Source organism: Pan troglodytes, chromosome 9 (genome assembly GCF_028858775.2).
Source record: "Pan troglodytes isolate AG18354 chromosome 9, NHGRI_mPanTro3-v2.0_pri, whole genome shotgun sequence".
NCBI lineage: Eukaryota > Metazoa > Chordata > Mammalia > Primates > Hominidae > Pan > Pan troglodytes.
In genome coordinates, this window is record NC_072407.2 from 4,548,807 (window position 1) to 4,774,975 (window position 226,169).

General features: G+C 59.8%; 11 protein-coding genes, 1 long non-coding RNA gene and 2 other non-coding genes across 101 annotated transcripts; 7 read left to right on the plus strand and 7 right to left on the minus strand.

Moving 5' to 3' along the window:
• The first annotated feature begins 16,117 nt into the window (after window positions 1–16,117).
• Window positions 16,118–28,203, plus strand: B4GALNT4 (beta-1,4-N-acetyl-galactosaminyltransferase 4). 6 transcript variants are annotated; one of them, XR_001707063.4, is made up of 21 exons: window positions 16,120–16,651; window positions 18,749–18,852; window positions 19,302–19,394; window positions 19,487–19,582; window positions 19,661–19,751; window positions 19,826–19,926; window positions 20,085–20,152; window positions 20,384–20,462; window positions 21,647–21,713; window positions 21,817–21,951; window positions 22,025–22,134; window positions 22,251–22,351; window positions 22,428–22,528; window positions 22,598–23,501; window positions 25,591–25,874; window positions 26,043–26,196; window positions 26,307–26,379; window positions 26,469–26,622; window positions 27,004–27,155; window positions 27,260–27,334; window positions 27,749–27,837. XR_001707063.4 is itself a non-coding variant. In XM_016919951.3 (20 exons), the coding sequence occupies exons 1-20, from the start codon at window positions 16,501–16,503 to the stop codon at window positions 27,870–27,872; spliced, it is 3,117 nt and encodes a 1,038-aa protein (XP_016775440.3). In that variant the 5' UTR covers window positions 16,121–16,500; the 3' UTR covers window positions 27,873–28,203. The 6 variants fall into 6 exon arrangements, 3 of the variants coding, with proteins under 3 accessions (XP_016775440.3, XP_016775441.3, XP_016775442.3); XR_001707062.4 differs by having other exon boundaries at window positions 27,004–27,130; XM_016919951.3 differs by lacking the exon at window positions 27,260–27,334 and having other exon boundaries at window positions 16,121–16,651; window positions 27,004–27,130; window positions 27,749–28,203.
• Window positions 28,204–39,292: 11,089 nt separating this feature from the next.
• Window positions 39,293–50,533, plus strand: PKP3 (plakophilin 3). Of its 2 annotated transcripts, XM_024346845.1 has the most exons (14): window positions 39,293–39,386; window positions 41,016–41,211; window positions 43,295–43,374; window positions 43,501–44,132; window positions 44,226–44,349; window positions 45,245–45,449; window positions 46,169–46,343; window positions 46,537–46,654; window positions 46,726–46,896; window positions 48,705–48,890; window positions 49,244–49,397; window positions 49,569–49,761; window positions 49,862–49,949; window positions 50,160–50,533. In XM_024346845.1, the coding sequence occupies exons 1-14, from the start codon at window positions 39,306–39,308 to the stop codon at window positions 50,193–50,195; spliced, it is 2,439 nt and encodes an 812-aa protein (XP_024202613.1). In that variant the 5' UTR covers window positions 39,293–39,305; the 3' UTR covers window positions 50,196–50,533. The 2 variants fall into 2 exon arrangements, with proteins under 2 accessions (XP_024202613.1, XP_024202612.1); XM_024346844.3 differs by lacking the exon at window positions 39,293–39,386 and having other exon boundaries at window positions 40,893–41,211.
• Window positions 50,534–51,337: 804 nt separating this feature from the next.
• On the minus strand, window positions 51,338–62,845 carry SIGIRR (single Ig and TIR domain containing). Of its 4 annotated transcripts, none has more exons than XM_016919956.4 (10): window positions 62,651–62,845; window positions 55,476–55,635; window positions 54,302–54,500; window positions 53,683–53,813; window positions 53,427–53,567; window positions 53,035–53,178; window positions 52,686–52,788; window positions 52,467–52,617; window positions 51,973–52,162; window positions 51,338–51,681 (listed from the first exon to the last, which is right to left on the minus strand). In XM_016919956.4, exons 2-10 carry the CDS (start codon window positions 55,480–55,482, stop codon window positions 51,518–51,520), a joined length of 1,230 nt encoding a protein of 409 aa, XP_016775445.1. In that variant the 5' UTR covers window positions 55,483–55,635; window positions 62,651–62,845; the 3' UTR covers window positions 51,338–51,517. The 4 variants fall into 4 exon arrangements, with proteins under 4 accessions (XP_016775445.1, XP_016775446.1, XP_063639673.1 ...); XM_016919957.3 differs by having other exon boundaries at window positions 62,682–62,761; XM_063783603.1 differs by lacking the exon at window positions 62,651–62,845 and adding an exon at window positions 60,219–60,390.
• Window positions 62,846–63,294: 449 nt separating this feature from the next.
• ANO9 (anoctamin 9) lies at window positions 63,295–88,826 on the minus strand. Of its 9 annotated transcripts, none has more exons than XR_010147413.1 (23): window positions 88,578–88,791; window positions 80,921–80,995; window positions 80,712–80,834; window positions 80,013–80,158; window positions 78,717–78,772; window positions 78,566–78,624; window positions 78,412–78,485; window positions 76,039–76,173; window positions 75,853–75,949; window positions 75,528–75,588; window positions 75,340–75,422; window positions 74,463–74,567; window positions 74,216–74,380; window positions 74,099–74,135; window positions 73,829–73,940; window positions 66,569–66,626; window positions 66,373–66,470; window positions 66,146–66,288; window positions 65,890–66,042; window positions 64,939–65,086; window positions 64,245–64,422; window positions 64,077–64,170; window positions 63,295–63,946 (listed from the first exon to the last, which is right to left on the minus strand). XR_010147413.1 is itself a non-coding variant. In XM_024346846.3 (23 exons), exons 1-23 carry the CDS (start codon window positions 88,743–88,745, stop codon window positions 63,728–63,730), a joined length of 2,433 nt encoding a protein of 810 aa, XP_024202614.3. In that variant the 5' UTR covers window positions 88,746–88,826; the 3' UTR covers window positions 63,295–63,727. The 9 variants fall into 9 exon arrangements, 8 of the variants coding, with proteins under 8 accessions (XP_024202614.3, XP_054517779.2, XP_016775449.4 ...); XM_024346846.3 differs by having other exon boundaries at window positions 64,245–64,346; window positions 88,656–88,826; XM_054661804.2 differs by having other exon boundaries at window positions 64,245–64,346; window positions 78,717–78,766; window positions 88,656–88,819.
• A 5,994-nt stretch (window positions 88,827–94,820) lies between these two features.
• PTDSS2 (phosphatidylserine synthase 2) lies at window positions 94,821–142,015 on the plus strand. 13 transcript variants are annotated; one of them, XR_008537924.2, is made up of 13 exons: window positions 94,832–95,062; window positions 106,625–106,726; window positions 121,560–121,642; window positions 128,539–128,606; window positions 137,132–137,266; window positions 137,613–137,663; window positions 138,252–138,365; window positions 138,582–138,700; window positions 140,031–140,145; window positions 140,219–140,364; window positions 140,514–140,699; window positions 141,041–141,263; window positions 141,742–142,015. XR_008537924.2 is itself a non-coding variant. In XM_024346852.3 (12 exons), coding segments are annotated over exons 1-12 (1,332 nt in total). In that variant the 5' UTR covers window positions 94,821–95,060; the 3' UTR covers window positions 141,204–142,015. The 13 variants fall into 13 exon arrangements, 10 of the variants coding, with proteins under 10 accessions (XP_024202620.1, XP_063639691.1, XP_024202621.1 ...); XR_002938402.3 differs by lacking the exon at window positions 94,832–95,062 and adding an exon at window positions 96,927–97,285; XR_002938401.3 differs by lacking the exon at window positions 94,832–95,062 and adding an exon at window positions 96,966–97,285 and having other exon boundaries at window positions 137,084–137,266.
• Window positions 142,016–145,773: 3,758 nt separating this feature from the next.
• Window positions 145,774–158,041, minus strand: RNH1 (ribonuclease/angiogenin inhibitor 1). Of its 14 annotated transcripts, none has more exons than XM_063782435.1 (11): window positions 157,307–157,661; window positions 155,503–155,675; window positions 152,752–152,937; window positions 151,175–151,345; window positions 150,520–150,690; window positions 149,701–149,871; window positions 149,450–149,620; window positions 149,142–149,312; window positions 148,656–148,826; window positions 146,142–146,312; window positions 145,774–146,037 (listed from the first exon to the last, which is right to left on the minus strand). In XM_063782435.1, exons 3-11 carry the CDS (start codon window positions 152,850–152,852, stop codon window positions 145,950–145,952), a joined length of 1,386 nt encoding a protein of 461 aa, XP_063638505.1. In that variant the 5' UTR covers window positions 152,853–152,937; window positions 155,503–155,675; window positions 157,307–157,661; the 3' UTR covers window positions 145,774–145,949. The 14 variants fall into 14 exon arrangements, with proteins under 14 accessions (XP_063638505.1, XP_063638504.1, XP_016775250.1 ...); XM_063782434.1 differs by having other exon boundaries at window positions 155,503–155,567; window positions 157,307–157,558; XM_016919761.4 differs by having other exon boundaries at window positions 152,752–152,871; window positions 155,503–155,567; window positions 157,307–157,533.
• A 12,131-nt stretch (window positions 158,042–170,172) lies between these two features.
• On the plus strand, window positions 170,173–179,947 carry LOC104008369 (uncharacterized). The gene is made up of 3 exons (XR_010147414.1): window positions 170,173–170,306; window positions 179,161–179,338; window positions 179,856–179,947. It is a non-coding gene; the product is annotated as an uncharacterized LOC104008369 (transcript).
• A 1,042-nt stretch (window positions 179,948–180,989) lies between these two features.
• LOC129135355 (collagen alpha-2(IV) chain-like) lies at window positions 180,990–182,191 on the plus strand. Its single transcript, XM_054661833.2, has one exon. It carries the CDS (start codon window positions 181,087–181,089, stop codon window positions 182,044–182,046), a length of 960 nt encoding a protein of 319 aa, XP_054517808.2. The 5' UTR covers window positions 180,990–181,086; the 3' UTR covers window positions 182,047–182,191.
• Window positions 182,192–183,013: 822 nt separating this feature from the next.
• Window positions 183,014–186,307, minus strand: HRAS (HRas proto-oncogene, GTPase). Of its 4 annotated transcripts, XM_063783628.1 has the most exons (7): window positions 186,171–186,307; window positions 184,985–185,148; window positions 184,537–184,715; window positions 184,224–184,383; window positions 184,048–184,129; window positions 183,403–183,527; window positions 183,014–183,294 (listed from the first exon to the last, which is right to left on the minus strand). In XM_063783628.1, the coding sequence occupies exons 4-6, from the start codon at window positions 184,352–184,354 to the stop codon at window positions 183,408–183,410; spliced, it is 333 nt and encodes a 110-aa protein (XP_063639698.1). In that variant the 5' UTR covers window positions 184,355–184,383; window positions 184,537–184,715; window positions 184,985–185,148; window positions 186,171–186,307; the 3' UTR covers window positions 183,014–183,294; window positions 183,403–183,407. The 4 variants fall into 4 exon arrangements, with proteins under 4 accessions (XP_063639698.1, XP_016775457.1, XP_063639697.1 ...); XM_016919968.4 differs by lacking the exon at window positions 184,048–184,129; XM_063783627.1 differs by lacking the exon at window positions 183,403–183,527 and having other exon boundaries at window positions 183,221–183,402.
• A 1,358-nt stretch (window positions 186,308–187,665) lies between these two features.
• LRRC56 (leucine rich repeat containing 56) lies at window positions 187,666–205,901 on the plus strand. Of its 27 annotated transcripts, none has more exons than XM_054661811.2 (15): window positions 188,038–188,361; window positions 189,360–189,594; window positions 190,350–190,496; window positions 190,741–190,941; window positions 191,446–191,633; window positions 192,307–192,394; window positions 195,290–195,350; window positions 200,894–200,990; window positions 201,064–201,264; window positions 202,117–202,288; window positions 202,637–202,813; window positions 202,889–202,953; window positions 203,076–203,218; window positions 203,555–203,688; window positions 204,949–205,901. In XM_054661811.2, exons 4-15 carry the CDS (start codon window positions 190,824–190,826, stop codon window positions 205,260–205,262), a joined length of 1,758 nt encoding a protein of 585 aa, XP_054517786.2. In that variant the 5' UTR covers window positions 188,038–188,361; window positions 189,360–189,594; window positions 190,350–190,496; window positions 190,741–190,823; the 3' UTR covers window positions 205,263–205,901. The 27 variants fall into 27 exon arrangements, with proteins under 27 accessions (XP_054517789.2, XP_024202632.2, XP_024202631.2 ...); XM_054661816.2 differs by having other exon boundaries at window positions 192,310–192,394; XM_054661812.2 differs by having other exon boundaries at window positions 188,241–188,361; window positions 189,285–189,594.
• Window positions 205,835–210,885, minus strand: LMNTD2 (lamin tail domain containing 2). 2 transcript variants are annotated; one of them, XM_016919981.4, is made up of 14 exons: window positions 210,528–210,885; window positions 210,037–210,160; window positions 209,795–209,947; window positions 209,343–209,430; window positions 209,065–209,220; window positions 208,753–208,821; window positions 208,580–208,668; window positions 208,016–208,278; window positions 207,673–207,769; window positions 207,373–207,556; window positions 207,177–207,296; window positions 206,915–207,111; window positions 206,481–206,679; window positions 205,835–206,096 (listed from the first exon to the last, which is right to left on the minus strand). In XM_016919981.4, the coding sequence occupies exons 1-14, from the start codon at window positions 210,763–210,765 to the stop codon at window positions 205,965–205,967; spliced, it is 2,109 nt and encodes a 702-aa protein (XP_016775470.3). In that variant the 5' UTR covers window positions 210,766–210,885; the 3' UTR covers window positions 205,835–205,964. The 2 variants fall into 2 exon arrangements, with proteins under 2 accessions (XP_016775470.3, XP_054517785.1); XM_054661810.2 differs by having other exon boundaries at window positions 210,037–210,243; window positions 210,528–210,654.
• Window positions 210,886–210,959: 74 nt separating this feature from the next.
• On the plus strand, window positions 210,960–216,577 carry RASSF7 (Ras association domain family member 7). 16 transcript variants are annotated; one of them, XM_054661828.2, is made up of 6 exons: window positions 210,960–211,697; window positions 212,946–213,076; window positions 213,263–213,960; window positions 215,747–215,875; window positions 215,954–216,036; window positions 216,116–216,577. In XM_054661828.2, the coding sequence occupies exons 2-6, from the start codon at window positions 212,953–212,955 to the stop codon at window positions 216,201–216,203; spliced, it is 1,122 nt and encodes a 373-aa protein (XP_054517803.1). In that variant the 5' UTR covers window positions 210,960–211,697; window positions 212,946–212,952; the 3' UTR covers window positions 216,204–216,577. The 16 variants fall into 16 exon arrangements, with proteins under 16 accessions (XP_054517803.1, XP_054517804.1, XP_009457914.3 ...); XM_063783623.1 differs by lacking the exon at window positions 210,960–211,697 and adding an exon at window positions 212,141–212,217; XM_001145762.7 differs by lacking the exon at window positions 210,960–211,697 and adding an exon at window positions 212,154–212,661.
• A 1,781-nt stretch (window positions 216,578–218,358) lies between these two features.
• LOC744522 (uncharacterized) lies at window positions 218,359–221,136 on the minus strand. Its single transcript, XR_682918.5, has 2 exons — window positions 221,031–221,136; window positions 218,359–220,532 (listed from the first exon to the last, which is right to left on the minus strand). It is a non-coding gene; the product is annotated as an uncharacterized LOC744522 (long non-coding RNA).
• On the minus strand, window positions 220,769–220,877 carry MIR210 (microRNA mir-210). Its single transcript, NR_035713.1, has one exon. It is a non-coding gene; the product is annotated as a microRNA mir-210 (primary transcript).
• Window positions 221,137–226,169: the final 5,033 nt, after the last annotated feature.

Here is a 226,169-nt window from a genome sequence, read left to right on the forward strand (position 1 = left end):
AGCATCAGTGAACACACCTGGCACCCGGATCTTCGTTTCCTGTCCTGTTCTGTCCTAAAGGAACCAGCGCTCCGTGGGGAAGCGACTGATTCTAGGACTGGGACAGGAAAAGTATAAGGTGGGTCTGGAGCATCCTGCAGTGCCAGAAAGGAAGGAAGTGCTCAGAAAAACAAACAACTACAGACTACACACACGCACCATGCACACACGCACACACCACAAACACCCACATGCACCATGCACACACCACACACACATACACATACAGGCACTATGCACACACCACACACACATACACTTACAGGCACTATGCACACACATACCACAAACACACACATGCACCATGCACACACGCACACACCACAAACACCCACGTGCACCATGCACACACCACACACACATACACATACAGGCACTATGCACACACATACCACACACGCACCATGCGCACACATATATACACACATCACACTTACACACGCACCATGCACACACGCACACACCACAAACACCCACGTGGACCATGCACACACCACACACACACACGCACCATGCACACACGCACACACCACAAACACCCACATGCACCATGCACACACCACACACACACAGGCACTATGCACACACATACCACACACACATGCACCATGCGCACACATATATACACACACCACACATACACACACCATGCACAGACACACACACCACACACACACCATGCACTCACACACAGGCACCGTGCACACACACACACCACAAACATACATACACTCACGCACCACACACACACACCACAAACACTATGCCCACACACGCACACACCACACACACATACATACAGGCATGATGCACACACACCACACACACACATGCACCATACACACACCACAAACACACATACATGCACCATGCACATACACACACACCACACACATACACGCACCAGGCGCACACACCACACGCACGCCACACACATATATGCACATACATGCACCATGCACACACACACCACAAACACACACATGCACCATGCACACACCACACACACATACACTTACAGGCACTATGCACACACATACCACACACACACACATGCACCATGCGCACACATATATACACACACCACACATACACCATGCACAGACACACCACACACACCATGCACTCACAGGCACCGTGCACAAACACACATACACACCACAAACATACACACATACACTCACACACACCACACACACACCACAAACACACACTATGCCCACACACACACACCACACACACACATACATACAGGCATGATGCACACACACCACACACACACACATGCACCATACACACACACCACAAACACACATACATGCACCATGCACATACACACACACCACACACATACACACACGCACCAGGCACACACACCACACGCACACCACACACATATACGCGCATACACGCACCATGCACACACACACCACAAACACACACATGCACCATGCACACAAACACATACATACATACATGCACCATGCACACACATATATACACACACCACACATACACACACCATGCAGACACACACCCCCACACCATGCACATACACACCCCACACAAGTACCATGCACACACATATACACACCACATATATACATGTCACACACACACACCATGCACATACATACACCACACACATACACACATCACACACACCATGCACATACACACCACACACACAAGCACCATGCACACAAATATACACAAACCACATACACACATGACACATACACACATGCAACATGCACACACACCACAAACACATGCACCATGCACACACATACACACCACAAACATACATACACACATGCACCATGCACACACATATACACACACCACACACATACATGCATCATGCACAGACACACCCCACACATATACACATGCACCATGCACATACACACCACACACACGCACCATGCACACACATATACACCCGCCACATACATACATATGTCACACACACATACACAGGCACAGTGCACATACATACACACTACACACATACACACAGCACACACACATACACACATGCACCATGCACATACACACACACCACAACACACACCCCACAAACACACCACACACACATCACACACATACCATGCACACACACATACACACATACCACACACGGGCACCATGAACGTACACACACACCACAAACATACATACACATATACACTCACACACACCATGCACACACATATACACACACCACACACAGGCACCATGCACATACACACCACAAACATACATACACTCACACACAAGCACCATGCACATACACACACACATACACACCACAAACTCATGCACACACCACAAACATGCATACATAGATACTTTTACACACACACTATACATACATACCACACACATACACCACAAACACACCACACACATACATACATCACACACATACACAGCACACATACATACACACACTCACACACATGCAGCATGCACACACATATACACACAGACTACACACACCACACACAGGCACCATGCATGTACACACACACCACAAACATACACACATACGTGCACCATGCACACACATATACACACACCACACACAAAGGCACCATGCACATACACACACACCACAAACATACATACACACACCATACACATACACACAACACACATACACACCACAAACAACATGCACACAACACATACACACCATAAACATACACACAATGCACACACCACAAACACGCATACATACATACTTTTACACACACACCATACATACACCCACACCACACACAACATACACACACCACACACAACATACACACACCACAAACACATACACGCACACCACACATATACACCACACATATACACATATACCACACACATGCACCATGCACACACAGACAACATACACATACACACCACAAATATGCACCATGCACACAAATGCACACACACACCACACATACAACGTACACACAGGCACCACACACATACACACACACCATGCATACACACATATACCCACATATACACCACATACACATACACACACACTAAACACATAGACATGCACACACACGTACACATACACACGTATACACATACACATGTACACACATACACACACAATGTAAATATGCCCGTGGACCCAGGGTCCAACTGAGTGAACTCCCACAATTTGAGCAACACCTCATTCTACATCCTAACCCAAAGTGTGCTGTAAATACCTACAAGTGCATGGCGATATAAATTTATAAATGGGGGAGAAGAGACAAATCTCCCGTGCAGAAGAATTCTAAACCAATGGCGTAGACACTGCCCCTAAGGAGGAGCAGAGCCCCTCCCAGCCCCTCGACGTGGGCTGGCGCAGGGCCGTCCTTCCAGAGAGCGCGAGGTGGGAAGGGCTGGACTCCTTCCGCGCGGCTCCACCTGCAGAAACCGATGGAGCTGATCCATCGTGGTTTGCACAGAGGAGCCTGATGGGCTCTGTCTCTGCAGAAGACGAGGCAGGCGTCGAGTTATGAGTCGCACCGGCGATGTTACGCCGATAGGTTGGATGCAGTTGCTGCTTTACCTCTGGAATCTTCTTCCAAGAAACCTATAACCCCAGCCTCATCATGACAAAAAGAGCAGGCGAATCTCAGCAGGGGCACCCCGCCAACACACCCGGCCTCTTCTGAGCTGTCCAGGTCGTCAAAAGCAAAACGGCCCAGCCCAGAGGCCCCGGGAGACAGACGCTGAAGAACGCGGTCCTGGAACACAGAAAGGATGTCAGGGAACACAAATGAGGGACTCTGAACCAACTGTGACTTTATTTGGTCAATAATGCATTAATACTGTCATTCATTATAACAAATACACCGAACTAAGCAAGACGGTAAAAACGAGGGGAGGTCAATAATGCATTAATACTGTCATTCATTATAACAAATACACCGAACTAAGCAAGACGGTAAAAACGAGGGGAACTGTTGGTGGAGCTGGGGGGCAGGGAAGCTCTCTGTGTTATTTCTGTAAATCTCAAACCCTTCCGAAAAATAAAGTCCATTCGTTTTTTAAAAATGCTAAACTGGGGCCGGCACAGTGGCTCATGCCTGTAATCCCAGCACTTTGGGAGGCCGAGGCGGGTGGATCATCTGAAGTCAAGAGTTTGAGACCATCCTGGCCAACCTGGTGAAATCCCGTCTCTACCAAAAACACAAAAATTAGCCGGGTGTGGTGGCACGCACCTGTAATCCCAGCTGCTCAGGGGGCTGAGGCAGGAGAATCGCTTGAACCCAGGAGGCGGAGCTTGCAGTGAGCCGAGATCACTCTACCACACTCCGGCCTGGGTGACAGAGCAAGACTACCTCTCAGGAAAAAAAAAAAAAAAAAAAAGCGAAACTGACTATGTTGTCATGCCCCCTCCTCCCTAATTGTGAAAGGCACAATTAGGTGTTGCAGTGGGCCCTGGAAATGGGGTCTCTGCCGGCCCCAGCATGGCAGGACGGGGGTGGCACCTCATGTCTACAGACGGGAGGTGTGGCCCAGGTGGGATCAGCATGGCTCCACCTGCAGAAGCCCTTGGAGCTGGCTGAGCCATCAAGGCACCCCTAGGCATGGGGGCTGCCGCTGAAGCCTCACTTGATCTGTGTCATCAGAAAAACTCTAGGTGTGGTGGATAGAAGTGTGTCAGTCAGCTCAGTCTGCCATTACAAAACACCGCAGAACAGAAATGTATTTTCTCACCTTTCTGGCTGCTGAAAGCCTGAGATCAGGGTGCCAGCATGGTCAGGTTCAGAAGCTCCATCTCACTGTGTCCTCCCAGGGCCTTTCCTCAGCATGTGCATGTCGGGGGAGAGACAGACAGAAAGAGAGAGAGAAAGAGACAGAGGGAGAGAGACATGAGGGAGAGACTGAGACAGAGAGGAAGAGAGATGGGGGAGAGACAGAGACAGGACAGAGAGATGGGGGAGAGATAGAAATAGGGAGAGCGAGAGAAATGGAGAGAGAGAGACAGAGGGAGAGAGAGATGGGGGAGAGATAGAGACAGAGAGGGAGAGAGATAGACAGAGGGAGAGAGATGGGGGAGAGATAGAGACAGAGAGGGAGAGAGAGAAATGGAGAGAGAGAGACAGAGGGAGAGAGAGATGGGGGAGAGACAGAGAGGGAGAGAGATGGGGGAGAGACAGAGACAGAGAGGAGAGAAAGAGATGGGGGAGAGACAGAGACAGGAGAGAGAGATGGGGGAGAGATAGGGAGAGAGATAGGGGAGAGACAGAGAGGGAGAGAGACATGAGGGAGAGAGAGACAGAAAGAGAGGGGGAGAGACAGAGAGGGAGAGGGAGATGGGGAGAGACAGAGACAGGGAGATAGATGGAGGAGAGAGGGAGAGAGAGAGAATTTGTGGGGAGACAGTGCATGAGCTCTGGACTCCCCTGTTATCAGGGCATCAACCCCATCCTGGGGGCCCAGCCTCAGGACTTCATCTGACCCTAATCACCTCCCAAGGGCCCCCTCCAAATGCCATCACATAGGCTTAGGGCTTCAACATACAGATTTGTTCAGTCCACAGCGAGAAGCCTGGGTTCCTCACAACAGAGCTGTGGCCCCTCTGCCAGTTTCCATTCCGAGCCAGTCCACGGAGCCAGGCCCTGAGGAAGGACCCAATGACACTGCCGAGGATTTTACTGTAAATCTCCTTCCTGGACTTCCCACGGGCCCCTAAGAACCACGCAGCAGATGGCTATGAAGGGAACGAGAGATACAGACTTTTCAGGGACCTGGCTGTGCACGGACGTTAATTCCACGGTGGTCTGCCCGGCAGAGCAGGGGCTTGTGGCCGTCAGGTGATCCGTGAGTTCTAGCTCATATCTGTCTCTCGGCGAGGCCAGTGACCTGCTCTCTGGTTTTGGAATGCATCAGTGGCACAGACATCCTCAGAATCCTACATTGGTCCCTGACCCATGGGGTGAGGGGTCTCATGTTGGAAAAGGCCAGATGGAGGCCATAGAGCTGCCTCTACCCAGGAAAACAGTCAATCGAAATAAGTCCTGCCTCCCTGGAGAGACAGCAGAGATTGGTGCTACCATCCAGGACCTGACCCGCCTCCGTGGAGGGACAGCAGAGATCGGTGCCACATCCAGGACCTGACCCGCCTCCCTGGAGGGACAGCAGAGATCGGTGCCACATCGTGGACCTGACTATGCAGGGGCTGGCGACTCCACCACAGCCCCGTTTGCCTCCCTTCTTTGGCCTGTGCAGAAGGCAGGAGGATCTGGAAGAAGGACAGGGAATTGCTGTAAAAATAATCAGACGGTGGTTAGCATAACGTCTGCTCCTGACAGGCTTTCACTGGGCAGCAAATCCACACGTCCCTTGCGGCCTCATGGGTGTAGGGTCCAGCCCCACAGGGTCGGTGGGTCTCTCCCCGTGTGCAGAGACAAGAGAGTGTAGAAATAAAGACACAAGACAAAGAGATAAAAAAAAAGACAGCTGGGCCCGGGGGACCACTACCACCAATGCGCGGAGACCGGTAGTGGCCCCGAATGTCTGGCTGCGCAGGGTAAAGAGTGTGAGTCATCTCCAGTGATAGGTAAGGTCACGTGGGTCACGTGTCCACTGGACAGGGGGCCCTTCCCTGCCTGGCAGCCGAGGCAGAGAGAGAGAGAGGAGACAGAGAGAAAGACAGCTTACGCCATTATTTTTGTATATTAGAGACGTTTAGTACTTTCACTAATTTGCTACTGCTATCTAGAAGGCAGAGCCAGGTGCACAGGATGGAACATGAAGGAGGACTAGGGGCATGACCGCTGAAGCACAGCATCACAGGGAGACGGTTAGGCCTCCGGATAACTGCGGGTGAGCCTGACTCATGTCAGGCCCTCCACAAGAGGTGGAGGAGCAGAGTCTTCTCCAAACTCCCCCAGGGAAAGGGAGCCCCTCCTTTCCCGGTCTGCTAAGTAGCGGGTGTTGTTCCTTGACACTTTTCGCTACTGCTAGACCACAGTCCGCTTGGCAACAGGCGTCTTCCCAGACGCTGGCGTTACCGCTAGACCAAGGAGCCCTCTGGTGGCCGTGTCTGGGCATAACAGAAGGCTCGCACTCTTGTCTTCTGGTCACTCCTCACTATGTCCCCTCAGCTCCTATCTCTGTATGGCCTGGTTTTTCCTAGTTTATGATTATAGAGCGAGGATTGTTATAATATTGGAATAAAGAGTAATTGCTACAAACTAATGATTAATGACATTCATATATAATCATATCTAAGATCTATATCTGGTATAACTATTTTTATTTTATATTTTATTATACTATTTTTATTTTATATTTTATATTTTATTATACTTATGTCCTCAGTCTCTTGCCTCGGCACCTGGGTGGCTTGCCACCCACAATGGGCAGCTTATTCATCAGGGAAGGCCTTTGTCTCCACACCTGTGGGTGAAGACCATCGGGATGCTTTGCCTTCAACAGGCAAGGCCAACAATTCACCTTCACTTCCCTCCCTCCAGGAACGCCAGCTCCCAGCTCAGAGTCGTCCTGTGGTGACGGGAACCACATCGGCCTCGCTTGCAGGGATGTCACACTACCCACTCTGTGGGGGGCATCGTGTGGTCTGGACTTGCTGAGCAGAAAGTAGCCGCTGCCCTCAACACCTCCCTAGAGCATCTGCGAGCCGAACACCTGGGGCCCACGCCTCCAGCACGTCTAGGGACCCAGTGGTCCATCCCTTCCCAAGCACAAGGCAAGTGGCTACCTCAGTCCCTTCCTCCACGAAGAAAGAGGCACGATGCCTAGTGCTGTAGGTCCCATGTTATTTGGGAAGCAACTTTTGCCCTATTTGGAAGTGCTGTTCCAACCCCTTAACCCAAGACCAGAGGAGGCCTGCTAGGGGCCACATGCCACATGGGCTGCTCAGCCACTTGGGCCACATGGCGAAGCACATCCAGTGCTGCTTGAACTGTGTCGAGCTTCTGGCTGGACCTCTGGCTGGCCTCTGCACTGACTTTCAGCAAAGCATTGCCACCATCTGGAGACAGGTGTCCCAGGGTCCACCATCTGGACATAGCTGTTGCAGCCCATGCCATCCGGAGAAAGGTGTCCCGGCCCCCACCGTCCGGAGAGAGAGGTGTCCCGGCCCCCACCGTCTGGAGAGAGAGCTGTCCCGGCCCCCACCGTCTGGAGAGAGGTGTCCCGGCCCCCACCGTCTGGAGAGAGAGCTGTCCCGGCCCCCACCGTCTGGAGAGAGGTGTCCCGGCCCCCACCGTCTGGAGAGAGAGCTGTCCCGGCCCCCACCATCTGGAGAGAGTTGTCCCAGCCCCCACCGTCTAGGGAGAGAGGTGTCCCGGCCCCCACCATCTGGAGAGAGGGGTCCCGGCCCCCACCGTCCGGAGAGAGCTGTCCCGGCCCCCACCATCCGGAGAGAGCTGTCCCGGCCCCACCGTCTAGAGAGAGGGGTCCCGGCCCCCACCGTCTGGAGAGAGAGCTGTCCCGGCCCCCACCGTCTGGAGAGAGAGCTGTCCCGGCCCCCACCGTCTGGAGAGAGGTGTTCCGGCCCCCACCATCCGGGGAGAGGTGTCCCGGCCCCCACCGTCTGGGGAGAGCTGTCCCGGCTCCCACCGTCTGGAGAGAGGTGTCCCGGCCCCCACCGTCTGGGGAGAGCTGTCCCGGCCCCCACCGTCTGGAGAGAGGTGTCCCGGCCCCCACCGTCTGGGGAGAGCTGTCCCGGCCCCCACCGTCTGGAGAGAGGTGTCCCGGCCCCCACCGTCTGGGGAGAGCTGTCCCGGCCCCCACCGTCTGGAGAGAGGTGTCCCGGCCCCACCGTCTGGCGAGAGCTGTCCCGGCCCCCACCGTCTGGAGAGAGCTGTCCCGGCCCCACCGTCTGGAGAGAGGTGTCCCGGCCACCACCGTCTGGAGAGAGCTGTCCCGGCCCCCACCGTCTGGAGAGAGCTGTCCCGGCCCCCACCGTCTGGAGAGAGCTGTCCCGGCCCCACCGTCTGGAGAGAGCTGTCCCGGCCCCCACCATCCGGAGAGAGCTGTCCCGGCCCCCACCATCCGGAGAGAGCTGTCCCGGCCCCCACCGTCTAGAGAGAGGGGTCCCGGCCCCCACCGTCTGGAGAGAGCTGTCCCGGCCCCCACCGTCTGGGGAGAGCTGTCCCGGCCCCCACCGTCTGGAGAGAGGTGTCCCGGCCCCCACCGTCTGGGGAGAGCTGTCCCGGCCCCCACCGTCTGGGGAGAGCTGTCCCGGCCCCCACCGTCTGGAGAGAGCTGTCCCGGCCCCCACCGTCTGGAGAGAGGTGTCCCGGCCCCACCGTCTGGAGAGAGCTGTCCCGGCCCCACCGTCTGGAGAGAGCTGTCCCGGCCACCACCGTCTGGAGAGAGCTGTCCCGGTTCCACCGTCTGGGGAGAGCTGTCCCGGCCCCACCATCCGGAGAGAGAGGTGTCCCGGCCCCCACCTTCTGGAGAGAGCTGTCCCGGCCCCACCGTCTGGGGAGAGCTGTCCCGGCCCCCACTATCCGGAGAGAGAGCTGTCCCGGCCCCACCGTCTGGAGAGAGCTGTCCCAGCCCCACCGTCTGGAGAGAGGTGTCCCGGCCACCACCGTCTGGGGAGAGGTGTCCCGGCCCCCACCATCCGGAGAGAGAGGTGTCCCGGCCCCCACCATCTGGGGAGAGCTGTCCCGGCCCCACCGTCTGGAGAGAGGTGTCCCGGCCACCACCGTCTGGGGAGAGGTGTCCCGGCCCCACCGTCTGGAGAGAGCTGTCCCGGCCACCACCGTCTGGGGAGAGGTGTCCCGGCCCCACCGTCTGGAGAGAGCTGTCCCGGCCCCACCGTCTGGAGAGACGTGTCCCGGCCACCACCGTCTGGGGAGAGGTGTCCCGGCCCCACCGTCTGGAGAGAGCTGTCCCGGCCCCACCGTCTGGAGAGAGCTGTCCCGGCCCCACCATCTGGGGAGAGGTGTCCCGGCCCCCACCATCCGGAGAGAGAGGTGTCCCGGCCCCCACCTTCTGGAGAGAGCTGTCCCGGCCCCACTGTCTGGAGAGAGCTGTCCCGGCCCCACCGTCTGGGGAGAGCTGTCCCGGCCCCCACCATCCGGAGATAGAGCTGTCCCGGCCCCACCGTCTGGAGAGAGCTGTCCCGGCCCCACCGTCTGGAGAGAGGTGTCCCGGCCACCACCGTCTGGGGAGAGGTGTCCCGGCCCCCACCATCCGGAGAGAGAGGTGTCCCGGCCCCCACCATCTGGGGAGAGCTGTCCCGGCCCCACCATCTGGAGAGAGGTGTCCTGGCCCCCACCGTCTGGGGAGAGGTGTCCCGGCCCCACCGTCTGGAGAGAGGTGTCCCGGCCACCACCGTCTGGGGAGAGGTGTCCCGGCCCCACCGTCTGGAGAGAGCTGTCCCGGCCCCACCGTCTGGAGAGAGCTGTCCCGGCCCCACCATCTGGGGAAAGGTGTCCCGGCCCCCACCGTCTGGGGAGAGCTGTCCCGGCCCCACCAGGCTCCAGATACTGAGCAGGGCCAAGGGCCACATTCTTTTTTTTTTTTTTTTTTGCACAGGATTTTGCTTGGTTGCCTAGTCTGGAGTGCGGTGGCATCATCACAGATCTGCAGCCTCGACCTCCCAGGCCTCAGCAATCCTTCCACCCCAGCCTCTCGAGTAGCTAAGACTACAGGTTTGCACCACACCTGGCAAATGTTTGTGTTTTTTGTAGAGATAGGGTCTCCCTGCGTTGCCAAGGCTGGTCTCGAACTCCTGTGCTCAAGCATCCTCTCCCACCTCCACCTCCCAAAGTGTTGAGATTACAGGCATAAGCCGCCGTGCCCAACCCCAAAGGCCACATTCTAACGCCTGGGCTGCCATCGTGCACTGGGTGTGGTCGGACCCACCAGCCTCAGGGCTGGGTGTGCACAGCAGATGCCACGGACGGAAGTGGTCTACACGTGGTCAGCTCAAACAGGTCCTGGGGGCCCCGGGAAGCCCGTGGAGGAGGTGGGTCCTGAACAGGCATGAACAGGCAGCTCCCCTCACTCTGCCTCATCTCTCTGAAATACACCACTGGGTCGTGAGGCGTTCCCTCGGACCAGATGGCTCAGAAAGCACAATGCAGCCCTGGTCACAGATGGCTCTGCCTAATAAGCTGGCACCACCCCGAAGTGGGCGCCCCAGCATGGCAGCGCCACCTGGGTGTGGGAGGCCAGGCCTGCATGACAGGTGCAAAGGCAGGTCCTCACCTGGGTGTGGGAGGCCGGGCCTGCACAACAGGTGCAAAGGCAGGTCCTCGCAGGGCCGAGCAGCAAGCAGGATGGAGGAGGAGGCAGAGTTCCGTGGACGCCCCGGCCACGGCCGACCGTCTAGCTGATGGCCAGGCACTTGGAGGGGCACGATTACAAAGTCAGAGATGAAACGGTCGGGGTGAAGGTATGTAGACAGACCTCTTGGGGTGGGCAGAGTATAAAGAATTTGTGTGCAAAGACCTGTCTCAGCAGAGGAGGACCCTAATAGTCAGACGGACAAAATGACCCATTCGTGCGCATCAGGCAGCCTCTTTCCCCAGCTCCCCTTGTCCTGAGTCGGGCCAAGTGGCTGTAGCAGTGGGAAGCGGATTACCCTGGGCACCACGCAGCCAACAGCGGAGACCAACACTGGCCCCTTCCTCCACCGTGGAGGATGCTTGTTCCAGCAGGATGGGCTCCCACCCCAGCTGTGGATGCTCAGTGCCCTCAATGCCTCTGCCCAAACCACCACCCCACACATTCAGAGCTCCTCGTCCACCCACGGGGTGCTCCTCATGGCGGCATCGCCATTGTCCTGGGGACAGCAACCGGCCGGTGCTCCTGGAACCCACAGATCTCGCCGTGTTCCTGATGGAATGTCCTTTGGGAGGCTCAGTTTTGGCACCAGCTGAGTGACAGTGCTGTGGATCTGGGGTCCTCTGGACGCAGCGGATCCACTGAATCAGCACTTAATCTCTAGCTTTTCCCAAAGCCGGGGCTCACTGGTCCAGGCGTGGAGGAGTGGAAACCCCAACTTCTTCCCGTTGTCGTTAATCCCCAGTGAGTCACAAGTGAAAGTTCTGCCCCCTGCAGTGTTGCACGCTGTTGGTCTAGAGGCCTCAGATTCCCAGGGACCAATTCATCCCAGTTTGCTTAAGACTTTGCCGGGCTTATTTTTATTTTTTTATTTTTTATTTTTTTGAGGCTCAGTTTTGCTCTTGTTGCCCAGGCTGGAGTGCAATGGCACGATCTCGGCTCACCACAACCTCCGCCTCCTGGGTTCAAGCAATTCTCCTGCCTCAGCCTTCCTAGTAGCTGGGATTGCAGGCATGCACCACCATGCCCAGCTAATTTTTTATTTTTAGTAGAGACGGGGTTTCTCCATGTTGGTTAGGCTGGTCTCAAACTCCCAACCTCAGGTGATCCACCCGCCTCAGCCTCCCAAAGTGCTGAGATTACAGGCGTGAGCCACCACGCCCAGCCGACTTTCCCAGGTTTAAAACGGAAAGTTCCATGTCCTAGGAATCCCCTCGGTCCTGGGAAAGCCCTGGAGTGTTTCCACCAGGGGACACGTTACGCAGGAAGCTGAGACTGCCCACCTGGACGCGGGTTCCTCACACCAGGGGGTCGACAAAGAAGAGGGTCCCTGTGCTGGTCCGGTTGACTGAGCCCAACAAGGGGAACTTGGAACCCGATCACAGAATGGGGCTAAGGAGGAGAAATTTGGGAGGCAGGAGATCGTCTGTAATATCACGTAGCTCCCCTAAGCCTTGTAGAAAACACCACTGGAAAACCAGAACCACCCCATAAGGCAAAACTGCTAACAGCATAGGCCTTTTGGGAAGGAACGTTTGGGTCACCCCACCAGGCAGTGAACCACGACCAGCAGAGGTGCTTGCAGAGGGCAAAGGGACCACGCAGGAGTGACGGAAGAGTGTGGCCATAAAGACTGTACCAGCCACGACCTGGTGACCGTAGAAGTGAGTACTTCTTATCCTTACACAAGTCACACTTGTACTGACATTATCCGTTCTTCCTGCTTTTTTCCTCTTCCATTGCCCTCCTAGCTGCATAAAATGCGTTAACAACAGTTAACTTTACATTTCATCTCAGTATTTGTGTCATCCAACCCCCAACATGCACTTTGCAGTGTCAAGTGTTAAACGCTCTTAGAGAAACTAGAAGAACGAGGATCGTCTTCTCAAATGTGGATAAAATGACATGAACCTTTTGTTCAGTCCCTTCTGGTTGGAATATTTGCATCATGTTACGTAGAAGCATGACTTTGTTTTTTGCTTTATTTGGAAGTTAAATGTTTTTTAAAAGAAGTGTGCATCTGGGCTGAGTTGTCAAGAGGAGGAACCTGCCAGGTTGTTCTCTTTTTTTTTTTTTTTGAGACCGAGTCTCGCTCTGTCACCCAGGCTGGAGTGCAGTGGTGCGATCTCGGCTCACTGCAAGCTCCGCCTCCCGGGTTCACGCCATTCTCCTGCCTCAGCCTCCGAGTAGCTGGGACTACAGGCGCCCGCCACCACGCCCGGCTAATTTTTTGTATTTTCAGTACAGACAGGGTTTCACCGTGTTAGCCAGGATGGTTTCGATCTCCTGACCTCGTGATCCGCCCACCTCGGCCTCCCAAAGTGCTGGGATTACAGGCGTGAGCCAACGTGCCCGGCCAGGTTGTTCTCTTATTCTAAGCTGGAGACCCATTTCCCAGAACCTTCTCCTCTGTGGCTGGGTCACACCGAAGCGAGGCAGTGGCTGTTCTTCTCCAGAAGGGGCCGAGACGGATGTGGTGGCATATGGAGCATCTGCGTCCGGCAGATCCCAGCTCGCCCCTCAATTGTACCTACTATGCTTTGGATCCACAGAGGACACCCTCTGACTGTGGACCCATGAAGTGTCCCAAACACGTCTCTCCCGACATTGCCAACACTTGCCTTCTAAGAACCTGTTTACGGGTCAGGCCAGCCGTTGCCTCCCCAGAGAGCGACCCTGGAGCGGGAGCCGGCCTCCCTCCATCACCCAGCTCATCTCCTTCACGTCACTCACCACCAGCAAAGTGACTATGCGTTCACTGGTCTGTCCCTGCCTAGTAACATGTAAACTCCATGAAAGGAGGGCCCTTTTCTGTCTTGCTCACTGCTGTGTCCCCTAAGTCCCTGGCTCGTCAGGACACTAGAATACTAGGTAGCGTCCACTGGCTGGATGAATGTGCCTAGGATGGGGTGCCATGCAGTGGAGAGAGGGAAAGCATTAGACGCACAGATGCACAGCCAGACAGATGCACATAGAAAATGTGGGGCTTGGAGAAACAGAATGAGACACATAAAAGAGCACCATCGGCCGGGCGCAGTGGCTCACGCCTGGAATCCCAGCACTTTGGGAGGCCAAGGCGGGAGGATCACTTGAGCCCAGGAGTTCAACGCCAGCCCGGGACACATGGTGAGACCCTGAATCTGTTAAAAAAAAAAAAATACAAAAAATTAGTCCGGCATGGTGATGCATGCCTGTAGTCCCAGCTCCTCAAGAACCTGAAGTGGGAGGATCCCTTGAGCCCAGGAGGTCAAGGCTGCTGTGAGCTGAGATTGCACCACTGCACTCTAGCCTCAGAGACACCGTGAGACCCTGTCTCAAAAAGGGGTGGGGCATTATATTTTAATGAATATGCACATAACAGAAATATGAAAAGTGGACTGCAGGAGGCAGGAGATGAGGAGCTGATGGGGTGGGGGAAGGTTTGAGAGAGCGGGTGTTGTTTAAGGTCCGGTATGAACAGCAGGATGTAACCAGCTTGCTTCTGTGCTCAGAAGTTAGGGAAGGAGGATGGAGGGGAAGGAGGGAAGGAGTTGAGGTCTTAAGAAGGCAACTTCTGGGCAATCTTCCATTGTGAGGTGGGGTCCACATCCCCACAACCCACGAACTTGGGTGGCCGTGGCGGCATGTGGCAAACCTGGGGGGTGACTCCGAGATGCTTCACTCTGTGTGCTGGACCGGGAGGCTGCCCCTGGCAGCTGAGCCTGCAGGCGCTCTGGCCAACCACCCGGGGTGAGCCCAGCCATTCCTGCCAAGGGTGCACTGGCTTGGGGCAGAAGTCTCTGGATGGCTCCAGCCTGTCCCGTGGAGCCGGCCCCACCACTCACGTCTTCCCACCGGAGGCCAGCACCTCGAGGAGCAGAGAGGAGCTGTCCCCGAGTGCCCTGAGTTCCTGACCCACAGGACACAGGAACACAGGAACGCTGCTGTTGGACAGCACTGAAGCTGGGTGGTTTGCTACACACCCAGAGACAGCTGAGCAGACAGAGGGAGAAGAGTAGGGTCACGCTGGCAGCTGGACAAGGGAAGTACTGGGGGGACAGAGGGACTGGCAGGGGTTGGTGCAGACCAGGTGAGAAAGGGCACGAAGTGGGACAAGGTCCCGGTGAGAGGCACGACACGGTCACCTGCCTCAGGCCGCGCTCGGTGGGGCGGGGGCCACCAGCTGGGGCCCCTCCTGCCGCCCAGACAGCTCGGCCCCCTGCGGCCCCAGCCCTGCAGGCTGAGATCCCGCAACGACTCCCACCCCTGGGCTGAAGCCGGTGCTTGGGGCCCCCCCGGCCTCTCTCGCCCGCCCCCATCCCCACCCCCATTCCCCGCCCCCCAGGACCCCGGGTCCCTCCCCTCCCTCCTCCTTGTTGTCTGGCTGCAGTCCTTCGGGTCACTGTTCTCGGGAGGCTGCCCCGGCCCCCAGTCAGGCTGTGCCCATCCCCCGCCGCCCCCCACGGTCCCCGAGCCCCAGCGCTTCCCAGCCCCGCGTCTGTGTGCCGCGCCCCCGCGCTCCGTGGCCCAGGTGGACGCGCGCCCCGCGCCCCGCGCCCCGCATCCCTCGCCCCGCGCCCCGCATCCCTCGCCCCGCGCCCCGCATCCCTGTCCGTCCCGCACCCCGAGCCCCGCCCCGCACCCCGAGCCCCCCCGCCCCGCACCCCTCACCCCCCCGCCCCGCACCCTCCGCCCCGCCTTGCCTCCCCTCGCCCCGCCTCCTCCGTCCCGCACTCCGCGCCGCACCCCGCGCCCCGCCCCGCCTCCCCCCGCTCCGCCTCCCCGCGCCCCGCACCCCGCCCCGCGCGCCGCCATTGGCTCCCCGCGGCCTGGCTCGGTCCGATTGGTTCCGCGCGCGCGGCCGGGGCCCGATCCGCGGTGGCAGCTCCGCGGCGTGGATGCTGTTCGGTCCCGCCGCCGCCCCAGGAGCGCGGAGCCGGGAGCGCGGAGCCGGGAGCGGCCGGGCGGGGGGCACCGCGAGGAGCCGCCCCTGCCGCCCACCCCGGGCCCGCGGCCGAGGGCGGCCTGGGGGGGTCGCGGCCGCACCCGGTGGCCGCGCACGGCGGACAAAGGACCATGCGGGGCCGCGGGCGCTGAGCGCGGCGGGGCGGGCCGGGGATGCGGCGCGGGGCGGGCGGGGGCCGGGGGCTGCAGCGGCGCCGCTGAGCGCGGCCTGGGGCGGGCGCGGCGGCCGCGATGCCGCGGCTCCCGGTGAAGAAGATCCGTAAGCAGATGAAGCTGCTGCTGCTGCTGCTGCTGCTGAGCTGCGCCGCGTGGCTCACCTACGTGCACCTGGGCCTGGTGCGCCAGGGACGCGCGCTGCGCCAGCGCCTGGGCTACGGGCGAGGTACGGCGCGGGGGGCGCGGGGGGCGCGGGGGCGCGGGCGGCGGGGGCCCCGGGGCGCGGGCCGGGCCTCCCACCGCACAGGGGTCTCGGCTGGGCCCGACCCTCCCGGAGACCCCGCCCGCTGTTCTCCGCTCTGCGATTTGGGGGGAGGGGGCGCGGTTCGGCTCGGCCCGGACGCTCGATGACGTCGGCAGTGACGCGCGCGACCCTCCCAGAGAGGGTCCCTGACTCTGGGATCTGGCCTGGATCCGGTAGTGAGGGGCTGACGGTGGGCTCCTGCGGAAGTCTCTGCCCCTAGACCCTGCTGAGGCTTCCAAGAGGCCTTCTCAGGCCTCGCCTCCACCCCCTGCCCGCTTAGCAGGGCCTCAGTTTCCCTGTGTGCTAGGGACCCGGGCAGGGGCTTTCTGAAGTGGCCGGTGCAGCTGGGACGCTTCCCGGCGGGGGCGCCCTCGGTGAACTGTGCCAGTGTTGTGGGGGTCCATGCGTAGGGATGGGGCCCAGCTTGGGGAGCCTGGCGTAAACTCTCCCAACCCCAACCCACAAACAAAGCAGATGGGGTCACGGTGAGCCAGCCGGGGTAGGGCTTCCTGGAGATGGTGATCTTTGACATACACCTTTGGGGGAAAGAGCATTCCAGACAGGAAGGCGTAGATGAAAGCCTGGCGGTGGGGTGGGGGGAGAAGGCGGGCAGAACGCCCCCTCTGGAGGAGGGAGGTTAGTGCCATGCCCAGACCAGGAGAGACCCCAGCTGGCTGCCTCTGAGCCTTTTCCAGGGAGCCAGGTGTCCTGAGGGGGCAGAACAATGATACTGGCTGGGGACACCTGGGCCACTCCACCTGCCAAAGCGCCTGTGTTCTCTTCCTGTGCCGGGACGCCTGGACCCACACAGGCCAAGGGTCTGGGGCTTGTCCCAACCCACATACCTCACAGCTTCCACACCCTCAAGAGACCCCCGATACTGCTGAATCCCTAAAAAGCCCCACCCCAGCTATCAGCAGATAGGGCAGGATCCACAGCTGGCCCAATGACACAGAACAAAACCAGCCCCCTCTGCAGGCTCCTCTGTGGTTTTCTGAGCAGCGCAGGGGTCTAAGCCCAACCAGGAGGGGGCGGAGGCATAGGGACTCCTCTTCCAAGGACCCCTTGAGGCTAAGCCAGCTCCGCCCCAGGGCACCTGTACACTTGCTACCTCTGAGGCTAGGGCCAGGACCAGAGGAGCCCAACAGCTGCCCAGGGAGAGGGCGAGTGAGCAGACTGTTCTGTTGGGGGACCTGGGGCCAAAGTCAGGGAGCCCTGGGGGACCCTTCCCAGATCTGCCTGTGGACATCTCTACTGCCTCCTCACAAGCCTGGGCAGGCCAGCTCTGCACCCCAGCCCTCTCCACTTCCTGGACCTCCCTAAGCTGTGGACCTAGACATCCCCACTGCAGCCCCAGGGGGTTCCACGCCCTGGGACCTGAGCATCTGTAGGGACGCTTCTCTTCACCCCAATTCTGCCCCTCCTGGTCCTCCTACCCAAGGACACTCAATCCAGGGCCACCCTCTGCTCCAGGGCCATGCCTGGGCGTCAGCATCCATGCCTGTTCCTCAGTCCAGACTTTGAGAGCTCAAATCCTTCAGGAGAGACTACAGTCCCTGGCACTAACCCTGAGTTCTCAGTTCTGGTAAGGGAGGCAGACGTGGAACACTCCAGCACACAGAGAAAGTGCTGAGGGCACAGGGCAGTCCTGGGGTCTTCCTGGAGGCAGAGCCACTCAACAAGAATGGCCAGATGGAGGTGCATGTGGGTGCCTACACACGCCAGCTGGCGCACCCGGCTTTCCTCCCTCACACCTGCTGGAGGTTGGGAAGAGCCTGCTGCAAGGCTCAGCCTGGGCTGCCCCACCAGAGGTGGGGTGTAGAAGAAGTTGCCTCGCTGGGGGGAGGGGCATCTGGTGGCAGAGGAAGCAGATGAGAAGGAGAGGCTTTAGTGAGAGACACCACAGCCTGCCTGCCCTGCTCTAGCCATGTGGGTCCCTGGCCCAGCTGAACCCAGCAGCAGGCAGAATGGCCTTGGAGAGAGCCTGGGCCCGAGACAGGCCTCACGTGCCACCTGCAGATGGTGAGAAGCTGACCAGTGTGACCGACGGCCGGGGGGTCCACGCTGTGCCATCCACACAGAGGGCTGAGGACTCCAGTGAGAGCCGTGAAGAGGAGCAGGCGGTGAGCAGGGCCTTGGGGAGAACACGTGTGCACGGAGACGAGACCCCGAAGCCACTTGTGTGTTGGTGTCTTGAGAACCTGTCCGTTCTGGAGGATGCAGCAGGGGGCATGAGACACAGGACATGTGGGGCACGGCACAGCTTGTCTGTGTGAGCTCCAGCACCAGCCATCCTGTCTGGAGCTCTGTGTCTGGGGGCTGCAGCAGGTGCATGAATGTGCCGGCCGGTCAGTGTGTGGGGTGGCCGAGCATCTGCTTGGGCTAGAGTGACCAGGGTGTCTGAGTGTATGTGCCAGGTGCCACAGGTCAGGGTTTGCGTGGCTGGGGCTCACGGGCATTTAGGGCTGTGTGGATATATGTTGGAAGGGGTCTTTGTGAAGGTTTGTCTTGGTGTGTGTGACCTCCTCCCTGCCCTTCCAACCCTGACCCTGTTGCCTTTTCTCTCCTGCAGCCCGAAGGTCGGGACCTAGACATGCTGTTTCCTGGGGGGGCTGGGAGGCTGCCACTGAACTTCACCCATCAGACACCCCCATGGCGGGAGGAGGTGAGCCGGCTCGGCCTGTAATGGGCTGGGAGGCAGGGCGGGGGCTGGGGGGGCGGCGGGCCGTGCAGAAGGTAAGGCCCCCCCATCCCCAGTACAAGGGGCAGGTGAACCTGCACGTGTTTGAGGACTGGTGTGGGGGCGCCGTGGGCCACCTGAGGAGGAACCTGCACTTCCCGCTGTTCCCTCATGTGAGTGCCGGGGTTGGGGGGTGCCGGGTGGGCAGGGCACGCGGGGGGCTTCGACAGCAACAGTCACTGCCCCCCCAGACGCGCACCACCGTGAAGAAGTTGGCCGTGTCCCCCAAGTGGAAGAACTATGGACTCCGTATTTTTGGTTTCATCCACCCGGCGAGGGACGGTACGGGGGTGAGGGTGCCCCGGGGGAGGGGTGTCGTGAGGCTCCACCCCCCTGAGCCTAGTCTTGTGGACTAGGAGACGTCCAGTTTTCTGTGGCCTCAGATGACAACTCGGAGTTCTGGCTGAGTCTGGACGAGAGCCCTGCTGCTGCCCAGCTTGTGGCCTTTGTGGGCAAGGTACCCCCACCCCAGCCCTGGTATCTTCCCGGGCCTCCTGCAGCTCAGTCACCTGTGCCCACCAGCCTCTTGGGAATGAGGACCCGATGGGTTTGGTGTCCCCAGGGAGAGAGTGAACCCCCCCCCACCACCACCACCCCTGCTCTATCACCCCCCAGACTGGCTCCGAGTGGACAGCGCCTGGAGAATTCACCAAGTTCAGCTCCCAGGTGTCCAAGCCCAGGCGGTGAGTGACTGGGGGGTGCATGTGCGTGCACTTGTGTATTCGTGGGAGGGGGCTACGCGCTGTCTCCTTATCCTGTGCACACTTGCACACACTGCACGAGCACCCGCCCGGCCAAGCTGCCATCCTCCTGAGGGCCAGCCCTGAGGGGTGTGGGAGCCACCTGCCCCCTTCCCTGCCGCCACTATTTGAGCTTCCTTTGCATGGCACGACCCTTGCTCCTCGTGTCCCCAGGCTCATGGCCTCCCGGAGGTACTACTTTGAGTTGCTGCACAAGCAGGACGACCGCGGCTCGGACCACGTGGAAGTGGGCGTGAGTGCCTTCCTCCCCCGGGGGCTTCTGGAGACTCCACTCCCCCCACCTCCCTGCAGGACAACAGCAATGGGGTCCCCGTCCCAAAGTTGACAAAGCAGATGGTCAGGGCCATGGGCCTGAGGTCAGGAGGGTCTGCTCTGCCCTCCTGGGGGGCTCGGCGAGGCTTCACTAGGAGTCACCTTTGAGTAGAGTCTTGAGAGGATGGAGACCTTCAGTAGGGAGATGTGGGGGGCAGAGAATTTGGGGTGGGGTGTACGGCGGATGAATTCCACACCACAAGAACAGCGAAGGAAGAGACCCAGCAGAGGAACCGGGTCTTCGAGACTAGGAGGGGTCTGGTGGCCAGATCAGGCGGGGCCTGAGCAGCACTCTGGACAGATAGGCCTTTGTCCTGAGAATGAGGCCATTGGATTTGCATTCCAGGAAAAAACCCCTGGCCACAAAGCGGAGAGAGCCTGGGGGAAGGATTTTTACTGTGGCCTTTGGTCCTCAAACCCAGGGAGGTGGCTGTGGGGATGGATGGGGGAAGGGGGAAGGGGTTATACAGCAAGGCAGAGGGCCTGCAGCCTGGTGGGTGTGGGGGGCAGAATGATGGTGCCTGTGTCTGGTGTGTGGAGGGCACGTTTCACCCCAGCTCAGCTGGGCAGAGGGCCCAGGCTGGAGACAGGGGTTTGGGGTGGTCTGTGGAGGCCCCAGGATGAGGTGGGAACAGAAGGGCCTGAGACAGCCCCTGGAGCCCCAACTTGGTGGGGGTAGAGTGGGGGGGCATCCAGCCTGGCCCTTAGGGGGCCAGCAGTGACCCTCACTGGGTGGGGTTGGAAATCTTAACCTGAGGCGGGGCGGGGGGGGGGCCTCAGGGAGGGAGGGAGGAAGGGAGGGAGGTGGAAGGGAGGGAGGGAGGAAGGAAGGATGGCAGGAGGAAGGGAGGGAGGAGGAAAGGTGAGGAAGGGAGCATGGTGGGGTCTGGCCCTGCTCCCAGGGTCCCTCAGCTTTCTGGGCTTCCTTCCCCAGCTTCCCTGCTGCCCCTTCTTGGAACACCCCGGACCCCTCTGCCATCTCCTCTCCTGCATCCTTTAAGGGATTGGTCCTATTAGTCCCCCGGCCCTGAGCCAGGGTAGACCCTTTCTTCCCTGGACCCAGCCACCGCCCTGTCCCTGACCCCCACCCTCTCTGCCCCGCAGTGGCGAGCTTTCCTGCCCGGCCTGAAGTTCGAGGTCATCAGCTCTGCTCACATCTCCCTGTACACAGGTGCGAGCGGACGCCTCTGGGGCTCCTCGGGATGGGCTCTGGGTGTGAGTGGGAAGAGTGGAGGAGGGGGTCTGAGCACTCCCTGGAACTCTTCTGCCCCCAGATGAGTCAGCCTTGAAGATGGACCACGTGGCGCACGTCCCCCAGTCTCCAGCCAGCCACGTGGGGGGGCGTCCGCCGCAGGAGGAGACCAGCGCAGACATGCTGCGGCCAGATCCCAGGGATACCTTTTTCCTCAGTGAGAGGGGGCCCGCGCGGGGGCGAGGGCGGGGGTGCCTGCCCCAGCCACCCTGTGACCGCACCTCCTGCAGCTCCACGCATGGAATCTTCGAGCCTGGAGAACGTGCTGGAGCCCTGCGCCTACGCCCCCACCTACGTGGTCAAGGACTTCCCGATCGCCAGATACCAGGGCCTGCAATTTGTGAGTGCGGCTGGAGACCCCGTCTCCCGTCCAGGACTCCGCGGAGCCTTCTCCAGCCCCTTGGGAGGCCGCTCCGCGAGGTCCCCGCCCTGAGCCCAGCGTCCCCCGCCCCCCAGGTGTACCTGTCCTTCGTTTATCCCAACGACTACACTCGCCTCACCCACATGGAGACGGACAACAAGTGCTTCTACCGCGAGTCTCCGCTGTATCTGGAGAGGTGGGCGCGCGGCCGGGCTAATGCGGGGCGGGGCGGGCGGGGCGGGACTCGGCTCTGATGCCCCGCCGCGCCCCAGGTTTGGGTTCTATAAATACATGAAGATGGACAAGGAGGAGGGGGATGAGGATGAAGAAGACGAGGTGCAGCGCCGAGCCTTCCTCTTCCTCAACCCGGACGGTGAGTGTCCGCAGCGCCCCTGGCCCGCACCCACCTGCGCAGGGAGCTTCTAACCCGCGTTTCCCGCAGACTTCCTGGGCGACGAGGACGAGGGGGAGCTGCTCGACAGCCTGGAGCCCACCGAGGCGGCCCCGCCCAGGAGCGGCCCCCAGTCCCCCGCCCCAGCAGCCCCCGCCGAGCCCGGAGCCACGCTCACCCCGCCGACCCCTCCCCGCCCCCGGGACGAGGGGACCCCCAGGCACTCCCGGGCCCTGAGCTGGGCCGCCAGGGCCGCCCGCCCCTTGCCGCTCTTCTTGGGCCGAGCTCCGCCCCCGCGCCCTGCAGTGGAGCAGCCGCCCCCAAAGGTGTACGTGACCAGGGTGCGGCCGGGACAGCGGGCATCCCCCCGGGCCCCAGCGCCGCGTGCGCCCTGGCCGCCCTTCCCTGGCGTCTTCCTGCACCCCAGGCCTCTGCCCAGAGTGCAGCTGCGGGCGCCCCCACGCCCACCCCGGCCCCACGGCCGCAGGACCGGCGGCCCCCAGGCCACACAGCCGAGGCCCCCAGCCCGGGCGCAGGCCACCCAAGGGGGCCGGGAGGGCCAGGCGCGCACGCTGGGACCTGCGGCGCCCACAGTGGACTCAAACTTCTCCGAAGCGCGGCCCGTGACCTCCTTCCTGAGCTTGTCCCAGGTGTCCGGGCCGCAGCTGCCCGGGGAGGGCGAAGAGGAAGAGGAAGGGGAGGACGATGGGGCCCCCGGCGACGAGGCCGCGTCGGAGGACAGCGAGGAGGCCGCGGGCCCGGCGCTCGGACGCTGGCGTGAGGACGCCATCGACTGGCAGCGCACGTTCAGCGTGGGCGCCGTGGACTTCGAGCTGCTGCGCTCGGACTGGAACGACCTGCGATGCAACGTTTCGGGGAACCTGCAGCTGCCGGAGGCGGAGGCCGTGGACGTGACCGCTCAGTACATGGAGCGGCTGAACGCGCGCCACGGCGGGTATGGGGGCGGCCGAACGCGCGCCAGGGCGGTTTTGGAGGCGGGGACAGCCGGGGAGAGGAGGTCCTGGCCTTGGTGGACTCCTCAGACCTTCCCCAGGGCCCAGTGGTGTACCGGCCTGGGGGCTGAGGCACCGCGCCCCACGCCAGGGAAGCCCCAGCTTCTCTCCTTCCTTCCTGGCGTCCTGACTGCCCGGGCACTTGTCCAGCCTCAGGGACCTCCCTGGAGCCCCACCCAGGTCTGGCGCCCCGTCCTTGCACCTGTGTACCCCACTTCTGTCATCCTGGACCTGGGCCCAGGGATGAGTCCAAGCTGCAGAGGTCAGCGTCAGTCGCAGCCAGTTGCTGCGCAGACAGCCCCATTCCGGGGCCAGGCAGAGACACTTAGGGCAAAGCTCAAGACCCCTGGGCCCCTCCTCCTCTCCCCTCGCAGTGCCCCTGGGTGTTCCCAGACTGTCAGGACCTGACTGCAGAGGAAGGTGCAGGGCTTCTGCCCCATTGGCCCCTCTGGTCTCCCTGAGGCCCCAGGAATCTAGTGCTGTCTGCCCTCCCTGCAGGCTGGTGGGCAGGAGTGGGGAGTCTAATTTGGCCTTGGGGAGGCCTGTGGAGTTCTAAGAAGAGGCAGTGTCTGCTGTGCCCAGCCTTGAAGGCGAGTTAGGAGTTGCACAGTGATGACAGGCAGAGGCAGGGGCAGAGGATGGTGGCAGAACCGGGACTGTTTCTGCTGTGCGTGATGGAAGGTTGTGAGCAGAGCAAAGGCAGGGGCAGAGGATGGAGACAGGGCCAGGACTGTTTCTTGTGTGCGTGATGGAAGGTTGCGAGCAGAGCAAAGGCAGGGGCAGAGGATGGAGGCACAGCCGCATGTGACTGTTTCTTGTGTGCATGATGGAAGGTTGCGAGCAGAGCAGGAATTCCACCGGTTTGGGTGCAGACAGGTATGCCTCTGCCTGGAGGGGAAGGGAAGGTGGTGGTGGTGACTGACAGCCTGGAGCCCTGGGCGGTGGGTGCTGGATTCTAGGTGGCTCAGAGGGCACGCCTGCCCCGGCTCTAAGCTTCCTGAGAGCAGCTCGTCATTCCTTGGGGGCCTCATGGGAAGATCATGGTTGTGGCCCCACCATTGCCCACCTGGGTATGGCTCAAGGAGCAACAGTGTAGAGAGACCAAGAGCATTTGGGGCAGGAGGTCCCTGACACTCAGGGCTTTGGGGTGGGGAAGGACAGGAGTTGGAGGGAGGCCTCGGACCCTCGGCTGTCACACAGATGGGTGTCCCCCAGTGAAGGGCACAGACTCTGCCAAGGGAGGACGTGAGGCCGACTGAAGAGAAACCGTTGTCTAGGGCAGGGTCCTGTTTTCCTCAGATGAGGAGAGCAGAGTGGAGGGAAACTGAGGTTCTTGGCCAAGCGGAATGAGGAGGAAGGGGCCAGGAACGGGCTCCCAGCATGGAAGCAGCCTCCTGCACTCAGGGATCAGGACAGGAGCGGAACTGCTGCCTGGGGGAAAGGGGTGCTGTGAAGGCACGGTTGGGGGCTTCTCAGAAGAGGTGACCCAGGGCCTGGAAGAGGAGTGGCTGGGAGGACTGGGGCAAACATCCCAGGCAGGGGACTCCTCAGGACAAAGGAGAGGAGACAGTGGCTGTGCCTGAGGAGGAGTCTGCTACCCCAGTATGAGGGGAAGGTTGAAGGCCACAAAATCAAAACTGCTTAAGGTCCTAGAATGCCACAAAAGCCCCTTGGAACCTTGTCCTATGGGCGGTGGCTAACTCCTGAAGGTTTCTGAGCAAGGGGGTAACAGGACAGGCAGGCATGCCATAAACGTCACCTGGGACGTGAGTGGTGGCCAGGAGGCCCGCGAGGAGGTGAGGATGGGCCTGGGCTCGCTGGTGTGCCCCCAGTCCTGCCCCGACCCTGGAGGGGGTGGCTGGAAGGTGGACCTGCCTGCTGGGCCAACCTGGAGGGGCAGGTGCTGTGCCGCGGAGCCCGCAGCCTCCGCCAACTCCAAGTCGGCTGAGTTTCTGTGACCAGGGCAGACCAGGGTTGTGGGCAGGGTGCAGGCTGGAAGCCCCAGTACCGGCTGACCACTGAGCCTTGCAGGCGCTTCGCGCTTCTGCGCATCGTGAACGTGGAGAAGCGCCGGGACTCGGCGCGAGGGAGTCGCTTCCTGCTGGAGCTGGAGCTGCAGGAGCGCGGGGGCGGCCGCCTGCGACTGTCCGAGTACGTCTTCCTGCGGCTGCCGGGAGCCCGCGTAGGGGATGCAGACGGAGAAAGTCCCGAGCCCGCTCCCGCCGCCTCCGTGCGCCCCGACGGCCGCCCCGAGCTCTGCCGGCCACTGCGCCTGGCCTGGCGCCAGGACGTGATGGTTCACTTCATCGTGCCAGGTTCGCAGGGCGGGCTCGGGGTGTCCGGGAGACCTCGTGGAAGGAACATGGACCCTAATGACTAGGAAAGGGTGTGGGTGTCCAGGATGAAGTTCTTCGGAGCTGGGAGGCCCCACCGTAGAGTCAGCGTCGGCTCAGCGCACCCCCCCCCCCCCATTTCTCCTCCAGTGAAAAACCAGGCACGGTGGGTGGCACAGTTCCTGGCGGACATGGCTGCGCTGCACGCGCGCACCGGGGACTCGCGTTTCAGCGTCGTCCTGGTGGATTTCGAGAGCGAGGATATGGACGTGGAGCGGGCCCTGCGCGCCGCGCGCCTGCCCCGGTAACGACCCCTACTTCCACCTGGGCGGACCCAGCGCAGCTTTCCTCCCCGGGAGGTGGGTTTTCCTGACCCCACCCCCAGAGATCGTGCCTGTGACTCCCCCTCCCCAGGTACCAGTACCTGAGACGAACCGGGAACTTCGAGCGCTCCGCCGGGCTGCAGGCGGGAGTGGACGCGGTAGAGGTCCGAGGGCCCCATGGGGGTCGGGGAGCAAAACGGGGCGTGCCCGGGGAGGAGCGGAGAGCGGGGCTCAGACCTCCCGCACCCCCCAGGACGCCAGCAGCATCGTGTTCCTCTGCGACCTGCACATCCACTTCCCACCCAACATCCTGGACGGCATCCGCAAGCACTGCGTGGAGGGCAGGCTGGCCTTCGCGCCCGTGGTCATGCGCCTGAGCTGCGGGAGCTCGCCCCGGGACCCCCACGGTGAGGCCCTGAGCGTCCCACCCTGTGATACCAGGGTTCCCACCAACCGCCGCGGTAAAGTCCAGGAACCCAGGGCCTCTCTCAATCCCCAGGGGAGGCCTGGGAGTCCATCAGTGCTCCCCGTAGTGCCCAGAGCCCCAGTCCCCCCGCACCAGCACACCCAGGGCCATGCCAGGGGCCCCAGGAACCTCCTCCAGTATCCCGCGTTTATGCACCGCGCTCCAGGGTCATGACCCAGTACCACCGGACGACTCCCGGAAGCCCCCGTGGTGATGGGACCCGGCACCTGACCCCTCCCGAGGTCTCCTAGCGGCGCTTTGCGGGGGGGAACCCTTGCAGGACCTGGTCTGAAGGGCAGCACCCCTCACCCTCCCGCCCCAGGTTACTGGGAGGTGAATGGCTTTGGCCTTTTTGGGATCTACAAGTCGGACTTTGACCGGGTCGGAGGAATGAACACGGAGGAGTTCCGAGACCAGTGGGGGGGTGAAGACTGGGAGCTCCTGGACAGGTGACCACCTCCCCACTCCCCAGAGGTGACACCCTGACCCCTGCGTCCTCCTCTGAATGGGGAAGGGGGATTTATGCCCCCCACGGCGCCCACATGCTGAGAGAACTCTGCCCTTCCCCGTCTTCCCAGTATCCTGTAGGCCTGGAGAGACTCCTCCACCCACATCACTTCTGAAACCCTGTCCCACCCCCAGGGTCCTGCAAGGTCAGGGACATCCCTGAATCAGCTCTGCCCCCGATCCCATAGGCCCTGGGTGGCCCTGAGTCCCCATCATCCCACTGGGGCCATGCAGGCTCGAGGCAGCCCTGACACCCCCAGCCCCTGGACCAGGGTACTGACCACCTCTCCGCCCCCGGCCCCAGGGTCCTGACCACCTCTCCGTCCGCGGCCCCAGGGTTCTGACCACCTCTCCGCCCCCGGCCCCGGGGTCCTGACCACCTCTCCGCCCCCGGCCCCGGGGTCCTGACCACCTCTCCGCCCCCGGCCCCGGGGTCCTGACCACCTCTCCGCCCCCGGCCCCGGGGTCCTGACCACCTCTCCGCCCCCGGCCCCGGGGTCCTGACCACCTCTCCGTCCCCAAGCCCGGGGTCCTGACCACCTCTCTGCCCCCGGCCCCAGGGTCCTGCAGGCAGGGCTGGAGGTGGAGCGGCTCCGACTGCGGAATTTCTATCACCACTACCACTCCAAGAGGGGCATGTGGAGCGTCCGCAGCAGGAAGGGCTCTCGCACGGGGTCGTCTTGAGGACGGGCAGCCCCTCCCAGCCCCGGTGGGAGTCCCGAGGCAGCTGCTGGGGGCTGGGCTTTGAGCTTGGTCCCGAGAGACCCGGCAGGGCTGGTCAGAGGGGCACAGCCACCGCCTGTGCCTGCCCCTCTCTGGCCCACTGGGCGCCTGCGTCGTGCCCCTCCCCGGAGAGGCAGCCTTCACGGCGGCTCAGGGCCTGGCCTTGGTCCCCACTCTGCGATGATTTCTGTGAAATTTTGCTGTATCGATGACATTGTTTTCAGAATTTCCAAGAGTTCTGTCTGTTCTGTTTTTTATTCAGAATGAAATGAAATATTTTTTTTAGTTCTGACTTGTCCTCTGTGCCTGTTCTCTTGAGAGGTAGAGTCCTCTCCCCTGGGGGACCCTGAGCACGACCTCCTGACTCCCAGCCGCAGCCCTTCCAGACCCCTCCTTCTCCTACCCCCAAGACCACTTTCCCCTTCCTGCCTGTGAGGTTCTGTGCCGGGCCCTGTGGGGAGGGGGCTTCCGACTTCCTCCGCCCTGTGTCTATGGGGTCTGTGCCCGCTGATAACAGACATAGATAGAACAGGGCCCTCCCACACTGGGGTGAGGAATGAGCAGTCACCACCTCAGTTCCCCTCATTCTGCAAACAGAATCGGGGTGTCAGTCCCACCCCAGCCTCCTCTAGGGTGGAGGAGCTGCTGCACCCAGGTGGGGCATGTCCCGTGCTGGGGTTGGGGGTGATCAGGCAGAACTCAGGGTTGCCAGAAACGGAAACCCAACTCAAGCCGGTGAAGCCGTAATCAGGGGGCCTGTATGAGTTTGGAACCCGCAAGGTCAGGGTCAGCAGGGCACCAGAGAAGGACAGACTCAGAGGCTGGTCGAAGCCCACTCCTGCCTTGTCTCCTCTCTGCCTGTGGGTCCAGCTCAGTCCTGGCCTGGGCCGGGTCACAAGAGGGAGACTGTACTCTGCCAGGCAGCGAGTGGTTGTGTGAGTTCCCTGTGGCTGCTGTGGCAAATTGGCACAAATGTAGTGGCTTAAAAAATTATTATCTTACAGTTCTGGAGATAAAAAGTCCTAGAACTAAGCCCGGCACAGTGGCTCACACCTGTAATCCCAGTACTTTGGGAGGCTGAAGCGGCCGGATCCCTAGACACGGTGCTGTGTACCTGTGTAGTCCTACTTGGAAGGTTGAGGCAGGAGGATCACCTGAGCCCGGGAGGTCAGGGCTGCAGTGAGCTGTGGTTGCATCACTGCACTCCAGCCTGGGAAACAGAGCAAGGCCCTGTCTCGGAAAAAAAAAAAAAAATGCTAAAATTAAGGTGTCAGCAGGGCTGGTTCCTTCTAGAGACTTAGGTGTGAGTCTGCGTCCGTGCCTTCTCCAGCTTCTCAAGGCCACCTGGATTTCAGCAGCTTGGCCTCTTCCCCTCTCTCACTCACTCTCTCTCTCCCTCTCTCCCTCATCTCCTCCTGTGACTCTGACCCTGCTGCCTTCTCTTATAAGGCCCCCTGCGATGACACTGGGCCCTCCCAGCAAACCCACGATAACCATCACATCCCTCACTCAGTCACATCTGCAAAACCCCTTTGCCATGAAGGTAACAGTCACAGGTTCTGGGACTAGGACATGCACATCTTGAGCGGTCACTCTTCTTTCTACCTCCTCGTTCACACGGGGTGGGAAAATAGCTCCTAGGCCCAGCAGCCAGAATTGTCCTCTGAAGATACGTCCTGAGGTCACCGCTCACCGTGCGCTCACGGCAGCTGGGCGGTGGAGCCGAAGGAGGAACCAGGGGGACCTGCCGTGGACCAGGGCGGCATCCAGTCGCCTGGTGTGGGCTTCACAGGTCCTGCTGGTCCACAGGTGTGCAGGTCCACAGAGGTGCCCGCAGGGCAGGGGACATGGCTGGCCACACACATGCCCAGAAGCCATGTGCTGACCAGCTGTCCTGCCCGCTGATCCCTGTGTATCTAGTTCAGATGGACTTGTCCCCACTCACAGATGTTTCGCAGCAAGAGAAGAACTAGCCTTGGATTTAATGATCCATGCTAACCCAAGAAAATGAGAAAAGGATAGAAGAAATGTAAACCACAGGCAGGGGAAGCCTGCACATCAGAAAGAGAATTAACCTTGGAAAACAAAAAAGTCAAAATTCCATGTAATCTGGATGATTCACACCATCATTTAATCCGTTTAGCAATGATTCATTACACACTCACTACATGTCATGCACTGAGGAAAAGGCAGGGAACGGAACAGACAAAAACTGCTGCCCCCAAGGATCTTACATTCTAATGGGGGGGCGGGGCATGACGACGCCATCAATAACACATGTGGTATACCAGCTGGCGGCAAGGGCAGCGGAGGGAAAGGAAGCCCGGGAAGGCAGCAGCCCATGTGAGTGTGACTGCGTTTCTAAGCAGGGTGCTCAGAAAGACCAAGCGTGAGAAGGTGAAGGCGGCCGAGGACACAGGCGGGGGACGGCAGGGGTCAGCGGCAGCCTTTGAGGAAATTTCTTAAAAATCAATGATAAGGCTGGGCATAGTGGCTCACACCTGTAATCTCAGCACTTTGGGAGGCTGAGGCAGGAGTGATGGCAGCGGTGGCCCATCTAGAGTGGACACTGCCAAGATGCTGGCCGCAGCGAAGAGGCATGGCAGGGCCTCCCACTCCACAGAGCAGGCAGGAGCTCGGCCCTCCTGGGCACTGGGTTTGTTTGCATGCACCTCAACATTCCTGTGCTCTTGGGGGCCCAGGAAGGCCCCCACCTGGCCCCTGTAGGCTCAGAAGTACCTGCTCCTGCTGCCCCTGCAGAGCCTGGTGCTTCCGGTAGCTGGAACCGGGGCCCACAGTCCGCTCCCAGAGGCGTCTCCCAGCATGGTTGCGAGTCGGGTGAGGGGGGGCCCCAGGCTGCCCCTGAGTGTTGGAACTGCAGGGGGATCTTGTGTGACATCGCCTCCCTCTGCCCCGGATGCCGACCTGGGCTCTGTGAGGGCCCAAAGTCTTCACCCCAGGCTGCAAGGAGGCGGACAGGGGAGCAGGATGACTGCAGGAGCAGCAGTGGCGGCAGCAGGTCCCCAGTGCCGCATGTCCCCAAGGCTGCCGACGGTGCCACCCCCCACCCTCACACAGCTAGGCAAGACCCACTCCCAGGCCTGGAACCCCCACAGCCACCTCAACCTCGCTTCCTGCCGTGTCCCGGGAGCCCATGAGCACCCGGCTGAAGGCACGGCCAGGTCTCGTGGAACCAGCCCTGGGAGCAGTGGGTTTATTTGTGCAGGGTTGGCAGGGCGGGAGCACCACAGGGGCAGCTGCAGCCATCCAGGTTGCTGCTGTGGACCCAGGCCTCCTGGTGGTCTTGGGGGCCAGGGAGGACCCCCTAACACCACAGGCTTGGGGGTGTCCCTGCTCCTGGCACCCACTCTGATCTTGGAGAGGGGTCGGGGCCAAGCCCGGGTGTTGTTGCAGCCCAGCCGGGTGTGCACCCTCAGAGCAGTGCCGAGATGCCAGTCCCCTGCCACCTCAGCCCCTCCAGACTTTGGGCACCAATGAGTGTGGGAGGGAGGCCAAGATGGAGCTGGGGGCAGCTCAGTGCTGGCCTGTGGGCACCCCTTGGCACGAGCGGCCTGGGCACCATGGGCAGCAGTGGGAGGCAGACAGGCTCCTGGGAGGGAATGGGCAGGTCCCTGGTGAGGCTCCACCTTCAAGCCAGGGTGGGCCTGAAGGCTGGGGGCCAGGCTGACAGTCCTGAGGACCACAGTGGGGACTTGTGGTGCCTTTTCCGGGCCCACCCATGGCTGCCCATGCACCAGTTGGCATGAATTTCCTCCCCTCTGAGGCCCATAAAAGCCCTGGGTTCAGCCAGAGTGGAGAAGAGGACAGAGAGACGACAGGATGACCAGCTTCAGAAAGGAGCTACCCTCTCTAGGGCCTCCTCTTTGCTGAGCATTGCAGGCCTTGGGTCAACCAACTGCAGAGAGGAGTTACCCTCTCTGCTGATAGCTGCAGGCATTGGGTCGACCAACTGCAGAGAGGAGCTGCCCTCTCTGCTGAGAGCTGAACACTCGTTGGGACGACCTTCCTGCAGAGAGGAGCCACTCACTCCCAGCCTCCTCTCTGCTGAGAGCCTCTGAGCCGTTCTGACACTTAATAAAGCTCCTCTTCGTCTTGCTCACCCTCCACTTGTCTGTGTACCTCATTCTTCCTGGACACAGGACAAGAACTCAGGCAAAGGTGCTCCCAGCCACAGAGGTTTCTGGCCAGAAAAGCAACACCCCAAATATCCCACAACATGTTTGGGGGCTCGTCTGGGATCTGCACAAGGGTAAGTAAAAGTGGATCTTCTCTTTCTGTCCTTTCTTCGTGGTCCTTAAACTCAACAGCTAAAATGAAAGAAAAATACCAGGCCTCTGTCAATTAGTTAAAAGTGACGACTAGTCTCCAAGCACCAGACTCAACACATGGAGGCCAGGCTTGCTGGGGAGGACACTGTCAAGCCCCCATCACCCTCAGGTGTTGGGAATGTTGGCTTTGTTCCAACCCAGTTTTCCTTCATGGAGGTCTAGCTGTCACGTGGGACCAGAAGGAGGTCCTAGAGCAACTGGGGGTATTTGGCTGAGGTTACCCCTTGGTGTTATCCAAAGGCCCCTGGACTGACTCCAGTCCCTGGCCTCCCATGAGGGTGTTGGCACAAAGACCTCCACTCTTTCCTATCATTCTTTTCTGTCTTTCTTTTGTGGCTGTCATGGTTCCTATCTCTTCTTTATGTACAATGTTAAATGTTAAGGATGTTGTTGCAAACCAGAAATATTACTGGGTAGAATGAGCATTTGACTGAGTCATCAAAAGTATAAAATGGAAGGTTAAGAATAGCACAGATGAAGTAAAGTGTGCCTTGGTATCTGTATGTAAATTTGTGGCAAAAATGTTCTTGTCATTTCCTTGGCCGCCAACTTGGTGCCAAGCACCTTGAGACCCAGAAAAGAAGCATGGTCTCAGGAAGGAAGCTTTTCTGTAAACGTGAGACCCAGAAGACAAGCATGGTCTCAGGAAGGAAGCTTTTCTGTAAACGTGAGACCCAGAAGAGAAGCATGGTCTCAGGAAGGAAGCTTTTCTGTAAGTGTGAGGGCCAGTGATCCCAGGCCTCGTGTGTGCAGGCTTTCTTTGCCTTGCAGGGTAACCTGGACCTTTGCCTCTATTGTAGGATTGATCCAGCCCTCCTGGTGGCCATCTCCGGAGAGGCTGCAAGAGGCAATCCCAGGGAAATAGAGAAGCAAACCCCAGAGGCACCTCCAGTGGAGGAATCAAACCCTTCACTCCTCCCTACTCAGGTTCTCTCTCAAGCTTTCCCCAGCCTAGAAATCCTCATTTTAGGCCGTTCTGAGTCAAATTAAGGGGGATCTTGGCAAGTTTTTAGATGGCCCTGACAGATACATGGAGGCTTTCCAGAACTTAACCCAAGTATTTGAGCTTTCCTGGAAGGATGTCATGTTACTTCTGAATCAAACCCTGACTGCTGAAAAGCAGACCACCCCGCAAGCGGCAGAGAATCTGGGGGATGAGCTGTATATCGTATATAGGGCCAGGGAAGAAGAGAAGCTTTATCCAATTGGATGAATAGCAGTACCATTGGAGGACCCTAAATGGGACCCCAGTGATAAAATGGGAGAATGGAGGATGAAACTTTCAGATGTGATACTGGAGGGCTTGTGAGGGAATGGGGCTGGGCTTCTCATTGCACTTGGCTGGAGGGCTCGTGAGGGAAAGGGGCTGGGCTTCTCATTGCACTTGGCTGGAGGGCTTGGGAGGGAAAGGGGCTGGGCTTCTCATTGCACTTGGCTGGAGGGCTTGGGAGGGAATGGGGCTGGGCTTCTCATTGCACTTGGCTGGAGGGCTCATGAGGGAAAGGGGCTGGCCTTCTCATTGCACTTGGCTGGAGGGCTTGGGAGGGAAAGGGGCTGGGCTTCTCATTGCACTTGGCTGGAGGGCTTGTGAGGGAATGGGGCTGGGCTTCTCATTGCACTTGGCTGGAGGGCTCGTGAGGGAAAGGGGCTGGGCTTCTCATTGCACTTGGCTGGAGGGCTTGGGAGGGAATGGGACTGGGCTTCTCATTGCACTTGGCTGGAGGGCTTGTGAGGGAAAGGGACTGGGCTTCTCATTGCACTTGGCTGGAGGGCTTGTGAGGGAAAGGGACTGGGCTTCTCATTGCACTTGGCTGGAGGGCTTGTGAGGGAAAGGGACTGGGCTTCTCATTGCACTTGGCTGGAGGGCTTGTGAGGGAATGGGGCTGGGCTTCTCATTGCACTTGGCTGGAGGGCTTGGGAGGGAATGGGACTGGACTTCTCATTGCACTTGGCTGGAGGGCTTGTGAGGGAAAGGGGCTGGGCTTCTCATTGCACTTGGCTGGAGGGCTTGTGAGGGAATGGGGCTGGGCTTCTCATTGCACTTGGCTGGAGGGCTTGGGAGGGAATGGGACTGGACTTCTCATTGCATTTGGCTGGAGGGCTTGTGAGGGAATGGGACTGGGCTTCTCATTGCACTCGGCTGGAGGGCTTGAGAGGGAATGGGACTGGGCTTCTCATTGCACTTGGCTGGAGGGCTTGTGAGGGAATGGGACTGGGCTTCTCATTGCACTTGGCTGGAGGGCTTGTGAGGGAATGGGCCTGGGCTTCTCATTGCACTTGGCTGGAGGGCTTGGGAGGTAATGGGCCTGGGCTTCTCAATGCACTTGGCTGGAGGGCTTGTGAGGGGATGGGGCTGGGCTTCTCATTGCACTTGGCTGGAGGGCTTGTGAGGGAATGGGGCTGGGCTTCTCATGGCACTCGGCTGGAGGGCTTGTGAGGGAATGGGGCTGGGCTTCTCATTGCACTTGGCTGGAGGGCTTGGGAGGGAATGGGACTGGGCTTCTCATTGCACTCGGCTGGAGGGCTTGAGAGGGAATGGGCCTGGGCTTCTCATTGCACTTGGCTGGAGGGCTTGTGAGGGAATGGGACTGGGCTTCTCATTGCACTCGGCTGGAGGGCTTGTGAGGGAATGGGCCTGGGCTTCTCATTGCACTTGGCTGGAGGGCTTGTGAGGGAATGGGGCTGGGCTTCTCATTGCACTTGGCTGGAGGGCTTGTGAGGGAAAGGGATTGGGATTCTCATTGCACTTGGCTGGAGGGCTTGTGAGCGAATGGGACTGGGCTTCTCATTGCACTTGGCTGGAGGGCTTGTGAGGGAATGGGGCTGGGCTTCTCATTGCACTTGGCTGGAGGGCTTGTGAGGGAAAGGTGCTGGGCTTCTCATTGCACTTGGCTGGAAGGCTTGTGAGGGAATGGGGCTCGGCTTCTCATTGCACTCGGCTGGAGGGCTTGTGAGGGAATGGGACTGGGCTTCTCATTGCACTCGGCTGGAGGGCTTGTGAGGGAATGGGACTGGGCTTCTCATTGCACTTGGCTGGAGGGCTTGTGAGGGAATGGGACTGGGCTTCTCATTGCACTCGGCTGGAGGGCTTGTGAGGGAAAGGGGCTGGGCCTCTTGATTGCACCGGGCTGTCCATGGTAGAGCAGGGATTGGCCCCACTGCCTTCCTGGGGGATGGCAGGGGCCTTGGTGAAGTCTGCCTCTCTGTCTCCTGACTCCGTCAATGAACGGCTGGTCCTAGGGGATGAGGAGATGAGTTCATTGCACAGGCGGCCCCTGATGTCAGAAGGAGGATGCGGGAATGGGCTGTGGGACCAGATGGTACTTTGTGGGCATCCTGGGAGGGGCCACCTCAGTTTTTTCCAGTGGGAACCGGGAGGAAGTCCAGAAAAGAGAGAGGAGATATAGGAAGAAGGCAAAGGCTCTTAACAGCCGCCCTGTGGGCTCATGGACCCCAGAATCCCTGGATACACCTGTGACCGCTGCAAATGTGTTGGGCTAGGGCCCCACAGGAGGGTTTCCAGACAGTGCAGGGAGGAGGGTCCTTCAGGAGGGGCTTTCCAGACAGTGCAGGGAGGCCACCTTGACCCTGTCCAGTTTGCCTTGGGGACTGTAGGGTCCAGTCCTACGGGGCTTAGTGGGTGTTCTCCCCATGTGCGGAGACGAGAGATTGTAATAAATAAAGGCACAAGACAAAGAGATAAAGAGAAAGCAGCTGGGCCTGGGGGACCACTACCATCAAGACGCGGAGACCAGTAGTGCCCTGAACGGCTGGGCGTGCTGATATTTATTGCATACAAGACAAGGGGACAGGGTAAGGAGGGTGAATCTTCTAAGTGAAAAAGTGAAGCAAATCACGTGATCATAGGACGGGGCCCTTCCCTCTTAGGTAGCCGAAGTAGAGAGGAAAGGCAGCATACATCAGTGTTTTCTTCTATGCAGTTATAAGAACGATCAAAGACTTTAAGGCTTTCACTATTTCTTCTACCGCTATCTACTACGAACTTCAAAGAGGAACCAGGAGTACGGGAGGAGCTTGAAAGTGGACAAGGAGTGTGATCATTGAAGCACCACAGGGAGGGGTTTAGGCCTCCGGATGACTGCGGGCCAGGCCTGGAGAATATCCAGCCTCCCACAAGAAGCTGGTGGAGCAGAGTGTTCCCTGACTCCTCCAAGGAAAGGAGACTCCCTTTCACGGTCTGCTAAGTAACAGGTGCCTTCCCAGGCACTGGCGTTACCGCTTGACCAAGGAGCCCTCAAGCGGCCCTTATGTTGGCGTGACAGAGGGCTCACCTCTTGCCTTCTAGGTCACTTCTCACAATGTCCCTTCAGCACCTGACCCTATACCCACCAGTTATTCCCAGGTTATATAGTAATGGAACAAAGAGTAATATTAAAAGCTAATGATTAATAATGTTTATAACAATGATTGATAATTGTCCATGAGCATCTCTATATCTAATTTGTATTATGACTATTCTTATTCTAACTATTTTCTTTATTATACTGAAACAGTTTGTGCCTTCAGTCTCTTGCCTCGGCAGCTGGGTCATCCTCCACCCACAGGGGACCGCTGGAGGACAGACCATCCCTGGAGACGTGGGTTGCCAGACCTCAGGCCGGTCTCCCAAATGGTACAGCAGGACTGATGGGTCCCCAGGCTCCTCTCCCCAGCTACAGTCGTCCAGACCACCATTGCCATCCAGGAACCCCAGGGATTGTAGGGGTCAACGGAAGGAGGATGCACCTCCTCCCGGACTCCAGAGTTCTCCTCTCCAATCTGGGCCCCCCTCCCCGTCTCTTGGCACAACTGTGAGTGGCATCTCAGGCCTCCTTCCTCCACCATGTCAGGAATCAACACAGTCTTGTGAATACAGGGACCTCTTCATGGAGGGGTTAGCTTTTTTTCCTTTCAGAAGGCACCTTCTTAGGCCAGGCCCCCGATTCCCAGGACTTCCCTCCTCCGCCTTGTTTGAGGAGGACTGGCCCCACAGCACCACCTGTTTATAACAGGAAAGCAACAGGAGCGGCCGCCACCTGTTAGTAGCTGCAATTTGGTGAGGGCCACTTGGGACTAACTGAATGGGTCCACACACCGTCCTGAGGCCAGACCCCAGGAGAACCCCCGGGAGATGCCCCGCCTGCCTCAGACATACGCCCCCTTCCCCAGAGGAGCGCCAGGGGCATAGCAAGAGCCTGGGACTCGTCTGATGAACGAGCAAGTAGTGGACGGACGGATGGACAGACTGACCAACAGGCCGGCAGTGGACGGGGTGTGTGCAGATGAAAGGTGTCCCCCCCAAGAGCCTACAGGGGCCATACCCCTCAGCTACCTTCCATGCCAAGGACCAAGGCCAGAGACCTCAGAGCCGCCCCAGCCACAGGTGCGGGGCAGGGGCCACACTCCACAGGGTGAGGGATGGTGCCCATGGGCAGCCGGGCAGGCTCCGTGGAGGGGCTGGACTTGGCTGGAGCCCAGGACGGAAGGTTTGCAAGCGTCGGCGCCAACAGGACGCGCCAGGACGCTTGCCTCTGGGTGAGCTGTGCCCCCACGCCAGGTCCATCAACCACCAAGGGGCTCCCCTAATGCACTCCGAACCCCGCCCCTGCAGGCGGTGGGACCTGAGGCAGCCTCCCAAGCCTCTCTGTGCACCGGCCCTGCAGGCGGTGGGACCTGAGGCAGCCTCCCAAGCCTCTCTGTGCACCGCCCCTGCAGGCGGTGGGACCTGAGGCAGCCTCCCAAGCCTCTCTGTGCCCCGCCCCTGCAGGCGGTGGGACCTGAGGCAGCCTCCCAAGCCTCTCTGTGCCCCGCCCCTGCAGGCGGTGGGACCTGAGGCAGCCTCCCAAGCCTCTCTGTGCACCGGCTCACTCCGGAATTCGCCTTTGACTATATTTTGCTTCCAATGTCCTCACACCTTTCTCCCCAGATCTTCCCCCTTCTGCTCCTTAAGACGCCCACCCCATCCCCCTCCACCCACGCAGGCTCTGCCCTGAAGGTTTGTCTTCTGTGCCCTCCCACAACTCCGGGCACGCACCTGGCAGCTCTGCCCACGACCTGGGCCCAGCCCACCTTCTGTGTGAGCGCCTCCCGTGCCCCCCACGCTGAGCCCACCGTGCCCCGAAGCCCTCCTGTGCCCTCTCCCACCGCCTCTTGGGAGGTGACTGACAGGCCACCCCCCACCCAGGACCCATCTAAGAGCAGCGCTCACTCACCCTTCGAGGCCCTCAGGTTCCAGGCTCTCAACCTGATTGGGCACCCAAGCAGCCCGAGGCTCTGTGCAGATTCCGGGCCCCACAGACAACCGCTTCCTCCAGGAAGCCCACCATCAAGCCCCCCCTCCAGGGCTCCTGTGTCAGGAGCCCCCTCCAGGGCTCCTGGCTCCAGGTAGAGTGCGACCCTCAGGGCTGGTCACAGGGGTCAGATAAGACTCCGCTGAACCTGGAGCTGGAAGCTGCAGCAGCGGCCTAGCAGGCATTGCCATCCGTCTGGCCCGGCCGCAGTGAGGGAAGGTGCACCCCAGATTCCTGGCTTTGCCAAAACTGTGCCTGGCGGGCACCACGCATCCTCAGGGAGGCGCCGCAGCTCTGGGGGGGGGGCACCCACAGCCCTCTCTGCCAAGCGGAGGAGGGAAGGTGGGCAGAGCCGGCCCTGGGGGCCCTGCAGGCTGTGGGGTACCGGTGTTCCCATCATAGCTCCAGCCGCACGGAAGCCCCTTCACTGAGTCCTCTTGTGAGCCCTTCGGCCTGACCAGGCTGCAGAGGCCCTCCAGGCTGGCTTCCCCCTCATGCCGCCCAGCCTGGCCCCTGCAGGGCCCCAGGTGGGCCTGGGGTGGACCTGGGTGCAGGGCGGGACCCAGCCCATGCCAGGCACATACCTCCAGGCCCGCTCTGCGCCGCACAAACTTGTCTCCCAGGATTTTTCCACACGAAACCTGTCTCCCAGGGAATCAGCCAGTCCGATGAGCTGGGCGTTCCCACCCCGCCCTCCGAGGCCCCCACAGTCCTGTCCCCGCCGCAGAGGCTGCCCCGCACGCACCGGGCCAGGGATGGAGCCCTGGACACCTCGGCCGTCAGCAGTGGCCTCTGGGATGAGCTGGGAGGCTGGCGGGATCCGGACCACAAGCCGGGTAGGTCTCCCACCCCTTCCCCACCACCCCGACCCCACCTGGTGGCCCCAGCCCGGGCCTCACCCTTCCCCTCCCCCTTTAACCCCCCACGCTGACCTCCGACTCCTACTCTCCAGCTTCCTCCCCTCAGAACTGACCTCACCCTTAATGCTGCCTCCTAACCCTGACCCGACCCTCACGCCAGACCCCTGCCCCCAGCCCCATTAAGGCAAAAATCTTCCAGGGACGGGGCTAGGGGGCAAGGGTCTGCCCTGGAGGAGAGCCCAGAGCCAGGGTCCAGGGTCCAGGGAGAGGCAGAGGCTGTCAGATGAGCTCGTGAGAGAAGCCCAGAGGTTGCCACAGATGTTCAGCTCCCACCCCCATCCCTCCTAGGCTTATCCCCACCCCCATCTACCAGGGGCTTGTCCCAGAGGCTAGAGGGCCTCAGAGCCCACTTGCTCCACTGGCTGTGGTGCTCGAAGGACACCTTCTGGGCACAAGCCCTGCTTGGTCCGGGGCCCCCCCACCAGGGGCCCCCCACTACCCCACCCCCCACCAGGGGCCCCCCCACCTCCCCAACCCCCCACCCTCGCTCCCTCTCCATCCAGGCCGCTGCTCTCCCAGACCCCTGGTTCTTCCCCGCACACCCGCTCCTGCCCCAGCCTGACATGCGCTGACAGGAGTGCAGGCCCTCTGAGTCAACCCCCTGGGGCGGCCCCGCCCCCCTGCACCCTGACTCATGTGCTGGAAACGGCCTCCCACCCCAGGGCCTGGGGGGCAGGAGCAGTGGTGCCAGGGTCCCAGAAGCCAGAGAGGGTTTTGGAGGCCTCTGTAGGGGGTGAGGGGGTCCTGGGGGTGAGTTCCAGGGTCTGCAGGCTTCGGGGGAGGGCCGGTCCATCCACATGCTTCCTGGTGCGGAGGGGGCTCGCTGGATTCCAAGGACCAGGGCCAGGGCCTCCATGGAGTCCCGTTGGACCCTAAAGCTCCGTCCCTCCAGCCTTTGTCCTGACCCCTGGGACTGACCCCTGGCACTGACCCCTGACTCCTGCCAACCCTTCCTAGGCCTCATCCCCACCTCACCAGGAAGGCTGGGCTACCATGGAGGCTGGCTGATTCTTGGAGCTACCTAGGGCCCTAGACCCCCAGGGACTGGGACACCCTCCCCTTCATGCTGGGGGTGGCAGGACATAGGCCCCCACACAGGCCCCCTACCCTTCCCTGACACTTAGGACACAGAGGGCCCCTCTGTCCCAGCCCCACGACAAAGCGCCCGGTCTGGCCTTTACAGGCTGAGAACAAGCAGGACCCAGGTCCCCAAGGCCCTGTCGTGGGATGGGAGAAAAGGAGGCGGGAGGCCAGGCTGGGACCTGGGGCCATGCAGGGCCTGTTCTTCCGCCCGAATTCCACCTTAAGCAGGCGGCGGCCCCTCCCTCCCACCTGGCCAGGTGTCCCCGCCCCCAGCTGCGCTCAGGGCTGGGCAGGCGTCTGTCTTCAGGCGGCTCTGGGTGAGGCTGGCGGGGCGGGGACTTCAGGGAGAGGGCCTCGAGGGACAGGACGTGAAGACAGTTGGGTTTGGAGGCGGCCGCCAGGCCCAGGCCCGGTGGACCTGCCGCCATGCAGGACGGTAACTTCCTGCTGTCGGCCCTGCAGCCTGAGGCCGGCGTGTGCTCCCTGGCGCTGCCCTCTGACCTGCAGCTGGACCGCCGGGGCGCCGAGGGGCCAGAGGCCGAGCGGCTGCGGGCAGCCCGTGTCCAGGAGCAGGTCCGCGCCCGCCTCTTGCAGCTGGGACAGCAGCCGCGGCACAACGGGGCCGCTGAGCCCGAGCCTGAGGCCGAGACTGCCAGAGGTAGGCGGTGGGGACGACGGCGGGACGGCGGTGGCGGGGAGAGGTGGCTGCGGGCGGACGTGATAGTGTGAGGGCAGAGGCCGCAGTGAGGCCGGCTCCTGACTCACCAGGCCTCACACTGAGTCACACACCCCGCCCCAACGGGCGTGGGGAGAAGCCATGGGTGGGGCTGCCCCGTCCAAGCAGGGACCCCGGGGTCCTCCAGAGACTGAGCCTGGCCAGGCCCCACCTGTGCCTGGCGTCCTGGAGCCCTCCCTGTGGGGGATGACAGGGAAGGTTGGCACATGGCAGGCGGGCCAGGCCACTCAGTCGGCAAACCCGGAACATGCATGCGCCTGGCCCCGGTAGCACAGGCTCACACAGGGTCTCAGGGACACCCAGACACCCACGGTCCTCCCATACCTCACGGGAATGAGCAGAACGGGAAAGCGGGGAGACGTGTGGGGGTGCTGGAAGTCCTGGAGGAAAGCCAGGCCTGTCTGGACCAGGGGCTCCCTGAGGAATTAGAGGGGAGGGCCCGACTGGAGTGACCTAGATTTCTCTGTGGGAACAGCAGGTGGAGGAGCACCCCTCGGTGCCAGCCAGACCCACCTGTGGCGGAATCCTGGCCCCACTCACGCGAGTGTGTGTGCATGCGTGTGAGTGTGAGTGACAGGAGCACAGACGCTGTGAGTTGAAGGCAGTGGTTCTAGGAACGTCATTTCCTCCTTCCCAGGCTACAGCAACAAGGATTAAGGTTAGACAGTAAGATGGACCTCCCAGAATGCCAGAGACCCAGATGCCGGTTCATCATGGTCCACTTGGTGTTTAGAGGGGCCCTCCCCAGGACTGGCCTCCAGCCACTGGCCAGGGGGAAGTGAAGGTTGCCCAGCGGAGGGGCCGGCCCGGCGGCCTGGACCGTGGGGTCCTCCCTCCAGGGGCCTCAGCCTTGCTGGTGACCAAGTCGGGTGCCCAGGGGTCATGGGGTGGAGGACAGTGAGGGAAGGGTTAATTACCACCCTGGCTGCCCTGCCAATTAGAGGGAGGTGGATTATAATTGGGGGGTGGGGGTGAGGTCCCCAAGCTGGGGCGTGCCCCCACTCCGGGCTGGGCCTCACGAGCGTCAGAGGGTTAATAGCCCCGGCCCAGAAGCTCCATTAACCAGGGTGAACCTGGGGCCTCTGCCATGGGGGTGTCCCCCACAGAGCATCCAGCTCTGGGCAGAGTTGTGGGAGGGTCACGGCCCCTTTCCCTGCACCCCACCCTGAGCCCCTCAGCCAGGTCGCTCTGGTGGGCCTTCTCATGCCCCCACCGTCAGCCCGTCCTCTCTGCACCCATCCACAAGTCCATCCCTCTGCCCACTCACCATCCAACCGTGGGACCCTGTTGTCGACGGCTCTCCCACCCCTCCCTCCACCACTCTGTCCATCCTTCCGGCAGTCACAGCAGCCCCCCCATCCTCCTCCTGCCTGTCCCTCCATCCGCCCTCCGCCCTCCACCCTCCGCCCACCCACCTGTCTGTCCACTCACTGTGGAGTCGGACTGACGCAGCTGCCCTTGGCATGTGTGTGGCTGGACGGGGTGGGTGTGGCCCCTGCCTCAGGCTCTGCCGGGTGGGAGAGGGCACTGCAACAGGGCATACTGGTCCAGAGAGACAGTGTCACTCTCCTGTGACCGGGCACAGATGAGGTTTGGGCACAGGAGGGGCTCAAAAGGAGTCAGTGTGGGCCGGGGCAGGCCAGGCTGGCTTCCTGGAGGAGGCTGGGCACTGTACCATGGCAGGGATTGGAGAACTGATGTCAGAGGCCCTGGCACATTCCTCCTGGCGACCAGGAGGTCAGTGGGTGAGCCTATCTGCCCTCTCGGGTAGAGGAGGCACAGCTGGGGGGTGGGCTGTGGAAGGTGGACCACCAGGGCTGACATGTGAGGAGACCAGGCCATGGCAGGAATGGGGAGGCACTGGCCCTGGAGCCCCCCTGGCCTCCCTGCCCTGGATTGGAGGCTGCTCCTAGGGTTGCCAATAGCGATGGAGTGGTGGAGAGGAGGCAGGAGGCCAGTGCTTTGCTGTGTGGCAGAGCTGGGCTACCATCGTCCCTCTCCACAGGCACATCCAGGGGGCAGTACCACACCCTGCAGGCTGGCTTCAGCTCTCGCTCTCAGGGCCTGAGTGGGGACAAGACCTCGGTGAGCGATGGGCCCAGCCCAAGGGGGATGATCTGAGCTCTGCAGTCTGGAGAGTGGGAGGCTCTGCAGCGGGGCTGGACACAGGTGAGTCCAGGCATGCCCTCACCGCCCCCTCTCGACCCACAGGGCTTCCGGCCCATCGCCAAGCCGGCCTACAGCCCAGCCTCCTGGTCCTCCCGCTCCGCCGTAGATCTGAGCTGCAGTCGGAGGCTGAGTTCCGCCCACAACGGGGGCAGCGCCTTTGGGGCCGCTGGGTACGGGGGTGCCCAGCCCACCCCTCCCATGCCCACCAGGCCCGTGTCCTTCCATGAGCGTGGTGGGGTTGGGAGCCGGGCCGACTATGACACACTCTCCCTGCGCTCGCTGCGGCTGGGGCCCGGGGGCCTGGACGACCGCTACAGCCTGGTGTCTGAGCAGCTGGAGCCCGCGGCCACCTCCACCTACAGGGCCTTTGCGTACGAGCGCCAGGCCAGCTCCAGCTCCAGCCGGGCAGGGGGGCTGGACTGGCCCGAGGCCACTGAGGTTTCCCCGAGCCGGACCATCCGTGCCCCTGCCATGCGGACCCTGCAGCGATTCCAGAGCAGCCACCGGAGCCGCGGGGTAGGCGGGGCAGCACCAGGGGCCGTCCTGGAGCCTGTGGCTCGAGCGCCATCTGTGCGCAGCCTCAGCCTCAGCCTGGCTGACTCGGGCCACCTGCCGGACGTGCGTGGGTTCAACAGCTACGGTAGCCACCGAACCCTGCAGAGACTCAGCAGCGGGTGAGCGGCTGGGCCCGGCTCAGGGAGGGGGCTTCTGCCACGGGCCCAGCCTGAACCCAAAGTTAGCCTGACCCCTGACCCCTGACTCCGCAGTTTTGATGACATTGACCTGCCCTCAGCAGTCAAGTACCTCATGGCTTCAGACCCCAACCTGCAGGTGCTGGGAGCGGCCTACATCCAGCACAAGTGCTACAGCGATGCAGCCGCCAAGAAGCAGGTGACCACCCTGACCACCCACTCACTGCCCCCTGGTGACCTCCCTCGTGGGCCCCACCACCTCCCACTGGCCTCTGCTCACTGAGCACCCCTCATGATCCCCAGGCTGACTGGGTAGACCCCACTCTGTCCGGAGCCCCCTCGGCAGAGGAAGAGCAGGAGGATACAATTTGGATACACCAGTATCACCTGCATCACCTCCGTACCCCCACATATACCTCATCACCTCCCTACCCCCGCACACACCTGCATCACCTCCGTACCCCCACATATACCTCATCACCTCCGTACACCCGCACACACTTGCGTCACCTCCATACCCCCACATATACCTCATCACCTCCGTACCCCCACATATACCTCATCACCTCCGTACCCCCGCACACACCTCCATCACCTCCCTACCCCCGCACACACCTGCGTCACCTCCGTACCCCCGCACACACCTCCGTCACCTCCCTACCCCCACACACACCTGCGTCACCTCCCTACCCCCGCACACACCTGCGTCACCTCCGTACCCCCGCACACACCTGCGTCACCTCCGTACCCCCGCACACACCTGCGTCACCTCCCTACCCCCGCACACACCTGCGTCACCTCCCTACCCCCGCACACACCTCCGTCACCTCCGTACCCCCGCACGCACCTGCGTCACCTCCGTACCCCCACACGCACCTGCGTCACCTCCCTACCCCCGCACGCACCTGTGTCACCTCCCTACCCCCGCACGCACCTGCGTCACCTCCGTACCCCCGCACACACCTGCGTCACCTCCCTATACAGCTGCATCCCCTGCATATCTACATCTACGCACCTGGACACAGCTGCACACAGGTGCATAGTCTGCATCCATCCACATGCGTCTGTGCACCCCCATATGCCTGTGCCCGCAGGCCCGCAGCCTTCAGGCCGTGCCTAGGCTGGTGAAGCTCTTCAACCACGCCAACCAGGAAGTGCAGCGCCATGCCACAGGTGCCATGCGCAACCTCATCTACGACAACGCTGACAACAAGCTGGCCCTGGTGGAGGAGAACGGGATCTTCGAGCTGCTGCGGACACTGCGGGAGCAGGATGATGAGCTTCGCAAAAATGTCACAGGTGCTGCCTGTCCCCTCCTCCACCTGTCCTTCCTCCACCTGCGCCCCTCTGCCTATCCCCCCCGCCTTCCTCCCCACCTGCCCCCCTCCACCTGCCCACCATCTGCGCCCCTTCTCCACCTGTCCCCTCTGCCCTCCTACTCCTCCTCCCCCCTTCTGCCTATCCCCCCTCTGCCTTACCCCCTCCGCCTTACCCCCTCCACCTGCCCGCCATCTGCCCCACTCCTCCGCCTGCCTCCTCCTCCACCTGCCCCCTCTGCCTATCCCCCACCTGTCCCCCCCTCCACCTGTCCCCCTTTTCTGCCTTCCCCCTCCTCCTGTCCCTCCTCTGCCTGTCCTCTCTCCTCCATTCTGACTCCTCTACCCCATTCAGTTCCCCTCCATCCGTTTGTCCCTTTTGCTGGCCGTGTTCCTACTTGGGCCTCCACTGCCCGCCTCTTTCCTGGACCCCCGGCCACCCTGTCCTGTGGTTTTGTCTCCTTGGAGCCGCCTGCACTGCCAGGCCTGCTCACCACCCCACCCCCACATCTTGTCCCCTCTTGCTTGGTCCCAGCTCTATCACCTCAAATGCCACCCCAGGGTCTCCCCAGTGGAGCTCGTGGGTGAGGCACAGAACACCAGGCCAGCCCCTGGGGAGAGGCGGGACCTCTTCACGCCATCCCCAGAAAAGCGGAGGGGGTTGGAGGGCAGACGCTGATAGCAGCCTCCCCCGTCCTCCAGGGATCCTGTGGAACCTTTCATCCAGCGACCACCTGAAGGACCGCCTGGCCAGAGACACGCTGGAGCAGCTCACAGACCTGGTGTTGAGCCCCCTGTCGGGGGCTGGGGGTCCCCCCCTCATCCAGCAGAACGCCTCGGAGGCGGAGATCTTCTACAATGCCACCGGCTTCCTCAGGTGCGCCAGCCTCGGGCAGTGGGGTGGGGATTGCAGGCGCGGGTCACTGTAGGGACTCCGCCTGGCCTGGCGTTCACAGCCCCACACACCGCACGCCTCGCGCTGGGGATGGGCGTGCGAGGGCCCAGGATGGGTTGGGGCAAGGCCTGGGATGCGGGGTCCCTGGGGGGCTCTGATCCACCTCGGTCCCCAGGAACCTCAGCTCAGCCTCTCAGGCCACTCGCCAGAAGATGCGGGAGTGCCACGGGCTGGTGGACGCCCTGGTCACCTATATCAACCACGCCCTGGACGTGGGCAAATGCGAGGACAAGGTGAGGGGCGCGGTGTGGAGGAGGGGCCGTGCCCCCCGGGCCGCCGCTCTGACCCGCGCCCTTGCCCGCAGAGCGTGGAGAACGCGGTGTGCGTGCTGCGGAACCTGTCCTACCGCCTCTACGACGAGATGCCGCCGTCCGCGCTGCAGCGGCTGGAGGGTCGCGGCCGCAGGGACCTGGCGGGGGCGCCGCCGGGAGAGGTCGTGGGCTGCTTCACGCCGCAGAGCCGGCGGCTGCGCGAGGTGGGCACCAGCCTGAGCGGGGCGTGGGGTGGGTGCTGCGACCCCGGCCCCGCTGACCCTGGCCTCCGCGGACCCCGGCCCCGCTCACCCTGGTCCCGCTCACCCCGGCCCCGCTCACCCCGGACCCCGCTCACCCCGGACCCCGCTCACCCCGGACCCCGCTCACCCCGGACCCCGCTCACCCCGGACCCGCTCACCCCCGCCCCGCTCACCCCGGACCCGCTCACCCCGGACCCGCTCACCCCGGACCCGCTCACCCCCGCCCCGCTCACCCCGGACCCCGCTCACCCCGGACCCCGCTCACCCCCGCCCCGCTCACCCCGGACCCCGCTCACCCCCGCCCCGCTCACCCCCGCCCCGCTCACCCCCGCCCCGCTCACCCCGGACCCCGCTCACCCCGGACCCCGCTCACCCCCGCCCCGCTCACCCCCGCCCCGCTCACCCCCGCCCCGCTCACCCCCGCCCCGCTCACCCCGGACCCCGCTCACCCCCGCCCCGCTCACCCCCGCCCCGCTCACCCCGGACCCCGCTCACCCCCGCCCCGCTCACCCCCGCCCCGCTCACCCCCGCCCCGCTCACCCCGGACCCCGCTCACCCCGGACCCCGCTCACCCCGGCCCCGCTCACCCCGGCCCCGCTCACCCCCGCCCCGCTCACCCCGGACCCCGCTCACCCCGGACCCCGCTCACCCCGGACCCCGCTCACCCCGGACCCCGCTCACCCCGGACCCCGCTCACCCCGGCCCCGCTCACCCCCGGCCCCGCTCACCCCCGCCCCGCTCACCCCCGCCCCGCTCACCCCGGACCCCGCTCACCCCGGACCCCGCTCACCCCCGGCCCCGCTCACCCCCGGCCCCGCTCACCCCCGCCCCGCTCACCCCGGACCCCGCTCACCCCGGACCCCGCTCACCCCGGACCCCGCTCACCCCGGACCCGCTCACCCCGGCCCCGCTCACCCCCGGCCCCGCTCACCCCCGCCCCGCTCACCCCGGACCCCGCTCACCCCGTCCCGCTCACCCCGGCCCCGCTCACCCCGGCCCCGCTCACCCCGGCCCCGCTCACCCCCGCCCCGCTCACCCCCGCCCCGCTCACCCCGGACCCCGCTCACCCCCCGGTCCCGCTCACCCCCCGGTCCCGCTCACCCCCCGGCCCCGCTCACCCCGTCCCGCTCACCCTGGTCCCGCTCACCCCGGCCCCGCTCACCCCGGCCCCGCTCACCCTGGTCCCGCTCACCCCGGCCCCGCTCACCCCGGCCCCGCTCACCCCGCCCCGCTCACCCCCGCCCCGCTCACCCCCGCCCCGCTCACCCCGGACCCCGCTCACCCCCCGGTCCCGCTCACCCCCCGGTCCCGCTCACCCCCCGGCCCCGCTCACCCCGTCCCGCTCACCCTGGTCCCGCTCACCCCGGCCCCGCTCACCCCGGCCCGCTCACCCCCGCCCCGCTCACCCCCGCCCCGCTCACCCCCGCCCCGCTCACCCCCCGGTCCCGCTCACCCCCCGGCCCCGCTCACCCCCCGGCCCCGCTCACCCCCCGGCCCCGCTCACCCCCCGGCCCCGCTCACCCCCGCCCCGCTCACCCCCCGCCCCGCTCACCCCCGGTCCCGCTCACCCCCGCCCCGCTCACCCCGGACCCGCTCACCCCGGGCCCCGCTCACCCCAGTCCCGCTCACCCCCGCCCCGCTCACCCCGGACCCGCTCACCCCGGTCCCGCTCACCCCGGACCCGCTCACCCCGGGCCCCGCTCACCCCGGTCCCGCTCACCCCCGCCCCGCTCACCCCGACCCCGCCGACTCCTCCCCGCCCTGCGCAGCTGCCCCTCGCCGCCGATGCGCTCACCTTCGCGGAGGTGTCCAAGGACCCCAAGGGCCTCGAGTGGCTGTGGAGCCCGCAGATCGTGGGGCTGTACAACCGGCTGCTGCAGCGCTGCGAGCTCAACCGGCACACGACGGAGGCGGCCGCCGGGGCGCTGCAGAACATCACGGCAGGCGACCGCAGGGTGGGGCACCCAACCCAGGCCCGAGGGGGTCCCAGGGGTTCATGCGGTTGAGGGGGGAACAGAGGAGGGAGAGGGAGGGGAGGAGGAAGGGGACGCCCAGGGTCCGCGGAGCCTCGGAGGTCAGCGTCCCGGTGGGGCAGGCCTTGGGCCTTGGGAGGATGGAAGTTCTGCCCTGGGTTTGAAAGGAGGCACCTGATCCGGGCTGCGGCTGATGCCCCCGGCTGGGGGGCAAAGGCAGAAGCAGAGGCCCCCCTGAGGGTGGCGAGAGGATGCAGCGACCCCATTGTGGCAGGACTCCCTCAGGTGAGGGTCTGAGGCCTCCCGGTCACGGCTCACACCCTCCCTCCCCACAGTGGGCGGGGGTGCTGAGCCGCCTGGCCCTGGAGCAGGAGCGTATTCTGAACCCCCTGCTAGACCGCGTCAGGACCGCCGACCACCACCAGCTGCGCTCACTGACCGGCCTCATCCGAAACCTGTCTCGGAACGCTAGGAACAAGGACGAGATGTGTGAGTCGGGCAGCCCCTCGTCCCCGCCCTGCTGGACCCACATGTCAATTTTGTCTTTAAGTGTGGGCTTCAGACCCCTGGGGCCAGTCCAGCTCCCTGGGGGAGGCAGGGGACCCCAGGTGCCCAGGTGGCCAGGAGTAGGGGTGCAGACTGACCCCCGGCCTCCCACAGCCACGAAGGTAGTGAGCCACCTGATCGAGAAGCTGCCGGGCAGCGTGGGTGAGAAGTCGCCCCCAGCCGAGGTGCTGGTCAACATCATAGCTGTGCTCAACAACCTGGTGGTGGCCAGCCCCATCGCTGCCCGAGACCTGCTGTATTTTGATGGGCTCCGAAAGCTCATCTTCATCAAGAAGAAGCGGGACAGGTAGGGGCCGACCCAGCCGTGCAGCAGCCTGGTCGGGGGTCCTCCCAGTCCACCCTGCTTTCTGGCTGTGTGTCCCCTCCTGACTGCCCTCCACCCTCAGCCCCGACAGTGAGAAGTCCTCCCGGGCAGCGTCCAGCCTCCTGGCCAACCTGTGGCAGTACAACAAGCTCCACCGTGACTTCCGGGCGGTACGTTTCCCGAGCCCAGGGCAAGCAGGGACCCGGGTGCAGGGCATGGGACGCCGGGGGAGGGTCAGTGAGGAGGCCAATGGGAGGATGGAGACCAGGGACCCAGAGAGGAAGGGTCCGGGCCACACCCAGCACGCTGCAGGAGGGACAGAGGGCAGAGGGCCACGTGGACAGACGTGCACCCTGACCTTGGGCCTCTCTCCACTGTAGAAGGGCTATCGGAAGGAGGACTTCCTGGGCCCATAGGTGAAGCCTTCTGGAGGAGAAGGTGACGTGGCCCAGCGTCCAAGGGACAGACTCAGCTCCGGGCTGCTTGGCAGCCCAGCCTGGAGGAGAAGGCTAATGACGGAGGGGCCCCTCGCTGGGACCCCTGTGTGCATCTTTGAGGGTCCTGGGCCACCAGGAGGGGCAGGGTCTTATAGCTGGGGACTTGGCTTCCGCAGGGCAGGGGGTGGGGCAGGGCTCAAGGCTGCTCTGGTGTATGGGGTGGTGACCCAGTCACATTGGCAGAGGTGGGGTTGGCTGTGGCCTGGCAGTATCTTGGGATAGCCAGCACTGGGAATAAAGATGGCCATGAACAGTCACTGCCCTGTGTCCTTCCATGGCTGGCCCGACCCTGTGGCTGGCAGCATGATCCTGGGACTCGAGGTGTCCCCAGGCACCCCCTGCCCCTGAGGACACCCACCCCCTGGGCTCACACACAAGCCTCCCAAGATCAGAGGACATAGGACATGGAGAGCCCAGCAGAGGGACAGCTGGCACCTCAGGGCCGAGAGGGGACAGGGTGGACAGCAGGTGCACCACAGGCACAGATGGAGCAGAGCTGGGGGCGAGAGTAGAGGGGTGACTGGAGTGGGAAGAGGGTGGCTGCCTCGTGGGCTATACTCATGCGGCAAATGAACCCAACTCCTCCTCCGCCCACCCTGGGCCTGGAGTTGCCTGGACCAGGGGCTCTCACACTGCCTGCCTGAGGTTTGGGGTCCAGTGGGCTCTCGGACACCCCCATCCATCTCACCCAGAGCCAGGCCATTTAGTTGTGAAGTTACTGTGGATAGTCTTAAAACAGAAAGTTTCTGTGAAGCTCAGAACTTGAGGTCTCTAAGGAGCCTGCCCCCATCCAGGATCTGCCTGCATGGGAAGGGTCTAGGAAGAGTCACGTCCCCAACCAGGGACCAGGCAAGGAGGCCCAAGGAGGCTACTGTAAGCACGGGACACGCCTGAGCTGGCTTAGGAAGGGGGATGGAGAGAGGGCAGATTTGGTGATTTGGCGGGTGGGGATGAGAGAGGGAGGGGTGGGGATGAGAGAGGAGGGGTGGAGGGCTGAGAGAGCCGCAGAGGGAAGCCGAATCCGAAACCTTCCGCCGCACGGGAGGAGACTGAGGCCCCAGCAGAATCCAAAAGGACTTTATTTTCTGGCACTGGGAGGCGCCCTGAGGCCACAGCCTTTTCCCAGGGCTGCTGGCAGGGTCCCAGGGCTGCTGGCAGGGGTTGTGGTCCTGTTGAGCAGAGGAGCGACGCCGCTGCCCTGGCCCCCACTGTCCCTATGATCCGGCACTCTGGGATGGGAGCTACATATCATCCTTGGACACCAGGCAGTAGAAGTCTGTGCGGGCACTGTAGTTTCGCGAGCCGAGATCCGAGACGTCCACTTCGCTGCTCCGGCTCTCTCCCAGCGAGACCCCACTGGTGTGCGGTGGAGCTGATGGCTCTCCAAAGACAGGCCCCCGGACACCTGGGGTGGGGAGACCGAGACGCCTGCGGTGGCCACCCACAGCCTTGGCCCAGACCCACTGCCAGGGGCTGCCCCTGCTCACCCCCTGCTGTGATGGCCTGTGAGGCCCAGGAAGTTCCCAGGCAGACCGAGGGCCGAGCACCTCCAGGGCAGAGAGGCCGTGCAGGGGCCCTCGGTGCCAGGAAGAGTCCTCAACACCTGGAGCCCCTCCAGGCCCTGTGCCCTGTGCCTGTCCCCACTCCGCCCTGTGCTGAGCTTCTCCAGTTGGGGAGTGGGGCTGGGCGGGCATACCCAGGTCGCCCTCAGGGTCCGGGTCCACCTCTGAGTCCAGGGCCCGGCCCTCCGGGACTCGGCCTCGAAGAATCAGCATGGGGTCCTTGTCGTCCTGCAGCTGCGTCTGGGGGTCTCCTTCCACCGGCCTGTACCGCACCTTCCGCGGCAGCGCCAGCTGCACTTCTTTCCAAAAATCGGAGGAAGGAGTCTGGGGGCCAGGTCGGGGCGGTTTGCAGGTGTGAACACCTCGGAAGCCCCTGGCGTCCTGGCCCCCAAGAGCACACCTGCGGCTGCCCACGGGTTCCACGCCCTGCGACAGCTATTCCGTGGCTCCGGGGGCCTCAAGGGCGGCTCCCCCCACCGGGGCCCCAGGCAGCGGAACCTCCCCCCAGGGCCCATTAACAAAGCGTGGTGCCGCAGAGCTCCCCACGGAGGGGTCCCAGCCTGGAGCCCGGGCACCGCCCATCTCTAACCCGCCGCTAGCCCCGGACCCTCCCGCGCCTGCTCCGCACCACGGAGCCGGGCCTCCAGAGCAGCAAGGTCACCAGGTGGCGGTGCTGGCGCAGCAGGCGGAGCGCCGGGTGCGCGGGGTCGCGCCTCTGGCTCTCGAAGGTGATGAAGATGGGTCTGCGGGTGAGCTCCAGCAGCCGGCACAGGCCCTCCCTGCGGGGCGGGACCGTCAGGGGGGTGGGTGCTAAGCTGGGGCCCACCCAACCTCGCGCGGGACCCACCGGAAGCTGTGGCTGCACCAGGCCCGGCTCAGGAAGGCGTCCGAAAGCACCACGATGAGGCGTCGGCAGCGGCTCAGGTTCACCAAGAGGTCGGCGGAGGGCTCTGCGGGAGGGCGGGCGTCGGCGGCGCAGGGGCGGGGGCGGGGGAGGGGCGGGGCCGGAGGCTCAGGGGCGGCACCGGACGCAGAGCTCTATGGGAGGGGCGGGGCCTGCGGGGTGGGGCGGGTTTTTGAGGCGGGGCCTCGGGGTGGGCGGAGCTCGATGGTGGGGGTGGGGCCCCGGGTGGGACGGAGCATGGGGCGGGGCGGGACCTCCGGGTGGGCGGGGCACGGGGCGGGGCCCGGGATACCAGCGCGCGGCAGGAGGTCGCGGTCGTCCAGGAAGAGCTTGTAGCCCCGACGCCGCTCCAGCTGCGGCTTTAGGATGAAGTTCACGAACTTGCGGTCCTCGGGGCAGTCGCTGTAGGAGACGTAGGCGTCGTAGAGCTTCCCGTCTGCGGACGGCGGCCAGTCACCCCGATGGCTCCCGAGGCCTCACACCAGCCCTCGGGGTCCCCAACACCCCTAACCATCTCCCACGTACACAGGGGCAGACCCGCCCCGGACTTTAACCCCAGCCGGGCTGCACAGAGCCCCCGGGGGCTAACCCCTCCCCGCCCCACGCCTCCAAAGCCGAGCTCAGCAGCGCAATCTCAGGGAGGCCGTGGAGACCCCTCCTCGCGCCCACGCGGGCCCCACGCACCGTTCATCTCCACCTCCCCATACGCGTCCTGGTACCAGAGCAGCACGTTGAGACGGCACTTGACATAGAGCAGGGCGGCCAGCAGCAGGGCCAGCAGGACCAGGAGGGAGGCCAGCACCGCAGCCACGTGGCTTGTAGGGCCTGCGGATGGGTTGCCTGAGCTGCTGCCCCTCCAGCAGCCCCCAAGCCTCAAGATCCCTGGGCCTCACTAGGTCTAGGTCCCCTTCTACCCTCCACCTTGGGAAACCCCCATCACCAGCTCTCTGAAGAGTGAAGGAGAAGCTGATGTTCTGGATGGAGCAGGTGAAGGCCCCATAGACTTCAGCGCTGGTCACGTTGACCCCCAGGACACTGGACACAAGCACCTCTGACAGGTTGGCCTTGACCCTGGTGATACCAAGCCAGGGTCAGGGTCGACTGGGGATACCAGTGGACACCCCCGAACCCCACCTGTCTGGGTTCACCCAGGGAGGCTGCAGAATTGGGCCTCCTGGGTGGTTCTTGGGCCTTAAGCCAAGAGAAGTGACCTGAACCTGGAGGGGGTGCAGATTTGTTTCAGAACAGCCGTCCCAGTCCTGGGTCTGGGGCCTGGAGGTCCTTTGATCACAGACTTGGCCAGATGGTCGGCATTCATTCAGACCCTAGACTTTGCTGACACCCGTAGCCCTAGGCAGTTACGAGGTGTGTGCCTACAGGGGCCATGCAGACCCGAGGGTCTGTCCCTGACATTACTGACCCTCCGTCTGGGTCCACAGAGGCACTCTGCTCGTGTCATGTCTGGCCAGGTGGTTACAGACCCAGGCATAGGTCAGGGAGACCACTGCCCTTGGCATGTCTGAGAGGTCACTCTGACCCTGGATACCCGGGTCTCTTACCAGGAGTGCTCGTGGAGGCTGTAGTGGCCCCCATTTCCCAACGGAAGCCCATCTTTCAGCCACTGGACTGAAGGCAGGGAGCAGTGGGGCCCAGAGACTACCCAAGCCGTGCAGTTCAGAGCCACTGAGCTGCCCAAGGCAGGCCTCAGCACCTGGTCTTCAGACGGGGAGAGGAAGTCAGGGGCCCTATCACAGACACCTGAAGAGAGAGGACACAGTGGGTCAGCTGTGCCAGGGTGCCTGGCCCCACCACCTCCACAGTGGTCCATGGTGCAGGAAGAAATAAGGCCTCTGTGTGGCTTGGCAGTCACACCATGTCTGCCCACGAGTCCCGTGGGGACAGGCTTAGCACTTGGCACGTCTTCCCCCAGTAGTGGCCAGGCTTTGGGTGTTCCGCCCACCCTGTGCTGAGGGGACAGAGAGCAGTGGCCACAGTTGAGCTGCCCCAGGCCCACGCTCAAGCCCCATCTGGCTGCTTGTCCACCCAGGATGTGAGTCCAGCCCCCCATTTCCCAGATGCACCTGTTGCCCACCCCTGGTGACACCATGATGTCTGTCTCATAGGAAGGGCCGGGCACTGCACCCCTCAGCCTGGCCTGCCTCTGCTGGGGAATCTGCAGAGAGTGTGGGCACCAGTGGGTTTGGGGACCCAGATGCCCAGTGTGCCAGCACCTTCCACCTGGATGGGCAGAGCTGGGTGCCTAGAGCAGCTGGCCTCATTCCTGCCTTGGGGGTCTTGGGGCCCTCTGCTCCTGGCCACAGGCAAGCCCTCCCCACCACCTGAGGCCTGAACTTGTTCATCTTTACATCAGGGTGATGAGCCCTAGCGGGAGGTCAAACCACCATCTTCTCAGTAGGGTATGGTCTCCTGCCAGCTCACATCGGCCACACCCCGCTGTGGGCCCCAGCAGTGCCCACTCCTAGCATTCCTGGGGCTTTACTGACCCTCATGAGCCTAGTCTGGGGCAGGAGAGGGTGCAGGGCTCATCCTCACCACTCGCCCTGGTTTCAGGGCCAAGGGCCCAGGGGGAGGGGTGAGCAGGGGCCTTTGTACCCCCGGCATGTGGCCAGGCAGAGTGCCTGGGATAAGAGCAGGATGCACAATGTGGAGCCAGCCTGAGGGGCAGGAGGTGGGAGTGGGGAACTCAAGCCCATCCCTCTCTGACCTGCCTACCTGGCATGGCTCTGAGCCGGGGCCTCCTCGGGGCAGGCTGGGCTCCAGGGTCACCCCCGGCTCCACCGGGCTCCTCGGCCAGCAGACTGATCCAAGAGCTGGGCAGGACTCCTCTCTGTCCTTGCAGTCAGCTGGACAGGGCACCTGGACAGGTCAGAGGCTGCCGCCATCCCCAGGGAACAAGTTAAACAGGAACAGGATGAGTTAACCAGTAACTGCCGACCACAGACAGCACTGGCCCTGACCAGATGCCACCCTGAGCAGCCGCATGGATGCTGGCAGAGTTCTCGGAGGCTAGCAGGGTGTCTCTTTGAGCCCCTCACACGTGGCCAGAATGGGCACCACTTCACGCAGCCCAGGGCCACGGGGAGGGGCCATCAAGTCCAGGATCGCCTCCACTGGTCCTGGGGCCACCATGACGGCCCCGGGGTGCAGTGGACGAACACCAGGTGGGACCCTGTCTCCCGAGATGGCAGTTGGCCTCACTCCTGGCTGTCTCCTTCAACAGAGCTGCCACTGCAGGGGGTGCTGCAGTACCAGAGACACAGCCTGGCCTTGGGGCAGGGTTGTGAGTGATGTAACCTACACCATGGGGGATGCCCAGCTCTGACCACGTCTGGATACAGTCGGCGGGGGGGGTGCCCAGCTCTGACCATGTCTGGATACAGTCGGGGGCGGGGGTGCTTAGCTCTGACCATGTCTGGATGCAGTCGGGGGGGTGCCCAGCTCTGACCATGTCTGGATACAGTCGGGGGGGGGGGGTGCTCAGCTCTGACCATGTCTGGATACAGTCGTGGGGGGGGGGTGCTCAGCTCTGACCATGTCTGGATACAGTTGGGGGTGGGGGTGCTTAGTTCTGACCATGTCTGGATGCAGTCGGGGGGGGTGCCCAGCTCTGACCATGTCTGGATACAGTCGGGGGGGGGGTGCTCAGCTCTGACCATGTCTGGATACAGTCGTGGTGGGGGGTGCTCAGCTCTGACCATATCTGGATACAGTCGGGGGTGGTGCTCAGCTCTGACCATGTCTGGATACAGTCGGGGGGGGGTGCCCAGCTCTGACCATGTCTGTATGCAGTTGGGGGGGGGTGCTCAGCTCTGACCATGTCTGGATGCAGTCAGGGGGGTGCCCAGCTCTGACCATGTCTGTATGCAGTTGGGGGGGGGTGCTCAGCTCTGACCATGTCTGGATGCAGTCAGGGGGGTGCCCAGCTCTGACCATGTCTGGATGCAGTCGGAGGGGGTGCCCAGCTCTGACCATGTCTGTATGCAGTCGGCGGCGGGTGCTCAGCTCTGACCATGTCTGGATGCAGTCGGGGGGGTGCCCAGCTCTGACCATGTCTGGATGCAGTCGGGGGGTGTGCTCAGCTCTGACCATGTCTGGATGCAGTCGGAGGGGGTGCTCAGCTCTGACCATGTCTGGATGCAGTCGGCGGGAGGTGCTCAGCTCTGACCATGTCTGGATGCAGTCGGGTGGGGGATGCTCAGCTCTGACCATGTCTGGATACAGTCGGGGGGGGTGCTCAGCTCTGACCATGTCTGGATACAGTCGGGGGGGGGTGCCCAGCTCTGACCATGTCTGGATGCAGTCGGAGGGGGTGCCCAGCTCTGACCATGTCTGTATGCAGTCGGCGGCGGGTGCTCAGCTCTGACCATGTCTGGATGCAGTCGGGGGGGTGCCCAGCTCTGACCATGTCTGGATGCAGTTGGGGGGGTTGCTCAGCTCTGACCATGTCTGGATGCAGTCGGGGGGTGTGCTCAGCTCTGACCATGTCTGGATGCAGTTGGGGGGGAACTCAGCTCTGACCATGTCTGGATGCAGTCGGCGGGAGGTGCTCAGCTCTGACCATGTCTGTATGAAGTCGGCGGCGGGTGCTCAGCTCTGACCATGTCTGGATGCAGTCGGGGGGGTGCCCAGCTCTGACCATGTCTGGGTACAGTCGGAGGGGGTGCTCAGCTCTGACCATGTCTGTATGCAGTCGGCGGCGGGTGCTCAGCTCTGACCATGTCTGGATGCAGTCGGGGGGGTGCCCAGCTCTGACCATGTCTGGATGCAGTCGGGGGGGTGTGCTCAGCTCTGACCATGTCTGGATGCAGTCGGGGGGTGTGCTCAGCTCTGACCATGTCTGGATGCAGTCGGCGGGAGGTGCTCAGCTCTGACCATGTCAGGATGCAGTTGGGGGGGAACTCAGCTCTGACCATGTCTGGATGCAGTCGGCGGGAGGTGCTCAGCTCTGACCATGTCTGGATACAGTTGGGGGGGGGTGCCCAGCTCTGACCATGTCTGGATGCAGTCGGTGGGGGGGTGCTCAGCTCTGACCATGTCTGGATACAGTTGGTGGGGGGGTGCTCAGCTCTGACCATGTCTGGATACAGTTGGGGGGTGGTGCTCAGCTCTGACCATGTCTGGATGCAGTCGGGTGGGGGATGCTCAGCTCTGACCATGTCTGGATACGTCGGTGGGGGGGTGCTCAGCTCTGACCATGTCTGGATACAGTTGGGGGGTGGTGCTCAGCTCTGACCATGTCTGGATGCAGTCGGGTGGGAGATGCTCAGCTCTGACCATGTCTGGATACAGTTGGTGGGGGGGTGCTCAGCTCTGACCATGTCTGGATACAGTCGGGGGGTGGTGCTCAGCTCTGACCATGTCTGGATGCAGTCGGGTGGGGGATGCTCAGCTCTGACCATGTCTGGATACAGTCGGGGGGAGGTGCTCAGCTCTGACCATGTCTGGATACAGTCGGGGAGGGGGTTGCCCAGCTCTGACCATGTCTGGATGCAGTCGGGGGTGGGGGTGCTCAGCTCTGACCATGTCTGGATACAGTCGGGGGGGGGGTGCCCAGTTCTGACCATGTCTGGATACAGTCGGGGTGGCGGTGCCCAGCTCTGGCCCACGTCTGGTTACAGTCAGGAGTGCACGTGAGCACAGACACCTCGAAACACCTCGGGAAACATCTTGGGAACCCTCAGCTTAGCCTCGCCCTGCGGTTGTGAGGCCGGAGGGTGAACGGCGCCCGGTGGGGATGGAGGTCTCGGGTCCCGTGTCCTTTCCCAGCCCGTAGCAGCAGCCACACACACCTCAAGTCTCCCAAAGCTCCTCAGTGAGGTGGCTGCAGGGAGAAGCCCAGAGCCTCTTCCTTGGCAGCCCAGGGCCCCAGGGGCCTCTCCTCACTGGATGCCACAGGGTCACCCTGTTTATCCAACAGGCACTGACTGTCTACTCCCCTCCCTGCTGCAGGGACACAGTGGAAGTGGGGATGTGGGGATCAAGCCTAAGGTTCTGCACCCCAGCTCCCTCAGGATTCCTCCCCGCTAAGGCCCCAGAGGCGGTGGCAGGGACAGTCCTCTTAGCCTGCCACCTATTCCCTCTCCATGGGTGAAGCACAGCCAGAGGCCCCAGGTTTGACTGTTTGGCAGTTTCCTCGGGAACCGATACAGCATGAGGCACACACCCATGGGGGATGGCAAGGGGGGCCCTTGAAGAAGTCCTTTGCGGTGGAGGACACTCCAAGGAAAGTCCTTGACCCAGGGGAACCACCCACTGAGGGTCCTTAAAGCACACACTTCCCAGGAAACCAACCCCTCACAGCAAGCCCGGGAGGTCACACCCCCAGCTCAGCAGAACCCCTGGCATCTCCTGCAGTGCTTCCGTGACCGCCCCAAGCTCAGACCTCAAAGTCCTCCCTCCAAAAGCAGCCTCAGAGCCTTCTGGAAGTCAAGGGCAGACTGCCAGGATATGAGCACAGCAAGAAAGCAGGTGCCCTCCCCTGCAAACCCTCCTCTGCACCCTCTCCCCTGCCCACCTTCCCCTGCACCCTCTCCTCTGCCTGCCTCTCCTTGCACCCTCTCCCCTGCACCCTCTCCCTGCAAACCCTCCCCTGCACCCTCTTCCCGCACCCTCTCCCCTGCTCCCTCTCCCCTACACACCTTCCCCTGCACCCTCTCCTCTGCCTGCCTCCCTCTGCATGCTCTCCCCTCCCCACCTTCCCCTGCCCACCTTCCCCTGTACCCTCTCCCCTGAACCCTCTCCTCTGCTTGCCTCCCCCTGCACCCTCTCCCCTGCACCCTCTCCCCTCCCCACCTTCCCCTGCACCCTCTCTTCTGCCTGCCTCCTCCTGCACCTTCTCTCCTCTCTACCTTTCCCTGTACTCTTGTCTGCCTACCTTCCCCTGCACCCTCTCCCCTCCCCACCTTTCCCTGCACCCTCTCCCCTGCACACCTTCCCCTGCACCCTCTCCTCTGCCTACCTTCCCCTGCACCCTCCCTGCACACCTTTCCTTGTACCCCCTCCCCTCCCTAACTTCCCCTGCACCCTCTCCTCTGCCCCTCCTCCCCTGCACACATCACATACACACAGCCCTCTGGCCCATGTGCACCTGCACAGAGCTTCAGTCTCAGCCCGTGTGCACACTTGCACCTCCTACACAGCACACTTCCTACCACACACACCTCCCATTACCACTGCACACAGCTTAGGCTGCAGACCCCTCACACAACTGTTGAGTATATACAACACCCATTGCAACGCTTGTCACAGAGCCTAGGACCACAGGCACCCCACAGCACACACACTGCACCTGACACCCACCCTTGGCCGCTGATGCGACACAGCCTCCTGCTGCCCCTCGCTCTGTCTCACACACACATGCACACACATGCATGCATATGGGTCTTGGGCGCCGTGGGCCTCCTCTCAGCCAGGCCCTGACACAGGCTCACTCAGAGCAGCGGGGGAGGCAGTCACCTGGTTCCAGTTCTTTCCTCCGGGGGGCAAATGTTGGTCATTGGTGTGCCTTTGGGAGCAAACTCTCCCCTTCGCTGGGCCCCAGGGAGTGTCCACAGCACCAAGGCTGCTATGGATGCCAAGCGCGGTGGGGACCTGGCTTGTGTCTTTGTGTATTTTGATCAGAACTTTCCCTGTAGCTTCCTGGCCTTGCAGTCACATCCTCTCCTAACCCTAAACCCCACCCAGGCACCCACCCCTTCCCTAGGCGGGCGGGAGGACGGGCAGTTGGTGGTTCTCACCCCGCCTGCCCGGGCTCTTCCTGTAGCTCTGAGTCAAGCGGCTCCTTCCTCTGGGGCCCGCCCCAACCCACCCAGGCACGGCACTTTCCTCTGTGCAGCGTGTGTGTGTGTGTGTGTGCAATGTGTGTGTGTGCGCAGTGTGTGTGCGTGTGTGCAATGTGCGTGTGTGTGCGTGTGTGTTGTGGGGTGGGGGGTGCTCAAAGGGGCAGGTTCCGGGGGTAATGGGTGGGGGGTCCTCCAGCCAGGAGACCCCTGCCAGGGCCACCCTGCACACATACAAGGAGGACCGGGGACCGCGCGGCATGCCTCCCAGATGCTACTAGACCTCACACTCAGGAGCCAAGGGGCCGGTTTGCTCCCCCATGTGTCTCTGACCTCTGACCCCGGGGAACAGGGCCTTCAGAAACTCCCAGTCAACAATGGGGCTCCAGCAGAACTTTTCCGCCCTCTCCCCGTCCCTCTCCCAGACATGGCTCCCCCGATGGGTGAGCAGTTACAAGGGGCTATGGCATCTTGTGGACCTTCCCTTCAGGCTGGGGTGGGAGGGCAGCGCCCCCTTTTCCAAATAAGGGGCAAACACAGGTGGCCGAGGCTCCTGGCTCAGAGCAGATGAGGGGCAGATGGCATCTCCTGTTGTCACCAAACTGACAGCCCCCAGGTTGACCTGGGACTGGGGACCCAGTGACCGGTGGCTGGTATTGCCCACAGAATCAGACAAGGGTCTCCTTTGGACCCTGGCCCTTCCCTCAGCCACATGGGGGCAGGGCTTCATTGTGGAGGGCTGCCATCCAGCCTCCCGGCCCTGGCTGAGCACCCTCTCAGCAGCAGGCTTTCTACACGTACTTGTCTGACTGAGTCCCAGCCCTGCTAGGACCTTCCTTTGTCCCGGTACTCAGCCTTGGGTGATGGTGGGCCTTGGGCTCAGGGTCCCAAAGACAGCACCCCTTCCCCCACAGAGCCTGGTACCAGCCCCTCCTTGAAGTGGGTCCTTGGAAGCCCCTCAAGAAGGTTCTCCCCACACTGCAGGTCAGGAAGCAGGCACAGCAGGGCCCAGGGCACCCCCGCAGGAAGCAGGAGCAGGGCCTCCAGCACAGGCCCTGGGGTCAGCCGCCAACTGTGAAGCCCCGGCTCGGCGGCTGCTCTGTGCACCCGGTCTCGGCGTCACCATCTCTCAGGGCTGGCTTGGCACCCTCTCCTTCCCTCTCTCTGCTAACGTCCTGCACCCCCGAGCCCCCAGGTCCACCGTCCAGGGTGAGCATGAACACCCACAAAGTCTCCGACCCTCGCCCGCACAGCTCTTCCGAGGCGCCCAGAATCTCAGTCCAAGCCTGGCCCTGGTCGCCTCGCACTGCCCACCGCACTCTGCTGGGCACCTTGAGGTTCTTAGAAAGCGCCAGCTCCTCCCGCCCTCAGACCCAGCCAGCGTCCTCGGTCCGCGGCCGCCCCTGCCTGGTGGGTTCGACGCTCAGCACCCAGCACCCTGCAGGCGACTCCCGCTCAGCTCGGACGCGCCCCCCCTCCGCTCCCCGTGCGCGCTGGGCCCCCAGCGCCTGTCCTGAAGCAGGAACGTGGGTAAAAGGCTGCGGCCCCGCAGGCCGAGGGGCTCTGGTTCGCTCCCCTACCCCGCGCCCACCTGCGCCCTGGGCGCCCTCCAAGTGAGGAGGGCGGAGAACGAGGACGCGGCCGGGAGGCGGGCACGGGGGTGCGGCTCGGGGCGCTCGGCCGGGGCAGAGGCGCGCGGATGGCGGAAGCTCCACCCGGCGCCGGGCGAGCTCGGGCCCCAGCCTGACTCTTGGTCCGCCCTCGGCGCCTCAGGAAGCCTCGAGCTGGGATCCAGGCTTGGGGAACCTAGGTGGGATCCCTGCGCGCCTCGGCGCTCCTAGCCCCGCTCTGTTCTGCGCGAGGGTCACCAAAAAGCCGCTGACCACGTCGGGCAGAGGAAAGGGTGGCCCCCGCCCCCTTCGCCCACTTTCCTCCCTTCCCCCAGCCCTGGAAAGGGCCAGGACGCGGGCGAGCTCGGGCTTCCGGGCGACGCGGGAACCTCCCCGGCCCCGAGCCATTTCCTGAGAGACCGCGCCCAGGGACAAGCAGCGCCCCGGGCCCCGACTCCAGGCCTGCAGCGGCTCTGGGAGGACTGCGACCTCCACTCACCTTCGCGGGTCTGATGGCGACCGCCACTCACCTGCTGCCAGGACCTGGGGCTCGCGCCGGGCTGGGGCGGGGCAGCTCACCTGAGCCAGGTGCGCCGCGGCAACAGCCCCGGCGGCGGCGTAGCCCCGGCAGCGGCAGCAGGTGCGGCCCCGCCCCGCAGTCAGGGCGGGGGCGGACCCCAGCGTCCCGCTCTGCGCCCAGGGCTGGCGCTGGAGGCTGCGCTGCTGCCCGGGAGCCGCTGCTGCACGGGCCTGGGGCCGGTGGCCAAACCAGCCCAACCAGCGCGCAGAGCCCCGGAGCCCCAGAGCCTTGGGGACTCTTCGGAGCGTCCACCGCCCTCAAGGTTTTGCGCGTCCGCCCCTACCTCTTCCCTTTCCTCCAGGAAGCCTGCCTTGACCCCCACCCCAGCCTCAAGTGGCCCCGATGTCTTCTCTTGCCTCCCTCAACACCCCAGGTGCAGGGACGAGGAGAGGACCCCATAGGCGCCCCTCCCTTGGAAGCCCATGGAAAACCGGAGAAGGGACAGGCGGCCTGAGGCGGCCTCACCTGGTTCCAGACCTTCCACACTCCGGGTCTGTTTCCCATCTAGCCCTGAGGGCAGATATAATCCACCCGGGACCCAGCGAGGCCAGGAAAGCAAGACAGACAGGTTTAATTTTATTACAGAAACTGGGGCTGGCTGAAGGGAACAGGCCAGCGAGGTGGGCTCAGGACACCCCCAACAGCCAGGATGGGGGCACGGCAGGATCTGGCGCCCAGAAGTCAGAGGGAGGCCCAGGAAACTTGTGCCAGTTTTCCTGCCTTGTGGCTGCCTGAGGAGCCCTCACTCCCAGTTCTGTGGGTGCCCGGGGTCACCCAGAGTTCAAGTCAGGGCTGTGCCAAGCCTGAGAGCCCCCACAAAGACGAAGCAGGCAGAATAGGGTGGCAGCTCACAGCCCTGAACATACAGGGGACTCCTGCAGCCCCACGTGGGCACAGACTTCTCACGGCACCCCTCAACACGCACAGCGGTGGGCTTGTGGGAGGTGCTGGTGGTGGCACTGTCAGCTCCTGGTGGCCTCTGGACGGGCTCTGGCCCTACACGTCTGTGCTCCTGGCACTGAAGATGGATGCTGGGGTGGGATGGGCAGGCATCGGGGGCCGAGAGCCTGCCCCCACCCCGCCCAGCCTCTGCCTTCCATGCCACATCTTCTCACGCAGCCTCTGGTACTTCACCTCCAGAACCTTGTTCTTCACCGACTGAGGGATGTCGGGCACGAACCAGGCAGCAATGAGCTTGATGCACAAGGCCACGTGCTAGGGGCAGCACAGGAGAGGCCCAGCACGGTCAGGTGCCAGCTGGCATTTGGGGGTTCAGGGCCGGGGAGAAGGACTGGAGAGAGAACTGCCCGGACCCACTCTGAGGCCTCTCCCGGTTCTGGCTCACCTCAAAGAGGATGACGAAGGCCAGGCGGATGGCCAGGAGGAACCAGAACTTCTCGGAGAAGTTGTAATCGGGGGGATTGCGGTAGTCCCTGTATCTGGGGTAAGGAAGTACCTGAGGTCAGGGGTCAGGAGTTCAGAGGGCATTCTTGGGGGATGGGGAGTTCCAAACCTGCACAGAGTCACGTTTTCTGAGCCCTCAATCCCATCAGGGTCCTGGAAGTCCTTGGTGTGGAAGACGGACAGGCTGTGGTTGACGTAGCCCTTGAGGCAGCTGGGGAGACGGGAGAGGAGTGTGGGGTGGGGTGGGCTTCTAGGGCGGCCCCTTCAGGCCCCAGAGTGCTTCTAGCCTGCATTGTGGAGCAAAGAGTGAGGTGGGGGCCACGCCACAGACTGCCTCCAGTGGGACGGGGCTCCCGGGCCAAGCACATCTTCACATCTGGGGGCCTTGGGGGGGCTGTGGGGACTCTGGGCATCACCAGCCACTTTTCCTGCCAGAGACTGGCCCTGGGGACCCAGTCTGCAGTTTGGTGGCTCCTCGAGGTCAGAGAGCTGGATAAATCAGAAGAGGACATGCAGAACCTCACATCGGGAGGGAGCCGTTCTGGCAGGGCCTACTCAGGAGGCAGCCAGGTCTGGGAACTTCACCCCCAACTGCGGTCCTGGCCAGTTATCCCTGACTTCCAGCCCAGGGCCTGCCGTCAGTGGGCACAGGGCAGGGGCCACCCCCAGGCCCCAGCCTCACTAAAGCCCCAGGGGTACCAACAGGTCCAGCCATTCCCAGGAGAAAGGGTCTGGATCCCCCAGGGCTTGGCTGTGGTAGGGCCAGTTTCTCCCAGGGGTCTCCAGACACCCTGAGGCCTTACTCGACGGTAGAGTTGCCTTCTTTCAGGCATGGGCTATAGCGGTACTTGTAGACCACTCGGGGGATGAACTCAGATGTGAAGGCAATGACCATCCCATTGGCAATGACCGCCAGCACACCGATGGTCTCCAGCACCTGCAGCCAGGTCCCTGCACCAGAGCAGTGGGCAAGCGGTCTGACTCAGCATCCCTCGGCTGGTTCTGCCCCTACCCCCACCCCCGGCCAACACGGGGCCTGCCGTGTCTCTGCGTGGTGTCCCTCGGCTGGTTCTGCCCCCACCCCCACCCCCGGCCAACACGGGGCCTGCCGTGTCTCTGTGCGTGGTGTCCCCTTGCAGCCCTAGGGCTGCAGTATTCACAAGGAAGTCCCCAGCCATGGCAGAGCATGGCCTCTGCGCTCCTGCACCCCTCACCCTGACATGGACAGGGAGGAACCTGGGAATCCTCATCCTCCATCTTCCTGAACTTCTCAGCTGTGCCCCCCAGCCACTCCACCTCCTGGGTTCCCACCCCAGGGTAAGACCTTGTAACCCGGGCCCGAGACTGGGGGCCTCCCTAACACCTCTCTCCCTTTGCCCACATCCAGCGCCCCAGCCCCCGTCGCTCCCCTGCTGCCTGTCCGTCTCAGCGAGGCCAGTCTTGGGACAGAGGCCGGCTGCTCTGTTCCTGCCCCAGCCACTGGCAGAACCTGGGTCCCCCTTGGGGGCGTCAAGCCCCTCTGAGATCCTGACGGTTTGTGGGAGGAGCCTACAAAGCGCTCGGCCCCGCCCACTCCTGGGACCCTCCCACCCAGGCTCAACCCGCATCCGAGGCCGTCGGAGAAGGGCTGGGGGCTGTCTGCGGCGTGAGATCCGAGAGATTATTTTTCTCCAGGTGAGCTGGACTGGCCAGCGGGAAGCCCACAGGCCTGAGGCCGCCCAGTTCCCGCCCATCCTGCGCCCGCCCGGTCTGACCGATGTCCTTGGCCTTGCGCGGCACCAGGCGCCGCTGCAACCAGACCATCTTGATGGCGTCCAGGCGGATCTCCACGAGGTTGCTGAAGAGCGCGAGCAGCGGCGCCAGCGGGAAGGCAGCCACGAAGATGGTGGTGAAGCCGTACTGGATCACTGCGCGGTGGGGGGTCAGGCTCGCCGGTGCCCCGCACTCATGTCCGTGGACCCCCGCCCCGCATTCGTCTCCGCGAACCCCCGCCCCGCAGCGCCCACGCACTCATCTCCATGAACTCGTCGAACAGGCTGAAGGTGTTGACCGGGTTCAGAAGGTAGTTGCGCCGCCAGTCCCTGAGCTCGGGGTCCCGGGGCAGGTGCCCGGACTCGGAGGCCCGCAGAGAGCGGCACTTGTGGGTCACCCACCTGCGGGGAGAGCTGCGTGGCAGGGAGGGCGCAGGGGGCGGAGGGGCCTGGGGCTCCCGGGGCTGGGCGGGGGTCGGCACTCACGGGACCAGGTACTCGACGCAGTTGCTGAGCGTCTGCTTCAGGCCCATGATGATGGCCATCTGCACGAAGAGGTCCATCATGCAGCCGCTGGCGTGGCACTGCGGGGCCAGACAGGAGGGGATCAGGGAGGGGTCCTGGGGTACGGTCAGGGGAGCAGTGGCTCAGGGACAGGGCATGAAGCCTGGGGGTGACTGACCTCTTCCAGCTTCCACAAGCCCGCCAGGCGCGTGGACTTCCCGGGGTGGCCGTTGATCCTGGGGGGGAAGGGAAGTCTGGGGCACTGAGGGCAGCGCCCTGCCTCTGACAGTGTGGGTGCAGCAGGACAGAAGCGGGTAGGAAAGACACAGAACAGGCGGGGCCCTGCAGGTGAGCGGGGCACAGGTGCTCACACCCAGACGAACCACACTCGCACGTGGGCGCGCGCGCACACACACACACAGGGGAGGCCACAGGCTCCCAGATGAACCGCACCCACACGTGGGCGCGCACACACACACACACACACACACAGGGGAGGCCACAGGCTCCCAGACAAACCGCACCTGCACGTGGGCGCGCACACACACACAGGCGAGGCCACAGGCTCCAACACACGCTCCAGACAGTGTCTGTTACGAGTGGCCTCGGTTTCTCCCCGTGGAAACGGCACGATGGGTTATTTTGTGTTTAAAATCACCTGCTTTCCATAATATGAGAAATACATGAACTATCTTAAACCAAAAGTCAGGCTCATGGTCAGTGGTGAAATCTCAAAAGCATTCCTATTGTAGCTCACGACAACTGGTATTTAACACGGTTCTGGAATTCCTTGCAAATAAGCAAGAGAAATATGAAGTATAAATAGTATACATTTGCAAAGAAAAAAATGACTCTTTTAGAAAACATGATTATATACCTGGAAAATCAAAATAAAACAACTGAAAGCCTGGGTGGATAAATCAATCGAGTGCTCAAGTGGATGCAAAACGAGCATCCAGCAGAACTGGCTTTTCTGTGTGCGGCAAAGCTGCGGGGAAACATGGCATGAGAAAGTATCGGTCGCCCGCAGACACCAGCACAAGTTATACCATAACGAGACTGAAACTCACAAGGCATCTGTGGGGCCTAAATGAAGAAAACTATAAAACTACCAAGGAGCATGAAAGACTTGCAGGGAGAACCTCATTCTCCCATAAGAAAACGCAGGATGTATTTGTAGTCAGAGCGATGGGCCGCAAAGACGTCCACGTGCTCATTCTTGGAGCCTGTGACCACGTTCTTACCTGGCAAAGGAATTTTATCTCACAAGGCAGATGGTATTAAGGCTGCTAATCAGCTGACTTTAAGACGGGGAGATTATCTTGGCTTATCTGGGTTTTTCTGGTGTAATCACAAGGGTCCCTCTGTGGGGACAGGGAGCAGCTGGGAGCTGGCCTGACTCAAAAGGAATCAGAAGGACTCAGGACTCACTCAGAAGGACTCAGCCCCACGCTGCAAGCTCTGCAGGGGGAGGAGCAGCCGTGCACCAAGGAGAAGCTGAAAGTGAATTATCCCCTGGAGCCTCCAGAAGGAGCCCAGCCCTGCTAACCCCTTAGTTTTCACCCAGTGGGACTCACCTAGGACTTGTGGCCTGCAGAACTGGGAGGTAATAATTTGATTGTTTGAAGCCACTAAGCTGTGGTCATTTGTTACGGTGATTTTCTTGGAAATAATGTATCATTTTACTTATACAATCTTAAGCCAAGTCCCACAGAATTTTTTTCTTTTCAGACAGAGTCTTGCTCTGTCGCCCAGGCTGGAGTGCAATGGCATGATCTTGGCTCACTACAACCTCCACCTTCCGGGTTTAACTGATTCTCCTGCCTCAGCCTCCTGAGTAGCTGGGACTACAGGCTCACACCACCACGCCTGGCTAGTAGAGACGGGGTTTCTTCATGTTGGCCAGTCTGGTCTTGAACTCCTGACCTCAGGTGATCTGCCTGCCTCAGCCTCCCAAAGTGCTGGGATTTCAGCCTCCTCAGCACCTGGGATTACAGGTGCGCGCCACCACGCCTGGCTAATTTTTGTATATTTAGTAAAGACGGGGTTTCACCATGCTGGCCAGGCTGGTCTCGAACTCCTGACCTCATGATCCGCCCACCTCGGCCTCCCAAAGTGCTGGGATTACAGGCGTGAGCCACCACACCCAGCTAGTCTCACAGAATTTTTGGCAATTTGACAAAATGATTCTGACATTCATCTGAAAGAATAAACATATGTAAATAACCATTAAAAAAGTAGAAAAGAAGAGTGATGGACAGCAGCTAGCCCCACCCTACAGCAAGGCATAAAGCAATACTACCCAGCACAGCAAGGGGCTGGTACTGGAATTGTCAGAATCCATGAGAAGACAATATATAAGCAAAGAATGGAATTTGGTGTATGACGAAGAAGGCATTTCAAGTTAAGAATGGTGATGGGGATGGTTAGTCAATCAATGGTTTGGGGACAACTGGGTGCCATTTGGAAAACAAACAGCCTTCCTTCCTCTGCCCCTTGCAGCAAAACAAATTCCTTACAAGTCAGGGATTTGAAGGTTTAAGGGTTTTTGTGACAGGATCTCTGTCACTTGGGCTGGAGTGCAATGGTGAGATTATGGCTCACTACAGCCTCCACCTCCCAGGCTCCAGCGATCCTCCTACCTCAGCCTCCCAAGTAGCTAGGACTACAGGCCCAAACCACCACACCCAACTAATTTTCTATTTTTTGTAGAGATGTGCGGTGGGGGGTTTGGGGGCAGTGGGTCTCACTACATTGCCCAGGCTGGTCTTGAACTCCCGGCCTCAAGTAATCCTCCTACCTTGGCCTCCCAAAATGCTGGGATTACAAGCATGAGCCACTGCACTCAGCCAAATGTTTAATATTTTGAAATCATAAACATCTAAAGGAAATCACAGTTGAATACACACACACACACACGCACACACATTTGAGATGGAGCCTCACTCTGTCACCCAGGCTGGAGCGCAATGGTGCGATTTCAGTTCACTGCAACCTCTGCCTCCTGGGTTCAAGTGATTTTTGTGCCTCAGCCTCCCGAGTAGCTGGGACTACAGGCTCACACCACCACGCCTGGTTAGTAGAGACGGGGTTTCTTCATGTTGGCCAGTCTGGTCTTGAACTCCTGACCTCAGGTGATCTGCCTGCCTCAGCCTCCCAAAGTGCTGGGATTTCAGGCATAAGCCACTGCACCTGGCCCACAGTTGAACATATTTATTAATCTTGAGGAGTGGCATGAAAAAATAGAACCATAAAGGAATACTGTCAAAAAGAATTTGCTCTAGTGTAACACGGGAAACCAGGTAGATTTTTCACGCTGTTTTCCGAGAGACCTCCCCATGCAAAGAGGCACAGAACTAAGCTCTAGAGCCAGACTTTGTGGTTTTTATCTGTTCCGCCACCCACTGGCTGTGTGTCCTGGAGATAGTTTCTTAACCTCTCTGGTCCTCAGTCATCTATTCTGTAAAATGGCAATGAGAGAAGCTCTGCCCTATAGGGCTACTGTGCAGATTAAATGAGTTAATGATAGAATGTGTGAGTGGGCAATGGATGTAGCTACTATTATACAGACCCATCTCATCCATCAAGAAAAATCAATTCAGTTCCTTGGTCTTTAATACGAATGAATAACCACAGAGATTTACTCACAAGAGGAGTAAGAGGAGAATAACGATTAAAAAACAAAAATGGACCCTTTAGGAAACAAGAGATAATTAGGGAACAGATGAGAACTTAGGGAGAAGGAAAACCTAATTGAAATCCTCAAGAACATAAAAACACGGAAGGGATGCTGTGAATAAAAAATAAAGAGGAAACAAAACACTCTTAGAAATTAAGACTTTAATTGTTAAACGTAAAACAAAGAAATCAATCGATGGAGAAAAAGGCACAAAGTGAAGGAAATCTCTCCAGATGTTACAAGGAGGAGACATGGACACGGGACGCGCGGGAGCAAAAGGCGGCGCGGAGACGGGACGCGCGGGAGCAAAAGGCGGCGCGGAGACGGGACGCGCGGGAGGAAAAGGCGGCGGAGAGACGGGACGCGCGGGAGGAAAAGGCGGCACCGAGACGGGACGCGCGGGAGCAAAAGGCGGCGCGGAGACGGGACGCGCGGGAGCAAAAGGCGGCGCGGAGACGGGACGCGCGGGAGGAAAAGGCGGCGGAGAGACGGGACGCGCGGGAGGAAAAGGCGGCACCGAGACGGGACGCGCGGGAGGAAAAGGCGGCACCGAGACGGGACGCGCGGGAGCAAAAGGCGGCACCGAGACGGGACGCGCGGGAGGAAAAGGCGGCACCGAGACGGGACGCGCGGGAGGAAAAGGCGGCACCGAGACGGGACGCGCGGGAGCAAAAGGCAGCGCGGAGACGGGACGCGCGGGAGGAAAAGGCGGCGCGGAGACGGGACGCGCGGGAGCAAAAGGCGGCGCGGAGACGGGACGCGCGGGAGGAAAAGGCGGCGCGGAGACGGGACGCGCGGGAGGAAAAGGCGGCGGAGAGACGGGACGCGCGGGAGGAAAAGGCGGCACCGAGACGGGACGCGCGGGAGGAAAAGGCGGCACCGAGACGGGACGCGCGGGAGGAAAAGGCGGCACCGAGACGGGACGCGCGGGAGGAAAAGGCTCCCAAGGAAGATCTCTGGAAGAAAAGGGACTCCGTGCAATACACGATGTACCACAGAGAGGCTGGGTACAATTGATAAAGACATTCAAGAAAAAGAGGCAAGTAGAAACCCCAGGAGATGGATTGGAAGGCAGACAAAATCAAAAACAACAAAAGATAAACTCCAGGAAAAACAAAGAGCTGTACAATAAATGTTACAAATATGATGCAAAGTAAAACATACCATGATTTTAAGAAACTGACAGTTAAAAAAAAAAAAGCAAGCAAGAAAGAAGCCTGGCCTTCATGCTACGATAACCTAACAAAAATGCTCCGATAATATGAACAGTCAATTCATAGGGAAAAAAATACAATGATCAGTAAATATCTGGAAAGATGCTAGACTTCACCAATAGTTTTTTGTTTTTTGTTTTTTTTTTTGGTTTTTTTTTTTGAGACGGAGTCTCACTCTGTCACCCAGGCTGGAGTGCAGTGGCGCGATCTCGGTTCACTGCAGGCTCTGCCTCCCAGGTTCACACCATTCTGCCTCAGCCTCCCCAGTAGCTGGGACTACAGGCGGCTGCCACCACGCCCGGCTAATTTTTTGTATTTTTTTTTTGTAGAGATGGGGTTTCACCGTGTTAGCCAGGATACTCTCGATCTCTTGACCTCATGATCCTCGTGCCTCGGCCTCCCAAAGTGCTGAGATGACAGGCGTGAGCCACCTCGCCCGGCCCCTCACCAGTAGTTTTTTAAAGGCACTTTTAAAAAATGAAAAGACTTTGCCCATCAGCTCAAGATGGAACATATAGTTTCACACACTGTGGGTAGCTTTGTCACTGACACAGCCTTTCTGGAGGTCTCTTTACCAGGATCTATGTTAATGTAAATGCAAACTCCCAAGTCACAATTAAAATGGCGACTGCAGGTGCAGTGGGTCACACCTGTCATCCCAGCACGTGGGGACACCAAGGCGGGAGGATTGCTTGAGACTGCAGGCGCGGTAGCTCACACCTGTTATCCCGTAGCACGTTGGGAGGCCGAGGCAGGAGGATTGCTTGAGCCCAGGAGTTCGAGACCAGCCTGGGCAACATGACAAAACCCCATCTCTACAAAAAATAGAAAAAATTAGCCAGGCATGGTGGCACATGCCTGTAGTCCCAGCTATTCGGGAGGCTGAGGCAGGAGGATTGCTGGAACCAGGAGTTTGAGGCTGTAGTGAGCTGTGATGGTACCACTGTACTCCAGCCTGGGGCAATGGATCAAGATACTGTCTCTAAAAGTAAATAAATAAAAATAAAATGACAGGCTGCTGACACCCACTACCAGGCATCACCTTATAGGTGTAAGGGAATTGGAGAGGCCTGAAGTCCACTCAAGACATCAGGCTTTCGGGGGAGACACTCAGGAAGCAACCCGGCCCTGCCAGGATCCCCAGGAAGCCTCGGGACTTGGGTACCCCTGGTGGATTGGGGGCACTGATTAGGGGAATGCAGGCCCAGCTGGAAGGTCCCTGGGCTTCCTACCTGACCACAAAACCCCCTCAGGAGGACTAGAAGCTCACTAGGGGTTTGAACAACCAGGGACTCAGCACACAGGGTTGGACCAATTGACACTGAGGCCCCACACTGTCCTCCCCAACCCCAGCTGGCCTCCCAGCACATAGACAGCGTCCTTCTGCCTCCAGACAGGAGACCAGGGTTCACTCGCAGGAGCTTCCAGAGTGAGAGGTCCCACCAGGAGAGACGTGGCCCACAGCAAGCCATGGTGCACTCCTTTCCCAAGACGGATGGGGGTCAAGAACCAGCATCTACAGGGCCAGACATGGTGGCTCACACCTGTCATCCCAGCACTTAGGGAGGCCAAGGTGGGTGGATCACCTGAGGTCAGGAGCTCGAGACCAGCCTGGCCAACATGGTGAAACCCTTTCTCTACAAAAAATACAAAAATTAGCTGGGTGTGCTGGTGCGCACCTGTGGTCCCAGCCACTCAGGAGGCTGAGGCAGGAGAATTGCTTGAACCCAGGAAGCAGAGGTTGTAGCGAGCCAAGATCATGCCACTGCACTCCAGCCTGGGCGACAGAGCGAGACTCCATCTCAAAAAAAAAAAAGTAAAGCTGCAGCCAGCATCCCTCTCACCTCGCCTTCCTAATTAGTGAAATGAGTCTTTCTGGCTCCATCAATCCATATACACCTTTTTTTGGCCAGGTGCAGTGGCTCACGCCTGAAATCCTAACACTTTGGGAAACTGAGGCAGGAGGATCGCTCGAGCCCAGGAATTCGAGACCAGCCTGGGTAACACGGTGAGACCCCATTTCTACAAAAAATATTAAAATTAGCTGGGTGTGGTGGTGCACGCCTGTAATCCCAGCTACTCAGGAGACCCAGGAGGTCAAGACTGCAGTGAGCCAACATTGTGCCACTGGACACCAGCCTGGCGACAGCAAGACCCTGTCTCTGCCTCTCTCTCTCTCTCTCTCATATATACATGTATACGAGGATGTGTGGGCAGGCAGACCCAGGAAGACACCAAGTGCATTTTCAGCATAAAGAGCAGGTGCAGTTATTCCCAGGACAAAGCCATTTCTGCCAGTGCTGTTATGTGCCTGCAAATGCATGAAAAAGCCTGGGAGGCCACCAGACTGTCTTGATGCTACCTCGGGGCCTGGGATTCAGGAGCTGGGCTCACTGCAGGCTTTGCTCACATGTCTCTAGATTGGATTTCCACTTGCTCTCAGCAGAAATTACTTTTAAAATTAAAAGAATGGACATTGCCACTTTAAAGGCAGTGGAACAAGCCCTCGTGAGTTGGGTTGGAGGGAGCCTGGCGCCGGCCCTACCTGCCCAGGATGAAGGCGATGTAGATGAGAGACGAGAAATGGGTGAAGAACTGCAGCGTGAAGAAGCGGATGGTGAACCTGCTCTCTCGCTCCGAGAAGGTCCTGGGCATCTCTGGAATGGGACCGGCCCTCACCTCTCTCCCTGCTCATAGGAGAGGCCCTGGGGCAGCAGGAAGGGTCCCCTCCCCTGCTCTCTGACCACAGCCCCAAGGCCCCAGCCCTGAGTCCTCCCGCCGGGTCCCCCAAGAGGGTCTGGGGTAGTCCTCTCACCGAAGTCACAAAGCTTCAGGGCCACGCGCCTGTTGATCTGCGGAGGAGGGCACCGAATGGGCTCACTGGGGCTCCGGTGGACCCCCCAGCTCGGGCCTGCCCTGCTCCCGGCCCCACCTTGGTCATGATGACGATGGTCACATAGTGCACCAGAGCCCCGGTCACCACCACGGCCGTGGTCACCCGCTCCTCCAGGAAGGGCACGGCCGAGCTGCTGAAGAGCGCGGAGGCCAGGACGCGGTAGACCACCAGGACGTGGGCCATGCCGATCATGAGGCAGATCTGCGGGACAGCTGTGGTGGGCGGGGGCCGGGGAGGGCATGCAGCCCGGGTCTCCAGCCCCACCGCGGTGTCCCCTGCGTACCATGAGCAGGGTCAGGACGAGGATGACGGTGCTGCGTAGGTAGGAGTGCTGGTATGGCCGGAGCTTGTAGTCGGGGCAGTTAATGAGCTGAAGTGCCATTTCCTCCTGGGGAGAGCACCCGGCAAGCCTCAGACAAGGGACACTCACCCCACACGTGGGGAGACAGACACAGGGACACGCCTCACGGGTGGACAGACACGGGACACTCACCCCACACATGGGGAGACAGACATGGGACACGCACCCCACACGTGGGGAGACAGACACAGGGACACGCCTCACGGGTGGACAGACACGGGACACTCACCCCACACGTGGGGAGACAGACACAGGGACACGCCTCACGGGTGGACAGACACGGGACACTCACCCCACACGTAGGGAGACAGACACAGGGACACGCCTCACGGGTGGACAGACACGGGACACTCACCCCACACGTGGGGAGACAGACACAGGGACACGCCTCACGGGTGGACAGACACGGGACACTCACCCCACACGTAGGGAGACAGACACAGGGACACGCCTCACGGGTGGACAGACACGGGACACTCACCCCACACGTGGGGAGACAGACACAGGGACACGCCTCACGGGTGGACAGACACGGGACACTCACCCCACACGTGGGGAGACAGACACAGGGACACGCCTCATGGGTGGACAGACACGGGACACTCACCCCACACGTGGGGAGAGAGACACAGGGACACACCTCACGGGTGGACAGACCAGGACACACGCCCCACATGTGGGGAGACAGACTCGGGACACACGCCTCAGACACGGCAGGCATATGTGGGCCGTGCAGGGCATCGGGCGCCAACAGCCCCTGCTCGGGTCGGCCTCAGCTGCGCTGCCAGCTCCACCTCACCTGTTCCTCGTCCCACACGTACAGGTCCCAGTGCAGGACCACGCGGGCGCGCTGCCGCTTCCAGATCTCCAGGAACACCGTGGCTGCGGCGGGGGCAAGGAGGGGCATCACTGCACTACGCCAGGTGGACCTCGGAGCTTGGGCTGGCACTTCCCCTGGCCCCGCAGAGGCGCCCCGCAGCAACTCACCCCAGAGAGCCATGAAGATGGCGAACACCACCGTGCCATCATTGTCAAAGAGGTGGGTGAGCTGGGGGGGTGATAGGTGGGCCGGAGAGGAGGTGGGTGAGCTGGGGAGGGGGGCAGGTGAGCCAGGGAGGGAGGCAGGAAAGCCAGGGAAGGGGGCAGGTGGGCTGAGGAAATGGGTGGGTGGGCTGGGGCTGGGCCTCCCCGTCAGCCCTGTGGGGAAAGCTGAGCAGCTCTGCAGGGCTCCAGGCCTTGACCTCCCCCCCTTCGGGTGGGTGCACCGTTCCCATCTTCCACAGGCCCTGGGGTGGACCCGGAGGCGACAAACCTTGGCAAAAGTGCAGGTTTCCGAGAGCCGCTGGTACCTGCGGCTGTGGTCGCCAAGGGGACACATGAGGATGTCGTGGGCCTCACAGATCTCCTTGCTGAAGGGGCAGGGATGAGGCTGGGGTTGGCTCCTCCAGGCAGCAGGGCCCACCCCGGCCCCCCATGCCCGGCCCCTGCTGCGGCCCACCTGATCTGGCTGGTCTCAAACAGCGAGAATCCGCTCAGAAAGACTAAGAGGCCCGTCAGGGCGGCCGGCACCAGCATGTAGGTGTACCAGCCCAGCCAGACGAAGTACAGGGCCACCTTTTCCCCAAAGTAGTTCCTGCAGGCAGCAGGGGTCAAGGCCAGCTGTCAGGGGGCGGTGGGGGAGGGACGGGAAAGGGATGGGGGTGGGAGGGGGCAGCAGGGGAGGGATGGGGCAGGGACGGGGTGGGAAGGGGTGGCGGGGGAGGGATGATGGAGGGACAGGGGTGGGAGGGGCAGCGGGCAAGGGATGGGGGAGGGACGGGGTGGGAGGGGCAGCAGGGGAGGGATGAGGAGGGATGGGGTGGGAGGGGGCAGTGAGGGAAGGGACAGGGGTGGGACAGGGGAGGGACGGGGGAAGGACAGGGGTGGGAAGGGGCAGCGGGGGAGGGATGGGAGAGGGATGGGGGAGGGACAGGGTGGGAGGGGGCAGCGGGGGAGGGACAGGAGAGGGACAGGGGAGGGATGAGGGTGGGAGGGCGAGGCAGGGGAGGGATGGGGGAGGGAGGGGGCAGTGGGGGAGGGACAGGGTGGGAGGGGGCTGCCAGGGAGGGATGGGGGAGGGAAAGGGGTGGGAGGGGGTGGTGGGGGAGGGACAGGGGAGGGACGGGCGTGGGAGGGGGCGGCAGGGGAGGGATGGGGGTGGGGGAGGGGGGTCTCTCTTTTGGTGGCATCAGTGAGTCTGAATGGGAAGCACATCTGTGGGCGTGGGGGCATCTGTGAGGGTGTGGGCAGTGTGGGAGCATCTGGGTGGTGTGTGGGGGCGTTTACAGGAGGTGGCGGCTTCCGGGTGGTGTGTGTGGATGTCTGGGGGGTGTGGGGGCTCCCATGGGTGTCTGGGGGTGTCTGCGGGGGTGTGGGGGCTCCTGCGGGTATCTGGGGGCATCCGCGGGGGTGTGGGGGCTCCCACTGGTATCTGGGGGCGTCCGCGGGGGTGTGGGGGCTCCCGCGGGTATCTGGGGGCATCCGCGGGGGTGTGGGGGCTCCCGCGGGTATCTGGGGGTTTCCGCAGGGGTGTGGGGGCTCTCGTGGGTATCTGGGGGCTTCCGCAGGGGTGTGGGGGCTCCCGTGGGTATCTGGGGGCTTCCGCAGGGGTGTGGGGGCTCCCGCGGGTATCTGGGGGCGTCCGCGGGGGTGTGGGGGCTCCCGCGGGTATCTGGGGGGGCATCTGCGGGGGTGTGGGGGCTCCTGCGGGTATCTAGGAGGCGTCTGCGGGGGTGTGGGGGCTCCCGCGGGTATCTGGGGGCGTCCGCGGGGGTGTGGGGGCTCCCGCGGGTATCTGGGGGGGCGTCTGCGGGCGTGTGGGGGCTCCCGTGGGTATCTGGGGGGGCGTCTGCGGGGGTGTGGGGGCTCCCGCGGGTATCTGGGGGTTTCTGCAGGGGTGTGGGGGCTCCCGCGGGTATCTGGGGGCTTCCGCAGGGGTGTGGGGGCTCCCGCGGGTATCTGGGGGCTTCCGCAGGGGTGTGGGGGCTCCCGCGGGTATCTGGGGGGGCGTCTGCGGGGGTGTGTGGGCTCCTGCGGGTATCTGGGGGTTTCCGCAGGGGTGTGGGGGCTCCCGCGGGTATCTGGGGGTTTCCGCAGGGGTGTGGGGGCTCCCGCGGGTATCTGGGGGTTTCCGCAGGGGTGTGGGGGCTCCCGCGGGTATCTAGGAGGCGTCTGTGGGGGTGTGGGGGCTCCCGCGGGTATCTGGGGGCGTCCGCGGGGGTGTGGGGGCTCCCGTGGGTATCTGGGGGCATCCGCAGGGGTGTGGGGGCTCCCGCTGGTATCTGGGGGCATCCGCGGGGGTGTGGGGGCTCCCGCGGGTATCTGGGGGCGTCTGCGGGGGTGTGGGGGCTCCCGTGGGTATCTGGGGGGGCGTCTGCGGGGATGTGGGGGCTCCCGCGGGTATCTAGGAGGCGTCTGCGGGGGTGTGGGGGCTCCCGCGGGTATCTGGGGGCTTCCGCAGGGGTGTGGGGGCTCCCGCGGGTATCTGGGGGGGCGTCTGCGGGGGTGTGGGGGCTCCTGCGGGTATCTGGGGGTTTCCGCAGGGGTGTGGGGGCTCCCGCGGGTATCTGGGGGCTTCCGCAGGGGTGTGGGGGCTCCCGCGGGTATCTGGGGGCGTCTGCGGGGGTGTGGGGGCTCCCGCGGGTATCGGGGGGGCGTCTGCGGGGGTGTGGGGGCTCCCGCGGGTATCTGGGGGCGTCTGCGGGGGTGTGGGGGCTCCCGTGGGTATCTGGGAGCTTCCGCAGGGGTGTGGGGGCTCCCGCGGGTATCTGGGGGCGTCCGCAGGAGGCGGGGCCGTCCTCAGGGTTCCTGTGCTCTCTTTGGGCAGCGTTACCTGATTTCATCAACTGGCTGCTCCCGGAACATGTGTCTCCACCGCGCCCACGTCTTCTTCAGGTGTCCCTCCCCCTGGCTCGGGTGACAGAGAGTGAGAGCCCCCATCCCAGGGTCCCACGCCAGGGCCCTCTCCAGGCCGGCTCACCCCTCACCTTGTGCAGGGGGAACCTGGCCTCGAAGACCCCGTCCTTCATCAGATCTTCGAAGGTCTCTGGGTCACAGGGGTTCACGAGTCAGGGGGAGTGAGGTGCTGGGAGAACCCTGCCCGCAGCGCCCCTGTCGGTGCCCCACCCCTGCCCTTACCACCAGCCGAGGTCTTGTTGTTCATGACAACGAAGTTCACGATTCGGATTCTGAGACTCGAGAGCCAGAGCAGGGTGGCCCCGTGTGACCACAGTGGACCCTGCCTCCAGGTCTCAACCTGCCCTCTGGTCTGGCCAGGCCCAGGCCCCTCCCTGTCCTGGCAGAGCCCCCAGCCTGCCAGCTCTGACCAGAGCCCAGAATCCACAACTCACCCGGGAGCCCACCCCGCACCCTCCTTAAAGTGCTCCCGGGGCCTGGCCTGCCCCACGGCGTCCAGGATGAGGCTGGGCTGGGGGGCTCCCTCTCCTCCCAGCCCGTCCCTCCCAGAAGCCCAGACCACAGCCCGCACCTGCAACCACACCTCCCACCTGCGGGCCCCATGTGTCCAGAGCACACCCCAGCCTGCATCCGCACACACCCTCCTTATACCCTGGAGCTGTTCTGTTCCACTGTGCAGAGACTGGGGCTTAGGAAAGGGAACGTCCCAAGGCCACACAGCCACGAAGCAGCACAGCCAAGCGTCCGACGGCAGAGCCAGGCTCCCAGCCTCCCCCTGTGCCTAGAGACATGGCTCCTGGACACCCCAGGGCACGTCGCAGGTACGCGCCCCCCAAGCCTGCTCCCGTCAGCCCCCTCAAGCCACCTCCCCTCCTTTGATGCCGCCTCGCGACTCCCCAAGACCCATAGCTCACTTCACAGGTGCCCTCCACTGCCTCGTAACCAATGCCAGGAGTGTCCTTGGCCGGTCCACCAAGCAGGCCCTGGCTGAGCCCTGTGGGGCCTGGATGGGGCTGGGCAGCTCATGGGGGCATGGAGGGCCAGGCTTGGAGGCTCCCTCCTGGGCTGGAGGATTGGGGAGAAGCAGGGCCTTAGGGAGCAAGGAGGGTGTCCCTGCCGGGCCTCTGGGTCTGTGCCTGGGAGGCCAGGGACGGTGTCCAGGAAGGGGCATCGGAACTGGAGAGGAGGGGTCTTCAAGAGACACTGGCCTTGGTCCAGGAGGGGCCCCTGGGCCTCTGCAAATCCTGCCCAACCCCTAAGGCTGGCTGTGACTGTGTCCCCAGGAACGCAGGCAGCCACACGGAGCCCTCAGAACGCTCTGAGGGTTGAGAACCACCGTGATCCTTTATTGGGACGGGGAAGCTGAGGCTCACACAGCCTGTGGCCCCTGCCCTGAGACCACGCGGCTGTCCTGCCTTGGCGACACCTGGAGCCTGGCACTGTCTCCTGCCTGGTCTGGACCAAGCATACGGGTGGCAAGGGGTTCTCCTGGCCACGGCTCTGGGTGCAGCCTCTCACCTCGTGGTGACCGGGATGGTGGTCGGCGCGGCCAGCTCAGCGTGGGGCGCAGGCCCCTCAGGCTCCAGGAGGAGAGTGCGGTACAGGCCAAAGACGCTGTTGTCAGCACGGATCCCAAAGAAGACCTGTTTCTGGTCCCGGATCACCTGGGGGCACATGGGACCCTCTATCCCACCTCAGAACCCTTCCCCCTCTATCCCACCTCAGAACCCTCCCCCCTCTATCCCACCTCAGAACCCTCCCCCCTCTATCCCACCTCAGAACCCTCCCCCCTCTATCCCACCTCAGAACCCTCCCCCCTCTATCCCACCTCAGAACCCTCCCCCCTCTATCCCACCTCAGAACCCTCCCCCTCTATTCCACCTCAGAACCCTCCCCCCTCTATCCCACCTCAGAACCCTCCCCCCTCTATTCCACCTCAGAACCCTCCCTTCATCTGCAGCTGTGGCCCAGAGCCACGGAGCCGCCTCGCTCCCCACACCCCTGCTTCTCCCCAGTCCTCCAGCCCAGGAGAGAGCCTCCAAGCCTGGCCCTCCGTGCCGCCATGACCGGCCCCACAGCCCTGCCCCTCGCTGGGCACCCGCCCCGGCCCCACGGCCCTGCCCCTCGCTGGGCACCCGCCCCGGCCCCACGGCCCTGCCCCTCGCTGGGCACCCGCCCCGGCCCCACGGCCCTGCCCCTCGCTGGGCACCCGCCCACCTTAATGTGGAAGCCCTTTCTCCTGAGCTCCTCCAGGAACTGTTGCTGCCGCGCCTGCCGGGGGTCTCTCTGGGTGTGACGTTGGGCCACGAGGACATAGTCCCACTGCTCGGAGGCCTCGGTCTGCAGGGAGGAGGCATGGGGCCAGGCGCAGGTGAAGGGGCAGAGCAGGGCCAGGTGGGGCCCGGGAGGGGCCCCCGGACACCCACCTCACAGGTGCTGATCTCCATCAGCGGGAAGCTGTCCCCTTCGGGCTCCACCAGGATCCGGAGGCTCTCTTTGCCCTGGGGGTTTGGGGGCAGAGAAAGGGATAGGAGGATGTGATTGGGGGCGAGATGCCCCTCATTGGCGGGTCCCTGCAGCGGACCACGTGGTCACACACCGTCCCTCCCCACAAGGAGAACAGCAAAGAGTCCCAAGGAGATGGCTGTAGGCGGGTGACAGGCCAGAGGGCCAGGGCCTGCTACAAACAACCGACAAAGGACTGTGGAAACAGAAGCGCGTGAGGGGCTCCTACAAATGCAAAAGGGAAGACGCAGCCCACAGAGGCCAACGGGATTGCACAGAAGAGGAGCACGCTGAGCAGCCGACAGGGGAAGTGACGGGAACTCCAGAACAGCCAAGGAAACGCAGGTCAGAGGACCAGGAGACCAATGCACGGGAGAAGCCACAGGCGCCCCTGCACACTCCCAGTGCTGCGCGTATCAGAGCACGGGTTTGGAAACCTGTTGGACTGTGTTTAAAATTGAACGCTCCCAGCCCCTGGCCTAGCCCGTCCACCCCTGGAGGTGCAGACGAGGGCACTCGCGGCGGCCCCATTTCACATCAGGTCCCTGGGGGCTGGGCAGACGGACACCATGCATCATGCCGCCCCCCCACAGGGAGGATCCTGCAGCAGGCGAGGTGAGTGCCCGCAGGCACAGTGCACGGGGCTCCTTCAGGGTGACGGCCGCAGGCACATCCCAGCAGACACAGGGACACAAGTGTCTGGGGCCGGAACCTTCCGGAGGAAGGGAATTTGCAGGGCCTCAGAGCATCCCCTGATATTTGTTAATTACTGAGGCAGTCTCCAAGCTGTCACTGGCTGCGTCACACCTGGTCCCTGCACCTGAGTCCCTCCCCTCTGCCAGCCGCATCCTCACCAAGCTCAAGACCTGCCTCCTCCAGAAAGTCTCACTTGACTGCTTGAGCCAGTTGGCCCTTGAGGGCTGCCAGGTAAAATAGAGGCCACCCAGTCACACCTGATTTCCAGATAAACAACAGAAGGATATAGTATTGTAGTGTAGTGTAGTGTAGTATAGGATAGCATAGCATAGCATAGCGTAGTAGGGTATAGTATGGTATAGTCTAGTCTAGTCTAGTTTGGTCTAGTATAGCATAGGATAGCATAGCATAGCATAATATGGTATAGTCTAGTATAGTCTAGTCTAGTATGGTCTAGTCTAGTCTAGTCTAGTATAGCATAGGATAGCATAGTATAGCATAGCATAGCATAGCATAGCATAGCATAGAGTACTATGGTATAGTATGGTCTAGTCTAGTCTAGTCTAGTATAGCATAGGATAGCATAGTATAGCATAGCATAATACGGTATAGTCTAGTATAGTCTAGTCTAGTATGGTCTGGTCTAGTCTAGTCTAGTCTAGTATGGTCTAGTCTAGTCTAGTATGGTCTAGTCTAGTCTAGTATAGCATAGTATAGCATAGCATAGAGTGCTATGATATAGTATGGTCTAGTCTAGTCTAGTCTGGCCTAGTATAGCATAGGATAGCATAGCATAGCATAATATGGTATAGTCTAGTATAGTCTAGTATGGTCTAGTCTAGTCTAGTATAGCATAGCATAGTATAGCATAGATGCCCCAGTGATTGCATGGGACACGCCTACACCAAAAATGTTGTTTATGTGACATTGTGACATTCAGCTTGACTGGGTGTCTGTTTCTTTTTTTTTCTTTTCTTTCCTTTTTTTTTTTTTTTTTTGAGACAGAGTTTTCCTCTTGATGCCCTGTCTGGAGTGCAGTGGTACAGTCTCGGCTCACTGTAACCTCCGTCTCCCGGGTTCAAGCGATTCTCCTGCCTCAGCCTCCCGAGTAGCTGGGATTAACAGGCACACGCCACCACGCCCAGCTGATTTTGTATTTTTAGTAGAGACAGGGTTTCTCCATGTTGGGCAGGCTGGTCTCGAACTCCCGACCTCAGGTGATCCGCCTGCCTCGGCCTCCCAAAGTGCTGGGATTACAGGCGTGAGCCACCACGCCCGGCCCTGTTTCTTATTTTGTTTTGCTAAGTCTGCAACCCTAGTCCAGGTCTGGCCTCCAGCCCCCACCCCACACACACACACCAGGAGCTACGGGTTCTGGGACAGATCTCCCTATTCTCTCTACCGTCTCAACCACAGAAGCCAGGAAATGCATCCAACCAACCACAGAACGGAAGGCTCTCAGGCAGGGGGTTGGTCCATGGCTAGTACCAGTCCTTGGCCAGTTAGGAACCGGGCCACAGAGCAGGGGTGAGCAGGGAGTGAGCAGGGAGTGAGCAGGGGGTGAGCAGGAGGTGAGCAGGGGGTGAGCAGGACGTGAGCAGGGGGTGAGCGGGGAGTGAGCTGGGGCTGAGCAGGGGGTGAGCAGGGGATGAGCGGGGAGTGAGCTGGGGCTGAGCAGGGGGTGAGCAGGGGGTGAGCAGGAGGTGAGCAGGGGGTGAGCAGGGGGTGAGCGGGGAGTGAGCTGGGGCTGAGCAGGGGGTGAGCAGGGGGTGAGCGGGGAGTGAGCTGGGGGTGAGCAGGGGGTGAGCAGGGGGTGAGCGAGCGGGGGAAGTGAGCGGGGAGGTGAGCAGGGGGTGAGCAGGGGGTGAGGGGGTGAGCGGAGAGTGAGCTGGGGGTGAGCAGGGGGTGAGCAGGAGGTAACCAGGAGGTGAGCGGGGGGGTGAGCAGGGGGTGAGCAGGGGGTGAGTGGGGAGGTGAGCAGGGGTGGTGAGCAGGGGGGGTGAGCGGGGGAGGTGAGCAGGGAGGTGAGCGGGGGGTGAGCGGGGGTGAGCAGGGGGTGAGGGGGTGAACGGGCGGTGAGCTGGGGGTGAGCAGGGGGTGAGCGGGCAGTGAGCGGGGGAGGTGAGCAGGGGAGGTGAGTGGGGTGTGAGCAGGGGGTGAGCTGGGGGTGAGCAGGGGGTGAGGGGGTAAGCACGGGGTGAGCGGGGGGTGAGCGGGGGGTGAGTGTTCCCGCCTGGGCTCCATGTCCCGTCAGATCAGCGGCGGCGTTAGATCCTCAGGAGGAAGAACCCCATTGTGCACTGCACATGCAGGGATCTCGGCTGCTCCTTATGAGAATCTAATGCCTGATGATCTAGGTGAGACGATTTCATCCCAAAACCATCCCACCACACCCACAGCTGTGGAAAAATTGTCTTCTGCGAAACCGGTCCCTGGTGCTGAAAAGGTTGGGGAGCACTGCAGTAAGGCATCCGACGCCCCGGTCACAGGGAGATGGGCTCAGGTAGACACCATCTGAGCGCCCAGTGCCACACTGCAGCCTCCCTGGGGGGGAAGTTCTTGCCCTAGTTTGCCCACGGGGCTCACCTGGCCCTTCTGCCCCGTCCTAGACCAGCAGTTCTTACAGCCTCAATCAACCCTTCCTCTGACTCCCTCCTTGGCCTTCCCGACAGCCCACGGACAGATACTTGCACTCAGGCGTGGCTTGCCACACTGAAACTTCTCCCCCGTCCTGGGTTAGAGGAGAAACCTTCATCCTCCGACGGATATGCAGGAAGGGGCGTGGCACCTGCCCAGGCAGGAGAGGCACCTCTGTCTCAGCGCAGAGGGCAGCCTCCCTGGAGGGGACTGGTGGTCTGGGGGACGTGGGCATCACGGCTCCAGCTCTGCAGCTTGCCTCCGTAGGGGCCCGGGAAGTGTTGTGTTGGAGGGATTCATGGGGGAATGGCCCCTCACATGCCTGGCTTCAGACCCAGGATGAGGGTCCCTCCTCTGCCCAGAACCCCAGCTCCTCTGGCAGAGGCTGAAATTAGAGACCCCCTCACATCAGCCTGGGCCGAAAGTTGAAAGCCGGCAGGATAAGCCCAGACCCCTGAGAAGGAAGGGACGAGGCAGGGACCCCAGACCAGGCAGGACTTTCGGAGAAGCCTGGGAGAGGGGACTGTCCCTGGGGAACATTCTCAAAGGTGGGGGTGGGAAGCCATCCTTCACCCCAGAAATGAGGCACAGAAACCCCCTCCCCACCAAAGACACCGTGCAGCACTGGGGTGATGACCCCACGCCTCTGCAAATAGCAGGATCAGCCTCCCCCGGGGAATGGGGTGCAAAGCCCCCATCACTGACGTGGGCTGACAGGGAGCCCTCCCCCCAGGGCAGAGCTACACGCACACCTGGGGCGTGCCAGCCCCTGGCTGCCCTTAGCTGCTCCCTCGGACAAGGCAGAAGCACTAGGGCTGCCAGGTGTAGCCCCTGCCGACACACACAGCCAGACAGGTGGAGTCCCCCCCGACACACACAGCCAGACAGGTGGAGTACCCCCGACACACACAGCCAGACAGGTGGAGTCCCCCCCGACACACACAGCCAGACAGGTGTAGCCCCCCTGACACACACAGCCAGACAGGCCTCAGGCTCCGAGACTCTGCTGCAGAACACTGGGCCCACCAGCCTCCAGGACCGGGCCATCCATCTGTCCATCCGTCTCCAGGGCCAGTGTTTACAGACCACGGGAGCCTGGCTTCTCCGCACCGCCCTCGCGGTCTTCACAGGTGGGCGCTGGACCACCTGAAGTCACCTCCACTTCCAGCCATGCAGACTGTTCGGTTTATCCACAGTGAGATGTCTGGGACCCCCATGTCCCCAGTCCATGGGCCCCACCTCCGGGAAGCTATGTATGGGCCCACAGGCTTCCAGCTCCCAGGGTAGGGACAGGGGCTGTCCCTACACACTCAGTCTCAGGGCCTCTGAAGCTTCAGCCAGGCTTGCCATCTGCAAACCCAGAGAGGGAGGCCGGCTCTGGGTGGACAGCCGGCCAGGCCCTAGCTCTGACGCCACCGAAACACCCCAGGCCTCAGTTTCCTCGTCTGTACGACAGGGTGTCCTCACCCCGGCCCCCAGGTCACCTCAGCGACGTGCAGACACAGGAAGAAGGTGGACAGAACCACACACTGTTCTCCCCCATCCTTCCTGTCCCACAGCCCTCACAGGTGACACACCCAGTAATCCAGGGCCCCAGGGAGTTTGTGGGGTGCTCCCGGCACCCCCATTGTGGGCATAGGGCAGCGTCCAGCGGGCAAGCCCCTGGTTCCCAGTGAGGAAGCTTCTGGAGACACTGTAGCCCGCTCCCTCCCAAGGGCTGGAGTGTGAGGACAGAGCTGGAGGTCCTGCCCATCCGTCCTCTTCCCAGTCCAGCCTCCAGGTTGGGGGCAGGCAGAGGAGATGGCTATGCAGATATGACCCCACCCCACTCCTGAGAGGCCTGGCCAGGGGGTCCCACGACGCACATCCCCCCAGCTGTGCATGGGAAGGTGTTTGGGCCTCATCTCCTCCTGAGGTCACGTCAAGCCTCTTGGCTGGTGCCCTGAGCCCTCTGGGATCTGGCCCTTGAGAACTTTACAGTTTCGTCATCCACGGAGGGTCCCCTTCTGCCCCACCGCAGTCCCGAGCATGGAGAGGCCCACCTCGTGAGCCACAGCGCCTCGCCTCTGCCCAGCCCACGCATCCTCTGAACAAACCCTCCCCAGCTGGCTCTACTCCTCGGAGCCCCTGAAGCCAGTCTTCTGCCCCCCCCCCGCCCTCCCTCCAGCTGTCCAGTCTGTCATCTGTCAGTTCACCCATCCGTGTGCCCGTCCATCCCCAGACACTGACGGAGCGACCTGCGTGCAGCCCTCCCAGGCAGTGCGTGGCGTTCGTGGATGCAGGGGCGGGGGCCTACTTGGCAGGTGAGGAGGCATGGAGCTTGGCATTGTAGGGCAAGAGGTTGGCAAAAGGTGAGAAAATGGGGGCAGCATTCCTGGGAGAAAGAACATGTGTGGGCACGCCCTGAGAATCAGGGTGCAGTTGGTGTCTGGGACTCAGCAGTCAGCACCTCCCAGGGACTCAGCACTCAGCACCTCCAAGGAGGACTTGGTAGCTACTACTCCTGGTGACTCAGCACTCGGCACCTATGGAAACTGAGTCCAGGGACTCAGTCCTTGGCACTTCAGCTTTGCAGAAGCATAAAGGGCAAGAAGGGAGCTGCCAGAAGGGGAGGCTGGAGGTTGGCAGAGGCCAATCAGGGGAGGCTGCTAGGCTTCTTGGCCAACTGGAGAGCTTGGACTTCAGCAGGGGGCAGTGGGGAGCCATGGAAGGGGTTAGAGCAGGGGAAAGGCCCGCCCAGATCCAGCCTGGAGCTGGGACTACCAAGTCCTCCCCATGTCTGCAACTGTCCTTTTTGATCACCACAGGAGTTTTGACCTGCTCCGTTTCCGACCTGGACCGGTTCACCCCTCCTTAGGCAACTTGGTGGTCCCCTGCTCCTGGGAGGTCACCATACTGATGCGTGGACAGCCAGTCAGCCTAACACACTACAGCCCAGAACTCCCAGGCTCGAGCAACCCTCCTGCCTTAGCCTCCGGAGTAGCTGGGACCGCAGGCTCATACCACCATGCCCGGGTTCGAGCAGTCCTCCTGCCTCAGCCTCCCGAGTAGCTGGGAGCGCAGGCACGCGCCACCACGCCCGGGTTCGAGCAGTCCTCCTGCCTGAGCCTCCCAAGTAGCTGAGACTGCAGGTGCATGCCACGACGCCCGGGTTCAAGCAATCCTCTTGCCTCAGCTTCCGGAGTAGCCGGGACCGCAGGCACGCGCCACCAGGCCCGGCTGCAACTGTCTTTTTTGAAGGACTGATGCTCTCACTTCCGACAAACCAGGTGCTGCTTCTCCCAACCCAACCCCTGGCCAGCCCCAAGTCTCTCCTCTAACCCCCAGCATGGGAGGAAGGGGCTGGCAGAGGGGACCCTGAGCTCAGGCTAAGGGGCATCAGGTGCTGGGCTGAGCAGCCAGGGTGTCAGACCTGGATGTGGAGGGCCGAGGAGAGCCCTGGGCGGAGATGGAGCAAGAGGCCGCCGGCGCAGCCCACACGTGGAGGCCCTGGCAGGCCGAGAGGGAGGCTGGTTTCACTCCGCACCTCACCACTGCCTCCTCCCTGGGCCGACCAGGTGCTGACCTGCCCAGGTGTTGGCCCTGGCCCCAGGTGACCTCTTCACTGGCAGAGGGGAGAAAAGATGTCTTTCTGCGTGTTCACCTGCACTCCGTCCCCCAGAATCGGAATCCAGCAGCAGCAGTCAGCCCCCACCCCTAGAATCGGAATCCAGCAGCAGCAGTCGGCCCCCACCTGTGCTGGGCGGGGTCCTTGGGGAGCAGAGAGCCCACAGCCCGCCGGCCACTCTGCAGCTCCCAACCCCGGGGCAGCCTGCCTGGAGCCCACAGCCCGCTCCCCCTTAGGGGCCAGCTGCAAGGCAAAGCTGCCAGGTCTGGGGTCCTCAGCAGCAGCCCCCGCCTCGGTGGGCAGGCCCTCTCCATCTCGTGTTCAGGACTCTGGTAGAGGTTCCTGGCCCCACACACTTGCTAAGAGCCCAGCTCTGGTGTCCTCAGAATCCCGGGCTGGAGGGAGGAACGCCGCCCTCCTCCAGCGCTTCCAACCCCCAGCGTGCCCCAGGGGTCCAGGAGGCAGCTTAGCTGAGCCGGGCGGTCACCCTCACCTGACCTGGCAGCCTGCAGAGACCCCCCACACACACACACAGGCGCCTTCCAGGTGGGGCTGGCGGGGGGCTGGGGCCGGGTGGCCCGGGTGTGGGCGTGGCTGGGGGCCTTGAAGGTGTGAACCCTTTTGAGCGCAGGACTCACCTGCATGCTGGCTGTGGCCGGAGTTCCGGCTGGGGTTTGGCGGCCAGGAGAGTGGCTGCCAGCGGCGGGTGCTCCTACCTGACTTCCGCGTGGGGCTCGCCCCTCCCTCCTCCTCCTCCAGCGTCCTGCAGCTGCCGCGCCTGGGTGTAGTCGAGGAGGAGCCAGCATCCAGGCCAGGAGAGTAACCCAGCCCCTGGAGCCCGGGACACCTTCCTGGAGCCCAGATGGCGGGTCAGGGGCCAGAGGGGAATTCCTAGGCTGGAGTTCCCGGGAAGGGGGTTTCCACTGTGAGATGGGGCTCATGACACCTGGTCCTAGGGGGAAGCAGGATGGCACAGAGCCCCTGACAGAGCCGGCACCAACACCCCCACTTGCCTTGCCTCTCTCACCCCCGCTCACACATCCGCATGTTCCCTCCAAAAGCATCCCACCCCCGGCCATGCCCCCGACCCCGGGCCACGGCCCCCCCACCCCGGGCCACCGCCCCCCCCCCACCCCACAGGTCCAGTGCTGATTCCCTTAGAGGAGAAACTGGGGCAAGGAGGACTGAGGACGAGACAGATTCCCAAAGAAACTGTCTGCTCCCACCCAAGCCCCTGCTTTCTGGGCCCCACTGGGGAATCCTTGGAGTCCTGGGGACACGTGGCTGGCCCCAGGCTGTGTAGACAACGGAGGAGGAGCCCTCCACCCCGCATCCCCAGTCCCTGAGCACGTTCTGTGCAGCCCGGGCTGAGGGCGGCAGCTGGGCAGGCTCTGGGTGTCCTGAGAGTGACCGTCCAGTGGAGTGCCCTGAGGAGGGAAGGGCTGCGGGGAGTGGGGGCCCAGGCCGTGGGCTGGCACACATTATCTGCAGCGTGTGTGGCGAGGAGTCTGCTTCTGAAAGCTGCTGCGAAGCTGGGGAGGCAGGGCCAGAACTCCGCAGGCAGACGCTGTCACACGGAACGGCACCAGGCCCGCTGGGGCCAGAGCACCCCCCGGCAAGCCCAGCAGCCCTCTGCTGTGTTCCAGGCCCAGGGCCGACAGTCGGCTCTGGTTTCCCCAAGGGGTAACATGGTCCCACCCATGTTTCTCCTTGGGGGACCTCCTGGCAGGCTGGGACGGCAGCAGAGACCACAGCTTTGCCACTTTGGCAAAGACAAGCGAGTGAAGTGGTGGCCGAGGACCTGTGAGCTCAGATGGGGCAAATCCAAATGGAACACATTAAGATCTGTGTGCAAAATGGTGGTGGCTTAAACAAGCTGTGTATTTCTCCTATAAGTGAAATCTGGAGTTGGCCGGGTGCAGTGGCTCATGCCTGTAATCCCAGCGCTTTGGCAGGCCGAGGCGGGTGGATCACCTGAGGTCAGGAGTTCGAGACCAGCTTGCCCAACATGGTGAGACCCCGTCTCTACTAAAAATACAAAAATTAGCCAGGTATGGTGGTGCACGCCTGTAATCTCAGCTACTCGGGAGGCTGAGGCAGGAGAATCGCTTGAACCTGGGAGGCAGAGGTTGCAGTGAGCCAAGATCACACCACTGCACTCCAGCCTGGGTGAAAGAGTAAGACTCTGTCTTTAAAACAAAGCAAAACAAAAATCTAGAGTTGGCTAGTCCTGGACTAGTATGGCCGAACTATAGTCATCAGAGACCCAGAATGCCTTCAGCTTGTTGCTCTGCCACCTTAAATACATGGTCCCAGCACCTGGTCCAAAATGAGTGCTCAAGCTCCAGTCATCACATCCACGTTCCAGCCAGTGGGAAGAGGAAAGAGCGAAGGAGGGAACCTCACCCGTCACATGGTTAGTCACGTGACCACACTCTACTGCAAGGAAACCTGGGGCATGTGAGCTCTTTTCCCATGGAAGAAAGCAGGGTAAGTGGGAGAGGGAACATCCGGCAGTCTCACCAGGGGGTCACAGCTGCCAAGTTAGATCTAGTTCAGAAACAGAATGTGCAAGGCTTGTTGAGTATGGGAGGAACTCACACGCAAGATCCACGTTCCCAGCCCCTGCACTGTCCGTGACGGGTGTCGCTCCCCAGTCCCCAGCTCAGCCCGCTCAGGGATCTCTGTGCTCATGTTTTCACTGTGTCAAAACAATCTTCAGCTGGGTGCGGTGGCTCACGCCTGTGATCCCAGAGCTTTGGGAGGCAGAGGTGGGTGGATCACGAGGTCAGGAGTTCAAGACCAGCCTGGCCAAGATGGTGAAACCCCATTTCTACTAAAAATACAAAAAATTAGCCGGGCACGGTGGCAGGCGCCTGTAGTCCCAGCTACTCAGGAAGCTGAGGAAGGAGAATCATTTGAACCCGGAGGGTGGAGGTTGCAGTGAGCCAAGATCGTGCCACTGCACTCCAGCCTGGGTGACAGAGCGAAACTCTGTCTCAAAATAAATAAATAAATAATAAAGTAAAACAATCTCCACGTTGTCAGTGTGTTAAAACAATCTGCTAGCAGGTCATGTGAGTTACTCAGGCGCCACTTCAGGCGTCCACACAGCTGCTGTGCTCTCTTTCAATGACTTTTTCAGCATTCCCAGTTGCGTTGCAGAAACACTGTTCCTCCTCCCCCAACACCTTCCGTGGGCGTCACCAGAGGAATCCTCAGTCACTTCCAGAGTCCTGGCTGCAAAGCCAGCATGTCCAGCCTCAGGGGAGAGAGCTCAGCGAGGCGGCTGCATTGGCTGCTGGCCCCACCCAGCGTGGAAGTTCCCTTACGTTCAGTGAAGGGTGGAGAGCGAGGGGGACCCCACCCAGTCCTATCTGGACAGAAAACCAGTACAGCCCTTTCAGAAAGCAATTCAGCTATAATACGTATTAAGAGCCTTAAAATTGTTTAGAATTTGGTTCATTAATCTTTTTGTAAACTGTTCTAAAAAAATGCAAAATAATGAAAATATGTATATATGTCATTTGCAGCAAAAATTGTAAACCACCAATGTTCAACAATAGGAAAATATCAGCGAAAACATGGTATTCATATTTATATGCTGATTAAGCAGACATTAGAAGTTATACTTTCAAAGAGTTTTTGAGAACATAGGAAAATGCTTATGTTATACTGTTAAGTGAAAAAACAGACTACAAACGTATAAAAAATTTTTCTAGATTAAAAGAGATTTATTCATTTATTCTTTTTATTTTTATTTTTTGAGACGGAGTCTTGCTCTGTTGCTCAGGCTGGAGTGCAGTGGCAGGATCTCGGCTCACCACAACCTCCGCCTCCTGGGTTTGAGCGATTCTTCTGCCTCAGCCTCCCAAGTAGCTGGGATTACAGGCATGCACCACCACGCCCGGCTACTTTTGTATTTTTTGTAGAGACGGGGGTTCACCATGTTGGTCAGGCTAGTCTTGAACTTCTGGCCTCAGGTGATCCGCCCGCCTCGGCCTCCCAAAGCGCTGGGATAACAGGCATGAGCCACTGCACTTGGCGGAGATTAATTTTTTTTTTTTAATGTTCTTTTACTTTAAGTTCCAGGATACGTGTGCAAAACGTGCAGGTTTGTTACACAGGTAAACGTGTGCCATGGTGGTTTGATGCTCCTATCACAAGCATGTATAAAATGTTTATGTAAACGTAGCCAAGGTGCGTTAAAATATGGGAAGAGTAGACTGATATTTGATATTTACATTTGCTTAACAATGTGAACTAAGGATGGTGTATTATGCTTTTCTTCATTATGTTTGTTTTCAAATTTTCTAACACAAACACATCACACTTTAATAAACTGTCTTATTAAATTTGCTTTATTTTTCCACATTCAAGTATATTATTATAAACTTTATTTCCCCCAGACTCAGCCTGACTTTTGGCTTCCGGGTTTGAATGCAGCTCCTGAAGAGGCAAGAGTTTGGCCTGGACGTCCTGGCAGGTGGCCCTGCCCTGCCTTGGCAGAGAACTTTGGTCGAGGTTCCCCGTGGGCCTCCTGCTCTTCCTCTGTGGACCCTGGACCCTGTTCCTCTGTCTTTCCTCCTCCCACTTCAGAAGACCCCGTCCACCAGACCGCCTCCCCCTGAGGCCCAACGTGCAGCAGAGGCAGCTCCTCCGTCCCTGCAGCCTCGTTTTAACTGTGGGATATGGCAGCCGCCCGTGGAGAGGTCCGGGTGACAAAGCCAGCGAGAGCTAGGGAGCGCCCAGGTGAAATCCCACAGGCAGGTGTGAGCACCAATTGTCATTACCTTTGCCCTGGGCCCCTCAGAGACCTGTCCTCCCCCACCCCACAGCCTCCTGGGCGCGGCCACAGACACAGACACAGTGTCTGGACGAGCAGACTCGTCCAGGCACTGCTCAGAGGCAGCCCCTCTGGGTCAGCTGGAGTCGGTGCCTCTGAGAACCTGCCCCTGTACTCTCTCTGGGCTGGTCTCAGGCACCCTGCTGGCTCCAGCCTCTCTTGGCTGACAGTGCTTGGCAGGCGACCCCCAGCCTGAAGCCCCTGCAGGGGAGACCCTCTCCCAGCTGGGCCTCTGCCCTTGAGGTCCACCTGAAGCCGTCCTTGCCTGCCACACCAGGGTGGCATTGGGGTGGGGACCCAAACTCCTCCCGTCCTCATTGCAGGGACAACTCTGTCTCCTTGCTGCCTCCCCAACACCTCCAGGCCTTAACCATCTTGACTTGGGGAGTAGTCCTGCTGTCCACGCTCCCTCCAACAAGCCAGAGAAAACTCCCGGGCACAGGTGTGCGTGTGGCACGGTGAGTTTTTCTGTAATCCACTCACCTTTACAGATTTACCGCACCAGGGGAAATATTAAAACAGGCATTTGTTACTTTACAAATGCCTAGGCTTCCTCTCCCTTCCTTGCAAGGGCATTTTTAGAAAGCATTTCGCCAACATTCACTATTTACCACCATAAATGTGACTCTGGCCAGCTCTGTCCCTGGGTAAGGCCAGAATTGACCATTTTCTTAAAAGTTCCAGCGCCCTGAGGCTTCCGGCAGGCATCTCTGCAGCTGAGGAAGGCTTCTGTCCCGTGCACCCTTCCCCAGGCGGGGGACCCCCCATTTCTGCTGCTCTGGGGCCTCAAAGAACCAAGTCCTCCAAGCTGCTCCACTGCCTCCTCACCAGCCACGGTGCTCCCTGAGCCACAAACCTCCGGCCTCACCCCTGCCCCTCAGGCCCACGTCTTGCAATGGACTCTGCCAGTCCACGCATGCCTGGGTGGGGAGGGGTGTGCACTTCTGCAGCTGGGGTGAAGACAGGGACAGGGTAATGTGAGACTCAGATATGAGACACCAGGTGCAAAACTGCAGGTGGAGAGCTCCCTGTAGAGTGCAGGGGTTCAGGGTAGAGGCTCTGGGGTCTGGAAAGAGCTGGGCGTAGCTGTCACCAACCTTTCTCTGCCTCAGTTTTTTTTTTGTTGTTTGTTTCTTTTTCTTTTTTTTTTTTTTGAGACGGAGTCTTGCTCTGTCACCCAGGCTGGAGTGCAGTGGTGCGATCTCAGCTCACTGCAAGCTCTGCCTCCCAGGTTCACACCATTCTCCTGCCTCAGCCTCCTGAGCAGCTGGGACTACAGGCGCCCGCCACCACGCCCGGCTAATTTTTTGTATTTTTAGTAGAGATGGGCTTTCACCGTGTTAGCCAGGATGGTCTCGATCTCCTGACCTTGTGATCCACCCGCCTCGGCCTCCCAGTGTGCTGGGATTACAGGCTTGAGCCACCGCGCCCGGCCTTCTCTGCCACAGTTTTTTTGTCTCTAAGCGACAGTCAAAAATAGAACCTAAGGGGGTGTGTTAAGATCACAATAGTTGGCCCGGCGCGGTGGCTCACGCCTGTAATCCCAGCATTTTGGGAGGCCAAGGTGGGTGGATCACCTGAGGTCAGGAGTTCGAGACCAGCCTGGCCAACTTGGTGAAACCCCGTCTCTACTAAAAATACAAAAATTAGCCGGGCGTGATGGCGGGCGCCTTTAATCCCAGCTACTCCTGAGGCTGAAGCAGGAGAATCGCTTGAACCCGAGAGGCGGAGGTTGCAGTGAGCCGAGATAACGCCACTGTACTCCAGGCCTGGGTGACAGAGTGAGACTACGCTTAAAAAAAAAAAAAATCACAATAGTTAGCATTTACAAAGCGTTGGGAATTCTACTTGGCACGTGGCCAGAGCTCCGTAGTGATGGGCAACGAACACGTGGTCTGCGCGCCCGGGGCCGCGCGGTCTGGCAGCGCCGCGCCTTCTAGATCACGCTACTCGGGGTCCCAAGGCCCCGCCCCCAGGCCCCGCCCACAGACCCCGTCCTCGGCCCCGCCCCTCACGCGCCCTTGGGCCCCGCCCCCTTCCGCACCGCCCCGACAGGAACGAGCGTCCCTTCGTTCCTCCGAGCCGACAGGAACGAGCGTCATTGCGAGGCGGCCTCGCGCGCAGCTTCCTTGGGGCCAGGGACCCCAGTGGGGCCGGTACATCTCCCCGCCCCGGCCTCTGCACCCTGGAGGGACGGCAGGAGGGCTGTCTGTGCAGTTTGAGAGAACACCCATACGCAGGAAATGACCCCAACGCCACCGAGAGGGCGCCTGGAATGTGAGCGCCACCTGCTGGGATGGGAAGAGGTCTGGGAGGGGACCTGAAGGATGGTTCACAGGGAACCAGACCTGTCGGGTGATTGCTGGAAAGATGGCATGGACGGGAGCTGGCTGCTCTGGCCACTCAGCCGACCCCAGCTGGACGCGGCCAGGGCCTGGGGCAGGGGGCCAGGCCTGGGGAGGCCCAACAGCACGCCCCCTGGAGCCAGCGCCTCCCGCACTGCCCAGCCTGTGTGTCAGGAGCTGGGGTGAAGGTCCCATCACAGTCAGGCCCCATCCCTGCTGGGCGTGGCTGTGCAGGAGCCCCGCAAATATGTTTATATATTTAGTATGTGAGTTATATTTCAATAAAGCTGATATGAGATATACTTCGCATATCATGCAGTTCACCCATTCAACTCGCTTCGAGTGGACAGTTGAGTGGTTTTTAGGACATTCACAGATAGGAGCTGAGGTCAATATTACAGCACTTTCATCGCCCCGAAAGAAACCTGCTGCCCTTTGTAGTCGCTCCTTATTACCCCTTCCCCAGCCCCCGGTGAAAACTCATCTAATTTCTGTCTTCATAGATTTGCATTTCCTGGATATTTCATACAAATGGATCACATAATGCGTAGTCTCCTGTGACTGGACTGGCTTCTTTCACCTAGCATAATTTTTTTTTTTTTTTTAGACGGAGTCTCGCTCTGTCGCCCAGGATGGAGTGCAGTGGCACAATCTCGGCTCACTGCAACTTCCACCTCCCGGATTTAAGGGATTCTCCCACCTCAGCCTCCCGAGTAGCTAGGATTACAAGCGCCCGCCACAACGCCAGGGTAATTTTTGTATTTTTAGTAAAGATGGGGTGTCACCACTTTGCCTAGGCTGGTCTCGAACTCCTGACCTCAAGTCATCCGCCCGCCTCGGCCTCCCAAAGTGCTGGGATGACAGGCGTGCGCCGCCGCGCCCGGCCTGCCTAGCATAATGTTTTCAAGGTCCAGCTGTGCTGTAGCATGCGCATGCTTCGCTCCTCTATGGCTAATAGCATGCCGCTGTTATCAAAATGCTGCAGCTAGGAGCGCTAGTTTGTAAATTTGGCGTGGACACTTGTTTCCAGGTTTGAGGAGCTGCCACATTGCTTTTCAGAGTGGCTCAGGAGCTAATTTTTTTGCAGGGTACCATGTCAACAATTTGGGTCAACCAAAATCAGCGTGTCCGCACCATTTTCGCCGCCCAATTTCACGCGATCCTGCGAAAGAATGACCCAGACCGGTCCGGGCGGGGTGGCTCATGCCTGTAATCCCAGCACTTTGGGAGGCCGAGGCGGCAGATCACAAGGTCAGGAGTTCGAGATTAGTCTGGCCAACATAGTGAAACCCCGTCTCTACTAAAAATACAAAAATTAGCCGGGCGTGGTGGCGGGCGCCTGTAATCCCAGCTACTCGGGAAGCTTGAGACAGAAGAATCGTTTGAATCCGAGAGGCGGAGGTTGCAGTGAGCCGAGATCGCGCCATTGCACTCCAGATCGGGCGGCAGTGCGAGACTCCGTCTCAAAAAAGAATGACCCGGGTCGCGTAGGGTGAAGGGTCGGGAAGCGCCCCAAAAGGAGAACGGGTCTGGGCTCCGGGATCCGTCGGCGAGGAAGGGGCGAAGGGGTGGAGGGACTCAGGCCAGGCCGCCGGGGATGTCTGTGGTTACCTCCAAGCTCTGGAGGCCTTGGCGAGACCCGCGCCATCCGCAGCTTGGTTCCTGCGACCTCAGCCGCAGGGCAGTCCGGCTCCGGTTTCCCAGCAACCAGGCGGCATCCTTCCCAGCAAGCACTGCGTCCAACCCGCGACGTCGGACCACAAGGCCCAGCATGCCCCGCGCGGACTAGAACCCCCACAATGCACCGCACACCCTTTACTGGCCGGCCCGGCGCTGCTCTCCTGAGACCCCGCGGGCCAGCGCCGCGACCCCTTCCCAGCGCTCCTCGCGCTGTGCGCGGCGCGTCCTCTCGCCGGTGACCCGGTGTGCGTGGGGTCGAGGCGCCGGGCGGAGCGGCTCCGGGCCGAAACGCCATGCGGAGGGGCGAGCGCAGGGACGCCGGGGGTCCGCGGCCCGAGTCCCCGGTGCCCGCGGGCAAGGCCTCGCTGGAGGAGCCGCCTGACGGGCCGTCTGCCGGCCAAGCCACCGGGCCGGGCGAGGGCCGCCGCAGCACCGAGTCCGAGGTCTACGACGACGGCACCAACACCTTCTTCTGGTGAGGGCAGTGGGCGGCCGCGGGGCGGCGAGGGTGCCCTCGACCTGGGGGTTCCGGCACCGCTGGCCTGGGGGTCCCCGGCAGCGCCCTCTCGCCGTCTTGGAGTCCAGGACTGTGGCCGGGGGTTTGAGGGTGTGGCAGCACCGCCCCCCGGGTCCCGAGGAGCGGCCGGACCGAGCTCCCGACGCCGGGTCGGGCGGAGGGCGGCGCTGTTGATGGGGGACACCCTGGGCAGACCCTCCCTGCGGCCGCTTTGCGTCTCTCTCGCCGCCCTCCCCACCCCTGCCCGCCTTGGCTCTGACCGCGCGGTTCTGCGATCCAGACCCCTTCCCCGCCACCCGCCTCCAGCGTCACCCCAGAAACGCTTTCTCTGTCCTGCTGTCCAAGCTTCACCTGTGTCCCCCGTCATTCTGCCTGTGGTTGCTTCTCAGTGCTTGCGGCTGCACGAAATCATCTTGTGTGTCGCGCCCGACCCCACGTGGCGATCGTGTTGATTAGCAGAGTGTTGTGCGTGCTTCAGGAATGTAGTCGGTGTTCGTCGAATCCAGGCTCTGTTTCTCTCCTCAGTTGCCCCTAGCGGGGCCAGCGCCTCCTCCCTGCACAACTCAGCCCTAGCTACACCTTGGGGTCCCCCTGTCCGCCACTCTGCCTTTAATGGGGGTGGAAAAGGAAGAGGCCCCCGGGAGCAGCTGGAGTGTGGCACTCTGTGTCCAGACAGGCTCCAGGTGCCGCTCCTACTCCCGACAGCTGCGACCCTGGGCTGGCCCTTTGCCGATGCTCCTCTGTGAGAAGGATCAAGCCGTCGACCTGAAAGCAGGCTTCGTGAGAGGAGGGTTTGGCTCTTCTTGACTGCAAGGTGCCCAGTTCCCATCCTGTGGAAGGCCCCGGGGCACAGGGGCAGTAGAGGTGGGGTCAGCCCGAGGAAAACGTGTGGGAGACAGGCGCCTGCGGCCAGCAGTGGAAGGAAGGCTTTATGGACGCTTCCAAGAGAACCATGCTGTGGGCTGGTCGGAGAGCAAATCTGAGGGGCGAGGAGGGCCTGATGGAGGAGTAAGGGACTTGTCAGGGGAAGGCGCCACCACAGACAGGGACTTAACCGGCCCTGGGCTGTCACCGCAGCCGAAGCTCTGGAGAGAGACTGTCCAAGTGGTGGGAAAGCAGGTTAGGGTGGAGGAGGCCCCACGCAGGGTCTTCCGTGGGTGTGGGCAGCTGCTGTTTCGGGGAGGGCATCCGAGCTCTCCTTTGGGGAGATGAGTGTACCGGGTGGCTGCGGGGCCCTCGGGAGGGAGAGGAGATGGGGTGCCTGCCACGTGGACCCTCTGGCTTCCGGGCCCTGTGGACATCAGGCCTCTCCATCAGGTGCCCTGCCATGCCCCTTCAGGCCGTCCTCCCGCAGCACAGCTGGGGACCACCGGAGTCTCTGAGGTCCTGGAGCAAGGAGACCAGACTGGCTCTTCTGAGGTCCCGGAGCGAGAAGACCAGACGGGCTCCTCTGACATCCCGGAGCAAGGAGAACGGACGGGCTCCTCTGACATCCCGGAGCAAGGAGAACGGACGGGCTCCTCTGAGGTCCCGGAGCGAGGAAACCAGACTGGCTCTTCTTGTTTCTCATTTGGCCGTTCAGCACATTGTGGGGACCCCTACTGCCTGTCAGTTACCGTTCTACGGGACATAGCAGAGAACTAAACAAGAAGCTTAGATTCTGGCGCAGGCATGGAACTTCAGAAGGCTCAAAATGTGCTGGCTGGGTGCTGAGTGTGGCAGGAGCCAGGGGGCACATGCAAGCCCGCGCAGCCCACCCCGTACCAGGGAAGCAGCAGCAGCAGCCCAAAGGTAGGAGGGGGCCGGTCTCTTTAGAAGCCCAGACCAGTGGTCCCTGCCCACAAGGGGTGTTTGGGACACAGACGGCTGGGCGCAGCAGAGCTTGCCTGTCAGGAGGCCAAGGGGGTCAGGAGGGGTCTCCAGGAGCGGGTGCAGCGGGGCTGGCTGGTCCAGGTGCCTCCTTCCTGGGTCTTCTGGGTGGGTGGCTCTGGCTCTGGCTTTCCCCTCGACCCTGTCCCTGTAGAGACGCATGGGGCAGGTTCTTGCTGTGCCTCCTCCCTTCCCTGTGCAGAGGAAGGAGCTTCACGCTTCTGCGTGGCAGGTAACTCAATGCCTGCCTGGTGAGAATTCGTTACCTGCAGAGCCTCACACTGACCTCCTGAGTCCACCTGCACTGACTTGCTGTGCTGGCATTTTTTTAACTCTAATTTTGTGTTTTAGAGAGTTTTACTTTTTATTTTTTATTCATTTTTATTTATTTATTTATTTTTAATAGAGGGTCCCCCTGTGTTGCCCAGGCTGGTCTTCAACTCCTGGCCTCAAGTGATCCTTCCGCCTCAGCCTCCCAGATTGCTGAGATTACAGGCATGCGCCACCACATCCAGCCAGGGCGTTCATTTTCAAGGATGGGTGCACTTCCTCGGGCCAGTGATGGCGGCCATGTGTGAATTTTGTTTCTCTGTGACTGCTTGTCAGCCGTAGGGATAGGGCGTGCGGTTCGATTCAGGGCTTGACTGGCCCTGGGAGCACGAGGCTGAGCTCTCCTTCTCTGGATTCATTCAGGGTAGCAAGGACAATTGTGGGGAACATCCAGAGGAAAACGTTTAGATCCACAGACTCCGAGAAGCCCTGTGCAAAGATGTGGCAGCTCATGCGGTCTGGAAATTGTTTGGGAGAACACTTGGGGACCCCTTACCCTGGCGAGGTGCCTGTGAACGTTGCCGCCTGTCTGTGGGAGACGCTGAAGCAGCTTCGGATGACCACACTTGCTAACCAGCTCCCGAGCCGGGGGCCGCTGTGATGTTCTGAGAGTTTTTATTGTATGCTTGTGTCTTGGAATGGGGTGCCTCGAATGAGCCTTCTCAGTGACCTGAGGACTTTGTGAGGTGACCTCTGACCTTCAGATACCCCAGGTTTCTGGAAGATGCCTTTCTCCATCATCCTGGATCGGGGCTTTCCCAGCTTCGCCTACACCTGGGAGGCGCGAGTAGCCAGATGAAGTCTTTCTGGTCTTGCTGGTCAGAGCCAGAAGGGCCAGTGCCCGGTCCAGGAGCCTCTCGCAGGCCTTGGGCTGCCCATCCAGGCGTGGCCTCTCCTTGGCCCTTTGGACGACGACGCTGCATTTTCCTCTTGGTCTCGGCCTCCCTGCCCACCATGAGAGTGGCCATGAGAGTGACCATCTCCAAGGAGGCAGCTGGGTCTTTTCCACTCCCCATGGCAGGGAGCCAGCTGTCTTCACGCCCTCACCCTAGTGAAGTGGCTGAATTGCCAGGACTGATCACAGCTCTGCTCTGTGTCTGATCACAGGGCCCACACCGTCCTGCAGAGTCTGCAGGCGGGTGGGAGGAGCCACTGAACAGACCTGGCGTCCTGGGAGGGACGCGGAGTTCTTCCCTTAAGAGTCTCGTGCTATCTTGAGCCGCACTCTGTCACTTCCAAGATGTGTAGACGTCGTGCTGCGTGTAGGACACGGACCGGAACTCACTCATACGGACCTTACTTTCCAGGAGCGTTGGATTTGAGCAGCTCTGAGATGTGTCCTCCTGCAGGGCTGCTGTGCCTGGGGCCCTTTCTCTGGGTCCCTTGCCCTCTGCCTCCCTTCCTGCTGGGTCCTCTTCATTCCCATTTCTGCTTCCCCAGGGCCAGGAGGGTGCTGGGCACTCGGTGGCCACCTCAATGACAGTGTGCACATTTACCTGAAGGGGCGAAGGGTTATCTTTATATTTCAGGTAATCTCTGTGTTTTGGGGAAACGGAAAGATGGTGTTGGGTTAGGGTTGATCAATGATCAGCGTTTCCCTGGGCTACACAAGGAGTGAGTGTTGGGTTGGTGGCCACTTTAGAAACCACAGGAACGTCTCTGTCGTGGAAAGTCGTATTAAAGGAGTCAAGTTTTACGCCTGTAATCCCAGCACTTTGGGAGGCCGAGGCAGGTGGATCACGAGGTCAGGAGTTTAAGACCAGCCTGGCCAATATGGTGAAACCCGGTCTCTACTAAAAATACAAAAATTAGCTGGGTGTGGTGGCGGGCGCCCGTAATCCCAGCTGCTCGGGAGGCTGAGGCAGGAGAATCGCTTGAACCTGGGAGGCGGAGATCGCGCCAGTGCCCTCCAGCCTGGGTGACAGAGCAAGACTCCATCTCAAAAAGAAAAAATGAAGTCAAGTTTCAATTTTAACTTGTGTTAGTGTGTGATCCTGTCTTTGTGTGCTGTGGAACTTGGTGCTGGTGGGACACAGGCTGCTCGCCCCACCCCTTGAGCTTTGCGTTTATTCCTGGGATTCTGCATGTGAATGGGAGCCTGTGCTGTATCTGGGAGATGCTGACTGGGGTGCGGGCACGTCCAAGGGTCAGGGTGGGGCCGAGTGCAGCCTCCTCCTCCAGTGGGCCTGTGTGTGGAGTGGTGGCATTCTGGGTGTCCCTGAGGCCTCGTTGTTTCCATCTTCTTCCTGAGCCCACGTGGAGATGACGAGGGGTTTCCTGCTGGTCTCTTGCAGAACAGGGGTGAGTGGTGTTCTCACGTTGATCTAGCTTCTGGGTCTCCCATTCTGCATGTGAGCAGGTTGATGGGCTGTTGTCTCTTCCACGGTTAGCCTCCCTTAGGCTGGGGCTCCTTCACCCCTGTTTTCTTAGAGACATTACTGCCCAGAGTGAGAACCCGTCACGTGGGGTGGCCGTGTGGTTCCAAGACAGGGTCCTGTGGAGGCCCTGTTAGCTTCCCCACTGGAGGCCTCCCTCACAGCAGGCTCCTGTCCCGGCATCTGCACTCCAGCCAGGCAGAGTCCTGCTCCCGCGCACACCACACCCTGTCTGTCTGTGCTGTGGGCCCTTGTCGGGGCTCTGGGTGTCTGGAGCCCCTTGACCTTGTTCCTCCTACAAGGTGACCTCATCAGGAAGCACCAGGATGAGACTGTCCCTGGCTCCTCCGAAGGTCACTTCAGACATGTGCACCCTTTGGAGAGGTCCCTGCTGTTTCTCAGAACTGCTGGGGATGGAGGCTGAGCCCGAGAGTGCTTGCTCCTCGCGCTCCCTTCTTGCTATGGTCTCCGGAGATGCCTCCCAGGCCACGAGCCCTCCTGGCGTGGTTTTACTGGGACCTGGCTTTGCAACAAAAATAGTTGTTTTAACCTCCCTAACCACTCCCATCCCTCTTTTGTTTTTCTCTATAACGTGTAGGGTTTCTTAGCTCTCCTGTATTGGTCTCACTCCACTGGAAGGAAGGCTCAGGAACGCAGGCTGTGTCTTCTCCCGGGTGTGGCTGGGGCGGGGGCTCAGGGAATGGCTGTGATGGCCCAGTGTCCAGGAGGCTCCGGGCCCCACCCCCCGCCTTGCTGCATGACCTTCACAGTGTCACTTACCGGCCCTGACTTGCTTGCGGGCACCACGCACACGGCATGAAGGTGCCCTGGCCCGGGGCACGGACACAGCTAGAGCCACCGCGCTCCTGGCCGTCATCACGTCATTGGCTTTGCGATCTAAACCTGCTTCTTGTTTTGGTTTGTTTTTCTTTCTTTTTTTCTTTCATTCTTTTTTTTTTTTTTTTTTGAGACAGAATCTCACTCTGTCACCCAGGCTGGAGTGCAGGGATGTGGTCTCAGCTCACTGCGGCCCCCGACTCCTGGGCCGAAGTAATCTCCCCTCACCCTCCCTCTGCCCAAGTAGCTGGGACCAGACATGCGCCACCACACCCAGTTAATTTTTTTTTTTTTTTTTTTGGTAGAAATAGGGTCTCACTATGTTGCCCGAGCTGGTCTCCAACTCCTGGGCTCAAGTGATCCTCCTGCCTCAGCCTCCCAAAGCTCTGGAATTACAGGTGTGAGCCACGGCACCTGCCCCCAAACACTCCTGACTCTTCTTATCCTAACCGGGGTCATCTTACTCTCCTCACCGAAATCTGATGTCACCTGTATGGAGGAAAGGGTGGGCCTCATGGAGGGGCAAGCCAGGGACAAGGGGACTCCTGGGCCCCAGCTGAGCCCAGCCCGTTTCCCCTCAAGGGCTGTCTCCAGGAGGACACGTTCTGTAAGTGTAGTGTTCAGCAGAGGGTGAGTTTCTGGGTCACCGAATCCAGGCACCCTTAGGAATGGGGGTCTAAGAGGGCCTTCTGACGTGGGTTCTCTGCTGTGATTGTGGGCAGGTCTCTCAGTACTGAAGGGCCCCACGGTGAGCTCAGCAGGAAGGCTGAGGTTCCCTGCAGTTTCCTCATGGCTTAGGACTCAAATGCAAATGTATCTAAAGAAAAAGGTGGTTGATAGTCACAATGAAACTTTTATTTACCTCTGGTTGTCTTAAATGCCTAGTATTGTAAAATATGGCAGAAGAATTCACTTTCATGCCTGTAATCCCAACACTTTGGGAGGCCAAGGTGGGCAGATCCCTTGAGTTCATGAGTTTGAGACCAGCCTGGAAAACATGGCAAGACCCCGTCTCTACAAAAAATACAAAAAAATCCAACCTGACCCACATGGCAAGACCCCATCTGTACAAAAAATACAGAAAGTTCCAGCCTGGAGCCTCCACCTGCAGTCCTGCAGCTCCACCCTGGCTCTTCATGAAATCGGCTAAGTCCAGGCGTGGGTGTGTTCAGTGCAGCACCCACGTGCAGGTGACACGTCCATGCGCCGCCACAACCACGCTCACACCAGAACATTCCATCACCCGGAAGGCCCGTGTCTCCGCTCCAGTCTGCTTTTCGTGGATGCAAACTCATTTCCTTGAGTCGTGCGTGGGTGACAGCAGATGGGAGGTTTCTTTTGTGCCTGGCATCTGTAGCGTGTTTTTCTTTTCCTTTTTTTATCTTTTGAGACGGGATCTCACAATGTTCATGATGTTGCCCCGGCTGGTCTTGAGCTCCTGGCCCAAAACAGTCCTCCTGCCTGGGCCTCCCAAGGGGCGTGTCTTTGAGATCTATCCACGTTGAGGTCGTTGCCAGCAGCACATTCCTCTGAGTGCTGAGCCATGCTCCGCTGGTCGGAGGGACCACAGTGTTTCGTCCACTGATAGAGTTTTGGTTTGTTTCCCGTTTTAGGTTATTATACCTGAAACATCTGCATGTAAGTCTTTGACTGGACCTGTGTTTTCATCTGTCTCAGGCCCACGTTTGGGAGTGTGTCTTTGACTGGACCTGTGTTTTCATCTGTCTCAGGCCCACGTTTGGGAGTATGTGGCTGGCTGGATAGCAGACGTAGCATAGGCCTCACTTTTCTGTGCCGTTTTGCAGTCCCACCTGCAGTGCGTGAGCATCTTGCTCCGAGACCTCACCAGCACTTAGCATTGTGATGTTCTTAATTTCAGCCGTTCCAGCAGATGTGCACTGATGCTGTGTCGTGGCTTGGATTTGTGATGCTTTTAATTTCAGCCGTTCCAGCGGATGTGTACTGATGTGTCCTGGCTTGGATTTGCTTTCACGGTGACCAATGCTGCTCCTCGTTTGTTCGTGTGCTTATTGGCCATTTGTATGTTTTCCTTGTGAAGTGTCTGTTCAATTTTTTGCCTATTTTTTCATTAAATTGTTTATTGAGCTGTATGAGTTCTTTATAAATTCTGGATAAAAAGTATTTTTTTTTCTTTTTTTTTTTGAGACTGAGTCTCGCTCTGTCGCCCAGGCTGGAGTGCAGTGGCGCGATCTCGGCTCACTGCAGGCTCCGCCTCCCGGGTTCACGCCATTCTCCTGCCTCAGCTTCCCGAGTAGCTGGGACTACAGGCGCCCGCCACCACACCTGGCTAATTTTTTGTATTTTTAGTAGAGACGGGGTTTCACCGTGTTAGCCAGGATGGTCTCGATCTCCTGACCTTGTGATCTGCCCGCCTCGGCCTCCCAAAGTGCTGGGATTATAGGCGTGAGCCACCGCGCCTGGCCTGTTGTTTTTTTTTTTTTTTTTTTTGAGACACATCTTGCTCTGTCTCCCAGGCTGGAGTGCAGTGGCACAATCATCCTAGCGCACTGCAGCCTCGACCTGGGCTTAAGCGAATCTGCCACCTCCCGAGTAGCTGGGACTGCAGGTGCCTGCCACCACGCCTGGCTAATTTTTTATAGAGATGGGGTCTCACTGTGTTACCCAGTCTGGTCCTGAACGCCTGGGCTCAAGCAATCCTCCTGTCTCAGCCTCCCAAAGTGTTGGGACTACAGACGCGTGCGGCCTACAAAGTTTTATCAGATATATGTATTGTGAATATTTTCTCCCAGTTTGTGACTTGCCTTTTCATTTCTTTAGGGCACAAATAGTTTACGTTTCATGGAGGCAAGTCCTGGGCAACATGCTTTAAGTGCATTGTTCACTTAATTTTCATGATGTCCTTGGAAGTCAGAAGCTTCCCCATTTAGATATGAGGAAACTGAGGCACGGAGGGGTGCATCATCTCTCCAAGGACACACTCCGGTGGATGTAGGAACTGGGTTAGACATGAGGACACACTCTGGTGGATGTAGGACCTTGGGTTAGACATGAGGACACACTCCGGTGGATGTAGGAACTAGGTTAGACATGAGGACACACTCCGGTGGATGTAGGAACTGGGTTAGACATGAGGAAACTGAGGCACAGAGGGGTGCATCATCTCTCCGAGGACACACTCCGGTAGATGTAGGAACTAGGTCTCTGCCTCCATTTGCAGATGGTCATGCAGAGGGGGTCTCAGGCGAGTGTCTGGCACAGGCAGTGGCTGGGGTCTGGTGGCCCCCAGTTCTGGTACTGGGCTGGTTGTGGGCTTTTCCACCAGCGATGGGACAGGACAAGACTGCAAAGGGAGCGCCCTGCCTCCTCCTCCCACGTCTGGGCTCTGACAGGCCAGAGGACGGGCAGACCCACGGCTCGTGGCTCACTCCAGCTAGCAGCGGTCACTCTGCAGGCCTCTGCTCAGGCCCCTTCTCAGCTCTTGGTGTCTTGGGCTGCTGCACTGAATCTCAGATGTTATTTCATGAACCCAAAGAGTTGTTGTCTCGGCTTGTCTTGCGCAGTGAAAAGCGCGTGTTTTACGTGTCCAGTTGCTCTTAATAGCAGATGCCTGCCCTGGACACCAGTGGCAGCATGTGCCCTCTGAGCAGCAGCCTTCAGCTTCCCAGGAACACGGGGCTCTTCCTGTCCAGCCTCCTGGGGGCTGGTCTCAGCCCTGACTGGCCAGCAGACACAGGGTCATCTCAGAGTTACCCAGCTAGGGACTCGCAGCCAGTTGCTGGTTGGCAGTTGGAGAGTGGAGTTTAAGCCCTCTCCTTGACGTAGAGAGGATTTGGGGCCTGTTACGTGAGTATTTAGCAATGCTGCCCAAGCTCTGACACCATGCTTATGCGTTCTTGGATTTCAGGCGAGCCCACACCTTAACCGTGCTCTTCATCCTCACCTGTACGCTTGGCTACGTGACGCTGCTGGAGGAAACACCTCAGGACACGGCCTACAACACCAAGAGGTAAGCTGCCCTCTCGTCCTGCCTTCTGAAACTGCCCTGTGCCCCGTGTGGTGGGTGTGGCACCCTTACTGCTCGGGCTGCCGGGGGCTCAGAAGGCCTTCACCAGAGGGCTGCGTGGGGCCGCCAGCCTCTCCCTTTAGTGTGTCTGACGTGCAGACTCCGGGGCTGCCCTTGGTGCTGCGTGGCGTTCCCGGTCAGCCCCCGTCACCTGTCACTGGGAGCCAGGAGTCTGTGTCATCTCCACGTGACCGGCAGCCTGTGCTGCGTTTCCCCTGAGTTTTGCATGTTGAGGTTGGAATGAGCTGCAGCAGCTACAGGGCTGAGCCCTTGAGTTTGGGCGTCTCCGGGGGTGAGGTTCCTGCGGTGGCCGTGTGCTGGTTCCGTTAGCCAGCAGGGCTCTTGCACGGACAGGGGCCGATACAGACCGCAGACCATCTGGCCAGCAGCCAAGCGAGTAAACTCGTCTTCTCAGGTTTATCTCCACAGGCAGGCAGGCTAGACCTTGGGTGTGTCCTCTGCCTGAATTCCATGGATTCTGACGCCAGTCTCAGAAGTGCGTGTGGAAGAGAAGCTGGTTTTAGAGCCTGTGAATCAGTCTTGAGTTTTCTGTGCCTGACTCTCCTCTCGCGTTGCTCTTCCGACGCGCGCACAGGGTGTGTCTGCCCAGGGCTGCCTCCTGCCCAGCAAGGCTGCTGACACCATCAGGGCCTGGCCCCACTTGCTCCGGCGGGATGGTGGGAGGAAGCCGGAGCAGAGTCTGAGACCAGCAGCAGGATGGGGACAGAGGTGGAAGGAGGCATTGGAGGCCTGTTGGTGTCGGGGCCACAAGTCGGCTCTGGTTGGCGGGAGCCCTGGGGTTTGTAGGACTTAGCTGTCCCTACAGCTCTTGGGCCAGCACTTCATTTTGTAAAGCAAGAGTCTCGCTGTCTTCGTGACTGTTGGATGGGGTGATGGGTGGGCATGGTGTGAACGTCATCACGCTTGCACGGGCGTTGGTGGCCCTGTTTGCCCACTGACTTGGCACCAGCCCTGTGGGCTCTAGAACACAAGCATGCCCAGTGCCCTGTCTGTAGGGGAGCGGATGCTTTAGAATCACGCACAGCAGACCTCATAACTGAGTCCATCTCCCTGGGGGCAGTGGGGCATTTCTGGTTAGAAATTACTGTTGAGGTGCCTGGACCCAGGACTCTGCAGCCTGCTCCCCAGAGGAGCTCACCCTCCATCCTCACCTGGGAGGCGCAGGTGGCCTCTCCTGTCCTGGTCTCCCTACCCTGCTCCTGGCTGCATGCTCTGTGGGTTCTCTCCCACCTTGCTATCATCCCTCTCCCAGTCAGCTTTGCTGGCCCTTCCCCCTTTTTCTGAGCCTGAGGTGCCAGCTTGCTCCCAGGCCTGGCCTGGCCAGTGCCTCCCGTGCTCCAGGCCCAGCTCGCTCCTTCTCCCTTTCTTAGGCAGTCCCAGCGGGGGTCACGTGCAGAACCTGCAGGCCCGGTGTGCACTGTGTAACTAGGCTCCAGAAATAGGGAGCATGTGCCGTGCCTGGGGCCCCTGTGGAGGGGCCACCTGGGGACGCTGGACCTGTGGCTCTGGAGGCAGTGAGGCAGTGGGCAGGAGCCCCGTGTGTGCCTAGAGGGAGCTTTCAAGGAGGACTTGGTCTTTCTTGAATTCATCTATCAGCACCTGGCTAGGAGGGTCTGTGGCATCTGCCGGGCACAGCAGGGTAGGTGGATTAGGAAGCAGGACCGGGTCTCACCTCAAGTGTCCCACATGGCAAGAATTGTCAAGAGCAGGAGTACAGGGGGTGTCTTGGGAGCGCTCCCCGAAAGCATTCACCAGGCCCCCACCAGGCGCATCACAAAGCCTCACCACCCCAAGCCAGGCCCTGCCCTCCCAGGCCTGGTTCCTATGGGAAGCACTAGGTGACCCAGACCCAGAGGGGCCAGGAGCTTAGACCCCTGAGGGGGCAGCAGTGGTGGGCACGTCCCCCACTTCACCCAGCACTGGCCTCTCCTGAGTGGCCCCCGACGTGAGAGGCTGGGTTCTGCCATCCTGTCCTCTCCAGCAGGGAGCCCCTGCGTGTGTTCATTGAGAGGGGCCAGGAGACGGGAATTCACGGGGCCCTGGGCACTCTTCCCTGAGGTTCTGTTCTGGGGACACTAAACGCGCTCTCAACTCACATTCTCTTTCCCCCTCACCCTCTTTGAGGGCACAAAAGAAGCCACCTGTCCTTCTCTGCTGCTGGCACCTAGAACCTGCTCTGGGCTCCTTCCTGGAAGGCTCGGCTGCCCCAGGTCACCCTGGCACTGACCGTGGCTCTGTGGCTCCTTCCAGTGAAATTGCCGTGGTGCACCTGTCCTGAGTCCATTCTCATGGCCTGGACCTGCACTGCTGCACACCAGAAGCCCAGCTCCTGGGCAGCCACCCTACCTGCCCCTACGCAGGGTGTCCACACACAGGGTGCCCACACACAGGGTGTCCGCACACAGGGTGTCCAGAGGCTGTGGGGGCTGGTTTACTTTTAATACTAGAATTATCTGATGTCCTCAAGGGTAGATTTTCTTATATAGAAAATACCTTCTAGGCCAGGCGCGGTGGCTCACGCCTGTCATCCCAGCACTTTGGGAGGCTGAGGCGGGCAGATCACGAGGTCAAGAGATCGAGACCAACCTAAACAACATGGTGAAATCCTGTCTCTACTAAAAATACAAAAATTAGCCGGGCGCGGTGGCTCATGCCTGTAGTCCCAGCTACTCGGGAGGCTGAGGCAGGACAATCGCATGAACCTAGGAGGTAGAGCTTGCAGTGAGCTGAGATCGCACTACTGCACTCCACCTGCTGAAAAAGTGAGACTCCATCTCAAAAAAAAAAAAAAAAAAAGAAAAGAAAATACCTTCTAGAAATTAGGCTTAATTTTATTTTTTATTTATTTTATTTTTTTTTGAGATGGAGTCTCACTCTGTCCCCCAGGCTGCAGTGCAGTGGCGCGATCTCGGCTCACTGCAAGCTCCGTCTCCCGGGTTCACGCCATTCTCCTGCCTCAGCCTCCCGAGTAGCTGGGAATACAGGGCCCACCACCATGCCCAGACAATTTTTGTATTTTTAGTAGAGACAGGGTTTCACTGTGTTAGCCAGGATGGTCTCGATCTCCTGACCTCGTGATCCGCCCGCCTCAGCCTCCCAAAGTGCTGGGATTACAGGCGTGAGCCACCATGCCTGGCCAGCCTTATTTTTAAAAATTAATATTTATGTTATTAAAGTTAAAAAGTTATAAAACTAGTGTGTCTTCCTTCAGCTTGCTGTCATTGTTCTTTTTATGGATCTAACAGGTTCCCCACCTTAGGGGATGATTTTCTTTTTCTTTTTTTTTTTTTTCTTTTTTTTGGAGACAGAGTCGTGCTCTGTTGCCCAGGCTGGAGTGCAGTGGCGTGATGGCCCACTGCAACCTTCACCTCCCAGGTTCAATCAGTTCTTGTGCCTCATCCTCTGTGGTAGCTGGGACTATAGCCGTGCACCGCCACGCCCCACTAATTTTTTTATATTTTGGTAGAGACAGGTTTCACCACGTTGCCCAGGCTGGTTTTGAACTCCTGAGCACAGACAGTACACCCGCCTCAGCCTCCCAAATTGCTAGGATTACAGGCGTGAGCCACTGCGCCCGGCCCCGTTTTGTTTTTCTTGAGTCAACGTTATTGACCTATAATTTACTATAATCTATGTCTGATTCACGCGTACGGCTGATGAGTTTTAACAGATTCATACCCCCGTGTGCCCACCACTGCATGGGGGTGCGGAAAGTGTTCACTGTTCCCTGCGCTTAGAGTGCCTCACCCCGGCTCGGGCAGTGCGGAGGCATCTCCCCTGCGCTCAGAGTGCCTCACCCCGGCTCGGGCAGTGCGGAGGCATCTCTCTCCCCTGTGCTCAGAGTGCCTCACCCCGGCTCGGGCAGTGCGGAGGCATCTCCCCTGTGCTCAGAGTGCCTCACCCCGGCTCGGGCAGTGCCAGTGCATCTGCCTGGGTGAGAGCAGGGTCTGTGCTGCCAGCCCCGGCTTCCTGTGAACGCAGTTGCTCCTCCGGCCTGGCCTCTCCCGCTGGAGGGCAGCTTCGCGGCATCCTTGCTGTGCCTGCCAGTGGGCTCACTGGGGAGCTTCCGCTGCGTGGACACGGCACCGTTCACTGATCTGCCTGTATGGGGGTGACCCTGGGGGAGAGTCCAGCTTTCCTCACCAGTCCATTACATTTTTATCCCATTTTAAACTTAGTAAATTAAACCTCTTCACACATTTTACTCAATAAAATACATGTAACATATATAAATGTAATACACTTAAAATATAAATATCCTTACTTGTAATACATGTAAAACATAATGCATATAAATATACTCACAGTGCTGAAGAATAACAAAGTTGGACACAGAAACTACACAATTTCAAGACTTCCTGTCAAAAATGCACCGAAATACCGAGCCCAGAAACAGGCGCGCACGACTGCAGGCAGCCGATCCTTGACAAAGGAACAAAGGCAAGTCCATGGCGAAGGGATGGCCTTTTCAACACTGGCGCTAGAGCAACAGAACATCCACGTGCAAATCTAGACACAGACCTGACACTTCTCACAAAACCTAATTCTAAATGGATTCTAGATAAGCCTAAATGTAAAATGAGAAGCTATAAAACTTCTCTTTTTGTTTTTGAGACAGGGTCTTGCTCTGTCACCCCCACTGGAGTGCAGTGGCGCAGTCACAGCTCACTGTAGCCTCCAACTCCTGGCCTCCAGCAATCCTCCTGCCTCAGCCTCCCAAGGAGCTAGGACTACCAGTGTGCACCACCACACCCAGCTCTTTTTAAAATTTTTAGTAGAGATAAAGTCTCACTATGTTGCCCAGGCTGGTCTCAAACCCCTGCTTTGGCCTCCCAAACTGCTGGGATTACAGATGTGAGCTATCATGCTCAGCCACAATTATAAAACATCTTGGAGAAATCACAGGAGAAAGTATAGTGACCTTGGGTTTGGTGATAATAAAATACCAGTAGCACAATCCATGAAAATAAAAACTTGATCAATTGGACTTCATTACAATTAAAATTGTCTGCTGGGTGTGGTGGCTCATGCCCTTAAGCCTAGCACTTTGGAAGGCCAATCTAGGAGGGTTGCTTGAGGTCACAAGTTTGAGACCAGCCTGGGCAACATAGAACCACCCGCCCCCCCCCCCATCTCTACTAAAAATTAGGAAAAGATAAATTGGCTAATTGTGGTAGTACATGCCTGTGGTTCCAGGTACTCAGGAGACCGAGGCAAGAGGATTGCTTGAACCCAGGAGGTCTAGGCTGCAGTGAGCTATGGTAGCACCACTGCACTCCAGCCTGGGCGACAGAGTGAGACCTTGAAAAAATTAAAATTTCTGCTTTGTAAAAGACACTGTTAAGGGAACGAAAAGGTGAGCCACAAGCTGTTGAAAATGTTTACAAAACACCTATCTGATGAAGTACTTGTATTCAAAATATGCAAAGAACTCTTAAAGCTCAAGAAGAAGAAAAACAGGCTGGGCGGGGTGGCTCACACTTGTAATCCCAGCACTTTGGGAGGTTGAGGCAGAAGGATTGCTTGAGGCCAGGAATTCCAGACCAGCCTGTGTAACATGGTCTATTAGTCTGTTTTCATACTGCTATAAAGAAATACCCAAGACTGGGTAATTTACAAAAGAAAGAGGTTCATCGACTCACAGTTGCAAATTGCTGGGGAGGCCTCAGGAAACGTACAATCACTGTGGAAGGTCTCACAGTTCCTAATTGCTGGGGAGGCCTCAGGAAACTTACCATCACAGTGGATGGCAAAAGGGGAAGCAGGCACCTTCCTCACAAAGGCGGCAGGAGAGACTGAGAACGGGCACAGGAAAAACTGCCACTCTTTTTTTTTTTTTTTTTTTTTTGAGACAGAGTATTGCTCTGTTGCCCAGGCTGGAGTGCAGTGGCACGATCGTGGGGCTCACTGCAACCTCCGCTTCCTGGGTTCAGGCGATTCTCCTGCCTCAGCCTCCCGAGTAGCTGGGACTACAGGCATGCACCACCTCGCCTGGCTAATTTTTGTATTTTTTAATAGAGACGAGGTTTCACCATGTTGGCCAGGTTGGTCTGAAACTCCTGGCCTCAAGTGATCCGCCCACCTCGGCCTCCCAAAGTGCTGAGATTACAGGTGTGAGCCACCGCGCACGGCCAAAACTGCCGCTTCTAAAACCATCAGCTCTCGTGAGACTCCCTCACTACACGAGAACAGCATGGGGGAACCGCCCCCATAACCCAGTCACTTCCCTCCCTCCACACGTGGGGATTACAATTCAAGATGAGATTTGGGTGGGGACACAGCGAAACCGTGTCACATGGCAAAACCCCGTCTCTACAAAAAATACAAAAATTAGCCAGGTGTGGTGGTGCACACCTGCAGTTCCAGCTACTCAGGAGTCTGAGGTGGGAGGATCCCTTGAGCCCGGGAGGTCAAGGCTGCAGTGAGCCAAGATCACACCACTGCACTCCAGCCTAGGCAACAGAGCAAGACCCTCTCTTTCAAACACAAACCTGGGTGACACCCACTCGGAAGGCTAAGGCAGGAGAATCACTTGAACCCAGGAGGCAGAGGTTGCAGTGAGCTGAGATGGGGCCACTGCACTCCAGCCTGGGTGACAAAGGCAAAACTTTGTCTCAAAACAAAACAAAACCTGGGTGAAAGGTCTAAGCAGATGTTCACCAGGGAAGTTATTCAGACTGGAGATTGCGGTGGGAGGATGCCCAGCATCATTTGTCCTTCAGGAACTGGAAACAGGGAGACGCCACTGCATACCCGACGAAGCGGCTAAAACCTTAAAAACCGACAGTACCAAACGCTTCCAGGAACTCTCACCCATTGCTGGTGGGAATACAAAAGGCTAAAGTCGCTTTAGAAGACAGTTTCACAGACTCTCACAGAACTAAATATAAATATATTCTTGGGCTGGACGTGGTGGTTCACGCCTGTCATCCCAGCACTTTGGGAGGCTGAGGCAGGTGGATCACGAGGTCAGGAGATCAAGACAAGCCTAGCCAACATAGTGAAACCCCATCTCTACTAAAAATGCAAAAAATTAGCCTGGCATGGTGGCGGGCACCTATAATCCCAGCTACTCGGGAGGCCAGGAGGCGGAGGTTGCAGTGAACAGAGATCGCAACATTGCACTCCAGCCCGGGCAACAGTGCGAGACTCTGTCTCAAAAAATATAGATATAGATATAGATAGATAGATAGATTCTTACCATGCAATCTAGCAGTTTTGCTCCTAAATATTTATCCAACTGAATTGAAAACTTATGTCCACATCAAAACCTGCATGCAGGCCAGGCATGGTGGCTCACGCTTATAATCCCAGCAGTTTGGGAGGCTGAGGCAGGAGGATCGCTTGAGCCCAGGAGTTCAAGACCAGCCTGGGCAACATACTGAGACCCCATCTCTACCAAACTAAAAAACTTAGCCGAGTGTCACAGCACGCACACATGGTCCCATCTGTCAAGAGGCTGAGTGGGATCTCAAGCCCGGAAGGCAGAGGTTGCAGCGAGCTGTGATTGAGCCACTGCACTGCAGCCTGGGCAACAGGGTGAGACCTCATCTCTAAAAGATAGTAATGAGCATCAAGCCACTGCGACCGGGAGGAACCTTAAATACATGTTTCTATAAATACACATTCCTAAGTGAGAGGAGCCAGTTGAGAAGGCCGCGCACTGTGATTTCAGCTCGATGACCTTCTGGAAGAGGCAATATGATGTGGTAGTGAAAACATCAGTTGTTTCCCAGGGAAAGGGGAGAGTGGATAGTAGAATGCAGCATTCGTATGGCAGTGAGGCCACTCTGTGTGGCACCATCCTGGTTGGTACATGACACTGCGTTTGTCCGAACCTGTAGAACTGGACAACACGAGCAGACCATGTGCAGATTTTAAACATTCATTGAGGAGATGGGGGTCCCGGCGGGGAAGGCCGACTGACAAGAATCTTAACTACTGCAGATGCATTCCGTGACCTTCCTGAAGGGTGTTCAGAGGAAGGTGCTGAGTAACTTTGGAAATGAGCAGTGTCTATGAGGCCAGAGGCAAAAGGAATGGCACAGACGCTGCTCTAGTCGATAAAGTTTTGCTCCACAGAGGTGCTGACTGGCAGCTCTGTCACTGTGGTGTGTATGATGGCTGTGGGAGGGGAGTCTCTGGATAATCAGAGAAGGAGGGGAGTCTCTGGGTAATCAGAGGGAGGAGGAGGGGAGTCTCTGGGTAATCAGAGGGAGGAGGAGGGGAGTCTCTGGGTAATTGGAAGAGGGGAGTCTCTGGGTAATCGGAGGAGGGGAGTCTGGGTAATCGGAGGAGGGGAGTCTCTGAGATGGAGGGGAGTCTCTGGGTAATCGGAAGAAGGAGGGGAGTCTCTGGGTAATCGGAGGGAGGAGGAGGGGAGTCTCTGGGTAATCAGAGGGAGGAGGAGGGGAGTCTCTGGGTAATCGGAAGGAGGAGGGGAGTCTCTGGGTAATCGGAGGGAGGAGGAGGGGAGTCTCTGGGTAATTGGAGAAGGAGGGGAGTCTCTGGGTAATCAGAGGGAGGAGGAGGGGAGTCTCTGGGTAATCAGAGGGAGGAGGAGGGGAGTCTCTGGGTAATTGGAAGAGGGGAGTCTCTGGGTAATCGGAGGAGGGGAGTCTGGGTAATCGGAGGAGGGGAGTCTCTGAGATGGAGGGGAGTCTCTGGGTAATCGGAAGGAGGAGGGGAGTCTCTGGGTAATCGGAGGGAGGAGGAGGGGAGTCTCTGGGTACTCGGAGGGAGGAGGAGGGGAGTCTCTGGGTAATCGGAGGGAGGAGGAGGGGAGTCTCTGGGTAATCGGAGGGAGGAGGGGAGTCTCTGGGTAATCGGAGGGAGGAGGAGGGGAGTCTCTGGGTAATCGGAGGGAGGAGGAGGGGAGTCTCTGGGTAATCGGAGGGAGGAGGGGAGTCTCTGGGTAATCGGAGGGAGGAGGGGAGTCTCTGGGTAATCGGAGGGAGGAGGAGGGGAGTCTCTGAGATGGAGGGGAGTCTCTGGGTAATCGGAGGGAGGAGGAGGGGAGTCTCTGGGTAATCGGAGGGAGGAGGAGGGGAGTCTCTGGGTAATCGGAGGGAGGAGGAGGGGAGTCTCTGGGTAATCGGAGGGAGGAGGAGGGGAGTCTCTGGGTAATCGGAGGGAGGAGGAGGGGAGTCTCTGGGTAATCGGAGGGAGGAGGAGGGGAGTCTCTGGGTAATCGGAGGGAGGAGGAGGGGAGTCTCTGGGTAATCGGAAGGAGGAGGGGAGTCTCTGGGTAATCGGAGGGAGGAGGAGGGGAGTCTCTGGGTAATCGGAGGGAGGAGGGGAGTCTCTGGGTAATCGGAGGGAGGAGGAGGGGAGTCTCTGGGTACTCGGAGGGAGGAGGAGGGGAGTCTCTGGGTAATCGGAGGGAGGAGGAGGGGAGTCTCTGGGTAATCGGAGGGAGGAGGGGAGTCTCTGGGTAATCGGAGGGAGGAGGGGAGTCTCTGGGTAATCGGAGGGAGGAGGAGGGGAGTCTCTGGGTAATCGGAGGGAGGAGGAGGGGAGTCTCTGGGTAATCGGAGGGAGGAGGAGGGGAGTCTCTGGGTACTTGGAGGGAGGAGGAGGGGAGTCTCTGGGTACTTGGAGGGAGGAGGAGGGGAGTCTCTGGGTAATCGGAAGGAGGAGGAGGGGAGTCTCTGGGTACTTGGAGGGAGGAGGAGGGGAGTCTCTGGGTAATCGGAAGGAGGAGGAGGGGAGTCTCTGGGTAATCGGAGGGAGGAGGAGGGGAGTCTCTGTGTAATCGGAGGGAGGAGGAGGGGAGTCTCTGGGTAATCGGAGGGAGGAGGAGGGGAGTCTCTGGGTAATCGGAAGGAGGAGGGGAGTCTCTGGGTAATCGGAGGGAGGAGGAGGGGAGTCTCTGGGTAATCGGAGGGAGGAGGAGGGGAGTCTCTGGGTAATCGGAAGGAGGAGGGGAGTCTCTGGGTAATCGGAAGGAGGAGGGGAGTCTCTGGGTAATCGGAGGGAGGAGGAGGGGAGTCTCTGGGTAATCGGAGGGAGGAGGAGGGGAGTCTCTGGGTAATCGGAGGGAGGAGGAGGGGAGTCTCTGGGTAATCGGAGGGAGGAGGAGGGGAGTCTCTGGGTAATCGGAAGGAGGAGGGGAGTCTCTGGGTAATCGGAGGGAGGAGGAGGGGAGTCTCTGGGTAATCGGAGGGAGGAGGAGGGGAGTCTCTGGGTAATCGGAAGGAGGAGGGGAGTCTCTGGGTAATCGCAAGGAGGAGGGGAGTCTCTGGGTAATCGGAAGGAGGAGGGGAGTCTCTGGGTAATCGGAGGGAGGAGGAGGGGAGTCTCTGGGTAATCGGAAGGAGGAGGGGAGTCTCTGGGTAATCGGAGGGAGGAGGAGGGGAGTCTCTGGGTAATCGGAAGGAGGAGGGGAGTCTCTGGGTAATCGGAAGGAGGAGGGGAGTCTCTGGGTAATCAGAGGGAGGAGGTTGGAGTGGCTGCTGTGATGGTGGATTACCATTGCACGTTTAGCCCAGAAGAGACAAAGATGGTTAAACAGTGTGTGCGCAGTGGTTAATGGATACACACAGATCTTGTTGCTGTACAAGCTGAGGGGGCCTAGAACCAGCTATGCTTGCAGCAGTGAGCATACCCAGGCCCAGATCCTGGTTCCTAGTGCCCTCCAGTCCACGGGGCCAGGGCTCTGAGGAGAAATGGCTGATTCCAGCACCGGGGCAGGAAATGCCCAGGATCAGCTGATCCTGGCAGTTCCAGAAAGTGAGGAGCTCTGTAAACAAAACCCCACAGTCACGGGATTGCGTCCCAGTGAAAGAGCCTCCCAGTGGCCAAAGAGCAACAAAATAATAAAGTAGTATTAGAATATAACCCAGAGTAGAAAATAAACATCCACGAGCCCATAGTGATATAAGGGATTGAATAAATAAACAGAGGGAACAAGACCAACCTTCCCTGCAGAAGGTTTTCAGTAAATGAGGTAGATCCCCCCATTCCAGGAGCCGGCGTGAGCTCCCGGCCCCGCCGTGTGCTGCGCGTGGTGACCTGACCTCCTTCCTGGGCGTGCAGCACGGAGAGGGCAGTGGGAGGAGGACGCTGCAGCCGAGGTGCCCGCAGACACCCCCAGGCCCAGTGGTCAGGTCAGCATGCACTGGTCATGTTCATGGCGTGGCCGACGGGGAGGCTGCTGCCCCATCCTCCCAACCCCGACGACCCCAGCCCGGCCATGCAGAGGCATAGCCGACCGTCTCACTAAGGAACATTCCACAGAATTCCTGACCAGGCCTCCTCCAAACCATCCAGGTCATCAGAGACAAGGAGAGTCTGAGAAACCGTCCCAGCCTCGGGGAGCCTGAAGAGACAGAACGAGTAGATGCCATGTGGCATCCAGGAAGACATTGTTGGGGGTGGGGCAGGGGGAAGGACATCAGGGGAGAGCGAAGGAAGCGTAGGCCTCAGCAGCTGTGTGGCAGCACTGGCTTATTTACTTTTTATTTTTTATTTTATGTTTATTTTATTTTATTTTTTGAGACAGAGTATCACTGTGTCACCCAGGCTGGAGTGTAGTGGCGTGATCTCGGCTCACTGCAACCTCCGCCTCCCGGGTTCAAGTGATTCTCCTGCCTCAGCCTCCCGAGTAGCTGGGATTACAGGTGCCTGCCACCACATCTGGCTAATTTTTGTATTTTTAGTAGAGATGGGGTTTCACCATGTTGGTCAGGCTGGTCTCGAACTCCTGACCTTGTGATCTGCCTGCCTCGGCCTCCCAAAGTGCTGGGATTACAGGCATGAGCCACCGCACCCAGCCAGCACCGGCTTATTAATGGTGAGATGTTAATGGGAAAACTGGGCCTGTGAGATATGGGAGCTTTTACTATTTTTACAATAATTCTGTAAATCTAAAACCATTCTAAAATTAAAAATTTATTTTTAAAATGCAATATATTTGTTTTCCTTTTAAAGCACTTCCCTCCTCATTCTTACCCAACGGGACACACCTTCTCAAGTACTTAAGTAATTCTTTTTTTTTTTTTTTTTGAGACTGAGTCTTGCTGTCACCCAGGCTGGAGTGCAGTGGCGCGATCTCAGCTCACTGCAACCTCTACCTCCCAGATTCAAGTGATTCTCCTACTTCAGCCTCCCGAGTAGCTGGGATTACAGGCGTCTGCCACCACACCTGGCTAATTTCTTGTATTTTTAGTAGAGACAGGAGTTTCATATCGGCCAGGCTGGTCTCGAACTCCTGACCTTTAATGATCCACCTACCTCAGCTTCCCAAAGTGCTAAGATTACAGGTGTGAACCACTGTGCCCAGCAAGTAATTCTTATGAACAAATTAGCCTTATAAAGTTGTCATAAACATTATGTGATGTGTGGCCAGGTTAGAGTCCTGTGTGACCCGGTCTGAGCTGGCCTCTGGGCAGCATGCCGTGTGGGGGCTGCCACAAGCTGATTCAGGGAGCACCGGCCTGGGGTGACGCACGCCTGTCGGGCGGAGGGCGGCCTGGGGTGACACGGATGGTGACCTGGGATGACGCGCGCCTGTCGGGAGGATGGCGGCCTAGGGTGACACGGATGGTGGCCTGGGATGACGCGCGCCTGTCAGGCGGATGGCGGCCTGGGGTGACGCGCACCTGTCTGGTGGATGGCGGCCTGGGGTGACGCGGATGGCGGCCTGGGGTGACGCGCACCTGTCGGGCGGATGGTGGCCTGGGGTGACGTGGATGGCGGCCTGGGGTGACGCAGATGGTGGCCTGGGGTGACGCGGATGGCGGCCTGGGGTGACGCGCGCCTGTCGGGCTGATGGTGGCCTGGGGTAACGCGGATGGCGGCCTGGGGTGACGCAGATGGTAGCCTGGGGTGACGCGGATGGCGGCCTGGGGTGACGTGCGCCTGCACCGGGAGCAGCTTCCCTTGGCCAGTGCCCATGTTCCTCTTTTCATTTTTATCTTTTCTGGGGAGGGCAGGGGGACGTTTTACTGTCTTTCCACTGAATGTTATGACCCTCCCCATGCCCCGTGGAGGCACAGCTGAGGTGGGGCCTATGTCTGGCTCCAGGGGGCCCTGAAAGGTACTTTTCACACCTCCCACCCCTCAGCACTGAGAGACCTCGGGAGGGGTACCGGTGACAGGGACGCGGGCCCCACCTTGCTGAACCCAGCAGCGAGGGCATCTCTGCCTCTGTCCCTGGAGGCTGACAGCGGTAGTGTGGGAGCTGGGGCCTGGGTGGAGACCGGGTCAGAAACTCAGGTTTCGCCTGGGTGGGCCATGAATGTCCTGCCGAGGGTGAGACCCTCAGGGCTCTGGGTGGAGAGCAGCACCTGCCCAGAACCAGCAGACCCTTGTCCCGGCTGCACCAGGGGCCAGCGACCTTGTGCCCTCCTCCATCCTGCAAGCCTCGGGCGGTGCTTGGCCTCACCTGCCTCTGTCTACTCAGGACTTTGAGGCCAGGCACTCCTGCAGGCAGAGAGGGGAATTTCTGAGACTGAAGTTGTTACTGGGTATTTTTTAACAGCGCTGTCTTAAAAAATAGATAGCGTGTCTCTGTGGCCCCGTCTATTCTTGCGGCCACACGAACGTGCGTGTGTGTGTGCAGCTTCCCTCACGGCAGCCAAAACCCAGAGGCCGCCCAGCGTGCGAACACGCCAAGGTGTGACTGTCGGCACGGCACTGCCGAGCCGTGGGAGGGACTGGGTGGTGCAGCGGCCAGTGGATCTCAGACCCTGAGCTGAGCACGACTGGAGAGGATGGGCGCATCCGAGCGTCTGCAGAGCACAGAGCGCGTCCGCAGAGCGGGTCCACACCTTGGGTGCGGCGAGCGGATGTGAGCAGTGTGCCTGTGACCAGGGCTGTCTGCACATCCGCCGGCCTAAGCTGCTTCTCAACCGAAACCCACTGGGACTCTGGCTGAGGCCGGCCCCAAGGAGCTTTGCCGAGGAGGGAGCACCTTGCCCCTGCCCAGAGCAGTCCCTCGCATCCTCCTTCCCGTGAACCTGCATCTTTGGTTGCAGTTACAGCTCTCACGCTTCCATCTTATGAATCACAGGAGTCCCGTTGGTTTTGGGTGAGTTGACACCAAAAAGACACAAGAGCTCTCTAGAGACACTTCCTGGGGGTCCTGCCGCGTTGGAGCAGGGAGGCAGTAGCTCCTGACGCCTTCCCTCCTACATGGGCTTCGTGATCACTGATGGTCACATGCGGGGCATTCGGTGGCCTCTGTGTAGAGCCAGTGTCTTCCTGATGTGACACTGGGAACCACCAGCAGCCCAAGCACAGGGACCTTCTCCTGGCCACTGGGCGGGCTGCAAATGTGAGGGCGAATGTTGGGTGCAGGGTGGTGGAGGTAGCTGGGCCTTCCCCACTGCGGAGGAGGCAAATGTGAGCGCGAATGTCCGGCCCAGGGTGGTGGAGGTAGCTGGGCCTTCCCCACTGCGGAGGAGGCAAATGTGAGCGCGAATGTCCAGCCCAGGGTGGTGGAGGTAGCTGGGCCTTCCCCACTGCGGAGGAGGCAAATGTGAGCGCGAATGTCCGGCCCAGGGTGGTGGAGGTAGCTGGGCCTTCCCCGCGGCGGAGGCGGCAAATGTGAGGGCGAATGTCCGGCCCAGGGTGGTGGAGGTAGCTGGGCCTTCCCCGCGGCGGAGTCGCCCGGCTCTGCCCGAGGCCCCTTCCTCCCGCCCCAGCATCAGGGGCTGTTCCACAATGGGTGTTTGGGGGTCCCTGCAGCCTCCCACCTCCCTCCTGGGAGAAGCCTGCACACACTGAGGGGCTGTTTGTTCTTTATTTGCAGAGGTATTGTGGCCAGTATTTTGGTTTTCTTATGTTTTGGAGTCACACAAGCCAAAGACGGGCCATTTTCCAGACCTCATCCAGGTAACTTGCCATTTCCTTTTCCGTGTGCCCCTGTGGCATTTCTGTTCTGAGCGGCCACTCTGTGTCTGTGCTACTGGGTGTGAGTGTCCTGTCCTCCCCTCCGCCTGGCCCCTCCCCGAGGCCTCCGAGGCCACTTCCCACATGGACAAGGGCGTGGGGTTCTGAGCTGGCCGTGTGCTCCTCCTCCAACCACCGAGGGTCTCTCCAGGCCTTCTCTGGCCCTTTCACTCTTCCCTGTCCAGGGCTGTCCAGCCCTTCTCTTCCTGCTTCTGCCTCCTCTTTCCACAGACCAGAGTGGCCGAGGGCTCCAGATGGGGCTGTGAGGCCAGGGACTGTGGGCTCTAGGTGGGGCTCTGAGACCGGAGGGGGCGGGGGTGGGTGAGGGCACCAGATGGGGCTGTGAGGCTGGGGGCGGGTGGGTGAGGGCTCCAGATGGGGCTGTGAGGCCATGGGCGGGTGGGTGAGGGCTCCAGATGGAGCTGTGAGGTGCCGCCCACCCCCTGCCCTTGAAGTGGTTGCCCAGCGCACTCTGCCTCAGCCACCACCCCACCTTATGGCCCTGAGTTCTAACAAACCCTCGTGGGCCAGAGCATCCCGCCAATCTCAGTGTACTCTGTCGCCCAAGTCCCACCCCAGGAAGGCGGGCTCAGGCTTCTGTAGGGTCGGTTGTTTCCCCTGAGTGGCCACACGAAGTAATTAGAAACATTTTCTGTTTCAACAGGAGTATGTATTATAGAAAATTTCGAAAATACGAAGATACTTAAAAATAAAACTACCCACAAATAATAACCACTGTTAAATTTTCACATGTTTGTGATACGGACATATTCACTTGTTTGTGTATACGGACATATTCACGTGTTTGTGTGTGCGGACATATTCACACGTTCGTGTACGGACATATTCACGCGTTTATGATACGGACATAATCACGTCTTTGTGTATATGGACATGTTCACGTGTTTGTGTGTACGGACATATTCACGCGTTTGTGATACGGACATATTCACGCGTTTGTGTGATACGGACATATTCACGCGTTTGTGTGATACGGACATATTCACGCGTTTGTGTGATACGGACATATTCACGCGTTTGTGATACGGACATATTCACGCGTTTGTGTGACGGACATATTCACGCGTTTGTGTGATACGGCCACATTCACGCATTTGTGTGATATGGACATTCACGCGTTTGTGTGATATGGACACATTCACGTGTTTGTGTGTAGGACATATTCACGTGTTTGTGTGATACAGACATATTCACGTGTTTGTGATACGGACCTATTCACACGTTCGTGTACGGACATATTCACGCGTTTATGATACGGACATAATCACGTCTTTGTGTATATGGACATGTTCATGTGTTTGTGTGTACGGACATATTCACGCGTTTGTGATACGGACATATTCACGCGTTTGTGTGATACGGACATATTCACGCGTTTGTGATACGGACATATTCACACGTTTGTGTGATACGGCCATATTCACGCGTTTGTGTGATACGGACATTCACGCGTTTGTGCGTAGGACATATTCACGTGTTTGTGTGTATGGACATATTCACGCGTTTGTGATACAGACATATTCACGCGTTTGTGTGTACAGACATATTCACGCGTTTGTGTGATACGGATATATTCATGCATTTGTGATACGGCCATATTCACGCGTTTGTGTGATACGGACATTCACGCGTTTGTGTGTAGGACATATTCACGTGTTTGTGATACAGACATATTCACGCATTTGTGTGTACAGACATATTCACGCGTTTGTGTGATACGGATATATTCACGCATTTGTGATATGGACATATTCACGTGTTTGTGTGATACAGACATTCACGCATTTGTGATACGGACATATTCATGCGTTTGTGTGCACGGACATATTCACGTGTTTGTGTGATACGGACATATTCACGCGTTTGTGTGTACAGACATATTCACAGCCTCGAAAGAGTGGAATCCTGAACGTGTGGCTTTGTGCATTCTCCACTTCAGGTTCAACGACTTTAGTCATTTCCTTACTAATTTTTAAAATGACTTTAATCATTTAGGTTTAAATGACTTTAGTCATTTCCTTACTAATTTTTTAACACCCGAAATTTTAATGACTGCTTGTTTGCTGTCATTAGAATGTACTACATTTAACTAACTTATTTAAGCCATAATATTGTATATTTAGAGAGTTTCCAGTTTTATTTTAATAAACTAGGCTGTGGTGAATTTTTTCACGTATGCTCTGTGTAAATATCTGATTATTCATTTAATAAAATGTCCCAGAAGTGAGTATTGAATTAAAGGGCATACACAGTTTAAGCCTGTGATATGTGTTATAAAATTAGCCTCCAGGAGAGCAGTGTCTGCCCCAGGGTCAGTGCCATGGTGGTGAGTGAAGCTCCCCCACCCACAGAGGCCCTGAGCAGGGAGCCGTCCGGTGACCCAAGCAGGCTGGTCTTGCTGGCCCCTTCCTTGCCCAGGGCCTTGAGAGAGGGCTCCTTGAGTGCCTGGCAGGCCACTCTGCTGGCTGACAGCTGTGTGGGAAGGGCCCAGGGCTCTGTCTGCCCAGCCGGCTGAGTACAGACGGTCTTGCCTCCAAGGGGTTTGGATTCCTCAGCAGAGCAGTAGAAGGTGCAGTGATGGTGAGAAACTGCGACTCACACAGTGAAAAGCCTGGTGCGGTGACGGGGAGAAACTGCCCGTCACACAGTGAAAAGCCTGGTGCAGTTACGTGCTTGTTGGGTGGATTTGGAGGGAAGAAGAGCTGCCGGAAGCTCAACCCATGGCCGTCCTTGCTTGGAGATGCACCAAATCCCTCCTGGGTGGCGGCATTACTGGGGACCGGGACGCAGCCGTGAGTGGGACAGACTGGTCAGCAGGCAGCAGCTTGTCCTGGCATGTGGCCCCTGGCACAGGGAGAGACTCCCGGGAGACCCTCAGCTCTGAGCAGTCAGGAGCTCCGGCGCAGGTCACCTGGCGGGATGTGGAGCATCTGGGCCTGAAGGTCTTGGTGCTTCCAAAAGCTCCGGCCGCGGCGTCTCTTGAGTTGTGGCTCGTCCCCTCCCGCTGGGCAGGACTGGGGGTTCCTGGGCTGTTCAGTTTTTAGTCTGAGCTCTGCTCTACCTTTCTTCTGTCCGTTTAGTTTGCTTGGCATAAATTCCATATTACTTTGCCAATCTTCGATTTATTGACGGGGAAGCCTGTCCTGGAGCCACCTTCTTCCACGCGTCTCGTTAACTTGGGGGCCGGCAGGGAGCCCTCAACCCTCTGCAGTCACAACACATTGAAGTGGACAAGTGATGAGTCCTGTGCAGCGGAGGCTCTTGGGGGGGTGGGCAGGGAGAAGGGCTTTCTCCAGAAAGGTGGTCCCTGTGGGCTCTGCCCACCTTCGCACTCCCCTGGGTCTGGCCCAGGAATGCCCAGTCCGGCAGCTGTAGCCGTAGCCATTAGTGACTGGGCCTCATGAGGAGGAGTGGAAATGGGCCCAGCCCGGCCATCTGGGGAGCTGCTTTCTTTGGAGACTTGAGTTGGCTGCAGCTCTGAGGGAGGTGGAACGTTCTGGGCCACTGAGGAGGGCATCCCTCCTGTGTGAACGGCATTTTCTTCCTGGCTCCCTCTGAAGGCTGTGTCAGCCACAGCATTTCCAGGGCTGCTGAGGCTGCCTGTCTGTCTTTCCCCTCTGGTGTGATGTTTAGAAAGACAAATGAGTGCTGGGGGCTGGGGGGTGGCCCTGGGGTCAGGGAGGTGCCAGAGCTGCTCCGGGAAGCGACCCAGGAATGCAGACCAAGGGCCTGCTGGGTATTCGGGGGCGGCAGCCTGGTGCCGGTCGGGTGGGAAGCGTGAGTGGGGAGAGGAGTCCGAGATGCCACCTTTCTGATCTGGGGATCTGGGGCCTTCCCCAACAGGAGAAACATGAGAAAGATTCGACTTGGCAGTGGGGGGAGGGAAGTTAGTACCGGTCGTGGTGAGCTGTGGCCCGCTCAGAACATGATGGTTTCATGGGTGGAGCTGTCCCCTCAGAGAGCGCCTGCAGGCCGGGCACCTGCTCCGAAGGCGTCCCCTCGAGTCAGTGTCAGAGAGCGCCTGCAGGCCGGGCACCAGCTCCGAAGGCGTCCCCTAAGTCAGCGTCAGAGAGCGCCTGCAGGCCGGGCACCTGCTCCAAAGGCGTCCCCTCGAGTCAGCGTCAGAGAGCGCCTGCAGGCCGGGCACCAGCTCTGAAGGCGTCACCTGCAGGCCGGGCACCAGCTCTAAAGGCATCCCCTCGAGTCAGCGTCAGAGAGCGCCTGCAGGCCAGGCACCAGCTCTAAAGGCGTCCCCTCGAGTCAGCGTCAGAGAGCGCCTGCAGGCCGGGCACCTGCTCCAAAGGCGTCCCCTCGAGTCAGCGTCAGAGAGCGCCTGCAGGCCGGGCACCAGCTCCGAAGGCGTCACCTGCAGGCCGGGCACCAGCTCTAAAGGCGTCCCCTCGAGTCAGCGTCAGAGAGCGCCTGCAGGCCGGGCACCAGCTCTAAAGGCGTCCCCTCAAGTCAGCGTCAGAGAGCGCCTGCAGGCCGGGCACCAGCTCTAAAGGCGTCCCCTCGAGTCAGCGTCAGAGAGCGCCTGCAGGCCGGGCACCAGCTCCGAAGGCGTCACCTGCAGGCCGGGCACCAGCTCTAAAGGTGTCCCCTCGAGTCAGCGTCAGAGAGCGCCTGCAGGCCGGGTACCAGCTCTAAAGGCGTCCCCTCGAGTCAGCGTCAGAGAGCGCCTGCAGGCCGGGCACCTGCTCCGAAGGCGTCCCCTAAGTCAGCGTCAGAGAGCACCTGCAGGCTGGGCACCAGCTCTAAAGGTGTCCCCTCGAGTCAGCGTCAGAGAGCGCCTGCAGGCCGGGCACCAGCTCCGAAGGCGTCCCCTAAGTCAGCGTCAGAGAGCACCTGCAGGCTGGGCAGCAGCTCTAAAGGTGTCCCCTCGAGTCAGCGTCAGAGAGCGCCTGCAGGCCGGGCACCAGCTCCGAAGGCGTCCCCTAAGTCAGCGTCAGCACCTGCAGGCTGGGCACCAGCTCTAAAGGTGTCCCCTCGAGTCAGCGTCAGAGAGCGCCTGCAGGCCGGGCACAGCTCCAAAGGCGTCCCCTCGAGTCAGCGTCAGAGAGCGCCTGCAGGCCGGGCACCAGCTCTAAAGGCGTCCCCTAAGTCAGCGTCAGAGAGCGCCTGCAGGCCGGGCACCAGCTCCGAAGGCGTCCCCTAAGTCAGCGTCAGAGAGCGCCTGCAGGCCAGGCACCAGCTCCAAAGGCGTCCCCTCGAGTCAGCGTCAGAGAGCGCCTGCAGGCCGGGCACCAGCTCCAAAGGCGTCCCCTCGAGTCAGCGTCAGAGAGCGCCTGCAGGCCGGGCACCAGCTCCAAAGGCGTCCCCTCGAGTCAGCGTCAGAGAGCGCCTGCAGGCCGGGCACCAGCTCTAAAGGCGTCCCCTCGAGTCAGCGTCAGAGAGCGCCTGCAGGCCGGGCACCAGCTCCAAAGGCGTCCCCTAGAGTCAGCGTCAGAGAGCGCCTGCAGGCTGGGCACCTGCTCCGAAGGCATCCCCTTCAGTCGGCGAGCCCTTGTGGGGCGAGGGCTGCCCCGAGTTAATTTCACCACGAGCCCCTTAAACTCTTGGGCCACTGGGAAGTTTCCAGGTTCTTCTTATCCCAAGGCGTGAGGAAGAAGTTTGTGATCTCAGTCGTCTGTCTTGGGTCCCAGACCTCCCTTTGCAGCTTTTCCTAAGAACGCCAGGGCGTTTGTATTTCCTGCCAATGATGGCGGCTTTTCATGAGCCACGGTGGCCGTCTTCCCCTGAGTACGTTGGGGCCTCCTGCGTTTAGTCCGAAAACCTCACGTCTGCATGTCTTGCCATGAGCTGCTCGGAGCCGTGGGAAGTCAGGAATTGAGGGATGGTTTCATGTTAGAAGTCTGTTAATGTAACTCATCACATCAGCATGAAAAAATTGATCCCCTTAAATGCAGAAAAACAAAAATTCACATTCATCCATGACAAAAACTTAACATACTGGAATTGAAAGATTTTTTTAACATGATAAAAAGTATCCCAGCCTGGGCAACATGTCGAAACCCTATCTCTACAAAAAAACAAAAACAAAAATTAGCTGGATGTGGTGGCACGTCCCTGTGGTCCCAGCTACTCAGGAGGCTCAGGTAGGAGGATTGCTTGAGCCCAGGAGGCAGAGGTTGCAGTGCAACAAGATTGCACTCCAGCCTGGGCAACAGAGCCAGGACCCTGTCTCAAAAAAAAAAAGTGGCCAGCCACAGTAGCTCACACCTGTAATCCCAGCACTTTGGGAGGCTGAGGTGGGTGGACCATCTGAGGTCAGGAGTTCGAGACCAGCCTGGCCAACATGGTGAAACCCTGTCCCGACTGAAAATACAAAAATTAGCCGGGTGTGCTGGACACCTGTGAGCCCAGCTACTCGGGAGGCTGAGGCAGGAGAATCGCTTGAACCTGGAGGTGAAGGTTGCAGTGAGCTGAGATTGCACCACTGCACTCCAGCCTGGGCGACAGACTCCATCTAAAAAAAAAAAGGTATCCACCAAAAACCTACTCCAAACTTAACGGCGCAAGTTTAGAAGCATCACTCGTAAACATAAGGCAGGGATGTGTGCTGACTGCTTCTGTGCAACAATTTATGGGCAAAAGATTTAAGGACTGGAATGGAAAAAATGAAGGAAAAAAATTCACTTTTCAGAGAGAAATTGTGCCTAATTCTGAGTTACAGCTTTCTTTATAAAGGCTCTCCCAGGGGCCTGTGAAGGGCCCAGAAGAGACACTGGGTGTGAAGGAGCCAGGAGCCAGCCTGGGGCTGAGCGGGGCCGTGGAGGCCTGGGCCGGGTGCACTAACGTTCTGTCGTCTGTCTTTGTAGCTTACTGGAGGTTTTGGCTCTGCGTGAGTGTGGTCTACGAGCTGTTTCTCATCTTTATACTCTTCCAGGTAAGCTGTTTTTCTGGGTTGGATACCTGGGAACTTAGGTGACAGTGTGGCCCCAGGCATGGTGACAAAGGAGGCCTTGCCCACACGGCCCTTGAGTGATGGGAGGAAGCAGGGCTAGACCCCCACAAAGTAGGCCGAGCTGCGGGGGGTCTCCAGGAGCATCTGTGCGGCCCTTGAGTGATGGGGGGCAGCAAAGCTAGACCTTCAAAACGTAGGCCGAGCCGCAGGGGGCCTCCAGGAGCATCTGCTGGTGGGGCGCTGACTGTGGCCATTTAGCAGGGCCACACTTAACGAGGGCAGGGCCAGGGGTGCAGCTGCCAGGGTGGCTTTGCCCACAGCTGTCGTATCTGAGTGCTGGTGGGGACTGGGCGTGAAGGGAGCCGCAAGTCAGGTCCTGCGATGCAGGCTGGCGTCTGCATGGCCGGGGCAAATCTGGGCCTCAGAGGGGACCCCAGCGCCAAGAGGGACGGGGTCTTTGTTTTTGTGTTTTGTGGTTGACCAGTGTGACTGTGTGTGCTTCTTCCCCATCCTGACCACATTCTGCAAGACGAGCAGGGTTCAGGTGGGAGATGCAGCTCCTTTGTAAATCCTGGGTCAGGCTGTGTTGCTGCCGCAAATGCCTACTTTATTAATACTCTTTGTTCTGTTTAACTTAGTGTAAACACACATTTTTGGGGCTGTCTTCAGCTTACAAAGGACTTTGCTATTCCCAATCTTAAAACTCCATCAGTGCATGATGAGATTTTTTATCATCGTGGCAAAATTGACTTTTCTGAGGCAGTGTACATTCTGTGAATTTTAGCATTTGTGTAGACTTCTAGAAACACAATTAGGACACACAAGAATTCCACTGGCCCTAAAACTCCTTTGTGTTACCCCTTGGTAGTCATACCCGGCCCTGACCCCTGACAGCTGGTGAGGGTTCGCTTCTATCTCTTCTAGAATGGAATCATGGGGTGGGCAGCCTCTTCCCACCCTGCACAGTGCCTCTGAGGTTCACCCAGGATCATGCGGTGGGCAGCCTCTTCCCGCCCTGCACAGTGCCTCTGAGGTTCACCCAGGATCATGCGGTGGGCAGCCTCTTCCCGCCCTGCACAGTGCCTCTGAGGTTCATCCAGGTTGCATGTGTCTTCCTGCGCTCCTCTTTCTTTTACTATTTATTTTTTGAGACGGCGTCTTATTCTGTCACCCAGGCTGGAGTGCAGTGGTGTGATCTTGGCTCACTGTAGCCTCCACCTCCCGGGTTCAAGTGATTCTCCTGCCTCAGCCTCCCAAGTAGCTGGGATTACAGGCACCTGCCACCATGCGCCACTAATTTATTGTATTTTTAGTTTCATCTTCTTGGCCAGGCTGGTCTTGAACTCCTGACCTCAAATGATCCGCCCGCATTGACAGGGCACGGTGGCTCATGCCTGTAAACCCAGCACTTTGGGAGGCTGAGGTGGGCGGATCACAAGGTCAGGAGATGGAGACCATCCTGGCTAACACGGTGAAACCCCGTCGCTACTGAAAAATACAAAAAAATTAGCCGGGCGTGGTGGCGGGCGCCTGTAGTCCCAGCTGCTCGGGAGGCTGAGGCAAGTGAATGGCCTGAACCCGGGAGGCAGAGCTTGCAGTGAGCCGAGATCGCGCCACTGCACTCCAGCCTGGGCAACAGAGCGAGACTCCGCCTCAAAAAAAAAAAAAAAAAAGATCTACCTGCCTTGGCCTCCCAAAGTGCGGGGATTCCCGGTGTGAGCCACCACGCGCGGCCTGGGCTCCTCTTTCTCGGCAGTGACAGTTTCTCAGGCCCCTTGTTTTTGGTGAGCTGGACGGTTTTGAGGATTGGTCGGGATCTAGTAGAATATCCCTCAAGTGACATTTGCAATTGGGAAGTGTGAGTTCACCCAGTTTGTTCTTTTTCAAGATGGTTTTGAATCATCTGGGTCTCTTGCGTTTCCAAATGAATGTGAGGGTCACCCTTTCCATTCCTGTGAAAAGAACAGGTGGAATTTTTTATGGGGATTGCATCGAATCTGCAAGTCTGTTTTGGGAGTAGTGTCATCCTGACAATATTAACTCCGTCAGTCCTTGAAGATGGGATGGCTTTCCATTTATTTAGGTCTTTAATTTCTTCCAACAATGTGTTACAGTTTTCAGAGTTTAAGTTTTGTACTTCTTTTATTACATTTACTCCAATTATTTTGTTCATTGTATGCTCTTGTAAGTGGAACTGTTTTAATTTTACTTTTGCATTGCTCGTTACTCGTGTATGGAAACGTAGCTCATTTTTGTGTACTGATCTTGCGTCCTGCAACCGTGCTGAACTGATTAGCTCTAATAGTTGTGGTGTTTTGGGGTAGACTCTTAAGAATATTCTATATTCAAGATTATGTCATCTACAAATAGAGATAGTTTTACCTGTTCCTTTCCAATCTAGATGTCTTTTATTTCTTTTCTTTTTTTTTTTTTTTAGACTGAGTTTCGCTCTTGTTGCCCAGGCTGGAGTGCAGTGGTGCAATCTTGGCTCACCGCAACCTCCGCCTCCCAGGTTCAAGCAATTCCCCTGCCTCAGCCTCCCGAGTAGCTGGGATTACAGGCATGCACCACCATGCCCAGCTAATTTTTTTTTTGTATTTTTAGTAGAGACAGGGTTTCTCCATGTTGAGGCTGGTCTCGAACTCCTGACCTCAGGTGATCCGCCCACCTTGGCCTCCCAAAGTGCTGGGATTACGGGCATGAGCCACCGTGCCCGGCCGATGTCTTTTACTTCTTTGCGTAGCTGCCCTGCCCAGAACCTCCAGCTCAATGTTTCCTAGAATAGGCAAGGATGGGCTTTTTTTTTTTTTTCTTTTTTGAGACGGAATCTTGCTCTGTCGCCCAGGCTGGAGTGCAGTGGCACGATCTTGGCTTACTGCAAGCTCCGCCTCCCAGGTTCTAGCCATTCTCGTGCCTCACCCGCCGTAGTAGCTGGGATTACAGGAACATGCTACCACACCCGACTAATTTTGTATTTTTAGTAGAGTCGGAGTTTCACCGTGTTGGCCAGGCTGGTCTCAGAACTCCTGGTCTCAAGTGAGCCACCGCACCTGACTAATTTTTTAACTTTCTGTGGAGATGAGGTTTCGCCATGTTGGCCAGGCTGGTCTCAAACTCCTGAGCTCAAGCGGTCTGACCCCTTTGGCCTCCCAAAGTGCTGGGAGTATAAGCATGAGCCACTGTGCCTGGCCAGATGGACATTCTTATCTGATTCCTGATCTTAGGGGAAAAGCATCCAGTCTTTATCCCACTGAGTGTGTTAGCTGTGAGTTTTTCATAGATCTCCTTACCGAGTGGAGAAAGTTCTGTGAGTTTTTCGTAGATCTCCTTACCGAGTGGAGAAAGTTCTGTGAGTTTTTCGTAGATCTCCCTACCGAGTGGAGAGGGTTCTGTGAGTTTTTCGTAGATCTCCTTACCGAGTGGAGAGGGTTCTGTGAGTTTTTCGTAGATCTCCCTACCGAGTGGAGAGGGTTCTGTGAGTTTTTCGTAGATCTCCCTACCGAGTGGAGAGGGTTCTGTGAGTTTTTCGTAGATCTCCCTACCGAGTGGAGAAGGTTCTGTGAGTTTTTCGTAGATCTCCCTACCGAGTGGAGAAGGTTCTGTGAGTTTTTCGTAGATCTCCCTACCGAGTGCAGAAGGTTCTGTGAGTTTTTCGTAGATCTCCCTACCGAGTGGAGAAGGTTCTGTGAGTTTTTCGTAGATCTCCCTACCGAGTGGAGAAGGTTCTGTGAGTTTTTCGTAGATCTCCCTACCGAGTGGAGAAGGTTCTGTGAGTTTTTCGTAGATCTCCCTACCGAGTGGAGAAGGTTCTGTGAGTTTTTCGTAGATCTCCCTACCGAGTGGAGAAGGTTCTGTGAGTTTTTCGTAGATCTCCCTACCGAGTGCAGAAGGTTCTGTGAGTTTTTCGTAGATCTCCCTACCGAGTGCAGAAAGTTCTGTGAGTTTTTCGTAGATCTCCTTACCAAGTGGAGAAGGTTCTGTGAGTTTTTCGTAGATCTCCCTACCGAGTGCAGAAAGTTCTGTGAGTTTTTCGTAGATCTCCCTACCGAGTGCAGAAAGTTCTGTGAGTTTTTCGTAGATCTCCTTACCGAGTGGAGAAGGTTCTGTGAGTTTTTCGTAGATCTCCCTACCGAGTGCAGAAAGTTCTGTGAGTTTTTCGTAGATCTCCCTACCGAGTGCAGAAAGTTCTGTGAGTTTTTCGTAGATCTCCCTACCGAGTGGAGAAGGTTCTGTGAGTTTTTCGTAGATCTCCCTACCGAGTGGAGAAGGTTCTGTGAGTTTTTCGTAGATCTCCCTACCGAGTGGAGAAGGTTCTGTGAGTTTTTCGTAGATCTCCCTACCGAGTGGAGAAGGTTCTGTGAGTTTTTCGTAGATCTCCCTACCGAGTGGAGAAGGTTCTGTGAGTTTTTCGTAGATCTCCCTACCGAGTGGAGAAGGTTCTGTGAGTTTTTCGTAGATCTCCCTACCGAGTGCAGAAGGTTCTGTGAGTTTTTCGTAGATCTCCCTACCGAGTGGAGAAGGTTCTGTGAGTTTTTCGTAGATCTCCCTACCGAGTGCAGAAAGTTCTGTGAGTTTTTCGTAGATCTCCCTACCGAGTGGAGAAGGTTCTGTGAGTTTTTCGTAGATCTCCCTACCGAGTGGAGAAGGTTCTGTGAGTTTTTCGTAGATCTCCCTACCGAGTGGAGAAGGTTCTGTGAGTTTTTCGTAGATCTCCCTACCGAGTGGAGAAGGTTCTGTGAGTTTTTCGTAGATCTCCCTACCGAGTGGAGAAGGTTCTGTGAGTTTTTCGTAGATCTCCCTACCGAGTGGAGAAGGTTCTGTGAGTTTTTCGTAGATCTCCCTTACTGAGTGGAGAAGGTTCTAGTATATTCCTAGTTGGTTGAGTGTTTTTATCATGAAAAGTTGTTAGATTTTTGTTAAATGATTTTTCGCATCAAGTGAGATGATCATATGGGTGTTTTTCCCCCTTTGTTAATATGATGAATTACATTGATTGATTTTCTTATCCTGAACCAAGCTTACATTCCTGGGATAAATCCTGCTGGGTCCCAGGGTGTGCCTTTTTACATACTGCTGGACTTGCTTTCCTAGCATTTTATCTAAGATTTTTGCATCCATATTTGTAAGAGGTACTGTCCTTTAATTTTCCTGGAATGTCTTGTTCTGGCTTTGGCACCAGGGTTTGTGAGGATGTGTCTGACGTTTTCTCATTATTTGTCTGGGGTGAAGGCATGCACTGGCACCATCACCATGACGCATCCCTGGTGCTGTGGACCTTGACTGCCTGGCGAGATGTGTCTGTCAGGCTTTCCACTGTCAATCCATAGTGCATTCTCCACAAGGAGGTCACTGGTGCAGCCTGCACAGAGGGAGGGGAGTTTCGTTGCCCTCCTTGGTGTGTGGCGTCTGCACGTTGCCAGGAATTGTTGTGCATGGGAGAGATCCTGCTTCTCTACCATTAGTTATTCCATCATGTATTTATTTATATCAGTGTGGACTTACAGATACTTGCATGTTTATTTCAGCGCTGCTCTATTTATCGCGGTGCCCAAATTCTTTTGCCAAAAGGAGTTTCCACGTGGTTCCTGTATTGCTTTCACACACCCTCACGGAGTTCTTGGCTTTTCGTTTTGTTTTTCTGAGGACATCCTGACTTCCTGGCACTGCGGGATGCTCCAGGCTCCTCCTGTCCACTCCCCACCCCGGTCCTGGAATCAGCCCCTTCTCCAAGAGCCCTGGGTCCTTACTGAATATTAGGAACTGAGGCCTGGGTGTTGGGTGGGCTGCGTGGTCCTGGGTGCCATAGCTCACAGAGGACGGGCATGTGTGCGCTCACTGTGTGTGCAGGCGTCTGTAAACACAGCCAGTGCAGGGGTGCGTGTGTGCGCAGGCGAGTGTAAACAGTGCACGGGTGTGTGTGCTCACTGTGTGCACAGGCGAGTGTAAACTGCACGGGCGCGTGTGCTCACCGTGTGCGCAGGCAACTGTGAACAGTGCACGGGTGTGTGTGCTCACTGTGTGCACAGGCGAGTGTAAACTGCACGGGCGCGTGTGCTCACCGTGTGCGCAGGCGAGTGTAAACAGTGCACGGGCGCGTGTGCTCACCGTGTGCGCAGGCGTCTGTAAACAGTGCACGGGCGCGTGTGTGCTCACTGTGTGCGCAGGCGAGTGTAAACAGTGCACGGGCGCGTGTGTGCTCACTGTGTGCGCAGGCGAGTGTAAACAGTGCACGGGCGCGTGTGTGCTCACTGTGCGCAGGCGAGTGTAAACAGTGCACGGGCGCGTGTGTGCTCACTGTGTGCGCAGGCGAGTGTAAACTGCACGGGCGCGTGTGTGCTCACTGTGTGCGCAGGCGAGTGTAAACAGTGCACGGGCGCGTGTGTGCTCACTGCGCAGGCGAGCTTAAACAGTGCACGGGCGCGTGTGTGCTCACTGCGCAGGCGAGCGTAAACAGTGCACGGGCGCGTGTGCTCACTGTGTGCGCAGGCGAGTGTAAGTGCACGGGCGCGTGTGTGCTCACTGTGCACAGGCGAGTGTAAACAGTGCACGGGCGCGTGTGCTCACTGTGTGCGCAGGTGAGTGTAAGTGCACGGGCGTGTGTGCTCACTGCGCAGGCGAGTTTAAACAGTGCACGGGCGCGTGTGTGCCCACTGTGCGCAGGCGAGTTTAAACAGTGCACGGGCGCGTGTGTGCTCACTGTGTGCGCAGGCGAGCGTAAACAGTGCACGGGTGCGTGTGCTCACTGTGTGCGCAGGCGAGTGTAAGTGCACGGGCGTGTGTGCTCACTGCACAGGCGAGTTTAAACAGTGCACGGGCACGTGTGTGCTCACTGTGCGCAGGCAAGTTTAAACTGCAGGGCGCGTGTGCTGTGTGCGCAGGCGAGTGTAAACACTGCACGGGTGCGTGTGTGCTCACTGCGCAGGCGAGTGTAAGTGCACGGGAGCGTGTGTGCTCACTGTGCGCAGGCGAGTTTAAACAGTGCACGGGCGCGTGTGTGCTCACTGCGCAGGCGAGTGTAAACTGCACGGGCGCGCGTGTGCTCACTGTGCACAGGCGAGTGTAAACAGTGCACGGGCGCGTGTGTGCTCACTGTGTCTGCAGGCGAGTGTAAACAGTGCAGGGCACGTGTGTGCTCACTGTGTGGGCAGGCGAGTGTAAACAGTGCACGGGCGCGTGTGCTCACTGCGCAGGTGAGCGTAAACCGCACGGGCGCGTGTGTGCTCACTGCGCAGGCGAGTGTAAACAGCGCACGGGCGCGTGTGTGCTCACTGTGCGCAGGCGAGTGTAAACAGTGCACGGGCGCGTGTGTGCTCACTGTGTGCGCAGGAGCGTAAACAGTGCACGGGTGTGTGTGTGCTCACTGCGCAGGCGAGTGTAAACAGTGCACGGGCGCGTGTGTGCTCACTGTGCACAGGCGAGTGTAAACTGCACGGGCGCGCGTGTGCTCACTGTGTGCGCAGGCGAGCGTAAACAGTGCACGGGCGTGTGTGTGTTCACTGTGTGCACAGGCGAGTGTAAACAGTGCACGGGCGCGTGTGTTCACCGTGTGCGCAGGCGAGTGTAAACAGTGCACGGGCGCGTGTGTGTTCACCGTGTGCACGGGCGAGTGTAAACAGTGCACGGGCGTGTGTACTCACTGTGTGCGCAGGCGAGTGTAAACACAGCTGGTGCCCTGGTGCGTGTGTGCTGTGAGCACAGGTGTCTGTAAATGATGTAAACCTCCCTTGACGTCAGGCCCAAAAGCCTGCCTTGCCCTACGGTCAAGAGGTGTATCTGGCTGATGCCAGCGTCTGGGTGAGGAAAGAGCAGGTTCCACAAGGGCGACTCCTGTGAGGGTGTTGGCCTGAGCGCGCATGCGGGGAGGGGTCGGGGTGGGGGCGGCGCGCCGCAGTAACTCAGGGCCCCATCCCGCTCCCGTCTGTCCAGCGGTCCTAGACCCCCATGTCCTGAAGCGCACCTGTGCCCACCTGGCCCCGGGGAGCGCAGGTGTGGAGATGGGGTGTCGTGCCTGGGGGTTCCTTCCCCATGCGCTGCCCCACCAGGATTTCCCTGGGGTGGGGAGGGCTGCTGAGACAGGGCGCTGCCCTCCTCCAGGGTGACTGAGATGCAGTTTACAACCATGATCTCCTGGCCGGGCGTGGTGGCTCACGGCTGTAATCCCAGCTCTTTGGGAGGCTGAAGTGGGCGGATCACGAGGTCAGGAGATCAAGACCATCCTGGCTAACACGGTGAAACCCCATCTCTACTAAAAATACAAAAAAAAAAATACTAGCCGGGCGTGGTGGCGGGCGCCTGCAGTCCCAGCTACTCGGGAGGCTGAGGCAGGAGAATGGCGTGAACCCGGGAGGCGGAGCTTGCAGTGAGCCGAGTTCACGCCACTGCACTCCAGCCTGGGTGACAGAGCGAGACTCCCTCTCAAAAAAATAAATAAATAAACAACCATGATCTCCCATTTCAAGTTGCCACCACTAACTGTAGCCCCGCTGACGGGGGCACTGGCCTTGCAGACTGTCCAGGACGGCCGGCAGTTTCTAAAGTATGTTGACCCCAAGCTGGGAGTCCCACTGCCAGAGAGAGACTACGGGGGAAACTGCCTCATCTACGACCCAGACAATGAGACTGACCCCTTTCACAACATCTGGGTAAGACGCCGGGAGCCCTGAGGCGAGTCCCTCCCCAGGTGTGGCCCTGTGCCAGACCAGGCACCAGCCACGCTCCTGCCTCGCACCCCTCGGCCCACACGTGGGGTCTCCTGGTGCAGAGATGTGCTGAGGCCCTATCCGTCTGGATGGTGCTCATGGTGGGCAGGGGGGCCCTGCTCTCTAGGCTGTCGTGGACGTGGTCTCCACAGGCCACAGCAGCACCTGTGAGTCCCTGGCCTTCTTCCCGGGGTCTGGCAGGTGCTGCTCAGGTGTGGGCTGATCTGCCAGTGTGGGGAGTGGGGGTGGCTGTGCCCCAGGGTCAAGGGTCATACCCTGTCGCCCACAGGACAAGTTGGATGGCTTTGTTCCCGCACACTTTCTTGGCTGGTACCTGAAGGTACGGCACCTCCTCTTCCCGGCCTCCCCGCCCCGGTTCTGAGGCCTGCCGTGGGCTCTGGACCGTTTCTGTCCATGGAGTTGAGCTCTTGCTCTGAGTGTGGTGGGAGGGTGTCGCACTGCAGCCACCCAGAGGTTCGAGAAGCCGTGGGGCTCCTGGACCTCCCAGAAGCCCTGATCCTGGCCGGGTCCCCGCTCCGTCCTCAGGGTCGGGGCGGTGGAAAGAGGCAGCAGAGCAGGAAGTCCTGCCCCTGCCTCGGCTTGGGCACTGCCCCATCCCACTTCTGAGGGACCCTGTGCTACCTATGGGGCTAAGAGCAGTGCCTGCTTGACCCTGCAGCCCACCCTGGCAGAGTTTGGTGTCAGGCCCCGGGCACGGGGATGCTGCCTTGTTTGCTGACAGTCGTACATCGAGGCTGCTGGAGGGGCAGCCACCCACCCCACGCTCACCCTGAGACCTCACTGGGGGCCCTGCCAGTGCTGTCGACTCCAAGAATGCTGCCAGCCGGGGGGGGGGGGCTGCATGCACCCGTGGGCAGGGCCAGGTGTGGCCTGCGTCCCATACTCTGGCTGACCCTGGCGCCCGCAGACCCTGATGATCCGAGACTGGTGGATGTGCATGATCATCAGCGTGATGTTCGAGTTCCTGGAGTACAGCCTGGAGCACCAGCTGCCCAACTTCAGCGAGTGCTGGTGGGATCACGTAGGTGCCAGCACAGCCCCCGGGGCAGTCCGTGCAGGCTGAGGGGCATTCTCGGAACCCCTGTGCCCAGCGCGGCCCCTGGACCCCCTCATTTTCCCCGGGGGGCAGTGGGTGCAGGCTGAGGGGCATTCTCGGTTCCCCTGTGCTCTTCCGGGGTCCTCCTCGGGCGGCTCGTTACCCCTCACCCCTGCAACGAGTGCTGGCCCCTCCCTGCAGTGGATCATGGACGTGCTCGTCTGCAACGGGCTGGGCATCTACTGCGGCATGAAGACCCTTGAGTGGCTGTCCCTGAAGACGTACAAGTGGCAGGGCCTCTGGAACATTCCGACCTACAAGTACGTCGTGGGGGCTGCGAGGGCAGGGCCGGGTGGGGGTTACCTGGAGGCAGCCTCAGCGTCCGTGCTTCAGCAGACCCCGAGCACCAGGCCCGTCCAGTGTGCGGCTCAGGAGGGGTGACCGTGGGGCTTTGCCTCCTGGAACCTCCCCTCTGACCTGGTGTCACTCAAGCCCGGCCGCCCCTCACAGTGGCCATGGCGTCTGACTCACTTACCTCCCTCCTCAATCCCTGGCCGGCCTGGCACAGGGGCTCTGGGATCATTCCGTGCTTCTCCCTCCCTTGGTTGCTTTGGTTATGAAATAGTTGCAGGTACTTTGTCATTATGACTTTGGAATTTAAAAAAGAAACAAAAGTCTAAGGAAAGGCCTGGGGGACGGGGGTCTCCCCTCCTGCCTGTGGGTGCCCCTGCTCTGCCTGGCTCTGCAGACGTGGCCAGCTCATGGCACCGTGGAGCGCCCTCTGAGGCGCTGCAGCCACTGCTCAAGCTGGAAGAGACTGAACAGCAGAGGGCCGTGGAGAAGCAGGGCTTGTAGCTGGGTGGCCAGACCTCGGAGAGCGGCCGGGCAGCAGCTGGGTAACCAGGAACAGAGTCTGTGGCCCGATGGCACAGGGCGGGGCCGGGTGACCGAGAGCAGAGCTCGTCCGATGGCACAGGGCGGGGCGGGGTGACCAAGAGCAGAGTCTGTGGCCCGATGGCACAGGGCGGGGCGGGGTGACCGAGAGCAGAGCTCGTCCGATGGCACAGGGCGGGGCCGGGTGACCGAGAGCAGAGCTCGTCCGATGGCACAGGGCGGGGCGGGGTGACCAAGAGCAGAGTCTGTGGCCCGATGGCACAGGGCAGGGCGGGGTGACCGAGAGCAGAGCTCGTCCGATGGCACAGGGCGGGGCGGGGTGACCGAGAGCAGAGCTCGTCCGATGGCACAGGGCGGGGCGGGGTGACCGAGAGCAGAGCTCGTCCGATGGCACAGGGCGGGGCGGGGTGACCGAGAGCAGAGCTCGTCCGATGGCACAGGGCGGGGCGGGGTGACCGAGAGCAGAGCTCGTCCGATGGCACAGGGCGGGGCGGGGTGACCGAGAGCAGAGCTCGTCCGATGGCACAGGGCGGGGCGGGGTGACCGAGAGCAGAGCTCGTCCGATGGCACAGGGCGGGGCGGGGTGACCGAGAGCAGAGCTCGTCCGATGGCACAGGGCGGGGCCGGGTGACCGAGAGCAGAGCTCGTCCGATGGCACAGGGCGGGGCGGGGTGACCAAGAGCAGAGCTGGTCCGATGGCACAGGGCAGGGTTCGGGCGGCTGCCTTCCTCAGGCTGCCGGCTCTGTGGTTCCCAGGGGCAAGATGAAGAGGATCGCCTTCCAGTTCACGCCGTACAGCTGGGTTCGCTTCGAGTGGAAGCCGGCCTCCAGCCTGCGTCGCTGGCTGGCCGTGTGCGGCATCATCCTGGTGGTAAGGCCGGGCTGCCTCGCGACGGCGCGGCGGGCTGGGGGCCAGAGCTGGTGCTCACCCTCTCCTCCCCTAGTTCCTGTTGGCAGAACTGAACACGTTCTACCTGAAGTTTGTGCTGTGGATGCCCCCGGAGCACTACCTGGTCCTCCTGCGGCTCGTCTTCTTCGTGAACGTGGGTGGCGTGGCCATGCGCGAGATCTACGACTTCATGGATGACCCGTGAGGGCTGCGGCAGGCCGGGTGGAGACACCCCCGGGGGGCAGGGGCCGGAGGGCTGGGGAGCAGAGCCTGGGAGGCCGGGGCCTGGGTGAGGCCGCCTGGAGGACCCTGCGGGGCCCGGGACGCTGAAGCCCCTGCTGCCCCTGCAGGAAGCCCCACAAGAAGCTGGGCCCGCAGGCCTGGCTGGTGGCGGCCATCACGGCCACGGAGCTGCTCATCGTGGTGAAGTACGACCCCCACACGCTCACCCTGTCCCTGCCCTTCTACATCTCCCAGTGCTGGACCCTCGGCTCCGTCCTGGTGCTCACCTGGACCGTCTGGCGCTTCTTCCTGCGGTGAGTCGGGGCAGGGCACGTATGTTCTGAAGGAGGGCCGCTGTCCGGGTCTCTTGGCACAGGCACTGTGCGAGTTGGTGTCTCACTGTCCCTGCTTCAACTCTCTGGCCGCCTCTGCGGGAGGCGCCTTTCCTGACCCAGCCCTCGGGGCCTTCGCTCTGCACTGACAGATCCAGGCTCCTCAGGGCTCCAGTCTGCCACGGCTGCCGTCCCAGGGCCAGGGTACCCGGCCCCCACCCAGTCCATCCCAGACCTCCACAGGGACTAGGTGCCAGCTGTCCATGGGGCCTGCAGTGGGGCTGGTGTGGGGGCAGGTGGTGACGCTGCATCCCGCTCCCCAGGGACATCACATTGAGGTACAAGGAGACCCGGTGGCAGAAGTGGCAGAACAAGGATGACCAGGGCAGCACCGTCGGCAACGGGGACCAGCACCCACCGGGGCTGGACGAAGACCTGCTGGGGCCTGGGGTGGCCGAGGGCGAGGGGGCACCAACTCCAAACTGACCTGGGCCGTGGCTGCCTCGTGAGCCTCCCAGAGCCCAGGCCTCTGTGGCCTCCTCCCGTGTGAGTCCCACCAGGAGCCACGTGCCTGGCCTCGCCCTCAAGGTTTTTTGCTTTTCTCCTGTGCACCTGGCGAGGCTGAAGGCGAGGGGTGGAGGAGGCCCCAGCACAGCCTCATCTCCATGTGTACATGTGTGTACGTGTGTATGCACGTGTGTACACGTGTGTACGTGCGTGTGTACACATGCGTGGCCGCCTGTGGTGTGCACATGTGCTCTGGGCTCCAAGGCTTCTCCAGAGCCGGGAGCTGGCTGGCGTGGCAAGGGCATGCTCTGGGGCAGTGTGTCCCTCAGGAACCAGGGTCCTCCCTCTCCTTTCTGCCTGGTCAGCCCCGTGGCCTCTGGCCCACCAAGCTCCCTGTCACCCAGCCATGGTGTGGTCCAGGCAGGGACATCTCGGTACCCTTTCTGCACTCCGTGGGCCCTGGGTGCGCTGAGCCCTGGAGGCGTCTACACTGGCTCCGCATCCACTTCCCCCGCAGCTCGTGTGGGCGCTCGTCCACAAACACTCCATGGCTGAGAGGCAGCGGATCCAGGCGGCGATGCTGAGCCACCTCCTCCGAGCCTTCCTTTCAAACAGACCACCCCGGAGGACACGTGGATGATGGGGTCAGAGATCATCCCTCAAGGGGATGCTGGAGAGCTGCCCCTCAAGGGGGCCTGGAACCCGGGTGCTGGGGTCATGCTGCCTCCGTGGCTCCGAGGTGAGGGTCATCTTCACGAGCAAAGAGAACCAATAAAGTGACAACGAACGTCTGAGGCTTCCAGCCCTCCCCCCAGCTCCCCGTGTCCTGCTTTGGGGTCCAGTGCAGCCCTCCAGCCTGCCCTCATGCCCAGTGCCCACTTGGGGAAAACCACACAGAGGACAGGAGGCACTCAGCCTCTGCACCAGAGCAAAGACTTGGCGCCTGCCCCGCCCCACCCCCCAGAGAGAGCAGGTGCCAGATGCAGCCCCTCTCCCATTCTCCAGGAGGGTCCAGGTGGCACCCACCCTCTGCTGCGCTTGTCCGAGGGCTGGCGGCCACTGGGCAGTGGACACAGGATTCCTGGGGTGCTGTGTTTGTCCCAGGCTGGCAGACACTGGGCAGTGGACACAGGATTCCTGGGGTGCTGTGTTTGTCCCAGGCTGGCAGACACTGGGCAGTGGACACAGGATTCCTGGGGTGCTGTGTTTGTCCCAGGCTGGCAGACACTGGGCAGTGGACACAGGATTCCTGGGGTGCTGTGTTTGTCCCAGGCTGGCAGACACTGGGCAGTGGACACAGGATTCCTGGGGTGCTGTGTTTGTCCCAGGCTGGCGGACACTGGGCAGTGGACACAGGATTCCTGGGGTGCTGTGTTTGTCCCAGGCTGGCAGACACTGGGCAGTGGACACAGGATTCCTGGGGTGCTGTGTTTGTCCCAGGCTGGCGGACACTGGGCAGTGGACACAGGATTCCTGGGGTGCTGTGTTTGTCCCAGGCTGGCGGACACTGGGCAGTGGACACAGGATTCCTGGGGTGCTGTGTTTGTCCCAGGCTGGCAGACACTGGGCAGTGGACACAGGATTCCTGGGGTGCTGTGTTTGTCCCAGGCTGGCGGACACTGGGCAGTGGACACAGGATTCCTGGGGTGCTGTGTTTGTCCCAGGCTGGCGGACACTGGGCAGTGGACACAGGATTCCTGGGGTGCTGTGTTTGTCCCAGGCTGGCAGACACTGGGCAGTGGACACAGGATTCCTGGGGTGCTGTGTTTGTCCCAGGCTGGCGGACACTGGGCAGTGGACACAGGATTCCTGGGGTGCTGTGTTTGTCCCAGGCTGGCAGACACTGGGCAGTGGACACAGGATTCCTGGGGTGCTGTGTTTGTCCCAGGCTGGCGGACACTGGGCAGTGGACACAGGATTCCTGGGGTGCTGTGTTTGTCCCAGGCTGGCAGACACTGGGCAGTGGACACAGGATTCCTGGGGTGCTGTGTTTGTCCCAGGCTGGCAGACACTGGGCAGTGGACACAGGATTCCTGGGGAGGGGCAGCCGCCTTCTCGGGCCACTATTTTTATGTTTGTTTTTTTTTTCTTTTTCTTTCCTTCCTTTTTGTGGAGAACGGGGTCTCGCTATATTGCCCAAGCAGATCTCGAACTCCTGGGTTCAAGTGATCCTCCCGCCTCTGCCTCCCTGAGAGCTGGGATTACAGGCGTGAGCCACTATTTTTTTGAGATGGAGTCTCACTCTGTCAGCCAGGCTGGAGTGCAGTGGCGCGATCTTGGCTCACTGCCATCTCTGCCTCCTAGGTTCAAGTAATTCTGCCTCAGCCTCCCAAGTAGCTGGGATTACAGGCGCATGCCACCATGCCCGGCTAATTTTAGTATTTTTAGTACAGATGGGGTTTCACCATGTTGGCCAGGCTGGTCTTGAACTCCCAACCTCAGGTGATCCACCCGCCTTGGCCTCCCGAAGCGCTGGGATTACAGGCGTGAGCCACCGCGCCCAGCCAGGCCACTATTTCTAAAACTTTACCATGAAAATTTTCAAACACAAATGGAGAGAAAAGGGGTTCCCTGAGCCCTGTTCCTAGCTGGAGGGGGTAGTAAGGGGTGTTGATGGCTGATTGGACACAGCCTGGGGGGACTCCGGGAGCCATTTGCACCCACACCCCCTGGTCTGCCTCGGGGCCCCAGGCGTCAAAAAGCTTTACTTTTAGTATTTTTCCTTGACTACTTTTGGGGAAAATTTCAACCCCTCTAAGTCAAGGGCTGTAATGTGGGGCACACACAAGAGCAGCCTCCGGGGCTCAGCAGGAAGACATCCTGTGTGGCCACCGCGCCCAGCAGTCCTCTTTCCAATCACGGCCACTCACAGCTTTGGCCTCCGTGGCCCTGCACGGATGGGTTCTTCCAGCTGCCCTGCCCTGCGTGCTGCAGGACACATGGGGCCTTAGCATTCTGCTCTTTGCAGGTGGCAGCTTTGATCGCTCAGGAGGAACTGCCACCTGATCTCCCCACTGCAGGGGCCCCCACTCCCCCCCTCACACGCTGCGGGTCCTGTCACTCCACCCACGCTGTCCATCCCCGCTGATGCTCTGAGCCAGGTGGTGGCAGGTGGGGGTGGCGCCCCGCTCACGGTCACCGTCTGCTCTTCCCGAGGGGGGCGAGGCAGGGCTTGTGATGAAAGTCCTGTGTTCCGGCGCCTGTGTCCCAAAGGCGGCCCCTGGGAGCCCTTCCAGCAGCAACTCAACCCCAGACAGCGCCCAGGGGCTCTGGTTCCTCACGCGCTGAGATGCTCCGGACTCACCTTGGGCATCTCTCGCCCCAGGCCTGGCGTCACCCATTTCCCCAAGGAGCTCTGTTCCCCACTGGGGGTCATAGTTAAGAAACTAAGATCCTGGGTCACTTTTACTTATTTATTTTTGAGATGGAGTCTCACTCTGTCGCCCTGGTTGGAGTACACTGGCGTGACCTCAGCTCACTGCAACCTCCACCTCCCAGGTTCAAGCAATTCTCATGCCTCAGCCTCCCGAGTACCTGGGATTACAGGCATGCGCCACCATACCCAGCTAATTTTTGTATTTTTAGTATAGATGCGTTTTCACCGTGTTGGCCAGGCTGGTCTCCAACTCCTGACCTCAAGTGATCCACCCACCTCAGCTTCCCAAAGTGCTGGGATTACAGGCATGAGCCACCGCGCCCAGCCCCTGGGTCACTTTAAAGGGCTTTATAGCCAGGAGCAATGGCTCACACCTGTAATACCCGCACTTTGGGAGGCCAGGACCAAACACCAGCCTCGGCAACATGGCAAGACCCTGTCCCTACAAAAAGTACAAAAATTAGCCAGGTGTGGTGGTGCATGCCTGTAGTCCTAGCTACCTGGGAGGCTGAGGTGGGAGGATGGTTTGAGTCCCAGAGGTCCAGGCTGTAGTGAGCCAAGATTGCGCCACTGCACTCCAGCCTGGGCAAGAGAGAGACCCTGTCCAAAAGAGGGGGGTTGCCAGGCAGCTTCTCTGCAATGAACTTGTAGTTGCTGACTCAGCGTCGGACCTTTGAAAGCTGGTGAGCGTCCCCCTCTTGGCTTGGCAGGGCAGGGCACCCCAGGCTGGCCCACCTTGGTCAGCTGTCCACCCGTGGGCAAGATGGGCTGCCCCATCCCACACAGAGCTGGGGCGAGCACTGGGCTCCGGGCAGGAACCCGGGCCGGGCTGCGCTGCGCTGGGCTGGGCTTGGGGGCAGTCAGGGCAGTGCTGGGGGCTCCTGAGGCTCCGGGGTGGAAGCTGCGGGAGCAGCTGGGCCTGCACGCAGCTCCCAGCAGGCGTCACCCTGCACAGGCAACAGAGCCAAGGGGCATCCCTCCACCCCGGGCAGGGCCTGCCCTGTGCTCCCCAGTGTGGGTGGGTGCAGCTCAGGGGACCCAGCTGAGCACAGCCAGGGCCTTGGGCTGCTTCCCTGGTGCGGGTCCCTTTGGCAGGGAGAGAAGCCAAGTGGGGTGGTGTCGTCTCCAATGCCAGCGCCTCACAGGGACCCCAGGAAGGACAAGAGCCCCTCCTGCCAAGAAAGTGCTTTAATGATTATAAAGTGTCCAAAATATACTGGCAGAAATAAGCGGATCTGAGCGTTTCTCTTCAAACCTAGGATATGCAGGGTGAGAGCATGGCAGGGGCTGGTGGGCCCCAGGGTTGCCTCGAGGCCGGTCGTCCAGGGAGAGCAGCGGCAGGAAGAGCCTCAGGAGATGACCCTCAGGGATGGCTTGTCCTTCTCCAGGGCCTGCAGCCGGTCCTCCATCTCCTCAGACCAGTAAATGTCGTACAGGCTGCACACAGGCCAGAAGGGAGGCATGGGCCCGTGTCCTCCCCCACCCCCGCCTTCCTCCCTGGGCAGCCCTGGCCGCACCACCCGCCCAGCACGTGCACATACACCAGCTGCTCCAGGAGGCAGCCCGGCTGCCGGACGCTCTCCACCAGCTGCAGGATGCCCGCGTCCCCCAGGCAGTTGTTGCTGAGGTCCAGCTCACGCAGGCTGTGGTTGGCCAACAGGGTCGCGGCGAGGCTGCTGCAGCTGCTGTCACTCACATCGCAGTCGGCCAACCTGGGTGAAGCAGGGTGGGGGTCAGGGTGCCGGGCGTGCCTGGCACCGCACTGACCGGCAGAGCAGGCCTGGGCCTGGGGGGCGCGATGGACACCTGTGCTCGGCAACTCAGGACCCTCAGGTGGGGCCTTCCCCAAGGCTCACCGTCCCTGTGGCCCTGGGCAGGTTCCCCACCACGGACAAGGAAGGCACAGACAAGCGAGGCACAAGCAGCCTCACTCGCCTGAGACCTTCTGCAGGGAGGAGAAAGGGCAGGAGAGAGATGTCGTCCACCCAGAGAGCCACACCCACCCCCTTGTCACCTCGACACCGTCTGGCTGCGTGGGCTTCAAAGGAGAAGCCAGCCAGAGACTGAGGAGCAGCTGTGGGGAAACAAGGGTATGGAGGGCACCAAGACAGGAACAGAGTGGACAACAGACTTTAGGCTCCAGAGAGAGACAAAAGAACGGGTCAGACAAAAGAGGATGGAAAAGAGAAGACCCAACACCCACTTCCCGGGGTGGAGCCGCCACAGGCCGGACAGCAGGGCCAAGGAGTTGCACTGGACCTCTCCAAGGTGGGGGCCAGGGAAGCTGCAGGACCCCCACCCTGTGAGTGGCTCAGGGGGAACAAGTCTGCAGTGACCAGGACCCAAGGTTCTTCTCCACACCTGGAACACCCACAAGGTCCTGGCAGCCAGGATGGTGTCCCCTGGCAGGGAACTGAAAATCCCCCATCAGGAGGAAGCCCTCGAGAAACGCAGCCATGACTCGGCCTGCAGGGCTCACTGTCCAGGGCTCCCGGGCCTCACTCTGCACCTGGTGCCCAGCCCAGGATGACCAGCCACCCACGGAAAGCCCCTGGCGAGAGGCACACGGGAAACAGCAAACAAAAGACAAAACACTGAGGGTGGAAATTCAGTAGACTGGCTGGTAAATGAGAACATCTCCCAAAAATAAAACAAAACATTGAAAAGAAAGAAAATTTGGAGAACATAATTAGAGGGTCACTCCACAAGACATCAGGACAGGCTCATGGGCACACCAAAAAAGAAACATAAGAAAGGAGAGAGAAAAAAATCACCAAAGGCATATTTTCTTAGTAGAACCAAGTATCCAGCACAAAGAACCAAGACCCACATCAAGGCCAAGCACATGGAACCCCAAACACAGTGAACAAAGAGAGCTTGAAAAGCTGCCAACGAGAAAAAGCAGATCGTGCACACAAGGTCACAGTGGCTCACGCCTGTAATCGCCGCACTTTGGGAGGCTGAGGCAGGCTCATCACTTGAGGTCAAGAGTTCAAGACCAGCCTGCCCAACATGGTGAAACCCCATCTCTACTAAAAATACAAAAATTAGGCTAGGCGTGGTGGCTCACGCCTGTAATCCCAGCAATTTAGGAGGCCGAGGCAGGCGGATCACGAGGTCAGGATATCAAGACCATACTGGCTAACACGGTGAAACCCCATCTCTACTAAAAGTACAAAAAATTAGCCTGGCGTGGTGACGGGCGCCTGTAGTCCCAGCTACTCGGGAGGTTGAGACAGGAGAATGGCATGAACTTGGGAGGCGGAGCTTGCAGTAAGCCAAGATTGCGCCACTGCACTCCAGCCTGGGCGACAGAGCAAGACTCTCTCAAAAAAACAAACAAAATAAAATTAGCCAGGCATAATGGTGCATGCTGTACCCGGCTAAATGATCCAAGGGCAGAACAGGGGCACAAGACCCCAAAAATTACCTTCTGCAAAACCTTTTCTTAGAAAGCTGCAAAAGAACGTGCTTTAACAAAGAAAACAAATCTGGAAAGACATCCTGACCCAGGCGGGGTTCCCGCACGGGAGGAAGGTGGGCGGGGCTTCCAGGAAGATGGACCACAGGGTGGCCAGGTAGGCTGGAGCTCCGTGAAGCTCTCAGGCTTCATGAAACATGACCTCTGACTTTCAAAGTTAAAATGAGAACTAAGCCAGAGTGGTGCCGCCAGCCCGCCTTTCCCAGCACATGAACATGCACCCTCCCTCTCGCCCATGTGCTCACACTCACATGGACACTCGTGCTCACTCTCGCCCATGTGCTCACACTCACAAGTGCTCACTCTCGCCCATGTGCTCACACACGGACACTCATGCTCACTCTCACCCATGTGCTCACACTCACTCGTGCTCACTCTCACCCATGTGCTCACACTAACACGGACACTCATGCTCTCTCACCCATGTGCTCACACACGGACACTCGTGCTCATTCTCATGTGCTCACACACGGACACTCGTGCTCACACAGATACTCATGCACTCTCGCCCGTGTGTGCACACACGGGCATATGATCTCCCAAATGTGCATACTCGTGTCCCTCACACACTCACCAGAGCACCCGCAGCACAGAGCCAGGCTGGCCCAGGCCCTGGCAGAGCTCCTGCACGCCCGCATCCTCCAGCCTGTTGTTGCTTATCTGTAGCTCCAGGAGAAACTTATTCTGGGCCAGCACTGAGCTGAAGTGGGAGCAGCAGGCGGCTGTGAAGCTGCAGGACTTCACCCTGTGGACACAGACAGGACTGACGCCTGGCAGGGGCCCAGGCTGGCCCACAGCTGCAACTGGCCCTTCCCCTGAAGGCCCCACGTGGACCTGAGCAAAAACATCTGACAGCCTCCCAGCAAGTGGGCACCTACACCTGGTCCTTGGCCCCAAGCACTGTTCCCATCAAACCACAGGCTGCTCCCTGGCCTATGCATTCTGAAGGTCGGAGCTGAGCCCAGCAGCTTCCCTGGAGTCGCTCACTCCTCCCCTGGTCTCCTCGGTCACCCTGGCCCTCTCTTGGGCGACAGGGCCCTGCCCCAACAGCCACACTCACCACAGCGACTCCAGCTGGCAGCCAGGTTCCAGCAGGGTCTCACACAGCAGTCGGGCACCCTCATCCCCCAGCTCGTTGCCGGCCAGGCTGAGCTCCTTCAGGCTCTCCTTGGCCCTGAGGACACGGCACAGATCCCCGCAGCCCTTGGCAGTGATGCCACACTCCCAGATCCTGCAGGACATGGACCACCACAGACTTTCCTCAGCACCGTCTCATGGCCTGAGATGAGCCCAGGGGCGGGGGAGAGCTCTGAGGACGGCCCGCCGCCCCTGACCCTCCGGGAAGGAGGCCTCACGGAGATGACTCACCACAGGGTCCTGAGCCTGGAGCTGGGGTGGAGCAGCCCTGGGCACAGCTCCGCCATGCCCACATCACCCAGCTTGTTGCTGCCCAGGGCCAGCTCCCGCAGCGAGGCCTTGGAGGCCACAATGCCGCACAGGTCCCGGCAGTTGTCTGACGTCACACCGCAGCTCTCCAGCCTGGGGACACGGGTCACACGTGAGGCAGCACAGGACCCCCCCAGCCCACACCCCGCACTCCCCCAAGGCCCAGTGCCTACTTGAGCGCCTCCAGCTGGCAGGGGGAGTCCTTCAGGCCCTGGCACAGCACACGGACGCCAGCCTCATTGATGTCGTTGTTGCTAACCGTGAGCTCCTTGAAGTCCGGCTTGGCCCTGAGCACGGAGGCCAGGGGCTTGCAGCTGGCAGCCGAGAGGTTGCAATACTCCAGCCTGGGGGATGGCCGAGTTCAGCACCACACAGGAATGTGCACCAGCCAAGGGTGTGATGCCAGGGAGCACGGGGCTGTGCTGGTGTCTCATCTCCCCCTCAGCCTTCTCCTGCCTGGGCATCAGGTGTCAGTGCTGAGGGACCCCCACAGACTCATCCAGAGGCCCGGGCCTCTGTGGACACCGGCATTCCTTCTGGAAACCCCTCACCCCCTCCCGGACCTCAGACTTTGGGGCCCAACCAGGCCCGGGAGAAAGAAACCAGCCTCTGGAGGGCAGGGCCACCTGCACGTCCCAGGCTGTGGTCAACTCACAATGGCCGGGTCCCCCACACACACTGAGGCGGTGAGTGGAACCTGACTCACGGCCAGGCATCTGTTCCCACCGTCAGGTCCTGGGGCAGCTGTGCCTTGCAAAGGACAACTGGATGGGGAGGGAGGGTGATGACAGATCCCCCCAGCCCCAGCATCATGGGGAGAGGAGAGCACCACAAGGCCCCAGACCCAGCATCATGGGGAAAGGAGAGCACCACAAGGCCCCTGTGACCTGAGTCCCCTCCTCACGGCTCCTGGCAGGCGATGTTCTATGTAGGGGGCTGGCTGGGGGACAAGCAGCGGCCAGCATGGGCCCTGGGGCAGGACACAAACTCACTGCAGCTTTTCCAGGCGGCACTGGGGGTCCAGGAGTCCTTCGCAGAGCAGCTGCAGGCCCGCATCCCCCAAGAGGTTGTCGCTGAGGTGCAGCTCCTGCAGGGTGGGCAGGGTGCGTAGTGTGCTGGACAGGACCCCGCAGCCGGCCCCCGTCAGGCAGCAGTTCTGGAGGCTGGAGCATACCTGGCTGTCAGCAGGGCTCCCCTGAGCCAAGCTGCCACGCCCTTCGCCTGCCAGAGCCCAGAGCCCGGAGCAGCACTCTTCAGGCGGCAGGTCTATACCTGCTCCTTCCCTGGATGGGGCTCTGGGGTCTGGGGTCTCCAGGCCGAGTGAAGGAGGGCACGCATGTGGCTCGACCCAGGGAAACCTTGTCTGCAGACACACCTTTCAGTGGGGGTCCTGTGGTGATGCTGGAAGGCTAGGGATGGCGGGCAGGGCCAGATCTTGGGTGCGGGGGCTGGGATAAGGCAGGAAGGGCCCTGTCCCCCCCGCTGTGAGACCGCCAGGCCTGTGTGCCTCTGGCTGATGTTGGAAATGTCTGCTGCCACTGCCTGCCCACCTGCAGCTGCCCACGCGCCCCTGGCGGCTCTGCCCCTGCTGCCGGGCTACCAAAGCAGACCGCACCAGGCCAGAGGCAGTGCCAGGCCCCGCCTCACCTCAGCTTCTGGATCTTGCAGGAGGGGCTCTGCAGGCCCTGGAGCACGCAATGCACGCCGACATCGCCCAGCTCGTTGCTGCGCAGGTTGAGCTCTGCCAGTGCAGGGTTGACTCGAAGTGCAGAGCTGATGTCCTTGCACCGTGCTTCCGTGAGGCCACAGTCGTCCAGCCTGCGAGCAGACCCCAGGGTCATGTGGACCACGCAGACAGCACTGGCCTCAGCCTCCACCACCACCCCACGTGCAGGTTACAACCTATCAGTGGGCCCAGAAGACAGCAAGGCAAGTCACACAGGACATTTCAGAAATGAAACAAAAAGGAGGAACTGTTCCATGAAAGTTTTGTTTAAGATGCTCGCACGTGGCCAGGCGCGTGGCTCACACCTGTAATCCCAGCACTTTGGGAGGCCGAGGCAGGCAGATCACCTGAGGTCGGGAGTTCAAGACCAACCTGACCAACATGGAGAAACCCCGTCTTTACTAAAAATACAAAAGTAGCCGGGCGTGGTGGCGCATGCCCGTAATCCCAGCTACTCGGGAGGCTGAAGCAGGAGGATCGCTTGAGCCCAGGAGGTTGAGGCTGCATAAGCCATGAGGGAGCCACTCCAGCCTGGGTGACAGAGCAATGCCCTGTCTCTAAAAATAAAAAGAATTTAAAGTATCTCTCGAAGGCACTGATCAGTCACAGGAGGAAAGGCAGTGGCGTCACAGTGGAGAGGGTGGCAGACGGCGCCTGTGACAGGACGCTCCTGGCAGGCCCCACGGCATCTCCCTGCATTCCTGCCAAAACTGTAGGACTTCAACCACAAGAAACCACCAGACAAGCCCCAACAGAGGACGTCCTGCAGGAGCCTGGCCAGACCCTCAGACCACCAAGAACCCAGAGAGACGAGGGGACAGTCACAGACGGGAGAGGGCTAAGGAGACAGAGGGCTGAGGGCCACGCAATCCTGGACCAGTGAGGAAGACGAAAAGGGCAGGGCGGAAAAGCAGACTCTGCCTGGAGGTGCTGGGCCAGAGCTAGCGTCCGCAGGTACACAGGACCACCTCACCAGGGAGCCCCGTCCGGTCCTCGTAACTCCTCCGCAAACCTGACACTGCTTGAAATCACCAGGTAAAAAGAGAAAAGATGCGGCCCACCCAGGCACTCATGTCCTGCTTGTGAAGCTGCTGGGTTTGTGAGGCCCTCGAGGGCCGAGGACTCCCAGCCCCCAGCTTGGCAGGGACAAGCAGCGCCCCATGGAGGCTCACGGAGGGGACCCAAGCTGTGTCCTGCCCTCGTGTCTCCAAGGGAGGGAGAGGAGCTGAGACACCGGAGCCAGAGACCCACTGGCCAGTGCCCGCCCACCTCGGCCCGCCCACCTCAGCCCATGCTGCATGAGCCTGGAATGGGTTTTACATTCCTAAATTGTCAAAAAGAAACACAAGAATCACATCTCATGCACGTGGTAGCTGCACGGAATTCATACTTCATGTCCACAAACAAGGCGTTCGAGAGCAATGCACCCTTCAGAGGGAGCCGCCACCCGCCAGCCTGCCCCGCCAGCACCCCAAGGCCACCCCGAGAGCAAGCGTACCTGACCACTTGGCACTGCTGGAGCAGAGGGAGGAGCTCGGCCCATCTAGCGTCGCTCAGCTCCTCACACTGGATGTCCAGGCTCTGGATGTCCAGGCTCATGGTGGAGGTGAAGAGTGGCCTGGGTGGGAGGCAGAGGGAAGGACGTCTTGGCCGAATCCCCTCACGGTTTCACAGGCCGGAGATTCTGCAAACAGGACCCACAGGGCTGATGTTTCAGGAGGAGCCGCAGCCTCTCCCTGGGCAAACACTTCCTCTTCAGCACCCTCCCCACCTTTGTCTCTGGAGCAGACATCAGGGGTGGGGCAGGGGGCAGGGACCAGCACCCACCCCCAGAAAGGCCACCATGGGCAGCAGAGCTTGGGTAATGCAGATGCCAGCCCATCTCCTGGCTATCACCACCCAGCCTCTGTGGGCACCTCCTCCTGCCCCACAGAGGGCGGGACAGCAGCAGCCCAGGAAGCCCCTGCCTCTCATTTGCCTGGGCAAGGACAGGGTAGGGTGGGGTGGTCTGTGAGCCTGGAGGCCCCAGCAGGGGAGCAAGGGGGTCTGTGCGCTTGACCTGTGTCTCACCCTCAGAACAGGCAGACTGTGCGGGCCAGGCAGGCTGCCCACAAAGCCAGAGACCTCCCAGGATGCCAGGATCCTGGACCCGGCCACAGTGTCCGAAGCAAGACAGAGCAGGGGGGCGGCCACTTGGGGTGTCAGCTTCCATGGCCCCCTTCTGGGGTTGGGGACTCTGCACCAGGCTACAGCACATCCCCTGCCCCACGGCACACTAGCCCAGAGGCTGGGCTACCAGGCAAGCTGGGTGGGTCAGCCTGGGATGGGCACAGCTGCTACACCCTGAAGCCTCCCCAGGCACAGGCCCTGAATATGGAAGGAGGTTCCTGAGGCCCTGAGAGCACAGCTCAGGTACCCGCCAGGGGCCTGGGGAAAGTGGTCAGGCAGAGACAGCCACCCCAAACCTTGGTTGGTGGATACATTCCCTGAGCACCTGCCAAGCACTGGCCTGGGGACTACAGCAGGGCAGGAACCTGGAGAGGAGGCTTGGATGGCTAGAAAGGCTCCCTGGAAGCAGCAGCACTGATGCCACAATGAGGGGAGGGGTGGGGAGAGGGCTCTCATCCAGAAGCCCCAGAAAGCTGGCAGGATCCACTTGGGGAAATGATGCAACCCCAGCTGCCCTTCAGAAAGACGGCCAACAGGACCGCTTGAGAGGCTCCTGGTGCCCTGACACCCCCAGCTTCCTGAGTCTGTGTGCCTGGCACTCCTCTCCCCGGGGCTGCTTCAGAGGCGGCTGGTCCACTCTGGATGAGTGGAGGCAAGAGGCCCCTGGTACCAACTGGGAGGAAAGAGGCAAGGCTGGGCTCGGGTCCACACGCCTGGGCGCCCGGCCTGCAAGGACAGTGGCAAAGGGTGGTGACATCCCACGGCCCCACATGGAGGAACTGAATCCAACCGACCCGAAGCACGTGAGCAAAACCGACCAGGGTGTGGTCACCCAAATTCTGACTCCAGAATCTAGTCATCAGGAGGCACTGTGGGCGGGAGGGCGGGTGGAAGGAGAGCCTCAGGCGGTTTCCCAGGGTGCACACGCTCCCCAAATCTAGCCTGACACTCCTGTGTCCTCTGCAGCCAGATGAAAGGTGGCCCCAGGGTGTCCTCCTCCTGGGAAAGCTTGGTGGGAGCTCAGGGTGGCCAGTGCTCCCGTGACCATCTGGAACTAGCGCTGCGGGAGTAGCCCCGTCCCTACCCCTCAGGCTTGGCCAGACCCTGTTGTATCCCAGAAAGGCCCTTCTGAATCTCTGTGGGTCACGGATCCCACTGAGGACCCCATGAAAATGCGGGAGTAAACGCCCTTCTCTGTGACTGGAGAAGTCCCTGGCTCCCTACACAGCCAAAGCTAAAAGCACATTCAGGAACCCACTACCACCAGCCGACAGCCTGCTTTGGTTGAGGCAGGGATCTGAACAGAGGCCCTAACGGTCCCTTATCCGGAGACCAGACTTTCTCAACCTTACGGAGGGAGGTCTCCGCAGCACCCAAGGCCTGGGCCCCACCCTGGGGAGCCACATGGGAGGGGCCGTCTGGAGGCCAATTCAGGTCCTTATGTTCCGACGTGACGGGGGCGCGGGGCCACCCTCTAGGGAGACACGGGCCACGCTCAGGCGACGCGCAAAAGTTCCCGGTCCCTGGGGACCCCCGCCCGCGCCCGCGTCGAGTCCCTCGAACCTGCTAGTTCTGGACACCCTGCTGCAGACTAAAGGGCTGGGAGGGAACCTCACAAAAACACGAAGGGGGTCTCCCCTGCCTCTCTGCCCCCGCCCGCGCCCGCTCGGCCCGGGACGCTCACCCGACGCCGCCGCCGCAGACCCAAGGCCAGAGCCGCTCCGCGTTCCTTCCGCCCAGGCGGGGGCGGGCGGAGCCTCCAGGCCGGGCTGGCGGGGAGTCCACCCTGGGGGCCGCGCCCGCTAGTCGTCGCCCACTCGACCCTCTGGGCTCAGCCCCCGGGCCTCGTCCCAGCTACCACCCCAGCTTTCCCACTCCCCCCTGGGTCGGGGGTGAAGCCTGACGTCCGCATCCCGTTTCCCACTCTGGCCCCAACCAGCCTTTCCACCGTACAGCCGCCTTCCCCCAGACCATCCCTCCAGCTCTGGCAGCCCCCACCACCCTCGAGGGACCGGCCCCTGCCTCCTCCCACAAGCAGGCCGGATTCCAGGAATTGCCCAAACAATAAAATAAAGCAAACCTGAGACACCCCTTTTTGCTACCAGACTGGAGAAGGTGGAACAGGTTGACGATGATTTGTTGTGGCTGAGGCGAAAGGGGCGAGGCTGTGAGGACGGGTTTTGGAGCGCCGCTCGGCCGTCCTGAAAACTTTGGACACACCCTCCGTTTCTATCAGTCAAGAGTTCTTCATGCCTGAGCTCGGGAAGCATGTTCAAAATCTTTTTTTTTTTGTTTGGTCCCGCCTTTCTGGACCAAACCAATGGATATCTTAAATGTATTTCATTAATGCCTCATGTCTCTCTAAAACATGTAAAACCAAACTGCCCCAACCACCTTGGGCACATGTTCCCAGGATCCCCTGAGGGCTGTGTCACCGGCCGAGGTCACTCATATTCGGTTCAGAATAAGTCCCTTCAAATATTTTACATTTTAACTATTCTTATCGACAGTACTTTTTTAAAAATAAGAATGGCCCTGAAAGATGTCCACCTCCTAATCTCCAAACCTGTGGTGTTACCTTACGTGGCAAAAGGGACTTTGCAAATATTAAGAATATTAAGATGTGAAGGCTACCCTGGGGTGTCTGGGCGGCCGGCATATAATCAGGAGAGTTCTTATGCAGAGACAGTAGGTTTTGAAGATGGAAGAAGGTGGCCTCTAGAAGTTGGAAGAGGAAAAGAAGCAGATTCTCCTTGGGAAACTCCAGAAGGAACTACCCTTGCCAACACCTTGATTTTAACCTCCTAAAACTCACTTCGGGCTTCTGAGCTCCAGGCCTATAAAACAGCCTGTGACAAATTCGTTATAGCAGGGATGAGAAAATAGCTCACTGCAGCCTCCTCTTCCAGGGCTCAAGTGCTCCTCCTCCCTCAGCGTCCCAAGTAGCTGGGACTACAAGCGTTCACTACCGCAACTGGCTAATTTTTTCTATCTTTTGTAGAGACGGGGGTCTCACTATTTTGGCCAAACTCAATATGTTGGTCGCAAACTCCCGGGCTCAAGAGATCCGCCCGCCTCGGCCTCCCAAAGTGCTGGGATTACAGGCTGCACCAGCGCACCCAGCCTAATGTAACTTTTTTTTTTTTTTTTTTTTTTTTTTTTTTTTTTTTTTTGAGACGGAGTTTCACTCTTGTCAGCCGGCTGGAGTGCAGTGGCACGATCTCGGCTCACTGCAACCTCCGCCTCCTGAGTTCAAGCCATTCTCCTACCTCAACCTCCCAAGTAGCTGGGATTATAGGCGCCTGCCACCACGCCCGGCTAATTTTGTATTTTTAGTAGAGACGGGTTTTCACCATGTTGGCCAGGCTGTTCTCGAACTCCTGACCTCAGGTGATCCGCCCGCCTCTGACTGCCCGGCCCAGTGTAACTGTTAACGGCAACATCGTGTGCAGTCTCCGGCTTGCATTCGGTTTAGTCGGCCAATCGCTAAGACGACACTTGAGACCGTTTTCAGATCTTTAGGCTTTCCACCATCCTAGAAGGGGGCCTGCCTGGTTCTAAGGCCCTTCTGAAACACTGCCAAACTGTCCTCGGGAAACGGTGCAGAAGTCTTCTGGTTTCCCCCAAGGCGCGTGGGCACCTTGGCTAGAACCTCGCCCAGTAACACGACGTGCCTGGGGCCCCTTCGTCATTTCCGCCAACCCCGGTGACAACCCTGACACCGGCCCCTAAGTGCCGTTCCAGTTATGTTGCTCTCCTCCCCGCAGCCCCAGGCGGCAGCTTCGCGGCCAGGCGTCCGGTCCCCCGGTGGTCCCGGAGCGAGGCTCCGCAATGGAGGGCGGAGGACCCTCCCTCCCCGACCTCGCACGACCAAGACCGCCCACCTTTCCCCCAACGCCCGGCTGTGGGAGCCGTTCGAGTCTTCTCCGCCAGGACGCTCCTTCCCGGGAGGCCGCTTCTTTGGGGGAATAAGGTCAAGGATTACGGGATTTGGGGAAGCAAGCTCGGCTGGGCCAGGATTGCTTGCGTAGCTCGCTGGAATCTAAGGCACTAGAGGGCTTGACGGCCACGCGAGGACGAACCACGCAGGCGCAGCCCCGCCCCCCGGGCAAGGACTTCCGGCAAGCCCCAAAGGGGAGCGTGCACCGCGATGACGTCCTCAAGGCGCGCCACGTCCGCCCGGCGGCGCAGCTGCCCAGCGCAACCTCCGCCCCGCTTCGATAGCCCCGGACCCCTGCCCCGCCCGACCCCGCCCCGCCACGGGAGCGCGCCACTCGCCCGCGCAGCAACGGCCTCAATAGCGCCAGGCCCGCGTCTACAAGAAGCCCGACCAAGGCCGACGTGGGCGAGGCCTGGCTACACGCTGACGCACCGCTGGAGCTACTGACCTCGGGACGACTGGCGGACGGTCGCGGGCCTGGAGACCCAGAGCGAGACGGCCTACTTCGTTCTCGAGCCAGCAGAACGGGTTGAACGTGTCGACAACCCCACTCGCCAGAGTCAGCGGCGCGGGCGTGTTCGAGCCGGCTCGTGGGCGTGGTCAGGTGCGTGGGCGGGGACTACTGGGCGGGGCTCGGTGCGGGGGCGGGGCCTGGCGGGAGTAGTCTCGGGGTCGGGGCGGGGCCCGGCGGGCGGGGCTCGGCTAAGCACAGTCTTGGCGCAGGGGCGGGGCCTGGTGGGGCGTGGCTCGGTGAGGGGGGGGGGTCTCCCCAGTAGGCGGGGCTTGGTGCCGGGGGCGGGGTCTGGCGGGCGCGGGCGCGTGTGCGTGTTGTGGGCCTCGCGCTGGCACGCACGTCTCAGCAATTCCTCAGAATCCTCGGAGGAAGAGGCCGGGGCCCGGTGCGGCAGCGCCTTGGGGGCGGAATCGCAGGCGCGGGTCGGGCCTTGCTGGGGCGCGGGGCGCGGCCCCCGGAGAAAGCGGCCGCCTCGGGACAGGAGGGACCCGGGAGAAACCCCCCTGGGGCGGCTCCGCATGTCGGGGTCGCGACTCTAGGCGACCTTGGTAGAGGGGCTCGTTTGCGCCGAGCTCGCGACCCCCGAGGGAGCCACGGCCCCGTGAACCACTCTGCCCGTCCTGGCCACTGGCTGCCGCCTTTGTTTCGTGGGACCCCAGCCCGCAAGGCCTGCGGAGCCGCGGCCTCGTCCCGAGTGTTCTGAGCGCGGTCCGAGCTGCTCCCGCGTCCACTCTGCTGCCGACACCCGAGCGTCGCCTGGAGCCCTGGCACTGAGGGGCGCAGGCCGAGTTCCAGACCAGCCTGGGAAACGCAAAGCGACCCCACCTCCACAAAAGTGGGTTTTCTTTAAGTTTTTGACTAGTCCGCAATTCACAGAACTGACATTTTGGCAGATGAAGATTGCAAGTAAGGAAACTAACGGTACCTCAGATTTGTTCTTTAGCAATTTGCTAAACCTCTCCTCTGACTGCCTTTATTAGGTATTTGTTTTCGAGACAGGGTCTCACTCCACTGCTTAGGCTGTACTGCAGTGGCGCGATCCCAGCTCGCTGCAGCCTCCACCTCCCGGACTCCAGTGATCCTCCCGCCTCAGCCTCCCAAGTAGCTGGGACCACAGGCGCCAGCACGCCTGGCTAATTGTTGTATTTTATGTAGAGAAGAGGTCTCCCTGTGTTGCCCAGGCTGGTCTTGAATTGGGCTCAAGTGATCCTCCTGCTTCAGCCTCCCATAGCGCTGGAATTACTGGCATAAGCCACTACACCCGGCCTGATCATCTTTAAAGAAGGTGGTTCTGGCCGGGCGTGGTGGCTCACACCTGTAACCCCAACACTTTGGGAGACCGAGAAGGGTGGATCACCTGAGGTCAGGAGTTCAAGACCAGCCTGGCCAACGTGGTGAAACCCCATCTCTACTAAAAATACAAAAATTAGCCAGGCATGGTGGTGGGCACCTGTAATCCCAGCTACTTGGGAGGCTGAGGCAGGAGAATCGCTTGAACACGGGAAGCAGAGGTTGCAGCGAGCCTAGACCACACCATTGCACTCCAGTTCGGGCAACAAGATGAAACTCTGGCCGAGCGCGGTGGCTCACACCTGTAATTCCAACACTTTGGGAGGCCAAGGCAGGCAGATCACCTGAGGTCAGGAGTTCAAGACCAGCCTGGCCAACATGATGAAACCCCATCTCTACTAAAATTACAAAAACTTAGCCAGGCATGGTGGTGCATGCCTGTAATCCCAGCTACTCAGGAGGCTGAGGCAGGAGAACCACTTGAACCCAGGAGGCAGAGGTTGCAGTGAGCCAAGATCGTGCCACTGCACTCCAGCCTGGGCAACAAGAGCGAAACTCCATCTCAAAAAAGGAAAAAGAAACTCCGTCCCAAAAAGAAGGTGGTTCACACACACACACACACCCCCAAGAAAGCTCAGGGCTGGAAGGCAGCCAACCTGGCTGTGACCCTCATCCTGCACACATGAGCTTGGTGACCAGTAGCTGATTCTTTAACTCTCTAAGCTTTGGGGTCTGGATGTGAGGTTTAGAATTCATGACAAGAAGCTGGAAGGATGCCGCCAGCCTGACTCCTGGACTGGTTCTCTTGACATCTTTGCAAAAGCTGCTGAAATGTTCTGGTTTCATTTCATTCTTTTCTTTGCCATGATCTCTTAGATTTGTTTGTGGCAATTCTCATAAGAGTGAAGAAAATGTTTAAAATGGCTGTTGGGCTCCCTTTTGTGACACCTTGTGGGGAAGGTGCCCAGGTACGTATAGGTGCTGAGCGTACGGCCAGCATGGTGTCTGTGGCCGGGCCTCCCTCCTGGACAGTGCGGCCACAGCCCCTGAAAGGTATGTCTTCATTTTTATTTTATTTTATTTTATTTTATTTTATTTTATTTTATTTTATTGAGATGGAGTCTCACTCTGTCGCCCAGGCTGGAGTGCAGTGGCGCGATCTCGGCTCACTGTAAGCTCCGCCTCCCAGGTTCACGCCATTCTCCTGCCTCAGCCTCCTGAGTAGCTGAGACTACAGGCACCCGCCACCACGCCCGGCTAATTTTTCTTTTTTCTTTTTTTTTTTTTTGTAATTTTAATAGAGACAGGGTTTCACCGTGTTAGCCAGGATGGTCTCGAGCTCCTGACCTTGTGATTCACCCGCCTCAACCTCCCAAAGTGCCTGGCCTTCATTTTTATTTTTGAACTTACCTGCCTCACCTCGTTATGTCTTTATCTTATTTTTAAACTTACTCAGTTCACCCACTGTGGAATTGGGAGTATATGGAAGTATTCCCACCCCCAGTTTTATATACCGCCCCAGAGCTGACCATTCTCGCTCATTTCCACTGGGTCCTGGCCGACTCGAGTGTGCCTTTCCTTCCGATCCTGCTCCACACAGATTTGAGGGATGCTGCCCTTTCCTTCTCCACCTGCCCCTCCCTCAAATCCAGCCCCACCAGCCTACACGTTAGCTTAAATAGGGAGCTTTTACATTCCCCATGAAAGGGAATCCAGGGACAGGCTGAGGCAAGAGACCCCCAGTGTTGATGAGATGCCATCTAGAGAAAACACCGTGGTGCTGAAGGCCTAAGTCAGACCCCAGGGAGAGATGCACCAGGGTGACTTTGGGTGGAGAGTCCTGTGCTTGTTCTACTTCTATAAATATACTCAGGTCAGGCATGGTGGCTCACGCCTGTAATCCCAGCACGTTGGGAGGCCGAGGCAGGCGGATCATTTGAGGTCAGGAGTTCAAGACTAGCCTGGCCAACATGGTGAAACCCCATCTCTACTAAAAATACAAAAAAATGGCTGGGCACAGTGGCTCACCCCTGTAATCCCAGCATGTTGGGAGGCCAAGGCAGGCAGATCATTTGCGGTCGGGAGTTCAAGACCAGCCTGACCAACATGGAGAAACCCCGTCTCTACTAATAATACAAAAATTAGCCAGGCATGGTGGCACATGCCTGTAATCCCAGCTACTCGGGAGACTGAGGCATAAGAATCGCTTGAACCCAGGAGGCAGAGGTTCTGGTGAGCCGAGATCACGCCATTGCACTCCAGCCTGGGCAACAAAAAGCAAAACTCCATCTCAAAAAAAAATACAAAAAAATGAGCTGGGCGTGGTGGCCTGCACCTGTAATCCCAGCTACTTGGGAGGCTGAGGCAGGAGAATCACTTGAACCCAGAAGGTGGAGGTTGCGGTGAGCAGAGACCACACCACTGCACTCCAGCCTGGGTGACAGAGTGAACCATGTCTCTAAATAAATAAATAATATGTTTGTCTGAAAGTGCCTTTTTAACAAAGTATGAGATGTGTACATAAAGTGCACATAGCGCAAGTGTCGCACGCAGTGGATTTTCACACGCGGCACGTGAAATGGGAAAACACTGGCCCGGCACGGTGGCTCACACCTATAATCCCAACACTTTGGGAGGCCGAGGCAGGCGGATCACGAGGTCAGGAGATCGAGACCATCCTGGCTAACACGGTGAAACCCCGTCTCTACTAAAAATACAAAAAATCAGCCGGGCGTGGTGGCGGGCGCCTGTAGTCCCAGCTACTCGGGAGGCTGAGGCAGGAGAATGGCGTGAACCCGGGAGGCGGAGCTTGCAGTGAGCCGAGATCGCGCCACTGCACTCCAGCCTGGGCGACAGAGCTAGACTCCGTCTCAAAAAAAAAAAAAGAAATGGGAAAACATTGAGGATGAAGTAGCAAATATTTGAGAATTCAACTTGATTGGTGGCTGTTGCAGGTTCATATGTGAGTGGTTACGTAGTGGGTAGTTAAACTGGCAATGACCAGCTGAATTTTGGTGACAGGACTGCTCCTAAGGTTTGAAATGTAGCGTACCCTCTGATTCACAGGCTAAGCTCTGCCACTTAGCAGGAGGAGCTCATGATAGAGCAGGTTGAGGGGAAAACTTTGCCCCATAAGGGTTCCTCACTGCAAGTGAGAAGGTCTTGGCTTTGAGCCTCCAATTTCAATCAGACAGAAAGCAGACCAGTCGGCAGGACAGTGTATGCCTCTGGAGATCCGTGCTGATGTGGGGGCCTCAGATACACGATGCCTCAGGGCCCAGGCGTGACCCTCTCCTTCCCTCCTGCACGGGGATGCTGTGAGAATTAGACACTCCCACAGGGCCCTGTCAGACACTGAGCTAGCCTCTGGGAACCGGAAGATATTCAAAACACCGGCCACCCCACACACACACAGACACAAGGCGCTGGAGGGACAGCTGTGCAGCGGCAGAGCATGGGAGGTCTTGATCAGTTAACTCAGTGAGGTTAGGAGGCGAATTTTTTTTTTTTTTTGAGATGGAGTCTTACTCTGTCACCCAGTCAGGAGTGCAGTGGCGTGATCTCGGCTCACTGCAAGCTCCGCCTCCTGGCCTCAAGCGATTCTTCCGCCTCAGCCTCCGGAGTAGCTGGGACTACAGGTGCGTGCCACCACACCCAGCTAATTTTTGTATTTTTGGTAGAGACAGTGTTTCACCACGTTGGACAGGCTGGTCTCAATCTCTTGACCTCGTTATCTGCCTGCCCTGGCCTCCCAAAGTGCTGGGATTATAGGTGTGAGCCACAAAGCCTTTTTGTTTTCATTTTTGAGATGGAGTCTCGCTCTGTCGCCCAGGCTGGAGTGCAGTGGCGCAATCTTGGCTCACTGCAAGCTCCGCCTCCTGGGTTAACGCCATTCTCCCTTCTTAGCCTCCCAAGGCTACAGGCGCCTGCCTACAGGCCCGGCTAATTTTGTTTTTGTATTTTTAGTAGAGACGGGGTTTCACCATGTTAGCCAGGATGGTCTCGATCTCCTGACCTCGTGATCCACCCACCTTAGCCTCCAAAAGTGCTGGGATTACAAATGTGAGCCACCACGCCCAGCCTTTTTTTTTTTTTTTAGACGAAGTCTCTGTCACCCAGGCTAGAGTGCAGTGGTGTGATCTCGGCTCACTGCAACCTCCGCTTCCCGGGTTCAAGTGATTCTCCTGCTTCAGCCTCGCAGGTAGCTGGGATTACGGGCTCGTGCCACCACACCTGGCTAATTTTTATATTTTATTTATTTATTTATTTATTTAGAGATGGAGTCTCGCTCTGTCACCCAGGCTGGAGTGCAGTGGCATGATCTCAGCTCACTGCAACCTCTGCATCCCAGTTCAAGCAATTCTCCTGCCTCGGCCTCCTGAGTGGCTGGGATTACAGGTGCCCGCCACCACACTCGGCTAATTTTTTGTATTTTTAGTAGAGATGGGGTTTCACCGTGGTGGCCAGGCTGGTCTCAAACTCCTGACCTCAAATGATCTGCCTGCCTCGGCTTCCCAAAGTGCTGGGATGACACTGAGCCACCGCGCCTGGCAAGGAGGTAACTTGATCCATATGTTTGCGTTTACATGGTGCGAGGAAAGGGCACCCTTGGTAGATGGAACAGCGTGTACAAAGGCCCGGAGGTTTAAAATCACCACTCTTCTAGCCCTCATACTCACTTTGCCTATTTTGAACTTTATATAAATGGAATTATATTGCATGTTCTCTTTTGTATCTGACTTCCTTTTCTCAATACTATATGAGTGGTATCCATGCCATTTAAAGTAATGGTGGATTAACTCAGTGCTACGTCGCCTTCTAGTTGATGGAGGGCAGGCAAGACCCACAGTGGGGCTGAGCCCCTCGAGGGTTCCTGGCTTTGCCCAGGAAACAATTCAAGGGCAAGCTGGAAGTGAAAGTAAACAGGCCAGGCATGGTGGGAGTTACTACCCCTTTCCATGGCAATGACCCCACGACCCAAAAGTTACTACCCCTTCCCTAGAAACTTTTGCCTGGGCTGCCCCTTAATCTGCATGAAATTAAAAGTGGGTGTAAATGTGGCTGCAGAACTGTCCTGAGCTGCTGCTCTCAGCACACTCTGCCTAGCACACCCCGCCTGCAGGGGCCGTCGCGGAGCTGTAACCCTGCCGCTTCAAGCTGTTTTGTTTTGTTTTTCTTTCGAGACAGTCTCGCTCTGCTCTTCCAGTTTGAATATCACGCAGGCTGGAGCGCAGTGGCGCAATCTCGGCTCACTGCAACCTCTGCCTCCTGGGTTCAAGCAATTCTGCCTCAGCCACCCGAGTAGCTGGGATTACAGGCACACGCCACCACGCCCGGCTAATTTTTGTATTGTATTAGAGACAGGGTTTCACCATGTTGGCGAGGCTGGTCCCGAACTCCTGGCCTCAAGTGATCTGCCCGCCGTTCGCCTCAGTGTCCCGAGGTGCTGGTATTACAGGTGTGAGCCACCGCACCCAGCAAAAGTGCTTTCTTGAGATGGAATCTGCGCCTGGTGAAGATGCTCTAAACATTGCTGAGATAACAAAGGATTTAGAATATTCCATAAACTTCGTTGGTACAGCAGCGATAGGGTTCGAGAGGATTTTCCAGTTGTGAGAGAAGGTCTGCTGTGGACAAAATGCTACCAAACAGCATCGCGTGCTACGGAGAAATCTTTTGTGAAAGGAAGAAGCTCAATGTGGCCAGCTTTATTGTTGTCTTATTTTAAGAAATTGCCGGCCAGGTGTGGTGGAGAATCACTTGAACCCAGGAGGCAGAGGTTGCAGTGAGCCGAGATTATGCCATTGAACTCCAGCCTGGGCGTAAGAGCAAAACTCCATCTCAAAAAAAAAAAAAAGAAAGAAATTGCCACAGCCACCCCAGCCTTCAGCCACCACCACCCTGATCAGTCAGCAGCCACAAACAAGACCTTCCACCAGCAAAGAGATCCCAACTTCCTCAAGCCTCAGATGATTGCTGGCACTTTCTATCAGTATCTTAGTTTTTTGTTGGTTTGTTTTTTAATTTTTGAGACAGTCTCACTCTCTTGCCCAGGCTGGAATGTAGTGGCACCATCTCGGCTCACTGCAACCTCTGCCTCCCAGGTTCAAGCGATTCTCTTACCTTAGCCTCCAGAGGAGCTGGGACTACAAGCACGCACCACCACACCCGGCTGATTTTTTTCCATTTTTAATAGAGACGGGGTTTCACCATGTTGGCCAGGCTGGTCTCGAACTCCTGGCCTCAGGTGATCCACCCACCTTGGCCTCCCACAGTGCTGGGATTACAGGTGTGAGCCACCACCCCCAGCCATTTTATTTTTGAGACGAGGTCTTGCTTTGTTGCCCAGACTAGAGTGCAGTGACATTATCTCGGCTCACGGCAACCTCTGCCTCCCAGGCTGAAGCAATCCTCCCACCTCTGCCTCCCTAGTAGCTGGGACCACAGGTGCACACCCCCACACCCAGCTAATTTTTTGTATTTTTGGTAGAGACAGGGTTTCACCATGTTGCCCAGGCTGGTGTCCTGAGCTCATGCAATCTGCCCACTTGACCTCCCAAAGTGCTGGGATTACAGGTGTGAGCCACTGTGCCCAGCCTATTATTATTATTATTATTTATTTTTTTTTGGTCTTGAGGGAGGGTAGGGTGGTGGGAGCCCAGTTGGGGAGGGAGTGAGGAGTGGTCAATAAAGTATTTTAAATTGAGGCATGTGCATTGTTTTGTAAACATAATGTTATTGCACACCTAACATAATGTTATTGCACACCTGACTGCATTGTGGTATAAACATAACTTTTATATGCAGTGGAAAACTGAAAAATCCCTCCGACTGGCTTTATTGCGACATTTGTGTTATTGCGGTGTCTAGAACTGAACCGTGGTAACCCAGGCCCACCTGTGCTAACTTCCAGCACTACCGAGGTTGACGCAGCTAGATGGTTTTCTCCCCGGCTGGTTGCTGCTTCTCACCCACAGAGGCGGTGGAGCCCTTGGAACTGGGCAGAACACAGGGCTGCCTCATCGCCACTACCTGGCTTAACCTGAAATTGGGCCGTTTGACAGAAAGACTTGAAAGGGCCACCAGTAAATTCTTTTTTCTTTTCGTTGATTTTCCTCTTCTTACTTTCCTCCTCCTGAAGTTGGGGTCATGTCCCAAGAAGACCCACAAGGCCTGGCCTGTGGGTGCACATGTGGGGAGGGTCAGGTCTGTCGGCTGAGGAGAGCATTGGTAGGGGACTTTGAGCAGTGCTGCTCCGGAGACACGAATGATGGGATGGGAGGCTCTCCCATATCTGCTGAGAGCACAGCACCCCATGACTCCTGGGAGCTTGTCATAGATGCTGCAGATGAGTCCTTCCTCAGACGGGATATTTGCTAATGCCTCTGCCAGCCTGGGCTTGTCTTCTCAGGGCCTTTCAAAATGCACACACCCTTCATTCTCATGAAGTCCAGTGGATCAGGTTTTCCTTTATGTGTCATGCTTTTAGTGTTTATCTAAGAATCATTTCTCTAACCCAAGTCACACTGACATCCTCTTTTTCATTCTTAACGCACATTTTACAGTTGTAGGCCTTACATTTTGGCTTATAATAAGTTCTGAGGCCGGGCACAGTGCTCACACCTGTAATCCTGGCACTTTGAGAGGCCGAGGCGGGTGGATCACCAGAGGTCAGGAGTTTGACACAAGCCTGGCCAACATGGTGAAACCCCGTCTCTACTAAAAATACAAAAAGTAGCCAGGTGTGGTGGCGGGCACCTGTAATCCCAGCTACTCAAGAGGCTGAGGCAGGAGAATCACTTGAGCCTGGGAGACGGAGGTTGCAGTGAGTCAAGATTGTGCCACTGCCCTCCAACCTGGGCGAGAGAGTGAGACTCCATCTCAAAAAAATTAATAGTAAATTTTGAATGGATTTATATATGTACTGTCATGTATAGATTGAAGCTTCCATTCATATGTGTAGCCCCGTCATTCTAGTACCATTTGTTGCTAAGATTCTCCTTTCTCTGCTGAATTTGCTTACACTTATTTCAAAATCAGTTGAGCATGTATGTGAGGGTCTACTCTCGATCCTCTATTCTGTTCCACTGATCTATTTGTCTATCCTGTTACCAATGCCACACTGTCTGGATTTCTGAACCTTTATAACACATCTTGGGCCAGGTGCAAAGGTTCACGCCTGTAATCCTAGCACTTTGGGAGGCCGAGGTGGGTGGATCACTTGAGGCCAGGAGTTCAAGACCAGCCTGGCCAACATGGCGAAACCCGTCTCTACCAAAAATACAAAAACTAGCCAGGCATGGTGGTACACGCCTGTAATCCCAGCTACTCGGGAGGCTGAGGTACAAGAATCACTTGAGCCCCAGAGGCGGAGGCTGCAGTGAGCTGAGATCACACCACTGCACTCCAGCCTGAGTGACAGAGCGAGCCTCCATCTCAAAAAAAAAAAAACCCAAATCTTGAAGCCAGGCATAGAATGCCCTCTCACTTGACCATTGTTTTCCAGAGCTGTTTTGATGATTGTAGGCCCACTGCATTGCCACACACTGAAACACAGGCCCATGAGCACACATATATGTATAATACAAATATAAGTGCACACCATGACGCAGTGAAATTTATCACAGGAATGCAAGGCTGGTTCAACATGAAATATGAGCCAATGGAATTCACCATATAAGCAGATTAAAAGACAAAAAGACGGCCAGACGTGGTGGCTCACATCTGTGATCCCAGCACTTTGGGAGGCTGAAGCAGGAGGATTCTGAGCAACATAGTGAGACCTGGTCTCTAAATAAATAAAATAAGACAAAAATACATCATCATTTCAGTAGACTTAGAAAAGGCATTTGACAGAATCCAGCAGGCTTATAAAGCTTTTTAATTATTTTTTTCTCCCTCTCCCTCTCCCTCTCCCTTCGGTCTCCCTCTGTTGCCGAGGCTGGACTGTACTGCCGTGGTCTCGGCTTGCTACAACCTCCCTGCCCCGGGCTCCCATGGTTCTCCTGCCTCGGCCTGCCAAGTGCCTGGGATTGCAGGCGTGCGCCGCCACGCCTGACTGGTTTTTGTATTTTTGGAGGAGATGGGGTTTCGCCCTGTTGACCGGGCTAGTCTCCGGCTCCTGACCTCCAGTGGTCTGTCCGCCTCGGCCTCCCGGGGTGCTGGGATTGCAGACGGAGTCTTGCTTACTCAATGCTCAGTGTTGCCAAGGCTGGAGTGCAGTGGCATGGTCTCAGCTCGCCACAACCTCTACCTTCCAGCCGCCTGCCTTGGCCTCCCAAAGTGCTAAGATTACAGCCTCTGCCCGGCTGCCACCCCGTCTGGGAGGTGAGGAGCACCTCTGCCCGGCCGCCCTGTCTGGGAAGTGGGCGCCTCTGCCCAGCTGCCCCGTCTGGGAGGTGGGGGGCACCTCTGCCTGGCTGCCCCATCTGGGAGTTGAGGGGCGCCTCTGCCCGGCTGCCCCACCTGGGAAGTGAGGGGCACCTCTGCCCAGCCGCCGCCCTGTCTGGAAGGTGGGGAGTGCCCCTGCCCAACTGCCCCGTCTGGGAAGTGGGCGCCTCTGCCTGGCCGCCCCATCTGCGGGGTGGGGAGCGCCTCTGCCCGGCCATCCCGTCTGGGGGGTGAGGAGCGCCTCTGCCCGGCCACCCCGTCTGGGAGGTGAGGAGTGCCTCTGCCAGGCCGCCCCGTCTGGGAAGTGTACCCAACAGCTCCAAAGAGACAGCGACCATCGAGAATGGGCCATGATGACAATGGCGGTTTTGTCAAAAAGAAAAGGGGGAAATGTGGGGAAAAGAAAGAGAGATCAGATTGTTACTGTGTCTGTGTAGAAAGAAGTAGACATAGGAGACTCCGTTTTGTTCTGTACTAAGAAAAATTCTTCTGTCTTGGGATGCTGTTAATCTATAACCTTACCCCCAACCCCGTGCTCTCTGAAACGTGCTGTGTCAACTCAGGGTTAAATGGATTAAGGGCGGTGCCAGATGTGCTTTGTTAAAGAGATGCTTGGAGGCAGCATGCTCGTTAAGAGTCATCACCACTCCCTAATCTCAACTACCCAGGGATACAAACACTGCGGAAGGCCGCAGGGACCTCTGCCTAGGAAAACCAGAGACCTTTGTTCACGTGTTTATCTGCTGACCTTCTCTCCACTATTATCCTATGACCCTGCCACATCCCCCTCTCTGAGAAACACCCAAGAATGATCAATAAATAAAAAATAATAATAATAAAAAAATTTTTTTTGAGATGGAGTCTCGCTCTGTCGCCTAGGCTGGAGTGCAGTGGCCCATCTCAGCTCACTGCACGCTCCGCCTCCCGGGTTCACGCCATTCTCCTGCCTCAGCCTTCCGAGTAGCTGGGACTACGGGTGCCCGCCACCACGCCCGGCTAATTTTTTGTATTTCTGGTAGAGACGGGGTTTCACGGTGTTAGCCAGGATGGTCTCGATCTCCTGACCTCGTGATCCACCCGCCTCGGCCTCGCAAAGTGCTTCGGATTACAGGCGTGAGCCACCGCGCCAGGTCAGCTTTTTAAATTTTTTTTGTATTGTTAGTAGAGATGGGGTTTCATTTGGCCAGGTTGGTCTCCAACTCCTGACTTCGTGATCTGGCCGCCTCGGCCTCCCAAAGTGCTGGGATTACAGACGTGAGTCACCCTGCCCGGCCGCCTGTTCACTTTATTACTTGGAGACCGTATTCCATTCCCATAACCCGGGGGAGGAGGCAAGCACAAGCCGACACCAGCAGGTGGGGCAGGAAACGCAGCCAGCGCGGAACCGGACGCCCAGGAGCCGGCCCCGGGCTGCCAACGACGGGGCCGCCGGACAGGACTCGCGGCGCCCCCTCCTGGACGTGGCCGGCGGCGCGCGAGGAAGGAGCCGCCCTGAAAGCGGGAGCGAGGCCGGGACTCGGGCGCCCTCTGCCGGCGGCTCTGGGGGACGGGGTGGGGTCTCCCGGTCACGTGACCTGGAAACCCCGCCCCCAAGCCGAGGGGAACTTGCGGCCCGAAGACGCCGCGCGCTTACCAGGGCGCGCGAGGCGCCGCAGGGGGGAGGCTTCTCCGAAAGCCGCGAGGGTAGCTCCGTGTGTCCGCTGTGCAAACCGGTCCTTCCGCCAAAAACCTGCTGTCTGGCTTTTCTCAGGTAAGAACGACCCAAAAGCTAGACGACATTTTCAGAACATACAAGTACAAATAAGAAGAGGGAAAATCACCCGCAGTTCACCCCTGAGCCGCGCGCATTCCTTAGATCTCCGTGTTTCTTCATAAAGGAACATGGGCTGATGATACACAGGTGAGCTTTATTAGAACGTGGGCTGATACACAGGTGAGCTTTATTAGAACGTGGACTGATACACAGGTGAGCTTTATTAGAACGTGGGCTGATACACGGATGAGCTTTATTAGAACGTGGGCTGATGATACACAGGTGAGCTTTATTAGAACGTGGGCTGATACACAGGTGAGCTTTATTAGAACGTGGGCTGATACACAGGTGAGCTTTATTAGAACGTGGGCTGATACACAGGTGAGCTTTATTAGAACGTGGACTGATACACAGGTGAGCTTTATTAGAACGTGGGCTGATACACGGATGAGCTTTATTAGAACGTGGGCTGATGATACACAGGTGAGCTTTATTAGAACGTGGGCTGATACACAGGTGAGCTTTATTAGAACGTGGGCTGATGATACACAGGTGAGCTTTATTAGAACGTGGGCTGATACACAGGTGAGCTTTATTAGAACGTGGACTGATACACAGGTGAGCTTTATTAGAACGTGGGCTGATACACGGATGAGCTTTATTAGAACGTGGGCTGATGATACACAGGTGAGCTTTATTAGAACGTGGGCTGATACACAGGTGAGCTTTATTAGAACGTGGGCTGATACACAGGTGAGCTTTATTAGAACGTGGGCTGATACACAGGTGAGCTTTATTAGAACGTGGACTGATACACAGGTGAGCTTTATTAGAACGTGGGCTGATACACGGATGAGCTTTATTAGAACGTGGGCTGATGATACACAGGTGAGCTTTATTAGAACGTGGGCTGATACACAGGTGAGCTTTATTAGAACGTGGGCTGATGATACACAGGTGAGCTTTATTAGAACGTGGGCTGATACACAGGTGAGCTTTATTAGAACGTGGGCTGATACACGGATGAGCTTTATTAGAACGTGGGCTGATGATACACAGGTGAGCTTTATTAGAACGTGGGCTGATACACAGGTGAGCTTTATTAGAACGTGGGCTGATACACGGATGAGCTTTATTAGAACGTGGGCTGATACACGGGTGAGCTTTATTAGAACGTGGGCTGATACACGGATGAGCTTTATTAGAACGTGGGCTGATGATACACAGGTGAGCTTTATTAGAACGTGGGCTGATACACAGGTGAGCTTTATTAGAACGTGGGCTGATACACGGATGAGCTTTATTAGAACGTGGGCTGATGATACACAGGTGAGCTTTATTAGAACGTGGGCTGATACACAGGTGAGCTTTATTAGAACGTGGGCTGATACACGGGTGAGCTTTATTAGAACGTGGGCTGATACACAGGTGAGCTTTATTAGAACGTGGGCTGATGATACACAGGTGAGCTTTATTAGAACGTGGGCTGATGATACACAGGTGAGCTTTATTAGAACATGGGCTGATACACAGGTGAGCTTTATTAGAACATGGCCTGATACACAGGTGAGCTTTATTAGAACATGGGCTGATACACAGGTGAGCTTTATTAGAACATGGCCTGATACACAGGTGAGCTTTATTAGAACATGGCCTGATACACAGGTGAGCTTTATTAGAACGTGGGCTGATACACAGGTGAGCTTTATTAGAACGTGGCCTGATACACAGATGAGCTTTATTAGAACGTGGGCTGATACACAGATGAGATTTATTACTGATTTTTTTTTTTTTTTATGGGGAATCTCGCTCTGTCGCCGAGGCTGGAGTGCAATGGTGCGATCTCGGCTCTCTGCAGCCTCCGCCTCCCGGGTTCCAGCGATTCTCCTGCATCAGCCTCCCAAGTAGCTGGGATTACGCGCGCCACCACGTCCCGCTAATTTTTTTGTATTTTCAGTAGGGACGGGGTTTCATCATGTTGGCCAGGCTGGTCTCAAACTCCTGGCCTCAAATGATCCGCCCACCTCAGCCTCCCAAAGTCCTGGCGTTACAGGCATGAGCCACCGCGCCCGGCCTAGTATTGAATATTTCAAACATACAAACAGGTTTTTTAAAAATAATGAGCCCCATGCCTGACCTCTCCTCTTAAACACATGCTCAGAGCCCCCCGAGTCGCCTTCTCCCCTCCATCCAGGGTCTCCTGGAGGCCGCCTGAGTTCTGTCTCCGTCGTTCCTGTTCCCTGAGGCCGTGCTCACCCCTACGCCTTCCCAGATGGCGAGGGCCTCTCCTGCGCCTCTGAACAATTTGGAAACGCCGCGCAATGCGCACCCGCCCGCCAGTTGCTGGTTCCATTCAACAGAATTGGGGTGGGAATTGTCCATATTGAGACCGCGTCGGTTATTCATCTCAGCTGCTGTTGACTGCTCCGCTGCCTGAACACCGGCATTTACTCACCGATGCTCTCGTCTTGTCTGACTTTATGCAAACACTGCCACTGCCAGCGTACTCCGGACCTCTGTGTGCCCAGACACCGGGCAGACGCCCTGCCAGGCCCAATCGCCCCCCAGCAGTGGCTCTCAGAGTTTACGCTCCCGCCCCAGGGCACAGGCTCCCTCCCCGCTCCAGACCTTCACTAGCCACTGGTTCGACTGCCTCAGGCCTCCCTGTCCCCACCCTAGTCATGAGAATATGAAATGGTAACTCACCATGGGTCTAGCTGGCATTTCACCAAGTACTAGTCCGCTTGGTCCTGCCTGTTCCTACCCTTTGCTTTGTGCGTTTTGAGACAGGCATCTGGAGTGCAGTGCCATGATCACAGGTCACTGCAGTCTGAACCACCTGGGCTCAAGCAACCCTCCTGCCTCAGCCTCCCGAGAAGCTGAGACTACAAGCACACACCACTATGCCCAGCTAATTTTTGTATTTTTGGCAGGGACGGGATTTTGCCATGTTTTCCAGGCTGGCCTTGAACTCGTAGCTCAAGCAACTGGCCCACCTCAACCTCTGAAAGTGCTAGGATTATAGGTGTGAGCCCCTGCACCCATCCAAGAGATATTTTCAAAAACAATTACAGCCCGGTGCGGTGGCTCACGCCTGTAATCCCAGCACTTTGGGAGGCCGAGGCGGGCAGATCACAAGGTCAGGAGATCGAGACCATCCTGGCTAACACGATGAAACCCCGTCTCTACTAAAAAATACAAAAAATTAGCTGGACGTGGTGGCGAGCGCCTGTAGTCCCAGCTACTCGGAAGGCTGAGGCAGGAGAATGGCGTGAACCTGGGAGGCAGAGGTTGCAGTGAGCCGAGATCACGCCACTGCACTCCAGCCTGGGTGACAGAGCTAGACTCTGTTTCAAAAAAAAAAAACGATTAAAATCAGCTGCCCAAAACAGCTCACATAACCCAAATGAAGGCAGAAAAGGGAAGATAAGATACAGGAAACAAATAGCATGAATGGAAAAATAAAAAAATCTAAATCCAAATATATCAATAATTACATTAAATGCAAATGGTCCGAGCATATTAATCAATTCTTTTTTTGAAAGAGTGTCTTGCTCAGTCACGCAGGCTGGAGTGCAGTGGTACGATCACGGCTCACTGCAGTCTCAACCGCCTGGGTTCAAGTGATTCTCACTTTATCCTCCAGAGTAGCTGAGACTACAGGCACGCACCACAATGGCTGGCTGATTTCTGTTTTGTTTTGTTTTGTTTTGTTTTGTTTTTTGAGACAGAGTCTCGCTCTGTCGCCCAGGCTGGAGTGCAGTGGCGCGATCTCAGCTCACTGCAAGCTCCGCCTCCCGGGTTCAGGCCATTCTCCTGCCTCAGCCTCCCAAGTAGTTGGGACTACAGGCGGCCGCCACCACGCCTGGCTAATTTTTTGTATTTTTTAGTAGAGACGGGGTTTCACTGTGTTAGCCAGGATACTCTCGATCTCCTGACCTCGTGATTCGCCCACCTCGGCCTCCCAAAGTGCTGGGATTACAGCCGTGAGCCACCGCACCCGGCCATTTCTGTATTTTTTGTAGAGATGGAGTTTCACCATGTTGCCCAGGCTGGTCTCAACTCCTGAGCTCAAGCAGTCCGCCCACCTTGGCCTCCCAAAGTGCTGGGATTACAGGAGTGAGCCACCTCACCTGCCCTTTTTTTGTTTTGTTTTGGTAAATAAATTCTGACATTCTCTGTATACATTTTCTTTTCTTTTGAGACAGAGTTTCACTCGTTCCAAAGCGCAAAGGTTGGAGTGCAGTGGCGCAATCTTGGCTCACTGCAACCTTCACTTCTTGGGTTCAAGCGATTCTCCTGCATCAGCCTCCCAAGTAGCTGGAATTACAGGCATGTGCTTCCACGCCCGGCTAATTTTTGTATTTTTAGTAGAGACGAGGTTTCACCATGTTGGCCAAGCTGGTCTCTGTATATATTTTCTATGTACAGAGATAATCTATTACTGTTGTAAAACAACAATATATAGTTTTTTGTTTTGTTTTGTTGAGACTGAGCCTCACTATATCACCCAGGCTGGAGTGCAATGGCGCCATCTCTGCTCACTGCAGCCTCCACCTCCCAGGTTCAAGCGATTCTCCCTCCCCAGCCTCCTGAGTGGCTGGGATTACAGGCACGCACCACCATGCCTGGCTAATTTTTGTATTTTTAGTAGAGGCAGAGTTTCACCATGTTGGCCAGGCTGGTCTCGAACTCCTGAACTCAGGTGATTCGCTCGCTTTGGTCTCCCAAAGTGCTGGGATTACAGGCATGAGCCACCTCGCCCAGCAATATCTAGTTTTAAAAAGCAATCTGGGGGCCGGGCGTGGTGACTCATGCCTGTAATCCCAGCACTTTGGGAGGCTGAGGCGGGCAGATCATGAAGTCAGGAGTTTGAGACCAGTCTGACCAACATGGTGAAACCCCATGTCTACTACAAATACAAAAATTAGCCACGTGTGGTGGTGGGCGCCCATAATCCCAGCTACTCAGGAGGCTGATGCAGGAGAATCGCTTGAACCCTGGAGGTGGAGGTTGCAATGACCCAAGATTGTGCCACTGCACTCCAGCCTGGGCAACAGAGACTCCATCTAAAAAAAAAAAAGCCGGGGTTGGGGGTCCGGGCGCGGTGGCTCACGCCTATAATTCCAGCACTTTGGGAGGCCCAGGCAGGTGGATCATGAGATCAGGAGTTCAAGACCAGCCTGGCCAATATGGTGAAATCCTGTCTGTAAAAATACAAAAATTAGCCGGGTGTGGTGGCGCGCGCCTGTAGTCCCAGCTACTCGGGAGGCTAAGGCAGAAGAAACACTTGAACCTGGGAGGCAGAGGTTGCAGTGAGCCGAGATTGTGCCACTGCACTCCAGCCTGGGTGACAGAGCAAGATCCTGTCTCAAAAAAGAATAATAAACAAAATAAAAAGAAAACTACAAGATCTGAAGAAAAAAATTTAAAGACCTAAATAAATGGAGAGACATACCACATTCTTACATGCAGACATACTATCATACAGGTATCGGTTCTCGGTAATTGATCTATGGATTCATTGCAATTCCAATCAAAATCCCAGCAGGACTTTCTGTAGATTTAGACAAACTGATTCTAAATGCACCACATGTGGAAAAATGAAAGAGGACTCACATAACCCAATGTTACACTGACTGTGGAGTGACAGCGTGAGGCCAGCTTGGTGTTGGAGAAGGGGCAGACACACACCGAGGGAAGATGATGGAGATCCCAGAAACGGACGCACACAAATATGGCTCATGGATTATTGACCAAGGTACACAAGCAATTCAGTAGAGAAAGGAAGATCTGGCCGGGCGCGATGGCGCACACCTGTAATCCCAGCACTTTGGGAGGCCGAGGCGGGTGGTTCACCTGAGGTCGGGAGTTTAAGACCAGCCTGACCAACATAGAGAAACCCCGTCTCTACTAAAAATACAAAATTAGTCAGGCATGGTCGCAGGTGCCTGTAATCACAGCTACTCGGGAGGCTGAGGCAGGAGAATCGCTTAAACCCAGGAGGCGGAGGTTGTAGTGAGCCGAGATCGCACCATTGCACTCCAGCCTGGGCAAAAAGAGTGAAACTCTGTCTCAAAAAAATTAATTAATTAATTAAAATAAAATAAAAAAGAGAAAGGAAGATCTTTTCAACAAGCAGTGTGGGAACAACTGGACATTCTTATGCAGAAAAATGAATCTTGACCTAAACGTCATAACTCAGACCTATGATCCATTTTGAGACAATCTTGTATAAGTATAAAATATAAAAACTGGTGGGGCATGGTGGCTCATGCCTGTAATCCCAGCACTTTGGGAGGCCGAGGCGGGTGGATCACGAGGTCAGGAGATCAGGACCATCCTGGCCAACATGGTGAAACCCGATCTCTACTAAAATACAAAAACAAAAATTAGCTGGGCGTGGTGGTGCCTGCCTGTAGTCCCAGCTACTCAGGAGGCTGAGGCAAGGTAATCGCTTGAACCCAGGAGGTGGAGGTTGCAGTGAGCCAAGATCTCACCGCTGCACTCCAGCCTGGCGACAAAGCAAGACTCCGTCTCAAAAAAAAAAAAAAAATAGACAACTTGGGGCCGGGCGTGGTGGCTCACACCTGTAATCCCAGCACTTTGGGAGGCCAAGGCACGCAGATCACCTGAGGTCGGGAGTTTGAGACCAGCCTGGCCAACATGGTGAAACCCTGTCTCTACTAAAAATACAAAAATCAGGCCAGGCACGGTGGCTCACGCCTGTAATCCCAGCACTTTGGGAGGCCGAGTTGGGCAGATCACGAGGTCAGGAGATCGAGACCATCCTGGCTAACACGGTGAAACCGTACAAAAAATTAGCTGGGCGTGGTGGCGGGCGCCTGTAGTCCCAGCTACTCTGGAGGCTGAGGCAGGAGAATGGCGTGAACCCGGGAGGCGGAGCTTGCAGTGAGCCAAGATAGTGCCACTGCACTCCAGCCTGGGTGACAGAGCGAGACTCCGTCTCAAAAAAAAAAAAAAAAAAAGAAAAAAAGATCAGCCAGGCTGGGCGCGGTGGCTGATGCATGTAATCCCAGCAGTTTGGTAGGCCGAGGCGGGCGGATCACCTGAGGTCAGGAATTTATTTATTTATTTATTTATTTTATTTTATTTTATCTCCACCTGACGCTGGAGAGTCAGGTGCAGAGTCAGACACACACCACAGGACCCAGCGACCCCGCCCCCAGTGTCTCCCCTAACAAACTGAAAGTCTACGTCCTCGGGGGGCACGGTACACAAATGCCTATGGAGGAGGCTCCAGTCGTAACAGGCAAGATCTGGCAGCAAACTAAATATTCTTTAGCAGGTGAACAACCTGTGCTACATCCCTACAAAGAAATACTGCTCAGTGGCCGGGCACGGTGGCTCATGCCTGTAATCCCAGCACTTTGGGAGGCCCAGGCGGGTGGATCACCTTAGGTCAGCAGTTGGAGACCAGCCTGGCCAACATGGCAAAACCCCGTCTCTACTAAAAATACAAAAATTAGCCAGGCACGGTGGTGGGCACCAGTAGTCCCAGCTACTGGGGAGGCTGAGACAGGAGAATTGCTTGAACCTGGGAGGCGGAGGTTGCAGTGAGCCAAGATCATGCCACTGCACTCCAGCCTGGGCGACAGAGCGAGACACCATCTAAAAAAAGAAAAAAAAAGAAATATTGTTCAGCAAAAATGCACAGGCACACACACCAATCTTCTAATGTTAGAAATTTTGGGACTGGCCAGGTGCGGTGGCTCACGCCTGTAATCCCAGCACTTTGGGAGGCCGAGGCGGGCAGATCATGAGGTCAGGAGCTCCAGACCATCCTGGCTAACACGGTGAAACCCCGTCTCCACAAAAATACAAAAAAATTAGCCGGGCGTGGTGGCAGGCACCTGTAATCCCAGCTACTCAGGAGGCTGAGGCAGGAGAATCACTTGAACCCGGGAGGTGGAGGTTGCAGTGAGCTGAGATCGTGCCACTGCATGCCAGCCTGGGCAACATCGACTCCATCTCAAAAAAAAAAAAAATTTGCAATGTGCCGTGTGGCATTGCTAACCACGAGCACCTTGCGCAGTGAACTCTGGGACTCACGCATCTTCCCAGACTGAAATCTGTTACCAGTTGAACAGCAACTCCCAGCTCCCCTCCCCAGACCCTGCCCACGGCCACCCTACTTTCTGCTTCTGAGTTTGACTGCCTCACAGCAGAGAGTCATGCACTTGGCAAAACGACAGGGTAAGGATTTTGTTTTGTTTGAGATGGAGTCTTGCTCTGTCCCCCAGGCTGGAGTGCAGTGGCGCTATCTTGGCTCACTGCAAGCTCCGCCTCCCAGGTTCACGCCATTCTCCTGCCTTAGCCTCCCGAGTAGCTGGGGTTACAGGCGCCCGCCACCACGCCTGGCTAATTTTTGGTCTTTTTTTTTTTTTTTGAGACGGAGTTTCGCTCTTGTTGCCCAGGCTGGAGTGCAATGGCGCGATCTCGGCTCACCGCAACCTCCACCCACTGGGTTCAATCGATTCTCCTGCCTCAGCCTCCCAAGTAGCTGGGATTACAGTCATCCACCACCACGCCCGGCTAATTTTGTATTTTTTTAGTAGAGACAGGGTTTCTCCATGTCGGTCAGGCTAGTCCCGAACTCCTGACCTCAGGTGATCCACCCGCCTCGGCCTCCCAAGGGCTGGGATTACAGGCGTGAGCCACCGCACCCGGCCAATTTTTGTATTTTTAATAGAGACGGGGTTTCATCGTGTTGGCCAGGCTGGTCTTGAACTCCTGACCTCAGGTGATCCACCCGCCTCGGCCTCCCAAAGTGCTGGGATTGCAGGCATGAGCCACCATGCCCGGCCTGAAACCCTACATTTTTATCCAGGCCTCCCTGGATGGATGTTGGAGAGTTTACGCGTGGCCTTGTGGGATCGCTGTGGCCGACTCTCAGCTATCAGAGGGCTCCATCGCTGTATCGTAAGGAGGCAGCTGGTGGCAAGTCCTGAGCAGGGATGTGATCCGACGGGCAGGCGGTGCCCGGGACAGAAGCTGACGTCACACAGGTGAGTCCCCCACCTCCCCCCAGGCTTCCTCCACCCCCTCGGCAGCCCAGCAGGGCCTGTCAATCAGTGGGACCTGGTCAGCTGGCTGCTAGGGGACCTCAGGCAGGGGGCTTGTCCTCAGGGCCTCCAGCAAGGGGGGACATTCATGACACCCAGCAGGGCTCAAGAAGGTGAGACAGAGGGACACTGAATCCAGCCCTTTACAAAAGACCTGAGTCCACCGAGGAAGGGGGCCAGCCCCCTCCCCGCGTCTGCATCCCCAGGACCACCCCGGGTGGAGAGGGCTGAGTGTGGTGCCTCCGCGGGTGCTCTGACGATCGTCTCGAGCCACGGGGGTGACAGTGACAAGGACCTGTGTGCACGTGAGTGGGGCAGCCAGGCCTAGCTGGAGAAGAAACACACACACGCACACGTTCACCCACATACACGTGCACACACATGCTGCCAGTTCAGGGGGTGGAGGACGCCGACTCCAGGCCCAGCTGACCTGCGCGGGGCCCTATTGTGATGTGTGCAGCCACCCCATGACGTCACCGGTGCCAAGTGCCGGCCGTGTGCGGAGCAGTTGGAGACACAGTGGGTGTCCGAGGCGGGGCTCTGCGTCCGAAGGTGAGAGGTGGGTCTCAACACAGCTGCCCTCCCCCATGGTATGGTGACAGTCACTAACAGGTGGCCTGCGCTGGCCTCCACGTGGCTGCCAAGGGTCATCCCTGAGCACTCAGCGGGCGCCTGTTCCACACGGACTATGCAAATGACTGTCTCGTTCACCTCACGGCGACCCCGTGGGGTGGATACGAACTCACGCCATTTGACAGGCGAGACGTCCGAGGTCAGAGGGGAGGAGACAGACCCGACCTTCCTTGGCTGTGCTCTCCAGCCCTGCCCTCTGCAGCCTCCCTGCCCTGGACAGAAATCTGGCTGAGACCCCAGACCCTGATGGGGCAGAGCCTGGCACTGGAGGAGCCACCAGGATGGGCCCCTGTGGGTGTGGGCAGAGGGTGATCCTCAGTTCAGGTTTGTGCCAGAAGATGGGTTCCTGCAGGAGGGGGTCTCAGCAGCTCAGACCAGATGCGCTCACTGCTGCTCACTGTGGGACAGCCAGACACGGAGCCCTCTGTTCTCCAGCAGTTGTGGACAATGAGGGATCCCTGGAGGGATGCCTGGTGGGCAGCAGGAGTCCCTCTTGTGGGTCAGGGTGCGGGGATGGGCTCTCCCTGCAGGGACTTCCCAGTCTTGTCCTCTGGGATTGGCAGTTTGCAGGGGTATCCTCGGCATCAGACCAGGGGGGCCACACAGGGACCCAGATCTATGGGGCCCGGCCCCGGGAAGACCAGATGGGCTCAGTGGAGAAGCTGACCACATCTGCTTTCCTTTCAGCCAAACCAGGGAGCGTCCCGGCACCCAGGCCTCTGCGGGTAACCCCAGGCATCAAGACCCTCCCTCAAGGGGAGGAGCTGGCTCTCCCCTGCCCATCAGCACAGCTCCAGAATCCCAAGGGGTCAGCTCCCACATGGGGGCCTGGTCCTGCCACACACTGGCCTGGCTGGGCTGTCCCCGAGGCCAAGGCCTAGCAGCATGAGGGGGCTTCCGTGGAGCCCAGGGCAGCGGGCTGCTCTCTGGAGTCCCTAGGACTCGGGGTGTGGCTGGCCTGTCCCCAGATCAGGACACACCCCAGGTTGTCCAGTGGTTCCCGTGCTGGAACTCCTGTTGAAGCCACCCAGGGACCTGGATGCTTCCCACAGTTCAGCATGGAGCAGGGGTGCTGGGCCCTGACCCCTCCACGTCTGTCCTGGACACCCCAGGACCACAGCACAGGCCCTGCCCAGCCCCGTAATGACCAAGAGGCAGGTCCAGAAATACCTCCTGCACAGGGTCACCTGCATCTGACGCCCCCAGCAGGCAGTGACCAGCACGGTGTGGAAGGAGCCAGGGTGGCACCCGGCAGCCCCAGAGGGCTCCTGGCCTCGGGAAGTCTATCGATGGGGAAGCTGGTCACTCGGAGGCTGCTGGGGAGAAGGGGGAGTGTGGCATTCCCTGGACAGAAGGGCGAGTGTGGCGTCCCCTGGAGAGAAGGGCCAGTGTGGCGTCCCCTGGAGAGAAGGGGGAGTGTGGCGTCCCCTGGAGAGAAGGGCGAGTGTGGCGTCCCCTGGAGAGAAGGGCGAGTGTGGCGTCCCCTGGACAGAAGGGCGAGTGTGGCGTCCCCTGGAGAGAAGGGCGAGTGTGGCGTCCCCTGGAGAGAAGGGGGAGTGTGGCGTCCCCTGGAGAGAAGGAGGAGTGTGGCGTCCCCTGGACAGAACGGGGAGTGTGGCGTCCCCTGGACAGAAGGGCGAGTGTGGCGTCCCCTGGAGAGAAGGGGGAGTGTGGCATCCCCTGGACAGAACGGGGAGTGTGGCGTCCCCTGGAGAGAAGGGCGAGTGTGGCGTCCCCTGGAGAGAAGGGGGAGTGTGGCGTCCCCTGGACAGAACGGGGAGTGTGGCGTCCCCTGGAGAGAAGGGCGAGTGTGGCGTCCCCTGGAGAGAAGGGGGAGTGTGGCGTCCCCTGGACAGAAGGGCGAGTGTGGCGTCCCCTGGACAGAACGGGGAGTGTGGCGTCCCCTGGAGAGAAGGGCGAGTGTGGCGTCCCCTGGAGAGAAGGGCGAGTGTGGTGTCCCCTGGACAGAAGGGGGAGTGTCCCTGCAGCCCTGGCCAGCCAGCGGCATGCCCTGCTAGCTCTCCCCCAACCTCAGGGATAGGGAACCCTGACAGGGCACAAGTCCCCATCCCAGAGGGGCCTGGCCCAGCCTCAACCCGAGCCCTGGGAGGGGAGGGGCACCAGGGGCGCTATGGGCCCCCAGCAGAAGCCAGGATAACCACACAGGGGACTGAGCTGTCTGTGGCTGTGGCCAGACCTAGAACTTGGCCCAAGGCAGGGCAAGCCCCTTGGAGCAGAGTGTGTGGCGGAGCCTGTGCATACCCAGCAAGGCTGAGCCAGTGACACTACCAGGCTCCAACAGCAACCAGCCATGAGGCAGGCGTGGGGCAAGGGTAGGGTGAGGGCAGGGGCGGGGGAGAGTGGGGCAGGAGCAGACGGACCAGCTGCCAACCTCGTCCACTCCAGGAGGCAGGGATGGCCAGGCTCCCACGCCCTAGTGGCCGCTACCCGACCACCAATGAGGCAGAGGCCTGAGGCCAGTCAGTGCTGGAGCCCTACTTCCAAGGTCCACAGACCGCTTCAGGCCACAGAGCCGAAGAAAACTGGGCATGTGAAGGCCCAGGAGGCGGGGTCCCTAGGTCTGCCATTCTTGGCAGGTGCATTTCATGGTGGGAGCAAGTCAGGAAAGGTGATGCCTCTCACCGCCAAGAAGGCTCCCAGCAGGGACCAGAGCCACCGGCACAGATCCCCAACCCCTGAAACCACCTCCCTCTGGAGGACCAGGACGCCCTTCTAGTTGGTAGAAGCACAGTAAGCTCTCTGTCCTTATGATCTGCCTGCTTGTCCAGAACTCTCTGCCGGAAGCCGTGGACACTGGGGCAGGCGGGAGGAGAGAGCACCACAGCCCAGACCCCTGACCGGCCTCTCCCAACCTCCCCCTCCCAAAGGCTATGGAGAGCCCAGGGCTGGACAGGCCCGAGGTTCCGACATACCTCATGCCAGGCCACACGCGCGCCGTGTCCCACCCTCAGCCAAAAACCAAGGTCAAGACCATCCAATAATTTACTGTGATCCCATCTGTGCCCGACAAGGGCCCACAGAGGCCTGGGAGGGGAGCTAAGGGCTGGGGTTCCGGTGGCATTTGGGATGTTCAAGACAGTCTGTGCACAGCCTCCCTGGGAGGGTCTGCAGTCACCTCGGCCCACGGTCCCGGGGTGACTGGGCTCCAGCAGCCCTTCCTTCCTTGCTTGCTTCCGTCCTTCCTTCCTCCTTCTTCCGTCTGCACCTCCTCCCTGCATCCGGCACCTCCACGTCCTGAGCTTGTGCTGGGCGGGGCACAAGGGAGGCTGCTGACCGCAGGCCAGGAGACCAGCAGGGGCGGGGAGCCGGGGTCATCCGGTGGGCGTGGCAGCCGCCCTGGGAGTCCCCCTCACCTGCGTCAGGAGAGCACACACTTGCAGCTCATGCAGCCGGGGCCACTCTCATCAGGAGGGTTCAGCTTCCGCAGCTTGTGCTGCCGGATCTCACGCACCAACGTGTAGAAGGCATCCTCCACTCCCTGGGAAAGGAGGGATGGGATCAGGAGGGACCGGCCTGTGGCCGCCTGCCTGGGTGAGGGGCTCCCTGCTGTGGGATCAAGCCTTGCCTGGCCCGAAGCTCCCGACTCCACCAGCCACTTCCCCAGGCCCACCACACACACGGGAAGCTGGGCTCTGGCCATCTCGAATGCCCAGGGCCACCCGCATCATGCTACAGCAGCCCCTCAAAGGTCAGGGTGGCCCGGGGCCCTCCTGAACTCCAGGTCTGGCCAGGGTTTGACCACCCTGCACCCAGCTCTCGACTCAGCTACGGCCCGTGTCCCCAGTAGCCCCACTAAGACTCAGAACCAACAGGTGCCCGTGGGACACTCTGGGGACAAGAGGGGCTGGGCCCCAGGGTCACCGCTCCGGCCTGGCTCAGGGCAGCTCTCCCCAAGGACCTCCGCCTTCCCCGGAGCTGTGTCGGCCCAGGACTGCAGGGCAAGAGCCCAGACCCCGGCCCTCGCCTCCCTCACTGCCCTGCCGTCCCGGGAGACTTACAGCGCGAGGGGCCGCTGGGTCACATGGGTCCCGGGGGGTCCCAGAGGGTCCCGGAGCTGGAGCTAGAGCCAGAGCGGCTGCCCTGTGTCAAGGGAGAGGGTCAGTGAGTGCTGCTCCCTGGCTGGGGCGGGGCGGGGCGGGTCCCTGGCTAGCTGTGGGGTGGAGAGCTGCCTCACCTGCCGGGTCTTGGCCGAGGTCTCGATGTAGGGGATGCCGTAGCTTCGGGCGAGGTCCTGAGCCTGCCGAGATTCCACAGTGCGTGCAGCCAGGTCACACTTGTTCCCCACCAGCACCATGGGCACGTCATCCGAGTCCTTCACCCGTTTGATCTGCTCCCTGAGAGGTGGAAAGCGAGAGCTGGCTACGGGGGCTGCAGGCGCAGCGGCATCCAGGACATGCGCAGAGAGGACAGGAGGCCCCTGCCTGGACGCAGCCGGCCTGGCCCCACCTGTGCGGCGTGGGCTCCCGGGCCAGCCTCACGGGGTTCACCTGTACTGGTGGATGTCCTCAAAAGACTTGGTGTTGTTGATAGCAAACACACACAGGAAGCCCTCCCCGGTGCGCATGTACTGATCCCGCATGGCGCTGTACTCCTCCTGGCCGGCCGTGTCCAGGATGTCCAACAGGCATGTCTCCCCATCAATGACCACCTGCTTCCGGTAGGAATCCTGCAGGAGGACAGGGCTCAGGGACCCCCTCAGGACCTTCCGTGGGGGGAGTTCACACGGCCAGCCTCTCCCTGGTACCTCTCATGCCCCTCTCATGCCCCCTCCTCTCCTGGGGTGCTGAGACGAGGGACTCCCCTCCTCTAGAGGAAGCAGGAGACAGGGCCACAGCACCATGCAGGGGACCAGGGGCTGCAGCCAGCCCTATCCTGGCTGTGTCCTGGGCTCGCCCGCAGCAGCTGCTGGCACCTGGACGGCGGCGCCAGGCTCACCTCTATAGTGGGGTCGTATTCGTCCACAAAGTGGTTCTGGATCAGCTGGATGGTCAGCGCACTCTTGCCCACACCGCCGGCGCCCACCACCACCAGCTTATATTCCGTCATCGCTCCTCAGGGGCCTGCGGCCCGGGGTCCTCCTACAGGGTCTCCTGCCCCACCTGCCAAGGAGGGCCCTGCTCAGCCAGGCCCAGGCCCCACAGGGCAGGTGCTGGCAGGGCCATCTGAAGGGCAAACCCACAGCGGTCCCTGGGCCCCAACGCCAAGCAGCAAGGACTGCAGCGTGCCTACCTGTGCAGCTGCAACCCAGCGTGCGGGAGGGCTGTCGCCTCGCCCCCACTTGCTCTTAATGACCCAGTGATGGGAAAAGGGACCCAGCCCTCAAAGGCAGGGCTGACAGCTGAGCGCTCTCAACCACGCACCCAAATTAGAAGCTGCTGGGTCGGCAGAAAGGCTAAAGGGAGGCGCCCGAGGGCTGAGGTTACCGTCCTCCAGAACAGGTCTGGCCACGGCGGAGCGCGCCACGGCGTGCCCGGGAAGGCTAGTGCCAGCCTGCAGGCCCCGCGGCGCTGGTGCCTCCAACAAGTATTTGCTGAGCGCCTACTGCGTACTAGGCGCCGCCGAGGGGAGGGCAGACCCGGGCAGCGCCCCGCACCCCCGGCGGGGAACCGGGGGCATCTTTCAGCCACGGAAAGCTGGAGAAGACAGACGAGTTCCTGGGAAGCAGGGACTGAGCGACGGGAAGGGGCCAAGAAGCGGCGTGGGAGACCCGGAGAGGGAAAAGGCACTGGGGCTGAGGCCCCCGGCCTGGTCCGCGACCTGTGATGCTGAATCGGGGGTGCCCGGGCGTGCCGTGGCCGCGGCCGCCTCCGCCCAGACGCGCCCGGGTGTGAGGGCGCCGGGCCTGAGGCTCCCGGGTACGCCGGCGTGGGGACCGTGCCCAGCGCGAGGCCACGGGCGGGGCCCGGATTCCCGCAGGCCCCAGGGAGGAAGGGGCCCCCGCCCGCCGCAGCCCCCGACGCCCGCTCACCTGTGCCCGCGGGCCCCGCCCGGCCCCACCCACCCGCCGCCGCCGCCGCTGCTTACGCCCGCCGGCCCCGCGCCCCCGGCCCGCGCCGCGCGTATTGCTGCCGCCTGGGGGCGAGGAGGGCGCGCGGCCCGGCCGATCCCTGCCCGCACTCACCGTTCACAGGCGCGACTGCCCCCGGGGCCAGGGCCGGGGCCGAGGCCGGGGCGGGGCGGGGGCGGGGGCGCGCGGTTCGCCCCGCGCATGGGCTCCGTCCGCGGCGGGTGCGGCTCGGGTTGCGGGCGCAGGGCACGGGCGGCGGAGACTCGGGCGGGCCTGCGCACGCCCCGCCCCGCGCCCGTCCGTCTGCCCGGCGCGGCCTACCATTGGCTGCGCGCCATCGGGCCCCGCCCCGCCCCGGTTGGCTGAGCGGCCCGTCTGTCAGGAGCCGCGGTCGGGCGGGGCTTCCGGGAGCAACGCGGGAGGCGGAGCCAGTAGGGCCGCGGCCTCTCGGGGTTGGGCTTGGCTGGAGACCGGAGCAGAGCTCGGGGTTGCTCGAGGAGGGCCAGGGAGCCCGTGTCTGGGGGCCCGGGGCGGCATCTCCGAGCAGGGCCCCGGACTCTCCCGGGAACAGGCCGGCGAGAGAACCCGACTCAGCGGTGCCGGTGCACCAGAGGCCCTCCCTGCGCCGGCAGCGCGGCGCCGCCCACCGCGGAGGTCTCGGGACTAGGGGCTGGGGAAAGGCTGGGATCCGCCGGGACCAAGGCGGGATGCTCGGAGCTGGGGGCCCCCGGGTGGCCGCGGGGTCCGGTTGCCCGGCTCCCCTTCCGCGCAGGTGGAGCGTCCGCGCACCCCACCTACCACCACGCACCCCAGCTCCCCTACTCCCACCGCAACCCACCCCGAGGACGCCTTGCAGCCCCGGTGGGGTTCCGGGCGGCGGGCGCAGCCGTGTGCCCTGGGGCCAGGCGTGAGAACGCCCCCTCCACCACTCTCCTCTTACTCGGGCCTGCGTGGCAGGCGACCCTGCCCGCCCAGTCCCCCCAAACTTGAGGTTCCAACGCTGCAGAAGCTCAGCGTGGTCCAGTTAAACCGTACCCACAAGTTGCCACAGGGGAGCGAAGTGCCCAGGGCTCACCCCAAGCACATAGACGCACATCCTAGCTCTTTCAAACCCAAAAAGACGTGTTTTTAACATTTTTTAAAATTGCAAAGGAATCAGAAATACATCCTCATTAAAAAACAAAAAGGGCCCGGCGCGGTGGCTCACGCCTATAATCCCAGCACTTCGGGAGGCCTAAGCGGGTGGATTACTTGAGGTCAGGAGTTCAAGACCAGCCTGGCCAACATGATGAAACCCTGTCTCTACTAAAAATACAAAAAATTAGCCGGCTGCAGTGGCGCGCGCCTGTAGTCCCAGCTACTCGGGAGGCTGAGGTAGGAGAATCGCTGGAACCCGGGAGGCGGATGTTGCGGTGAGCCGAAATCGCGCCACTGCACTGGGCAACAGAGCGCTACTTCGTCTCAAAACAAAAAAGGCGTTTTACAGTCAGGCAAACCCTGCCTCTGCCCAGTCCAGCGCCCGCCTCGCCCTCCTGCGCCGGTCGCTGCTGACCCGGGGCTCCACCCACGTGCGGTCCCGGGGGTCCCGCCTGCCGTCCGTCCACCGCGCAGTCGCAGTCAGAGCTCGGCTCGGGGCGGACGCGCATGAACGCGGGTGAGAAGCGGCGACTGGACGGCGGGCGGCAGCGTGTCCCGCGGGCCGGGCACTCGGGTGCGCTCCGGCGTCCGGTCTGTGTTTCCTGGTCCTCGGGGGCGCTTCCCCCGGTGCTTCCTTTTGCCGTCGGCCTCACTTCCAACCGAAGGTCAGGACGGCAGGCCTCGGCCCCAGGGGCGACCCTTCCACCTGGGAAAGGTGGGCGCGAGCTTCCAGCAGAGACCGCCTTTACCCGCCCCGCGTGGGAAGCGCCAGGATCGCGAGGAAGCGCGACACGTGCACCGCGACGGCCCAGGCACGGAGCCGCAGGAAGCTGGCACCTGACGCGCCTGCGCCCACCCAACTCGAGTTGGTGGCGCGTCACCTTCCCCTGGGATCGCCCGCAGCAGGGGCGCCCACGCACGTGCCAGCCCACGTGGCCCCGCCCTAGCGACCGTTGCTAAGGGGCGTGGCTCAGCCGCACGGAACCCGAGCCCCCTGCGACTTATAAATATTTGCGTATTCAAATGAGGCCTGGCTCCCGTTGCTATGGCGCCCAGGCCGCAACCCCGCGGCGGCCGGAAGAACAGCCTGGAGTAGGAGACAGCGCCTGGAGGTGGAGGGCGCCCAGGGCCGAGCTGCCAGGGCCGGACACCTAGGCTGAGCCCTCAGGTGAGAGCCGAGCGCACCCTTGGGGTGGGAGCCGCAAGCCTCGCCCCATGACCGGTGCCAGGAGGGAACCTGCGCCGAGGCGTGGGCGCGGGGACGAAGCAGCACCGCCATCGGGGACCCAGTGATGGCCCCGCATGTCAGATCTGGTCCCCTGAGGACCCTTGCCTCCACCACCCCCTGGCCCTGCACTGAAAGGGCTCCCTGTCAGGAGACAGGAGGGGCCCCAAGCCCTGCCCGTGAGGGAGACTCAGAGGCAATGACCCAGGGTGCTCAGGGTTCCAGGGTGGGGCTCAGGAGGGGAGCGGGCTCTGCCTTCCGAGCCCCCATGGTGAAGGGGCGAGGGCAGCAGGGGACCCAGAGGTGATGGCTACCCACCAGGGAATGGCACTAGCAGGGGTGTGGAGACAGGCCCCCCCCAGTTACCAACTTGGGGAGCACGGGGGCTCGCAGAGGGGACACAGGGTGGGAGCAGGGCCGTGAAATGTGTGGATGGGTTCAGGCCTGGGTGAGAACACCAGGTGCAGTGTCTGAGGTGGGAATTCAATGGGGGCTTTGGATCCCACAGCCTCCAACCCCTTGCACCCCCAGGCCTTGGGGCTCAGACCAGTCTGATGCTCGGGGCTCTTGGGCACAGAGGAGACAAGGGTAGCTGACTCAGCCCTTAGTGTCACCCATAGGTGTCCAGGGGCTGCCCGTGACCCCGCCAGCTCATGCCCTCCATGAGGCTCGAGGCTGGCAGGCCTGGGATGGAGGTGGTCAGAGTCTTTGGGGGGATGCAGTGTTGGGGTTCTGCTGTGAGGCCTGGGGCCTTGCACTGGCTGGAGAAAGGCAGGCAGTGGGGGAGATTCGGGCTGGAAAGTCCGTGAGATTCTGCTTTGGGCTTCATTCACTTCTTTGATCCTTGGTGCATGGTCACCTTCCAGACCAGGCCACTGAGGCACCCAGAGCCTGAGCCACTGCCCCGCTCCAACACTCCCACCCACCACCTCTGTCAACAGCCGGCCAACTCGCCCGGCACAGGGGCAGCTCTAGACGGGATGGAGAGGATGCATCTTCAGTGTCCACACGTGGTCTACAGATAAAAGCCATGGCCAGAACGTTCTAAGTGGCTACATGTGCATCTGCCTGTTCACGGATTCCTTCGACAAATATTTGAGCGTCCCCTCCTGCGACTGTGGACAGCAGAGGAGCACGCAGGCCACGTGCAGGCCACGTGCAGCCCACAGCTCTGGGGCGAGGCAGGCCCTCAACTGAACACGTAGTAAGACACACAGGGCTCCGAAGGGATTTCATCTCATCAGGAAGATAAATCTGGGAAGGCTGGGTGGGGAGTGCAGTCAAGGGATCAGTCCAGGTCCAGACTGAAGACACAGGAAGGTGGTCAGGGAGGAGGACACTGGACGCTCTGAGCACACTTCTCACTCCACGCCTGGAGCTCATGATTCCAGGGCCTGGGGCCGAGGCAGATGTCTGCATCTTTTTTTGTTTGTTTGTTTGTTTTTTGAGATGGAGTCTCTCTCTGTCGCCCAGGCTGGAGTGCAGTGGTGCCATCTTGGCTCACTGCAAGCTCCACCTCCTGGGTTCATGCCATTCCCCAGCCTCAGCCTCCCAAGTAGCTGGGACTACAGGCGTCCGCCACCATGCCTGGCTAACTATGTTTTTTGTATCTTTAGTAGAGACGGGGTTTCACCGCGTTAGCCAGGATGGTCTTGATCTCCTGATCTTGTGATCCGCCCGCCTCAGCCTCCCAAAGTGCTGGGATTACAGGTGTGAGCCACCGCACCCGGCCTTTTTTTTTTTTTTTTTTTGAGACAGAGTCTTGCTCTGTTTCCCAGGCTGGAGGACAGTGGCGCAATCTTGTCTCACTGCAAGCTCTGCCTCGCGGGTTCATGGCATTCTCCTGCCTCAGCCTCCGGAGTAGCTGGGACTACAGGCACCTGCCACCACGCCAGCTAATTTTTTTTTTTTTTTTTTTTTTGTATTTTTAGTAGAGACAGGGTTTCACCGTGTTAGCCAGGATGGTCTCAATCTCCTGACCTCATGATCTGCCCGCCTCGGCCTCCCAAAGTGCTGGGATTACAGGCGTGAGCCACTGCGCCCCGCCAGACGTCTTCATCTTTAAGGGGCAACACCAGGTAAGCCTGATGCACGTGGTCGAGGGACACACTGGGCTTAGGAAGAATGGGATGCAAGAGAGGGACACACTGCGCCAATACCCTCAGAGGCCTGGGGAGGGGCTCAGGAAGAACAGGGTGCAAGAGAGGACCCCTGTGGAGAAGGAGGGAAGTGGGATTTGGATGAGCAGCAGGCATTGCGTCGGGGGACCCAGAGGTACCCCAGCATCGGTCACACACCTGACTCTGTCTTCCTCCTCGCCAGCTGGGCCCGTGGATAGTCAGGTCCTGGGCTGACCTGCTCACCTCTAGGTGTTGTGACCTCAGCCTGGCCCGTTCCAGGCTCCCATGGGCACAGTAACCTGGCCAGGAAGCCACCCTGACTCTTGCAGGTACTGCCTGAGGGTACATGCCACCTCCTTGCCTGGATGTTTGACCCACAGCAGGAGAGGGCGGCTGCCTGCAGGTGAAGGGGCTCGGCTGGCACAGGGCTGGGGTAGGGGAAGGCCTGGGACCTGATCCTGGACCCCAGGCTCAGAGACCATCAGGTGGAGAAGGACCCATAGCCCACAGCTTGAGGCCGTGCCGGGAGCCCCACAGCCACAGGCAGCTGGCCCGGCACCCCAGGCTCACAGCCCTTGTGGGTCTCAGGTGGGGAGGCCTAAAGCCAGCACTCCCTGCATGGACCCTGAGGATGGGCAGAAACACAGGGAGGGTGTCCTACGAAGCAGAGGGGGTCGAGCCAAGGCTGGGGGAGGGGAGCGTGAGGCCCTCCAGGCTGGAACTAAGCAGACAAGGGTCTCATGAGGCCCAGCCAAGCTAGGAGCCTTCTCTAGGCTCGGGGTGGGGGTGGGTGCCAAGGGCTTGCTGTGAGGGGGGCGGGGGGTTGAGGGCTGGGCCAGGGCTTCAGCCGGGCTGCAGAGGAGGAGGAGCAACAGCTTGGAGCTTTGCACTGTGCCTCTGTCAGCAGGTGACATGAGAATGGACCCAGGCTGGGACAGATCCCGTGGGCCTCGGCCGAGCACCTCCAGCGTCCAGGTGCGGGAGCTGAGCTGGCAAGGCCTGCACAACCCCTGCCCACAGAGCAAGGGCCCTGGCAGTCAGAGGGACAGCCTTGGAGAGCAGCTGGTGGAAGAGTACCTGTCCCCTGCCCGGCTGGTGAGTGTGGGCGCTGGGGGCTGTGGCCACAGAGGCCTCCGTGGGGTGACATCCCAGGGCTCCTTCCTGCTGGTGGTCCAGCCTGCCCTCTGTCCCCCTCCTGCTGGTCTTGCCTGCTGATGGTTGGCCTCAGCCCAGCCCCTGCAGCTGGGTCTGCTCCACCCACTCTGCCCTTGGGACCCCTACCAGGCCCCAAAACACCAGCAACACCAGGTGCTCAGTGACACAGACGTCCCCAGGCATTTGGGTCACAGACAGGACTGAGCCAGGCCAGAACCCACAAGTAGGGGCTGAGCATCCATTATCCTCCAACCAAAGAGGGGGGTCCTTCACTCAAGCGGGAGACCAGATGGCTCAAAGCTCAGGGCAGGGCCAGGCGCGGTCCGGGCTCTGGGTGCCGGGTGTGATGTGTCTGCCCTGGGAGTCTCTCGAGACGGGCAGCCCCCAGGGCAGGTCCTTCTCCGGCAATGACCCCCCAGCCAAGTGCAGAACAAGCTCTGCTCCTGTCACATCCACTCCCATCCCACCACCCAGGCCAGGGCCAACATGGCCCAGGCAGGGAAACGTCGGTGCCTGCTCCAGCGGGAGCCCCAGAGTCCTGTAGCCAGAAGCAAGGATGGAACTAAAGTGGGGAGAGCCAGGACCAGCGCTGACCCCCGGGTGGTTTCTACAGCAGGCCCTGGCCCAGGTGGATGACCTTCGGCTGGTGAGGGCGCTGGAGATGTGTGTGGACACTCGTGAGGGCAGCCTGGGGAACTTTGGTGAGCCTCTTCCCACCCCGCCATGGCCACGGCCACGGCCACGCCTCCCTGTAAACAACACACGTTTCCTGGTTATGACGACAGAGCTGTCCTCCCCTCTCGGGCCGCGTATCGGCTTCCTTAGGGTTGGCCTCTGACCTGAGGTCTGTGTAAGGTACAGGCAGAGGGCAATGCACTCAGCACCCCGCACACCATACCAGTACCCCCGGCACGCTCAGTACCCCACACACCCACACCAGTACCCCCAGCACGCTCAGTACCCCACACACCCACGCCAGTACCCCCAGCACGCTCAGTACCCCACACACCCACGCCAGTACCCCCAGCACGCTCAGTACCCCACACACCCACGCCAGTACCCCCAGCACCCTCAGTACCCCACACACCCACGCCAGTACCACCAGCACGCTCAGTGCTCCACCCACCCACGCCAGCATCACAGAGGAACAAAGGCCGAAATGGTGCTGAGTGCCACTTGGTGTCTCCTGAAACTCATCTTAAAATAATCTCAGCCAGGCACAGGGGCCACACCTGTAATCCCAGCACCATGGGAGTCCAAGGCGGATGGATCACTTGAGCCCAGGAGTTTGAGATCAGCCTGGGCAACATAGCAAGACCCATGTGTCTAAAAATAAAAAATTAGACAGGCATGATGGCACCTGTAGTCACAGCTACTCATAGGAGGCGGGGAGGTCAAGCTGCAGTGAGCTGAGATTGCACCGCTGCACTCCAGACCGGGCAACAGAGCAAAACCCTGTCGCAAAAAAAAAACCAAAAAACACTCCCTCCCCGCCCTCCACCAGGTTCCTTCTCTTTCGCCGTGTTCATGGTGGTGCTGGCCCCTGCTCCCTCCCGTGTGTGCACAGCGCATCAGGCCACTGTTCTTTTTCCTGAACTAGTTGAGAGTTGGACATGCAACACCCCTTTATCTACTGACACTTCAGTGTGTATTTCCTGAGAGGGAGGACATTCCCTTAAATGCAGTGCGATGGCCAAAGTCAGGAATTACACCTGTACACGACTCTTAGCCATGCTGAAGACCATATTCAAATGTCACCAGCTGTCCCAACAGTGACTTTTTTTTTTTTGAGATGGAGTCTCGCTCTGTCGCCCAGGCTGGAGTGCAGTGGCGCAATCTCAGCTCACTGCAACCTCTGCCTCCCAGGTTGAATTTTCCTACCTCAGCCTCCCGAGTAGCTGGGATTACAAACACGCACCACCACGCCCAGCTGATTTCTGTATTTTTAGTAGAGACGGGGTTTCACCATGTTGGCCAGGCTGGTCTCGAACTCCTGACCTCAAGTGATCCACCCACCTCAGCCTCCCAAAGTGCTGGGATTACAGGATTACAGGGATGAGCCACCGCGCCTGGCCTGTCTTTTGTTTTTTTCATTGTTTTTTTGTTTGTTTGTTTGTTTTAAGACAGAGTCTCTCTCGTTGCCCAGGCTGGAGTGCAGTGGCGCAATCTTGGCTCACTGCAACCTCCGCCTCTTGAATTCAAGCAATTCTCCTGCCTCAGCCTCCTGAGTAGCTGGGATTACAGGTGTGTGCCACCACGCCCGAGTAATTTTTGTATTTTTAGTACAGATGGGGTGTCACCATGTTGGCCAGGCTGGTCTTGAACTCCTGACCTCAGGTGATCCACCCGCCTCGGCCTCCCAAAGTGCTGAGATTATAGGTGTGAGCCACCGCGCCAGGCCCCACAGTGACCTTTAGAGCAGGGAAGCGTCTTCCCACCCAGGATCGCTGGTTGTCTGCATTTCTCCAACTGACTGAGGTGAACCAGGCCCATCTTGATTGGTCTTGTATTGTTTTGCAATGGCCTGTGAAGTCCCTGACCATGGTGTGTGGCTAACCCGCGGCCATCTGCACTCACTCAAGCCCTTCCCACAGGCATGGTCTTGGAGCGCCTGTGCCCACACACTCTGCGCCCCTTCTTTTATTTTTTTTTTTGAGACGGAGTCTCGCTCTGTCACCCAGGCTGGAGTGCAGTGGTGCAATCTTGGCTCCCTGCAAGCTCCACCTCCCGGGTTCACGCCATTCTTCTGCCTCAGCCTCCCGAGTAGCTGGGACTACAGGCGCCCGCCACCATACCCGGCTAATTTTTTGTATTTTTAGTAGAGATGGGGTTTCACCGTGTTAACCAGGATGGTCTCGATCTACTGACCTAGTAATCCACCCACCTCAGCCTCCCAAAGTGCTGGGATTACAGGCATGAGCCACCGCACCCAGCCACTCTGCACCCCTTCTCACAATGCAGGGATTCCGTCTGCCTCACAGGGGCATATGCCCCATCCTACAAAAGACTCCGAACGCAGAGCCTTTTCCTGGGGCCTTGGGCTGTGCAGAAACACAGGCTGGGCGTGCAGTGATCTGGTCCTGTGTTGTGTGTGCGACTGTGCATGACGGTCTGAGATGCCAGGGGAGGGGTGTGGAGGCAGCTTGGGGGTGGGGCCCAGACTTTGAGCCAAGGGAGTACCACCCAGCCACGCCAGCCTGGCCCCAGTTCTCTGAGCCAACTCTTGGAGCCCAGTGGCCTCTTGCAGTCCATAGACAATGGTCTGAGCTTCCCTGCTGTGTGGACACCCCTCCATGCTGTGCTGCATTCAGACCGGCTACAGACGAGGGGCGCAGAGCCGTGAGGCTTTGGGGGCTCAGGGCCACTGAGCCAGACCCTCTACCAGGCCCCATAGAATCAGCAGACCCCTTTGGTGGCCAGAGGAGCCCACAGCCCTGGAGCAGCTCCTGGGTGCCACGCAACCCCTCCTGTGGTGTGGTGAGGCTGGCCCACGAGCAGTGAGGGGCCGGGGGTGCTGATGCCTCGGGGTGAAGGAGGGTGCAGAGGTGGGCAGGGGTGAGGGGCCGGGCCAACTTCCTCCTCCTGCGGCCATACAGGGGTGCACCTGCCCAACCTGGACCAACTGAAGCTGAACGGCAGCCACCTGGGCTCCCTGAGGTGAGCGCCTGAGGGGGGTGGGCTGGGGCCCTGCCATGAGGGGGTCCGATGGGACAGGCCCTGCAGGGATGGGGGAGAACTTGGTGGGAGTGGGGGGACTTGGGCTGGGACCAGGGACCCAGGGGTCTAGAGAGCTCCATCCTGCTGGCTGCCTGACCCCGCGTGACCCTGTGGAGGGTGGATGGGCAGGTGGGGGGAGCCTGGGACATTCAGGCAGGTGTGAGGGGGTCTCTGAGAGGGTCTTTGTTGAAAGGACGAGGTCCTGGGCCAGCCTGACTCCCGGGGGTCCTGCCTATGCCCTGTGGCCTCTGGCTCAGCCCAGATGTACCCCCCCCTTGCCGTGTGACCCCTACACATGGAGCTCTTGTGTCTGCAATGGGTGGGAGCCCCTGCTGCAGGTAGCACCTCACTCAGAGCTGGGGCCAGGGCCAAGGCAGTCATGCCAGGTCGTGTGGCCAGCAAACTCCACAAAGGTGCCCCCGACCTGGGCCCAGAGCTCCCACCTTGAGGTGTCCCTGGTGAACATCCCAAAGCCAACCAAGGATTGGGGGCCTTCTGGCCCCCGCACGGCTCATTGCAGCCCAGGACTCTGGCTGCACCATGAGGCCACGAGCTTGGGGTTTGGGCAAGAACAGCAACCACCAGCCAGAACCTGCACGTAGAACCCGGACCAGACGGCAGCCCCCGGGAGAGGCACAGCAGAGCCCGTGTAAAGAACCCGGACCAGACGGCAGCCCCCGGGAGAGGCACAGCAGAGCCCGTGTAAAGAACCCGGACCAGACGGCAGCCCCCGGGAGAGGCACAGCCAGAGCCCGTGTACAGAACCCGGACCAGACGGCAGCCCCCGGGAGAGGCACAGCAGAGCCCGTGTAAAGAACCCGGACCAGACGGCAGCCCCCGGGAGAGGCACAGCAGAGCCCGTGTAAAGAACCCGGACCAGACGGCAGCCCCCGGGAGAGGCACAGCCAGAGCCCGTGTACAGAACCCGGACCAGATGGCAGCCCCCGGGAGAGGCACAGCCAGAGCCCGTGTACAGAACCCGGACCAGACGGCAGCCCCCGGGAGAGGCACAGCAGAGCCCGTGTAAAGAACCCGGACCAGACGGCAGCCCCCGGGAGAGGCACAGCAGAGCCCGTGTAAAGAACCCGGACCAGACGGCAGCCCCCGGGAGAGGCACAGCCAGAGCCCGTGTACAGAACCCGGACCAGCTCCCAGGAGAAGCACAGGAAGCTCCGTGCCCCACAGCAACTCACAACATTCGGAGCTGAAGACGTCGGCGGCTGTCACGTCATCGGAAGGGAAAGAACAAGGCTGAAGGAACATCCGACTTTATTCTGGGGGTTTGGGCAAAGTGGGTTTTGTGAAAACGCTGCTGGTTTTATGTAGCCTGTTCCCAGCAGCATAAGGCAGGGGAATTCCAGGCAGAATTCTAGAACATTCTCCAGCTGTGTGAATTGGGCTCCAAGGGCCACATCTAGTTATTTCCAGATGAGGATAAGGGTATTCATTAAGCAACCTCTCTTTGAATGTTTTCTTGATTTTTCTTATTTGTACTTCTGTTTATCAAACACATATCAAAATGGGCCGGGCACAGTGTCTCACGCCTATAATCCCAGAACTTTGGGAGGCCGAGGTGGGCGGATCACCTGAGGTCAGGAGTTCGAGACCAGCCTGACCAACGTGGAGAACTCCCATCTCTACTAAAAATACAAAATTAGCCGTGCATGGTGGCACATGCCCGTAATCCCAGCTGCTCGGGAGGCTGAGGCAGGAGAGTTGCTGCAGTGAGCCGGGAGGCAGATGCTGCAGTGAGCTGAGATCACACCACTGCACTCCAGCCGGGGCAACAGAGCGAAACTCTGCCTCAAAAAAATAAAGTAGGCCAGGCACAGTGGTTCACACCTGTAATCCCAGTACTTTGGGAGGCCAAGGTGGGCAGATCACGAGGTCAGGAGATCGAGACCATCCTGGCTAACACGGTGAAACCCCATCTCTACTAAAGATACAAAAAATTAGCCGGGCGTGGTGGTGGGCGCCTGTAGTCCCAGCTACTCGGGAGGCCGAGGCAGGAGAATGGCGTGAACCCGGGAGGCGGAGCTTGCAGTGAGCCAAGATCGCCCCACTGCACTCCAGCCTGGGCGATGAGTGAGACTTCGTCTCAAAAAAAAAAAAAAAAAAAAAATGAAGATCTGGAAATGGAAGAAAGTTGGAAAACACTTTGGGGTCAAAGACACAGTGGGCAGCCCACAGAACTGGAACAGAGAGGGGCCTGGACATGAAGTCAGGCCTGCAGCAGGCACCCAGACGACACCGCGAACGAGAAATGAAGTCAGGCCTGCAGCAGGCAGCCAGACACACCGCGAACAAGAAACTAGGATAGGTTTGGAAAATGGGCTTCTTAGAAACATGTCTCCCAGCCAGGCGGGGTGGCTCACGCCTGTAATCCCAACACTTTGGGAGGCCAAGGCAGGCGGATCACGAGGTCAGGAGTTCAAGATCTGCCTGGCTAACGTGGTGAAAACCCATCTCTACTAAAAATACAAAAAAAAAGAAATAGCCAGTCATGGTGTGCGCTTGTAATCCCAGCTACACAGGAGGCAGAGGCAGGAGAATTGCTTGAACCCAGGAGGCGGAGGTTGCAGTAAGCCAAGATTGCTCCGTTGCACTCCAGCCTAGGCAACAAGAGCAAAACTCCATCTCAAAAAAAAAAAAAATTAGCTGGGCTTGGGCTTGGGCTTGGCGGTGCACGCCTGTAATGCCAGCTACACGGGAGGCTGAGGCATGAGAATCGCTTGGACCTGGGAGGTGGAGGTTGCAGTGAGCTGAGATCACGCCAGTGTACTCCAACCAGGGCAACAGAGCAAGACTCCGTCTCAAAAAACCGTAAAAAACAAAAACAAAGAACAAAAAAAGTGCCCCTAATACAAGAGTAAATGATATTCTAATGGAGATGGCTGTACTTTTTTTTTTAGCTTAACAAATAAGCCTCTATTATTTTGTGTTTTTTTTTGTTTTGAGACAGAGTCTCGCTCCGTTGCCCAGGCTGGAGTGCAGTGGCGCGATCTCGGCTCACTGCAATCTCGCCTCCCGGGTTCACGCCATTCCCCTGCCTCAGCCTCCCGAGTAGCTGGGACTACAGGCGCCTGCCACCACGCCCGGCTAATTTTTTGTATTTTTAGTAGAGACGGGGTTTCACCATGTTGGCCAGGATGGTCTCGATCTCCTGACCTCATGATCTGCCCGCCTCGGCCTCCCAAAGTGCTGGGATTACAGGCGTGAGCCACCGCGCCCGGCCAGAAGCCTCTATTGTTAAGACCAACAAATTAGCTCTAAGAACAACAAAAAAATATGAAAAGCACATAAAGTTAAATACACAAAATATAAAAGAGCAGTGGAAGGTACTATAAAATTAAATATGACGCACTACTTGTAACAAAACAAAATAGTTCCAAAGGAAAAATGACTAGGTCATAAATTGTATAAGAAATATATTCAGGCCAGGGGCGGTGGCTCACACCTGTAATCCCAGCACTTTGGGAGGCCAAGGCGAGTGGAACATGAGGTCAGCAGTTCAAGACCAGCCTGGCCAAGATGGTGAAACCCCGTATCTACTAAAAATACAAAAATTAGCCGGGTGTGGTGGCGGGCACCTGTAATCACAGCTACTCGGGAGGCTGAGGCAGGAGAATCGCTTGAACCCGGGAGGCAGAGGTTGCAGTGAGCTGAGATCGTGCCACTGCACTCCAGCCTGAGTGATAGAGACTCCATCTCAAAAAAAAAAAATTAAAAATTAAAAAATTTCAAAGGAACTTGTCAGAAATAAAAGACTGAAAGGAAAAACAAACTGAATTATTGGCACTGAAACATATCCTAATAAAGTTACTGGCATGAAGATAAAGGTAAAAAGTTGCAGCAGCCAAGAAAAGAGATTGACTTGTCTTTTTTTCTTTGAGACAGGGTCTCACTCTGTCGCCCAGGCTGGAGTGCAGTGGTGCGACCATGGCTTACAATAGCCTCGACCTCCTGGGCTCAGGCGCTCCTCCCACCTCAGCCTCCTGAAGTGCCAGGATTACAGGCATGAAGCACTGTGCCCAGCCTCAAGTTTTGTTTGTTTGTTTGTTTGGAGACGGAGTCTCGCTCTGTCGTCCAGGCTGGAGTGCAGTGACGCAATCTCAGCTCGCTGCAACCTCCACCTCCCCGGTTCAAGCGATTCTCCTGCCTCAGCCTCCCAAAGTGCTGGGACTACAGGCACCCGCCACCATGCCTGGCTAATTTTTTTGTATTTTTAGTAGAGATGGGGTTTCACCGTGTTAACCAGGACGGTCTAGATCTCTTGACCTCGTGATCTGCCTGCCTCGGCCTCCCAAAGTGCTGGGATGACAGGCGTGAACCACCGCGCCCGGCCTCAAGTGGTTTTTTAAGGACAGAAATAACGAAGTGCTCCTTAGACGTCGCCACAGTGGACACTGGAACGAAAGTTTTTGCAGCCTCCTGGGAAGAGGCGTGAACTGAGAGTCTGACACCCAGTCTAAAGGCTGCGTAAGCTCACAGCCAGCAAACATCTGTGAGTCAGAGATCAAGGGGTTTCCATTAGCTGCTCTTGAAGAAATCACTAGACACAAATCCCAGCCAATTCAGAGCGGAGTGGAAAAGCCATTGAAGGCAGCAGGCTGAGGACAGACACTGACTCCACAGCGCCAAAGGACGGACCACCGGGAATGCACCTGGGGGTCCACAGAAGGAAGCTGAAAACACAGTGGGCGGAATGAAGCCCAGGTGAGACGCAGCCTACGGGTGCCGTGAACTGGACAGAAAGAAGATTTCCGAAGAAATCACCCAGCCCTGGAGGAATCTGTGGCTCCTGGGGGAAAGCCTGTGAGCTCAGGTGGCCCTTTCACAAGGAGAGGTGCGGAGATGGCGTGGCGGCGCCGAAGGGACGGCCTCCCAGCCAAGAGGGGCAGGTGCAGGGTCCCTGGGGACAGCGCATGGTGAAGTCACTGTGGCTACAGTGGGGACAGGGTGGGCCCGGCAGGAAGCAACGTGTCCCTGCACACATCAAGCCGCCCTGACCCACCGCCACCTCCAGCAGCTGGTCCCCACCAAAGCTGCCAGCTCAGCACGGGGTCAGCCCCCAGCGAAGCCCCCCACATCGGTGTCCAGGGGCTCAGGCTCCCAGGCAGCACTCCAGACCCTTACTCCAAATTCGAGTGCCCCAAACGCTATTGAGGAGACAATTAGAAAGGTGATGCCTGCAGCCTGCCAGGGAAGGGACTGAGCCACCCGCTATGAGGGCAGCACCTTGGGCACAGCTGAGCCACCGGTCACGAGGGCAGCTCCCCAGGCCAGGCCCTCCAGGGCTTGGAGAAGGTGGGGGACACTGTACCCACACCAGAGCCAGAAGGCCAAGGCAGAGAGCCCCTTCCTCAGTCTAGAGGCCACCATAGGTGGTAACACCTGCCCCTACCCCTGAAGACAGCCAAAGGCAGGTGGTGGCTGAGCACAGGGCTGGGCACATGTTGACCACCAAACCCTGCCTTCTGCAGGGACTTGGGCACGTCTCTGGGCCACCTGCAGGTGCTGTGGCTGGCTCGCTGTGGCCTCGCTGACCTGGATGGCATCGCCTCTTTGCCAGCACTTAAGGTGAGTCTGGGCACCCTGGGCTGGGGAGGGCTGGGCTGGGCCGGGCCCTGGCTCAGAGCCCCGCGCTGCCCAGGAACTCTACGCCTCCTACAACAACATCTCGGACCTGAGCCCGCTGTGCCTGCTGGAGCAATTGGAGTTGCTGGACTTGGAGGGCAACAGCGTGGAGGACCTGGGGCAGGTGCGCTACTTGCAGCTGTGCCCACGCCTGGCCATGCTCACCCTGGAGGGCAACCTGGTGTGCCTACAGCCGGCCCCTGGCCCCACCAACAAGGTGCGTGTCCCGGGCACCCGGCCAGCATGTGCATGGCCAGGAGAGGCTCCCTGTGGCTCCAGCCCCGGGGCCCCTCCTCTGGCCAGGTACTTCTGTGCCCACCCGCATCCTATGGCCTGCTCACCATGAGTTCACCTCCTCTGTCACTGGAAGTCTGATGACTCCCAGGACATCCTCCTGGACCAGCCCTGCCAGATCCCACAGGGTCACCTGCACACACGTCATGTCCCTTAACCCACATATGCACCTGTGAGGTCCACACATAAGCCACGTGGAAACACAAAGAACCACGTGTACACGGATGTGTGCACACACACACCTGTGTACGCCCTGTCCAGAGCCACCTCCAGCCCCACAGGCCCCACAGACCACCCTATGCAGTATCTCGGGGCTCTGCGTGCCCTGCTCAGAGCTGGCACACCTGTGCGTGCAGGCCCTGGCGTAGCTCACAGACCCTGCACAGGGCACGTCTGCCCTGAGCTCACAGTGCTAGCCTCATTAGCTGCTGCTTGGTGCTGCCACATGCTGAGGTCAGCGTCTACCAGTGCCCAGTGGCTACTGCTCCGTGGGCCAGAGCCCTGAGCTGAGGGCAGTTCCATGGGCCAGAGGGCATCCCTGGACCCGGCCTTGGGTCTGGAGAGTGGGGTCCTACATCCTGAGCAGGTGAGAGCCCAGTCCCTCAGTCCCTGGGGTGTGAGACTGACCCAAGCCCACCCCAGCAGGGTAGGCAGCATCCCCACCTCTGGGCCCCTGCCCTGCCCCACGGTGGGTCTGGGAAAGGGAGCCAGGGAAAGAGCTGGCCGGAAGGAAACACTGGACCCAGACCTGCCCTCCCTCCCCCTCCCCCTGCAGGTGCCCAGGGGCTACAACTACAGGGCAGAGGTGAGGAAGCTCATCCCCCAGCTGCAGGTCCTGGACGAAGTGCCGGCCACACACACGGGCCCACCGGCCCCCCCGCGGCTGAGCCAGGACTGGCTTGCAGTGAAGGAGGCCATCAAGAAGGGCAACGGCCTTCCCCCGCTGGGTACGGCAGCTGCGCCCGGAGGACCCGCTGCTGAGCCCCAGCTCCCCCCAGGAAGAGGCCCCCACCCCAGGCCTCTCAGAAACGGATAGCCACATCTCATGTGCTTCTCCAGCCTTGACCCCGGTCCCCAGAGCTGTGCACACCCGGCCCCAGGCCAGGACACTGTCTCTGAGCAGCCCACAGAGGGAGAGGAAGGTCTGAAGATGAGGGCCTCTCTAGAAGGCTGCAGCGTCAGAGGCCAGCCTCAGGCCATGCAGCATGGGGATTGGGGCCCCTGGTCTGTGGACAGAGTCTGGGGGGCGCTCTCAGGCTGGGCCTTGGTGACCTCTGCTTCTGAACCTCGGGCAGACTGTCCCCGTGGAGCCCCCATCCGGAGACTTGACCCCGAGCTGTCCCTGCCTGAGACGCAGTCCCGGGCCTCCAGGCCCTGGCCCTTCTCCCTGCTGGTCCATGGGGGCCTCCTGCCTGAAGGCCTGCTTTCTGAGGACCTGGCCCCAGAAGATAACACCAGCAGCCTCACCCATGGTAACTGATTTGCCTCAAAGCTGACCCTGCAGCCCCTCGGCCCCGAACCAGGCCCAGCCATGCTGTCTCTTGCAGGTGCTGGCCAAGTCCTCTGTGGGAACCCCACCAAGGGCCTGCGGGAGCGTAGGCACCAGTGCCAGGTACAGCCCACAGGGACCAGCCCCCCACGAGAACCAGTGTCCACGGTTGCGGCCCTGACAGTGCCCTGCCCTGCCGCCATTCCAGGGCCAGAATCCCTAAAGCAGTCCCTTTTCCTCCCCAGGCCAGGGAGCCCCCCGAGCAGCTGCCCCAACACAGGCCAGGAGATCCGGCCGCCAGCACTTCCACCCCAGAGCCTGACCCTGCAGACAGCTCTGACTTCCTGGCCTTGACTGGGCTTAGGGCCTGGAGGGAACATGGCGTGCGGTGGGTGTCCCTCCAGCTCTTCCACTGTGTGTGTCCTGTCCCATGGGGAAATCAGGGCTGGGGCTACCTTGGCTGAGTCATCCCCAGTCCCAAGGCTCATGGACCATCCCTGCGTGTCCTGTCCCGTGGGGAAATCAGGGCTGGGGCTACCTTGGCTGAGTCATCCCCAGTCCCAAGGCTCGTGGACCATCCCTGCATGTCCTGTCCCGTGGGGGGATCAGGGCTGGGGCTACCTTGGCTGAGTCATCGCTGGTCCCAAGGCTCGTGGACCATCCCTATGTGTCCTGTCCCGTGGGGGGATCAGGGCTGGAGCTCCTCCTCCTCTCCCCACCCTAGCCCCCTCCCCTATAGGCACCCGGAGTCCCAACAGGAAGGGGCTGTAGCCCCCTGGGGCCCACGGAGGGTCCCTGAAGAGCAAGTGCACCAGGCAGAGCCCAAGACTCCCTCCAGCCCCCCAAGCCTGGCCTCAGGTACTGAGCCTGCCCGCCTGCCCCCCAGTGCCTGGGAGTGACCAACACCCCACCTCTATAGGGGGGCCCTTACCCCAGATCGGACGTGTCAACCTGGCCCTGCTTCCTCAGCCAGGCTCTGAGAGGGACTGTGACAGGGAGGCCCCCTTCTGGGGGTGGGGGGCTCACGACCGAGGGAGGCCCAACCCAAGTCCTCTCCCAAGCCATGGTCCAAGCCCTGTGACCTTGTGGGCCACCCGGGCTGGACGAAAGAGAGGCGTTCCACAAAAGGGGGTATGAACAGAGTCCAGAGGAGTCTGGACAGAAAGAAGGAGCCACCCCAGGGCACCAGCAGGCAGAACATGGCCACTGGGCAGCTTTCAGGGACACAGGCATGAGTCCGGGGGCGGGGACGAAAGGCGGCCAGCAGCCCCACTGGGAGACCAAGGCAGGAGGGTGCTGCCGCTTCACCCTGAAGATGGCACGCGCACTCGGGGACATAGAATTAAGCCATGCAGTGCCCTTTCCGAAGGACACTGACTTCAGTGTGATCACAGCTGCAAAGCAAAGAGGACCCTCCCTCAGCGGGCAGGCAGGCCGGGCAGGGGGCAGTGTAAGCAGGGGCGACCCCACGGTGGGCAGCTGACCCTCCTCTGTGCAGGAGCCTGGTTAAGGGGGCTGGGATGGGCAGGGAACAGGGCAGGCCAAGCCTCTGCTCTTCCATATGGTGGTGGGTGTCTGTGGAGGGGGCAGACAGAGGGGTCAACAGCTGGTTACCTAGTGGCCGTGACCTGCAGGGGTGGAGGGAGGGCAGGCAGGGCGGCCAGGAGGAGGGGAGCTGCAGTAGCCTCAGGGCAGGGTCAGGACAAAGGCATGCCAGGGCTCCAGACACCGGTGGAGGCAGGTGCTGGGGGACCCAAGGCTTGGGAACCGGCCCAGGGCGGTCAGCCAGTGAACAGGCTCTCAGGGTCAGGACACAGATGACTGAGGGTCAGAGCCAGGCCTTGTGGTCTCCTTCTTAGGGACAGGACACAGAGGACCCAGGGCCAGAACCAGGCTTTGTGGCCTCCTTGCCTGCCCCAGAGGTGGGCCCACCCATGCGAGTCAGGGGTCACAGGGCTGGGAACACAGAAAGTGGGGTGCAGGGGTGCTGCTGCCTGTGGACCCCCAAGGACCACTGCCTCGGGGCTGTAGGGCCATGGGTGGGCTGTGGCCTCCCCACCGGGTGACTCCCTTCCCTGACAGCCTTTCTGACGTCCCGTCACTCTGCTTGCTTTCTAGAGCCCTCCGGGACCTCGAGCCAGCACCTGGTCCCTTCACCTCCCAAGCACCCAAGGCCACGAGATTCTGGCAGCAGCTCCCCGCGGTGGTCGACAGACCTGCAGTCCAGGGGGCGTCGGCTCCGAGCCCTGGGCAGCTGGGGGCCTGGCCTGGGTGATGGGGTGGCTGCAGTGCCTGTCCTGAGAGCCCTGGAGGTGGCCTCAGGCCTGAGCCCTCGAGCCCAGGGACGTCCTGGCCCAAAGCCAGCACCAGATGCAGCAGCTAGACCTCCCAGGGCAGCTGAACTCTCTCACCCCAGCCCCGTCCCCACTTAATATAGCCCCCACTGCCAAGCTTGCCTGTGCTGGGGCCACGACTTGCCCACATATGTGGTCACAGAGCACAGAATACCTGGGCGGGTGTGTTGGGGGGTGGAAGGAGTGCCTGGCCCTGGGGAGGACCCTCTTGGTGGAGGGGAGTGGGGGACTGGGACCAGCCAGGGAGGCAGCAGAGGCTGGAACCCAGTTTAGGCCCCCAACTGGGTTTGGCCTGGGGAGGGTGGGTCCGGCTCCCCAGCCCTTCCTTAGGGCCAGGCTTTCCCGCGGGCACGGGGGTGGGGGGTGGTCACCCGAGCAGGCCTGTGAGAGGCCTCTCCTGCTAGAATTGGGCATGGCCGAGGGGCAGGGGCTGGAGCTGCGAGTCCACCACTCCCTTGCCGGCCCCAGGGTAAGAGCCACCTCCTAGACCGCAGTGGCCCAAGGTCCCAGCTGCTCGCCTGAGGCCGCCAGGGGTGCGGTCCAGGCCTCCCGTCTCGGGGGATCTGTAGGGTTCCCGCGCCGCGATAGGGCGGCCTGTTCCCTCCTCTTGGCGCAGGACGCCCCGGAACCCAAACCAACATTTCCAGCTCTCAGGTGTACAGAAATGCGGTTTACTTTGTAGGCCACGTTGGTTCAATAAATGATGCAGCGGACACAGCCCGCCCAGCCCCGGCGCCCGCCCGCGCCCTCCCTCGCGGTCCCGGCCCCGCTCCTCCGCCCCTAGGCGCCGCGGCAGGTGTCCGCGGTGACCGGCAGGCAGCTGAGGAAGCGGAAGCCGAATCTGCTCTCCGCCGTGTTCTGCACCGACAGGGCCACCAGGGGGCAGCTACGGTCCACGCTCTTCCGGCACACCTGGGGGGCGCGGGGGCTGAGAGGCGCGCGGGGCGGGGCGGGGACGGGAGGGGAGGGGAGCGGCGGGGAGGGGAGGGGAGCGGCGAGGAGGGGAGGGGAGGAGAGCGGAGGGGAGGGGACGAGGAGAGAAGAGGGGAGCTGACGGGAGGGGGAGAGGCGGGGAGGAGACGGGAGGGGAGGGGAGAAAAGAAGAGGAGGGGAACAGAGCGGAGGAGCGGGGACGGGGGAGGGGCGGAGACGGGAGAAAAGGAGGGGGGAGGGGCGGGAGAGGAGGAGGACGGGGAGGGAGAGGAGGAGGACGGGGAGGGAGAGGAGGAGGACGAGGAGGGAGAGGAGGAGGACGGGGAGGGAGAGGAGGGGGTGCACCCGCAAGCGCGCACTCACCCGAACTCGGTGCTCTTTCTGGAGCCGACAGTCCTCCAGGCCCAGCCCGGCCTCTGCGGGAGGCGACGGCAGGGTGGGGTCACCCGGGATGGCGGGCAGGTGCTGTGGCGCGGGGATCTCGGGGTTCTCGGGCCGCGCAGGCCCCTCCCGCGCGTGGAAGAGCTTCCCCGAGCTCATTGGGGGCAGCAGGCCCCGCGTCCTGGTGGGGCGAGGGTCGTGAGGGCGGCGGCCGGCCCGGGAAAGGCGGCACTAGAGGGCTCCGCGCCTGGGGCGGGGCAGGGGCCGCGGGGCGTACTGGAGGACAGGACCAGGGGGCGGCCGGGGCGGGGCCTGGGGAAGTTGGGGGCCGTCCTAGCGCGGGGATACGAGGGACCGTTTCTGCTGGGTCGGGGCCTGGGGAGGGAGGCCAGATCCCGGGGACCCGCGGTCCCCACCCTGGTCTCCGGCGACTGACCCGGGGCTCCCGCACCCGGCCTTTGCGCAGGGGTCGAGGTGGGCGCGGCGGCTTGCGGGTGTCGGCGCCGGGCCCGGCCTCAGGGAGCGGGAAGCGGTCGATGGACAAGTCGGTGCCGTCGGCGAAGACCCTCGGGGCCGGAGTCTCGCGGCGTGGGATCCGGTGCTCACTGAGGACCTGCGGGGCGCGTCGGTCACCCCCACACCCCAGCCCCGGCCGCCCCACCGGGGGCCCGCACCGACCTCGCCCTTGGGGCTCAGGAGCAGCGTCGCGCAGCCGCGGATGGAGAGGAGGGGAACGGGCTCCCGGCTCGAGGACGCGCGCAGCGGCTTCTTGGCGCTGCGGGTCGTCTCGCCCCAGACCTGGAAGGGCGCGGAGCGGCGGGTGAGGGGCGTCCGGGCCGTGCCGTCGGGGCCGGGCTCCCGGGCCGGGGCGCACCGTGACGTGGTGCCGCGGGGCCAGCACCGTGCCCGGCGGGAAGCGGTACAGGCGCTGCGGGAAGCCGCGCACCAGCTGCTTCAGCACCATGCCGCTCAGGTCGGCCGTGCTCTCCTGCGATGGGTTGAAGATGCGGACGAACTTCTCCCGGCAGCTCACAGCCACGATCTTCAGGCCTGTCGGGCTGGGAAGAGAGGAGACGCTGTGAGGAGATGCGGCCGGTCCACCCGCACAGCTGCGCGCCCCGCCCGGAAACCAGCTCCAGCCCGGCGCCGGAGGCTTGGGTCACTCGCCCCTTACCTCTGCAGGAGTTCCGGGCTCCAGTGGTCGGGGTCTGTGCAGGGCTGGGGCGACAGGACCGGCTCGCCGTGCCTGGGTGAGTGGGTTTTCTGGAGATCTAGAGAGAGCAGCGCTTTTGGGGAGGGGACCCTCGAATGGAGTCCCCACCGGCTGTTCCCCGTGAGGTCAGAACAGGCCTGCAGCGCCTGGCGGGGCAGGGAGCAGGGCCAGGGTCAGATGGGGCAGGAAAGGTGGCTGGACCTTGGGGGCTGGAGGACCACCTCCAGGGCTCTGAGTGAGATCACAGCTCTGAGAGGGTGGAGGGTGGGTGAAGGGTAACCAGGGGAGACCCGCCCCACTGCACCTTCTGAGTCCCTGCTGTAGCTCCCGGCCTGCACCAGCGCTTGCTCGGAGGAAGCGCGGTGGTCCCGGGGCGGGTGCCCTATCACCTGCACGAAGGAAGGCAGGCCCGGCCGGCAGCTGCTGGAGTCAGAGTCAGCGCCCCCTGAGCTGCTGGTGTTCAGACAGGGCAGGGAGCCCCACTCCACGGTCTTGTGATGCCGCTCGGAATACTTTCCAGAGGACTCTGGGCTCCCTGTGTCCAGCTGTGGCCAGGGCCGGGGCTGCCTGTGGACCACGCTCTGCTTGATGGCCACTCCAGCTCCAGACCCCAGCCCTGCCCCCGTCCAGCCTCACAAGGCAGTGCAGCAGGAAGCCCCTCTTGCCTCCCAGTACCCAGGCTCAGTTCATGGCAGGACAGTGATGGCCGCCTCAACCCCAACGCATTCTACAGATCAGAGAACGCGCATTGGAAGGTTTAAGAGACTTATCCAGGGACACTAAATGGTCCTTTAGTGTCCTGGGTCTTCACCTGCCAAGGTGAGCCCTCCCTTCTGGCCCCTGGGGAGTCCCTGCTCTGTGCAGTTACTTTTGCTTTGAGCTGGGCTCCATGTTGGTGAAGAGGTTGGGGTACCGGCGGGCAACGCTGTTCCAGTCCACGTCCTCCAGCCGAAAGCCCTGGCCAGGAAGCAAGAGGCACATGGTCCTCCCCTCCCGCAGGGCTCCAGATGCCAGACCACACACGTGGGAGGCCTAGCTCACCTCCCCGGTGGGGGCCTGAATGTTTTCAGAGAGGTCGCTTGGGTCCATCAGAGTCTCTGCTGTCACTACCTGCAAGAGGGGACCGGAAGCCAGTGGGCAGGGGCTGAGTGCTCCCCCACAGCACCTCTCCTCTTTGACCTCACCTGTGCTTTGAGGCCTCCTGATTCCTCCCTGCTGGAGCCCAGAGTTCCAGAGGCACCTGAGCAGGGCAGGCTTCCAGACAGGCCAGGGCGCCCCAGCAGAGGCACCCGACGAGATGGGGAGGGCTGGGGAGGGCAGCCTGGGGCAGGAGGGCTTGGGGGACAGGCTCACCTCCACACTGCCAGTCTGGGATCGTAGCATGCGGCCCACCCACGAGGAGCGGGCCAGCTGCAGGAGGCAGGACTTCTGCAAGTTCTGCAGCTCGGCCTCCATCTCCTGGAGCGTGCGAGTGGTCTGCAGCAGCCGCTCCTCCAGGTGCTCCTTCTCCTGCTCCAAGAGGGCCCGTGGTTCGTGGTGGGGGGGGTGTCTTCTGCAGAAGGCCCCCAGGCCAGCCCCAGCCTGGCTCCCCAACACCAGGACCCTGCCCACTCCCTGTGCCCCTGCCTCACCCACTGGGCTCGCTCCTTCTGTTTCTTCAACTCCTGGGTCAGCTTCTGGACCTGGTTCTGCAGGAGTTTCTCCTGACTGTGGGAGCTCCTGGAGGAGGGGTGACCTCAGCAGCCCCCACCCTGCTCAGGCAGGGTCCCTAATGTCAGGTCAGGGGAGAAGGAGGGGAGAAGGAGGGGCTCCACTGCCACCTTGGCCCCAAGGGCACACAGTACAGCCCCGCTGGGGCTGGCCAGCCTCCGGCTGGTCTGGGCAAGGATCTAGAACCCATCCACATGCGCAAGGTTAGCGTGGAGGCTATAGCGTGTTTACTTAGGATCAGGGTGGAGGGTCAGCGCCGGCAAGGATGAGGTTAAGGATCTGCCTCAGCGGTTGGGGTTGGGGTCAGACAGAAACCAGGAGTCCGGGCGAGGACAGGGCAGGGTTGGGTTGGGCTGGGGACTGTGCTGCAGACCTCTTGGGCGGAAGCCCCGCCACCTCTTCCAGGATGTGGCAGAGCCGGGCGTCCTCGCCATTCTGGACGGCCCACCGCAAGGCCTGGATCTCCAGTTCTCGCTGTCTCCACAACAGCCGCAGTGTGCGAGGGTCCAGGGACTCAAGAGCCAACCTGCAGCAGCAGCAGACCCTGCTGCTTACTCAGGCCGGGCCCTGGCCACCTGGCCCAGGAGGCTCAGCAGTCCTCCCTCTCCTCCTTACTGCGGGTCGGCAGAGCAGACCACCGGTGCGGGGTGGGGCGTGGTGTCTGGCAGGCATGTGGGAGTCTCGGGGGCTGCAGGTGCGCCTGCTGGAGGTCCCAGGTGACCACTGACCGACTCTTGCTCTGTGGGGGACAGGAGAGCCTCTTCCTCGGTTTCTTCAATCTCCTGGCCAGACTTGGGGGCCATTCTCAATGTTCTTCGGGACCTGGGAGGGGTGGGGGGCCCGTCTGCCGTGTGCGCCTCGTGTGGCCACACAGGTTGGAGCAGCCCAGGCGTCACCACTTACTCACAGAGCGTTGCTCTCTGAAGGGACCCACATGTGGGTGTCCACACCCGTGTGTTTCTGACCAGGCTGGGGCAGCACGTCACCACCCGACATGTCCCTGGTGTGTCCCCCTGCCACCCAGGTGCTGGCCCTTTGCCTGTGATGTGGTGTCCCTCTTTCTCTCTCTTGTCCCCCCAGCTCAGGGCCCTACCCCCAGCACTCACCTGAGGCCCGACCTCCAAGCAGGCCTGGGAGGGAAGGGCTGTATACCGTTGCCATGGATACCAGCACCCAGAAGGGGTGGGGCTGTTTGTTACCAGGAGCCTCCAGGGAGACCCCAGACCACGCCCCTGGGTGAGTTCTGGGCCAGCCCAGCCTGGAGGAGGTGTGAGAGGCTGAGCCACTGCTCAGCTTAGCGGGGGGACCACTTAGTGACCAACACCCTGAGGGAGGCCCCAGCATCCCCCACCTAGCCTGGCAGCAGCAGCGGGATAAATAGGGGGGCACTGCTGCCTGTGAGCCAGCCCAGCATAGCCATGGGTGTGTGGGGGAAGCAGACAGGTAACAATGACAAGCTGGGGACTGTGCTGAACGCTAACTGGCAATAGTACACTCCTGCCCATAGCCTGTTTTTAAATTAATAATTAATTCTTTAGAGACAGGGTCTTGCTCTGCTGTCCAGGCTGGAATGCTTCGGTGTGATGACAGCTCCCGTTAACGTCGAATTCCTGGGCTCAAGTGATCCTCCCACTTCCGCCTCCTGACTTGCTGAAACTACAGGCACCTGCCTCCACCGCCAGGCCCAGCCCACAGCTCCTTTGACCTCAGTGACAGGCACTCACCTACCTGACCCCCAAACTGAAGCCTCACCTTTCCCAGCCGTCTCCACACCCTCTGGGCTACCCCATTACCATGACAAGTATTCCCTCTGCTCCAGGAGAAAAGCGAGGTCCCAGACCTGACCCATAAAACCCAATCATTCCAGCTTTCACCCTTCATCTCTGCAACTTTCGGCTACGTAAGGGCTCCCTGGGGGAGCACAGGAGACAGGCGGGCAGGAGGCCCACGCCCACAACTCTTTCTGAGCTGGGCAGAACAATCAATGGCCCACACAGCTGACCGCGAGGCTGCGGGGCCCTGGGCGGGACAGTAGGGTAGGGGGTGGAGGAGCGGCTTCCAGCCAGCTTCACTGTGTGCATGGCCTGACACTGGGTCCAAAAGGGGCAGGAAGGTGTCGGAGAAGAGCCTCAGCTAGAGTCCGGGCCTTCTCCTGAGCGGGCACCTCCCGCACCAGGACTCTGCGCCCGCCAGCTCCGCAGGGCTCCACCTCCCTCGCCGGGACTGGTGACCCTGCGACCCCGCGACCCCTGCGCGTCCAGACTACTGCAGCTGTGGTAGGCCCCAAAGGCTGGCCCGGGAAGCGAGGGGAGGGGCTGGCCCCGCTGCCCCTGGACGCAGGCGGGGGTTGCGGGATCTCAAGCCAGAGACCCTTCCTGGGCGGGAACCCGCCACACTAGAAGGCTGCTGAGGAAGTCGGCCCAGGAGCGGGGCCAGACACCTACCCCGAGGCCTGCCCGCGGGCCGCGGCCACCGCATTTCCGCGTTTTTAGCGGTAGGGGGGAGGTGGGGGCGGGGACTGCGGCTCGGCGCCCCCCTCCGACCCGCCCACACCTGTAGTCTCTGGGGGGGCGGGGCGCGGCGACGAGCCAATGGGTCGGGGAGGGGCGTGACAGAGACAGCCAATGGGCGCGGGGGAGGGGGCGGAACGCCCGCGCTGAGCAGCCAATAGGGGTGCTAGGGGCGGGGCGTGTGGAGCGCGGGCCAATGGGGGCGCGGGGCCCGGGTGCGCCGCGGCGCTGGGGGCGGCAGGTTGCGGCGGCGCCCGAGCGGGTCCCCAGGCTGGCGAGCGCCCAGGTGAGCCGCGCCGGGTCCCGGGTACTTGCGAGCGCGGGGCGCGCCTCGAGCCGGCCGGACGCCGACTCCAACTGGGGAGAGTTTTCCGCGATGCCCGGACGGAGAGCGGGGGCGGCGCCGCACCTGCACCCGCCCTGCGGAACGGGGACGCCCTGGCTCCCGCCAGGCTGGGGTCGCGGCGCGGGCTTCGGTGCCCGCGGCGGGGACCGGGACTTTCGGGGCGAGCGCAGCGATTAGGCGGCAGCGGCGGGGCTCCCCGGGCTGGCGGGGGCTGCTCAGACCCGGAGTCCGCTCCATCTGCAGGGTCGAGATCTGGGTTGCGACCCCGAGCGCCTCTGCGGCCTGAGCAGGTCGGGGTGGGGCGTTCCCATGCCGGCGGCCGCGGGGCCTGGCGTGCGGGCGCCTCCGCGCCGCCCGGGGAGGGGGCAGTGTCCTCCGAGCCAGGTGAGGCGAGTAGGAAATCCTGGATCTCGTTAATGATTCGCCTTGTTCCGGGTGTGCGAGCGTGGCAAGAGGAAGCTGGTGAAGGGGGGGAGGATGCGTGCTCCGGAGGGCCGCCACCCCAGGAATGTGTGGCTGGCGGGTGGGGCTGGCACAGGAGGGTGGGGCCCGTGCGGAGGGGCGGCAGCCCAGCCGTTTCTAGGGCAGGCCAGGAGGATGAGGAGAGGAGGACCAGCCTGCGATAGGAGTAGGCAGGTCCTGACCCGGTGCCTGCGCCCTCCCCACAGGACAGGCATGTTGTTGGGACTGGCGGCCATGGAGCTGAAGGTGTGGGTGGATGGCATCCAGCGTGTGGTCTGTGGGGTCTCGGAGCAGACCACCTGCCAGGAAGTGGTCATCGCACTAGCCCAAGCAATAGGTGAGTCCTCTCGGGGTCAGGCAGGCCGGGCAGGTAGAGCTGAAGTGGGACCTGGTGGTCCAGCCCCATGGTCTCCCCCAAGGAGAGTGGGGCTGGTTGCTGATCCTTTTTGTCCTCCCCAACTCTTCAAGCCAGGTGGACAGAGAGTCGGGGGGACATAGGCTGACCTTCTCCTCTTCTTCCCAGGCCAGACTGGCCGCTTTGTGCTTGTGCAGCGGCTTCGGGAGAAGGAGCGGCAGCTGCTGCCACAAGAGTGTCCAGTGGGCGCCCAGGCCACCTGCGGACAGTTCGCCAGCGATGTCCAGTTTGTCCTGAGGCGCACAGGGCCCAGCCTAGCTGGGAGGCCCTCCTCAGACAGCTGTCCACCCCCAGAACGCTGCCTAATTCGTGCCAGCCTCCCTGTAAAGCCACGGGCTGCGCTGGGCTGTGAGCCCCGCAAAACACTGACCCCCGGGCCAGCCCCCAGCCTCTCACGCCCTGGGCCTGCGGCCTCTGTGACACCCACACCAGGCTGCTGCACAGACCTGCGGGGCCTGGAGCTCAGGGTGCAGAGGAATGCTGAGGAGCTGGGCCATGAGGCCTTCTGGGAGCAAGAGCTGCGCCGGGAGCAGGCCCGGGAGCGAGAGGGACAGGCACGCCTGCAGGCACTAAGTGCGGCCACTGCTGAGCATGCTGCCCGGCTGCAGGCCCTGGACGCTCAGGCCCGTGCCCTGGAGGCTGAGCTGCAGCTGGCAGCGGAGGCCCCTGGGCCCCCCTCACCTATGGCATCTGCCACTGAGCGCCTGCACCAGGACCTGGCTGTTCAGGAGCGGCAGAGTGCGGAGGTGCAGGGCAGCCTGGCTCTGGTGAGCCGGGCCCTGGAGGCAGCAGAGCGAGCCTTGCAGGTGAGCCCGGGGACCTGATCCTCTGTCACTCCCCCACCCCTGACATGGGCAGATACGGGGGTCACAGGGTCCCACTCGGGAGGCAGGTGAGCCCGGGGACCCGATCCCCTGTCACTCCCCCACCCCTGACATGGGCAGATACGGGGCTCACAGGGTCCGACTCGGGAGGCAGGTGAGCCCGGGGACCCGATCCCCTGTCACTCCCCCACCCCTGACATGGGCAGATACGGGGGTCACAGGGTCCCACTCGGGAGGCAGGTGAGCCCGGGGACCCGATCCCCTGTCACTCCCCCACCCCTGACATGGGCAGATACGGGGCTCACAGGGTCCGACTCGGGAGGCAGGTGACCCCGGGGACCCGATCCCCTGTCACTCCCCCACCCCTGACATGGGCAGATACGGGGCTCACAGGGTCCGACTCGGGAGGCAGGTGAGCCCGGGGACCCGATCCCCTGTCACTCCCCCACCCCTGACATGGGCAGATACGGGGCTCACAGGGTCCGACTCGGGAGGCAGGTGAGCCCGGGGACCCGATCCCCTGTCATTCCCCCACCCCTGACATGGGCAGATACGGGGCTCACAGGGTCCGACTCGGGAGGCAGGTGACCCCGGGGACCCGATCCCCTGTCACTCCCCCACCCCTGACATGGGCAGATACGGGGGTCACAGGTTCCCACTCGGGAGGCAGGTGAGCCCGGGGACCCGATCCCCTGTCACTCCCCCACCCCTGACATGGGCAGATACGGGGGTCACAGGGTCTGACTCGGGAGGCAGGTGAGCCCGGGGACCCGATCCCCTGTCACTCCCCCACCCCTACATGGGCAGATACGGGGCTCACAGGGTCCGACTCGGGAGGCAGGTGACCCCGGGGACCCGATCCCCTGTCACTCCCCCACCCCTGACATGGGCAGATACGGGGGTCACAGGGTCCCACTCGGGAGGCAGGTGAGCCCGGGGACCCGATCCCCTGTCACTCCCCCACCCCTGACATGGGCAGATACGGGGCTCACAGGGTCCGACTCGGGAGGCAGGTGAGCCCGGGGACCCGATCCCCTGTCACTCCCCCACCCCTGACATGGGCAGATACGGGGCTCACAGGGTCCGACTCGGGAGGCAGGTGAGCCCGGGGACCCGATCCCCTGTCACTCCCCCACCCCTGACATGGGCAGATACGGGGCTCACAGGGTCCGACTCGGGAGGCAGGTGAGCCCGGGGACCCGATCCCCTGTCACTCCCCCACCCCTGACATGGGCAGATACGGGGCTCACAGGGTCCGACTCGGGAGGCAGGTGACCCCGGGGACCCGATCCCCTGTCACTCCCCCACCCCTGACATGGGCAGATACGGGGGTCACAGGGTCCCACTCGGGAGGCAGGTGAGCCCGGGGACCCGATCCCCTGTCACTCCCCCACCCCTACATGGGCAGATACGGGGCTCACAGGGTCCGACTCGGGAGGCAGGTGACCCCGGGGACCCGATCCCCTGTCACTCCCCCACCCCTGACATGGGCAGATACGGGGGTCACAGGGTCCCACTCGGGAGGCAGGTGAGCCCGGGGACCTGATCCCCTGTCACTCCCCCACCCCTGACATGGGCAGATACGGGGGTCACAGGGTCTGACTCGGGAGGCAGGTGAGCCCGGGGACCTGATCCCCTGTCACTCCCCAACCCCTGACGTGGGCAGATATGGGGGTCACAGGGCCCGACCAGGGAGAGTGCTCCCTCCGGAGCACAAGGGCTGTGGAGCCCAGTGGCTGTGCCTCCTAAGGGTCTCATGTGTCCTCAGGCTCAGGCTCAGGAGCTGGAGGAGCTGAACCGAGAGCTCCGTCAGTGCAACCTGCAGCAGTTCATCCAGCAGACGGGGGCTGCGCTGCCACCGCCCCCACGGCCTGACAGGGGCCCTCCTGGCACTCAGGTCGGAGTGGTTCTTGGGGGAGGCTGGGAGGTGAGGACCTGGCCCAGCCCCACTCCAAGCTGACTTCCCAACCCACAGGGCCCTCTGCCTCCAGCCAGAGAGGAGTCCCTCCTGGGCGCTCCCCCTGAGTCCCATGCTGGTGCCCAGCCTAGGCCCCGAGGGTATGTCTGTGCCCCACCTCCCCCTGGGGCACCGGGCCCTCCTGTGGCTGCAGCCACCTCAGCCTGTGTCCTCCCGCAGTGGCCCCCATAATGCAGAACTCCTGGAGGTAGCAGCAGCTCCTGCCCCAGAGTGGTGTCCTCTGGCAGCCCAGCCCCAGGCTCTGTGACAGCCTAGTGAGGGCTGCAAGACCAGCCTGCCTGGACCACAGAAGGAGAGTCGGCGGTCACAGAGGGCTCCTCCGCCAGGCAGTGGGAAGCCCTGGGTTTGGCCTCAGGAGCTGGGAGTGCAGTGGGGGACTGCCCTAGTCCTTGCCAGGTCGCCAGCACCCTGGAGAAGCATGGGGCGTAGCCAGCTCGGAACTTGCCAGGCCCCAAAGGCCACGACTGCCTGTTGAGGACAGGAGATGCATGGACAGTGTGCTCAAGCTGTGGGCATGTGCTTGCCTGCGGGAGAGGTCCTTCACTGTGTGTACACAGCAAGAGCATGTGTGTGCCACTTCCCCTACCCCAACGTGAAAACCTCAATAAACTGCCCGAAGCAGCTTGAGTGTGTGCGGAGGCTGCGCTGGGCAGGGTCTGAGGTCTTGAACTTGAGCCTCCACGGGGTGCCACTGAGCAGTACCCTGACACACCTGGAGCTCACCACAGCTGGAGTATCTGAAAATAGGATCCCTCAGGGTGCTCAGTAGGGCCCAGGGCTGGGGCTTCCTGAGCTCCACATTCCATCTGCTCTGCCTCACCTAACCCCAGGGGCTCTCCTGTGAGGGCCCCAGCCTGGTGGGCCTGCTGGTTCAGCCTGGCCTGACTGTCCCAGGCATTTGTCTGGACCCCCTCCCACCTGACTCTCTGTCATGTTGCCTGTGCCCCGCCAGCGGCAGGAACTGAGGACGCCAGGACAAGCTAGACCCGCCCGTCAGGTTTACTGAGAACTTGTTGGGGTGGATCCCAGACTCAGGTCAGCCAGTCCCAGGCTGCTTCACCACCCCAGGGAGGGTATGGGTACCAGTGGGCAGGGGCTGCCTCCTCTTCTCCAGGTGGGTGTGAAATGTCTGCTCTGAGCTTGCAGCTTTGAAATCAGGGCAGGGGCCAGGCATGGTGGCTCACGCCTGTAATCCCAGCACTTTGGGAAGCTGAGGCAGGCGGATCACCTGAGGTCAGGAGTTTGAGACCAGCCTGGCCAACATGATGAAACCCCGTCTCTACTACAAATACAAAAAATTGGCCAGGCGCAGTGGCTCATGCCTGTAATCCCAGCACATTGGGAGGCTGAGGCAGGTGGATCACAAGGTTAGGAGATCGAGACCATCCTGGCTAACACGGTGAAACCCCATCTCTACTAAAAATACAAAAAATTAGCCGGGCGTGGTGGAGGGTGCCTGTAGTCTCAGCTACTCGGGAGGCTGAGGCAGGAGAATGGCGTGAACCCGGGGGGCGGAGTTTGCAGTGAGCCGAGATCGCGCCACTGCGCTCCAGCCCGGGCAACAAAGCAAGACTCTGTCAAAAAAAAAAAAAAAAAAAAAAAAAAAAAACGGGTGTGGTGGCATGCACCTGTAATCCCAGCTACTTGGGAGGCTGAGGCAGAAGAATTAGGGAGGCAGAGGTTGCAGTGAGCTAAGATCACTCCACTGCACTCCAGCCTTAGTGACAGAGCAAGACTCTGTCTCCAAAATAAAAAAAAAAATTGTGTCCACAGCCCAGCCCCTGCCTGGGCCCTTGGGCTAGCTGTCACCTCTCCTGGTTCTAAGGGTAAGCCATACACTCCCAGCTCCAGGATCCATGGTTGGGGTTGGAGAAGAGATCTTTTGTGTTGAGCAGAATGTGGAGGACCCCTATACCTGGGTACAGCCATGCATGGGAAGGCAGAGGATGGGGATGCCCTAGGTCAGGGGTGTCCAATCTTTTGGCTTCCCTGGGCCACATTGGAATACACTGAGGCCATACATGGGCCATACATGGAATACACTAATGATAGCTGATGAGCTTTAAAAAAAAAAATCGTAAAAAAAACTCACAATGTTGGCCAGACACGGTGGCTCACACCTGTAATCCCAGCACTTTGGGAAGCCGAGGCGGGCAGATCACAAGGTCAGGAGATCAAGACCATCCTGGCTAACACGGTGAAACCCCGTCTCTACTAAAAATACCAAAATTAGCCAGGCGTGTTGGCGGGCGCCTGTAGTCCCAGCTACTCGGGAGGCTGAGGCAGGAGACGAGCGTGAACCCAGGAGGCGGAGCTTGCAGTGAGCCGAGATTGGGCCACTAACTCCAGCCTGGGCGACAGATCGAGACTCTGTCTCAAAATAACAACAAAAAACAACTCACAATGTTTAAGAAAATTTATAGATTTGTGTTGGGCTGCATTCAAAGCTGTTCCATGGGCCGACAGTTGGACAAGCTTGCTCTAGATCATGGGGTCTTTGTGCTCTGAGAATGGGCGAGTTTGGGATGGACTCAGTTTTCTCTTGGTTGGCCCTGGATCTGGATCTGGTGCTGCCCCCTTTCTCTGGAGCACACAAAGGGAACAAGAAGGCCTGAACTTGGGCAAGGAAGCCATCCACAGGGCTCCCCAGAGGCCAGGGCCACCAGTGCAGAGGCAACTCGGCTTGGTTATTTCTTGCCTGAGGCAGGGAACAGGGAATGCAGGGAAGCCAGGCAGCAGCAGGAGGCTCCAAACGCTGGTGTCAGCAAGCTGGAACCCCCACCTGACTTCACTCCTGTCTGCCCAGCTCACAGTCGCCTGTCCCTGGGAGGTCCTTGGGGCCTGGACCTGCCTGACCTGTGGCCCCAGAAGGGGCTAAGCCCAGAGTCACATGGGATGGAGCCTGGAATGCATAGGCCAAGTGGGTTGTGCCTGGGCAAAGGCCTGGGATATGAGGGGCCTACTCCTCCATCCACAGCCCCGACCCACATTCTGGAGGGATGGTCGTACCTCTCTGACCAGCCCTCCGCACCGTCACATAGGCCAGCAGGGGGCAATGCCAGGTGCCATCCAGAGCCCACCCCCATGTCCTCCCGGGGGTCATGAGCTCTGCCCTACGTACCCCAGCCCCACAATGGGAAGGAGGCATGGAGCTGGCAGAGCATGCGCCACGCCGTCCGTGTGTGTGTTTCTGAGGAACTCCTGTTCACTCTGAGGCCACTGCCTAGGTGCCCGTCCCTGGTCTGCTGCTGCTGGCTCTGATGAAGCTAACCCGCCTTCTTCCCCACCAAGAGGGTGTCCCAGCAGCAGCTATGTTCTGGCGGGGGGGAAGGCGGGGAGCCTTCCTCCTCACTGGCTGTTTCATTTTTTTATTTTTTTGAGGCAGAGTCTCTCGTCACCCAGGCTGGAGTGCAGTGGCGTAATCTCGTCTCGCTGCAATCTCCACCTCCCAGGTTCAAGCGATTCTCTTGCCTCAGCCTTCCAAGTAGCTGGGATTACAGGTGCCCACCACCATGCCTAGCTAATTTTTGTATTTTTAGTAGAGACGAGGTTTCACCATGTCGCCCAGGCTGGTCTTGAACTCCTGATCTCAAGTGAGCGATCACCCACGTCTGCCTCCTGAAGTGTTGGGATTACGGGCGTGAGCCACCACACCGGGCCTCTCACTGGCTGTTTCAGGTGAACCAAATCCCATGGCCCCAAAAAGTGGCCAGAGTGCTTCAGATCACTCAGCAAACCTTTGAGTTGCTGAAAAGTTTACTTTTGAGTTTTAAACTGTACTTTGAAAAGTATATTGTGAACTGTGCTGACATGAGGAAAGGCTGGGCTCCCTGAAAACATCCAGTTCCACAGCAGGGCGGGCCCAAGCCCAGCCAATCCCCAGGCAATGCAGGGCAGGGATCCCACCTGGTATAAGTACGGGCAGAGGGCAGAGCCAGGCTGTATCGAGGGGCGGCGCTGGGACCCTCCTCGCCCAGAGTTCCTACTCATCCCCAGCACAGAAGTGCTCTGTAGGGCCAGCTGAGGACACCCCGGTTCACTGAGGGTGGCTCACAGTAAGTCGCCGTCTGGCAGTAAGTTAGCTCTGCAGGTGTGGACCCCAAGACCACACACAGCCTTTCTCAGGTGTAGGTCCTGCCAAGCCTCACTTCGCAGTGGTGACAGGCAACCCCGTCAGGGCAGGGAGCTTCCAAAGGCCAGTCCGAGTCCATGCCAGGCGTCCACTAAATCTGCCTCTCCCTCTCCAGCGAGCAGGTGCAGCCCTCAACTCCTGCAGGCCTGGGGAGCGGGGACAGGGCCTGTAGGCTCGGACACGACCCGGTCCTGATTTTAACAGTAGACTTGAGAAGGCAGGCTCAGCAGACAGGCTGCTGGAGGATCCACCCGCTGTCTCCCGCAGTGGCCCCACTGAAGCGGCAGAAACACACAGAAGCACCAAATCTGTCACTCTCTTCCCGTAGAAAGTCCCCAGAGGGGGCCCTCCGGAGAATGGTCCTGTTGGCTGAAGATATGACCACACCTGTGCCTGCCCAGGGCCACCTTCAGCTTGGCAACAGGAACTCCGCACACTGGCACCCTGGACACACAAGGAAAAGAAAGTTCCCTCCAAGAGGGTATCTGGCCTAGCCTCAGCCCCAGCAAGCGGAGGGCAGCAAAGCCCCCGAATGATTTCTATTACCCCCACCCGCCGTCCCTGCTGGCCAGACAGGCACACCCCGTCCATAGGGCGCCCCCTCCCCACGGTATCCAGCTGCCCTCGCGTCCCCGTGTGGCCGCTCGCCTGCCCGCCAGACCCGGACACGGGGCCAGGAGGGTCGCGCTGCCCAGGCACAGATCAGCCGCTGTCACACGCACAGTGGGTCTGGGGCAGCGCAGTGTGCGGTGGGCAGGGGCTGCCCTGCGCCTGGAGGGACTGCCGGGTGGGCGGGCGGAGGGATTGACCCCACCCCCGTCCCCTCCAACTTGGGCGTCCGAGCCCCGCCGCGCCTGCCCAGCCCGACCCCCCGCAGCCCCCGCGGGAGGGCGGCCTCTGAGGGGCGCCCCGCCCGCCAACCTGGGATCCCTCGCGCGTCACCTGCGACCCCGGCGCGGGGCCGTCGCCGGCTCTCGGCCCAACTTCAGCGGCGGCCGCAGGCACCCTCTCGCCCCCCGGCCCGACCCGACCGGCCCCGGGCCCCGCGGCTCCACGCCCAGCCCCGTATGCAAATGACCTGGTCCCTCAGCCAATGGTCGGCCTAGCCGGGCCCGCCCTACCGCAACGCAGCCAGTGGGCGCGAGGGGGGTTCGCGACGCCCCGCCCACCGCCGCGCGGCCCTTCGCGGGCGAGGCCGGCGCGTTCTTTTCTGCACGTCTGCCCGGGGAGGGGCGGCACCTGCCGGGCGGGGCCTGCGGGGCGCCAGCTGCGAGGGCGCGGCGGGGCCAGGGCGCGTCCCCCGGCCGGGCGGATGGTACGGCCCGAGGTGGTCCTACTCCCGCCGCGCGGTGGTATGGCCCGGGCTCGCGGGGCTTCCGGGCTGGGCGTGGGGCGCAGCCTGGCGACGGGTCCTCCGCCCGCGGGTGTGCGTGGGGCGGCAGGGCCGGCCGGGAGCTGCCCCTCTTCCCGCGGCGCGGTGGTACGACCCGGCCGCCTCCGTGCTCCGCACCCGCGTCCCGCGGGCCGCCCCCCCGAACCCGCTGGGCGCCCGGCGCACGTATCCCGGGCCGTGACCCGGGTGGGGCCTGCGCGGGCCCGGACACGGGCGTCCTCGGGACGCACGCACCACCCCCCGGGCGGCTTGGGGTTCCCAAAGGACGCCCGGGTCCGTCCTGCTGGCGAAGAGGGGGCTCTGGCTCTGCCTGGTTTGCCTGGCGACCCCCACGGGGCGCCCTTGGGGGCTCTGGGTTCCTCCTGCGCGCTCTGTCTCCGCGGAAGTCTCTGGAGCCTGGAGGGGGTGCCGCAAGGGCTCAGGGGTCCTCGCAGCCCTGTGCCGGTCTTTGAGGGGACGAGGCGAGAGAATCCTGTCTGTGCGCTGAAAACGTGTAAAATCAAAGGAGCCTTGACGGTTTGACCTTCGTTAGGACTCGCAGGGCCAGCTTCAGACGTGGAAGTATCGGACTCCGGGGTGGGGCCCGAAAGTGGCAGCCAAAGGAGATTTGGCCGCCGGCCCCCCTTGGCACTGTCACCCTGGTCCTCGGCCCCGGGCCGTCTCCCCTCAGCTCCCTGGCCCTAAACTCACCGCCCTGCTCTTTGTCCTCCCCTGGCCCCATGACCTCCCTGCCTCGGCATCCGCGCAGGCCTGGGCCGCAGCCTGCCCCCTGCCCCAGCCCCGGCGGCGAAGTGCTGGGGCCCCAGGGAGCTTCCGAACCAGCCCATGTCCTCAGGGGCTTGAAGGCTGGGGACAAAAATTCAGATGCAGAGTCTGGTGTGACTCAGACATGATCAGCAAGACATGACCGAGGTCTTGCTGACCCCTTGACCCTTGGCCCCCAATAGAACCGAGTGGCTCCTTGCACCTGTGGCTGCCTGTGGATGGGGAAGGTGCCCAGAGGATCACGGAGCCACTCGGTTCTATTGGGGGTCAGGGGTCAGCAGGACCTCGATCCTGTGGGTCGTGAAGGAGCCTCTAAGAGTCAGTGGGGTCCCTGAGAAGGCCCACGTCTTCATGGCAGGGCAGAGGCTCCTAGGGCAGTCAGACTAGGGGACAAGAAGGGGCAAGAGGACAGGGCAGCTCTGTGTTCCTGTCGTGCCCTGCTGACGTGAACCTACTTCTGCCCCCAGTCCTGCCAATTTCACAGGCACCTTTTCTCAGCATCTGTAGTGAGTGGGATGGTCCCTCCGCCAAAAAGAAGATATATCCACATCCTAATACCCAGGCCTCCTAAATGTGCCCTCATCGGGAGAAAGCATCTTTGCAGATGTCATTAAGGGAAACATCTTGAAACGAGATCATCCTGGACTTTCTGGGTGGGCCCTAAATCCAATGATCAGTGTCCTTATAAAAGACAGGGAAAACAGGCCGGGTGCGGTGGCTCAAGCCTGTAATCCCAGCACTCTGGGAGGCCGAGGTGGGCAGATCACCTGAGGCCAGGAGTTTGAGGCCAGCCTGGCCAACATAGTGAAAACCCATCTCTACTAAAAATACAAAAAAATCAGCCAGGCATGGTAGTGTGAGCTTGTAATCCCAGCTACTTGGGAGGCTGAGGCAGGAGAATCGCTTGAACCTGGGAGGTTGGCAGTGAGTTGAGATCACGCCACGGCACTCCAGCTTGGGCAACAGAGTAAGACTCTGTCTCAAACAAACAAACAAAAAACACAAAAAAAGAGAGAAGGCTGGGCACGGTGGCTCATGCCTGTAATCCCAGCACTTTGGGAGGCCGAGGAGGGTGGATCACCTGAGATCAGGAGTTCGAGACCAGCCTGATCAACATGGAGAAACCCCATCTCTACTAAAAATACAAAATTAGCCGGGCGTGGTGATGCATGCCCGTAATCCCAGCTACTCGGGAGGCTGAGACAGGAGAGTCACTTGAACCTGGGAGGTGGAGGTTGAGGTGAGCCGAGATCGCGCCATTGCACTCCAGCCTGGGCAACAGAGGAAGACTCCGTCACAAAAAAAAAAAAAAAAAAGGCCGGGCGCGGTGGCTCAAGCCTGTAATCCCAGCACTTTGGGAGGCCGAGGCAGGTGGATCACGAGGTCAGGAGATCGAGACCATCCTGGCTAACATAGCGAAACCCTGTCTCTACTAAAAATACAAAAAATTAGCCGGGTGTGGTGGCAGGCGCCTGTAGTCCCAGCTGCTCGGGAGGCTGAGGCAGGAGAATGGCGTGAACCTGGTGGGCGGAGCCTGCAGTGAGCAGAGATTGCGCCACTGCACTCCAGTCTGGGCGACAGAGCAAAACTCTGTCTCAAAAAAAAAAGGAGAGAGAGAAAGAGAAAAGAGACACAGACACAGAGGGAGGCCATAGGAAGCCATAGCCAAGGAACGCCTGGAGATGAAGCTGGGAGAAGAAGGACCTCCCCAGATCCTCAACAAGGAGGGTGGCCCTGCCAGCCTGGATCTGACTGCTGGCTTCCAGACTGAGAGAATGCCTTTCTGTTGTCTAAGGGCTCTGGTTTGTGGCCGTTTGATATGACAGCCCTGGGACACACAGACACCTGCCTTCCCTAGGTAGAGAATGCAGCCCTGCCTGTCCCTCCCCCAGCTCTGAGAGTTTTGACTCCTTTGTTCTCTCCCCACCCACCTCCTCCAGCCACCCCTGCCCCTGCCTCCCCCAGGCATCCACCTGGCTCTGGAGCTCCCTGCTGCTGGGAGTGGGATGGGTCTCAGCAGGGGGCGATGACTGGGCTCATTGCCCACCAAGCCCTGTATGTGCACACGGACCTGATGGCGGGGTGGGGGGCAGGGGTGGGAAGGGGCTGGGCTGGGCCCTCCGGGATAAGCTGGCCTGGCGGGACAGAAGCAAGGGAGCTCCCAGCCCAGCTCCATCCTCCCGTGCACACCAGGAGCATGCACGCCATGCTTGTGTCTGCAAGGGGCAGGGGCAGCACATGGCAGTGTCGACCAGGAATCTGGCCGGAGCCTCAGAGTACAGGTCTGTGTGAGGCTGTGTGGGCAGGATGCACATGTGTGCCCACTGACACTAGCAGGTGATGGGGGTTGGGGGGTGACCCGTCAGTGTACGGGGGAGGTGACAGTACTGATGAGGGGGCTGTATACGGGAGGTGTCTGCCTGCTGGTGTGTGAGGCATCTATCCACGTGCGAGCAGGTAAGGAGTCATTTTATGTCAGGTGTGTGGGTAGTGGTGGGGGTGGGAATCAGTAGGTTGGAGGTATTGGTATGTGCCCCTGCTCTCATGCTCTCAAGTACCACCTATGCACAGTTTGGGCCTAGTTTGGCTCTGGGCAGCTGCCTGGAGATACTTCTCACACCTGAGCCTGAGTGCTGTCTGACATACCTGGGTTGGTTGTGCACTGACCAAGGATTATGCTCACTGAGGACGTCCTTCATGTCTCCATGCGGATGTCTGTGTTTATTTATTTTTTATTTTTTTGAGAGGGAGTCTCGCTGTCGCCCAGGTTGGAGTGCAGTGGCGTGATCTCGGCACTGCAGGCTCCGCCCCCTGGGGTTCACGCCATTCTCCTGCCTCAGCCTCCCGAGTAGCTGGGACTACAGGCGCCCGCCACCTCGCCCGGCTAATTTTTTGTATTTTTTTTTTTAGTAGAGACGGGGTTTCACTGTGTTAGCCAAGATGGTCTCGATCTCCTGACCTCGTGATCCGCCCGCCTCCGCCTCCCAAAGTGCTGGGATTACAGGCGTGAGCCACTGCACCTGGCGTTTATTTATTCATTTATTTATTTTTGAGACAGAGTCTCACTCTGTCGCCCAGGCTGGAGTGCAGTGGCGCGATCTCGGCTCATTGCAGCATCTGCCTCCCAGGTTCACGCCATTCTCCTGCCTCAGCCTTCCGAGTAGCTGTGACTACAGGCACGCGTAACCATGCCCAGGTAATTTTTGTAGTTTTAGTAGAGATGGGGTTTCACCATGTTGGCCAGGTTGGTCTCCAACTCCTGACCTCAGGTAATCCTCCTGCCTCAGCCTCCCAAAGTGCTGGATTACAGGTGTGAGCCACCGCGCCCGGCTTTATTGTTTTTGAGACATGGTCTCACTCTGTCACCCAGGCTGCAGTGCAGTGGTGCCATCGCGGTTCACTGCAGCCTCAACCTCCTGGTCTCAAGCAATCCTCCCACCTCAGCCTCCCGAGTAGCTGGGACTACAGGTGTGCACTACCATGTCAGGCTAATTTTTTAAAATTTTTTGTAGAAAGGAAATCTCACCATGTTGCCCAGGTTGGAACTCCTGGGCTCAAGTGATCCTCCCGCTGTGGCCTCCCAAAGTGCTGGGATAACAGGGCAAGTGCCACCGTGCCTGGCCTGGGTGCATGTGTTTATTATGACAATTACCAGCAGCCCCCCAGGCATCCCGTCCTCCTTCCCAGGAGCCTCGGCGTGTCTGTGGATGCCCTTGCATCTGGTGTCCAGCAGGCAGGCACGTGGCACATGCAAAGGTAGGGGAGGTGCCTGATGCAGGGCAGAGGGCGGTCCCGCAGCCCGCTGATCACACTGGACCCCACCTGAGGCGTACCTATCTCATCCTCACAGTGACCTAAGAGGTAGGCCTGAGCACCCACATTCCTGTTTCACAGCCAAGGACACGGAGGCACACAGAGGTTGA

Coding starts and splice junctions, on each gene's coding strand:
- ANO9 (XM_016919960.4), bottom strand. CDS start 88,745: ATGCTGGCTCCTCCTCGACTACACCCAGGCGCGGCAGCTGCAGGACGC. Junction 80,159..80,711: donor GAAAGGGCTTCCACATTAAG/GTGGGCGGGTGC, acceptor ATGTGCCCCCAG/GTGATCCGGGACCAGAAACA. Junction 64,171..64,244: donor GAAAACGTGACTCTGTGCAG/GTTTGGAACTCC, acceptor TCCTTACCCCAG/ATACAGGGACTACCGCAATC.
- PTDSS2 (XM_024346849.3), top strand. CDS start 97,104: ATGCGGAGGGGCGAGCGCAGGGACGCCGGGGGTCCGCGGCCCGAGTCC. Junction 121,643..128,538: donor ATTTTCCAGACCTCATCCAG/GTAACTTGCCAT, acceptor CTGTCTTTGTAG/CTTACTGGAGGTTTTGGCTC. Junction 140,700..141,040: donor GTCTGGCGCTTCTTCCTGCG/GTGAGTCGGGGC, acceptor CCCGCTCCCCAG/GGACATCACATTGAGGTACA.
- LOC129135355 (XM_054661833.2), top strand. CDS start 181,087: ATGGAGCAGGGGTGCTGGGCCCTGACCCCTCCACGTCTGTCCTGGACA.
- LRRC56 (XM_054661814.2), top strand. CDS start 190,824: ATGGGCACAGTAACCTGGCCAGGAAGCCACCCTGACTCTTGCAGGTAC. Junction 190,942..191,445: donor GAGAGGGCGGCTGCCTGCAG/GTGAAGGGGCTC, acceptor CTCTGTCAGCAG/GTGACATGAGAATGGACCCA. Junction 192,395..195,289: donor GGGCAGCCTGGGGAACTTTG/GTGAGCCTCTTC, acceptor GCGGCCATACAG/GGGTGCACCTGCCCAACCTG.
- PKP3 (XM_024346845.1), top strand. CDS start 39,306: ATGGAGCCCTGGACACCTCGGCCGTCAGCAGTGGCCTCTGGGATGAGC. Junction 46,655..46,725: donor TGGGCAAATGCGAGGACAAG/GTGAGGGGCGCG, acceptor CCTTGCCCGCAG/AGCGTGGAGAACGCGGTGTG. Junction 48,891..49,243: donor TCACGGCAGGCGACCGCAGG/GTGGGGCACCCA, acceptor CCCTCCCCACAG/TGGGCGGGGGTGCTGAGCCG.
- SIGIRR (XM_016919956.4), bottom strand. Junction 53,814..54,301: donor AGCCTCCACGAGCACTCCTG/GTAAGAGACCCG, acceptor TGGTATCACCAG/GGTCAAGGCCAACCTGTCAG. Junction 53,568..53,682: donor CTTCACTCTTCAGAGAGCTG/GTGATGGGGGTT, acceptor ACCCATCCGCAG/GCCCTACAAGCCACGTGGCT.
- LMNTD2 (XM_016919981.4), bottom strand. CDS start 210,765: ATGCTGGGGCCTCCCTCAGGGTGTTGGTCACTAAGTGGTCCCCCCGCT. Junction 209,221..209,342: donor AGAAGGAGCGAGCCCAGTGG/GTGAGGCAGGGG, acceptor CTCTTGGAGCAG/GAGAAGGAGCACCTGGAGGA. Junction 208,669..208,752: donor TTCAGGCCCCCACCGGGGAG/GTGAGCTAGGCC, acceptor CTTCCTGGCCAG/GGCTTTCGGCTGGAGGACGT.
- RASSF7 (XM_009459634.4), top strand. CDS start 212,755: ATGCGTGCTCCGGAGGGCCGCCACCCCAGGAATGTGTGGCTGGCGGGT. Junction 213,077..213,262: donor CGCACTAGCCCAAGCAATAG/GTGAGTCCTCTC, acceptor TCTTCTTCCCAG/GCCAGACTGGCCGCTTTGTG. Junction 213,961..215,746: donor CAGCAGAGCGAGCCTTGCAG/GTGAGCCCGGGG, acceptor ATGTGTCCTCAG/GCTCAGGCTCAGGAGCTGGA.
- RNH1 (XM_016919758.3), bottom strand. CDS start 152,852: ATGAGCCTGGACATCCAGAGCCTGGACATCCAGTGTGAGGAGCTGAGC. Junction 149,621..149,700: donor TGCCAGCTGGAGGCGCTCAA/GTAGGCACTGGG, acceptor CCGTGTCCCCAG/GCTGGAGAGCTGCGGTGTGA. Junction 149,313..149,449: donor TCCAGGCTCAGGACCCTGTG/GTGAGTCATCTC, acceptor CATGTCCTGCAG/GATCTGGGAGTGTGGCATCA.
- HRAS (XM_016919968.4), bottom strand. CDS start 185,095: ATGACGGAATATAAGCTGGTGGTGGTGGGCGCCGGCGGTGTGGGCAAG. Junction 184,716..184,984: donor AATACGACCCCACTATAGAG/GTGAGCCTGGCG, acceptor GTCCTCCTGCAG/GATTCCTACCGGAAGCAGGT. Junction 183,528..184,223: donor CCTCGGCCAAGACCCGGCAG/GTGAGGCAGCTC, acceptor CTCCTTTCCCAG/GGAGTGGAGGATGCCTTCTA.
- B4GALNT4 (XM_016919951.3), top strand. CDS start 16,501: ATGCCGCGGCTCCCGGTGAAGAAGATCCGTAAGCAGATGAAGCTGCTG. Junction 19,583..19,660: donor ACTTCCCGCTGTTCCCTCAT/GTGAGTGCCGGG, acceptor CTGCCCCCCCAG/ACGCGCACCACCGTGAAGAA. Junction 26,380..26,468: donor CGGGAGTGGACGCGGTAGAG/GTCCGAGGGCCC, acceptor CGCACCCCCCAG/GACGCCAGCAGCATCGTGTT.